Here is a 237,782-nt window from a genome sequence, read left to right on the forward strand (position 1 = left end):
ATTGTCTGCTGATTAGTTGATAACTGATTACAATTACGTACTGAATGATTTATAAATTATAATCCAAGTTTATTCTTTACTAGCGTTTGCCCCTGACTTCGTCTGAGTGGTATTACGATGATGATTGATAAAAACTACCCTCTGTCCTTTCCCGGGTTCAAACTATCTCCGTACCAAGTTTTATATAAATTAGTTCAGCGGTTTAAGCGTGAAAAGGTAACAGACAGAGTTACTTTCGCATTTCTAATTTAAAAGTTAAAAAAGTTATTTGATTCAACGTGTGGCACGTCATTTGATAAGTCTTTGAAAACAACATTAAAACATTCAGTGCCGAAAACCCGACTATCGGGTATTTTATGATTTCCTTCCCAGGCCGGACGACCCGATAGTCGGGATATGACGACATTTTAGTGGCCTGGCGCGGATGTCTTGTTTGGCTGGGTGACAATGTGTTAAGGTTCTTAAGGGTGCTTTTTAATTTAGTGAAGACTTTCAGAAATAATCACTCCAAAAGTCAACAAAGTGTATTTATTTTTTGATATTGTTCCAGCCTCGGAGCCTTCGTGAAGACGTGGCTGCCGTTCGTTATCATCGTCGCATTCATCTGCACACTCGCCGCTCTCATATAGATGCCTTTGATTGTACGATGATGATGATGATAGATGTCTATGGTTAATAGCAGGGTCTCCTCACAGTTTAAGGAGTTTCGACCACAAGCCGCCCTCCTCTCGGCCTCTCTCGCGTCCAAGGATGGTCCATATAAGTTCTTTCAAGTGTCTTTAGGTTGGGCTTAATTTAAAAAATAATAATTAAGAAACGTAATTTAAAAAATAATAAAAGGACTCGAGCCTCGGTGAAATTTTTTATAGGATGTTCCTAAATAAACGTCTTGACAATATACGCGTGTTCAGATATTTGTGAGCACCTTGGACGCTCCGATATATTTTATGGCGATTGTACTAAATCATGTTTGGAGATCACTGATGATTTGTGATTTTTACAACTATGATTTATATGATATAGGATGAGATCCAATCGTATCCCTTAGGATAAGTGAGTTTGTGGTGTAAATTTGTATGGTTAAATTATATTTTGTTTTGGTACACTGTAGAAAATCATTTAGTACACAGGCCTATTTTAATTTAACAATAGGCGTAACTCATATAATAAGATGTGTTTTTGGTATAATTTATGTTAATTTTATGTATAGTAAATATATTCTTTTTAAAGGGAAATGTCATCTTCATATTGCCAGCCTATACAGGGTTTAATCGTTATGTGCTTACAGGCGATTATTCCGTAAATATTTAATAAATCAATAAAACGTTTAATTAATATCGAAAGTATATTCATTCATTCAATAAATGATGTAAAATCGCTCATTGGGTAACATGAGCGATTTTACATCACTTAATGAATAAAACTGGAAATATTAAAAATTATCATTCCATTTGAAGAGCATTATAATGATGACATTTTATTTTCTGGTTACATTAATTATGACTATAACAAATTAACAAGCACTATGAGAATTGAGACTACAGAGAGGAATATATTTTATAGTTTATTTTTATTGATGTTTTATTTGTTACTTGTTGATTGAGCGGATGTTTGGACTGTCACTATCATGTTTGTCTTGCAATGAGTCTGATTAAATAATTATTGTGTTCTAATTCGGTTTTTTATTTCAAACCCTATCCACAGAATAAATTATAGTACTAGGGTACTAGGTACAGAAAGTTCACTCTCTAACAAAACGCGTCTAATAAGACATAAGCTTTATTAATTGGGACAAAATTGCATTAATTTTATTTCGTTCGATTACAAAGCAAAATAAATTCAACCATATTTTCTTCACTATTGATTTGAAATTCAAATGGCACTTTATGTATGGTGGATGGTGGGCCTTAAGCCGGCTTCCCACGGCCCGTGTTTATTATCAGGCCAGGCCGAATCGCGCCACGCCTGTGGATGCCTGTGCGGTTGATTAAGCCGGCTTCCCACGGCCCGTTTTTTCACAGATCTGACCGCGCCTCAACAGGCCGACAGATCGTGAGAACGGTCGCATCCGACGAGGCCTGTGCGCTGTCCCAGGTGAAATGAACCGACGCAGACGCGCCACCTACAGGCACCGTCGCGCCGCGCCGCGACGCGCCTTTGAAGTTACCGACTCCCGACGGATCGGACGGGTGACGACAGGCCTCGTCGGATGCGACCGTTCCCACGATCTTCGGGCTGTAGAGGCGCGGTCAGATCTGTGAAAAAACGAGCCGTGGGAATCCGGCTTTAGGAGGGCAAGTCGAATTATAGTCGGCGAAACGTAAGATTACTGTTTTTTGATCTTTATTAATTTGGTAATAGGCTATCACTCTATCAGTTAAACCATAGTGCTTAGCTAATAAACCATAGTGCTTAGCTAATAATTTGAGTAATGAATTGACCCTTATATGTATGACACAAGGGTCAATTCATTACTCAACGTATTATTGACGTCTGCTCCATATTTTTTCTTCCCAAACACTAAAATAATCTCGCATGAAACTGATATGTTATTTAGTGATTTTTTTTTATGTCTGAAATGTATTTATAACACAGAAATAATTTCTTGCAAATATCTTGATAAAATATTTTTTATTTACATACAATTAAATACAATACCTTAAGACTACAAATCTTAGTTTCTAGGCTCCGGGTCTAATTAAAGCCATTATCAGATTAGATAGATTCACAAATTTGACCTCAAAACTTAAAAAAAAAATATAGGCAACAATTTTTATTTTAACAATGTCTGTACCTTACATTGTTAGCCAACAATAAAATACTACAATGTTGGCAGTTTTTCTTAGAAATAAATTAGGTAGGTACATATTTATTCATAACAGGAAAGGATCTAATAGATGAATAGAAGATCAGAAACTGACGATGACTACAAGAACCAATGTGGTGAAAATGTTGAAACCGATTTTAAATAATGTTATAATAGTAGTTTTACTGCCAGGGACTCGCTAGGGGAGTTCACTGTTCGTAGGCGCTTTTCGCTACATACGGTTTTTCCCGTGTTATCGGCTACGCTCGTGGCGCGTAGCTCGGGCTGGCACTGAATGTGTTAAGTATACTTGATTAAATTCAAATAAAGCTTAGAGTTAGACTAAACTAACTGTGCATGGTATTTGCATTTGTTCTGTTAAGTTAGTGCCAAGTTAGCTTGTATCAACTTATAAATATCAACATGGTTTGCATTGTGTAACAAAATTGTGAGCTTACTTTTAATTTTAATTATCTTACATTTAACCAGTTTAAATTACATTTCAACTACAGTGATTACAGTTTTACATTTTACGTCACCCTAGGCCCATAAGTGGGATTTTCTCTCCACTATGCAAGGAGAAAATCTCACTTCCTGGCCAAGGCAAGACATAAAACTTTAGACAAACCACGGGCGGTAATTCGTAAAGCCCCAGATCACATATTTATGCTGTGACAAACACCTGTGATCTGGAGCATTTCACGAATTCACCTGCCTAGGTATGTAATGTACTATAATATTATGCCAAACACATTTTAATACTTTTACTTCTATAAAATTGATGTGAAACAAATGCAACACGGAAAAGTAGATGCTTGCATTTATTATCCAAGTATGATTTTTTTGCCTTGATTAAGTTAATCATTATAGAGATTGTAGACATTCTTACATAAAATTTGGAATTTTAGTTTCCGTTTTCGCCATTTTGGCTATGGAAGCCAAACAAGATTTAATGTAACAATCTTAAAAGTTTCATAAACATAACCAATCTTTATCTCTTATGTTATACAGCTATTATGGCTATAATTTTAGCCTTAAATATCTTTCTACAAATCCTAATCATACATATAATAACAATATTTTTAGGCAGTATATTACAATATAAATGTTTAAATATTTATTATATACCATTATAAAGCAAATCCACACACAAACATCAAAATTACAGCATATTGAGAGTACAACATTAAATTCCTTTTAGGGTCTGTGTGGAAAGAGAAGAGTTGTTGAATGTATTAGATCCCATACATTTCACAACTCTTCGCTTTCCGCACAGACTCTACATTTGTTTCTTCTCTAAAATGAATAGTTTCTTTTGAAGGGATCACCTGATAATCAATAATGTGAACATATTGAATAAGCTGCTTAGGTTTTTCAGACACATAATAGTGAAAACAACAATCACATTTCAACACTCTTTCAAAACACTCTTTTCAATTGAGAAATCGTAGTCGTAGCTGCTGATGTTCACCTTGTTCGTTAGGAAAGCCAAGAGGTCACTGATTTCTGTGGCGAATGCATCCTTATTGTTCGCCATTTGAAGTTCACGACACAGCGAAAATGGAACCCCTTGCAGATAGTGGAAGTGCTCTACACTGGGATTCTGTACTGGAGCCGGAGGCGCTGGCCGAGTAGGAGCCATAGGATACCCTGGAACACTAGTGCCAGGCACACTTGGGTACAAACTTCCCCCTGGAGGCGATGGGTTTACTATAACGAAACCGTCTCCAACTTTCGGCCCAGGTATGGGTGGCGTGTCGTCTTCGACTGGTGACGAGCGCCGTTTGCCAAATATAGACGAAAACATCTTCGGAGAAGTGTAATATTATTTTGTTTCAGCTAACAATGAGATTACTCATCATCAGAAAAACGTCGTAGTGTCTTGTCGTCTTCATGTCAAAAACAAACGTCACTCAGCAGTCAAATAAAATCAGATGATCGTTTTGAAACTATTTTATTAGACTAAAGGCAAAGTGTAAATCTCATTTCTGCTCTTGTTAACAAGATAACAATTATAATAAATGAAAGTAACAAAACGATTCAAATAAAAATAAAATATTGTTCATATTAAGAAAATATAAAATTATCAAAATATATTAACACTACGGTTAGAATACGTTAAAAATCAATAGCTTCGGAACGGCTTTGCAGACTGAGTGTACGTTCGGATAAACGTTAATTTTCTTAGTCTTAATTTTTAAAAGAAAATCTGAATAGAAAATTTTGTACGGGAAAAAACATTCATATTTTATTGAAATATGGTAACAAACAAAATTAACAACTTATAAAATATTCGAGCTTGGCGGTCGCGGTTCGCGTTCGCGCAACTCTCAGTAAATTCCTCGTAAATGTCGTAAATTCTTATTGAATCATCATAACGATTCAACGATCTTATTGGTTTTAATGTATGTTGTCTTCGTCACGGCTCCAATCAGAAACAAGAATGATTTTTTCCATTCAATCAAAATTTAAGTAAATCTGCATAAAAGGTCAACGAAAACAACTTATTCTAATTTTTTGACAAGGAAAACTGAACTAACTACGTCAAAAATTCTGGTCAAAACATTCCAGCTTGTTTTGGAGGAGTAGTTTTTCAGGTGGTAAAACTGAAATGTAAAAGTGCTATCGTGTCCTAGCTGAGAAAATGGTCAGAGTTCCGTGTGAAAGATTGGAATAGTGTTTGTTCTTGATACGTTCCCGGAGCAGATTTCGGGAGTCCAGCTGGTCAGTGTGTCTATCGTGTCTTTTACTTAGGGTTTATCTTTAAAATCTATAAATGTATCTTTTTGAGGACCATGTATACTGCTTCAAGACAGGCAGTAGCAAAACAGGCGTGAAGAACGACGTTTGTTTATCTTTTATTAGATATATTGCAGCCCGTTCAGTTCATCTCCTGATCTGATTCAACATTCATTATCACACACCACCGAGCACAAACTAATAAGAATCTAGTTATATATTGTGGATCAATTTGAATCGAATGCCATGTAGAACTCTTTGACTTATGAGCAGTGTATTTAAATATATCAACTAGTAAAGATAAAGGTTTGCACACTGTGGCTGTGATAAAATGTGTTTACCAACAATATTGATGACATTTTGACCTTTACAGATATATAAACAACGCTTTGGAATTTTTTATAGTTTTTAATAAACACTGGAGGTTTTCCTGTTTCATAATATCTTGTGCTTACACATTACGCATATCTAATTCTTTAAAAATGTTGCTGTTAAAAATAAATTAATGTATGGAATAAACATCCAAATATATTCCATACTTTAAGATTTACAATGTGTTTATTGCAGCAGCATTTTGTAGAAACCTGATTGGAGTTTATAATTAAATGTAGTTATGGCTTCATTAAAATAAATATGTTTTGACACATGAACTCATTTATCGAGTATGCAAAAATATGTAAAAGTTACCAAGATAATGATTAATTTAGCCTGAACCCTCGCATGCATGAGATTAGAAGAAGGCCTGTGCCCAGCAGTGAATTATTATATATATTTTTTCTTAGACTATGGTTTTTACTTTAATTTATTGTTATTATGTACCCATATTGGTTGTCGCTGTGTATATTTGATGATAAAACTCAGTAACAACCGAGTATATGGTTTTTGGCTGTATACCATGTTTTGAACATACTATATTTTTTGGTCATAGAGTTACAAACAGGTAATTTTGAATATTTTTATCTAGTTCTGCTGCTTACCATACAATTTCAGTTTTAAATGAAAATATAATAATTTTTAATCTTATTTGCAGGGAGGCCACTTGGATTATGGCTGACAATCCGGGCCACTCCATACCAAAAACAGGTAAGTAAAAAAACTAATTAGAGCTGGTGTCCCAGAATTGATAAATGATCTTTTATAAACCTGTAACTTTGGCTCCTGAAAAGCCAAAAGTATTTAAAAACTGGGGCCTTGCTTCTTTGCCACTTGTTAAAAAAAGCTACCCTTGTGTGAAAACAACAATTAAATGTACGCGGAATAATTGTTTCCTTATGAATCATAAATGACAGGCTTTACTATCGTCTACACTTCACTGACAATTTGTAAGCCTTATTCCAAAGACATAAGGTGCACTAATGGTCAGTGTGTTGCTGTTACAGTTTCAAGACCATCTGTCTACCCAAACCAAATTTACTTACAAGCTTAATAGGCTAGATGACAAATTTTCATTAATGGTATCAATCAATCAGGTTTGTTTTTAGGATCAAATGTCTATAATGGAACCCATTGCATTAAAGTAATACAAAAGTACTTCACTCGTGAAACGCTCCTAACAAAACGATAATCGAACGTGACGTCACGGTCACTGAGAGCAGTGAAAGCCCATCTTGAAGTATGGACAAAACAAGAAAAACGAATTGCGTTTGCGTTTTTATCAGTGAAATATTGCGTTTATGTATATAGTTGCTATACAATCGTTTTTTTGGATAAAATGTAAGGAATCGAATGGTACCCTTACTTTTTTCCTTTTTGGAAGTTTAAAAAAAGTAAAATTATTAAAACTTTCAGGTCCCGTATTTTTGTATTATGTATTTCCATTTATTAATTTAATTTCCACATTATTGAGCACTGGTGGCCTAGCGGTAAGAGCGTGCGACTTGCAATCCGGAGGTCGCGGGTTCGAACCCCGGCTCGTACCAATGAGTTTTTCGGAACTTATATACGAAATATCATTTGATATTTACCAGTCGCTTTTCGGTGAAGGAAAACATCGTGAGGAAACCGGACTAATCCCATTACGGGCCTAGTTTACCGTCTGGGTTGGAAGGTCAGATGGCAGTCGCTTTCATAAAAACTAGTGCCCACGCCAATTACTGGGATTAGTTGCCAAGCGGACCCCAGGCTCCCATGAGCCGTGGCAGAAATGCCGAGACAACGCGAGGAAGATGATGATCCACATTTTTGAGATAAATTGCTCATTTGCTGTCAATTTTACTGGATTTCGTTTTAAAATTCAATTTGGCCCATTTTAAAATTACAATTTCTCATAAATTCGTAATTTACATCTCAATTCAACTTGAGCTTCATTTCTATCAGAACAAGAGGAGACTAACGATGTCAATAATACAGGTTACATCCCGACTATTCCCTGATCACACGCTTTTCAAATATAAACTCTGTGCTGTACACAACAGGGTTACTTATGCAGTGGTAGGAGCACGTTACTCTTCATCCTAGCTTAAAGTTTCGAAATATTAACCTTATGCGCTACATAACAAGGTTGCATATGCAATGATAAAGTTACTAATGTTGATTCCAACAGCGATTGGGTGAACCAGCATAAAGCAAAATTTCAAATTGGCATCTCATTTTCCTCAGATTTTAGCACGTAATGAACAAATATCCCATAGGTAAATATTTTTTTCATTTCTCATGCTTTGAAAGAGGGTCATTGTTGTTCTAAAAAGTGTGCAGGAAATGATACGTTTCTGCACTAGAGCAGCGGTCGGCAACCTTTTAGCAGCCAAGGGCCACATAGTAGTTAACGAAGTTGACGCGGGCCGCACGTTGTTAATATTTATGACTTTATCAGACATTGTCGTTTGTCAATATTACATACAAAATAGCCAGGGAGGCTCGCGCGCCGCAAGTGACAGGTTCACGGGCCACATACGGCCCGCGGGCCGCGGGTTGCCGACCGCTGCACTAGAGCATCTTACGTTCCAAATACGACTATATTTTTTTTACGATAAGCAATTGAAATTTGGGTTTAAATGGATTTGTTATACAGTTTCGATACTTTTGCCTAAATTGTTAATTGAAGTCACCCTCAACTCAAGATTTACTATTTAGGCAGTTTAAAAATTTCTACTTACTCATGTTTTAAAAAAAACACATGCATCTTACTTTCCTCGTATTCGAAATGAAAAGTAGAGTTTTTAACTCGGGTGAAAGATCATTTCAGCCTCGTACTAAACTACCTCGGCAGAAATGAGTGCCTTTCATCCCCAGGTTAACAATCTACTATAACAGCTTTTGAGGCCATCTTGCAACCAATGTTGCGTATTAGCAACTTTTCCCTTGCATTTTCGCAACCTTTTTAGTGATTTAGCAAGTTACAAAACCAGTTTTTCAACATTATTCGCCCGGGCTCGTCAAGCGTTAGGAAGTTGTCCCGGCCTGGTCCCGGAGCCCGGGAGACCTAGTTCACGTAGTGACCTAGCGATACCTAGCCCTACCCTGCATTCAGTGCACGTAGACAAATAAGGAATATAGACTGTCAATCTGCGTATGTGGGCCAATTATCTTTTTGACCGACACAAACATGTCCACAACTTTTAAACTTCGTTGTAAGATAATTATCACGTTTAAATAATGGCTTTTCTGGTTATGTTAAAACATTCAAGGCCCCAACTGTTAGGCTTAATAAACAGAAACTATGTGTATTAGAAGCCCGATTTTTTGGTAACTCCAGAGACATTTTGAGTAACGTAAGAGACACTAAAAACTGTCGGTCAAAAAGTTGATTTACCCGTGTACCTGCTGCTATTCAGATAGTTTCGCACAACGTACAGTCACCTGCAATAATATGATACATAACGAAGGGCTCCAAAATATCTTACACGATCTTATTTGTAGAGCCACAAGAGCGTGTCCCATATTTTTGCGGCCTTCGAAGACTAACATATTGTTGCAGGTGAATGTACGAGAGCTGATTGATATACCCGTTTTCAGAAAAGTGATTTTTGGAAATGTTTTTATTTATCTTTATATATTTTTTAACGGTCTCAGTTTCTGCAAGCGGCCCTAAAGTATGTCTGAGAAGCCTGATGAATAAGGGCCTCTATTTAATTGAATGCAAACTCTTTTTCCGCCATGCCACTGTTTCAGGTTTAGAAGTTTAAATAATCGTATACCATAGAGATAAATATCCGTCGAATAGTCTAGGACTACCAGGGGCCCGTTTCTCAAAAGCTTGTAACTTGCAATACAAGTGGAAGTCCCTCTCTAACAAAAGCTATCAAAAAGTGACATCCGCTTGTATTACAAGTTACTAGCTTTTGAGAAACGGGTCCCAGTTCCCAGTCCTATTATCTAATGGTCTCTAGTGCAAGTATTGGAAAATTATAAAGGCGAGGAAATGTACCAACCTACAAGTACACTTGACTCATGTTTCCCCGTATCAGGACATTTTCCACGTAATTATGAACTTGATTGTTATTTTTAATTCGTAGGTAGTTTACAGCGTAGTTAACTTCAGTGAAGGGAATGGTAATTCAGAACAATCATAATTACAGTTCGCAGCTTAGTTTGTGTAATGTTTATTTAATAAATAAGTTTGATAAGTATATAATACCTACTTAACACAAAATATTAACATAAGTATTATGTGTTTTTTAAACCTGTAGATGTAAACTTGTGTGTTGTGTGTCTTAAATGTAAATTTGTTTTTAATACTGTTTTTATTCAATGTAGATTATGATTTCCTATTGCAAATAATGTAATAGAATGAAATTGTTTATTTAAATTACATAACCAATATTTTTTTACTTATTATAGTTATTATATAGGATAGGTATCGTGTGAAATTATTAGATTCGATATTTAATTTGTATCGTATTGTATATTGTATCCTATTAGGTACGAACTACGTAAGATTAGAACATATCAGGTTAAAAGTCACTTGCATGTGCAAATAGATAAACGTATCTGTTTGCATACGAACGCACATATATACAAGATGTGCATGTGTGCAAGGCAGGGGTTAATTATCGGCAGTTTTCATGAATACGCTTTCCATAACGGAAAGATTATCAAACGAATCAGTAGCCTCACCACGAGCTTGGCACTAATATATTCGCTTTCGCTAGCGTGTGCGTCACTTTCTATATTAGGGCGGGCGAGATGTACAGTGGGCCAAGAAAGTGGTCTACCAGTTTTGAGTAGGGTGGTTAGGTGGTAGACCACATTTTTGGCCGACTATACCTATACATATATAATAAGTTACGCAGACATTAGCGAATAAGCCAGTGTCAAAGTCGTGGTAGCCGTATTAGCCGTAATATACTTAGATCATACTGAAAATTCCTGGATGGCCACTTAGAAAAAATATTTTTTCTCATATATCAGAATCCAGAAACTTTCAGTATGACCCACGTAATTTAAAAAAAAGAAAAGTATAGTATAGTATCCTCCCTGATCTCTCTCTCTCTAAGACGGCCGGACCGATTTGAATTTTATTCTCGTATTTTGTGAGCAGGTACCCACCTGCTCACAAAATACGAGAACTACCCAGTTAGATAGTTTTTTTTATCGGCGGAAATTGGCATAAAGGAATTAAGGAATTAAAGCACCGGTATAGTCTATGGTACTTAAGACCATTGTGAGTACGCTGCTACGCTGTGTTAATGACTCAATGAAGTACGGTTTACCTGTGCAGTTGGCACAACTGCGCAGGCATACCCTAGTGTGTATGGCCAGCTTAAAGCTCACAGACCCACTAGTTTACAAATTATAATTTCTACAGCGGGTTCTACTTTCTAGAGATTTTGATTTTAGTATTTTTCCAACTCGTTGGTTTCACATTGCCTTAACAACAACCGGGAAGATATCTGATATTGAATATTCGCAATTCCTTGGGATCACGCCCCGAGCCCGGGCGTAGGCGTGTGTTGACATACCGGCTCTATTTCCAGCTCGCCCCGCCCACCTCCCCCCGGCCTTGACCTTCGTAACCAAACAACCGGAGCCACAACAGCGGCGATAATTGCTTGTTTACTGTCGTCAGGCTATGGTGCCCTGGTAGGTGTAACTGTGTTCTATACCCCTAACAATAGCTCAATGGCTGGTATTGTTCCCTGTCACCAAGCGCCGTTAACAAGGGATATGTGGTTTTCCATCATATAAGGGTCCTTATGTTTACTGTCGTATGGTGCCCTGGTAGGTGTAACTGTGTTCTGTCCCTAACACTAGCTCAATGACTAGTTATTCACTGTTACCAAGCGCCGTTAGCAAGAGATACGTGGTTTTCCATCAGATAAGGGTCCTTATGTTTAGGTGGAAGTGAAACATGCCTCCCGGGTGGCACAGTGGCTGTTAACAGCCACTAGGTAGAAAGCGGCGCGCACCTCTCGACACCCCTGAGCCGCTCACGCCGGGGTTGCCCCTGCTGGTCGTCTTTATGACGACAGTTTCAGGGGCCCATCTAGTCAAGAGGCAAGTCACCGCCTGCCTCGATAACATTGTGTTAGCATTTGTTATAGCAGGTGTCCGGACCTCTTTACAATAGCCCATTCGCAAGCTGCATTTTGGTAACGCTCATGTACGGCGCTCAATCGCCTGCGCCTGATGGTAAGCGATTACCGCCGCCCATGGCTGGACACATGCAACACCGTAAATGATGTAAAGCTTGTAATCCCTACAAAGAAAGCTGATAATCTACCAACGCTTGAACAAATTTTCCTGGATCAAGTAAGGACGCTCTCGGCACATTTTTATTTGGAGTTGGATTTAGATTTTAGAACCATCAAATTATTTATTTAATAACTTTTTGTCAAAATTTTCATTTTTGGTACAAGCTTTTATCGCTGACTGTACTTTTCTTACGACAGACAACTAATACTCATCGAGACAATTCTAAAAACCCCTAACACAATTAGGTTGCGTTGTTTCATCACAGAGTTCCTATGGCCACCTCCTGTCTCCATCATCAGATCAGCTCGATGGTACCATAATATTGCATTGTCACCCGACTTACATGTGTATGGAAAATTTCAGCTCAATCGGAAACCGGGAAGTGGATCAAATTTAACTTGCAAGATTCCATTAGATTTTAGTTACATAGGTCGACCTAATAAAAGCTTGTTAAAATCAAGAATCGGCTAAATGCGTGTCAGGCCACGCATAATGGACGATCGATGGAATGGTCGTGGAGGGTTCTCTATCTTGATACGATATAAAACCCGGCATTTACGTCATTTAAATAAAAAGAGGAACATTAATGGCTCAACCGGCAATGTTGAAAATAAAATACATATTCCTTTATTGATTACGGAACCCTAAAAATATGTTAGACCCTCCTTGTCCCAATTCAAACTTACAAATGTGACATCAAAATTAGATATCATTTTGATGTCACAATGCAAGTTTGAATTGGCCTTTGAGAAAGAATTTGTTTTTTACTCTGATTTAAAAAATTGTATCCATGATGGCATTTTTTTGTAATTTTAATTAATCTAATTAATAAAGGCTAGGGGGCCCTTCCATTGACCGTAAGTATTTTGAGTACTAGTAGGTAGGTAATAGGAAAAGTGGTTACCAACTCCCCAGAATTTTCCACCATTTGCTTACAGAACGTAATTCAAACATAATTTCCGCCCAACTCAATACTCAATATCTTTATTGCAAATAAGGAAGAGTCCATGCAGTAGTGGATACACAGTATCAGACCAATTTAAACAGAACATGTCAAAAATATGGATAATAAATAACACATAATTAAAATTAAAATTGATGACGTTATACAGATTAATACAAGACATCAGAAAATTCTACAAATAATAATAATAACAGTCTAAAACAATTAAAATTTAAGGTAAATGAGTGTGTTCAAGGCTTCAAGGTCTATGTTAATCAAATATCTTACCAAAGTATTCGTCCAAGTTATAGAATGGTCTACTTATTAAGTATGTCCTAAGATTTGTACTGAACTCCTTAACATTACTGGAATCCTTAATTTTTACGTCAAGACTATTATATATTTTGATTGCGATATGGTTGATGGTCTTCTTATAGTATGCAAAGTGATTCAGGTAGCATAAGATCTAAATTGCGGCGAAGCGGGTATCTCTCACATTCTTAATGCGAAACCTCCGTCCATTTACCCAACAAAACATTACGACAACAATGCCTAATGCGATTACAATTCGACGAAAGCCCACAACAAATGGAGGATAATTCGAACTTACGTTTCGTTCGACATCAAAATGACGTCTGATTTCTATCCTTCGCCCGTGCGTCTCGCGCGCCGGAAGCCCCGTAGACAACACGCCAATCGCTAACGCTACGTAGCGAACGAAACGCAACTGTCACTGTTACACTAATATGGAAGAGCGATAGAGAGACACAAAGCGATTCGATGGCGAAGCGCAAGCGATCGTCACCTTGGCTAGGCCGCCTGAGCGAAATACAACCTGACATCATTTAGATATCAAAATGTATTGAATTGGCCACATAGCCCACATAGTTAACGGGGGATTCCGGGAACGGACAACCCTAGGGGGTTGGGGGGTTGGGGGGTTAGGGAGAGGGGGTAAGGGGTAGCTGGTGCTATTTATACAAAATCGATAGCGGCCCGGCCGTGGCCTTGGGCGCATCGATCCGTCAGCTGGGCGTGGAAGACGAGCCTCCGAGGCGGTGTTGCCATGTACACTTGTACGCCCTTTCCCCAGTTTTTCTCATTTTACGAAATCGGCCACAATTCTATAGGGTATTTGACTACTAGTCAATCAGTTTCTTTTTTCGAACTGTCAAAACGATTTTGCTACTATGGAATTTATATGAAACACTAACATATACTGGACATATCAAATATAGTGGAATGGACGTTATCGATTTAAGGGTTAAAATGAGAGCGTAACTACGTTTGTATGGAGAACCGAGCTTGCCGGGGACTCTTAAGAAGATGACGAAATAAGCCGTTTTTAACCTACTTCAATTTCATAGAAGCAGGAGGTTCCCTTCCGGCCGTTTTCACAACTGCGATTCGCAACCAGGTGTGAATAAAGAATGTTTATTTTTTGTTCACGACCAGTTGAGAACCAAGAGAACTTTTTCTTTTATCGGAACTCGGTTGCGAACAAGGCATCCTTCAGACCGTTTTCACAACTGCAGCTCGCAACCAGGTGCGGCAAAGGAATTACTCTTCTTTGTTCGCAATCTTCGTTATCTATTTGCTGACAGTCTGTTTAGTCGAAGTGCAACATACTTTTCAAGCGGATATTGGCCACTACACTTTGGCAAAAAAGTTTAGGTAGGTTAGGTTCGTTAGGTAGCTTCAGATGCCCGAAGGGCAAACCGCCCAGAAATAGGAGCCTAGATAAGTTGAGTAAAGTAAGTCTAGATAAGTTGTAAACTAAATGTTTTTTTGAAAAGAAACAGTGCGGTATGGTAATATTATCGCCTAAGAAATAAAAAGAATGCGAATAAAACGACTTGGAAAGTATTAATTATGAGAAAAATTTAACCTAGAAAAAATGCGAATGGAAAAATCATGTTAGGAATTAATGCGTCTGGTGTAAATTAAGAATAGGAAAAAATGCGAATAGAAATTATGCTACAGGTAAATTATGATTTTGGGAAAATGATCTAACCAGTCTCTATAATATGTGATTAATAAAGATTATATGATAGATTCTTTCTTCTGTCGCAATTAGTTACGAATAAATCGTTGCGAATTAAGAGACGCTTTTCTCCCATTACAACTTCATAAGTTTAAAAGGTTTTTATTCGCAACCAAGTCCCGATAAAAGAAAAAGTTCTCTTGGTTCTCAACTGGTTGTGAACAAAAAATAAACATTCTTTATTCACACCTGGTTGCGAATCGCAGTTGTGAAAACGGCCGGAAGGGGAGGTTCTGTATTCGATTTCGTGTTTTTTAAAAGCGCAGTTTCCGCATTTTCTATTTCGCTATCCGGCAACACTGGCTTCGTTACCGTAGGGGGGATCCACGAGTGTGGCTCTTAAAGCTCCTACTTACTTTATGACTTTATTAAATTCTTGTTGAATTTTTTATACCTACCTATACCTTTTTTACATTAACGTTACCAACATTACTTAGAGTTTACATATTTATAAGGTTATATTTAACTTGCCCTGATAGTATGTATGTATGAATGTAAAGGTTGTCCCAAAAAGGACGCAAGATTTGAAATTGATGAAAAACACTTTTTTTTTCTCGTTATAATATATTTGTATGTAAAATCTTGAAATACATAAAATAGGGTTATTTGTGGAATAATACGTCAGGCAAATGTCCTCCTAGGCTTTGCTGGCACATACGCACTCTTTTGTCAAAATTTTCTATGACCATTTTGCATAGATGCGGCTGAATTTCTCCAATGCAGCGTCGAATTTCCTCTTTTAAAGCATGAGTGGTTGTGGGACCAGTGGGATGAACATCATGAATTGATCCACTCTCCCTAAATTTTCCAACCACTCTGCTCACAGTTGATGAAGTCAAGTCAATATACCGACCATATTTTGCACGGAATTTTCGAACCGTACCCGCCAAACTTTCATTACTTTTGAAATATTGTTCAATAATAAAAACGCGTTGATCTTTCGTATAACCCGCCATTTTTACAAACCCTAAACATTCAGCTGTCAAATAGTTTTTTTTTAGGGTTGCCAGCACTAAAATACAAAAATGGCGGCAAATTGAAATCTTGCGTCCTTTTTGGGACACCTTTATGTATGTATGAAATATTGCCAGTTAAATTTGACCCATTTCCGATTAAGCTGAAATTTTGCATACATATGTATTATGTACATAAATCGGATCACAATGCAATATTATGATGACATGGAGCTGATCTGATAATGGACACAGGAGGTGGCCATGGAAACTCTGTGATAAAACAACGCAACCTAATTGTGTGTGGGGTTAGAATTGTCTCGATGAGTATTAGTTGCCTGTTGAAAGAATCAGCCATAATAACTTGTACCAAAATTTATTTTTGACATAAAACTTATTTATATTCCTTATTTTGTTTAAGCTAGATTAAAGATTTCTTATTTTTCAAAAACTTGTCTCAATATTATATACCTATCGTAGTCTGAGTCTGAGTACCGACAACACAAGCCTTCTTGAGCTTCCTTAGGGACTTAATCAATTTGTGTAAGGATGTCCTATATTTGACCGAAGCGCTAGCGAAGGTCTCCATTTTGACTCGGGAAAGATGTTTTCGTATGACCGGATGTACTCCTCTACAGGTCGTAATTCGGAAACGATTTTTTTGAAATTTTGTGACCAGGTTCGGTAGTTAGATAGATTTCTTCTGCCTTTACGTTTTTTATTTCGAAAGGGTCAAAATGGCGGAATGGCGGACAATGGGGACTACGTTGGCACGGACATGTGGTTGTCCAGGTCCACTATTCTCTTAACACATTCAGTGCCAGCGCGTAGCCGAAAACATGGGAAAAACCGTATGTAGCAAACAGCACCTACGAACAGAGAACCCGCCTAGTAAAAGCGTTAAGTATAATATGAACGACGGTATAATGTCGGCAACCCTATTTTCTGCTATTTCAAGTTATGCGTCATCACCGGAATCATTACACCCTCGCGTCAGTCCCGATGGCGATGGCTTCTGTTACGCAACGGACCTATTTATGTCTGTCATGTAACTATTACCACAGAATAAATAATAGTACTAGTTACAGAAGATTTACTCTCTAACAAAACGCGTCTATTTACGATAGATATGACCGCTAGGTGGCGCAATCACGAGCAGGCGTCCGCTCCGTAGCGGTGCGCGGCAACTAATATGGCTAGACACCAAAATTGGTGTGGTCCGCATGTACTTGTCGGTACTTGTACTAATTCGACATGTAAATAAGCTTTGTTTTAATTTTCGATTATGATTGTATATATAATTTTAAGTTTAAGTGTTACTGTATCATTCTAATTTTATTTGACATGTAAATTGGCTTTATGAATAAATGAGTATGAGTATGAGTATGAGTACTTGTAAGTTGTAACGACGTGGCGAAATCGCGGAGTGAGCCACGCCTGCTATCACCTATTTATACAAATGCCGCGGTAAATCTAATACGCAGTACGTTGAATTGCACGGTTCGCGTTGTCAGGGCCTACAGCGACCACGTGGCGAACAGCGAAGTTCGCAAAGGCCGTGCCAGGACAAGCTAAGAGATTTTGCCCCCATCGAGTTAAATTAGATTGTAATTTTTATGGCTGGTGTGGCTCTACATAAGTAATATGCAATATTTCAGGCCGCTAAACGTATAGTTTTTCTAAAACACAATTAAATGTGATTTTTCCTTAATATTTTTTTTCTAGCCAACTGATTTTAGCGTCAGCGTCAGATTTTAGCAAAGATGGATGACATTCATTACATTTTCATCATGTCATGTTTCAATGGCCAATGTTTTTAAAACTATGCGGCGTTGTCATTAATTCCGCGAACGAAAATTCTGGAAGTATATGTTCTAGCGGGCTATAGTCCGGTACAGACGAACTGCAACTTGTATAGGATGGGAACTGCACGCCGACGTTGCTTTTTTCTCAACAGAGGGGCTAACGCGAAAACCGCATTTCGCATATTGCGGGCATTTTTCTCTATATCCCCGCAATTTGAGAAAATCGGTTTTCGCGGTAGCCCCTCTGATATCCGATCTCAACGGGGTCGTATCTCGTCGCATAATAATTGATTGTCCTAATGTAACTCTTTTCGTATAATTTTTCTCCAGCTGAAACAGAAAGTATCTTCGAAAATATTTTACGTAATAGGTTCTCAATATCTTGCCGTAGCATTAGTCACTTTTCCGTTTTTCAATTCAATTTAGTCATACTCGTATTACCCTGTGCTTAATAATGTAAAAAAATTCACCACCAGTTTGCAAAGAAAACAGCCTTTAATGATCAGTGAAAACCAATGTCCTCGAGCGTGCTCATAAGTTTAATTACCACCAAAACTTCAACTTGACACAAATAGCGATCACTATTAATATATGCAAGACAGGTTGATTCTGTAACCGTCCGCCGACAGTTGTTTCGTCGCTTAACTGTTCGCCGACAGAACGTTACGAATGCGCTTAGGGGCCTGATTCAGATTTTGAACTAGATATCTATTAGACATCACCAAGATACGACAACGATATTTTTAAGATCTAGCCTGTAAAATTTCACATTTCCGCGATTCTGGAGATACTCTTGAACGATTTTCACAATGTCTAAAACGTCTCGTTATGTATTTTTAGATCTCTAAACGATTTTGAAACGATCTTAAACGATAATTTAACGTAAAAGTGACATTGGTTGCCCGAATTGTGTTGCAAAAGATATCTAGTTGAAATCTAACTATAGTTGGTATCTAGATACAGTACCTATATCGTTTTCTTCTCTAGAACGGATCTTGTTTTCCGAATACCGCGGTAGCTCCCAAAATAGCTACAACCCTTACATAATTTGTTGTTGGACGCGGGGTGCCCACCCCTCAGTCGGTTACCGAACGACGCGAGGAGCGCTCGCTTCTGACTGTCGAAAAGAGCGGGTGGAAAATTGAGAGATGTACGAATAAGGGAAATTAATTTGCGAAAACTTGATTAAAGTATAGCTTCAGATTTTTAAAGGAACTGGAGTTAAATTAAAGAGTACTTTAGAGTTTTAATTGGAGTTAAGGGGATTTCGACTCTGGGAGGTTGTGTTTTGTGATGATGTGATGTGCTTGTACTGAACAGCTTGCCAGGATGCCGCTTACGCCAACAGCCCCTGCGATGCCAAAAGGTAAACAAGGAGCGGTGGCGGCGAGTCATAACGGAAAATTACATTTTTTTTAAATGCCCAAAATGAGAAGCTCATCAAAATTACCAAATTTTATCAAAACGTAACGAAACAAAACTGCTAAAAAATAAAAATCGGGCCACATAGCAAACCCGATCTAGTTTGACCTGGTTATCTATAATATAAGATGCTCTTTATTTAAATTAGGTTAGCCATGGAAATCGAGCTCTATATACGTAGATGCCACTGGAAAAGTAATAATATCAACGAAGAAAATGAGTAGCAATGAAATCGAATCGAATGATAAAAAAAATGATAAAATGTTCTCTCAATTTAAATTCAGTCTGGTGAGGTCTACCTTAGGTTCTCCGGGACATATCGCGCACAGTGATTCATTAAATACAATTGAGTAAAACAGCAAAATTTTAGAATATTATCCTCACCTCGCCTAATAGTTTTAGCCTATCTTTAACTGTAAAATGTAGACTGAATTCTCCCAAAGAAACCGGACAGGAAAGATCGCCTGTTTATATTAAGGATATTACGCGACTATACGGATATAAGGTCGAAAATGGCAGGGGTAACCTTTATTGTAACCTCTGCGGTGACAAGAAAATGGTTTTCTTTATTGGTCCCTTTCCATGCCTTTTTGAATTTCGCTGCGACTTCCAACAGTTCCAACACCCCACATGGTTAACAACTCAAACTCCTTTGTTAAGATTTTAGGCACATAACATAAGATATTGTTTTACAGAACGTCTGGCAATCGAGTAATTCAGTGGTGTCTAGGTCTACTGTGAAACCAATCAACGTCTCGCATTGTACAAAACACTTGTGGCCTGCAAATAATATTATATAAATATTATATACTTATTCTACAATTTCAATGTTAATTCTAATTATCAATAATATTTCCTAGACATTCATTGCTATAAAATGTTAAATTATAATTTCTTAACCATTGTGTTAAAAGACCTAATTTTATAATTATTATATAAATATACTGTCGAATACCTAGCATAATTTAGATTTAAGACTATTGCTGTGCCCTACCAGGGTCCATGTGAAACTCACTTTCACTATGTAACACCAATGTAACAACCATGGATGCAATAAATAAATTATGAATTATGAATACGAAGTATATAAATATTACGAGGACATAATATGTACATAATGTACGTATCACTCACTCTTACCATCGCCCACACTGTTAACTGACAGTGCGTAAACCTTATTACAAAAGGCATAAGGTCCACCGATGACCAGTCAAGAGTGCTGCTTTTTGTACAACGAGAGTAAACATGTGGCCAGCAGTGGGAGTGAACAGAAGTTGATTGTCATTTTTACTTAAGAACTTCGAAGCTAAAAATGCGTAACTTAAAAAAAAAAACGTCAGGCGAAGTAGCAACATTAAAATTCTCTTCCACATTTTAAAAGGTTTCCTTAAATATTTTAAATGACACACGATGGATAAACATGTGCTAATCGGTAAAGTAAGCTGTTAAATATTGTCGCTATAATATTTCTAGAACGCCACAGACTGTGGATTTGTTGACATAGTTGGCGCTATAGCTGGCATGGCTGCGGGGTCCCCGACGCGACGGTATCGTATTATGTAGTGTATAAGTTGTATAACTGTTTACCATCGACGACACTGTTAAGTTAACTGAAAATTCGTAATTCATGAGGTCCACTGAGGCAAAGGCATGAGGTTTTTTTTTAGAAAACCAAACAGTCATATAAACATATCAAAAATACAATACAAAAGATGTACTGCAACAAAAGGTACAATAAAAAAGACCTGGAGGTTCATAAATTATAAATTATGTTAACTGTGTAATAGTAAGTACAATTTTATTATAACTATATATATGTTTTACAAATAAATTATTCCGATTCTGATTCTGCATATCTAGTCCATCCTGCCCACCTGTGTCGTATGTTGCTAAGCACATAGGTACTTATTTAACGGAAACCAACTTTTATTTTCAAAGCAATTCCAAATTCAAAAGCAATTCAAATCAATTTCGCTGAGCTTTAAACTGTATTGACTTACTATTCGTAGTTTGTCCGAAAATTCTAACCTACATATACGAAATTATTAATTTATTCTTTTCTAAGGCTTCAAGGAATGTATACTTACGTATTTGCATAGTTATTATCCTACTAATTACATCTTATTCTGAGAATATAATTATACGAGGTTCCAAAAATACAATTAAGTTCTTCTAGATTTGTCTCTACCCCACTGTCTGATTTATCTCCCTATCCCACTAATTACATATTTCTGAGAATATTACGAGGTTCCGAAAACACGATTAATTTCTTCAAGTGGACTCTACCTCTGTCTAAGGACATCTAAGCTAACTATGTATCGACTTTGAATGGACAAACCGTGGAAATGTCGTTATAAATAGAAATTTGATGTTTTATGATTCCATTACCACACTTTGTCTCGGAAAATGCCATACAGAATTAGCTCGGTCCGACTTTAAAGCGTTTTAGCTCATAATTATAGGCAGGTGCGTTCTCCTAGTCCTGTCTCATAAGAGAGATGACAAAGGAAAATGTGAACTCAACAAGTTTCCGTACACATTTGAAACAATTACCCTAGTCCGCGACGCGATTGACCTTTTGCTAAGCTTTCGCCCACCGGCCGCCCTTTCGGCAATCACACTGTTATCCTTATCGCAGACGCGTGGGCTTGGCAACCGCCGTGACCTTTACTAACCTTACAGTAGCCTTCTGGGGTTGTTGTTGACAAGTGTCAATTGTTGATCAATTCATCAATTGTGGTTGTGGCCCTTATTTCGATCTCGTTTCACCGCTTAGCTACGTAGTTATCCTTCAGACTTGCCGGGGTTAGCGAAACTTGTAGAGTGTAGACCAAGCTTTACAGTTACCCTGAGTGGATGTGTCACCAATTCTCAGAAATTTAGAAGAAAAAGTAAGAAAAATTTACACTTGTCGAATAGATGATATCAGAATGCTTCAAAGGTCACGCGGCGATCGCGTGAGGGTGGAATAATTCGGCAAAGGTGAAAGGGTGGGATTGGAACAACGTTAGGCCTAGTCAGCGGGTAAATTTATGGGTTTGTTTGTTCAGATAGGCACTAAAACTGACCAATGTCGTTGCGATAAGGTTTATACATGCTCAGAGTGTCGATGACGGCAGCTATAAAATTGTTTCAACCACAAGTTACATGTAGTAGTAGCAGCAGTAGTAGTAGTAAAATACTTTATTGTACAAAGAGAAACATAAAACATGAAAGAACACACATCATTAGTACAAAGGCGAACTTATCCCTTTCAGGGATCTCTTCCAGTTAACCCTTGAGCAATTGAGGGAGAATTGGAGAACGGTAGACACATAAAAGCTGTACTAATCGGCATAAAGATAAAAGATTTAATATCCTACAAGTAGGTCAAACCTATATTCTACTATAAGTATATACAAAGTATGGGATATGAAATATAACAAATATGTAAACAGCTATATATATTTAAAATATATAATACATATAATACATTCTATACACGTATATGGAGACAAAAACATATTTTTAGACCAGTACGGATATGATGGTCGTTCTTGTCTACGTGACAGCGTGATAAAACGGTGTCCGTCACTTTCTTTCCCACGGTGTTAAACAGTGACAGTTATTTTATCACGTGGATAAAGATGGATAAAGCTATCCATAATAGGCTGGCAGATGGTATTTAGTCGATCATGTTTGTTTTGAGTATCAAATGTCTATATGGGACCCATTGCATTAAAGTGATTAAAGCAATACAAAGCTCAAAAATTTCAGTCAGTCTGGCTGTCGTACATTACGCGCGAAACGCCCCTTATACGTCAGTATGTAATACACGATTTAGCGCCACTTGCACCATTCCTCTAACCCAGGGTTAACCTGTTAAACCTGGAGTTACCATGGTCACCAGTACAGTTTGACACTAGGTTAATGGTTTAACCGCTTAACCCCGGGTCAGTGAGATGGTGCAAGTGGCCCTTAGGAGGTTAGGGTCGCAAGTCATGATCTCGGAAACAAATCTACCTACTATTTATTAGGAACTCAAATAATCTCCTTCCTAAATATTTCATAAACGTTACCCAGGTAGAATCACTTTATTATGAATAAGTAAAGTAACCTACCAAAGGTTGGCACTTAGGCAGTAGTTGAATCTATTTTTCGTACAAAAATAGGCGCCAATGATTGGTGCTGGTACTTTTCATAGCCAATCTTTGGGTGCTCTTTATCCTGGTCAAAGCTGTCCAAGACGTCTCATTTTAGATTTCTTCGCCTGACTCACGCCACCGCCCGCTTCGTTGTTTAAATTTTCTAAATGAATTTTCCGGCAGACAAAACAGATCAAATACAACATATACCAAGGATTCGGACTTTAATTGGCGACAGTGACCGGATGAATAAGATATCCGTATATTTAGTCCGCATTGACGCAAACCCACAGTCTGGTCCCCGGGGTTTCCCTGCATGAATCACTAAAGAAAACTCAGAGGACTAAACTTACAGAGTAAGCCTCATATGTTTGTTGCACATATTTATGGGCAGCACCGCACGGTTGTATGAACTTGTTACTCTGTAAGTTCAGGAGCCGGAAACAGAAATAACAGCTGATGCCCAGGCGCAGGCGTACTTCGATCGATCATTGATCTGTCCGGAGCTTAGAAATAGACCCGACTGGTTCGTGGAAATCAAAGAGGAAATTGCAAGTGTGTATGAATCGTCAAATTATGGTAAAAAATAAAAAAATCATGCTGATTACTCGTAAAGACGGAATCGGTAAAAGCGGTACGGGACGTTTTGTGTGGCTGACATCAGTTAGTTTTGAATATTGAAATTGAGTAAATAAGATATGCAACCGCTTAACTATAGTCCAATACTATGGTTCATTAGTTTAATACCTAATAATTAAGTACAAATATAATTTTGGTTTTATCTATGATTTTTATATTACATATGAAAATGTTTTGCCTCAGAACTGCATCAATGACATCAATCAAATATAATCACACCAAACAGAAGATATACGAGGTAGTTTTGTACCATAGCTTTACGGTAACGAATGTATTGAATTGATTATCTTAATTTGTGTGTTATGAAGCCCCATCATCAGCCGGGCCAACACCCGTCTTTATCCAACTATGTGTTAATAAAAGAGTAGTCTATCTCGACGCGAGATACTGTCGCGCCAATCATGTGCTGCTAGGCTAGGGGTGCAGTTAGGTAAGTACCTATTTTTTTTTCTATTACTCATTTAGTACGCACAGCAACAGAAACCTGATCATTCTTTTACCTTATAAATAAAAAAATAAAATAAAATAAAATATCTTTATTTCAGAAAATTAAAAATTCCATACAATATTGTTAGTAATACATTACAGCTACATGTTAGTAAGTACAATAAAATTAATCATTAACATAACACAACATTTTGACAATGAGATCAAGATTTATAATAATAATAATAAATGATTATGATTTCACTATAAGGTTCAAATTGTAATTTAACACTGGATGTGTGTGTAAACACATGAGCGTGGTCCCCCCCCCCCTCCCCCCGCCAAGACGAGGGGACAAATGCAATTACACCGGCACTTTGTCTCCGAACGCCGGAAAGTGCCTATTAAGTTCGGACGAATGAGCCGAAACAAAAATGCGACTTTCAGCCGACTTAGTACGTCAAGAAAATCGCTTTAATTACATCGTGGCTGTTTCCACTTCTGTGTATATTCATTAATGTTGAGAGTCCTTCAAATTTTGATACAGGTAGGAAGTCATTGATGACCCATTTTCTTCCTGGATGTGATTTTCTTTCGATTTGTTTGGGAACATGCTCAAGTTAGTTTTTTTATATCTATTTATGTATGTATGTATAATATATGCTACCGTGAAAACGCGTTTGCCCTAGTTAAAACCATGTTCGAACTAGTTTCCGTAACGCCCTGGTGAAAACTGATTTTGAATGAGATTAGTTTTCGCAAAATGCCTTGGTGAAAGACCTAAAACTTATGTTTCTTTGTAAGATGAGGAGCGATTGAATTCCACGGTTATATTAAAAAAAATTGTAAACAATGCCAATTATGTCTAAAATATTACCTACATATTTTATAGACGTAGACGTGAACGTGTGCGTGCGCTAAAATGTTGGAGCTGGACACGCACTCGTCACGCAGGCGGTGTGCCGTTTCTAATGACGATCGGTATATTACAATGCGCCCGTCCACGCGAACGTCTAACGCATATGCATCCGGTGTGCACAGAGCTTTAGATGACCGCACTACCTATTGCATATGGTAGCGGTAAGAGGAAATTGCGAGACGGTTGCAGATTGCCGGTGCATTGTGAATGCGTTTACAAATGACATAAGATAGTGCTATAGGACGCTCGTTGATCTAGAATACTAGAAATATATGTTGCAATTTCCTTTTCTGACCAAAAAAAAACAATTAAATCAAAAATCTACTCAATCAAATATCAATTCAAAAATCTATTTCCTGTTTTTTTTATTTACCTACTTTTACATTTGTTTGCTGATGTATACAGGTTTCCTCGTGTTATTTTCGTTCCCCGAAAAGCTTGTGGCAAACTTTTATGAAACTAGACTAGAACAAACACCTTTTTAATTCTCTTATAATTCTATATTATGTAGTAAATACCCAGTTTTATTTTAATTTGCATGGTGAATTGGTCGGTAATTTACGAGAATTTATGGTAATTTATTCGGAATCTTTTATTTAGTTCAGTAATGATATTTTCTTGTTGTGTTATAACTTTAGAAGTCATTTATATAATAATATGTACTTTGACCATCAAAAAACATAAATTTCCATATCTTTCCCATTACGAGAATATTACGGAAATATTCTCGGTAAATTACGTTACCGAAAGTTTCCCATAACGGAAACTTTCCGGTCGCCCATCACTACACATGACAGAAGTGATATACCTATTCTCACCACTCCACGCCACTACTGCCCTTGAGTCCGCGCGAATTATGAGCTCGATTGAGGTAATCGGTATTGTAATCGATACCGAACGACGGTGACGAACAATGCAAACGACGCGTACCTTGACTCCAGTTCAAGTTCGCGGCTTCGCACGCGCCTTTAGTTACGCAATACAACTTGTATATACCTACTTTACTGACTACTGGGGGCCTAGTCAAGAGGACAATCAAACATCGACAAACGCCAAACGAAAAGAAAAAACCGGCCAAGTGCGAGTCGGACTCGCGTTCCAAGGGTTCCGTACATTAAGTCCGACTCACGCTTGACTGCACATTTCTAATAGGTTTTGCTGTCATCTATAGGTAAAGAACTATTTTGTGTAATTTTTTTCAAAATTGTTAGACCCAGTAGTTTCGGAGATAAAGGGGGGAGGGGATGGTCGGACAGACAGACAGACGCACGAGTGATCCTATAAGGGTTTGGTTTTTTTGAGGTACGGAACCCTAAAAATGTATCGAGATTACAGATTCTAACAAAAGTTACGTCACGTGACTGTTTCCATTCATTATAACACATTCACTGCCATGCACACGTATGTGTGTTCAGTTTGTATTGAAAATGGGACGAATGGCACTGAGTGTTATGTTTCGATCGACGTTTTCTATATCAACGATTGTCATCTTGGCTATATCCTGTTCAGTGGCTTAGCTTCCACAGGCGAAACAAATTCTCTATAATATTGTCTCTATAACAGCAGTCATTAGTTTCTGTAATCGATACAGAAGACGAAGAAAGCAAACGCCTCCTTGACACAAGTTCAACTTCGAGACTTTACACAATATAACTTGTATAAATAAACCCGTGGGGTAAGGGGCACGGGGCTCCACAAGGCGCTCGGCAAACGCCTAGGGAGGCTACAGGTGACCCTCGCGCAGGCAGCTTTCTCGCGCAATGATTGGCCATACTAATACTACATACATGGATAGCAATCCAGCGCGGAAACGCTGCCTGTGATGGGGTTTTAAGAGGTATTTTAAATTTTTAGCTTTAGTTATTTTAATTGTAGTTAGTTTTAGTTTTATATTCATTTTATAACACTTATTAAATAATGAACGAGTAAAAAAAACACTTGTATAAAGTCTATTTTTTTATTCGGTACACTGAAATGACAGTTAATAGTATGGTCATGAAATGTCATTTCATACTATGAACTGTCATTTCAGTCTACCGAATAAAAAAATAGACTTTAGGTACTCTACTGTTTAGTAGTTTATTAGATTCCATAGGCGAAACATTATAATATTGTATATATAACAACAGTCATTAGTCTCTATAATCGATACAGATGACGAAGAAAGCCAACACCTCCTTGACTCGAGTTCAAGTTCGCGCTTCACGCGACTTACGCAATATAACTTGTGAACAGCACGCTACTTTGCGGTGGTTTTTTTTCTGTAATGGACTTATCATCTTCCTCGTGTTTTCCCGCTTGACAACTAAACCCGAGAATAAGCGTAAGCACTACTTTTTACGAAAGCGACTGCCATCTGACGTGGTTAGTCCGATTTCCTCACGATGTTTTCCTTCACCGAAAAGCGACTGGTAAATTTTAAATGACATGTCGTACATACGTTTCGAAAAACTTATTGGTACCAGCCGGGGTTTGAACCTGCAACCTCAGGATTGAAAATCGTACGCTCTTAGCGCTATGTCAGTAGGTTCATACTTCCGGTATTATAATTCCCACCCTTCCGGAATTTTCGGCCGAATAGTGCGGCAGGCTTTTGCACAAGTTTTAGTGTAAAACCAAAATCATATGAAACCAAATGTAATCATAGCAATCCACAACTCAATTTAATATAAATTAACGCAGAATTTCACGTGTAACAGCCTGATGGTTTCCGTCCGTAACACGCGCTGTTATGTACAATAATAAGTCACATGATATTATGGCATGTGACCGACCATTTATCCTGTTTTTGGGAGTGCTGATATTGCTGATTGATTTAAGTATTAGGCACGGAAATCTCATTGTAAAGTTCCTGCACCAAAAAAGGCCCATCGTTACAGTTTTTTCTATGATTCTAGCGAACAGGGACTCAAAATTGGAACCCATTCACAATTATGAAAATTTGAAATTTTGAAATAAGGCAAGCTTAAGAATCGGGCCGTCTTTGGTAACTTAGTTATTGGTTTTGCGTTTTAAATGTTGGTTTGTGATCTAGTTTCCTGTTGTTATAATTTTATTTATGGGTCAAAACAATAACTTTTTCTTTTGTTATTTCAGGTACGTTCTTCTAAGTCTACGACTTCTACGAGGCTTTCTTAGAGACTGGAATCCCATCAACAAGGATATATGTTTTTGGTAACGTGAATTGACATTTGGAGTTCTTATTGTTTATAAAAAATGGAACTGCTACTTCATATCATGTGATATGAATTATGATTAATCGCACCCAGTGTTGTTATTTACCTGGGTCGTATCTCTATCTCGAGATTCCCGAGGCTTTAAGGCTAAACGAAGCCTTTAGTCGTAAGAAAGACCTCGAAGCACCTCGCAGGGTTTATTCGAATGCTGTCACATGTTTAAATTGCTACATAGAGAACCTTGAAAACTTGCAAACCTGCTCAATTTGCGCAAGTCCCTCGGACCAGTTGTTTTCGCCTCACACGCCGCCAGCACGTGTTATCTACGAAACCTATATGATTCACTCCGAATTGTACTATTTAAGGAACTGCGCAGCAACTGTGTTTTAAATATTCACGAGAGCAATGGAAATACGCACTTTTTACAAGTCTGTTTCTTAGTTTCATTCATTTCTTTCTGCTTTAAATTATGAAAGAACTTCTCGACTTTATTTAACGGTCTGAAACTCTGAACTGAAACCCTACAGTCAAATTCAGTGATAATAATAAAAAATAAACTAAGAAGATACGATTTCTGTACGAGAAGTAGACTAAAGTTAGTAGGTACAGTTTTTTGATCATTTTCAATAGTTCTGTGAGCGGCAGATGCTTCTATTTCGGGCTTAATTACGTCGTAATTCAAATATAGAGAGCCAAGAATAGTTTGCCATCGATCTCCGTACTGCCTGTTATGTTTACGGTGAAATACACTTAAAACTCAATGAAAACTAGTCACTTTCTTGGAATTGTCTATAGTAAATAAACCTATTTCATTGTTCTCAAGTGTAGCTAGCAGCACTGTTATGGCTAATGTGTTGATTTCGTTAGCTGCGTATGGACACAGTAAATTTATTATGCGTAAACCGTTGCTGCCAGGATTTATCCATCTTGGAATATTTGGGAAATTGGAGAACAGCAGCCGTGACTTAATAGTAAAAACTTTAGCGTTAAACCTTAATAGAAACAGTAAATATCGGCAAAATGCGATATTTATGTGAGAAACACTGCAAACGTTTATTTATTTGATGTTACATCAAGAGACTTTCCACAATAAAATATTAACTCCTTGACACTTCGCTGAGTCACGTCGACGCCGCGAATCGAAGCGGTTATTACCGCCAACAAGTTGTAAATATAACCCTGAATCGAAAGTGTTTTGATACAAACTCTGGAGATAGGTATGACTAGTCCGGAACGAAGTGACCCGCCATTTTGGCAACAAGCGCCGAGGTCGGGTGACACACGGTTACGCGTAACGGTTAAAAATGAACCTGTGATTCAACTGTGACATTTAATACACCAGTTACACTTTTATTTAGATTTCTTGTGATTTTAAATTTGTTAAAATGAAACTACTTAAAAATCCTATTTCATTTAGCTCACAGTGTGGTATTACGAGTACCTTGCACGGTCTATACATAATTTATGACACGACTTTTTTTTATATTGACATAACTGCTATATATATTATGCAGATGCAACTTTATACGTGTAACCTTAGTTATATTATTGAAGAGTAGGTATACCTGTTATTTATTAATCGATCAGCAGTATACATAGTCTCTTTTTTGTCATCACAAAAATGTGTTTCATCGGCAAAAATATCTAGTTGTTCAGCAACAATTGCCCAAAATACTATTTTATTTCATTGATACAAGTCGTAGGTAAATACTTTTGGAACAGCTCTCTTGATAATTCAAATCTCAAGAAAAGTGTTACACAATAATTTATAAGTGTTGTACTAAAAATGACAAATAAGTACAATAAACTTAAGCAAATACATGCAAACCGTAGGCTACGATCATATATATATTATACTACTCTTTGGCTACGATTAAGTTGCGTAAGGACATTTAGAAGATATTTTATCATGTGGTACGTAATTGTATTACTTACGTAAAGGTTTTTCGTCGCTCCATTGGGACTGGCGTGTTCGGAGACCTATGATTAATTTAATATATGCGATGTTATGTGGACTGGTCAGGCAAGCTTGTTTATGTATTGCAAGCGTCACGATGATGCGAGTGCGTCTCACTTTAGTTGCACGCTTGTTTCCAAATGTCTTGGCTTTTATATTTCTAGATCTGGTTATATTTGCTACTTATGAGTTTAGTTCTTCTCTTGTATCGCTTCTATTAATACTAACTTCACTTACGTCATCAGTGTCATCACAAATGGAAATCTCTGTAATCGACAACGCAGCAAGGATATGCGTCCCACAACTCCCACAAGGCTGCGGACCTTCGTTGGATGAGTGTGGCAAAAAAAACCTAATTATTTATAAGAATTATTGGAGGCCTGTTCAGCTGTTGAGCTTTTTTGCTGATAACATGATGAATCACTTATGCCTGGCCAACTTAATGCCTCCTAAAAAGGTCGATCGTTGCCCCCATCTCTTCAAACGTGCAGAAATCTCGTATTCTCTGAGAGCCGTGCCTCGGCTACACGTGCCGCGCTCGGCACACTTTTTGCCGCTCTAATCGCCTGATACCTTAATATATTATCATGTTTTCCTGCAACAGGTATCCTTATTCGTATTCAAAAATGCCTTGATCGTGGTCACTGTCACGTATACCCTTTTTATTGCGGCTAATATTAACAATGTATCAACAATGCATGGGTTGCATCAGTTTAATATATTAGGGACACAATTTCTGCGCAATTGTGACGTTAGTAATGTCTAGTGTCGTTGACCTTTTGACCTCAAATCGTTTACATTAAATGGCTACCGCGCTCATTACTGTGGTTTTTGTTTTCCGAGAATGCGGCGGACGGAGTCCCGGCCAAGCCTGTCATCAGGTGTCACGAAGTACCTTTAAGAGATGCCGACAAAGACCTTTGTGAGAATTTTGGAACGCTGAAATAAATCGCTAATTACTTGGATGGCTGAAGGGCGTCAATTAAAGCCGTTCGTTATCATATTTCGCGTCACGGTCGCCTTTGTGTTAGTTCTTTCGTCACGGAGTTTTTAAGTTTTGTATGTCTTCAAAACAGAAGGAAGCTCTGCAATAATATCTCTATTTGTTAAAGCAATACTATTTTAATTAGCCTGCCTTCGGACTTGGAATTCGAATTGTGTTAGTAGTTGGAGGGGCAACGTCGCGCGATCACGGGTGTCAGTCATGCCACGTAATCTGTACTGTGGCAACTTACGTCAGAACCAAACTGGTGACAAATAAGTTGGAGAGGGCCAGAGGCCTCCCTGAGACAGGGTTTTGATAAATCACTGCTCTACACTGCTGACTGCTCATGATATTTTACGTTCTGTTTTGTGGGATCATTGGCCTACCTTTTGGTTTAACGGTAGTAGCTCCAAACACACTTAGAGCTTATCTCAGTTAGTTTTATCTTGGTTGCATTCTCAGCTACCTACTGCTACGAAGCCAAAGGATCCGCTTTCCGAAATTTTCTCCAGCACTGCTCACGATATTTTCTCGTTCGTTCTGTGCTGTGGGATCATTGGCCCATAACTTCCTATCAAGCATCTTAGTGTAAAGGAGCCCTAACGCCAGTTTATTTGTGTTTGGAGTGCAGATTTTCCGTTGTCAATAAACAAACAAACGGATACGCTACTCGTCGGGCTCAATCACACTATATAGTGAACGGCGGCGCCGCGGGCGCAGGCAGGGGGCGTCAGTCAGTCAGTGTCCGACCAGCGAGCCGAACGCGCGCTCGCGCCGTGTAGTGCCGCATGAGATGCCCGCGTCACACGCAGTGGATCCTGTTTGTGTTCTAGTTCAATAAAGTGTCTAAAGTGGATTCCGGAGGACTTTACCCGGCCGTGGAGCACGCCCGCCGGCTCGAGCGCTCCCAGGCCATGTATGTCATAAATTTAGGTGAGTCCGCAATCCTTCGCCGTTCCGTCGTCATCGATCCACATTCTTCCGATGCACGGTCCTATAATTGGAACTAGACGGAACCGGTCCTGGGCCGGCTCGAGAGATCCGCGGACAAGCGTATTGTTGCGAGATCTAGGCCTAGTTTTTTCGCAATATGCAAATCCTCGAGGCCCGCCCGGGCTTTCTCTACTGCGCCCGCAGATAGTATCGGAGAATCGGGAACCAGTTAACTCGGCTACGCAAACAGATCGCGCGATCGTGATTCCATTTCAATTTCTGTCTTATTCATAGCACAGTTGTCTATGTACGCATGTTTTTATTACAGTTCACTGACGAGTGTGGGCGTGTGTTGGTGTTTGCGCTATCTGATGCTATTTTGGTCCAGCGCGTGTGTGCGTGTCGTCCGCTCGGCGTGTAATTGTGTGTGTCTCGTATCCGCGTTCAGCCTCTTATCATTTTCTTCGCTCAATACCGACCGTCGCGCATTACGTGATGTGTTGTCACGACACGGATACATTTTCATCTCCGTTGTTTATAGCTCCGACATGTCAAGTCACCAAACTTTGTATTTTCCCCAGAGTATGATGCCAAGAAGCAGACTGCTGTAAGCGTCACAGTAATAGTCTTAATGATTTAGTTATCATTGGCTATTGCGTGTATGATAGTGTTATCAAAGATAACATCGACAATGTGGGTCGTATTCATTCAGCAAATACATATCTAGAACATACCATAAACTTTAGATTACTGAAGTAATAGAAGAGAAGATAGAACACAACGAAACCTCAAGGTATAGTTAGAGTAAAACGAGTCATAAAATTAACGCTTTTTCAATGATATTTTTTTTAAAGGTCAATTAAAGTAGGAGTTTTTATTGTAAGATTGGTTTGAACTTCATCAGGTTGACGGGATAAAAACATTAACTTAAAGTGAAAATAAAAGGCCAAATGAAAACTGCTTGTAGCCAAAGCAAATGCTCCAACCCAATGATTAATAAACATTCTGGAAACGTAACAGCATCATAGAAGGTTGACAACTAAAGTAAGTATGTATGTATGTATGTCACTTTATTGCACATAAAAATGTTTACAAAAAACAGAAACAACAGAGTAAAAGATGCAAGTGTATGTACAAAGGCGGACTTATCCCTAATAGGGATCTCTTCCAGCTAACCTTTGAGAAAATGAGAGATGAACAAACATTAAAAGGTGAAAGACAACTAAAACTGAACATATAACTATATTACAATTTTGGACACACTACTTTATGTAAGACGAGAACAGAAAAAAGAAAAAGGAAAGATAAGCCAGTATACTATAGTAAAGTAAGGCTGTTACAATTACAACAATGTCAATACAGAACTTATTCCATTTTGACTATATATAATATGAAACACGTTTAGCGCGGATTGGCGATGTTAGTTTAGGTGGCTATGTGGAAAAACAAGTTGTGAGCAAACAACTTTACCACAGTTGCTACATACACGTTTTGTATTTACACTTTGTGGCCATGTGTATTTGGGTTTTCATACTGAAGTACCCGCACTTGGAGGTTGTGATGTTCTGAAAATTCTTGACCGTGGTTCAGAAGTCAATTTTGACAGCAAAAACAAAAATCATTTTATTTTTACTATACTTACAGCTGTTTATGGTAAAAAAATGTTTATTACACAAAATGGATTGAATTTAAAAACAAAATTGTTTTCGAAGCAGCAAGAATGAATTGTTTTTAAATTATACTGAATCCATATCTACATTAAAAAAAACTGCTCCTACTCGTTTTGTTGCAAAAACGTATTTGCGCTCGTGTGGCACAATGTTCAAAATATTTTTGATTAAAGTAATAAATAGTAGACGAAGCATCAGTTTGGTCATAATCATCATCATAACTTAAGAGCTTTGCTCTTGTCGATGGAGTAATCGCCAATCATTTCTTCCTTGTGCCAGTCTTTTAATTTCCTCATACGACGTATCATTTTTTATTTGGCTAAGTTATTCTAGGTTTCCCTTCTTCTCTTGTCTTTTCAATCCTGCCTTCCAAGATGTTCAGGTTTGGTAAGTTGCCCTTAACGAGATTAAAACTTGTTATTGCATTTTGAATTCACAATTTTACATCTTGTAAATTTTGTGAGTCAGTTGGGCAAATGTGTAATACTCGTAAGTCGTACATAATATTAATATCGTATTGTGAGCGTATTTATTAGAAAATATTCGGTTATTAAAATACATAGAGTCCGTCTAAAATAAATTAGCACCGACTTAAACAGAACAAATTGATGGAGTGTCAATATAAACGTCACATTTTCATATAAGTTTGACATTGCCACACTTCATTATTGCAAATGCCATGCAAAGTTAGCTTGGTCCGACTATAATGTGCTTGGATAAATTTGGTAAAAATTGAAACTTGTCAACCAGTTAAGTCGACAAATGTTTATCAATCTCCTTCCGACCTGTGCCCTGTTTATCAAAAGCTTGTAACTTGTAATACAAGTGGAAGTCCCTTTCTAACAAAAGCTGTCAAAAAGGGACTTCCACTTGTATTACAAGCTTTTGATACACAGGGCACTGGGGCCCGTTTCTCAAAAGCTTGTAACTTGTAATACAAGTGGAAGCCCCTTTCCAACTAAAGCTGTCAAAAAGTGACATCCGCTTGTATTACAAGTTACAAGCTTTTGAGAAACGGGCCCCTGCTGCTGCTGGGCCTTAGTTGCCTGATAATAAATGATATTTGATTTGATAAAGATTAAGAAGGAATACTTACAGCAAAACAAATGCTGTAAATACAAGTTCTGCTAAAAGATTAAATTATCACGAAGAAGTGTATTTTAAACTTGTTATCAGCAAAAACTCTTTTGGCTCCGCCCAGTGCAGCACAAACACCGCCCTTTCATTTGCATATTGTGTTGTTGTCAAATAAGTACTTATTGTTTCTCTCTATATGTGCACAATTGCAGAGTTGAATAACACCCAAAACGACCTTCAGTTGGCAATTTTTTTGTCATTGGGACGAGGAACATGTTGAGCCAGTCAACATGGGTATTCATTATATATTATAACAATAAATTGTTGATTAAAATCAGATAACGTTGCAATTTTGCCAACACAACAATGAAAGCTAGTGATTACCTTATTTCAAGGTAGATAATACCATTGTATCACTAATGGAATGTAGTGTCCCTTTACTCCATTTGGCGATTTAAATGTTAATATGAACTAGAACAATATTGAGAGATGTCTGCATTGGCAACATTTAACATAAGGTCAAGTGAGGTAAATGCAACTATGGGGTTATTGCGTCTCTCCGTTCTTTCTCGAATACGAATGGTCGAAACGCCCTCTACTATGCAACGTTTCATGCCTGAGGTACTTGGAAATGAAACGTTGCATAGTAGAGGGCGTTTCGACCAATCGTATTCGAGAAAGAACGAAGAGACGCAATAACCCCATAGTTGCATTTACCTCACTTGACCTTAAGCTAATTTTGACATAAATTATTATGTCTTATCTCAACGAATTCACTAGACTGCCGCATGCTTCTGTTCTTGCAAAGACTCCAAGCTGCTATTAAGACCATTAGACCCATGACCTCTCAAATATGATTACGACATGTATGTAATGTACTTCCAGTTTACCAGATACGAGGCCCTTTGAATTCGATTCCATTCGGTTCGCATATTCTAAAATATTGGGTTCAGTAACTTCGGCTTGCCCAACAACATGTTTACCACCCGGTTAACGTTTGTAAATTGAAGTTCCACTAGTGTTGAAATTATGTGTATTTGTTCTTAGAAACCTAAATTAGCGCCACCATTGAAACATCTCTTGCAACGAGCCGCAGCCCCACCGTCAAGGTGATGAATCGTCAATTTTGCGTCAGTATTTAAGATTTATCCCCATCGCTATTGACCTGGTTACGTGCCCGTTACGCAAACTGGTTCTGGGACTTCTGGGAGACACGCCGGCGTCCCGGCCACTGACCCGCTGCGTTTAACAACACCATTTATCGCATACTTATTACCTTAAGGTTCGTTGTGGTCAATTTTATCAGTGAGTTTCTCAGACAAGCGGAAATTTTGTTTAATGGTACGTACGAGTGTACACTTGATCTCTTCTCTCCCTCACAGTGACTTCCTAGAAGTCAGACGGGCGAAGATTTCTTATTGATAATGTAAATTACGCATGAATATGAATATTTTCTTTTCTTATGCCCCTCCAAGACTTGACACAGCAAGATGTAAACAATTTACACCGGTAGACAATAGCAGGTACCTATACTTTGGATATAGCCTGGGTTGTAATATAAATCCTAAATCTGTACTTCCCTTCCAGCAGACTCCAGAGCTCCCATCTTTCTTTTAGATTTTGTGACCCGGCCAGCTTATCAGACGGATATACATAACTGATGGAACTTACTTTTGGACAGCTCGTATTAATTTATCTATGCTCTAAATTTGTTCCGGTGGCGGCTTCAAGACAGTCTCGCTCATATTTTCATTTCTCGAATCATATACATATGTTCAGTGTTGTCTGCTCGACCGTGCTACAATAATTGTATTAAAGTCATGTAAATCATTAATGAATGAGACGGTGTTTTCGCGCGAAGTTGCTTTATTCTCCAAGTTACGTCAGGAGAAGCTGCGAATGACGCACGCGCAGCCCGAAATAAATGCCGGCCGAGTCTAGACGCTATCGCCAGGCTTTTCATTGATTTTATAATTTCAACTAACACTCAAAAACTCATTTGTATTAGTTTTACGACTAGAACTGTTTTATTTCTGCGCTATTCCGTTTTGTGCCGGCCAATAATGTTGCGACTTCGTTTTGATTTTAATTAACTCTTTTAAACGTTTCTTGACTACGTTTACTTGTTTACCGTTTTGGGGCGCTAATGCGATTCATTGATGCTGCTAGAAATCGTCCTCATTGAGTGCTTTTTGTTTGAAAACGTCTCATATTTGCCAAATATTATTTGGAGATTATGTCACGTACTTTATATTTTCAAGATGCTTTGCTATACATGTCAACTAGTGCCAGAATTTATTAATATCGTTGACAGAAAACTACGAACTGAATTGTTATTTCCTTCTATTTAGCATCAAAAAAATCATTAGTAATGTAATACTCTGCAGGACAATTGAAATAAACAAACTAGATGCCACAAAGGCTAGCAGCTTCTACATTATTCATTACATAATTTTAAATATGCTCGGTCATTCATTCATGAGTTATCCTGCAATGAACCACTTAAAGTTGGAACACATTAATTGAAAACCGCAATGACGTCTGTACGTTTGGTTTTCTAGCTGCACTGGTTCCTGATCAAGTTAACAAGGAAAAACAATTCTAATAAACATTTAAATTGGTTTAAATCGCTCGTACAAAACCACATAATTTTCAATACCGTAGAAAAATACGTGTATAAATGACGAACGTTACTTATAACAATACATCCTTTGTGCTACGGATATAATACTTGCAACCCCTGTGGAGTTGCAGGTGTCCATAGGCGATGGTAATTGCTTACCATCAGGCGATTCGTCTGCTTTTTCAGTGCTTTTAAGTACCTATGTCCTGTATTGAGTGTTGCATGTTTCTCTTTAAGTCACACACTCAATCGTCAGCTAACTATAAGGATACCCGTGAAAGTAAAATGTAACAGCAACAAAACTTTTTACAAGCAACTTACATCGGACTCGTACTTATTTTCCACAATTAATGATATAAAAAATTCAGTGTGATTGTTGTAGAAGCTATGTTGTCCGTTACGCATAGACGCACGTTTATTTATTCTAGTTTCCTAGTCAGAAGATGTCGCAAAAAGTTAGCCTTGTCTCTAAAACGTTCCTGACTTCCGCAAACACTTCCGCTATCGTTCGTCGTTCTAGAAACTAAACTAATGAAAATATGTAGCCTAAAACAGTGTTGGCTATTTTAAAACACAATTAGACATGCATCTCTATTACATATTTTGAGTATTGCCAGTCACGTATCAAAAGAACTTCAGTAACCTTTTAAGATTTATTTATGTTTTGTAATTGAAGTGACATTGTCGATCCAAGGAGAAACAAGAAAATTACGTTTAACATTAAAAGGTCGATGTTTCATGTAGTATGAAGGCGTGGGTTATGTTAGATTTATTGAAGAAAAGCGGCGCGCGCCGGTACTATAAGTACGCGACCTTTTTGCAGTTTTTGCGCGTGGGCAGAAATTGGAGCACTCACGCAATTTTCATATTACTTCTGCGGGAAATCCCGACAGGTATCCATACCTAATCAGCCTATAAATATCCCCCTAAACTTAGTAGTCACGTTAAATATAACGATTACTTCATGCCGCGTCATGACGCCTACGTAAATATTTGACGTTTGGCTTTTAAGTGGAAAGCTAAAAATAGAAGTTATGCGAAAAATAAAAGGTTATCGGTACCCACGTCATTCATTATTATGGCAATCGTTGAGAATGTTGAGATTAATTAAAAGAGTAAGTACCTAAGCATTTCTGGTAAACAATAAGATTTATACCTCCACTATTAAGAGGTCAAATTCTGAAATCGATAAAGCCAAGAGGAGCATTAAATTAAGGTATACGTAAATAATATGATTCAAATATCATTCTGATGTCATCAGTGTTCGTTCGAATTGCCCTGTCAGCCGTCACAATCATCTTATAAACCGGAGTTGTTTTTCACGATTTCCATACATCGACATCGCGCCACCTCACCGGTTTTTGTTATAACAATAATGGCTTCGGCTGTCACGTTTTTGCAGTAAACGTGTGCTGCCAAAATGGCCGTACCTTCAAAATGGCGTCATCGTCATCTCCAAGTCGATTTGTTTGTGTTCTGTTAAATGTGAACATTAATGGTCGCGTTAGCTCTATCTCTATTAAATACTAAAGATGAATGCCTCTGAAACTATTTAGTTTTAATAGTCCTATTTATGTTGATAAATCACTTTACGTCATCGACCTGTTGGGTTGATAAATAAAATGCTTTCAACTTTGCGTTTCTCTTTCCCTCATCTAATTATTATGACTATTAATCATATATAAATGTTTCTCTCGCTTACATTATTTGTTACTGCTTCAGAACCTCTAGTTTGTTTTCCGAAGTTTTACTCTCCATTTCAAGATCTTCGGAATTCCTTGTTACGTTATGAGCTACTTAAATAATGCGTTTTTTTTTCAATCAAATAACACAATATTTATTTGTTTAAAGATCGTTTATTCTTCTCGCCATCTTCAGCTATAATTAGTCATACATGCTCCTAATTTAGTTCTATTTATATTTCCGTGATGTTTCTACCAGCCACCATGCATATCTACCCATTACACAAATAGACTCAAGTCTCAAGTGTGTGACGAAGCCTTATTAAAATGACGTTATTAGCTCCTATAATTGTAGTGCTAGTTTGTACGGCTAAATATAGACTTGTTATTGGTTTTCGACTGTTGCGTCGCTTACTGGAGTCTAAGCATTATTCATGACACATAGCAAACACCTATTTTTTTTTTGTAACAAACACAAATGTCGAAATAACGGAGTTAAAAACGATTATGGATGGCCTGTTAGATTAGACAGACTTTTGTGAATAACGGTTTTTTACTACCATATGTCCGCGACTGTGTAGATGATGATTGATTGATAAAAACTATCCTATTATGTCCCTCCTTGGTCCACAAACTATCTCCATACGAAATTTCATCTAAATCGGTTCAGCGGTTTAAGCGTGAAGAAGGAACAGACTAATTTCTCCATGGATCTGTTTCCAGAGGTTGCCATTTTACATACTGATGGCTTATGCAATTGATGCCCTTATTGACCGATTTACTACGACAAAAGTTTGTCTGACCTGTCATTGTCAAAAAGACGCCCTGATACGTTATTAGACTTTATTAGTCTCCATCTCAAGTGCCACTTGCCTAAAAATAGCTCCTCCTCTGGTTGGCGACAATCTACTGCGACCATTAAACGTTTCCCAATGCCCCAGACAGACGAGACGCAATAAATGTAACGATTCCATGGTGTACTTTAGAGATTGTGAAATAGTCAAGTCGGTTAACCTCAATATAAAACACTTGACTGTCTCTCTAGTTAGTCTCCATAAGGGGTCATTTGAAAAAACAAAGAGCAGAAAAAAAGAAGACGGTTAACTTCTAAAATCGATGGTTGAAAGATCACTGTTTTGTTTGTTTGTTCTTAGGTTATGTTTCCGAAATTGCCTCTCTTCTCTTATTTTCTTATGGAGATCAAAATTTTCCATTCCCAAAATAAAAGTTCCTTCGTTTCCTGTGAAATGTTCCTGAAATTTCTGAGAACTTTTCTACCTTTTTCTCACACTATTTAATTATTTATGGGTATGAGAACATCTACATATTTGTTGTTTGCTGTTTTATCTGTAAAAAACCATGCAATTTTGTAATTTTTAAGCCAAATTTAGTTATTACCAGAGCAATCGGACGATGATATTGTTCCGATTCTGGCCACACAAAATCCTAATTTTCCCGTTCCGTACCTTGCCAGACTATAACAATACAAAAACTCTTGAGTGTGAACACCTCAAACGACAACAAACTGCTAAAAGAAAAGGTAGACAAGCTGATACATTCAGTCAACTACAGACGATTGCATCTAAAGAGCGATCTCTCCCATAGACTTGTCGGTCCAAGAATTAAACAAGCTCGCACTTGCATCGTATCGTATCGTATGATGTAATTGGATTGGTCACATGTAGCAGCAGCCAGTCCCATTTATAGTGCGTCAATTGTCACAATGTGGGCAGGAAGCTGGAACAGTCCGCTCCGGGCCCGAACTGGTTGCAGGTAGTGAGTGTTACGTCACTAGAGCAGACCGAGGAGCGAGGTTAATCTTAGGAAAAGACCCGAAGGCGTCTTGATTAGTGATGTGCTGGTGTTCAGTTATTCGTTTTTGTGTAAGAATAAACCTGAATCCGAATGTGAATCGCTTATTAATATCTGGATATCTCAAAAGCATTAAGTAGTGATCAGATCCACAGCTTACAATGTTTAGTTTATTAGATATAATATTTAAGCTTGCTTGGTATTTTCCTCGATAGTATTTGCGTGCTCGATGCAAATTTGTCTACTAACCATGCCTCTTGGGTCGCAGTGAAAGTGACATAAACAACCCCATAAAACGCACTGAGGTTTATAAAGTCAATTTCCTTAATGGGTCGCCCTGATTCGTTTACTGCCACAGGCTTATGTGCACGTGGATGTGGAAGATTCCGCCGCACTAAATTGATCACAATTGATGCGACTTTATTGCCACTGTTGGTATCAGCTGTCTGTACCATTCGTATTCTAATCGATGCTGCCGTGATATTAGTGAAATTATTAGCGATAACTTTGCTTTGGCTATCTGATTGGATATTTATTTATGTGATGGTCTTCTAAATTGTTCCATGCACAATGGTAACAGAGTTGCATTAATCTTAAAAAGGAATTAAAAGTACTAACAACTTGTTTTATGTTGATGTGCAATAATATGCATAATACACATACAGTATGTAATGCGTGTGTTTTCAATATTTTGCTTTTCTGTGACATTCCATTCAATCAGAAATGTTCCGCGGTCAAATCTTCACTTCAAGGACAGCCCATATAAACCTAACAACAAACATTGGATACGACACGTATATGATTGAGAGCATTAAAGAAGATAGTCGCATATACGGTCTAGTTGGATAGATAGGTTACATCTGTTGTTATCAGACTGCAATCTAAGTCGCTTGGACTATCGACACATAATGTCGCGATATTATTCCGCTGGTCGTAACCTAACTAGGTTTACGCGCGGAATCTTCCCCAGTATGCGTACGGTGATTCATGGTTGAGGGTTATTTGCGTTGTTAAACCGGTATCTTTCAGTTCTTCTTGAGTCTCTAGTTACAACTGAGGAGTTTCTAATTTGATATCATCTTTTTCTACAACCTATACTCGTCGCACTACTGGGTGCAGGAATCCAGACAATGTGATTTTGGCTATGGTGGTAGTGTGCCTACGCTAGGTTTTAGGCTTGCTAGCCCAGAGGGCTTTGGTGTCTTTACATACATCTTTGAATTTCTTCATAGATGTGAACAGGTTCCCAAACGATGTTTGCGTTTTCCTTTATAGAAAAGCAACTGATTCTGCTGTACGTAGCAAATACGTAATAGTACCTTTGCGTCTGAATGAACATACGATGTATTAGGAATTTTGACTCAATACCTACCCTGTTCTCGGAAACTAAATAGCATAAGCGTTTTGGCATCCCTAGCTGTAAGTTTATGCATCTGAATTAAATAAAGAAATAGCTTAAGTCGAAACGAAATCAAAAATCGAGTTCAAAAGTCAGTAATTACTCAAAATAGGATTTCCAACAAATATACAGAAAACTCAAGCTCCTTATACAAGCTCGATAACCTAAAATGAGCCAGCGCCAAACCAAAACGACCTAACTATACACGCAGGCAATAAATAAATAAATAAATAAAATAAATAAATATTGTGGGACATCTTACACAGATCAACTTAGCCCCAAACTAAGCAAAGCTTGTACTATGGGTGCTAGGCGACGATATACATACGTATATAGATAAATACATACTTATATACATAGAAAACATCCATGACTACGGAACAAATATTAGTGTTTATCACACAAATAAATGCCCTACTACTACTACTACTTAGCAGGCAGGGTCACTACCCACTAGGCCAGACCGGTCGTCAAACTATCTAAGTACTATTTTCCTCGAGCTGCACACGCAACAGGTGGACCTTTGGCTTATCATTATCACAAGCTTCACTAAACAATCGATTCACTTATAGTAACAACTCCATACATGACATGATCGCGTGAGTTGTCTAAACGTAATATAAACTGAAAGTCATATAAAATTTGTTTTGAATTATCTGGTAAATTGGCGTTTGTTTGCATGCTATAATCGCACTTGAGATATCGAATATGTAAATTTACGTGACCTAGGGCTCGTTTCTCAAAATCTTTTAACTTGTATTAAGTGGAAGCAGGGATCGGATACCGGTATTTTTTGTATGGGAACGGAAACGGTATTTTTTCGTTCTTTGCTAATTACTTCATTTCTAATTGAGCAATCTAATAATACGAAGTCGTAACCTAAAAACACAACTGAGTCCTACATTTCAAGTATAAAATAATTCGAAAAATATGGTTATTTCTAAGTTTTTGCAAAAAACCGGTTCCGATCCCTGAGTGGAAGTATGTACCTTTCTAACAAAAGCTGTCACACAGTGACATCCGCTTGCTTGTATTATAAGTTACAAGTTTTTGAGAAACGGGCCCCTAATCTTTCATACTATTTGCCACCTATGTCACCTATAAACTGTCAAAACAACTACTCGTAATGTATCCCGTAGCCGCCGAGCAGGCGCCACTGCCGCGTACAGGTAATAGGTGTGAATAATTACCGTACAATACCTGCCGTATTCGAACTTCAAGATATTCACAAGAGACGACACGTACTAGATCCATTCTAAATACGTTATAGTTTAGATTTCAACTAGTTCTCTTTTGCAGCTCAATTCGGGCAACCAATGTCACTTTTACGTTAGATATAGTGTTAGACATCTATTACATGTGAATTGGATCTTTAAGTCATATCGTGTGGAAATCGTTCAAGAGTATCTCCAGAATCGCAGAAATGTCAAATTTCACAGATTAGATCTTAAACATATCGTTATCGTATCTTGGTGACATCTAAAAGATATCTAGTAGATGTCTATTTCAAAATCCGAATCAGGCCCGTACATTTGCATTGTATTTTGAACTTTGTACACTAGTACTAGTTAATGTGTTAAAAATATTTTATTCATGGACGGAAAATAATAGTCATTCAAATTAGATGCGAATCTACATTGTCAAAATAAGTGTCATTAACAGTGTTTGAGCAATATTATTAATAATGTCGCTTAACTTGAAACTCAGGTAAATCCATTCGACCCTCTCAGCAAATATCTAACGCCCTAACCCCTAGGTTAGCCGCCCCGATCTCCTAGTTGTAATTAGCGGTGGAGCTTTTCTTGGCAATAAGGTTTACAAATTGTTGGTAAATAGTGAGGACGAATTTAATATTTAACCTTTTGACTGCCAAAGACGTCAACTGACGCGCACTGCTACAACTGAATATCAACCTTGTTGCATTCCGACAGGGTTCACGATGACATTCCCGCAAGTAATAGGCGTGGCGTTAAAAGAGTAAAAAAAAAAATATTGGTCAAGTGCAATGCTACTACAGCAGAGACGTACGAGTTTTTGTTATTTGCAAGTTTGTACGTACTCTGATTGTATATAGTTCGCCTTTGACGCCTTTCGATGCGATTTTATAGATGATGGCTCCTCAAAAAGTAATTATTGCAAATAATCAGGAAACTGGGGTTGAAGTTATATTTTTACACTTTGACGTTGATGTATTCACCGATTACCGTATTTACCAAGCATATCGCCTCACAGAAACCAGTAAAAGTTTTCCCCATCACGCATAGTTGTATGTACCGGAACGCAAGGTCACTTACTCTGGTGAAGCTTGTGTAACGATTGTGCAACGTTTGTTTACGTTGTGTCACGGACAGTTACGGTGGGCGGAAGGGCGGGCAGATGTGCGTCACTATACATAGTACTTTACGATTGTTGCGTAGATTTGAGGGGTCTTTAGTAATATAATTATTAATATTTACTATAAAACCAAAAGGGGTTATTTTAGTAGTCTATGTATGAATGTTTCTATCGTTTGTTCCACCGAAGTGTGAGAAGCCATACAGATTTTGAAGAATGGAGTGTTATTTTATTTGTCTTTATAAATCAGATGCCATATTCATTTTTAACCATAAATCCATAGTCTGGTTTTTCTAACACTTTATTCAGTTTGACCACATCAAGACGATGAAATCGAGCATGCTGCTTAAAGTGCTAATTCATCCTTGTGCAATACCTAAGATGACATAAAAATGTCATTTGCTATTATTAATAACATTACGAGCTTACTATGACACAGCTTAACTAAGACGATGGCCTCATGGGAAAACCAAGCCACGTCTTCAAGGAGCACATTCACATCAAACAAATCTTCCCAGGAATTGAAGGTAAGCCTTCCCGCTCTCTCTCTTCTTCGGCTCAAAAATACACGAAAGCCATGGCACATGCACATTAATGTTTTATTAATTATCATTCACCGAAAAATTATTCGAATTATATTAATATTTCTGTGTTCGAACGTATACTTTACCGTGTGATAACAAGGTATACTATTAACAATTGAATAAGCACGGCAGTGCAGAATGAGCTAGATATTCAGTTGTTTCCAGTGGCTGCAACCCGGTGTGCCACTTTACTGGCACACTTGTTCTATTCGCTGCACTAAATTTGCTAATTCTGTCACACACAAGCCGACCGGAGAGCTATTAAATCCTCTGTTCGCTTTCGCTTTGTAAGAATAACGAGCATATTATATATTAGGCGTCGATTGTTGTGCGACTTTATTAAGAATCATTGGAACAACTATTTTAAGTTATGCTTCAGAAATACACTGATACCGAAACAGAGGATTTGAGGACCTCTTCCTAAGATCCAACTGAAAAAGAAGTTATTACGAAACGAGATTTTTTTGATTTTGAAATCCGAAAACCCAACTAGTGGCGCAAGTCAAAATAGTAGCGAAACGTAGATGAAGATCCTCTATTAATACCATTAACCACATTCTGCACTTGACCGTTTTGGCAATTACCCTTCCTTGTAAACCACAGTAGTTTTGGAAGATTATATTAGATTTTGTTAGATTATATTAGTTCGTTATGAATCGAAGATTTTAAGTCGAGATCCTGGCCTGCACGGCGGCAACAGTTATGACAGGCTTCGAGGCTAAATCAAGCCTTAGTATCTAAGAGTAATTTCTTCATGTCTTCAACTTGTAATTCTGCTGAGACCACTGAGAACTCAACCCTAAATCGCAATTCCAATGACTATATTTAGTTCAGTAAATCTCTTTCGAATTAGTGTCTCGGCCTCTTAACCCGAAGTTTACCGTCCGCAGGCTAACTGCCGTCAATTCGGCCTGCGTGAATTATGGCCCATCTCGCTTGTTTGTCCGGCTTGATTGTGGCGCCGCCGATTTATACGACTTTGGCTCACTGACTTAATATAAAAGAAATAGACACACAAAGCAGAACAAAAACGTCAAGAAATGTGGATCCCAATGACGTTTCGCACCATTTGCATTGATGATAAAAACGCTTACGTAAATTTTGAGTCAAGATACTTAAATGTTTCGTACAGAAAAGAGCTTAATGTCGTAAGCATTAAGTGTCAAATTTGCAAACATAAGTACCAACACTGTTAAAAAAATTAGTCCGATGGCACTAAACGAGACATCTTTACGTCAAACAACGTCAAACGAGAATAATGAACGAATGGAGTCACTTTGGTACACTTTAATATGTATTACTGTACAGGAAAACCAATTGAAGTAATAAATAAAAGAAATTTAATTTAATCGGGAGCTCAAATAAAATTAATTCGTGGTTCAAATTCAAACAAATTAAAATTTTAATTCGTAAGTATACGCCTTTAAATACTAATTTCCTTGAAATAAATTCTACTTATTAAATAACTGTGTATTTAAGATCTACATTTACTCATAGCACGGGTGCACGGGGACATTTAGATACTGATTGGATTTTTTTTATAAAGTCTACCTATACTTTATAAAAAAAAACCTGTGGTTGTCACTGTGTTCCGACAGGTTTAGCATTTACAGTTAGTCGATATAAGCCCTTATTGGTGGTGTATATGTCGGAAACAGGGAAATGGGCCGAACACACAAGTGCCGTTTTGCCTTGTTTAAAACTGCATCACCCCTATCTCTTGCTATAATTAAATAGCAGTCCACTTTGCACGTCGCATAGGTTTTCTTGGAAATCTTGAATTTAAACATAATATTATTTCTTATGAATTCCATATAAAAAAATATTGACCTCACATCGACTCATTAGATTTTTGTTCCTTGACATCCCTTCTTTGGTACTAACAAATTAATTTATTCAAAACCATAAAATTACCACCAGATTACATAAATTATGTAGTGCTATCCAAAGAACTAACCGAAAGAAATACATTCCATCCTTTTTCCTTGTTTTATCATTGTTATTTTTACATATTTTAACGGCACATTTCGTAATTGTTGACAACTTCACATTTGAGCGTTTCAAACAAGACTAAACGAAAAAGTAATGCATGATCTGTTTTGACATCACTTTTGTGGGGCCATTTTTGGCGGCTGATTGGGTATCCAGTTCTTTATACTATATCAATGCTTTGCTCGATATCTCTACGTACGTGTATCAAATCTTGAAAACGCTATACCCAATTCAGGCAAGTGACTACTGCAGTACGGATACGATGGTGGTGGTGTGGTACGCGACAGCGTGATAATGACAGTGTCGATCTTTTTCAATCGCATGGTGTTAAAAACTGACACTAATTTTATCACTTATCTGGAACCTCTACAATAACCGCTATTATGAACGGCCGTGCACTCGTAGGTGCTCTCTTACGTGAAATTTTGGAATTTACCCGTTTTGATTTATTATTATCGAACGTGCGTTATCATGACTAAAAGGGAGGACGTTTTCAAAACAAGCACCCTACTCTGATAAAGTCTGTTCGGAAAGAGAAGAGTCGTGAAATGTATGGGATCTAATACATTCTACGACTCTTCTCTTTCCGCACAGACTCTAGCATCTTGATTGACCAAGATCGTTAGTCAAATCACACTCTCCGATATTGAATAACAAAAAGCAATAACATTATTAAAATTACAATGTTGAAGTTGATTGTAATAGCAACTCATGTAGCTTTGATGTACGAAGCCTTAAGGCATGTCTGAGTTAATCCTACTTACTGAGAACTGAGGAAAGTTCCTTTAAATTTTGATGCTTCATTCTGATAAGAGAATATTACTGTTTCCACGAAAAATTTACGCATTCAGCTTTACTCCTATATTAAGGGCCTACTGCAGCCGCGTCTGGCGCTTTGTAAACCACGCCCGCTAGTTCTTCCCTCCCCGCTAACACGCACACATGGAAACGCTTCGCGCCGCACGTGAAGTTTGTGTGACCTTTTAGCACCATCTAACGTTACAGAAGTTAACTACCATTATACGCGGTCGCTGCGGTCGGCCAGAAACTTATATTCGGAAAAAATAGAAACAGATGGCGTTGTTACTTGTTCATAATAGCAAACAATAAAATAATTAATTAATAAACCTAAATATTTATTGTTGTTTTTGGAAGATGTTAACAGCATAGAAGCAGCAGCGTAGATAGCATATAAGTTAAGAGTATTGATAATAAGAAAATAGCACAAGAACAGAAAAGAGATTATTTTTGATAAAATATGATGAAAACAGATTTACTTGATTACGCTCACCTGACTTTGGGGTCACTAAATGCAAATTTCAACCTTATTGTTATGAGGTTACAATACCCCTGGGGTTGCAGGCGTCCATAGTCGTTATTATTATAAATGCTTTGGTTGAAATGCTTTTTAACCCTCGAATTTTTCATAGGTACAGTCACCTGCAATAATAAGTTACTCTTCGACGGCCGCAAAAATATGTGACACGCTCTTATGGCTCTACAAATAAGATCTAACACGATCTACCGCAAAACGGCCTTCGGTGTGTAACATATTATTGCAGCTGACTGTACTCGTATTCATTGTATAGGTAGGTATTAATATCTTTTATCCGATCGATTTGCATTTATTTGAAATAAATCAGTGTTTAGTAATTATGTTTTATTGAATAAGAGATTATTTTATGTAAGGAATACAGGGTGTCTTTTTGAAACACCCATTTTCTGGATAATTTTGAATTTCAATTGTCAGGGGTGCCTACATAATTTTTTAATACATTTTACAACGACAACAAACAAAAGTTCAAATTCGCAGTATTTTTATTACCCGGGTCGTGTCGCAACAAAATAGAAAATCATATTTTTCAAATCTAAGCGTTATTGTAATTTATCTCAAATAACCAAAAAACCAATCTGACTAGAACTTAAAAACGAACAGAATTATTTTAATATGTCGATTTTTCTTGGTGACCCAGGAGAATTTTTTTTGTATCCCATACAAAAAGAATGTATCCCAATCGCGTATCGGTTTTGGTTTTTACTTATAAGTGTGAAAAATATATTCTACCATATACGAAGGATGTGTGTTTTTTCATGTTTTATGTGTCTTTTTGTACAATAAAGTGTTTTACTGCTACTAATATATCATATTAACGATTAACTAAAAAGGTATTTGCATCTAATTTAACTGGTAAATTATTGAAGTCCGCTAAAATTTATATACAGTGTGGAAAGTTAACTCGGGCCCTGGAGGGAAACTACCTTAAATCCTTGAGCTAGCTCATTTTACTTAAAGGAGACATTCCTTTATTTTGAAAAAGAAACAAAACTGCATTCAAAGATTTTCTAAAACTCGCTTGCCTAGCCCGGGACTCGAACCAACTAAAATTAAAAAAACACACACTCTCTATTTTATTATACTAATCGATAGTATTAATACTCAGGATAAAATTTCTCTAACAAACATTTGGTTACTGTTCACTTTTAACAAGTAAAAGACACGTAACAATTCTGTTATCTCTCTCATAACAATCATTACTGGTGTCGTCAAAATCCATTCCGTGTCCGTGAAACGAACAATCAGGTCAGATTTTCGTTTAATGTTTGGTGTGGAATCAAAAGTAATATGGTTGTTTTGATGCACATTTACGAAGGACATCTGAATGCAGCAAAATACATTGAAATATTGGAGCTTCTACAAAATCAATTAAACCTTCTACCAGAAGAGGAACGAAATAATATCATTTTTCAACAAGATGGTGCACCTGCCCACAACAGCAGAATTGCCAGGGCTTACCTCAATGAACATTTCAATACCTGGATAGGTACAAACGGGACGATTAGATGGCCTGCAAGAAGTCCAGACCTGACGCCCATGGACTTCTTTTTATGGGGTCATGTAAAAAATGTTATTTATGAAACTTGCTATGAAACCGTTCAAGAGCTAAGGGTTGCGGTAGAAAATGTTATTAGGAGCATACACCACAACACTTTGATGAAGGCTACAAGAAATGAATTTCAACGGCGACTAATTTTGTGTAGACGGAACCACGGGGCTCATTTCGAACAATTTATCAGTTAAATAATTTAAGTGTAACAAATTGATAGTAAAATAAAGTTAATGTTAGATTTAACGATTGTTTTTATTTTTAAGACCAAATGTTTGTTAGAGAAATTTTATCCTGAATATTAATACTATCGATTAGTATAATAAAATAGGGTGTGTGTGTTTTTTAGGATTCCGTAGCCAAATGACAAAAACGGAACCCTTATACATTCGTCATGTCTGTCTGTCTGTCCGTCTGTCTGTCCGTCCGTATGTCACAGCCACTTTTCTCCGAAACTATAAGAACTATACTGTTGAAACTTGGTAAGTAGATGTATTCTGTGAACCGCATTAAGATTTTCACACAAAAATAGAAAAAAAACAATAATTTTTTGGGGTTCCCCATACTTCGAACTGAAACTCAAAATTTTTTTTTTCATCAAACCCATACGTGTGGGGTATCTATGGATAGGTCTTCAAAAATGATATTGAGGTTTCTAATATCATTTTTTTCTAAACTGAATAGTTTGCGCGAGAGACACTTCCAAAGTGGTAAAATGTGTGTCCCCCCCCCCCCTGTAACTTCTAAAATAAGAGAATGATAAAACTAAAAAAATATATGATGTACATTCCCATGTAAACTTCCACCGAAAATTGGTTTGAACGAGATCTAGTAAGTAGTTTTTTTTTATACGTCATAAATCGCCTAAATACGGAACCCTTCATGGGCGAGTCCGACTCGCACTTGGCCGCTTTTTTAATTTTAGTTGGTTCGAGTCCCGGGCGAGGCAAGCGAGTTTTAGAAAATCTTTGAATGCAGTTTTGTTTCTTTTTAAAAGTAAAGGAATGTCTCCTTTAAGTAAAATGAGCTAGCTCAAGGATTTAAGGTAGTTTCCCTCCAGGGCCCGAGTTAACTTTCCACACTGTATATTCAAAAAAATATTTGTTAGTATGTCCCAAAATCATGGCTCATTTTTAAGTCTCCTGACTTACCAAACATATCGCAACGAAGGCAAGGGTACAACGCGGCATCGTGAACCTAATAACGTAACGTTTCAGTTACTTTTTTAGTCGCCGACCATTTTATCCGGGGTACGAAAAGAGGTATTAGATCTATCCTGGGTCTAATATGTTATAAAAACATAGTTTATTGAAAAATGTTCGTAGGTAGTACACAAAATTTAAATTTTCTTTTAAATGTGTTTTGGGTCATCGTTATCCCTGGTGACTTTTCTGGTGACCCAAGAGACATCAATTTTATTATGACTCAGGAGACTTTTTTCTATGCACTTTGATTTTTTTGATGCGCTAATTTTGTAATCTAAAATAACTAATTGACCCATCCTCCTTTCTATTGAAAAACTTTAGTTCCGAAATTGCTGGTCAGTGAGCTTGTTTAAAATTCTAAATTCAAATTTGTAGCGTAATTTTTTTAAATTCGAATATAAATTGTAAAGTTACCTTGCAGACCTCGCATCTAATATTTGGTCATGATATTTTGAGTTTTATTCACGAGTACTAGAGTTCACTTTTATTAGCGATTTCATCAAGATGTAGCTTTATTGAATTATATTATTTATATTTGAGTGATATAAAGTTATAATGTAACTGTGAGATCCTCGTATTTCAGCCCGTACAAGATTATAACCTTTTTCATGTAATGTCATTGAGTTTTTCTTTATTGATTTAAATGCCATCTAAATGAGTGGCCATCTAAACCTTACGGTCACGTGATCGCCTTACGCTGTCTCGAGTTTATCATTTTTTCCCCACCTCAAAAAGTGCCCAGCGCCGCTAAAGAAGTTTTCACTTCAAAAATCTTTGAATGCAGTTGTTTCTTTAAAAAACAATAATGTTTCATTTAAGTAAAATGAGCAAACTTAAGGTTTTAAGGCACTTTCCCTCCAGGGCCCATAATTTTTTTCCACCCGGTATAGTAGACAACAATTTTTTTCGACTAAATGAAGTTTTATTAGATAAATCGTTGATCACATCGTTCGTTTCACACATCACATCAAATCGTTTGTCATCACAATAAAAAATTGTCAAAATAATGAAATTTATGCCAAAAAACATAAATAAAACATATAAATTCAACACATTTTTTTAATAAAAATCTTTCTCGATGAAAAGAACATCGACAAATTATGTTCAAAGAATTAATATCAAAACAGATGTCATAATTAGGATTGGCTACTTTAAGAAAGGGACAGAGAGATTTAATCCTCTCGCTCTGCACGTTTTTCTCATTCCTCCTTGTCAAGCCAAAATAAACTATAAAATGATAGTAACACAGTACATTGTAATATTCACTTTTTCCACGGTATCATGTCATTGTAAATTACTTATGTGAAATTGTAGTGGCGTGCGACTTTCAAACCGGAGGTCACGGGTTCGAACCCCGGCCCGTGCAAGTGAGTTTTTGTAAGTAGGGACCTTTTTTAGTGATACTTAAATATAATAACTTTTCGTATTATTGAAATAAAATATTTTATTCAAACAAACTTAATAATATAATAATTAAAACGAATAATATCAATTAGTTTTTAATATTTATTCAATTATTTTAAATTATTTGAGCATGAAACATACTAGATTTATTTTTATCATTACAATAGAAAAAAAGCAAAAAATATATTCTTATAGATATTTTATTTTCAAACAAAAATAAAGCAAAAAGTTACGGTTAGATTCTGATGGCTAAATACCAAACAGCTACCGATACATTTCAATATCTGTCGAAATTTCCTAACCCGTTGTAACTGACAAAGAGTATAGATTTCGACGTAGCATGACGTAGCTAAGCAAACACGCACACATGCGTAACGTATAGGCCTGTAAGAAGGCACCATCATAGGTTTACCTCCGTTTCCGTTACTACTCAATGGAGTTACGACTCAACGTTTATTGGATATTAAAATTTTACGTAATTCGGAGCGCTGCGCGAAGTGACATAGGTCTTACCTCTTTGAGGCACGACGGCCATCTAACATTACTGGCATAAAGGATGCATTTATGACTTTGACGCATGACAGAAAGAGAAACCGAACTGCGTAAAATGGGCGTTTGCTGTTGAATTCATAAAATCAAAAATCGATAATAAATCCATCGGTAAAGGATAATAAGTTAATATTTAGTTCTTTGAAAGTTAAGACGAGATTAAAACCTTTGCTGTAAGGTGGATTGTGCTGGATATGGATGTGTTTTCTAGTTGCACGAAGCTAAAACCGAAAAATGAACACGTAAGTTTGGATTTATTTTCTATCGAGAAAATTTTAAGCATTCGTGTTTCGACTACTACGAAATCACTTATCATATAGTCAAGAAACATATATCCGAAAATCACTACTGTTTGTTTCCGGGGCTAGCCACTGCCACGTTTCTAAGATCCTGTTATTTTTCGATGCACGGCCTTAAAGTGTAATTTTATAAGATTGTATTCGTGTTTAAAAATTACCTACTGTAAATTTATAGGCAAGTCCACCAAGTTATTTACGACGCTCTAAAATAGAAGGGCAACTGAGTTCAAAAATATCTACATCCTCCCATAAATGGCGTTGGGCTGTCTGTCAGTGTGTCTATATGCTCGCGGCTATTCTAGTGGGGCTATAATCAGCTCGGTGTATTATTAGAGATGTCCAAATGTCTTAAGATCTGTTCGCACCTGATTGGACGCCGGCCAGGGCCTGGGTCCATCTTCCATACATCATAATCCTAAGATATGCACTATCTCTAGACTAATCGGCGAGTTTTTTACGAAAATACACAAAGTTGAATGAAAAGTATACATAATACAAGTGTTGGTAAAAATTGTCAAGCGTATCTTTGGCATGTCTCATTTCCTGTGCAATACGCGCGAAGACAAATGTACTGGCCAATGATATAATCAACTTGCACAGACGTCTGAACCTTTTAAAAATGGACGCTGTGCTCACCCACGTGTACTGGGATATGTTACCACGTGGATAATTAGGACCTCATGCTTCCCAAGAATTTTACCTGTGGTTGGTTTTGATTATATGAAAAACTCCATTAGGTACTTTGGCATATCTCAGGCTGGACTTCAGACACAAATGTAGGAGTGTGACCAATATAACCAGGAGACACCACGTCTCAGACCACTCGCTTGCATCACACGCGTCAACCAGCGGTTATTTTTAAATTCCCGCGCCCCCCAAGGTCTTGGTCGCGACTCTTTCACTTGCCTCAGTCTATTTGCTGCGTCGTAAATCACGTATAATTATTTATCGGTCTTGTTTGGGTTGGCGGCTGGACGAGGCCGGTGGGTAATTGCTGGTGGGTGCCAACGTGCCGCCCCTAAATACTTTAATTAACCCTTTACACGCTATCATTGTGATAAGTATGTTGGCAACATTTGAGTTATGGTTCTTTACGGTTATGCTTCGCGACAGCATAGCATTGTTTTTCGCTCTTACCTCTTATAATACCATAAAACAAGGGGCATGGCTATAGTTAATATGCAATAAATTCTGTTAACATATTTTCTATAATGTCAATGTCCCTGGAAGTAAATAGGGACTACGGTTGTATGAAGAAGCGGTCGTCCACTATCCTGTTAACACTATCAAACCATCTTCAAGTCGTATTATTTACGATTATTCGTACATTACATTTGGCGTATATACTGGCTCGCTGCATCAGATATGTCGGTAACGAGCGTCGAATGTTTATGTTGGCATCGCAAGATGAATGGTGCTGCTCAATAAATGCATACTGCATCCGTAAATGCACTCAATTTAGATATTTGGCTTCCAAGGACGTTAGTTTGTTGGAATTATAGGTACAGATGTACATATCTCAACCTTATATTGGGAAGAAATATGTTACGTTTTATCCTTCCGTGGTAAATAACCATTTTTTTTTACCAAAAGAACCAAAAAATTGAATCGAGGGATATATTTTCTAGTAGTTGGGAATTCTGGGTCTGTATCAAGTAGTTCACTGGTAGATTTGTACATGGATTTACGTAATATATTTCAGACATATTGTGGCGGAGTGGTCGGTAAACTTAGTGAAGTGCTAGCCAGTCCGCTGCGTTTGTACGCCGATGCTTTTATCATAATTAACTAACATATGCATGTAAGTATTACACTTTGTTTTACATTAAATTTTCCTTTTATGAAACACCTAAAAACTGTAGTTGTCATGTAACGCCCTGCCATCATCATCGTATGAAAATTTGCTTTCACACTTGATACGGAAAATGTACAAGTGTCGTGTATTCTTTGAGTTGCATCGTTTGAATAAAATGGTGAAATAAAGCTTGCTCTAATTTGTATGACTTGCAAAATTAAAGGCAGAAGCCTCTATCTTTACGAGGGACTAATGCCTATAAAATAACCTGATCTACAAGAATAGAACATGATCCCCAGTATTGACAGAAAACTGATGTTGAATTTATATCTGGTGTCAGGGAGGTGTTTACAACGCTGCCTTTCTTACCCGCTTACAAATTCTGCATTCATGCTGTTCTGATCACTGGAAATAACTGTCTCAATGTGTAGGTTCAAGTAACACATAACCGACTGAAGCAGGTCTCTGTCGGATTTTTCCCGTGCGGTTTCGTTCGCCAGATAACACGGACGCGAATTATCGCGCAGTCTATAAATAGCGGCTGCTTTATCTCGAACAATATGTGTAACGTGCCGTTAGTGTGTTGCTTGTCTAATCCATACGGGTGTTTTGTCTTCTATTCATGTTGTATATACTTAGTTATTATGTTTTTATTAAACAATGTACCTTTAATAGCCCTAGTTTCAATACTAAACACCATACCAACTAGTTAGTTAATGTTTGCAATAATTGCAATTATGGGATATGAACAGATTTAAGTTGGAAGTTGTCTTCCCTGTAGACCTAGCACATGATTGGCGCGACAGTATCTCGCGGCGAGATAGACTACCCGTTTTTTTCTAACTATATATGTATTAATTAAAGAGGGACGGGTAGTTTATCTCGCCGCGAGATACTGTCGCGCCAATCATGTGCTAGCCCGGCTGCTCCCGAAAGTTATTTCTGAAAGTTAGGATCATTGGCGAGATACATACCAAAAGTTGTGGCTGTTTTGGCTGATATAAAACATTATTCACAAACAGAATGTAGGCTACAGTATCCTTAACTTTTAGGAACAGTAAATACTTACTGATTTTTATGTGTCTTTATGATCTATATATCAAATACTCATACTCATACTCATATTTTATGGATAATATAAATTACAGGTCAGGCTTACATTACTAAACTACATTAAACGTAGATTTATAAATATACAAGATTCATACATTTGAGAAAATTGATTTGATCAAAGTAAATTAACAAGTCAATTAACATTATTTGGTATATTTATTTATTAGTTCACTGATCACATTTCTTGTAAATTTTTCTGTTTTCCCCCTGAATTTTGAGCTTTATTTAAAAGCAAACATTATGTGACGTGTCCGATTTTGACATATTCTAATATTGCCAGCCAAAAAGCGCTGGCGTTGTAACTACTCTATTATTATCACCTAGGCGTGGGTATAAAGTATAAATGCATGTGAATAATATGTGAGTAAATCGGGCGTCCCCGATGACAGTAACGACGGACTTGCGCGTGCGCTGCTAGTTCACTCAATGAGGACTGATTTTAATATTCTCGTGGTGATTCTCTTAATGGGAAGTTTAACATTTAAATTTTTAGTAATGACTGCGGATATTGTGCATCCAACAACTTTGCCTTGCCAGCTGCTACCCTAAACTATCATTTCAATAAATAATTGATTGTAAATATATTACCTACATACAAGTTATTGCCACCAGACCCTAGTTTTGTATCTTCAATTATATTGACAGGACACTACCAATATAATTAACTACTAATTAATATAACTGTTTCACAATGGTATATTTATCTTTATTGCAGATCTGCAACCTCTTGTATTTGTACCCGTTTGCACCAAGCCAGTAAAATATCTGCAGTATTAAAATTGTTAAACATTAAATACTAAAAAGTTTTTGAATGAGGATTTGAAATCAAATCAATGCTGTGCCTATGAATCGACTACATCGTTTCGAAATACATAAGATAAACATTGATTTGAATTATTGAACTTTGCCTTCTTGACTACAGTAACACGAGAGATCATTACTCACCCCGAGCCTAAACAATGACACGCAGTTTGACAAACGGCTGCATTAGTCGTCTTGTGCGGAATTGCGTGTGTCCTGCAGTGGCTGCAGTCAAGCGGGATTTGAGGATGTTCGTAAATAACTCAATCTTACATAACGTCAGTGACCTGGTAAATTAGCTTTATCAGCGATTTTCGAAAACGGAAGTAACAGTTGTAACACTCCACAAGTTTTCCTTAAGCTTAAAGTTTTCTTTTCTCTTAATTTTACAGAAGTACCTTGCGGCATTCACAAGTGCTACGACGTTTTTGACTATCGGAGAATCCTGAAACCGAAAAAAAATTGTAGAGAATTTATATCGGAATGTGAAGTGATAATGACTGTGATAGTTAGTCGTGAAATTTTAATTATTTCAAAATTCACCTTATTACATTTTCTGTGTGCAAAGACTGCATGTATTAACTAAGAAGCATAACCAATTTAGGTATATAGAACCTATACTAATGCTAGTGAGCCTGCACCCGGGCGCCTTGACCGCGATCCCGCAGACGGGGCGTCGCCGCTGCGCCCGCGCAACCCGCTATACATTGTGATTTGTGCTTACTGCGCTGCGTTCATTACGTTTTATGGAAGTTTATGCTAATTGATGGGAACAATATTAATGTATCCTGAAGTCAAATGGTGCCGTGACCAGGATTATATATGCAGACAGAACGTCGCCGCACCGGCGCGGTTCGCTAGTAATGATCTGAACAGTAGTAATTGTTCTTCGTGGGAGTGATGGGATAAAACTTTTTGTAGAAGTTGGACTGTATCGATATATTGTTTGGTGAATGGGACGTGGCGTCATAACCACAATATCGCAGACAAGGCGACGCCACTACTCGTGTCTAAGTACTCTGCCCGAGTGAAAAGTTTTGTTTGAGCGTCGGCTGTCCCGTAAGACTTTTTCGCTGTTAGTTAAGAATGTTATTTGTGAGTGTTGATTTTTACTTATTATTTTATAAATTAAGACACAGCTTTTATAGACTGGTTGTATAAACAGGTTTTACAAAAATGGCGGACTTATACTCATGTGACTTGAATTGGTAAAAAAACTTGTTTTCAAGCTAAAACTGGTTCTTTGCAAATCCGTAAAACATCGTTTTATATAAATACAGTGAAACCTGGTTAAGTGGGACCTGGATAAGTGAGAAACTTCTATAGCTGGGACTCATGGTGCGGTCCCGACACTTTAGCACTGAATTACCTCTGTTAGTGAGAAAAACGAACCTCTATAACTGGGATTAGTTGTTGTGATTTTATAGTCACATTTACCTCTATAATTGAGACAGAGAGTGTATTTTACCTCTTTTACTGAGACTATATTTATAAGATAACATTTTTCTAATTATTTTTTAGAATCCGTCAACAATTGATCTGAACTCTTTATTGTACAAAATAGTAGTTTATGCAACAGTGATATAATAAGGGTTCTTAAAATTCAAGGGTCGAAGTTACAAAACGAGACGTAGTCGAGTTTTGTAAAAAAAGACCCGAGAATTTTAAGAACCAATTATGAGCTGTTGCATACATTACTTTTTCTATGACAGCTGCAGCAAAAAAAAAGAGTTATTATTAAAAAAAAAGAGTTATTATTTAAAAAAAATTGAGTTATTATTTAAAAAAAAAGAGTTATTATTGTAAATGAAAACATACCTCTTTCAATCAAGATGATCGGAACTTGTATCTTTAAAAAAAATAAAGCAGTTGTATTATACTCATAAGATGACTGCTAGCAGTCATCTTATGAGCCTATAGACAAATCATTCAAATGACATTGCTTTAGATATCACTGTCAGTCATTTAATTGACACATTTAAGTGCTGGAGTAGAAAAACAATATTAGACTAATACTATTAGTCCGCAAACTGTCAAATCGTATGGGCTACCATGGCAAGTGGCAACACACTATAGTAGTTTATGCAACAGTGATATAATAAGGGTTCTTAAAATTCAAGGGTCGAAGTTACAAAACGAGACGTAGTCGAGTTTTGTAAAAAAAGACCCGAGAATTTTAAGAACCAATTATGAGCTGTTGCATACATTACTTTTTCTATGACAGCTGCAAAAAAAAAAAAAAAAGAGTTATTATTAAAAAAAAAAGAGTTATTATTAAAAAAAAGAGTTATTATTTAAAAAAAATTGCGTTATTATTTAAAAAAAAAAAGAGTTATTATTGTAAATGAAAACATACCTCTTTCAATCAAGATGATCGGAACTTGTATCTTTAAAAAAAATAAAGCAGTTGTATTATACTCATAAGATGACTGCTAGCAGTCATCTTATGAGCCTATAGACAAAGCATTCAAATGACATTGCTTTAGATATCACTGTCAGTCATTTAATTGACACATTTAAGTGCTGGAGTAGAAAAAGACATATTAAAAATAACATACAATATAATAATAACAGCATAGGTTTTTTTAGAATTGTATAGGAATTGACCTCTGTATCTGAGATAACGTCAATCTGTGACCTCTCTAACTTGGACTTTATTGATCAATTTCCGTATTCTTACTAACTCTTAGTCTATGCACAAATTCCGCATTTGCTTAATTGTGTCTAAACGACTTCAAGTTTCATTTAGTTACTTTATGTAGTTAAAACTATCGAAACGAAAGCTGAAATTTTGATAAGTAACACGAATAAACAGATTTTCATTTAATACATTTTTAAGACGCAATGAAGTCCGTAGGTATCAAATTTAATTGAAAAAATCTATCCTTTGGAGAATCATTCAAAATAAATTTACGAGGGCTGTTTGATAAGTACCCGTTTATGAAAAAAATTATCAGTTGTTTTGGTTTATATGCATTTATTTTTCTTCATAGTCTCCTTTTAGCTCTATACACTTGTTCCACCTATATTCAAGCTTCAATAAACCATCCAAAAAGTACGATTTCGGAAAGTCATTAAAATAGGCCTCTGTGACGGCAATGACTTCGTCATTTGATCCAAATCACTTACCACCGAGCCATTTTTTCAGGTTGGGAAACAAAAATAAATCGCATGGGGTCAAATCTGGAGAATAGGGGGGGTGAGGCAATAGGGCATAGCGTAATTGTGTTAATTTAGCCATCACAACTCTAGACGAATGAGCTGGTGCGTTGTCGTGATGAAACAGTACTTTTTTATTTTTTAAATGGGGTCGTTTGTCCTTCAACACAGCGTCAAATTCATCCAATAAATTGGCATAGTACTGCCCTGTTATCGTTTTCCCCTTTTCTAAGAACTCAATATGTATAATACCCTGCGAATCCCAAAAAACGGTCGCCATGACCTTTCCAGCCGTTGGGACGATTTTTGCTATCTTTCGAGCAGGTTCACCCGGTAAAATCCACTGCTTCGACTGCCCTTTCATTTCCGGGGTGTAGTGGTGAACTCACGTTTCGTCTACGGTCACGAAACGACGCAGAAACTCCTTCGGGTTACGTTTGAACATGGCCAAACACTGCTCCGAAGTAGTCAGTCGGTTCCGTTTTTGCTCCTCCGTGAGTAAACGCGGCACCCACCTCGCCGATACTGTCTTCATACCCAATGTTTCTTCTAATATGTTTTGTACCCGCTCGATTGGAACATTTACAGCATCAACGATTTCTCGAAGTTTAATTCGGCGGTCGGCTAAAACGATATTTTCAATTTTCTTAACCATATCGTCTGTAGTCACCTCAATTGGGCGGCCTGGGCGATCCTCATCAAAGACGGTTGTTCTCCCCCGCTTTAACTCGTTAAACCAGTATCTGACGGTTGTCATAGAAGGAGCACATTCATGGTAAACAACTTGCATTCTTACTTTTATTTCATCACATGTTTTTCCTTCCAAAAACAAGAATCTAATTACAGACCGATACTGCTCTTTCTCCATTTTCACAATTTTAAGTTCACGCTTTCACTGAATCGCTGTCAAATGAGAAAAAAACAAAAGAATGCTGTTTTTTTAAAAAAAATCTCACCTCTGAAAAATGGCTTAAAACGGTTGTATAGATATTTTCGGCCCGTGATATTAATACATTTGGAAAACGGGTACTTATCAAACAGCCCTCGTAAAGAAATATTTAAACAGACTTAAAAAATATTTAGGGACAAGGATTATTTTACCTTATTTATTTTTAAAGATCTTTACAAAATACCTTATTAACCACCTCTATAACTGAAATATATCCTCTATTCTCACCTCTATTAATGGGACCCTCTGTAAATGAGACAGACATTTATTTGTACCTGGCTAACTGAGAGCCTGGGTAAGTGAAATACCTCTTTAAGTGAGACAAATCTGCTCGTCCCTTGAAGTCTCACTTATCCAGGTATCACTGTATAATATAAACAATTAATGTAGGTACATCGACAAAATTATAATTCATTTGAAATGTAAATTTAAGAGTACAGACGAACTGTCCCTATTTAAGCGTAGGCTTAAGCTTTGCAATTATTTGAGAACCCCTAAAACTGACCTGCTGGTACCAAATTACCAATCTTAGGCTCTGTATCCAAAATCGAAACGGAAAATAGCAGTAAATCAGCAAGCAGTTAACCGTGTGTCGCAACAGTCGGTGGTGCAAGGTGACGCGAGAATAGTGCAGTTGTGCAACTCATACGCCCCGGCCGGGCCCAGGCCAAGGTTCTCAGAGGGAAACTCGCAGATTTAGCTCCAAGCCCGTTCCTAAAAGCTTTGTGAGCGACTAAATATGATATCCTTTAAAGTTCCTGCAGATTTCAAGAAAATATCGGATAGTGAAAAATGGAATACCCGAGTTCCTGTAGGTATAGCATAATATAAGGTTGAAACCTTTAGGTACTAGTTAATACTTTAGAAATTGTTACGAAGCTGATTTTTATCTTGATTGAATATATTTTGCAATGTCAACCCAAACTCAGATTCCACAACCTCAGAAAAATCAAAGGAATTAGCGTACAGTCACCAGCATAAATATATGACTGTGGGCAGCCGTGCAAAAATATCTGATGCTCCATTGGAGCCATAAGTACATGACGACACTACCTCGGTAAAAATATGTGATGCTTTGTGGCCGGCAAAAATATCGTTAGTCTTTATCCGCATAAATATCGGATCGGGTCGCTTAAAAATATTTGATTACTTATAAAAATCAAAATTATCTGATTACTCTCATCTGGCATAAATATCTCTCCACTGTGAAAGCAAATACATCGGATGGACGACGGACCGCCTATTATAATATCTGACACGTTGGAAAATCACAAATATGTTATCGACCTTCAAAAACGAACCATACATGTTTGGTATAGAGCCGTAAATTGTATGAAGTGATTTGACAATTCACGAAAAGAGTGCAGTCTTGTCATTGTATATGTCTGTCTCACATTATATTCTATCATCGATTTGACGGAATAAAATGGATATAATTTTTTTGTAAATTTGAACGTATTGCAATCATATCATGAATCTAGTATATAACTGGATCTGGCATGAGGGGTGGGGGAAATGACCGAACGGGATAGTCTTATGTATCATTCAGTAGGAGTAGCAGCGAAAGCACTATTATTGTTTGTCCTTGTCACAGTCCACAAGTTGACTTCTTTATCATCCTTTTTTATGTAAGAAGGAGGTTTATTAGTTTTATTACACATCTTCTATTAAAAGTCTACCTGAATTATGTCACAATTTAAAATTGCAAATGAAATACGTGAGACAGACATATGCAATGACAAGTCTGCACTCTTTTCGTGAATTGTCAAATCACTTCATACAATTTAAGGCTCTATGCTATCCAGGTATGGTTCGTTTTTGCCGATTGATGACATACATATTTCATAATTTCGTGTCAGATATATAGGCGGTCCGTCTGCCATCCCATGTATTTGCATTCACAGTGGAGAGATATTTATGCCAGATGAGAGTAATCACATAATTTTGATTTTTATGAGGCGTCAAATATTTTTAAGCGACCCGATTCGATATTTATGCGGATACAGACTAACGATGTTTTTGCCGGCCACAAAGCATCACATATTTTTACCGAGGTAGTGTCGTCATATACTTATGCCTCCAATGGAGCATCAGATATTTTTGCACGGCTGCCCACAGTCATATATTTTTGCTGGTGACTGTACAAAAACGATAGTCTAAAACAGAGAAGAAATAGAGAGAAATAGGAACAGAAGCCCTAGGTCTGGAATGTTTTCCAATTGTAATTTCTTAGGAAAACAAAGACTACTTAGGAGAGCGAAATATTTCTATAACTGTCTGTAGAGTATCTTGAACAATGATCAAAAGGGTCAAGAACCATGCATTTTTCACGAAGCAACCCACGCCTGGCTTCTAATTTCGTGCTCAAAGAAATAATATCAGTCGCAGCTATAAATAGCTGGAATGCTAATGCGCCCACTTAGAGAGGTGAAGTATGCTAATGTGCCATTTATCACGGTGCACCTCAAGGTCGGCTCGGGCAACCGCTTTATACACTTGCTGCGGTGTCGTTTGTTATTGTACAGTCACGCTCCGTGATGGTTACGCCATTTAGGGTTCTAGCTAAATTGGACATTACATAGCGTAAGTATGGAACAAACAATTTCGTTAGGACCCTAAATGGCATAACAATCCCGTGTGGTGAATGTGCACTGTGGTATTCCACTGCCAAAAGCGAAGACATGAAATCAAACCATCCAATTGCGTTTCAGGCTACGTATATCGTACCTATACCTAATTCAGGGTGCTTTTAAAAAGAAAGATGAGTTATCTGACGCGTCATACCATGACGCAATAGGGTAAGGGTAATATTTACACTCCTCTGTCTTACTTTGACATGACGATAACGGTGTAAGTAGTAATTGTTGTACAGTGTTGTCCACAACGCAGATGTCAAATGATGAAAAACGACCTGCCAATACCAATCAGCGGCGGCGCCAACTGGCCCGTGATGTGGGCCAGCGGGAAGTGCATCTAGTACACGGGATCACCGGCACAAATGACTTGAGAGCTCGTGGCCTGTCTATTAAATCTTAAGTCATTGTAATAAGGATACTGTTTAATGATTTTCGATGGCCTACATCGGTTCTTGAACCCGGTAAAATGGTGTTAAATTTATTTGGGTCCTATTATCATTCAATTGTGGTGGTTTTAACAACTGTCTCCAAAGTCGATAAAATTCTGGGTGTCACTGAATGACTTCATTCAGTGACACCCACACACACACACATGTTAGGTCGCATTTGCAGATATTTGAGATTCAGATAACCAGGCAGGATTTGTTGAGCGAGATGTAAGATTTGCGAAGTTCGAATAGGTCACATCGATTAAGTAATTATTATTTTACTTGAGGTCTGGTTTTATTTCATGTTGGATTTTATTCAAGGTCTAATTTTTACTCTTTTTATTAATTATCGACTTAATTTCATAAAAAATAAACTGAAAAAATAATTGCGCGCGCATTAATATTTTAAAAGTTCAAATCAATGTGGTTTTCTACATTAATTTGCTGACATCACAGCGATGTCGCTCGTGTTTAATTATGAAACATGTTTGTTGTCTTGTTGTTTGATCACACAACAAGTAAACAACACAAACGCGGCCCTTGGAGCAGCTGACTGCATGATTGCGACGGAAGGCCGATGACCCCGCCGGATGCGATAATTATCGGTACTACACTACAGCCATATTCGAACTTTAAGATACGTCAAATATTAGATATCCAAACGATATGGACTGGATATGTCAGTGTCAAACAAGTCTCAAACAAAAGTGACAATTCATCAAACAAAAACGTGACTTTTGACACTTGATTGACACTGACATATCTTGGTGATGTCTAATAGATATCTAGTTAAAAATCCGAATCGGGCCCACTGCTCAAAGGCTTCTTGCAGTAACCTTGTTTCATGTAAACAATATGAGATCCATATTTTTCCAGTACAGTTTTATAGATAGCATTCTTTTACATGATATCACTGTTCTTTGAACTCGATTTTATCTAATATCTATTATATAAAATTAAAAATGTCATTTTAGTATAAATAAAGCATTTTGAGACACAAAAAAAGATAAGTGTCTCGTAAAGTCTCGTAGAAAAGTGTCATATTTTCATAAAAAGCGGCCAAGTGCGAGTCGGACTCGCCCATGAAGGGTTCCGTATTTAGGCGATTTATGACGTATAAAAAAAACTACTTACTAGATCTCGTTCAAACCAATTTTCGGTGGAAGTTTACATGGTAATGTACATCATATATTTTTTTTAGTTTTATCATTCTCTTATTTTAGAAGTTACAGGGGGGGGGACACACATTTTACCACTTTGGAAGTGTCTCTCGCGCAAACTATTCAGTTTAGAAAAAAATGATATTAGAAACCTCAATATCATTTTTGAAGACCTATCCATAGATACCCCACACGTATGGGTTTGATGAAAAAAAATTTTTTGAGTTTCAGTTCGAAGTATGGGGAACCCCAAAAATTTATTGTTTTTTTTCTATTTTTGTGTGAAAATCTTAATGCGGTTCACAGAATACATCTACTTACCAAGTTTCAACAGTATAGTTCTTATAGTTTCGGAGAAAAGTGGCTGTGACATACGGACGGACAGACAGACGGACAGACAGACAGACATGACGAATCTATAAGGGTTCCGTTTTTTGCCATTTGGCTACGGAACCCTAAAAATTGATGTTAAACTTTGGCATTGCTAAAGTCTGTGTTGAGTAGCTGACTAGTTGAGCCCGGGTCTATTACCATACTTATAAGTATAAAGATAGATAAAGATAAAAGATTTGTATTCGTGACGATCACAAAACATGTACGGACATGTACAGACAACAACAACAGCAAGAAAAGAAGAAATCAATAAGTGTGCAATTGTGCATCACGAAATGGATGGACCCAATCGTAGTTATCGAATGATTTCGTCTGATAATGAACGCTATTATATTTATAATTTTTCCTTTTTCCAGGTAAGATTGCCGTCCGTGCTCTACTTGCAACCTAAGGTATATTGCGCCATTTATTAATGACTCAAATACGCGTAAATATTTACTGCCTTACTAACTGCGTATTTACTTCTTAGTCCTGTTAATATGTTTAAACTTTTGTACTTTATGTTCATGTAAATAAGACGCAAATGTGAAAGATATCTTTTATGCGGTTTTGTTATCGCACTGATCACTATAGATACCCGTATTAAGACAAGTCACGGTCACCACATCCCTCCCTCCTCCCCTCCCTCCCTCGTACATTCAGTATGAAAATGCGACCACTTAATTAAGAGGATAGTGGATATTAACATTTGATGCCCCTTCGTTTTTATTTTATTAGATTTTTTGACTATTAGGAGATTTAGGAGCGAAACAACAATTTTCATACAATTTCCTATAGGAGCTCTATGAAGCCGAGACTGCATGTGTCTATCGTTATAAACTATTCTTAGAGATAAACCGAGATTGTGTTAATTGCAGTTTAATTTAACCTCTAGACTTCGAACAAATTAACGTTCTATATTTAGTAGTGACCATCATACTGTTGATAATGGAGTTGTACTAGACGAGTGAACAAGTAAAGACTGCTAATAGAATTACAAAACTTTAATTGAACAGTGGGGGCACGGCAGTGCCCCCGTCAAGTCGAGCAAAACAAAGAGGCACGGCCGTACCATCCTTTTCTCGAAGCGATTCAGGCCATTTTCGACGTCCTGTAATTTTGTGCTGGCTGAAGCTAGAACCCTGAATTTTCAGTAATATATAGGGCTTAACATGCTTAAGATATATTCTCAAAAACATTCAATTTGAACTAGTAGTTTAAGAATTATTGAACGTCAAAGTTCCTTATTTTCGACACTGACACACTCACTCACTCACTCACCTACGATCATCATAATTCAAATTTTAAACATAAGTAGTTTTCAGCTTATCAAGCCATAGAAAACCTAAAAATATTGCAATATCAGTCACGTTTTAAAGATCTAAGAACTGCATAAGTAAGTTTGTAATCCCATATAAATATATGCTATTACAAAGTTACTGTTGCAGTTCCTACAAATAGTAGGTAAAGGTACAATACGATGTACGATGTGAGTATGAATGAAGATGTGTTTCTTTATGATATGTGTATACATAGTATGGGTATGAGTACCCGAAAAGAAGGACTGCCTACAAAAAGAGATGAGATCCCATCAAAAACATTACATGTAAAAAGGTGAAAGTCTCGCAACGCTTCTACTATAAAAAAGTTTTGAGATGTAATGTGAAACCAAGTCGGTTATTTTAATCAGTGCCAGGGGGTGTTAAAACTGTAATAAATAGAGTCAAACCAAAGAAAGTCTGCAGCGCAATAATTTGACAGCGAATTAAAAAACTACATATGGCAATGTTTTTTAGCAGTCAGTAAACGTCATGCACTATGGTATGTGTTTGTCAAAATCGTTTTAATATTCGTTGTGTTTTGTGATGAACGGAATAAACATGGTGAAACCTTACAAAACCGGCGTGCGGGAGTTACTTTTCCGCATGACGAATAATTTTACACTTGTAAAAAGTCAGCACGAGGCGATTCAAGCTGAAAAACGACAATGTTTACAAAATTTGGAGTTGATGACGGGTAAGTGGAATGAAACATTTTAATACTTCACAATATGCAGCTACTTAGATAATATAATATTGGTTTAGACTAAGGTTTCACAGCAAATTGAACACACCTAATAGGTATAGGCATACTTATGAACTTCCTCTAACATTTCGAGAAACTCATTGGTACTAGACTAGCCGGGTTTTGAGCTCGAACGCTTATGCTCACGGCATGGGTACCTACTAGTTAAAGCTAAAATTTATTTTTAATATATGTTTATTGTTTTAAAGGTTTATTTCGTTTTTCCGAAAACTTTAGTTCGCAAATTGCGGGCAATTTCTCTGTCAATCTAATTACGCCTTAATGGGAGTAAAAGAGAAAAATGTCTGCATATTGAGAACTTCGGTGTTCGCGGTAGGCCCTCTGTACCTATTTACCGCCGTCGCGGATATTACAAAAGCTTATTAATTTTGATGAAGCCAAATGTCACATTCTCCCAATATTATTTATCAATATTAGTATATGTCTACATATTAGTAGTGACATCTATTGTTGGAATGAAATTTATTTTACCATAAAAATTAAGCTGTGCATACAGCTTAATTTTTTCATAGACGGTAAATATGGTAGAAATTTCACAAGTATCAAGACTATTTAATCCATTTTCTGTGGTGTTGTCGCATACTGATTTTTAAAAACTACTTTTAATCTAGCGCTGCAGACTTTCTTTGGTCTTACTCTATATATCTTTAATTTGTAATACATATAATGACTTGGCAATCGCACATAATGCTTTACTCGTACCGTACTCGTAAATATGTGTAATGCTCGAACTGCAATTAGCGCTAGCGTGATGTTCAATTAGAAATATTTTAAATAGCTGACGATGATCCTTATGTCATTATGCAGCCGTGCGATGGACAAGTTATTATCTGGGGGCACGGTAGTGCCCCCGCCAAGACGAGCAAAGCGAAGCGCAAGGGCACTACCTACCTTTTCTCGAAGCGCTTCGTCGTTTTTTTGAACCCTCTTAACTTGAGTTTGGATTATACCAGATAAACAAAACTCTCGGAATAGGATGTCAATAGTGGACTTATTAAGCATAAAAAATTTCAATTGCATAGCTGTAATACTTTAGATTTTATTAATGTCTAAAAAACCCCGATTTCGTCACTGACTCACTCACTCACTGTTGCTCATCAAAACCTCTAGGGTACTTCCTGAAGTCCTAGGAAGCTGAAATTTGGTATGTGAGATAGTATTAGTCCACAAACAACAAAAAAATTCAAAAACTTGAAATTATTAGCCCCTAAGGGGGTGAAAAGGGGGTGGAATTTTGTATAGGAAATCAATAACCGCGGAACCGATTTTGTGAAATTTGGTATGTAGATAGTTAATAATATGATGAATAATATGATGATAATAGTTTCAACCCCAAAATCACTCCGTAAGGGTGAAAAGGGGTGGAAAAAGGCGTTAGGGGAAAAAGGGGGTTGAAGTTTGTATGGGGAATCAGTAAAAAGCAGATTGTATATAAAAGATGCCCCCAGGTACGTATTTCAGGATTTTTAATAGTAAATCACCCGCAACCGTTTAAATCAGAGGATTGTCATAAGCAACTTACAAAAAGATGTGAAATCCCACCAAAAGCATTTTCATGTAAAATGTTGCCAAGACGAAACCATAAGGCTTGCACTGACAAAAAGTTATCAGATGTCTTGTAGAGCCAAGCTTCTAACTCCGGCCGTTTCATTATTACAAGACCTACTACTACTAAGTGTATACATTTTTCACCTTACGCCCATGTGACGAAACGGTCAAGCCACATATTTTGACTAAGGTGTAGAGTCTGTGAAGGTAGGGCCTGTAGAGTTAGAAGCTTGGCTCTACAAGAGATCTGATAACTTTTTGTCAGTGCAAGCCTTATGGTTTCGTCGTGGCAACATTTTACATGAAAATGTTTTTGGTGGGATATGTATTACAAATTAAAGATATATATTTGATACAGTTTTAACACCCCCTGGCACTGATTATTGATTAAAATAACCAACTTGGTTTCACATTACATCTCAAAACTTTTTTGTAGTAGAAGAGTTGCGAGACTTGCACCTTTTTACATGTAATGTTTTTGATGTGATTAATTTTACGGCTAACAATATGAAAAAAAAACGAAGGCTTCGTCACGTCACCATAAATCAGCATAAGGCGCGTCGTCATAACACAAAGTTACAAACAATAAAGCTATTCGCAACAGGCTTCGTCAATTTTAGGCTAGTTATTCTAATACTTACAAGGTAGGTAATTTAAAAAGCACTGCCTCGAATCACATCCGGTATAAAAGTTCCCTAATGTCCTGGAAATAACTACTTAAGTATGGAAGTGACATAATATAAGTTATATTATTTATTCAATTCGTCTGGCCTCTCAATAAAGTTCCTATCGAACTAATTATCGTTCTATATTTAGATGTGACCATCCTACTCTCGATAATGGTGTTGTACACAACGAGTGAATAATAAAAACTGCTAATGTCCTATTTATAGAAAGCCGAGATTGTGCTAATGGCAGCAGGTTCAACCGCGAGAGTCGTCTGGTTTGTCAATAAAGGTATCGAACAAATTAACGTTCTATATTTAGTTGTGAGTGTTGTGGCCATCCTGCAGTTGATTATCGGATTGTACTAGACGAGCAAAGAATAAAGACTCCTAATGGTCATATAGAGATGCGTTAGAATGAAATAAAAAAACGTTGATGTGTACATAGCAGCGAATAGACAGTGGTGGCCAAAAATTTCGAAACATCTTTGTTAATACTATTGAAATAAGGATGTGTTCCGATAATATATTAGACCACTTTGGCCGATGCCGATGGTACACATCGTAATATGTGGACCTAGCCTTTACATACAGAAAGTTTTCGTTCGATATGTGTAATGAGATTGAGTCAATATTATTGACATTTCGAAGTTTTACTTTTTAGTAGTCAATCAAATAAAGAATTAGTTTTAGTTGACGTTACCGTTGTTTCAACATTATTGATAAAATCTAGCAAAAACGCCAACACGTTGGATCATTGGAATAGTAAATAAAAATATCGCTTTTCAAAAACATATGATTGTCTCATTAAAATTTCGTTGCCTGCAATTATGAACCTTGACTTTATGAGGACATTGACTGTTATTATTACTAACACGTCCTAGGTTACCCACCAACTAGTATATAAAATGCGGCGGGCAGCCAATGGGCGTCGCCCGCTATATATAACTTGTTATTGTTACACAGGAACTCGTAATACCGTCTGTTGATTAGGACTAAAAATAAACTCTTTTTGCCAGTTTAAATTTACCTTTAACATTCATTTGGTGAAGTAACTTTAAGTAACTTTTGTTCTTAATAGAACGTAACAGTTCGTTCTCTCAATTAATAATGATGAAAGCTGAAAATATGCATTTTGTTCGCGAGTGAAATAAATAGGTACTTAAAAGAGCATTCGTCTGAAACGAGGTGTACCTGGCAGGTACACCGGGGATCGGAACCGGTTTTTTGCAAAAACTTCGAAATAACCATGAATGAAATGTAGGATTCAGTTGTGTATTTAGGTAACGACTTCGTTGTATTCGATTGCCCAGTTAGAAATGAAATAATTAACAAAGAACGAATAAATACCGTTTTCGTACCCATACAAAAAATACCGGTAGCCGATCCCTACCTGCGACCTAAAGTTATGCTGGGTTAATTCCTCTCCTAACTGGTAAATGTATGATGGAATTGTTCATTTTTATAGATCTATTAAAAAGTATGCCTATATTCTTATTAATAGTATCTTAAGATTTTATAAAGAAGTCTGACAATCGGCGCTAACAGTGTATATACAAATAGTATGTTACGACAGAAAATACATAATTCTTATTACAAGATTATTTTATTAGTTTTATTACCGAAGCAAAGACTTCAAAAGGTGACCTTTTTGTCCCGATCGACAACCACTAAGTAAATATAAAATAAAATACTTTGTTCAATACTATTTATATAAATATACTTATACGTACACGTACTCAATGTGATCTTCAACATATTGAAATGTACCTTATACCTAATATGTAGTTATAATAGGACAGTTTACGCAAGATAATGGAATCGAAATGGACTCGTTATCTAATCGTTGATGATAACTTGATAAGCTATAAATATCCAATGATATAATCTAAATGCTAAGTAACACAAAAATACGTGTCCGGCCGAAACCGATGTTTTTACCGAAACCGAAAGTTTGGATTTTTCACTACATAGTTTCGGCCTAAACATGATTTGGATGCAGAAACCGGCCGAAACGGAAACTGAAACTTCGGCCTGACACTATCGAAAATACAGTTTCAGCGCGGCCGAAAGGTTCGGCAGATATTTGGTCGAAACCGAACCTTCGGCCAAAACTTGATTGCCGCGCCGCGCGCCGCTTGCGTCCAGTCAGTCCGCGGCCTTAAAGGGGCCCACTGATTAACAGTCCGTCGGACAGTATCGGCCTGTCAGTTAGAACAAAAATTTGACAGTTCCGAACAACTGACAGGCCGATACCGTCCGGCGGACTGTTAATCAGTGGGCCCCTTAAGAGTTGTAAAATTGTGACATGTAGCTTTATAAGATGGTACTCGTAATTTCCTTGTGGATGGTAATATTTATAGAAATGAGTGTATTTTATGAGCGTTTGCAACTTGTTTCAAATGTTTCAATCATGATAAACACGTGAACAATGCTAGTTATGCAGATTCATACAGATTATTTCTATAAATAGAAGTGTCCGGGTGCCTCACGTGTACACACTCGCTGCGCTGCATCATCGTTATCTGACCCGGCTAATGTAAACATTGCTTAATCAACTATTTAATTAATCAACACTGTTATGAACGGCGATAAAATATTGTTTTTGAAATCAATTCTAATAATAAGTTGTTTAAATAACTAGGAAAATTGTTATAGAGTCAAATAAACATTTGATGTCGGTCGAATCTCGCTCTGATGTCATCAGAGATCTGGCGATTACTGTACAGTACCTACACTACAGTACAGGATTTTTGCTCTAGTTTTGTCTGAAACCGAATCTCCGGCAGAAACCTGCCGAAACCGGAACTTCGCTCGGACACTATCAAAAATACAGTTTTGACGTAGTCGAAAAGTACGACAATCTTTTTTGCCGAAGTCAAGTTTTCGGCCAAAACGTGATTTTTATCAATACACCTTATATTGTTTCAGGTTTGTGTATAATTTGTTAACCCGTGCAAAGCCGGGGAGGGAGGGTCGCTATAGTGTATGATATATGATGATGATGATGATCCTTCCGGCCGATTTCGGCCATGGCGACCACCATGATATAACTGAAACTTCGGTCGTACAGGTTTTTTTTTACAACATGTTCAAGTCACTAAACAGTAAACCTGTGAACTGAACAGACTCAAGTTAGGTATAACACCATTAAGCGCCGGAAACCAGGGCATGTATTTTTAGCGTCGATAACGCGCAGTTATTGTTTTTGTCGTTTTGACTGCGCCCGGAATAGCTTTAGTGAGTTTAGCGGAAGCGTATTTATGCCAATTACTGCACCTAACGTTGTTCCGGTGTTTTACTCGTATTATTATAAACTAGCGACCCGCCCGGCTTCGAACGGGTTAACAAATTATACATAAACCTTCCTCTTGAATCACTCTATCCCAGCCATTCTCAAAGTGTGTTCCGCGGAACCCTAGGGTTCCGCGACACCCCTGCAGGGGTTCCGCAAGAATTTAGAATAATAAAATAAGCATAATTATTATGCTTAGTAATAAAAAAATACACTTCTAAAACCTATTGTTTTATTGTAGGGTTCCATCAAGTATTTCGCTTTCCAAAAGGGTTCCGTCAAAAAAAAAAGATTGAGAACCGCTGCTCTATCCATTAAAAAAACCGCATAAAAATCCTTTGCGTAGTTTAAAAGTTCTAAGCTTACATAAGGACAGACAGACAGCGGGAAGCGACTTTGTTTTATACCATGTAGTGGAACTAATTATAGCCTGTTTTGTTTGCTATATGACTTTTGCGGTGCGGTTCAGGTAGTTTATCGCAATTTTGAGTTCAGTGATCCACAGTATCGCTGACCTACATGTATTTATTATTTCTAGAAAAACAAACCCTTTCAAAACCTTGGTACAATAAGACGAATTACGACGGAGACTTTGATATTGCGATTTGTATTTGTGTCGTCGCCTAAAAAAGATTTATCAGTTATCAGTTGTTATCAGGCGATAACTACTGGCATAAGACTACCTTTCCATTGACGCGGAGTTAAAAGCGAAGATGAGAGGAGACCTGCGGGAATCAACCAATAAAATTAAAGACGCATTTAGAAATGCGTGAAACTTACATTGCAAAATGTTGTTTACAACGTTGTGTAATTTATTTACATTACTTGATAGTTATTTTCGAAAGCTGTGAGAAATACTTTTCTTACAATGCGTCAAACCAGCTAATTATTCTGCACTGAAAACATATGCAAAAGAGCAGTTAATGATAATAACAAAAACAAGTTATAAATAGAATAATGATGCGAGTCATTCTATTATAAATAGAATAACAGACTCGCATGTAAGTCTTTATACTCGGGCACGGTAGTTTTCCGAAGCAATCCGCCTATTGTCTTGCCTGCTAACTCGATAATAACACCTTTGGAAAAACTACGTATTAGCTTCATTATCGAATTAATTGTTTTTTCTTGGCAACGTAATTAATCGTTAATCGTCATTACTAGTTCATGCTTTGTTTAGCTAACACAATTTAACATAATGGCGTGATCTAACATTACTGATAGTAATTCGAATAGAAACTTGCTATAAAATTAAAGTGGAGGTTTTTTGTGGCGGTTTATTATTTTACAAATACAAACAATTTATTATCAGAAAGGTTGTACTTATACATGTGCAGAGATATATCCATCAGACTCCAAACTAGGCTGAGCCTGTATCTTGGAAGTCTGCGAGAGCGATTGACAACTACATATTTTCAATTTTCAAAATATGTCAGTAGTTATCTACTAGATACAGTGCATTTTCAATTCAATGTTATTTTTGTTATTTATTATATGCCCGATGACAAACAGAAAACTTTAAATTTTACATTCCTTGTTGTCGTTGTTAAGTTCTTTAATTTATTAGTTTGTTTTATTTGTATTATATGAAAAGAGCGTACTCCCATCTTAAAGGCCGGAAACGCACTAGCAACTCCTCTAGTGTTGCAAATGTCCATTGGGCAATTCGTCTGCTCGTTTGTCCCCTATATCGTAAAGAAATATCATTTTATGTTATAGCAGCAATAGAAATACACGCATTATGAAAATTTCAACCATATACGGAATTGTAATCGATACAATTACTGAGTATTTATTTGAAGGAATTTGTAAACATTACATTAGAGCGTGTGTATCAGTACTATCAGTAGTGCTAGTAGCCTAAGTAGATTAGACAGAGCCCATGTACGTAAGCAACGTAACGATTGAGATTTGAGATATCTATCAAAAACTTTATCGTATCATTGCCGCTGCGATATGATAGTCTAATCTAACTGCAAGAGAAAAACGATATTGCGTGGCTTGTATCGTCATCGAAAGTTTATAATGTAGTATGTATAGATGTTAAAGTTTTTATAAATTATTAGTATTTTTAGGATTTTTGGTATTCGATCCTAAGTATGATTAATGAATGAAGAATATTTATTCCAGGAAAAGTCCCATATTACGTTAGTAACAAGTTAGGTACTTAAAGTTAGTTAATGAGTAGTTTTTATCCTGTAGTTATTTGGCCCTGTATTCGTCGTGTTGTAAAATATACTTACATTTAATGCAGAATAAAGCTAACTTTGCATTTAGTGTATATTTTCAAGGAAATTGAAACTACCTATTATAATTACAGGAACCTATAAATTCGTTTCGATATTTATATATGTATATGCAACATTTTTGTCATCATTTCATTATTTAATGGCAATTGCTGCCTTCTTCCACGCCTCGACAATAATTTAGTTTTTTAGCCAAGCTTGTAAGCTGTGAGTGACGAGTAGTGGGTATTTTATTAATATAGGTATATACTATTATTACTTATACAATACTTAATGGACTTTAAAGTAGATAGGTATAAGAAAATGTTTATTGGAGTTATCTAATACTTTACCTACCGGTGTCCCATCCACTTGTATGAATATTTATTTAATTCTAATCCAGTGGGGTCCAGTGGGGTTTACACGAGGCATGAGGCCTATGGCCTATACTCCAAATAGATATCGCGAAATGTATGCTTAGAACTGGTTGTCAGTATATATTTAATGTAGGTATATATACTGTTAACGCTGATGTCAACCGGACTTTGAAATCTTTGAATAAAGTTGTCAAGTTAAAATGTTGGCCGTTCGGGACCAAGCAAAGTGGCGTGCTCTTGTGTTGGAGGCCAAGACTCATTTTGGGTCATCGCGCCAGCCAAGTAAGTAAGTAGTATGTAGTTAAAATATCCTTCGACTAATTAACGCCTTTTCCAAAGTTGTCTAATAAATGCTTTCAGATCACTTTTTAGAACTTTTAGGCATATAAAGGTGTAGGACGTTATTTAATGTGTATACATTTTCTTAACTTCTTTAGTGTGTATATGAGTTGTACAGCCTGTTAACTTTTAAATATCATCATCGCCTGTTGTTTACCTCTGTCTTCATGTATTATTTGTTATTTGTGCACTGACAATCCAACCTCTAGACTGAGCTTAGGCCAATTCTTTCATGAAACCGATGCTGCCAAAAATACGGGGGTGCGGGGGGACGAGGTGAGCGAATCCCGTGCCGTGATTGGTCCGTTCAAAGACACCGACCAATCACGGCACGGGATTGACTCGAAGATGGAGTAACGCTACGTATGTGTGGCAGAGGGGGTAGCGCGACTATGCTATGTCTAGAGGTTGGATTGTCTGTGTATTTGTGTTTCCATGTACATTTATTCTGAGGTTGTGCAATAAAGAGGATTTGTATTGTATTGTATCATCATCATATCAGCCTTTTATCGTCCACTTCTGAGCATAGGACCGGGATAAGTAAGAGCTTCGAGTACGCCACTTATCCCGGTCCTGAGCCAATAATCTCATCCAGAAGTCAATAGAAACGTGCAGACATAAAATGTGAACAGAAAATAAAAATACAAATAACATGAAACGATTAGTATCTCTCGAAATGGTGTTTTTCTGCTTTGCAAGACTGACTACTACCTAATAAATGGAGGTCCTTACGGCATTATAAAAAATAAAAAAATAAAATAAAATAAATAAAAATTGGCATTATGTCCGCCACCTCCGCCTTTTGTGCGATAAGTTTTTTTATGCAAGAGATATTAAAAATTAATGAATATATGTACTAACAAGGAAGGCGATACAGAATAGTGTCACCATGAAAAATCCCACAGACTAAATACCAACTGTATAGTCACACGAATGTAACCGCAGAAAGAAAGAACCTATATCATACAAAGGAGTGCCACGTCCTTTGTATATGATCTCGGCAATTAGCTGCGTGAATCACGGCCCGGAATAGATGGCTAAAAATACCCGTACAAAGTGAACGGGCTTTTGGAACGCACGTGGCCCCGCTCCATAAACAGCTATTAAATTCACTAATACCTACATATATACCCCGAGGGATGGGCAGAGATTTACACTCGTTAAATTCTAAAAAATATTATGTGAGGCCTTAAGGGCGATCTAACTTTTGTTACTTTTTACTTTTATAAGTAAGTGGTTTTTTTTATTTTTACCCTATGTAAGAAAAACACTCTTAGAAATGAGTGTATTTTGTCTAAAAATAAGATCAGACGCGGGACAAGTGCGTATGTAAAGCAATTTAGTCATTTTAGTGTAAGCTCTCCCAACGTGACCGCACTTTTTACAGTAACTAAAATGACTGACTTGATTAACATTAGCGCACATTCGGTCATATTAAAACACTCAATTCCGATGTAGGTGAATAATAATAACCAGCTATACATATACCTATGTGTAATAAATATTGCGCATAGTTAATTTTAGCTAGTGTAAAACAAGAGGAGATAAAATATAAGGAAAATGAAAAGAGTTATTTTCGCACCTGCCATGTATTCTGCAGTAAATATAGTTTTATGTGCAAGTTGAATGCGCTATTGCACGTGCCTCTGTTGCTGTTGAATTAACAATGTGTTTATTTATATTCGTAGCTAGTTGGAATTTTAAATGGCCCACAACACAAGTATATTCTCTGCTAAATAAATTAAGTTTAGTTAAATTTATTTATTAATACGGCGGCAAATGAAAATTAAATGAATTGAAAATGCTTATATTTTAAAAAAGCTGCGAGATCGAGGGCTTGTATGTTTATTGTATTATTTTATTTATTTTAGGGCGGATTTGATAAAACGGTAATCGCCAGTTTCGTTTTTGAATACATATATATATATATATATATATATATATATATATATATATATATATATATATGTATTCAAAAACGAAACTGGCGATTACCGTTTTATCAAATCCGCCCTAAAATAAATAAAATAATACAATAAACATACATATATACAATAAACATATATATATATATATATATATATATATATATATATATATATATATATATATGTATTCAAATATATATATATATATATAGTACCTTCACACTTTCCGTTTTCTAAATCTGAGGACGCCGGAATAAACAGATACATTTATATTAACAATAAAAATTAAACCAACAAACAAGTGCTCTTCTAAAATAGAACGTTAGCCCTCCGTTTTTACCCACTTGTTCCCAACTTGTTACCCCTTCTGTTTTTGTGGACCTGCCGCGAATAGTCCCCCGCCCGGTCTATAAACAGCGCACATTCCAACTAAATATAGCCGCCTAAATCGGGAGCCGACACTTGCTTCGATGGTTTTTGTAAATTAGTGAGGCAAAAACAAATGGCGCGGTGCTGTGCGCGCGCGACTAGTCTTATAAAATTAATTACGGGTGATTGAAGATTATTGCAACGGAAATTGCTTGTTAGGATTGTAAATGCCTTTATTAATTGTTGTGTTACTTAAAATTAAGACAGGGAAGGAAATTAAATATGTACATAAATAAGGAAAGCATTGTCTGTTTTACGTAGCAATACTTATATTATGTTTCTAAATCAAGGCAGCAGTTACGTGCTGATATTATTTTGCAGGCAACATGATATCAGGAAAAGGAGCCCACAATATTCGGCCAATAAAATTTAAGCGGGCTGTAAAATTCATAAGGCATTTTCAATGCCATTTTTTGAAGAGTGATCCGCCGTTTTACTTATTTTTACCTTTTCCTTGTAAGTATGCAGCAGCTAGTCTACAAACCCTACAATCCTGCGAACTGCCCTAACGCTCTAACGATATAACATACAACCGACTGCAACCAATCCCCTTTAGGCGCTTTAATTTTAGCCGCGGCAGGCCATGCATTATGCATGGAAATAACCGGAGACCTGTTCTAAAAATACCCGGACAAAGAGACCATTTGCTGGAGCCGAATAGGCCGACAATAATAGCTGGTCGATACTTTCTCGCGCTATTCTTGCCAACGAGGGTATTTCAGGTCTTTTGTCGGCACTTTGTCTTGTGTGGTAAATGTGGCGCCACATTTATCGATCTGAAGGTTTTAGTCGATCCCTTAACTTAATGCATATCAATACACATTTGGTCGTTCGGTTGTCTTCGATAGCGCATACAACGCGGATGGAGTCGTAGAGATGTCATACGAAGAGATAAACAGCCATCTTGTACTTATTTAGATGCGTTAAATTCCGCGTGAAACATGATGGCTGGCGTTGATCGAGCCTAAATAAAACGATAATAGTGATTTAGGGGGCAAAATTGTTAGTTAACCCCTCATGCTAATATTGATACCCGAGCAAGAGAAAAAGTCCAAAATTGGTCCCACAGATTACTGTGGCAACTATTAAGTTGCTCATCTCGCAAAATATGCCTAAGGGTTTAAAAAAAGAACACCTCCACCTCGTATATGAAATCGTTTTAGGTATTTTGTGTCAAATAATAATATTATATGCTTTTACATTCTTTATTTGTATCACACAATTTAATATTCTAACATATAAATAATTTAAGGCTCTACAAATTAATGTTGTTGACAATTTTTGCGCGTAGTAAAATCGCGTACAGCAAGTGCCTAATTTAAGTATCCACGTCGCTATACTAGTTGTATAGAAGAATGTATACTTACATATATGATAGGGCACCGACTGTATCTACATCTACGTACTGTGGTAAATCAAAGTCCTTGGTACAATCAATTACTTTTATTTTACTCCAACTTCTTACTTCAACACTCTTAAAACAATCTTCAGTTAACAAGCAGTATCCTTCGTGCTAAATGTTACTCGTTCAAGCGCCAAGCGAGAATGCCTCTTCCACCTCATGGCACGTTATCTTTATACTTTTCTACCATTCGAATTCGTGGGTAGGAGAGAAGAGTCATTTTCGCGAGTACCGACTGATTAATTAACAAATATTCGGGTAAACACTGATCATATTTTCAATCACTACGCACTGAATGCCATTAGTTAAACCTGAAGTTACACTAAATAATTATAATTTATTCTCGAAATCTTATGAAGTATCACACTACTTAAACAGATTTTTTCTCACTATTGTTTATTTATACGAACTCGCATTTCACACTTAAATAAAAATAATCACCGACGAAGCAAACTGGATGATAAATATAAAATAATCACCGATGAAAGGCGATGATAACGGCGCGACGACCACGGGGTCGCGTCGTGCCGAGCAAACACACACACAGCGGGAATTTGCATAAACTACCTACTCATATATATTATTACCTATATTTTGTTTTTACCCGTAACTTCGTTTGCTTAGAAGTCATTAAACTGTCCATGTAATGACATTTTATTTTTGTTTTATTTATTCCAAAAATTACACAGCATTAAAGTTAGAACGAATGAACTGTGAAATTCATTAAAACTACCTATATACACAACAAAATAATAACAAAGTACCACTAAGACGAAATACAAAAAAATAAACCATAGATAATAAGATTCCCGTTTGTCCATCGCCTCACAGAAAACCTCATACACTATTCACACAATTTCACCCAAATACATCGCATTCCGGTGCTGATAATCCATGTCTTTTATCCCCCTGAAGGCTGACTGGCCATCTAAGTCTTTTTGTAAGGTAATTTATGAACTGACAGCCGCTCAGCTTAAATGGAACTGGGCCGGACATCTGCCGTATGCCAAACGACTTGTGGGCCAAGAAAACTACCGAGTGGACACCGAACATAGTGCGGCGTCACGGCAGACTTCGAAGGAGATGGCGGCACGATCTTGACGTCTTTCGGGAAGATTGGCCTAATATTGCCATAAAACGAGACGCGTGGAAGAAAGAGAGGGAGGCCTTTGCCCAGCAGTGGGACACAACAGGCTAACAAATAAAATAAATACATTTGTGAAAGTAAAAACGCAGCAGCAATCGCAGCGCGCCCGTTCCTGCCGCCGTTCTAAGTCGGGCGCGCTATTTCGGAGCCCATAAAATCCGTTGGCGTGCTTATTCCCGGCGCTTTCCTGCGATCAAGGACCCACGTGGCGCCCGATCAAACAGTATTGTTCACTATTTGTGGTTACCTAGGTTTTTAGTCCGTTTGCTCATTATTTGAGGTGAAGTAAGAAGTGATATTTTAATAACAATGTGTACAAAAGTCAAGTCATTTGGACGGATTCCATCCGGATTGGCGGGAAAGTACAAACGACAGGGTAGAGTAGAGGAAGCCTTTGCCCAGTGGAATACTAAATCGGGCTTAAATAATACAAAAATTGGTGTAAAAACTAGTGAGAATTAAGTACCAATTTTTTTTGTGACGACTCGGGTATACCTTATATATATAAATAGACATATAGGTATGCATCTCTCATTGTTAAGCTCAATGACTCATCAAATCCTCAATGCAGCTCAATGGCTCTGACAATGACTCATAATCTGATACGTTACTTTTGATGTTATCTGTACTACGCAGTACACAGGTTCACCTGAAAACTCGCAACACTCAACAAATAAATCCACCGTAGTGAGTTCGCGGAAAAGGTGCTTAAATAAAAACATAACATCAAACAAAACGGTTTTCTCCCGCCGCTGCATTGCCTGTCAATGAGCAAAAAGTACTTGTGTCATTGATGTTTGTTCCCGAAAAAAGGTGATTCCAACATATATGCTTTGTTACAGCGTAATACTGTTTTTAGGGGAATGGGGAATATATTGTTGGGTGATTGTTTGTACAAAAAAATTATAAAGTTTATCGTTATAATAATTAATAGAATACTTAATTATAAAAGGATACCCCTCTTTATGCTCATATACGCATAGCTTCGTAAGGAAATATATTGGGGCTTAGATCTATAGATCTGATGTAAAAAGATTTGTGATTTGTGATAGGTATGTACTTTTTACCCATCTTATATGCAATTTACCTATAGTGCAAGAGTATTAACGGGAATCGAAGGGGGTAGTTTAGTCTTTATATACGCACGATGTCGCGTGCAGAGGCTAGCAAGTTATAAACCAAACAAACTGGTTCCAAATGGAGAATGCTTCCCGCCGCGGCTGCATATAGCTGGATGGAAATAGCGGACGCATCGCCAACTGAAATAGAACTTGGAAATGGAACGGATTTAATGGTCGGAATAGACGCTGTTCCTGGAGAATGTGTTGTTGGACGCGGAAGGAGTTAAAATAGTGTATTTGTATACCATAAAACCCCCCCCGACTATAGGTCCAACAGAACCCATCTATGGTCCAAAACCAACACTTATTCGTTCAGGTGTGAATAGTTGAATGTCGCGGTTCTGCGGCAAAATTTTCACTAAAGGGAAGAATTAAACAGACAAAGCAAAATTATATTCATATATTAGCGTGTGGGGTTTTGGACACGATATTGCTCAAAGGTTTAGTTATGTCGCTAGTGGTGGTTCCTACCTAGGTTGATTTCTGATTGGTTACAAAAACAGAAAGTGTGCTCTATAGGAAAGCAATTTAAAATACCTATCAGAACACAAGTACCTAAAAGTCTTGCTCAAATATCGCTTTAATCTCTTCTAACACACATATGCAATATGAAATGCCATCTGCGGTCGTCATAACTTTACGATCTGCCTTTGTACCGAAACCCGCGAAAAGCGACTTGGGCGCGCGCCAGCGGGCGCATTAGCGCGCGGTGCACTTAGCCTCGAGGCTTGCCGTGCTCGCAGTCGTATGGTTATCTAAAGGCGTTCGCACATTTCACACGTTAGTATTCCTCTGTACAGTCACCTGCAATAATATGTTACACAATTAAAGCCGCAAAAACATCTGACACGATCTTATTTGTAGAGCCATAAGAGCGTGTCACATATTTTTGCGGCCTTCGAAGAGTAACAAATTATTGCAGGTGGCTGTACATAGGCTCGTAGCACAATGGTACACGTCCGCATGCTATTTGCAGTCGTATGTTATGATTAATTTTTAAAAGGAATTATGTAACTATTAGTGCCGACCTTGCAGTGCTCGCAGTCGTATGGTTATCTTAGGCTGAGCACCGTCGTGCGGTGTCGTCGCTTGCACTTTCCCCACCACGCACTTCGTAAATAGCCAGCAGTCAGATAAAGTAAGATTCTAATGCCTTTCAGTAATTGATTCGAAATTAATCGAAGTTCGTAGTTTTGGAATAAATGTTGCACCTTATTAGTCCTGTAGCAATAAGTCCTGTAGTAATAAATAAGCTACAGGACTAATAAGGTGTTTGACCTGGCCTGGGGTTTTTAGGGTTTCGTAGCCAAATGGCAAAAAACGGAACCCTTATAGATTCGTCATGTCTGTCTGTCTGTCTGTCTGTCCGTCCGTCCGTATGTCACAGCCACTTTTTTCCGAAACTATAAGACCTATACTGTTGAAACTTGGTAAGTACTAAGTAGATGTATTCTGTGAACTGCATTAAAATTTTCACACAAAAATAAAAATATATTTTTTTTTTTTGGGGTTCCCCATAGCTAATATGATGTACATTACCATGCAAACTTCCACCGAAAATTGGTTTGAACGAGATCTAGTAAGTAGTTTTTTTTTAATACGTCATAAATCCCCTAAATACGGAACCCTTCATGGGCGAGTCCGACTCGCACTTGGCCGCTTTTTTGTAATTTTATGTGGTATTTTTACGTAAGTACACGTATTAATGTACATGTATAACCGAAGGCTTAATGTGAAGGAACCCTTGGGTCACGCCCCGTTAGACCATTAGTCGAAGCAATTCGTCAAGTCACTAATAGCTCTGATCCGTTCCACCGCGATACCGATAATACCGATTTAATTTATAATACTCGTTTTCCGTACGTGACCGTTAGCACTGCTTTCACAGGGGCTACCACCTGTCTGCGTCCTTTTCGTTATTGCAAGAGCGATAGAGACGGCGATAGATTGCGGTAGTCGGCTAGTTCAGGGGGCTCAGCACGGTTCCATTTTTATCGACTATCACTATGCCCGTCACTTTCGCACTTACATACTTATTAGAACGTGACAGGCATGGTGATAAACGATACAAATGCGACCGTACGTGCTACTAGGGCTGTTGGGGTTTGATGCGCGACAAAAACGCTTCCAACGAAGGTTCTAGCATAGCATCTTGAGTCGTAAAATTGCGTACCTAATATACCTAATCTGTGTCAGAGGGGCTACCGCGAAAACCTAAATTCGCAAATTGCTGGGATCTTTCTCTTTTACTCCAATGAAGGCGTAATTAGAGTGACAGAGAAAAATGCCCGCAATTTGCGAACTTCGATTTTCGCGGTTATAGCCCAGTAGTAGGAAGTGTGTTTCACTTTTATGGTCCAGTGTAATTGGATAATTTCTAATACTTTTACAATTATCGGGTAATTGTCAAAATCCCATATAATTCCGTCATAATTCGAGTCAATTATTTAGAATTACGCGACAATTTTCAGTACCTATTCGGAATGACCCGAATACACCATACTCGTTTGTTCCGTGCGGGTCCGATAACACTGGCTGCAGTTCGGGGTAAGCTTAAGAAGATATGTGTGCATAATGAATATTATAGTTGACTAAACTGTATCGAAATGAATATTATAGTTGAGTTGGGGTCCCATAGTGAAAAAGTATGCGATTTCACTTTGGTATACGAAGCCTTAATTCAAGCATTGCAGTCGACGAGTAGAAAAACGCTTTTATTGACCTTATACCGTGATAATAAATAATCTATATATGTATTATCTAATCCCAAGGTAATACTGGGTACAATATTATTGGTAATATCTGGGAGGACGAGCTTTGCTCGGGAAACATGTAATAACTCAAAAATGCGCGTTTTCCCAGACATATAAGACCTAGCTAGATCGATTTTTCGCCCCCGAAAACCTCCATATAGTCAATTTCATCGAAATCGTTAGAGCCTTTTGTGAGATCCCCGAAATATATATATATATATATAAATAAATAAATAAACAAACAAGAATTGCTCGTTTAAAGGTATTAGAGAGATAGATTCAGGAACCGAGGTACACTCTCGACCTGATTTTATAAGGGATTCACTTCCTTCCATCTAACTTGAGCACAAGCTTTATCAAGTATACTTAAATATCCATAAATAAGTTTATTACGAGTATATCGGGTGGAGCCTGTTAACACGAGCTTCTAATTAAAATCGAATTTAAACTGTTGTGATGCATACTAACATTAAATTAAAAAACCGGCCAAGTGCGAGTCGGATTCGCCCACGGAGGGTTCCGCACCATCAACAAAAAATAGAGCAAAACAAGCAAAAAAACGATCACCCATCCAAGTACTGACCCCGTCCGACGTTGCTTAACTTCGGTCAAAAATCACGTTTGTTGTATGGGAGCCCCACTTAAATCTTTATTTTATTCTGTTTTTAGTATTTGTTGTTATAGCGGCAACAGAAATACATCATCTAAAATTTAAAAATGTAAAAATTTCAACTGTCTAGCTATCACGGTTCGTGAGATACAGCCTGGTGACGGACGGGCGGACGGACGGACGGACAGCGGAGTCTTAGTAATAGGGTCCCGTTTTTACCCTTTGGGTACGGAACCCTAAAAAAGCCTTATTTTTTAGACATTAAGGATTGCAATATTACAAGTCTTAAAATTGTGCGGTAAGGTAGGTTTATATTCAAATTATACGCAATTCTTTGTAGCAACTCCTTCAAGCGGACGGAAACAGGCACTGGACGGCCAACAGGCATAATTCAATTACCCTATCTAGTTAAGAAAATCACTAACAATCTATGGACTTATATGGTTCGAAATAAAGTTTTTTTTTTAAGTGAAAGTTTCTTTAGCGGCGCTGTGCACTTTTTGAGGTGGGGAAAAAATGTTAAACTCGAGACAGCGTAAGACGATCACGTGACCACGTGACCTGATCGATAAACTGTTACATGTAATGTCATTGAGTTTTTCTTTATTGATTTAAATGCCATCTAGTGAGTTTCGCTCTAACTGGTATTAATATAACTAGAGTACTAACAGTGATGTGCTTAGGGGTTTCAAGTAATTAACGCTAACGCTATATGGTGAGTGCAACCCGTTGTTTTTTTTTTTAATTATTAAAATCTATTCTATTTTGGGGGCAGTGTAGTGGCAGCTTTAATAGCTAGCTTCACAAATAACTGCACCATCAAGCCGTTTCAAAAATCGCCACAAAACCGCTTCTTTCCGCGAATAAATTAGACGCAGCATGTTTCGTGGCTCGCGTGAGTGTTCTATTTTTAAATCTCTCGGTAATTCGCGTTTTGTTTTCCCATTTCACTCTGACGCGTAGCGGGAGCGGGAGGTGGGAAAGGGAGGGGTAGAAGAGGGCGGGGCGCGTCCTTCAGTTGTCGCGCCGAAGCCGCTGTTCTATTTTTATCGCGGGGGGAGGGGGGCATTGTTGATGGATCAAATTGTACAGTATTGAATAAAAAAGTTTGTTTTACGTAAGTGTTGGCTGCCTTGTTTCTCTTTTTGAAAACTAGACCGTTATTTTTCGATTGGATCATTTCCAGATTTAAATCAATTCGCAAGTTTACTCTTTTATCTTTGTGCTTGGTTTATTGTTATTTAGCTAAAAGTTAACAAACTAACAAATGAATCATTATTAATTGAATTTAATACGTATAATAAAAATGTTACATTCGTATTGGCTATGTAAATTGAGCAGATTAGGCGCGAAGAATGCCAAGGACGAATACAATTATCATAAAATATGTCGTTACGTATTTATAAAAAGCAATTTAAATACGTAAATACATTTCGCTAGTCATCGACATAATAAATAAATAAATAAAATAAAAAAGCCTTTTATTTCAAGTCCAATTTGTTACATTAATTACATTACAACAAAATAAGTTAGCATTTATTTATAAGTATTTATTTTAGGTATAATGTCAATTAGAATTATTTATTGTTATTGTTAAGTAAATTTTCACATATTATAAATATACAAAGTATTGATTATTTGTGGTGGACAAGAACCCCTCATCGGGTGAAGTCATCGTCATATATGAACATCCTAGAAACAGGTAGTTAAGTGAGTTAGCCGCTTAAGCAATTATAGGTCTAAATTAATAATCATCATCTCAGCCGAAAGACGTCCTCTGGACAAAGGCCTCCCCCAAGGATCTCCACAGCGAACGGTCATTCGCTGCCCACAGCCAACGGTTTCCCGCGACTGTAACCAGATCGTCGGTCCATCTAGTATGGGGCCTTCCCACGCTGCGTCTGCGTACCGGAGTACGTGGTCGCCACTAGAGAACCTTTCTTGGCTCCTCTACACGATGGGCCAGCGCCGGCCACTCCAAGGGACGCATTTATGCATTAGAGGGAGCAAGTGATATTGCTATCTCATTCTACCGCATGGCGGCGTCCCTTGGAGTGGCCGGCGCTGGCCCATCGTGTAGAGGAGCCATCTGCCCCATCGGCCATCGGTTCTGCCAACCAATAGAAATTGTCCACTTGAGTTGCGTTGAGCGAGGATATGTAAATTAAGTGATTCTATTGGCTCTTAACTCTTAACGCATTCACTGCCCGCCAGGCGGGTGCTCTATCCGTAGTCGCTTTTCGCTACATACGGTTTTTCCCATGTTATCGGCTACGCTCGTAGCGCGTAGCAGAAGCGCTGGCACTGAATGTGTTAACAAACATCCCTCAATCAATACGTAGACTAACGGCGGCGTAACGCCCTGATTCGAACATTAATATACCTACGTCAATAATATTAGGTACGATATGCGGGCTCAGCACGGTTCCATTTTTATCGACTATCACTATGCCCGTCACTTTCGCACTTACATACTTGTTAGAACGTGACAGGCATGGTGATAAACGATAAAAATGCGACCGTGCTACTAGGGCTGGATCGAATATATCATTGTCTAAAGTCTTCAAACAAAAACGTCACTTTTAACACTGCCATATACGACGACGACGTGATGACGATATGGATATCGTATCGAAGCCTAATATTTGACGTATATTAAAGTTCAAATCAGGCCGTAAGATATAAAAATCGAGATGGGAGCGCGTAGCTTCGTAGAGGGCCCTACGCCGTGGCGTAGCCCGGAGCGCTACGCGGTGTTTACGCGCCGGCCATTTTTATTGCAAACTTATTATTTTATACCAGTTATAAATCAAATTCTTGCTCTACCGCGGTATCCGGAAAACTAGATCCGTTCTAGAGAAGAGAACGATACGATATGTACTAGATACCTGGTAGTTTAGATTTCAACTAGATATCATGTTCTACTAGATATCAGTTTACAATTATGGGCAATGGCAGCTGAATGGCAACGTGCCTTTATCCTACAAAAGCGAGCTGTACGGATTATCTCGTTTGTTCCACCTCGTACCCCAGCACATGATTTATTCAAGATGAACAATATTCTTACACTGCCTTCTCAGTTCATTTATGATGTAGCAAAACATGTTAATGAAAATCTAGACACATTCCCGTGCAAAAAGACCACTCGCACAAGACAGGGATCGAAAAATCAACTCCGCACTGAACCTATTAGATTGACCAAGTCATCTAAAATTATGTCACATGTAGGACCTAAAGTATACAACAAGCTCCCAGCGGTGATAAAGAATGCGGGTAGTACACAAATATTTTTAAAAAAATTAAGAAAATGGCTATTGGACTACTCTTTTTACGATGTTAAAGATTTTTTTGACCTACCGAATAATTTGTAAATGTAATTTATTAATAATAATGTAATGTATCTAATTTCATTGAATAACTGACATTGTAATTGTACCTATCTTGATATCTTAATTAAGCTGATTACTTAATTAATTTGAATATTATATAACAACGAAACCTAATACCTAAATAAATTGACATGTAATATTTAAAATATTATAAATAAATGACTATGACTATGACTATGACTATCTTTTGCAGCTCAATTCGGGCAACCAACTTTTACTTTAAATTATCGTAGTAATTAATATCATTTCAAAAACGTTTTGAGATCTAAAAATACATAACGCTGCTAGTGTGATGGGTACCTTTGCGCCGGGGACAACTCGCGGGGAACTTTTTGACTAGGCTTAAGCTAGTCTTAAGTTGTTACTGTTATTTGTATTTGTATTTTGACTTTTATTGAATAAATATATTTTTATAATTAAAAAAAAAAAAATACATAACGATATGTTTTAGACATGTGGAAATCGTTCAAGAGTATCCCCAGAATCGCGGAAATGTTAAATTTGACAGGCTAGATCTTAAACATATCGTTGTCGTATCTTGGTGATGTCTAATAGATATCTAGTTCAAAATCCGAATCGGGCCCCTAGCCGTTCGCCTTGAAGTTCGGTGTATTAAATAATAATATAATAAAACCTGTCGGAAATAGGAGAACATAAGCCTAGGTACTCGTATCAATACTACATTTTTTTAAAACACTCGTATTTGATAAAGATTTAATCGAGTTTCAATGCCGTTGAAAATACAACGTATACAACACCTGAGATAACCTTATCGGTCAGATACTGATACTGCCTATCTAATGTTTTGCGTGAAATAAAAATATTATTTTCGGTTAGATTATGGTTTTTATTATTTCAGTATAAATCGCAATCTTTTAGGGCGTCTGCTAGCTGACGCGGTGAGCGGTTTACGAAAGAAAATGGTATGAGCAACGAAGCTAACTGGCGCGGACGCGTGCGACTGAGTTTACCTACCTAATAACCTGAGGGGCTCCCGCGAAAACAGAATTGCGGGGATCTTACTCTTTTACTCCAATGAAGGCGTAATTAGAGTGACAGAGGAAATTGCCCGCAATTTGCGAAATTCGGTTTTCGCGGTAGTCCCTCTGCGTACGTGTGCCCGCTCGGCGCAACCGCGCCCGCTAGCGGACGCTATTAATGTTGGCATATTAATTGACACTAAAGCTAGCGCTCATATCAATCTCAAATTAGGCGCTCTAAATTCATACCACTTTAGTCTTCTCAATAACTGGGTCAGCCAGAAATACGTTTAATGAGGTCTTCAAAACGAGAATAAAGTCCCTAATGGACTTTATTTTTGCATATTTTGTGAATATTAGATGGGATAGGCAATTTGTCTCGATGCGGGTTGACGCCGAATGGATGGTTATATTTTTGAGAGCATATTAACCTAATTAGCTGACAGTTGTTAAACAGGCATAATATGGTTGTCTAATTTAATATTTATATATAATAATATTGTGTCATATATTACTGAAATATTATACTAACCAAATTTTAATATTTTTTTTATACTAACCAGTTGTAGATATTGTAATAGGTCAAACGCTACGACTTGTATTGTCACGTTTTTACATAGTTACCGAGTGCAATTTTCTAAATAATGATATAGGAAGCAAACGAGCAGACGAATCGCCTCTTGGTAAGCAATTACCGTGGCCCATGGACACCTGGAACACCAGAGGGGCTGAGAGGGGTTGCAAATGCGTTGCTGGTTTTGAGATGGGAGTACGCTCTTTTCTTGATGTCGGATTTAATCAACGAGAGGGCGTAATTAAAGAGTCATTTGGGTGGTCATGTATTGCACTTCTGAATATGCTTCCAGAGCGATAGAGATTAAGAGGCAAAGGAAGCATAGGATTAACCAAGTTAACCAACAATACATTAACGACAGTTTTGAATGATTTCCGGTTAGTTTCGGATTTTAGGTTTAATCGGGAGCTCGAAAACATTACGAAAGGTAATCACGGTCCATATCCCGGTTGATATGTCTAATAAATGAATGTGAAATAATATACATTAGCCTTATTACACGACAACCAGCAAAGCCTCGGCTACACCGTCAGACTCACTTAGGCCTAAGGTTACAGTCGAAGGGCGGACCCGGCCGGCCCTGGCTCCAAATATATCCCTCCCAAAATAGACCTGGAGCGTCCCCACCCCCGCCGATGCCGACCCCCCTCCCGACGACCTACATGGGGAGCAGGGTTGCTGTTTTTAGGGTTCCGTATACCTCAAAAGGAAAAAACAGGAACCTATTACTAACGCTGTCCGTCTGATGTCCGTTCGTCTGTCCATCTGTCACCAGGATGTACAGATGATGTATTTCTGTTGCCGCTATAACAACAAATACTAAAAGCAAAATAAAATAAATATTTAAGTGGGGCTCCCATACAATTAACAAACGTGTTTTTGCTTAATGGTACGGAACCCTTCGTGCGCCAATCCGACCGAGCGCGAGTACTTGGCCGGTTTTTTACTGTTCTTATGTGATTGTAATTGCGGTTTATTCAAGTTAGTGCGGTATTCGATTACTACCTAAGTTTTGGGTGGAGATGGCTATTCGGACTATTGGGAGAGTTCTAAGTGGAGCATGCTGTGTTATACTCGTTCTCGTAGTGGCCACTTCTGCCTAATATCTCTTAGTTAATGCTAAAACCAGCCATTGAAATATCTTAAATATCTTGTTTATGTTTGACTATAAGGCCCACTTGCACCATTCCACTAACCTGGGGTTAACCCAATAAACCTGGAGTTACCATGGTTACCAGTACAATTCGACACTGGGTTAACGGTTTAACCGCTTAACTCCGAGTTAGCAGAATGGTGTAAGTGGCCCTAAGTGTAGCAGATTTTACTCTGTACCAAAATTTAGTATCAGATATTTTTGCGAGCTTATCCGTGCAAGAAAGTTTTTTTTTTTTAGGGTTCCGTACCCAAAGGGTAAAAACGGGACCCTATTACTAAGACTCCGCTGTCCGTCCGTCCGTCCGGCCGTCCGTCCGTCCGTCCGTCCGTCTGTCACCAGGCTGTATCTCACGAACCGTGATAGCTAGACAGTTGAAATTTTCACAGATGATGTATTTCTGTTGCCGCTATAACAACAAATACTAAAAACAGAATAAAATAAAGATTTAAGTGAGGCTCCCATACAACAAACATGATTTTTGACCGAAGTTAAGCAACGTCGGGCGGGGTCAGTACTTGGATGGGTGACCGTTTTTTTGCTTGTTTTGCTCTATTTTTTGTTGATGGTGCGGAACCCTCCGTGCGCGAGTCCGACTCGCACTTGGCCGGTTTTTTTATTATGGCAACAAGCAGTCATTACATCATGATACAAAGGATGGATTACAGAGAAGACAAACAGTGCCGAAATTTACAAGCATTATTGTAGAAACATTATATAGGAGTTGATTATGTAGAGTTGTAGACTATAGACGCGTATATTTTAATGTTATGCAATATACATAATAGCGTCAACTGTTATAATAGTTTTAACACATTCAAATAAAGGGTTATTTAAAGACAAAAATAGGCAGACGCCTTTTAAATATTCAACACACTGTCTCGTATGACAGATTTGAAAATGAAGGCTGTGTACAATAGATGACCTATTCAAAGTCAATCCAATTATGTCAGCTTACTTATATTTTATATCAGTGTTTACCAGTAGGTACCATACTAACACAAAATCTGGGGCCAAGACGAGACCAAGGGCAAAAGGCAGTGCATATCTTTTCTCGGCACGTTTCGTCGTATTTTCGAACCCCCGTAGTTTCGGCTTCGATAATGCTAGAGAGCTGATACATATTAACTGGAGCATAACACCAATGGGCCAACTTACTGTTGGCGACGTATGATTATAGTTACCCTTAAAAAGTCTAAAGTCTGTAGAAAATGCTTCTGAATTTATAGCTTACTCATCTAATACATATATGCTTTATCACTTTACTGAATTTGTATTATTCTGATAAGCGATTCGCGCTAAAGAAAGACGAAAGTGGAGCAATAAAACAAGCAACAACGGTTGCACTCCGGGAGTGCCGATAGAAGTGAAAACTCACCTCACTGTTACCGACGCCCGGTAACACGATACATACGTTTAGCGGAGGTATTCTATTTACTTATTATATATTATTATCATTCTCAAATAAGATCACACTTTTTCATTGACATGTTTATTTACATACTGCCATGACAACGTCAAATTATTTGAACATAGGTAAAGAGTCTTGAAAAGGAGTCCGCAACATAAATGACAAATAACATTGAGTTTTTCTTTATTGATTTAAATGCCATTTAAATTATGAGTGGCCACCTTACGGGGCTTACGGTCACGTGATCGCCTTACGCTCTCGAGTTTATAATTTTTTCCCCACCTCAAAAAGTGCCCAGCGCCGCTAAAGAAGTTGTCACTTCAAAATTTGTATGAAATAGGTTTTTCGCTCCTAATTTTTACAATAGTAAAAAATCCAAAAAACTCAAACGTAGGGGCACAGCTATGGTTAATAAACATCAAATTATGGAAATATATTTTCCATAATGTCAATATAAAGAGAGGAAAATGGGGACTACGTTTGTATGGAGAAGCGGCCGGTCCCTTTCCTCTTAAAAGCAGAAGAAGTTTTACCACACTTATCTGCTTGCTTTAAGTTTTAAAGTAGGCCATTCTAAAGATCTAAGATTATCAAGTTGACGTATGCCCTACGAGGGGCGTTCAAAATATTCTCGGTATTGATATCTTACGACCTCTTCTAAAATTTCTTTCGTTACTGGCCGCTAAGGTTTATTCATTGACATTAAAAAAAAGTATAATTCGAACCGAGATAGTCTTTTGTTTTTCTGCAATTGCTGAACAAACATGAACATCATGTGCGAATTGACAATGTTAACTAAATTAGAACATCGATGCGTGATAAAATTATTTTTATTTATTTTTTTTTATTTAAACTTTATTGCACAGTAAAAATATACAGTGACAAAAGGCGGACTTAATGCTACACGGCATTCTCTACCAGTCAACCTTTAGGCCAAACAGAGAAACATAGTTGGTGCGGGGTATGTAAAGAACACTAAAACTTGATGCTTAAAATTAATAGGCACAAATATAAATGTAATGTGAAGATATAATAAATATATGTAATATACAACAATAATATATACGTATATGTATACAATAATTATATATAAATAAATATATATATATATATATATATATATATAAACCTGCTACTAAATTTACTATGAAGATACTTAATCTTTAGACTTTTCAAAAAGATACTTGCGCAGCTTGCGCTTGAACGTCAACTTAGTCTCGGCTTGTCGTAAGCTGAGAGGCAAATCATTCCAGAGACGGATGGCTTGCACGGTGAATGAATTGGACATAGCACTAGAACGATGATGCGGGACAGCTAAAACAAGTTTGCGAGCAGTGCGAAGTTCGCATCCTGGTCGGGCAGTTACAAATTTAAATTTAGAACTCAAGTAATCTGGTGCCACTGGATCAAATAGAATGGAGAACAGGGTGCATAAACTTTTGAGACTTCTGCGCTCACGAATACGAAGCCAGTTGAGTTGTCGGCGAAAGGCGGATACGTGGTCATACTTGCGAAGGCCATAAATGAACCTAATACAGTTGTTCAATAGTCGGTCGAGCTTGTCCAGTAATGCTTGCGTCACATTAGTGCAGCACACATCACAATAATCGATGACAGGTAACACCAGAGCTTGAATAAGGAGAGTTTTGGTAGCAATCGGTAGAAAATATTTAAACCTATATAGTGATCGCAAGGTATACGTAACTCTTCGACACACATCGGACACTTGGGGTTCCCAGGTCAGGCCACAATCAAACAGCAATCCTAAGTTTTTAACTTTGGTGGAAAAAGGGATGACAATGTTTTCGTAGAGAATCGGTGCAACATACCTGAAATCGGTATTTAAGACCAGGCGAGGATTCCCGATAATGATAGCCTGACACTTGGAGGGATTCACAGCTATTCCGAAGTCGTTGGACCAAGATGAGATGCGATTGAGGTCATCATTCAATCTCGAGATAGCTTCGTCCACGTCCTCGAGCCTCGACTGCGTGTAAAGTTGTAGGTCATCAGCATATAAGTTCTTAAAATAAAATTCTTGACAAAACAGGGTAAAAATCAAAAAACCATAAAAGAGGAAATGGATTGTGTTTACCGTGAGTCTGCTCCTTCTTTATCTACCATTCAAAAGTGGTCAAGCGAGTTTAAACGCGGAAGGGAGAGTATTGAAGATGACCCTAGACCTGGCCGGCCTGTAGTAGCTACTTCACAAGAAAATATTGATAAAGTGGAAAAACTTATATTGGAAGATGGTCGAGTGAAGGTAAAATCTATAGCACAAGTAACCAATATCTCTATTGGTACCGTACATGATATTATACATGACCATCTTAATATGTCAAAAGTAAGTGCAAGATGGGTTCCGCGAATGCTGACTCGGCTTCAAAAAGACATGCGTGTAGCTTGTTGTTCCGATTTTATTGACCTGTGCGGTGAAAATCCTGATGAGGTGCTGCAAAGAATAGTTACTGGAGATGAAACCTGGGTTCATCATTATGACCCAGAGAGTAAACAAGAGTCCATGCAGTGGCACATTAAGGGTTCAGCTCATCCCAAGAAGTTCAAGGTCATCCCTTCAGCTGGCAAGGTCATGGCCACGATATTTTGGGATTGTGAAGGAGAATTACTAATCGATTATAAAGAAAAACGTGTAAATATCACAGGACAGTACTACGCTAACATTCTACGTCAATTAAAGGATGTAATTAAAGAAAAGAGGCGAGGAAAGTTAACCAAAGGTATTCTGCTTCTGCATGACAACGCCCCCGTCCATACTGCTCATATTGCCAAGGCAGCTATTGTTGAATGTGGGTTTAAAACTGTTACTCACCCACCGTATAGTCCGGACTTAGCCCCCAGCGACTTCTTTTTGCTCCCCGATCTTAAAAAGGATCTGCGTGGAAATAAATTTTCTGACGATGAAGCATTGAAGGCGGCAGTGGAGGAGCATTTTTACACGAAAGATAAAAAATATTTTTACGAGGGATTAAAAAAAATAATTGATCGATCTTTTAAGTGTATGAACATAGGGGGGGAGTATATTGAAAAATAAAAATATCAAACTTTTCGTACTTGTTTGTTTTCATTCTCATAACGAGAATATATTGAACACCCCTCGTAATAATGCGACATTTCTCCAACGTCCATGGCATGGATACCTTATCTTATTTTAAGCTGGTGTTATCGTTGTTGCAGAGATGGCACACGAGGGCGCCGGCGCGGCGGAGAGCTCCCCGCAGCCGACGCCGTCGCCGCCGCACGCGCCGCGCCTGCCCGCCGCCGAGGCCAGCTTTCATTCTCAAATCATGCAGGTATTAGACAGTAGAGACCCCCCACCCCCCACTCCTGAGTGTCGACGTCTAGTCAACTCTATGGCTACTGCTACGCAACGTTGGCGCAACTGCGCAGCGACACCTTTTCACTATCTAGACAGCGACGCTCAAAAAACGCTAGTGTGAGGTTTCTGCTACTGTTACCCGGTCTTCGGTCTTCTATACAGTCTGTGGTGACACTGGTCAACTGGTGACTTAATACTCATACAGTCATTTTTACAGTTAAGTCAACCGTCTCTATGTAAGTTAAAAAGTTATATAAGAGTTTAACCCTAGAACCCAACCCTACGTATATGGCAATTCGGCTTCTCCGACAAATACGTGGTCTGGGAAGACATCTTTAAAAACGTAAACATGGCAAAATAACCGTAATGAAATCAGCCACCCTTACTTCAATAGCCGTTGCGCCGCCACTTTATTTCCGAGGCTTGAACACTAAGTGTGTTAGCTTTAAAAAGTAGTGTACGTCAGAAACTTCTAGGCTGGCGGTAATTTCAGTTATTGATTTCCGTAATAGTCTTAAAAAATTGGAGCGAAGAATAAATATTATAACAATAAACATTCAATATGTTAGATACCTCCTTTTACAGCTAGTCGTGCAAAACATATTAATCACATTCCCATTATTCATTAAAAAAAAACTAAACAAAACAATTTACGAATACCAAAAACATATCAATAAGAAACTCATTGTCTTGCCAATTTTGAATGACATTTACATATTCATCGTTCCAACGAGCTTATCTTAATGTTATACCATTAAAACAGACGGTTTCCAAAATTAAGAAAGCGGTTTTTTGACTATGCCTATCTGTCATTTGCAAATTCCAAAATAAATTTCACTGCATACTTTGCCCGCTTTAAGCACCGAATTTGACGTAACAAGTATAGTCAATTCTACGTTACGTACGTTACGATAATAAACGTCATAATTTCGTAGAAATTTCATGTTGCTCTATTTATAGGCTATGCAAAGTTTTTGCTCCGACTATTAGTTGTTGGACTATATTTAGAAACGTTGTCTATAAACGTTTAATTTTCGGGTTTCCATCAGAAATTCTGCTCAAAGCATACCTATACCTACATAACCGAAAATTAGGGCAAACTTGAACCGCCACCACCACGTGTCGCACCAAAGACTTCCGCGACCTTCCACCGCGTCCATCTTGTTCTCCGTATATTTATAAAGATTCCCGCGGCCGGTATTAATAACCGAACCCAACACACTGTACCAGTATAACTCCGTCCATCCGCCGGGTATTTATATTTACAGTGTGCGCGATTAAATTTAGATCCAATGTTGATGCGGCCCCTCAATAAATATAAACGGGAGCGGTGCGATTTCAGCTATTTGCAATCGAATGTCCGGGTGTGCACGTGGCTTTGGCGTGGTTAGATAAAAGTCGGGAACGTTGAAAAATATATTTTCTTGTCTAATGACAAGTCATTTGAGAAATTTTGAATATAAATAAATGTTGCAGATCTAAGATTTTATAAATATCTGCCTTCCTTCCGATATTTAGTTAGTGATCAGTAATAGGCTTAGCCAGGCGTGGCTCACTCCGTGATTTCATTGCGTCGCTACAAGTACCTACAAGTACATGCGGCCCACACCAATTTTGGTGTCTAGCCATAGTAGCTGCGGCGCACCGCTACGGAACGGACGCCTGCTCGCGCTTGCGCCAACTAGCGGTGATATCTGTCGTAAAAGACGTGTTTTGTTAGAGAGTGAATCTTCTGTACCTTAGTACTACTATTTATTCTGTGGCCTAGCACATGATTGGCGCGACAGTATCTCGCGCCAATCGTGTGCTAGCCCGGCTGTAGTTTTTGATCAAAATTTCGCAACTAGAAGATTTTGCCAATATATACTTAGATAGCCTATAAATGTTTTCGGCTTTAGATATACTTTTCCATTTAACCCAAAATACGTCATCAGGAATGTTCGCGAAACAAACCTATTGCCAAAACGCATAACTTTACGCGTATGAGGTACCTAGTAAAGTAACTCAAACTGACGCGTGCAGTTCAATTTGGCACGTAAAGCTATTAGGCGCTCTTGTAAATTCAAGTAAGCGTGAAGACAGTTGTTATAAATATGCCATCTATTTTTTCCGCATATCTGCTAGAAGTCGCAGAGCCCCGCATTGTTTGCGATGCCCACGCGCAGTATCGCGTTATTCGCGGCACGCCGCCATTTCTGTTTCCCACCGAAATACGCGTCGCCAGAAATATGCGCACGCGGTTCTCTGCCACAGTGCTAGTGCATCCAGCCGCCAAGGCCTCCAATCTAATTCGCAATATTGTCATTTTGAGTTCATTACCAACCGGATAACGACTAAAAAGGCTTTTCTTATTGTTTACCAGACGTGTCATTTTACCGCCTGGACTTCAAGTCAAATGAATATTCAGATGATTTATCGCATTGGCATGAATTTATATGATCCCTTTCTTTATTATGACCTCTAGAAGATAACAACTCAATCCCTACAACAAAACGATAAAATTCAAATTTACACGTCAAGTATAGAGAAAAATTAATCGCTGTCTAAATTTTGATTATCAATGGCATGGCATGAATCACTTTTAAATTAAAATTTGTATGGAAATAGCTGGTGCTAGGATTGATTCCTAATCTGTGAGGGACGACAATGAACCCCAAAATTCGAAGCACCGTATCTCCGAAGATTGTATGTTTCATCTTCATTATACAAAGGTACATAACGTCTATAAAGCCGCAAACCTCGAGATTTGCAACTTTAGATATAGTTGGCTAAGGTTGAAAATCCATTATGTCCTTTAAATGGAGTTACGAGGTTTGCGACTTTAATCGACCACAAGCACCTACCTACTTTCAAATGTTCTCCTAAAAAGTTACCACGCAAGTGGTCGGATTGGATGGTCCTACATGTGATATGTTTTCGTTGTAGAATCAGAGCCCAAGAAAGAACCATGTAGCGGAGAGAGCGAAACAAACGTTAGAAAATAGTTTCCTGTTACAAGTGAGTCTGCATTACATACTACTACAGTGTGATTAATAAGGAGAACTTTCAGAGTTATGGCTACACACATATAACCGCAGTCCATTTTTTTTGTGGACTAAATCACGTTTCTCTTCTTTAAATTCTGATGATACTTACTTACCTATAATTAGATTTTTATATAATGGTAACAAACAATTCTGTATACATCATGATTGTCTGTATTACAACAACGCTGCCATCTTCAAAGTTCTCCTTCGACATAAATCACACTGTATCTTTGTGTTTCCCCACGCATTCAACTAGAGCTCAAGCCCACCAACGTCCTCATTGTTGTCCTCAATTAGCCCTTACTGCAACGACATAAAGTCCCTTTTATACCTCTCGCGTCGAATTATGGTGCATATGACATTTCATTTTAATATGGCGTAGCTGTCACGTAACATGTTTGTAGAAAGTTTTTTGAAGTTACGCACATTCATTTATTTAGAAATGTTAAGTGAAAAAAATACGGTTAAAACATTTTTCTTCAATTATTTTTAGCACCCAAAAGGCTTGATGAAATAAAGGGGCCCACTGATTAACTTAATAGTCCGCCGGGCGATACCGGACTGTCAGGTAGAACAAAAACTTGACAGTTCCGAACAACTGACAGGCCGATATCGTCCAGCGGACTGGTAATCACTGGGCCCCTTAACTGTCATAGGCACCGACGCGACCGATAGTACCTACACGTGCATTGATCGTTCCAATTTTAAATATGGACTCATCTGGGACTATATTTAAACTCTGGTTCAAAACGGCATTGAATAGTTGAATGCGTGTACTAATATTAACAACCGCGAATTATTCGTACTGGTGTTTGTGATATTGGCGTCTGTAAATAGCTGTATGAATGGTTAATGCTCGACACATGTTGGGTTTACATAACACTAAGAATAATAGGCAGCCTTCACGCCGATATCTAGATGTCTGATACTGAAAATACCAACTCAAAGGATGGCATTAGTTCTTATGTTGGGCTCTAAGAAAAGAGACGATCAGTGCACCTTGCGAGAATAGCTCAATATGTATCTGAATTCTAAAACATCAGGGGTTTTATTCAAAGATGTAAAATATGAAATCATTACCGTGTCGTTCGACGCATTAATATTGAAAGACTTGGACAGACGTATAACTACCCCGACTTGGCAGAAACAAAGTGTAGCAGTATCACTATAAATTTGATGTTGGCACTTCCATGCTATGTCACATGAAAAATCGCGATGGAGAGCTTAAACTGTAATAATTTGGTCTATGTTGTACAAATAAACGATTTTGTATTATGTATTTTTAGTTTTCGAACATACTCCAAGTAGGTGCTTTAAATATTTCCAATGAGGAATAGGTACCTACTTGATAAATCATCCTCAAAATGAATCATGTGTGAGCTTGTTAACCCCAATATAGTTCTATGTCCATTTAGCAGTCACAAGAAACATGACGTAACCCGAGAAAGGCATCAAATCAAAAACATGTGACTCCCAAATGAACATGGCTGAGGTTATGTCAAAAGTTGTCATACACAATCACCCATGTGTTAACTCTTAGGGCCATATCTCACCGGGACACCACGGCGGCGCAACCAGTCGCCGGCTACCAAAGAAATACTTGGTTGCGCAACCGAGCGGACACCAGGTTAGATATCCTTCATATGGCTGTATACCTATGTCGGTTGCCGATCGTCAAATCATGGAGTTCAATGTCTCATTGATCTGTAGTTTTATTTATAATATAAGGCACATCGTGTTGATAAATCTAAGGGATATCATGTAATGGCGGCGTTTCATGATATGCCTATATTTAATGGTCTGGCGGATTTTACGATCGGTCGCCGAAATTTACATTTTATTGATGGCCGGCGACTGGTTGCGCGGCCGTGGCGTCCCGGTGAGATATGGCCCTTACGTACTAACAGCAACACTCTTTTTCGATCCATTCAACACGTTTCGATCTACTCACAGTAAAAAAGCATCCAATATGTCTCGATTTTTTGGACAAAACCTCGTAACTAACAATAAGTACCGATCATATTCGTTTTACTGACTTATAGGGACTGACTTTGTGATTGACTTTCTGTTGAATCTGAATCAGTCCTGCCACCTGCCGAGTGACAGTGACGCATGACGTGTGGTCTGTTGCAGCTGAAGAAGCAGCAGCAGCTGCAGCAGGAGATCCTGCTGCAGCACTTCCAGCAGCAGCGCGCGCAGCTCGCCGAGCAGCACGAGCAACAGCTGCGGCATCATCTCAAGGTGAATATACAACACTATACTCTAAACTCTTATTATATATACTCTGTCTTAAGCCGTTTCCCTCAGTAGAAAAGAGCGAACAATTTAAAAAATGTAGCGCGAAGGGTTATCGTCCCATAGAAAATTTTAATTTCGCGCCTTTCTACTGACAAGTTTGTTTGCTATAGTTATTATGGTCTGGCAAAGAATAGAAACGGCGTCAGTTTTGAAAAATTTAGGCTCGCAGGTTCGATATTGGTTAAAAAATATATATTTGCGACTTTTTCTACAGACAAATTTATTTGCTACACTACATAAAAGGCTTCTACACACCTTGCAAGAAATGGTATGCTATTTTAGATAATTGCTGACTAAGTAGAAGCAACTACATAATTCAATTGATCGACCAAATGCCGCAATTTATTATAAATCGCATGGGATTATTGGTGACCTTTGGACAGGCCAATAGTTATAAAACCTACATACTACATATTTAATTGAATTAAGCGATTACAAAATGTGATTTTCAATCATTTAACTGGAAGACTAACGCAAACGTTTGTTAAAATTATCAACTATTTATAAGCCGCAGTTAAATGTTTGTCAAAGTATTGTTGGGCCAACCTGTAATTTACCTGTAGAATGACGTACCTAATTATAAATCTGATAATGCTACGGCTAAATACACCTTATAAAACAAAGTCCCCCGCCGCGTCTGTCTGTACCTACGTTCGCGATAAACTCAAAAATGACTGAACGGATTTTCATGCGGGATTCACCTATCAATAGATTGATTCTTGGTGAAGTTTTAGGTGTATCATTTGTAAAGGTTTTGTGCGTGTTGGTTGAAATATACCCGTGCCAAGACGGGGCGAATCGCTAGTATCTAGTAGTAATTAAATAAGTGCGCCTAAAATAACCGTGACAATGAGGGTCACGGGGTTGACCGTTGTTCATTACGTTATGTTATAGGTACCGGAATATCGTAGAAATGTGAGACATTTAGTACGCATGTCACCAATCAATTACACGAGTTTCAAATTATGTATACCTACCATTATGTGGCTTCTTGGTAGTCCTATTATAAGTTTAATTTTAGCTTGTTATTCGTGATTTTACTAATGCCGGGTAAAAATATTCTTGGGTTTTACACGATTTTTATATGGGACATTTCGTTCTTGAGTTGAATATCACCTATTTTTGGCCTGCCGAAAGAAAAACGGTTCAGATCTAGTTAAATAGAAGCCTTTGCTATCGATTTAGTTGAGTAAGTAAGTAGGTACGTAGATAGGTAATATAAACATGTTGAAAACTATATGCGCTTCGATATATCTCTGTCAATCATCTTAGGGTTTTATTCTGTAGGCCTAGAGCAGGAGTGGTAACTACGACAGTACGATTATCTCGCCCGCGAGATAGACTAAGTCCCTTTCAAATTAATACAGTGAGAAGATAGGTAGTCTATCTCACGGGTGAGATACTGCCGCGCCATTCCTCCAGCTTCAGACTTCAGTGTCCGCCATATTTACTCCATTCTAAAAGTTATAATCGTAAGTTTCCCAGCTCGGTCATTCTCAGAAGCCCGCTGCGCATTGCCAACTCATAATCACAAATAAAAATACGGGAGTCAGAAATAGTCCGTCCAAAAACAAACCGAGATGTTTGGCCGTCAGAGAAGTATGTCATTACCCCAGCGCTCGCCGATGGGAAACTAATTGGCTTATCACTCGATGGCTGTCATGCTAGTCTATTTTCTAAACTGGAGAGCTACGCCGAATAACTACTGCTATCTTTGTTGAGTGGTTCTGGCGTACGATTTTGCTATCTGGCTCGTTTTTTGAATTTTGAGTTTTTAAATATACTTAAATGGAATATCATCCTAAACGAAAGGTACATCGAAAATATGCGGAAATATGCATGGGCCCAGTACATGACGTGACGACTATTGGCAAATAATTATGTCTTTTATATGAGTGTCCTATGCATAAGCCGTGAAATATACACTGAAGACTCTCTTCTCTTTTGACCGACGGTAGCACGGTCGCATTTTATCGCCTGACATGCCTGTCATGTTCTAACCAGTATGTAATTGCGAAAGTGACAGGCATAGTAACAGGCGATAAAAATGCAACCATGCATGCATGCATGATAAAAACATTTACAGTACATATGGGGCTACTTTTCCGCACTAGTGCGTAAAGTAGCACTTTTCGTGCGTATGTCGAAACTTTAAAGTGCCATATGTACTGTAAAACGTTGTTCGATACACGTGCGAATAGGTAATTCGCAACTCGTGTCGATTTAAAACACTCCCTTCGGTCGTGTTTTAATTTATCGCCACTCGTTTCGAATTTCCTCTTTTTCGCACTTGTATCGAAAATAACTATTGTTTATTCGGTAAATTTTCGGCAGTTCGAACCGAATTATTCGGCCGAATATGAACATTAAAAAATACGCCGAATACCGAATATTCGGCCCATCTCTAATATTAAACAAAAATCGTGATACACAACTATAGGTAGTTCAATAGTATAGGTCCTACAAGTTCATACGTAATTAAGTATTCATAGCAAAGTTTCCGGTTATTTATGAAAATATTTCGCCTAAGAAATTGGTCATTCGATATTAGTCAGACTTAACGAATATATTCTAGTTCGTTTTAAAGCATAAATAGTTAGGAGATATTGGATTGTTGAGTATTTTTACGGAATACCACATGGAAGCCATTTATATCGAGCAAAACATGCATTGTTGTAAGACGAGTCATATATACATACGAAATACGGATAAATATTGAAAGTGATGGCGTGTAGTTAGTCTGGCAAAATAGCAAGAATGTATATTATTTTGATCATTTTGATGACTAAACCAATATGACGCATTTGCTATTTATTTGAGCCAATCAAACGTAACTGTTATTATGACATATTTATTAATGAATATATATGCAGTACCTAACTAGAAATAACGTTTCGGAAGTGTAACTTTTGGCAAAGACAGTTTTTTAGCAGTATGACAATCACAATATTTGTCTTCTAGTCTTTATCATTAATTTACTAACATTAATTTATATAACTTTTGATGAATTTCGGTCTGAATTTGATTTATATTAATTATAATTTTAATTTACGTTTTCATTTCAAACGCCATTGATTGAAAACTTTAATTTTAAGTAGCGTTTTAAGCAGTACCATCGCTCTTACTGTTAACTGACATTCGTAAACTTTATTACAAAAGGCATGAGGTCCACCGATGGACAGTTAAGAAGTGTTACTGTTTTTACATAATATGTACTTAGCGATGTATTTTTTTAGACCTATTAAAGATGGACCAATACATTTCTTCATATTAAGCCCGGTTGAAGCCATTGATCCATCTTTAATGGTCTGCAACATGTTACTTTAAGATCAGAAGACGTGTAACTAGGGCTTGATAGCCTGTTTGGTTTCAGCTGTGGGAGCAGCAGAAGCAGATGGAGGAGGCGGCGCTGCGGGAGGCGAGGGAGGCGAGGGAGGCGAGGGAGGCCAGGGAGGCGAGGGAGAGGCACGAGAGGGACAGGGTGGAGCTGCTGCGGAAGAGGGACAAGCATGAGCACAGCGCTAACGCGTCCTCGCAAGTCAAGCAGAAGCTTCAGGTGAGTTGAATACACTCATTGGCCTTTGCGTCTATTGCAGACGATTTATGGTGCAAATCGGAGAGACAATGACCTCTCCGGACTTAACACTGCCTGGGACGGAATTAAGGAAACGCAGGGATGCCCAGCACCTGCATTACCCTCTCGGCTTCACTGTCTTAACCCACAGGAAAGGCGAGCCATTACGTGTCGAGGCAGGTCGGCTGCAGGAATCTGCCGCTTATATCAGGTTGGACCCTACTCGCGCCTTACGGTAACTCCATTCCGGGATTTAATTTTGGAGTATCCTTCTCCTAGATGGATTGCAAGCCAATGCTAAGAGGTCCATCTCCCCTGTAACGAAACAGCTTTTTGCTTCGTTTGCGGACTTAGTCGCCTCGTACGACACCCTTATCCCATGTGAGGGTTGGCGCTATTCTAAAGCCGGCCACCACACGGCACTACACTACCGCCCCTAGAATCAAGTCAAAAACAAGTGACCGTCAAAAATATGTTTTGATACACACTTTATCGCCGACTGTACTATCTCTCCTTTGCATGTCTATCAAGTGCTTCTCGAGATCCTTTGAGCCTAAACTCAATGTGTTTATGTTTAACCATTGAAGGGTTACTTTGGCTATCTTCTGACTACATCATCAGATGAGCTCCATATTAGTATATTATTGCATTGTCATCGGATGTAAAGTATGCCAAATTTCAGCTTAATCAGACACCGGGAAGTGGTTCAAATTTAAGTTAATAGATTTGAAGCACATATATATATACAAGGAATATACGCGGTGAAGCTAAAGAAAAGTGTGTAAAAATGTAAAAACGATGACATGAGACGGATTTCAACTCCCATTGTCGCCTTAAGGCCACTTGCACCATCCCACTAACCCGGGGTTAAGCGGTTAAACCGTTAACCCAATGTCAAATTGTACTGGTAACCATGGTAACTCCAGGTTTAACCGGTTAACGCCGGGTTAGTGGAATGGTGCAAGTGGCACTTAGGAGCCAATACTCTAACCCAATTGAGAAATCGAATTTTCAAAAATTCTTAAGTCTGCTGTTAAGGACACTTTTTGGTGAATAGTACTTGTTTTGTTTAATGTAATGTTTTGTTTTCAGGAGTTCTTAAAGAAGAAGCAAGCCGCGGCGAACGCCAACGGCACTGTTCCTGGGTCCCCGTACAGAAATTGGTAAGATAGCTCTAACATGTTGTGCCAACCTTTCTATATTTCTCATTTATTTTTAATTGAAATGTGTGTTGGTTTAGAAATACAAACTTTGTTTAAAATATTAAGTTATGTGGTAAATTATAGCCAAATGTTTGCCATTTTTTGCACCTCATTTGAAACAGGATGTTGATACCTACCAGTTTCTTATACAGAATTTTAATCGATTATATGTTATATGCGAATTCTAGCCTGAATCACCTATCAAAGCTGCTCAACAGTAGCTCACACGTCTTTATCTGTATTGTTTCCAAGCAAAAAAGCCCACTCTGTCGCTTGCCATAAGGACGCTTTGACAGGTTATTCGTATAAAGATACAAGCAAATCTCGTCCTTATCCTCTAACCGCCCACGAATCAAAACCTGCCATGACAAATGCAATTTTGATTTGTCAAATTAAAGATTCAAAATTAATTGGAACGGGTGACCTTTTTATGGGCCTCTGGGCGGCTACAGGTTTGGTAAGCGACAAAGTGTGGCCTTTGAACATCGAGATATTGAATCCTTAGGGCTGATTTAGACGGCGCGCGAACTCGCATGCGATTTTAATTACATTGCGGACTGTTGGTTACGTCCAATTCAACCGACCGATCAAAACCCGCAATGTAATGAAACTCGCATGCGAGTTCTCGCATCGTCTTGATGAGCCTTTATTGTGCTTGTAGGGGTATCGTAAAGTCGTCATCAGGCGAGTCTATCACGTCAGCGAGCGCGGCGGCCACGCACCCGTACAGGCTGGCGGCGCCCCCGCTGCCGCTGGCTCTGAACGCCGCCCCGCAGCCATCACCCAACGACTTCCCGCTAAGGAAGACTGGTCAGTTGTTCAAGTTAATGTTTCACTTGCTTTTCACACTGTCAGTCGCTGTCTCCCGTCTTGTTTTAACAAATGTGTAACCGCCATACGATAAATAAGAAATAACGGCGTTATACATGCTGATGATCGTCGTTTGTCCCTCTCTATGGCATAACGACAGATAGGGACAAACGACGATCATCAACTGATTGAGTTAGCAGACGTTTAGGAATAACGCCATAAGTATCTCCCAGAATTCGCCCAAGAAATGATAAAAATGCGCACACATTATTTCGCTTATGAGAGATATATGAGAGAGTGGCGTAAAATACACTTAAGTGCAATAAAAGGTATATACATTTCCCTACAAAATGACGTGTTTTCATTACTCAGTGTGTTAGTAAATATATACCTATTCATACTCTGGAGTGAAGCGACTGAAAGTTTGAAAAGCATTAAGTTATTGTTAAAGAACGGACGCTTAGCACGAATAACCCGCTTGTTCCTATCTCTATCGCACGCGCGTAAATATATTGCTGTCCCGCCTGTGATGCCGGCGGTCAGTGACACTGTGCGAGGGAGAAAGAGGTCCATGTACGAAATTACTTGTGGTAAGCGTCCGTTAGATGTTCTTATGTAGGTGTTTAATATTAATACGCATTCGATTTCGTGTGTGAAGTACTTACTAATCTAAATCTGGAATTAAAAAACTATAAAATTGAGATGATTGTAATACATTAGTAAAGCTGTTTTGACTAATTAACAAGTCAATGCTCACGCTACTAAAGATCTGGGGCCGTACCATGATGTCTTATTGCGATTCTGTTTAGGACCTAAACTGAATTGCTAAAGGACGGAGCTATTAAGTCGCATAACTCCGTCCCTTAGCAATTCAGTTTAGGTCCTAAACGGAATCGCAATAAGACATCATGGTAAGGCCCCTGCCCCGTTTATCAAATCACTTGGAATTTGTTAACATGAGCTTCTGATCTGACAAGAAACTAAATTCATGTGTAGATATTTTATGTGTCTACTAATCACAAACTATTTTGGAATACAAGTAAGATGTTGTGTACTTGTTTTAGCCCTTAAATTGCCAAAAACATAAGATTTTTTTTTAATTAACTTGTTTACAAAAAATATGTTTTTATTATTTTAAGGACTAAGACATATTGTGGCCAGAGAGTAAAGAGTTGTAAATTGTATCATTTGATATTTACCAGTCGCTTTTCGGTGAAGGAAAACATCGTGAGGAAACCGGACTAATCCCAATACGGGCCTAGTTTACCCTCTGGGTTGGAAGGTCAGATGGCACTCGCTTTCGTAAAAACTAGTGCCCACGCCAATTACTGGGATTAGTTGCCAAGCGGACCCCAGGCTCCTCCCATGAGCCGTGGCAAAATGCCGGGACAACGCGAGGAAGAAGAGAGTAAAGAGTTGTAAAAATGTATAAACCTTATAAAAAAAACCAAAGTCCAGTAACTGAAGTAACAGTCACAGCACTGTAATCACGTTTAATCATGTTGTAAATCGAAAGAAACGTAACTTTTCTCCATATTTATATAATTATACGGCTCTCTACTCTCTGCTGGTATCTTGTAGCATAGCATTAACCAGTGTGAGCATTGCATTGAGCATGGTGTGTACTAACAGCGTCCGAGCCCAACATGCTGAAGGTGCGGCTGAAGGCGCGCGTCATCGAGCGTCGCGCCTCCCCGCTCGCGCGGCGTCCGCTCAAGACGCGGCCCAAGCACCGCAGTGAGTAGACCTTTACAATCCCCTCACAATCATTTGTAGTAGTAGTAAGTGACAATATCGGGCCCAACGTGCCGTACTACCTGAAGGCGCGCGTCATCGAGCGCCGAGCGTCCCCGCTCCCCGCTAGCGCGGCGTACGCTCAAAACGCAGCCCAAGCATCGCAGTGAGTACTGCTCTTAACTGTTTCCTGCATTTCAGATCATTTTATTTCATTCTGCCAGCCTTATTCAGTTTGAATCGCGTGTAGTTAATAGTTTCAAACATCATTAGTACCCTTCCCTTCGTCTTTCCCATTTTAAATGTTATATCTAAGTTTTGCCGTATCGACCAGGCCATATCAGACTTTTATTATATTGCTATATAATTTTTCCGTTTCAACACCGGTATAGTAAGTAGCGTAACGCTTTGAACAATGAAAAGAAAAGAAAAAATCAGTCCCCTTAATAACTCTCCATACCTAATATCCTATATTTTTAGGTTAGCTAGAGACATTCCTTTTAAAATAGTCCTTATTTCCCAAGCTCTACCGTTTAAAATGTTTAAACTGCAGGACAGTACGTAAGTTGTTTACTGCTATAATAATATTGCAGCTAGAAATAGATAAGATAATCTTTTATATGTTTATTATTAACAGCACTATATATAGTTTTGTTTGACACGATACTAATACGTGTTGTATGCGTGTGTAACTGTGTAATTTGAACAATAACATTGTAAATAAAGATTATATTTTACCATAAACTCAACTTATGATTCACTTCTTCTTTTTGTTCGTGTAAAGGGGTCAAATTTCTTAAAAATATGTAAATGATTTACTTGTAAACGATTTTGTTATTTGTAGCGTGATATACTAAATATACTCTGGCAAACTTACTTAGCTTACTACAGGAAATAGCTTGTATATTGTAACTTATATTTACCGCGCGTTAAAAACTACTCTCAGTTTTGCTGTTAGATCTCAATGAAACTTGAACTCTAAGGCCACATTCTTTGGGTACAGATTGCGACGGCAGTTCGCCGCGTGGCTCACCTACCGGCGCGTGCACGGCCGCGCCAATCCGCGAGGAAGAGGAACCGAGCACGCGACCAGAGCTTCTGTTCTCTTCACCTTCCATGCCGAATATATCACTCGGCAGGCCCGCGCCCGCTCCCGTCCCGCAGGTAAACTCGAGCTCTATTACTACGCTGTTTAGGTGCATATTGCAATGCGAGGAAGAACCTAGCACTCGACAGGAGTTACAAACATTTTTATCGGCAATGTCATTTGGCGCAGTCGGTAGGATACGATCACTTTTATAGCGGTGTTTTGATTTTGACTAGACTCGTACCTAGTGCATCACGTCACCGAGCACTAAAGCTTTGGATTCCTTCGAAAACGGTGCCGTAATATGACGGCCGCTATATAGCGTTGAATGACGTCACTAGAACGTTGTCTATGTAAACAAGATGGCGCGGTTTCCTAGACGGCATTGATTGTCAACGTAACGTAAAAAAGCGGTGCTGTCATTTGGAAGACGGCCGTCATGACGGTGTCGATAGTTTCGTGAACGTTTTATTAGATAGCGGTGACGCCATTTTGAATAAATGACACGAGATTTGAATAAATTATTCCGTACTACGATTATTTTCCTCTTTTGGTGATATTTCATCCTCCGAGTAAATTATAGATGGTCAAGCAAATCTTGTCAGTAGAAAAAGGCGCGAAATTCAAATGTTCTATGGGACGTTATCCCTTCGCGCCTACATTTTTCAAATTTGCCGCTTTGACTTTGGTGGCTGACGGTGTGTTATGACGCCGTGGTACTTTCCACATGTCGTCACCGTAAAGACGGCCGTCTTTTGCGGCCGCTATATGACGATATATGAGGAATCCAAAGCTTAAGCGCGGGACCGTGTAAAATATTGACTAAACAAACTTGATCGACATTTTAAAATAAGAATACCGCTCTCCGAATATCGCGAAGTTTTATTTATACAGACATGTTTTCAGAAGCTTTTGTAAGTGATGTAAGTGTTCCCCAGGTGATGGTGTCGGTATCCCTGCCGCCCGTGTGCGAGGCGGAGCCGTACGTGGCGCCGGCGGGGGTGGGGGGGGCGGGGGGGGCGCACACGCGGCCGCCCGCGCGCCCGCTCGGCCGCACGCACAGCGCGCCGCTGCCGCTCGGCGACCCCGCGCTGCAGCACTCGCACACCTACCTGCGCGACCAGATACGGAAGACGGTTAGTGACCGACGTCACAAAATAGATACAGTACAGAAATCAATCTACATACAAAGTGCGCTCGAGCGACGCACACATAGACACTGCTCACGGACACGATATCTCGGACCGGTTGGGACCAGTGCGAGCGCGAGTGCCATCCGCTTGAGACACGCGTCTGTCAACTTTTTTGTGCAATAATGGAGAAACAAAAAAAAGTTATTATAACTGTTCAGTGGACGGTCGTTTGAATTCAACATAAAACGATGAATTGTCGTTTTTTAAGCTACCAGTGGTTTCAGAGAAGTAAGTATCTGCTTGTATTTCGATGGTTCGTTTTAACGTTAAACAGAACAGTTAGGTAGGTACCTATGCACCCCGCCCCGGCACTAGATAAGAGTGCCACTACCACGATAGTTTTTTGTGCATAAATCATAGTTGACAACCCTAGAGCGACCGCCGAGCGTAGGTATGAAAAGAGAAGTACATACATGTGATTGACTTCTGTACTGTATCTATTTTGTGCCGACGTCGTTTAACGCAGGTGTCGAGCCTCTCGCACACTACTATAATAACTTATAATTATACATAGTTCGCCTGTAGGGTTTTTTCTACAAATTTCACGACTTTTTGTCTTTTTTTCTCTAGCGTTTTTTTAATAGAAATAACTTCTCGTTTCGACACTGATTCAGACGTCTAGATCTAGTGAATGCACCGTGCTTTTTGCGAGCTATTTGTGAAAAGGCGAGCGAACAAAATCTAGTAGAATAGATAGCGAACGAGCAATTTATCACAATAATGTGGATATTAAAATAAAATATTGAAAAATTACAAAATTACAGGACTTGAAAGTTTCAAAATTTAAGTTTTTTTTAACTTTCAAAAACGATAAAAGTAAGGATACCATTCGATTCCTTACATTTCATCCAAAAAAATATTGTATAGCAACTATATACATAAACGCAATATTTCACCGACAAAAACGCAATTTTCTTGTTTTGTCCATACTACAAGATGGGCGATGACGTCACGGCCCCTGGCCGTTTTGTATAGGGCGTTTCGCGAGTGAAGTGCGACTGTCAGACTTTGACTACAATTTCTGACTTTTGTGTTACTTTAATGCAATGGGTCCCATATAGACATTTGATCCTAAAAACAAACCCGATCGATTGATACCATAAAAAAATATTAGTCATCTAGCCTATTGTTCGCGTGAAATTTGCATTCACTAGATTTGCACTTCGGTGCGTCGGCCCGCCTCTACAACTTCGATAACTTGACGTCGATCAGTCTGTTAACTGTGGTCGGTGCAACTGGCCCTACAACTGCTTATATGTCGTGGGAGCGTGTCGATGAATGGTAATGTTGTGTCGCAGGTGCTGACGCGCGCACACGACGCGGCGGCGGCGGCGCTGCGCGAGGAGGAGGGGGAGGTGATCGACCTGACGGCGCGGCGCGCGGCCGTGGCGGCGGCGCCTCTAGCGCGCGCGCTCAGCTCGCCGCTCGTCGGCGCCCGGGCGCCCGCCACCGGCCTCGCCTACGACGCGCTCATGCTCAAGCACGGGTGAGTGCAGGGGTCCTAGTGAGGCAGGCGGGGTCATCGACCTGACGGCGCGGCGCGCGGCCGTGGCGGCGGCGCCTCTAGCGCGCACGCTCAGCTCGCCGCTCGTCGGCGCCCGGGCGCCCGCCACCGGCCTCGCCTACGACGCGCTCATGCTCAAGCACGGGTGAGTGCAGGGGTCCTAGTGAGGCAGGCGGGGTCATCGACCTGACGGCGCGGCGCGCGGCCGTGGCGGCGGCGCCTCTAGCGCGCACGCTCAGCTCGCCGCTCGTCGGCGCCCGGGCGCCCGCCACCGGCCTCGCCTACGACGCGCTCATGCTCAAGCACGGGTGAGTGCAGGGGTCCTAGTGAGGCAGGCGGGGTCATCGACCTGACGGCGCGGCGCGCGGCCGTGGCGGCGGCGCCTCTAGCGCGCGCGCTCAGCTCGCCGCAGTGGGTGCCGAGCGAGGCAGGAGAAGTCATCGACCTGACGGCGTCTAAAGACACTAGACGTCGCAGCGCCGTTTGCATCGAGCTCTGCGAAGGTTCTCAGCTAGCTGCTGACGCTAACTCATAATCTAGTGTGTTTTCCCTTTAATTTCATCCGGTTAAATTAAACCGCGCTAAAAATTGTTGTCAATTGCATCATTTAGCCAAAGTTTTTCAATGTCCCAAAAAAACTTACGTACCTACAAAATTTCATACTTTTATTTAGAATGGAATTGTTTAATGTTTTTTGTGTGTACAGGTGTGCGTGTGGCGCGCACGCGCCGCAGCACCCCGAGCACGGCGGGCGCCTGCAGTCCGTGTGGGCGCGCCTGTGCGAGACGGGGCTGCTGGCGCGCACCGAGCGCACCAGGCCGCGCAAGGTACGGCATACTGTAGTCGGCTCACACGCGCTGCATCTTCGTTCGTTAAGCTTTGGATTCCTCCGAAAACGGTGCCATCATATGCCGGCCGTCATATAGCGGCCGCAAAAGACGGCCGTCTTTACGGTGGCGACATGTGGAAAGTACCACGGCGTCATAACACACCGTCAGCCACCAAGGTCAAAGCGGCAAATTTGAAAAATGTAGGCGCGAAGGGATAACGTGCCATAGAAAATTTGAATTACGCGTCTTTTTCTACTGACAAGATTTGCTTGACCATCTATAATTTACTTGGAGGATGAAATATCATCAGAAGAGGAAAATAATCGTAGTACGGAATCATTTATTCAAATCTCGTGTCATTTATTCAAAATGGCGTCACCGCTATCTAATAAAACGTTCACGAAACTATCGACAAGGTCATGGCGGCCGTCATCCAAATGACGGCACCGGTTTATTACGTTACGTTGACAATCAACGCAGTCTAGGAAACCGCGCCATCTCGTTTACATAGACAACGTTCTAGTGACGTCATTCACCGCTATATTACGGCCGTAATATGACGGCACCGTTTTCGGAGGAATCCAAAGCTTTACAGCCTCTAAAAAAATTTAAGGCAAACACTCAGTCGTTATTGCAACGGCGCGCTCTGAGGCGAACCGCAACTTTTTTACAACCTCAAAAAACAAACGTTCTCATTATACTCGTATGTGGTACACATTGAACCCTCTCGGTGCACGTTGTGCAGGCGTCCCTGGAGGAGCTGCAGGCGGTGCACTCGGAGGCGCACGTGGCGCAGTTCGGCGGGCGGCGCGCCGGGGCCGCGGGGCCGCGCCAGCTCGTGCGGCTCGCGTGCGGCGGCCTCGGCGTGGACTCGGACACCGCGTGGGCCGACACGCACACGGCCGCCGCCGCGCGCATGGCCGCCGGCGCCGTGCTCGACCTCGCCGCCCGCACGGCCCGGGGGGAGCTCCGGAACGGGTCAGTGCCCACAGAATAACTAATAGTACTACCGTACAGAAAATTCACCCCTTCACAAAAGTCAGGTTTAGGTATAAAATTACACCTATATCGCCGCCTGCGAGCAAAATTGAAACTTATAACCGCGCACGAACCGTGAATCTCCTTTGCGCGCCGCAGTTTTATGACCGAGCTGTGAGTGTCGGCACGGGGTTATCGCTTGACAAGTTTTTATACCTATGCCCACTGATTTACGCCCACGCGTAAATACTTAGAAACTGGTGGATGTTGGAATCACAGTTCTGTTGTAAGCGAAACTCTGTCCGTAATATTATAGGTTCATGCTCTCTGCCGCCCTATCTACGCCCGGCCATTACATGTAAATATGTATATTTAAACAGTGTTATTAGGTTAAGTAGTTGATTAGTTTGTAATTTTATTGCGGTGCCCTTACAGGGTTGTGTTGTAACATAATATAATATTCATAAGACCTTTTTGTACACACAAAGCAATGATTAAATGAATACTGAATACTGAATTTATTGTTTTTAAGATAAATATGTAGGAATTACAAACGTTGATTATGTAAACATACATGTTTTATCCGAAAATAACATGTCTGATTCTCGCGGAGTAAGTTTCGAAGCCGTTGTGTATTTTCAATTTTGCGCGAGCGCCGCGTGACACGACTATCGTGCGCGCCGAGCGGCAGCCCACTGCTATACGCCTGTCCGATGGGCGCGCCGGCCAAATGTACCTAAACTGCGGAGTGACACCCCCCTGGCGAAGCCCCGAGACGCCTGGTATAGTTTGTATCTTTCTAATAGACCCCGAAGGCTAATCCTATTGTCTATTGTTCAGTAAAACCGCACGTGCTACTTACCTGCAAAAAAGGGTCCTAATTATTCTATTTGGCACCTGAGCGCGGGCTAGTCCGACGCTCAAAAAACCAGTGTAGGTGCGCTCTCCGATAACGCGCCTTTGTTACGCATCTCGATGACACATTTTAGACTGGTTCTGTAGCGTTCGACTTGCCGGCACTCGGTAACCGAAGTACCGATTTTTTATGCAGGTGGTTGTGGCACGTGGCACGAGCGGTTTTTCTTAACAATAGACAATAGGATTAGCCTTCGGGGTCTATTAGAAAGCTACAAACTATAGCTGCTATCACAACCTCACCTTTAGGCCGCGGACTGCAAGTCGCACGAACGAATTAGACTGGAATGAAAGCTTCTCTCCGCTCGACGCTCCGTCACGACGTGCGTCCAATCCCGGACCTCTCGCCACGATCTCCTCAAGATGCGACAGACCAAAGACCGTACAATCCGGTCCGCAAAAATAATTTACAAGAACTGATAAAGTGATAACCTAGCCGGGCTTTTCGGGTCAACATTTTGGAGACTCCTTTCCGAAAAGCTGTTTCTAAACTTCAACTACATATAGTTGGTACGAGATGCATACCGCGCCCTTTAGTTACTCTCATCACTTTCAGCTTGATGCCACAGATTACCAGTCCGCCGGACGTTATCAGCCTGTCAGTTAAACGCAAAAGGTGACAGCTCCGAACAACTGACAGGCTGATATCGTCCGGCGGACTGGTAATTAGTGGGCCCCTTAATCATCACGCATGTTTGTTTCTGAGCTTGCCAATTACTATATGACCTAAAGGATTTTTGATGGCACCAGTAATACATATTTAAAGAATGCCTTGTTTAGTATTGTGTGTTGTGTGTACAGATTCGCGGTGGTGAGGCCCCCGGGGCACCACGCGGAGCCCAACCAGGCGATGGGCTTCTGTTTCTTCAACTCGGTGGCCGTGGCCGCGCGGATACTGCACCAGCGGCTGCGGTTGCAGAGGATACTCATCGTCGACTGGGTAAATAAATAACTCCTTTCGTTTCCACCAGCTCTAAAGAATAGGGATGTTGACAATTTTTTGGAACTGGTTTCATTTTGTAGATAGACACGTAATAATTACAGAAAAAATATTAAAAAGATATATTCATTAATTTTGAATAAAAAAACATGTATAATAAGTTTCGTGTTTAAATTTCGCGCCTAAATGCTCCAAACTGTCACGTGACCTTGATGACGTAACGGCGTTTTAAACAAACTGCTGTCAGTAATTTTTTTAAATTCTTTATATGGCAACTGACAATTGTTTTTTAAAGCCTTAACACACTACCGCATCGGACAGCGACCTACTTTCTCGCTCTAACTTATAGCTGCGTCCTTAACGCACCACCTTACACACTATCGATTCGTGCGCCGCACCGCCCCAAGATCGCGTTTCGGTACGATAATCTGTAGACGCTTAAGTAGGCATTATTAAATTATACAACGGGACTTAATCGCGTATCTAAGTTTTAAGATTTACCTCGGATTTACGTCGGAGGTAAATCTTAAAACTTAGATACGCGATTAAGTCCCGTTGTATAATTTAATAATGTGTAAAAATCGTGAAAGTTTAAATCAGTGCTTAAGTAGGCAGGTTTTATGACTTGTCTTTGGTGGTTCCACTGTGATTACGTCACGCGCTCCGATTGGCGTTTGCAGTCACGTGATACTGGGCATTATTTTAAATACTTTTGATTATTTTTAATTAATTTATTACGCATATTTACACTTGCAAAATATGATTTTCCGCGTTCTAATATTCCCTGCTATGGTAAAAACATAACATATTATATATTCGCGATTCATGTCAACATCCCTATTGTAGTCGTTTTAAACTTCATTTAAAATCAGCAGATCAGCATCGTCCGCAGACGTTTATTTATTTATTTAAACTTTATTGCACGATAAAATTTGTACAAATGGCGGACTTAATGCCTTAAGGCATTCTCTACCAGTCAACCAATGGGTCAAACAGAAAACTTATACTTAGGGCAGGATTGTAGACAAAGAGAAGAAATATGAAACACAAATCAAGTTAAGTATTCTAAACAATATTCTAATTATACACTTACACATATAACAATAACAGCAATATAAAATTACATATATACCTACAAACATGCATAGATATATATATAAATAAATATATTATATTATGTACCCAAGTATACAAGTAACATGCGGATCATTTATTTTTAAGAGAGTTAGTGAGGTGTTTACGTAATTTGATTTTAAAAGAAAACTTGCTCTGTGCTTGCCTTAAGACGTTTCTGCTTGTTAAAAATTTAAGTTAATATGGGTAGCACATCGTAACTGGCGAATTTCCAATATGACTTGGAACTCCGGTAGCCGTTCAAGAAGTGTAACGCTCTTACGGTAGATGTCGCTCGGGTCCTCTTGACCCATATGATGGAAAGATTTGCTGGCTATGGATGAGGTCTTGGTGGCTCAGATGGCAGTGCGCTGGAGTATCGATCCAGAGGCCGTGAGTTCAAGTCTCACCCAAAACAGTAATTTTTCCACTTTAAAATTTATTTTAAGCTTAATTCTAAATATCTTCTTCACCATACATGTGAATTATGTATTTTATTTACTTTTGGACATTTTGGTTAGTTTACTTTTAAAGTGTTACTGTACATTCCGTAAGTTTGTCTATCTAATTTGAATTCTCCCCTCATCTACTCGAAGGTTAGCTGGAAGAGATCCCTTACAGGGATAAGTTCGCCTTTGTGCCTTTATTTCTGTAAACATGTAAACCTGTGTTGTGTACAATAAAGTGATTACTACTACTATTCTAAACATGATAGATAATAAGCTAGATTGTCCTCTGTTGTGGGCAATGGGTCAGCGGACAAAGTCACTTTTTGTTATAAATTATTAAATATTTTATTAGGTTACCCATTGTTACTAACATGCTTAAATCATAAGCTATAAGTATAACCATAGAGAAAAAAATACATAGAGTGCTCACTCCATACATCAGTTCAGACTATTAATTTCAGTGTCTACATCTAGCATCGAGTAGCGGAACTATCAGTACTGCTACTTGACAATAGATGTAGCACCGACCGGAAAGTCTTATCTCAACAGCATAAGACTTTCCGGTCGGTGGCGACATCTATTGTCAAGTAGCAGTACTGATAGTTCCGCTACTCGATGCTAATAGTCTTTTTGGTACTAAAACTGATGTATGGAGTGAGCACTCTATGTATTTTTTCTCTATGGTATAACTAACAAATGTATGGACCATTCTTGTCTTAAATAAAGAAATTTTAATTTTTTTTTTAACTACTAATTCCTCAGGACGTGCACCACGGCAACGGCACGCAGCAGATCTTCTACGAGGACCCGCACGTGCTGTACATCAGCATCCACCGGCACGACGACGGGAACTTCTTCCCGGGCACCGGCGCGGCCTCCGAGTGCGGCGCCGGCCCCGGCCTCGGCTTCAACGTCAACATCGCGTGGGCCTCCGGCCTCAGCCCGCCGCTCGGGGATGCGGAGTACCTGGCCGCGTTCCGGTCCATCGTCATGCCCATTGCCAAGGTAAGCCTAGTTCGAGGTAGCTCATCTGTCTGACTCTAATAATGCTCTACGAGGACCCGTACATCAGCATCCACCGGCACGAGGACTTAAGCTTTCGCTGGTAATATTTGAGAATTAAGATTCAGGTTAGTTACCCTTGAGATTTTTGGTTTATCAAAGATATTCTGTGGATACCTTAGAGGATCAAAGATATTCTGTGGATACACTTGAGGATCAAAGATATTATGTGGATACATTTGAGGATCAAAGATATTCTGTGGATACACTTGAGGATCAAAGATATTATGTGGATACATTTGAGGATCAAAGATATTATGTGGATACATTTGAGGATCAAAGATATTATGTGGATACATTTGAGGATCAAAGATATTATGTGGATACATTTGAGGATCAAAGATATTATGTGGATACATTTGAGGATCAAAGATATTATGTGGATATATTTGAGGATCAAAGATATTATGTGGATACATTTGAGGATCTAAGATATTATGTGGATACACTTGAGAATCAAAGATATTTTGTGGATCACTTGTGGATCTCAAAGTTTATTCATCGGTACGACGGCGGGAAATTCTTCCCGGGCACAGGCGCCAAGCGACAAGTAAAAAAATATCGTTATCAAGTTTTAGTTGACGTCAACATGCTAGTTTATCGCTAAAGATCGGTTTTCCTAGGATAGCGGTGCCGTCATATAGCGGCCGGCTCCATACTAAATAATACGGCTAAATATGGATGTCGTAGTATTTGTATGGAGACGGCCGCTATATGACGGCACCGCTATCCTAGGAAAACCCATCTTTAGTTATATCGTGATGGTGTATCTGTAATCGTGTTCTCACCGGTACAGGAGTACGACCCCGAGCTGGTGCTGGTGTCGTGCGGGTTCGACGCCGCGGCCGGCCACCCCGCGCCGCTCGGCGGGTACACGGTCAGCGCCGCGTGCTTCGCCAACATGACGCAGGACCTCATGCAGCTCGCCAACGGCAAGGTACGTCCCCGAGCTGGTGCTGGTGTCGTGCGGGTTAGCCGCTCGGCGGGTACACGGTCAGCGCCGCGTGCTTCGCCAACATGACGCAGGACCTCATGCAGCTCGCCAACGGCAAGGTACGTCCCCGAGCTGGTGCTGGTGTCGTGCGGGTTAGCCGCTCGGCGGGTACACGGTCAGCGCCGCGTGCTTCGCCAACATGACGCAGGACCTCATGCAGCTCGCCAACGGCAAGGTACGTCCCCGAGCTGGTGCTGGTGTCGTGCGGGTTAGCCGCTCGGCGGGTACACGGTCAGCGCCGCGTGCTTCGCCAACATGACGCAGGACCTCATGCAGCTCGCCAACGGCAAGGTACGTCCCCGAGCTGGTGCTGGTGTCGTGCGGGTTAGCCGCTCGGCGGGTACACGGTCAGCGCCGCGTGCTTCGCCAACATGACGCAGGACCTCATGCAGCTCGCCAACGGCAAGGTACGTCCCCGAGCTGGTGCTGGTGTCGTGCGGGTTAGCCGCTCGGCGGGTACACGGTCAGCGCCGCGTGCTTCGCCAACATGACGCAGGACCTCATGCAGCTCGCCAACGGCAAGGTACGTCCCCGAGCTGGTGCTGGTGTCGTGCGGGTTAGCCGCTCGGCGGGTACACGGTCAGCGCCGCGTGCTTCGCCAACATGACGCAGGACCTCATGCAGCTCGCCAACGGCAAGGTACGTCCCCGAGCTGGTGCTGGTGTCGTGCGGGTTAGCCGCTCGGCGGGTACACGGTCAGCGCCGCGTGCTTCGCCAACATGACGCAGGACCTCATGCAGCTCGCCAACGGCAAGGTACGTCCCCGAGCTGGTGCTGGTGTCGTGCGGGTTAGCCGCTCGGCGGGTACACGGTCAGCGCCGCGTGCTTCGCCAACATGACGCAGGACCTCATGCAGCTCGCCAACGGCAAGGTACGTCCCCGAGCTGGTGCTGGTGTCGTGCGGGTTAGCCGCTCGGCGGGTACACGGTCAGCGCCGCGTGCTTCGCCAACATGACGCAGGACCTCATGCAGCTCGCCAACGGCAAGGTACGTCCCCGAGCTGGTGCTGGTGTCGTGCGGGTTAGCCGCTCGGCGGGTACACGGTCAGCGCCGCGTGCTTCGCCAACATGACGCAGGACCTCATGCAGCTCGCCAACGGCAAGGTACGTCCCCGAGCTGGTGCTGGTGTCGTGCGGGTTAGCCGCTCGGCGGGTACACGGTCAGCGCCGCGTGCTTCGCCAACATGACGCAGGACCTCATGCAGCTCGCCAACGGCAAGGTACGTCCAATATAAACTGTTGGGGGTCTTGTTTAATATCCAAATCCGTAGCCATGCCCACTTAGGGCCTCTTGCACCATTTCACTAACCCGGGGTTAACCGGTTAAACCTGGAGTTACCATGGTTACCAATATAATCTGACACTAGGTTAACGGTTTAACCTCTTAACCCCGGGTTAGTGGAATGGTGCAAGTGGGCCTTATAATTATAGTTGGGACAGGTTATCGCAAAAACAATTACGGTTATAGAAAAAGTCGTAACTTAAAGGCAGGTGGAGCTTGCGGAAACGAATATAATTTAGAAATAAATTGTGACGTTCCACGGGTAAAGGTACCTTATGGTAGTTGGCACTTAGGTTATTATTAACGACGTTGTAATACTAATGTGGTGCTACGTGACGTAAACGTCCACCGTCACAAGGTAAATTTTTCCGTGGAACGTCACAATTAAAAAACACTACATAACACGATTTTAAAACATTTTGTTCTATTTACAATTGTTTTGTGATGATCTGTCTGAGCTGCGCTTAGGATGGTATTCCATCTGTCCAATATTTTGGTTCAACGTGTATTTGCGTCTCACATTTTGCTTAACGAGAGAGGGAGAAGCAATGATATCGGACGGGTGGACCATCCTTACACCGACAGCGCAAGACCATCCTTAACACATTCATGGCCGGAAATCCGACTATCGGGTATTTTATGATTTCGTTCCCGGTAGGGATCGGAACCGGTTTTTTGCAAAAACTTAGAAATAACCATATTTTTCGAATTCTTTTATACCTGAAATGTAGGACTCAGTTGTGTTTTAGGTTATGACTTCGTATTATTAGATTGCTCAATTAGAAATGAAGTAATTAGCAAACAACGAAAAAATACCGTTTCCGTTCCCATACAAAAAATACCGGTATCCGATCCCCGGTTCCCGGGCCGAACGACTCGATAGTCGGGATCGTGGTACTACAGATTTATATGACGAAGTTTGTGTATCTCGGCGCGGATGTCTTTTGGCTGGGTGGCGATCAATGTTGTGATCTTGCAGCCAACTGTACAGCGTAGTACAAATACAAATAAATACAAATAATTTTATTGAGAAAAGTATGGTACAGTGGTTGCTCTTAAAGACTAATAATTTATAAAGACAAGTGATTTACAAATGCCTGAACTAGGATTCCCTGTGTTTCAGGCGGCAAAGGACAATATTAATTATTTATTACTTATTCACTTAATTATAAACTATAGGTATGGTACACAATATAAGTCTTATTACCTAAACAAAAAGTGGATTCTTAAGTTCCATTAAATATCAGAGTACAGTAGCATAGAGTAAAAATACAGAGAGTGCTCACTCCATACATCAGTTTTAGTACCAAAAAGACTATTAGCATCTAGCATCGAATAGCGGAACTATCAGTACTGCTACTTGACAATAGATGTCGCCACCGACCGGAAAGTCTTATGCTGTTGAGATAAGACTTTCCGGTCGGTGCTACATCTATTGTCAAGTAGCAGTACTGATAGTTCCGCTACTCGATGCTAGATGTAGACACTGAAATTAATAGTCTGAACTGATGTATGGAGTGAGCACTCTATGTATTTTTTTCTCTATGACAATCATTTTACGACTATTAGTAAGTTCTCTGTATCATCGTACGTCATCTATTGAAGGGCGTTGCTATTAAGACGTGTCTTATTGGTGTAGTGTCCGTGTCCAGGTGGTGTTGTCGCTCGAGGGCGGCTACGACCTGCCCGCCATGTGCGACTGCGCGCAGGAGTGCGTGCGCGCGCTGCTCGGCGACCGCGTGGCGCCGCCCGCCGCGTCCGAGCTGGCGCGCGCGCCCGCTGCGCCTGCGCAGGACCTGCTGCGACACACGCTCGCCGTACAGGCGCCGCACTGGCCCAAGGTCAGTACACGTAGAAACTCTAGTCTAGTCATAGAGAAAAAAATACATAGAGTGCTCACTCCATACATCAGTTTTAGTAACAAAAAGACTATTAGCATCTAGCATCGAGTAGCGGAACTATCAGTACTGCTACTTGACAATAGATGTAGCACCGACCGGAAAGTATTATGCTGTTGAGATAAGACTTTCCGGTCGGTGCTACATCTATTGTCAAGTAGCAGTACTGATAGTTCCGCTACTCGATGCTAGATGTAGACACTGAAATTAATAGTCTGAACTGATGTATGGAGTGAGCACTCTTGTCTTTATTTCTCTATGGTCTAGTCTACTACACCGCATTACTTTTTTTTAGCCTATATTTTGTCCCCCCGCCGGGCAAAGGCCTCCCCCGTCTTTCGCCCCTCGTCACGGATTTCTGCATGCTCCCGCCAGTCGCCACAGAATGAGTCCAGGTCGTTTCGCCATCTCATTTTTGGTCTGTCTCCGCCTCGGTTGATCTGTGGTGCCCGTTCGGTCGCTATTTTGGGCCATCTGTCCAGTGCCCGCGTTACTTTACTCCCTATTTCATTGCAAACACGAGGTTCATCGACAGAATGTTGTTATTAGTACTGAACGAGTGTTGTCTATAGTTGATAGCAGCTTTTAACGATGTAAGACTTCACGTAAATACTTACGCACGCTTGCGTACACGTAGGCACGCGCCTACGAGTACTAGGACATACAAAAACCGGCCAAGTGCGAGTCGGACTCGCGCACGGAGGGTTCCGCACCATCAACAAAAAAAAAGCAAAACAAGCAAAAAAACGGTCACCCATCCAAGTACTGACCCCGCCCGACGTTGCTTAACTTCGGTCAAAAATCACGTTTGTTGTATGGGAGCCCCACTTAAATCTTTATTTTATTCTGTTTTTATTAGTATTTGTTGTTATAGCGGCAACAGAAATACATCATCTGTGAAAATTTCAACTGTCTAGCTATCACGGTTCGTGAGATACAGCCTGGTGACAGACGGACGGACGGACAGCGAAGTCTTAGTAATAGGGTCCCGTTTTTTACCCTTTGGGTACGGAACCCTAAAAATTGGCTGAAATTTAACTACACTTATTTTTCATAGTTTATTTTACGTATCCTTGTTATTTCAGATAAAGCGATATAGCAGCCTGATCGGCATGTCGGCGCTAGAAGCGGCGCCTGCAGTGGCGGCGGCTAGGTTAGGCCGCCTGCAGACGGAGCGCGACGCGGCCGACACCGCCGCCGCCATGGCCACGCTGTCCATGCACCACCCCCACGCCGACGCCAAGCCCAGGTACACACCACAACACTAACACCTACACGACCTAATATCCCTTTATTCGGTTAAGATCGGTTTTCCTAGGATAGCGGTGCCGTCATATAGCGGCCGGCTCCATACTAAATAATACGGCTAAATATGGATGTCGTAGTATTTGTATGGAGACGGCCGCTATATGACGGCACCGCTTTCGGAGGAAACCAAAGCTTTAAGAACTGATTCTGATTACGGCAGATTCTGTTTACGGCAGATTCTGTTTATGGCAGATTCGTATTAGAGCAGAAATTGGACAGTCGCGACTACAAACAATAACACTTGATAACACCTAAAACCGAACAGAGAATTGAGATGATTTTTTATTTATGTAATATTACCAACGAATACAAAAGTCTGTGACAGAAGATCACAGGCAACGACGTGCCACAAAATTTTAACAGATGTCGTTAGCAGTTTCTACATCACGCTTATCGAGTTCGGAATGTCAGTCACTATAAATACAACTCCTGGGTTTAGGTCCCCAAGCAAAAAAACTCACCTGGAGAAATTTACTCTCTATTGCGTTCTATTTACATTCCCCAAGTCTAAAGCTTTGGTTTCTTCCGAAAGCGGTGCCGTCATATAGCGGTCGTCTCCATACAAATACTACTACATCCATATTTAGCCGTATTATTTAGTATGGAGACGGCACCGCTATCCTAGGAAAACCAATCGTAAGCACGCAATAGGCCTGTTGTAAGGACGGGACGGCAGGGTCGCCATGTAAAGACGTTACGTTATAACCTAGTGTGTGTTTACAGTCAGCTACAGAGATAAACTGACGTCACCTGAATAGAAATTTGTTTTCAAAAGGAGTCAAAAGAAGAATCCTAATGAGTGTATATTTTGTCGTCCGCAGTTCGCCAGACTCGTCGCGCTCGGTGTCGGAAGAGCCGATGGAGCAGGACGAGGGCAAGTGAGCCCTGGTGCGTGAACATGTATGTACAGTTACTGCTAACATTCCGCCGCCGGCCCCAGCGACCCTAGCGACCCTAGGGCCAGGGCCAGTCCGCGGCTCCTCGAATCTGCGCTACACTCAGGAGAGTACTGATAAACCTATTTATTTAGACCCAGAACTAGTGACCATATTTTGCGCTCGATAAGTAAAGAATTTATGTATATTTATGGAAGTTGTACATATATATATAATAGAGAGTATATCGATGTTAGACGTGCGCGCCGAGCGCGCGCGAGATGTTTATGTGTGAACTTTACGAACGAAATGTGTCCTGCCAAATGTCCATCTCGAGGCGAGATGTTTGTAGTTACGTTAAATAATTGTCTATTTGATGTATAATTCATAATGAATTAGCTAAGCTATAGATACGTGTGTAGGTGTTAAAATTAAGACAAATCTTAATTTGAAAGCTTTAAAATGTAGTAAAATGATAATTTGTACAAAAAATATCAATATTTGGAAGAAATGTTTTATATGAATAATCTACGAAGTAGGTAATATAATTATATAGTAGGCGGCGTTTAGAGATTTGCCTAAATGAATGTTATATATTTTCCCTCGTGGGCGTGCTGAAGAATTTATATATTTATATGAAAAAGATACTCAAGTTTCTTGTTGCGGAAATGTAGATTTCCTTTCATTGTGCCCCTGGGGCTTGCCACTCTTCACTTGTCTACTATACCAAAGATAGTAAACTTTCAATTTCTAATAAATTATTCGTCTACTTACGAGTAGCCGGTTTTGTTCACGGTAACTGTGAATTTCTCTGTGATGAGTTCTGTTGAAGTTGTACAAATCGACTGTTGTTTGTCAAAGTGTTTTAAATTGTACGAGTCCCGTTATACTGAATAGTTTACTAGGCATGAATTTAATTCAGGACTTAATTTACTAACTTGCACAAAAGGACGTTTTTTGGAGGACCCTTTGTGTATGAAGCCGTTCAAAGATAGTGTGCAATACCTATTTGTAGTTTGGCGCTGAATTTCATAGTCATAATACAATTGTCGAATTTGAAGCTACAAACGGCCAGTTAACTTTCCAATGGCGGTACATATTTTCTTGTACTAAGTTTTCTAGAGGTTTTCGTATGTTCTGTAGATCTGTTTTTTTAATAGAGCTTAAATTACGGAAAGAACATATGTACCAGTTCTATAGAACAAATGAAAGATCCAAGCAGTCTGCCGTTTGGCTCCATACACTTAGACCCAGATATTTTTATGGATCCACAGATTGTATTTTCGTGACTTGTGGAACTTTCGGATAGATTTGAAATTGAAACGGACGTATATATATTTGTATACATGTGGATCCGAGTTTAGATCCAAGTGTATGGAGCCGCGGCGATCCTTCGACGAGTGAAGTAGGGACGCTGTGTTCGGCCGTCGCGTCGGCCGCGGGATCCAATCCTGTACGTTAATAATACAATGTTGTGTCTTTGAGAAGTTTATTGTTAAATTGGAATACAGATGAAATAATTATTTAATAAATGTATATATACATATATATATATTTGGAAATACATGAGCATTTTTATTTTAAATTTAATTTTGTTTTTATAAACAAGTCTCACGATGGCAAACTTATACTGGACAGTTAGTAGATCAGCAGAACATGTATTTTCACATTTACAGTCAATTGAATAAAAAATTCACAATCTACTAAATCTTCCTTTATTATAAAAAAAAAAACTAGACTAGCCAATATAAATTGCCATCAAATCCCTTCCTTTAAAATATAGTGGCAGTTAAAAACTTAACAGAATAGCACAAACTTAGCCTAGCGTTTTGTACAAAAATATAAGCTTACCTACCTAAGTATAAAAATAGTTCAATTGTTTGCCTACAAATAGAAAAATTGTATGGTGACAGACATGAGAAAAAATTGATAAAATAAAGATAAAAGATCTATGAACGCAACACAGTTAAAATAGTTTTATATGATTTCGATCAATCTAAATAATTCGTCGTTCATAAAAAACATTATTTTTATATTTTGACAAATGTAAGACCACTTTTTTCTTTCGTACATATTATTTAGAGCGAGTCAGAATATACGTATAGAATATGTCGTATAGAATATAGTACTATACTATACTTCACTGGCTCAGTGAGTCAGTGACCCAAAAAGGATCTTGGCCTCTGACACAAGAGAGCGCCACCCTGCCCTATTCAGCGCCATTTCACGCCAGTTGGGTAAAATATAGATTAAGTAATAATTATAGTCTATTAGATGCCGTTCTAAGAATAACATATGTAATTATGTTAATGACTCGAACAAAACGTATATATTGTCACTAGATATGAACCAGGGATGTTGCGGATGCCGATTTTGTGACATCCGCGGATGCGGATGCGGATTTTCAAAGGTGCACATCCGCGGATGCGGATGTCAAGATAGTCCCATAAAAAACGTCAAATATTACATTTTAGTAATTTTTATTTCAAAAACCGGCCAAGTGCGAGTCGGACTCGCGTTCCAAGGGCTCCGTACATTAAGTCCCACTCACGCTTGACTGCTCATTTCTAATAGGTTTTTTGGTTAATGACTAAATGACCTAGCAGTCTAGCACTTACGCCGATGCTAAGACGTTCCTGTACCGACCTGTTCCACATCGGCATCCGCATTAAATCCGCATCGATTTTATGCGGATGCGGATGTTGAAAATAATGCGGAAGTTCCGCGGTTGCGGATGCGGATGCGGATATTCGCAACATCCCTGATATGAACAATACAAGAGGAATGCTTTATGCTTCTGTTAGCACGTGCATTTTACGGGATAAATTAAACATTTGGTAAAAACAACTAGGACAAGTATCGACTAGAAACGAGGCACTTATATACGAGCGATTGTTTTTATTCAAAACAAATTCTCTGAGTTTTTTTATTTTCTTCTTTACCTACCATCATAATTCGATTCAGATACATATTAACCTTTCACGATCACGCGCAGCACAATATAAGCGTAGTATTCAATGGGTTAATTAACAGTAAATGTCAAAAAAATATAGAAATCGCCGTTAGCAGTCTTCACCATTATCATAAAATAACGGAAAACAAAACAATTAGTTTGTAAAACTGAGGCGCTAGTGTCGGTCGGGCGCGTCGAGCGAGCTGCAGCGGCACGCACACGAGCTGACCGGACACTCCGAGTGCTCCCTGGCGATATAGTAACATTATGATTATATTCGTGTTTACTGTAAATAGTACTTACTGAGTTTATTTGTTACTTTATTGCACAAATAAAATAAAACACAAAAATAAATTAAAAAAAGAAGACAAATGAAGAAAAAACCGGCCAAGTGCGAGTGGCACTCGCGCACGGAGGGTTCCGCACCATCAACAAAAAATAGAGCAAAACAAGCAAAAAAACGGTCACCCATCCAAGTACTGACCCCGCCCGACGTTGCTTAACTTCGGTCAAAAATCACGTTTGTTGTATGGGAGCCCCACTTAAATCTTTATTTTATTCTGTTTTTAGTATTTGTTGTTATAGCGGCAACAGAAATACATCATCTGTGAAAATTTCAACTGTGTAGCTATCACGCTTCGTGAGATACAGCCTGGTGACAGACGGACGGACAGCGGAGTCTTAGTAATAGGGTCCCGTTTTTACCCTTTGGGTACGGAACCCTAAAAAGAATACAAATAAAAAATAAATTATAATGAGTACAAATGGCGGCCTTAACGCCTTGAGGTATTCTCTACCAGTTTATTTTGTTTGCTTATTTTAAGGTCTTGAATATGAACACATGAATTTATGACAGAAAAACAAGAGGCTCCGAGCTGTACACTTCGCAAACCCTCATGGGTCCGCCATTTAGAAAACAATCCAGAAACTAACGAAATCTTTTTCGCTCAAGAATAATCGGAGGCCTAGACTCGGTCAAAAACGCCCTTTTCTGAACAAATATACCACTTTCACGTTAATAACAGTAGAATCAGTATCGGACTCACTTGAACCAGCCGGCCATGTGGTGCGCGTGTCCGCCGTGCCGGCAGGCCACGCACCACGAGAACCAGCCCGCGAAGCTCGCGCCCGCCGCGCCCGCCGTCGCCGCCGCCGTCGCCGCGCCCGTGCCCAGGTGCAGCAGGCACACGCCGCAGCGCGGCAGCGGCTTGCGGCAGTTCGGGCACGACGAGATTTGCTGGAAGATGGGGACCAACTTTAGGGAACTTCAAAGTCAAAGCCAGGGTATATCAATCGGAGAATTGTTTAAAAAATACATCCTGGTCACGGCACCAACTGTAAACATATTTATACTCTATACCATCAATTGTCATCAGCCTATTGACGTCATTAATACGACTAAGCCTATACCCTTCACTCTTGTACAAATAAAAGAACAGAACGTGTAATCTGCTGTAGTTTCTTTTTTGTACAACATTGATCACATTGATGACACCGCACACACTTTTTAAAACATAACCTAAGAAACAATGTAGGTAATATTACCTTCATTTTAGCAGCCGGTGGAGGTAGCCTCGCGAAGGCGGGCCGCGGGCGGTTCTGCCCGGCCGGCGCCGCCACCGACTTGCCGCAGTACGTACACGCCACCGACACCTACACACAGTAGATATGAGCGCCGATATGCAATTGGCCGGCGGCGGCGCGCCGGTCAAAATCGGTCGGCGGCGGCGGCGTATCGGCGGCGTGGCCTTGAAAACACATGTATGTGGGATGGGAAATTGTAGGTTAGAAATAAATGAAACAAAAACTTTCATTAAAATGTGTATATTATGCATGTGGTAGGTACGTAACAAAATCACCAATTCCTTTTATTACAAATCAGTTTTACAGTAAAACAAGGCAAATGCATATTGCATTGCAAGTAACAAACCCCTCTATGCCTTCATTTTACATGCAGAGTAAAGCTTACCTACTATTAAATAAACAACATTTGCTAATGAACTAAAATTAATCAACTTTCAAACTTTCTAAAATAATCATCAACAATTGTATAATCATTAAAGTAGATCCATTACCATAAAATAAATAATCATCTGTTCTTCATTAAGTCTTCTAGTATCATTTTAAATTCAGTAACTAATCTCAGTACAATCACTACCGTTGTTCATATCCTCAATACGAATAACGATGATTTAAAGCAAATGTAAAGCACCTTTGCAGATTGTATAATTATCGTGAATAAATATAATTCTGTTTATTCTCAGTGGATTTAACCGTGAACGCCTTGCTGTTATTATTTGCCCAGCAACAGAAAACACGCGTTCACTCGGCGTGCTCGTAGCTGGAATTCCCAAAAGAGATCGTGACAGAGCGTACAAATTTGGCAGAGTATTCTTTTTATCTTTCCAATACTCTAACAGGTTACCATTAGAAGGTACAATATCTTCAGGGCATGAAGAACTGAAGTATTTCCAACACTCATTCTCAATGACGCTATCAAAATCGTATTGAGCAGTGCCATGTCTTCGTGCTAAGCTCATAAGTAAATTCGGCGTTGATGTACTCGGCCCTGGTACCGGTGCAGAATCGGTATCCTCGGCTGCCTTTTCAGTAACGTTTTGTGCCAATCTGCTTTTCATTATTGATGTTAGGAATGACACTTTGGTTGCATTTTTAGCTTCCATAATTTCATCAATATCAGTAATGGCATGAAAACGACAGTCTAGCAATGCGGCACTAATAATCAGATCGGATAACGGAAATCTGTGATCGAGTTTGAGAAACATATTGTTTTTCATTCTAGTTATTATTACAGGTTCATCATCATCCACCTCAAGTAAAAGTCTCTTTATTTCTGACCGGAAAACCAGCGCTAAATTAATCGTTGGTTGATTCTCCGCACTCATCACTTCAACTACTATTTTAAATTTTTCAAGAAACTTAGTAATATCTTCAATCATGTCGTGTTCGGCGTCCGTCAATTGCAGCTGGTTCTTTCCTATCTCACCAAGAATTCCGTTGATAGGGCGGCGGTTTGCCCGATGGTTTAAGCTTTGTAGCATCATTAAAATACTGTGCCATCTCGTAGGCGTACTGGTTTTTATAGTTGGTGGTTGAGGTAATCCTTTAGGCGCATCTACAGATCTTAAATCGTTGTCACTACTCTCTGATTCATTATCTGAGTCGTATTCATCTGCCTCCTCTGCAATGTACTGACCAATATCTTCAATAGTTGTAAGCAAGTGGCGTTGCTCTGCAGTTGCAGCGGCTTCAACTTGAGGTGCCCTGTATCTTATGTGTTTCACAATTTTCTTACATTTTTGCACAATAACAGATATCTCATCAGTACTTTGAACGCCGTCTACGGTTACCAAATTATGAAGAGCGTGTCCAAGACATAAGTGATTTTCAATACCCAATAAAGTAGCAGCTCTTTTCATGTTACTCCCGGCGTCAGTTACCAAGTACAAATCTTTATGTTGTATCCCAAAATTGCGCCAAATTTGCTTTAGCTCATCTCTAATAGTTTCACCTGTATGTTTTTTGCTAACCTGTTTTGTAGCTAGCGTATATTTCATTAGCTGCATTTCTTCAGAAATAAAATGGTATGTACAAGTTACGTAATGACGACGTCTGTATCGATCAGTCCACATATCAGTTGTTAATGCGCCGTAACGGGGGTTTTGCTTTTCGATAAACGCCTTTACATATGATAGCATACTGCTGTACACATCTTCAAGTCCTTCGCGTGCTATATTTTGCCTTGACGGTAAATCTTGTTCAGAAACTATAATTTGGTATTTTTTGAAAAAATCTACCATGGCATCGTCGTCCACTGTATCGAACGGCAACAAAGACCTTGCAAACCATAGGGCGAGATCTCGACAAAGCAACCATTTATCATTCTTCTTTTCACGTGATTGGCTGGGCTGGTTCGTAATAGTTGACGGTGTTCTCGGGGAGAAAAACTTTTGAATTGGTACTGCAACATTTTTCTGTATGTCCTCTATGTTATGATCATCTTTCAAATGACGGAGAAGGTTCCCGGTTGCAATATTTTTACTGTAGTTCTTCACCAGTGCTCTAAAACAAAACAAAAACATTATAAAATATAAATAATAGGTAAGCATAAGTTAAAATAGATAAATAAAAGAGAGTTGAAAAAATACCACGTGCGTGGCATGGTATTTTATAATTCAGTTTTGTGCACAACTAAATACAATAATAATAAAAATAGTCTTGGTTAACAAACTTCAAGAGATGTAGGATCAGGCTAAGCTTACTCTGCCGCGTTTTTGATAGCACAAAGTGTAAAAGTGTTATTTTAAACGGCAAAGTCATAACTGCTATGAAATTTGAAATTATGATGTTTTTAACATCAAAAACTCTGCAGAGTTAGTTTAGCCTGACTCTAAATATTATATTTTTTATATTTAAGCCTTTTATTTCTTTAATAATACATTATATTATATACAATACATTTAAATTTAAATTATACATTTAATTTTACACTCTAAATATGTAGACATTAAAACATTTTTAAATTCACAGGACATGTGGTATTTTTGTAGCTTTGCTTTTTTTAAACCTACATAATGACAATAAAATCACAAACCATTGAAATGTAGCATAAGAATATTGTGTTTTAAATGCATACAATTAAAAAAAAAACGATATCGTGTGAATACAATATTTAGGTACTTACTTGGAAAACAATTCATTTTCGTCCTTTTCTTTGGCGTTGTTTAAACATACACCACAAAACACTTGTTCGCCAAGCACTGTCCTTCTTTTCCCATCGATATCGATGGTTAATTGACCGAAATATTTCCAGCAACTACTTTGTTTGCCTGCAACTTTCGCCGCCGGGATAACAAAGAGCTTATTTAGTTTTGTTTTATAAATGTTTACATCAGTTGAACCCGAAGCTGATGCCATATCGTACCGGTCGTACAACAGTGCAGAATTACAACTGATTAGAAACAATGAATTGTATCTGTTAGCGCGCGCGGGTAGTAGGGAGGGATGCCGCGCCGGTGGCGCCACGCCGGCGGCGGCAGCGCGAAGTTTTCTCCGGCGGCATATCTAATATGTAGTGTATTGTATATTTATACAATCTATAAATTGTAATAAGTTACGTTCCACAATAAAAAAGGTAGGAAATCAGTATGTTTATTAAAAGGATATTGATATATTAACATTGATATTAATTTCGTTTCCCTAAGACAAGTAGCACGGTTACCAGAAAGATAAGTTTGCATTTACCATCGATATTTTTGACCTAAAATACCTTTTGAATGCCTATAAACTATCCCGAGTGGCACCGTCAAAGATCTAAACTCGTAAACTCGTATATATTATCTGATTCTGAAAGTAGTAGTAACTACCAAGGTCACGCCGATGCCGCGCCGATAGCGCAGCGTCGGCGGCGGCGGCGCGAAAATTTTGTCGGCGGCGGCGGCGCGCCGGCGCGGCGCTCATAGCTAACACACAGTAACATTAGAATCTTTAGGTACCTACAGAAGTGTACAGGTTTCTAAACAGTCTGTAAAATTATGGACTAACTTCTGATTTTCGAATGAATAAAGAACTAAAAAAGCGTTCAATCCATTACTATTTTTTTTATCGTGTTCGACAAGTAAGTAAATAAAAGAGGCTGTCAGTAAGCAGCAATCGAGTATAAGGTTAAAACTAAAAGGCAATAAAGTTAGCAAGCTTAAAGAGAACATAATAAATTAGACCCCATTCTCACCTGTCTAGGAACGCCTTCTGCGTTGGAATCGTTCTGCGACACCCACGTATCGAGCGCGCAGCGCGCCCACCACAGCTGCCAACTATCCAGGATGCAGCGGTAACTGCAATCAGATGTAACTTCTACACAACCGTCAAATCACTAATTGTTTTTATTAATTAAAGAAATATATGTATAAAATTGAAACATGCCGAGTAGAGATCTTGACTGACGTTGAGAAGGGTGCAAGGAAACATTTCTCGAAGCATTTCTGAAACGGAATAAATTAAATTGATAAAGTACCTGTCGAGCCAAGCCGTGGGTATGAGGTCTGCGGGCAGGCAGCGAGCTGCTAGTAACGCGGCCGACTGTACGTCTCCTGTGTTCTCGAGCCAGTGCTGCAGCAGCGTCACGCCGGAGGATCCCATGCCTGCGCAAAACCTATCTTATTGAAATAGCCATTGCAAACAGCAACACTCCTAACTGTACATCGGTGGACCTTAATACAAAAGACATAAGGTCCACCGATTTACAGTTAACAGGCGATGGTATGCAGATATTTGGAGAAATTTTATTTTCAGGGTATTACGTTTATTATTAACTGAAACCGATACTTAATTGCGTAACTTATGCTTTAAAATTAATTTCGAAGTTTCTAAAGCGACACTGCCTTCGTGGGCCCAGAGAAAATTGGACTAAAGATGACATCTGCGAGAGTTTTTCAAACATGTGGGTAACATTTTGTTTTCACTTGAACATTATACCAGGAACATAGGGACAAGAACACTTGGAAAATCATGGTACATCGCGCAAGAAACTCTTCATACTAGACACGACCTTCAGCAATCAAGACGCCGACTAAGAAGAGAACATTATACACACTAGGGCTGCAACTCGGTCGGCACTAATTGACACACAACACTCACGATATCGATTAAAAGTAGGTACCGTTATCAGTCATATAAAACTTGCCAGTAAGCAGGATGCCGGCGAGATCGCCTCTCTGTACCAGTGTCTCGGCGCTCTGCTGTATGTACTCGTGGAGCCGCGCGTCGGACAGGTACATGCAGGCGAACGCCACGCGGTCTTCTAGACGCATTTCTGTTTCGTTCTGTAATACAAAAAAAAATCGTGAGTTATACATACGTATTAGGACACTAAGACACCATCTATCGCAAAATCGAATGTGCATATTTCAATATTTTTATAACCGAACGACTTGGCCGATGTGATTTGTAGGTACGTTAATGTGATAAGAAGGACAAAGAGTTACAAAAATCAAAATGAGAATATAATTTTTGGAGTTTCGTATATTATGCGATGTCTGATTACTGCTGTTTAGAGTGTGCTGTGTGTGTGTGTGTGTGTGTGTGTGTGTGTGTGTGTGTGTGTGTGTGTGTGTGTGTGTGTGCTGTCAGGAAGTGCAGCAGGCAGCAGGGTCGGGCAGCACAGTGTACTGACCAGCACGGCGGACAGGTCTGGCGGCGCGGCGTGCTGCTGCGCGGAGGAGGAGGCGGCCAGGAAGTGCAGCAGGCAGCAGGGTCGGGCAGCACAGTGTACTGACCAGCACGGCGGACAGGTCTGGCGGCGCGGCGTGCTGCTGCGCGGAGGAGGAGGCGGCCAGGAAGTGCAGCAGGCAGCAGGGTCGGGCAGCACAGTGTACTGACCAGCACGGCGGACAGGTCTGGCGGCGCGGCGTGCTGCTGCGCGGAGGAGGAGGCGGCCAGGAAGTGCAGCAGGCAGCAGGGTCGGGCAGCACAGTGTACTGACCAGCACGGCGGACAGGTCTGGCGGCGCGGCGTGCTGCTGCGCGGAGGAGGAGGCGGCCAGGAAGTGCAGCAGGCAGCAGGGTCGGGCAGCACAGTGTACTGACCAGCACGGCGGACAGGTCTGGCGGCGCGGCGTGCTGCTGCGCGGAGGAGGAGGCGGCCAGGAAGTGCAGCAGGCAGCAGGGTCGGGCAGCACAGTGTACTGACCAGCACGGCGGACAGGTCTGGCGGCGCGGCGTGCTGCTGCGCGGAGGAGGAGGCGGCCAGGAAGTGCAGCAGGCAGCAGGGTCGGGCAGCACAGTGTACTGACCAGCACGGCGGACAGGTCTGGCGGCGCGGCGTGCTGCTGCGCGGAGGAGGAGGCGGCCAGGAAGTGCAGCAGGCAGCAGGGTCGGGCAGCACAGTGTACTGACCAGCACGGCGGACAGGTCTGGCGGCGCGGCGTGCTGCTGCGCGGAGGAGGAGGCGGCCAGGAAGTGCAGCAGGCAGCAGGGTCGGGCAGCACAGTGTACTGACCAGCACGGCGGACAGGTCTGGCGGCGCGGCGTGCTGCTGCGCGGAGGAGGAGGCGGCCAGGAAGTGCAGCAGCGCGCGCAGGTACGCGTCCGGCAGCGCGGGCGCGGCGGCGGACAGCGACTCGCGCCACAGCCGCTCCTCGCTCAGCCCGGCCAGGGCTAGTGCGACTACGCGAAGCTGTTGATCATATAAAATAGTTTATATCACATAGTGATTCTTACTGTAATAATTTATTTATGTAAAAAGGTTTACTTCCATAGTTGTAACAATAAAAGTGTATATATTTCTCATTTAAGATGTTTAAACGGTAAAAAATTCAATCACAAGGAAGCAGACTCTCCAATGTGCATGGTTTCTATAAGTTAGTGCAGTTATCACACTAATAAAAAAAAACATTTATTTCAGACGATTGAATCCATATAGTGATAGTTACAAACTTACAACTAGACTTAAATTACTATGTTATTACCTAAACTAAGATGTTGGGAGGTCCAGTGCCCAACTAGTGCTCTATCCCATCTCCCTGCCACAACGGCCAGGAGACTGTGGCGGCGTGTAGTGTGGTGTGCATCCACGCCACACTAGTGATTGTATAAATAACGTCTCGCTTACACACCGAAGCGGCGCAAGGATCCACATATAACGTACAGACGGCCTTCCAACCTCTTCCGAGTGTTACATCGGTTCAGGTCGTACAGTCCGGCGCGGTGTACCTGCGGGGCGGCCGCGCGGGCCAGGACGTCGAGCGCGGCGCGCAGGCGCAGATGGAAGGCGGCGAGCGCGGCGGCGCGGCACGGCGTGCCCTCGGCCTCGGCGCGCTCCACGCCGGCGCCCGCGTTCTCCCAGCCCCAGCCCCAGCCGCACAGTTGTAGGGCGCGAGTTCGCTCCGCACTCCTGTTTAACAAATCATCATGTCAATGGTCGCTATTCTATTTGTGGCTAACTAACGATATCGATATTTATATTAAAAATAAACTCATTGCAAAATCAAACTGTTATGTTGGCGGTGAATAAAACTGCGGTAAAACTCTTCGATTTCCAACCCCCTTATTTTTATTAAAAATGCTCCAGCTATATGAAACATTTTAGTATCACCTTTTTAGTAAAAAATATCCTGGTCACGGCACCAAAATGTAAAACCTACTCGTTAAAATACGGGGTTTTCTTCATCCTCGTTTCCTCATTTGTCTAAGGGCTCATTTCGACGGCGCGCGAACTCGTATACGATTTTAGTTACATCGCAGACCATTGAGGTTACATCGATTCAGCCGACCGATCAAATAACGCAATGTGATGAAACTCGCATGCGAGTTCTCGCACCGTCTAAATGAGCCCTAAGGGTCGCGACCACATGGGATCTGCTGAAGACAAATGGTTGATAAACGACACTGGACATTTAAAATACAGGGTAACTGACCGATATAATGTAACGCGGCGGCTGGGCAGGTCGGGTAGAAGTGAAGGCACCAACTCGGAGCGGTAGCCCCCGTCGCCGGGCGCTCGGAGCACCGTGCATACTCCTGGGTGTCGCCACGGACTGTTTCGTATGCAACCTGAAATAGGGACATGTGTTACGGTCTCCTGGAAAAATAGAGACAAACCAAAGAAAGTCTGCAGCGCAATAATTTGACATCGAATTAAAAAACTACATATGGCAATGTTTTTTAAGCAGTCAGTAAACGTCATGCACTATGGTATGTTTGTCAAAATCGTTTAAATATTTGTTAGAGTACTTGCTAACTCTAACATTTACTTGATAAATATCTTGATAGTAATTTGGAACACGAAAGACGATTTCTTGAAATAAACTGATTTATTATAACTTGATAGGTGTGCACACTTATAGAGTAGCGAACGTGAATATATTGAATGCATGAATAGGTACTTATTGACTAATTACGAAACCTTTATATAAACAAATGCTGATGGGACAAATGAACAATATGATGCATGTGCAATTTACTTGTACATATTCCGGGGGGCGGTTGAGATGAGAGAAAGATGCTGCGTGAAAACTTGATCATACATTAAATCTAAGTAAAAGTAACTACTTTAAACGAAGGGGAAGTCGCTTTATCTACTCGCGAAGGATTTGTCTTCTCGCAGTGATCTTCGTCGCTGTGTTGGCGAGTCTCGCTGACTACTGCGAAGCGCGGAGACGCCCGGGGCGGGGTCGGCGTGGCGGCCGCTGGCTCCTCGACGACGGCTCGAGACGGCGTTGACGGCACTCTCCATTGAACCCGTCGTATTATGATAATCAGTGCTATAGTTCCGATTACTCCGAGGATCACGTATATCATAGCGTAGTGATGAATATCGTGATATGATATGCTCTCGGAGTTAACTTCGGTGTTCTTCAACTCCTTGATCTTTTCTCCAAGATTGTTAGTTTCTGTTTGCAGATCTTCAGATTCGTTTTTGTGCTGTAGGTGAGGTATGGTGATGTTGATGACGTGATTTATCGGTGCCATAACTGGGTTGTATAAATCTGGTTTCATTTTAATTTCGGACCAGTGAGGTTTATGCGGGAACACCGAGAAATTATCGGTCTTAATAATGCAGCCATGACCTACATTTATCAGCCCGGCATTCGTCAGCTGGTGAGCGGTTACTTGATCCGCGCACAGTGTTCGAACTTGACACTGCTCACAACAAAAGTAAATATAGGTATTTAGTGCATTGCTCTCTATCCAGTCATTTATGCATGTTGTTGTGACAGTCTTACAGCCTGATTTGTCTGACTCACAAAAACTGTTGTCGCCTTTCAGTTGATAGACTGGTTTCTTGATGTAGCAAAAATAAGAGTCCGATGATATTGTACATGCTCTAATATCAGTTTCCGAGATAGGAATATACATATCTTTTTTCATGTTTATGGAGACATAATCTGATACAGGTATTACAGCGGTTATCCTGTTTCCAGCTTTTTTGGGTATCGGAATGACCTTTAGAAGTTCATAAACATCTCTGCTAACGATAGGCAGCCTTATCTCGAAAATAAGGACGTCTTCCATCATCCTTGTCTTTACTTTTAGCAGGTTATATATCTTGCGGAGATCTGTGTGTAAGTTGTCGATTGGCAGGGAAACGTCTCTTGGTAGAATGCTTGATATTGTACTTAACTCATTAATAAGTTGTTCCGGAGTTAGCATGTGCAAATTGAAACGTCCTTGATAGATATCGGTGATGGTGTCTAATAACATGTCTTGCATTCCTTTTAGGTTGTGGAGCATATTACTTGCTATAGTGGCTCCTAAGTTGAAGTCGTTGATAATGTGGTTAGTTTCCACCTTTTGTTGTAACTTCTTGAAAGCGTCATCCAAATAGTTCATATGTTGATGTATCATTTTATGTTGCTGATTCATAGTGTCCTCGGTACGTTTTAATAAATTATATTCCGCTTCAACTATGGATGTTTGATTTTTCCAAAGAGATGCCATATGTTTAGCGTTGTCTCGTATAAGTGTAATATCTTTCTTATATTGTTCGGCGAACCTTTCATCCAATACGCCGAATAGACTATTAGCGATGTAACCGACACCGTTGGCAAGGCCGCGTCGGTGTCGTAGTACTTGTAGTGAGGTTTGTCGCGTGCTCGAATGCTGACTGAGTAACATCTGGTTATAGTACTCGAGTTCGGAGAATCCATGACGTAGTTGTAACGATATTATGTCACAATGGACTTGTGTCTTGATAGTTTCGCAGGTATCTTTTAAAAATCGGGTGTATTTTTGTAATGCGTTCGTTGCTTCCCAATAAGGCTCCATGTTATAATAGACGACTAGCTTCCATTCATCCCGAATTAACATCATGTCTGCTAATTTATCGAAGTATAGCCCCTGTGTTTCACGAAATGGTATTATGTTGACATCGCACTGACCGGTTGAGAGGCATGATAAAAATAATAACAGTGCAGCGAACATTGATGACAGTGAAAACTTGGCCTTGTTTGCCTTTGGTTTTTGCGGACTCCTTGTTGAGTTTTGCTTATCGAGTTCTCGGTTATGTGGCGGCTTTCTCTGATGCATCTTAGGTAGTTCTTCTTCGGGGTGTTCCAACAAAATAGAGAGCTTGAGTACTGGACGCTTTAATGTGCCGTTTTTTGTCTTAAGGGTAACGACCCTTACATATCCGTCTTGTCCCGGATGTAGCTCTATAACTCTGCCCATTGCCCATTTGCCCGGTGGCAGGTTATCATCATGAATGAGAACGACGTCATTAAGGCTGATGTTGGCTAGAGGCTTTTTCCATTTACTTCTGGAGTTTAATAGTGCTAGGTACTCAGAACGCCATCTTTTCCATAAATCTTGAAATATTTTCTGAGTGAGTTGCCATCTTGTACGTAAGTCTCTTTCTGTTTCTATCAATGTTAGAGTTGGCCCGCTGCTTAGAAAGTGCGAAGGAGTCAAATAGTTGATGTCATCAGGATCTTCTGATATAGCGCACAGTGGTCTCGAGTTCATACAACCTTCGATCTGTGCTAATAAACTGCTGAATTCTTCATAAGTGAGTTTTTGATCTCCGATAACCCGTTTTAAATGGTATTTGAACGCTTTGACACAACTCTCCCACAAGCCTCCTGCTGTTGGCCATGCGGGTGCATTGAAGTGCCAGGAGATTCCCATGTCGGATATCGCACCCAGACACTCTGAATTCACGATGTTCTGGATTTCGAGGTATTCTTCCTGGAGTGTCTTGCTTGCTTTAAGGAAGTTTCTCCCATTGTCACTGTACATGTGTAAGGGAGTACCTCTTCGAGCTGCCATTCTGCGCAACGCCGCTATGAAAGCTGATGCAGTCATGTCCGATACCAGTTCGAGATGTACAGCTTTAGTGGCCATGCAGACAAACACGCAAACGTATCCTTTAGTAGTCTTAATGCCACGACCCTTGTTGGCCTTGAGGAACACGTGGCCTGTGAAGTCTACGCCAGTGTGTTCAAAGGGACGAGATGGATTGCTTCTTGATGCAGGTAAGTCTCCCATGATTTGATTTTTCATATTTGCTTTTTGTTTTTTGCAGGTCACGCAGTGCTGAATAAATTGCTTAGTAGCGCTGTTGCCTCCGATGATCCAATATTTGTTTCTTATGAAATTTAGGGTTAAGCGTGTACCGCCGTGAAGAACCATTTTATGTGCGTTATCAATGATAAGGCTAGTTAAGCGATGCTTGTGTGGTAAAATGATGGGGTGTTTCATGTCATAGGCAATGTATGCGTTTCTCAATCTTCCCTTAACTCGCAGGATGCCCTCTTCATCTATGAATGGACACAGATCAAGTATGTTGCTTTTAGTCGAAATAGGTCGACCCTTCTTCAAATCTTGATATTCGTCTTGAAATTCTGTTTTTTGGACCCGCTTGATAATTAAGGCCTTTGTTTCTCTTATTTCCGATAGATGAAGATATTTGCCAGTTTTTCTGTCTTGCTTCTTCGTGATGAATCTTCGCACCCAGGCTAGTACATGCACTAGTTTTGATAACGAACTATATTTGTCAATTAACTGGTCGATGATATTGGCTTCTGTTTCAGTGTTTACGGCGACGTTAACTTGTATAATTTTTTGTTCTTCGTTCGTAGTGTAGGTAATGGTTTTTTCTTCACTTTCTGCTTGAAACGTCGGTAGCCAGGTGGGACCTTCCCACCATAAAGTATGTTGTTTTAGTTGTGACGCGGTAAGTCCTCTGCTCGCGCAATCCGAAGGATTCTCTGCCGATTTAACGTAGCGCCAGCACTCGGGGGGGATGACTTCTGTGATTTGTCGCACCCTGTTGGCGACGAATGTATTCCAGCGTCTAGGATCACCTTGTAGCCACCCCAAGACGGCGGTCGAATCCACCCAACCATAGATCTTGATATTATGGTCGGTTAAACATTGTTTTACCTTGATCGTCAGTTTTGCAAGAAGATGGGCTCCACACAATTCTGCTCTTGGTAGCGAGATAGTTTTGCTATTCGGCACCAATCTTGATTTTCCGGCTAGTAGTACAATTTTTGTTTGACCTTCTATATTTATTTTGCAATAGATAGCGCATGCATAAGCTCGCGGCGTCGCGTCGCTAAATGCATGTAACTCGATATCGCTGACAACGCCGGTACCGATCCATCGTTGTATTTTAAATGTGTTTATATTATTGTTTATATCTTGTTTAATAATTAACCATTCCTTATGCATATCGCTTGGTATCTTGTCATCCCATTTCAGAGGGGTTTTCCACAAAAGTTGGAAAAGCAGCTTCAAGTTGGTGGATATGGGGGTGAGCCAGCCCAAGGGGTCGAATAATTTGGAGATTTCTGATAATAGTTGACGTTTGGTAGTGTCTTGCGGGACGTCCGAAACTATTTCCATTTTTGATTCAAAATGAAATATATCTTGAGAAGGGTCCCATTGGAGTCCTAATGTTTTTCTTGATTCCATTTCTTTAAAGTTGTAGTTGTTTTCATCAGACGTATCTTGATTGTCTGTTCTGGCCAGGTCTTGGTGATTTGACATCCATTTTCTTAAGTAAAAACCTCCAGACTGTAATAGCTTTTGCAATTCTTGCTGTAATTGCTTGGCTGATGAGACGGAATGGGAACCGTGGAGAAGGTCATCCATGTAGAAGCATTCTTCTAGCGCTTTTGTGGCTTCAGGATACTTGTACAATATTCATTGTGTTTTGTGATGAACGGAATAAACATGGTGAAACCTTACAAAACCGGCGTGCGGGAGTTACTTTTCCGCGTGACGAATAATTTTACACTTGTAAAAAGTCAGCACGAGGCGATTCAAGCTGAAAAACGACAATGTTTACAAAATTTGGAGTTGATGACGGGTAAGTGGAATGAAACATCTTAATACTTCACCATATGTACCTACTTAGATAATATAATATTGGTTTAGACTAAGGTTTCACAGCAAATTGAACACACCTAATAGGTATAGGCATACTTATGATTCTTATGAACTTCCTCTAACATTTCGAGAAACTCATTGGTACTAGCCGGGTTTTGAGCTCGAACCCACAACCTCCATGCTTATGCTCACGGCATGGGTACCTACTAGTTAAAGCTAAAATTAATTTTTAATATACAGGGTGTCCCAAGAAGTAGTGATATACTGAAGCTGGGAGGTAGAGGACCTAGAGGGCTATCTGAATCACCCCCATGTATGTTCCGCGATTTTTCGTATTTTCGGAGTTATGATTTTTTTTAATTTTTCACCTATCGCCGAGTACGATGAGATTTTTATTTATGGTGACGTGAACGGTAGATGCTTGATTTTTTTTGTGTGCTAAGCTGATAGATAGGCCAATTCAGTATGGTAACATTTACTATCGTTAGATCTTTGAATGGAATTAAAAAAAAATTAATGCCAAGAAAGATAAAATTACCCAGTATGTTCACAACTTCAAGGGCGCTTAGAAAAATAAAACATTCAGTATATCACTACTTCTTGGGACACCTTGTATGTTTATTGTTTTAATGGTTTATTTCGTTTTTCCGAAAACTTTAGTTCGCAAATTGCGGGCAATTTCTCTGTCAATCTAATTACGCCTTAATGGGAGTAAAAGAGAAAGATGCTCTCATATTGAGAACTTCGGTGTTCGCGGTAGGCCCTCTGTACCTATTTACCGCCGTCGCGGATATTACAAAAGCTTATTAATTTTGATGAAGCCAAATGTCACATTCTCCCAATATTATTTATCAATATTAGTATATGTCTACATATTAATAGTGACATCTATTGTTGGAATGAAATTTATTTTACCATAAAAATTAAGCTGTGCATACAGCTAAATTTTTTCATAGACGGTAAATATGGTAGAAATTTCACAAGTATCAAGACTATTTAATCCATTTTCTGTGGTGTTGTCGCATACTGATTTTTAAAAACTACTTTTAATCTAGCGCTGCAGACTTTCTTTGGTTTGTCTCTATATCTGTGCATTTAATGCATTCAATATTAAACCATCAGATTTTTAGTAGGCTCTAAGTAACTTAATTCCGTATCCATTATCAAAAGTTTATAAAAATTAACTGTTGACAGATACATACAATGAGGCAAAAAATTATCGGAACATCGCTCGGTAAATTACCGTTCTAAAAAGATCACGTAATGTAATATGAATTCATGCAACAAGTTATCTATCAAGTTAGAAAGTATATATTTAATTTGAACGTACATAAACGTAGATTAAGGCATGCATCCCAAGCCTACGAACTACAAATGAAGTTATTACGTTATCAGCGATAAAAACTGTCATCGTGCGCCTTACCGTCCTCTACGAGAGATTTGCTAAGAGCCAGGAAGTGCCACAGTCCGCCCAGAGCCTCGTCATCGGCCAAGTCTGCGTTCTGCCACATGTCTGGCTAAAAAACAATATAAAGGTCACTCGTCTTCGAAATTGAAATAAACAGTTTTTTATTCTCTAGACACGAAATACCACGTTTCTAGTTAAAATATTGTTTTATCACTACATAGTAAAAAAATAAAGTCGCTTCCCGCTGTCTGTCTGTCTGCCTGTCTGAATGTATGCTTAGATCTTTAAAACTACGCAACGGATTTTTTAAATAGATAGAGTGATTCAAGAGGAAGGCTTATGTATAATTTGTTAACCCGTGCGAAGCCGGGGCGGGTCGTTAGTTATTAATAAAGGAAACCGTAAGTACTGATATGATATATCCACATCTTTACTCACAAACTTTTCAATATAGTTTTACTAAAACTTTTAGGGCTTTTCCTTATTGTTTTACACTATCATCTTATGCTAAATAAAGCTCTCATGGAGAGTATGCAATGCAGTAGAGTCAGACCGAGAAAAGTCTGCAGCGATTTTGATAGCCCACGCAGTGCAAGTGTCATTTTAAACGTCAAACTTCCATGAATTTATGACGTGTAAATAACACTTGCACTGCGTGGGCTATCAAAATCGCTGCAGACTTTTCTTGGTCTAACTCTAGGTACGTGCTATGTTTCTAATTCTAATAAGTTGGTCTACTACGGCAAATAATAAAATAAAATAATTTATGCAAATAAATAATTTCTGATTTCTAATGGGAGACAACGGCCGGAATTTTAAGCTCTCCACGCCAATCACACCAACTGGTAACATCGACCTTATCCCACCGACCTTGAGTCCATAGTCGGTCAGCGCTCGCTTCCTCATCTTGAAGGAGATGTCGTCTATAGCCTCGTAGAAGTCGTCCTTCATGAGCTTTAGGGCTCCGCCGCCCGCCGACCACGCCAGCCCGGAGCCCCACGAGCACGTGACGCGCTCGCATACCGTGTAGTCCGTTATTGTGCCTGTTTCAAACCAAATGTTCTATGTATAGTCACAAAACAGATACAGTACAGAAGTCAATCACATGTATGTACTTCACTTTTCATACCTACGCTCGGCGGTCGCTCTAGGGATGTCAACTATGACTTATGCACAAAAAACTATCGTGATAGTGGCACTCTTATCTAGTAGTGGCCGGGGCGGGGTGCTTACCTACCTACCTAACTGTTCTGTTTAACGTTAAAACGAACCATCGAAATACAAGCAGATACCTACTTACCTCTCTGAAACCACTGGTAGCTTAAAAAACAACAGTTCACAATTTAATGTTGAATTTAAACAACCGTCCACTTAACAGTTATAATAACTTTTTTTTTTGTTTCTCCATTATTGCACAAAAAAGTTGACAGACGCGTGTCTCAAGCGGATGGCACTCGCGCTCGCACTGGTCCCAACCGGTCCGAGATATCGTGTCCGTGAGCAGTGTCTATGTGCGCGTCGCTCGAGCGCACTTTGTATGTAGATTGATTTCTGTACTGTATCTGTTTTGTGGTATAGTTCTCAATTCAAATATTTAACCTTTTCGACGCCGTGTCAAACACAAAAGCTGTCACGCTGACGCCACGTCACCGAAGTGTCGAAACTGAAATTGAACTTTATGCATATGCACGTAGGTCTGTTGCTCTGTGGTATGTGACCGATTAATCGCTCTTTGGCGTTGAACCTATAGTACGGATATATCGGTCATTGGCGTCCAAAAGGTTAAAATGGTTATCGAATTTGCACAGGCGGCATAGCCAAGGTGACAATCGCTAATATTAGTGTGACAGTTGCGTTTCGTTCGCTACGGAGCGTTAGCGATTGACATGTTAATGGGGCCAGTTCGTCATTCAGATATTTAGAGGAGGTATGATGTACGAGTAGACCGTATAAAATTTGTAGTCTCGAATTAAGAAACTAAGTTGGATTTCGAGTTCAAGCTAATCCTGGTTCAAATATTCAGAGCAGCGGGCGCAGCATGGTCCCATTTTTATCGCATGTCACTATACTTCGCACTTACATACTTGTTAGAACGTGACAGACATGGTGACAGGCGATAAAAATGCGACCGTGCTACCGCCGCTTTGAAATATTCAGATCCTCACCTGGAGCTACGCATAGAGTTCGGACGGCGTGAGCGGGATGCCAACTAAAACTGGCCAGTGTTCCGCAGCCGGGTGTTACGTCTCGCTCTATCACCGACACTCCTCGGCTGTACTCTTCTAACTCTGCCTCCACTGCCATGGCTGGGGCTTGCTGCAAAAATATGGCGTATTTCAAATTAAAGACAACAACCACACCAGAAACACTTTTGACGCCAATAACGCCTAAAGTTGTCGTGAGTAAACGAGTTCATAGCGTAAGCTATAGTTTGTCAAAGGACTGACTTATTTCAAACATAGACAGAGAGAATCATTCTATCTTTGTCTTACACTAGTACTAGCACCCAAAAGAAAAGGATGAGTAAAGTTTTTTTGTTCTTTTTTACTGACAATTTTGTTTGACCAGGTATTATCAGCTTAATGTTGGTGATTTAATTTTTTTAATATGATTAATAAATTATATGCCTGTTTTCGTGCATGATTTTGATGTTTAGGTGACTTTTTGTGTAAGACCTCTAACGCTTAATTACTTAATTGTACCATCGCCCACACTGTTAACTGATGTCCATCGGTGGACCTTATGCCTTTTGTAATAACGTCTCCCGATGGACAGTTTAAAGTGTTACTGTCTATACCTTCACCTTGAATGATGACTTGATGAGAGGTCACCGTGTTTATCATATAACACAAACTTCGCTAGGTAAAGCTCAACGCATGCTATTCGTAAATAGACTTTGATCTCATAGTATCAAGGTTCACATTACCAGGTCAGTGGTCTGTCCGTTTTTGTAGTCGTTGTTGGCTTGCTGTATGTCGTGGAGTCGAAGCGTGGTCGAGTCTCGCTGGAGGGACATTAGCAGGTTTCGTCTGAATGCAACAAAAATACAAGTAGGTTATTTGCGTAGGCTATGCGTAACGTTCTAGAGTGCGCGGTAAGGAAATACACCAACTGTTTCATCGCCTTTACTGCCTATCCTGTGCCATAAATTTGTGTTTTGTTTTGTAGTTTATACATACATACATACAATACAAGCGACGGCTACACGCATTTTTAAGATTAATTTTTGTATTTGTACACAGTACAAACTGTACAAATTATTACAAATATGTTTGCTTGTATAACACGGGCTTTAAGGGGCCCACTGATTACCAGTCCGTGTCAGTCCGTATCAGTAAGTGTCAGTTACAACAAAAAGTTGACAGATCCGAACAACTGATAGGCCGATACCGTCCGGCGGACTGGTAATCAGTGGGCCCCTTTAGAGTGTCCACTAACCTTGTGGGACACCACTGTATCTTGGTGGCGGACGGCACGGCGAGCGTGAGCAGCGGGCGGTCGAGGGCCCGGGCGTCCCACACGCACACGCAGCCGTCGCCGCGGGACGCGAGCTGCCACGCGCTGAACGGGTCCGCGCACGCGCCGTAGCAATGCCGGGTCGTCGTCACCATTACTGCCTTGTTTGATAAGTCTAAAACAAAAAAAAAAGTATAAAAAAGTAACCAGAACAAGTGAAAATTGCGAGTCCTCTATTCAACTCTTAACTAACTCTATTTTCAACTCCTTCCGCTTGTAATATTAGTTGTAAAATATTGACCAATACACTTTTAGGTTGTCGCGACACTCGTGACATCTAGTGTCAAGTCGCGGTACTGATAAATCCGCTACTCGACGCTGGGATGTCGACTACGAAAATAAGAAGTATTTTGGTTACAACACGTCAAAGGGATTAGCCATCTATGTATTATTATTCTATGACTAGATTGATTCAAATAAACATTTTCTTACCTCTAAGATCAAATATTTTGATGTATTTCATGTTCATGGAAGCTAGCAGAGTTCTGTCAGGCGAATTGGTCCAAGAAACATTGTGACACGTCTCCGACAGGCCCATCTCTGCAATAGGCCTGGCGGGCTCTGAAGATGTGGATGGAGAGGCTACTTCCATCGCTTTAAAATGCAAAAATGATTATTTATGTGACTTGTCCGACTGTTAAAAAAAAACAAACATAAACAGAGCACTCGATACAAATTTTTGACAGTGGTACTAAAATAAAACAGTGAAAAATTATACAAATTGTAGTTGTATTGCCTCAAATTTATCTATGAGAAGGTTATTAAATGGTAGAGAAAACTTTTAAGTCAAGTAACAAAGAATCATAAATATATCCATTCCTCTTTATTTAAAAACTTGATGAGTGTGTGATTATTAATGTAACATACTTGATTCGTCGGGCAGCAGGCCCCGGTTGATGTCCCACACAAGGATGCAGTGATCGCTGCGGTGCTTCTCCAGAGCCACGCTCAACAGGTTTGTCTCGACGTGGCTCCATGATACTGAATTGCACAGCCTAGGGTACCTGGGAACTGTTAACATGAATAATTTAGAAATATATTTCTCTTTAAATTTCAACCATAATATTTGCTGTATCATTTCATTTAAGGTTCAAGTTAGACTTTACTTTCGTAAAAATCTTGAAATGAATCACGAAAATGTATATTCTGAATATATCTTTTTTGTTTTAAGTAAATCCTACTAGGTTAATAAAATTATTATTACCAAATTCTCTGCCCACCAGTCCTAAAGGATCATAGGTCTGCTTCAGGCTCGTGAGAGAGACTCTGCCGTTCGAGTGTCCGAGGGCCAGCAGGGGGTCTGGCTGCTCCGCTATAGCGCTGATGTCGACGCACCGCACGCCGCTCGCGCTCTGCGATGCGAGCACTGTCGCACCACGAGTTGACGATATTTGGGTATCTGAAAAATCCATAGACAATATATTATATTTGTATGTAGTAAATATTAAAAAAACAAATAACAACAATTTCTTTACTTAGAGACGGAACGTAACGGTATGTTGAGTTTGTGCGTTGTGGGTGGTATTGTATGATGTAAATATATAAAACTAAGTACCTAAAAGTTAAAAATGTTGTTATAAAACGCATTATGTGAAAACTGTTTAATGAATACTAAATGATGCTTAAACTGTACTGATACAGTTATTTTATTAAACGCTTATAGTACTTACAGGCAGTTTTTTTCTCGATATCTTTTAAACGAGCAACTTCGTATAAGGTTATGTCTGGACCCCATATTATGAATTTATCGAAGTGTACAGGGGACCAAATCACATCTAGTTTAGTACCCGCCATCATAGTCCTTCAAGATCCGCCTCGCATTAAAGACAACGCTATTTTACTTTATCTAAATTGTTAAAACAAAATATTTATGAGTTTTATGACACAAAAATAAATAATCGACTTTGAAAACGTTTAGTTATCGCTAAACGTTATCAATATCAATTAACTTGACAATTGTTGACATTGTAGACTTTAGACGAAACTAAACGCATCAAAAGGGTGTGTTCGAAAACAATTGCGTTATCATTGCAGCCAAAGAGTAAAGTAAGTATATAGGATTGCAGCCATGATAATTTAGAGGCGTTATTATTGGATTGCGTCGCTGCGTCACTTTCGTTTGACATACAAAGGAAAGAAATGCAAACATTGCAACTTGATAACGAACTACAAAGTGAATTGCGGGGCAAAATATTTGTATTCTATACGTGGTCAACCAGATCTTGACAGTAAAAAAAGGTGACAAATTTGAAAAATATAGGCGCGAAGGGATATCGCCCCATAGAAAATTTGAATTTCGCGCCTTTTTTTTTACTGACAAGATTTGGTTGACCAGCTATACTACACAAATTAGAAGAGTAAGACATATTTCTGTCTCGTTCTGTTCTTCAGGTCTACCCAAATGGTCAAGCCTATTGGAACACAGCTTTAAAAACATTCTGTGCGTGCTCTGTGCCAAGCTGTCGTGTCGTCACCTCTATCATGTCTGTGGTCGTCAAATTTTGACAGTTTTATGTGAGTGATGAGTGTGTGGTCTTTCGTGTCGAAATTAGTGAAATAAAATAATTTAAACTTTAAAACCCGTGTTCTTCTAGTGCGCGCAGCAGCCGCTTTCTTGTACAGGTGAGTCTGAGCAGTAAATGTTGCACATATGGAGGCTCATCGCCGTTCCGTGTTTAGGGTCAGTGACGTGATTGTTTACTATGATGGCAACGCCTCTCGCTCTCCCACAGTTTCTCGTGCATTGTCTTGCAGTTCCCACGTGCCGGCGCACTTTTCTCGGCCTGATTTGTGAGATTGCTACGATTTTCTCGTCTCCGGCGCGTTGTGCAGTTAGATCGATCGTGGCTTGGTCGTGGACAGGGCGTCGGAGTCATCGCCCGTGATTCACGCTCTTGTCGAGGGAGTTTTCCTGTTAATTGCCGGTTTTCGCGTCGTGTAATAGTCCAGCAAGGTGTTTCCTTGTTTTGGCGTGTTGCACCGCGTTGGTGTGCGTGGTGTAGTGTTATGGAACTATCGGCTCTCGCCTGCCTCCTGCGGACGGGAGACACAGTGCGAGTGCAGACATGTTCTCTGCGCTAGCATACCAGTTGTCCACCACATTCCTGGAGGAGTGTGACAAGAAGGTGAGGTGACGGTCAACGTAAATGTGGAATGCTATGTGTCACTGTGTGGTTCTCTGTGGTACTCTGATTTTATTTTTAGTCCGAATGCCTTGTTACTAAAGTAATGATACCAATGATATATTAATAGCAAAAGTAACTATTTGGCTGCCAATACAGTCGCCATCAAACATATTGGAGTGGCCAAGGTGCTATAAATATCTGAACATGCACTTTAACATCTTCATAATCATACATTGTGGTTTTCGGTGCGGGAATGTTTTACACTAGCCGAATAACAGGTAAAAACTGTAAAAAACAATACTAATTTAACATTTCTAAGCACATTTGGACCTTACTGCCTATGTTTAATTCATAGTTTGGTAATTATTTTACAATAAACAAAGTTATAAATGCACGAAATCATTCCCGCACCGAAAACCCCGATGAATGTTCATAATAAAAGCTTGGTTCAGATATTTGTCAACATATTGGCCGTTCAGATCTGATGGCAGGTGCACTGTATAGATCTAAAGTAAAGTCATTCCCATGACCCTTCTAAAACTACATTAATTTTAAACTGACTCATCAAGCATTATCTATGATGTTCATCATAAATATGCTAATGAGAAAGGATGGATAATGTATAATGATTATATGGCACAAGGCTACGAACTATGCTTTGTTCAGTATATAGAATCCAGCCAGGTAAAATTAACTCTTATGTCAATGGTGCAAAGACCATGTTGACCTTTTTCTCGCTTTGTTTAATTGTTCCCTGCATTTTGCCTTAATTAATGTCCATCGTCACATTTAGTGTTTTAATTCAGTTGTAATTTATATTGCCAGTGCAGTGCAAGTGTAGATTTGTGGGTCTAGTACTTGTGTAAATACTAAATAGCTGCAGGAAACCTGTAATAGACAAAAGTGAGACTAAAGGGTTTTAATTACAATTACTGAAATCAACATTTTACACAGGCAAAGTCCCGAGCAAGTTAGTTATTCTTATTTGTAAGAATAGCAAAAAGGTTTCTTTTTAGTTTTGATTCTAAAACCTATTTTCGTACTGATGCGACCTTCAATAATTAATTAATAGGTTTAATCGCATTCGCGTAATGGTGGGCGCTGATCGCCTTTCACAACGAATAGCAGTGTAATTACCAGTTTAGTACACGGATTTCACTCTCTTGCCTTGTGTTTATGTTTTTGTTTACAAGTTATAAAAGTACCATTAGCAAAGAAGCTACCAAATATGTTTTCATTTTCTATAAGAAATTAATATTTTATGTAAGTACAAGTGGCAATATCTGATTTTCTGTAATGATAAGTAATCATTTTACCAATTGCTATGCAGTAAAGAAAAATATTACAAGGAAAGTGGCATACATCTTTGATTAAACAGATTTGATCTGAACATACATAAAAGCATAAAAACGCGGTTTTCCGTCGCAAGTTGCGCAGCGCGCTATACCTTTAGTTTTCCTTGAATTTCCTGGCTTTACGCCATCTTTACGCCCCGACTTATAAAGGTTTCGTCACACAGGCGCGTTTTCCGGGCGGGGCGTGAGCGTTTTATATGGAAAACGCGCCTGTGTGACGGAACCTTAAGAGTTAAGAGTGCTGCTATTAGGGCGCAGACTGCACGCACGGGCCCCCCCCCCCCCCCGCGCCGTGTGCGTCAAGTCCGCGGACAGTTAAGATTGTTGCTGTTTGTACTTATCATCATTTCCATAAACCTCATGAAAGTGACTCAATTGCTATTCTTACCGCGCCACATCGTTTTCTCTACTCAGTCGACTAGAAATGTCAACGTTTTTGTTCACACAATACAACCGTAGGTTGTCTGGAAGAGAGCTGTTTTAGCGATTAATTTACCAAATGGGGGTTTCCGTGCGCGTTAAATCTATCTAGCTAGGTCTTATCTCTGAAGAAACGCGCATTTTTGAGTTTTTACATGTACAATAACAGATATTCGTTCCTGAGATATGGGTGTTTACGATGTATTTAAGTACACAAGCCTTCTTGAGGTAACTGTGGGACGTAGCTTAGTTAATTTGTGTAACAATGTACTTTAATATTTATTACGTACATACGTACTGATACAAAACTATATGATTATATTATTATGATATAATGCCTAAGAATCTCTCTTGCACATAAGTACGCACTCCCCGCATTCTCGGGAAGCCCAGACGGCTTAATAGACTTGTCGTTCTATAGGTATATATATATACGTAGGTACAGTCGCCATGAGCTAAAAAATCTAGACACGCACGCTTTGACAAAAGAGACTTGTTCAGATATATGTGAGCGCCTTGGCCGAGCCGACCACCGGCACCGACCGAGTCCCACAAGGGTAAAGCCGGGAGCAGCTAGTTAGTAGAAAAGTATGATGATAAGGCCAAGCCTTTGTTATGATCGGTTGTTGATCATTGTGGATTTGTGGGAAGAACTGTCATGCCAGGGACCGATATGACTTTCAAATCTTCAAGAAAAGAGCGTACTCCCATCTTAAAGGTTAACAACTTGCAACCCCTCTGGTATTACACGTTTGCCTCCTATATCTCCATAAAAAAGGCGCACTGACAATCGTCAGTAAGTCACATCAGTCACATTTAATACTTAATTTCTTACGTGTGCGTTCCGTTTCTCTCTCTCAGCCAGCCGAGTGTAAATGTCAACGTCTTCGTCGTTTAGTCATTCAATTATATGTTACGTGCTCACATGCGATGCCGATGTAATGATGATTGCCGAGATATCGCGATTAGATGTGTTTGTAAATGCAGTGATAGTAACGAAACGGCGGGTCGTTATACTGAGCAATATACATCTGTAGCGTACCGTGAAACGTCCTGGGGCAAATCGTAGATTTATTGGTCTGCTTTATTTGAGAAACGACAATCAGGTGCGCCAAAATACTCAAAACTCTTGGTATCTTGGAGATATTTGGTGGTATTTTGGAGACCATGTAAACACCCAATGACATTTCATACTTAAGGTCTTAAAACTTAAGGGGCCCACTGATTAACAGTCCGCCGGACGGAATCGGCCTGTCACTTGTTCGGCACTGTCAAAAATTTGTTCTAACTGACAGGCCGATACCATCCGGCGGACTGTTAATCAGTGGGCCCCTTTAGGGTTCAAACGCGCAGTCCGCAATATTAAAGCCCTAAGTAAAATACATTAAACATCATTCACTTCACAGCAAATTTGTTGTTCTTTGGATCTCTAACAATATACTTGCGAATTTGTGTTAGATCTTTTCATTGTTAGATCATCATCATCTTCATCATCATCATCAGACCTTTTCATGTTAGTATTATTTAGATTTAGACTTCATACGAATGCAACAAGCTTTTTTATCAGTGGTTTACCACAAACTAAGTTCCCACGATTAGAGTGGTTTTCCTTACTGTCATCCTCAGTAGCATGGCATGCTAATTTTACACTCGTTAGTTCATTTCAACTGCCACTGGTCTAGTTTACAAACATGTCAAATATGTCGTAACTGGGAGGATACAAAGAGGTTCTCACAGCTGCGAGGTTTCTCCAGTCAACAGTTCCCAGGGCAGTCGTTAAACTTTCCACTTTTCAGAATATTCCCATAGCGTCTAGAGTTCATCACCGCAAGCCAGTATCAGTGTGGTTTCATTTAGTTACTTTATTTGATTCTTTGGATTTCTAAACATAGACGGCTGCCTTTGAGGCTCGGTTATTAGTGTTATTACGTCTAAGCTTGAATTCTTTCAAACTTGTATAAGAAAACTGAGTTCCCTTTTCTATTGATACTCTTGTTCTTTCTATAAAAGACTGAATGTTTACAACGGTTGCCAAGACGCGTTGTTTTCACACATATCTCATAGCCTAAATAACACAGTATTTTAACAGCGATGGTTTTCCTTGCACCTTTATTTAAGTAAAAGTTCTTAACCCGCCTTCGTGCGCGGCCATACGGTGGACCCTGTCGGAATGCACGGTTGATATTGAGCTATAGCCGCACGCATCAATTGACGTCTTTGGCGGTTCAATCGTTAAAGCGAATGGCAAAGTATGTATTAATGAAATCATCAGAAAAGCATCGATTGCCGAATTAACAACACTCGAAAAAGTCTTTTAAACGAGAGCATCTTAAAACTGAGCTGTTCAGTCCAACATTGTTGTAGACTGTATAGTTCATACTTATGCTGATCTTCATGAGGCGATTCGTTCAGATAGTGATGATAAGACAGCATTTGAGTTCTGTTCGCGTCGCGCTTCAGTAAGCAAGCCTATAGAATTTTATTATGAAATTGTATTACATGCAACTACGATTTCTTATCGGAATCTAGATAAGATTGTAATCATTTTTGTTTTGTAATGCTTGAAGGATTTCCTGAGCTGATCAGGAGATCGTACGTATTTCATAAAATTTCCACATGCTGTTTCTCGCTATATATTTTTGTATTTACTATTTCGACTCCAAAAAAGTAAGAGGCATAGAGTAACCCGAGAGTAACGCTTTCAAAGTAACCCGCAGAGAAAAATTCTCCATAGCTGATACCGAAATATACTAACCCAAAAAAATAAAACCATGTGGGCCGATTTTTATTTAATTGTCGATTTTATTCGTCAGATTCGAGAGAAAATAAAATACCATAAGTACGTTTTCAATGAGATTTTTGTTAGGATTCTTGTCATTGTTTCAAAGATGTGTCAGACAACATTGCGTTTGATGTGAAACTCTAATAACCTGAGATTAAAGTAACAATATATTTTTGCAAAATAGTACGTAAGGTCAGATATAGCAAATGCGCATTTTTGAAAAGTACCTACATGAAGATAGTAAGGGTCAGGGCCACGGAATACAATAATCTGTGGTTGGGGCCCTTCCTAAATGGAACATTTTATTTACGTATGTAAGTCAAGTCACTCAGAAGAGTAGTTCTTGCCTTCTACATGTTCAGCTGATTTTTGAGATTCTTGAATAGATATTGGTATGGCATGCCAAGCGACATGCATACGATTATGTCCACGAAAAAAAATCCTTATATCTGAATCTTTTATTTTTTGCTGGATTTCGCATAAAACAGAGACCACAGAAAAGCACAAGTACAGTGTATAGTGACCACCGTTGTCCGTTGGCCACACGTGACCGAAGACTGAACTGTTGCAGAGCCCTCAGAAGTCCTCGGAGGCCGCCAAGTTCACGGACTACTTCGGGGTCTACGACAACATGGGAGCTTGCGCCTCCAAATGCGGGGTACGTTTAGAGTTCTTTAGATTTTGCACGTAATTGGTAACAAAAGGAAATCTTGCTAACCACACTCTGACTAAGGTTACCAGTGTTACCACACTTCTCGGATGCCGAATTGGCTTGAGTGGATGCCAATCCATACTTCAAACTTCACACTTTACCAGCCGATGTCTTACATTATAGCGTTTTTAGATCTCAAACGAAATGGTGTTTTCATCGCTCTTACGACAAGGAAATTTAGTTTTTTTATTCAGGCCTGCTTAAACCGATCCGGCATCGATAAATCAGTCTACAAGCAACTTGGAGAGCCCCTGCTTTAGATGATTACGTATGACAAGATGAAGACGTTGACTTTTTGACGATGTTTTGTCTCGTTTTTTATCACACGACTAATGCAATCATGACATGTCTTCAGTGTCTGTTGGGTCTGTCATCCACTCTCCGGCATGAATCATGGTCTGCGTCAATGAGCACGTCACATAATGGTCCTAAATGTAATTCTGCAATTCTTTGTAGCGATTATAGCGCATACCACGCTATAATCGCTTGTTCAATATTGACTTGTTCAATGGTCGTAAAGATGCCTGAAATTGGCTTAACATCACTATGTTATAAGGAAGGCGTACCTAAACTTATTTGTTTTCAAGCGGAACAGTAGTAAAACGTTGCTCATATGATCTATCAAAATTCATAACTAGATTTTCTTACATATCTGCTAGTTTATCACTTGACCACTTCAATCTTCCATTGGGCACTACAATTTTAAAGAATTCCCTTTGGGGCCTTTGGTAAAACTTCTGCTACAATCTTGTGTGTAGGTATTTAATATTCAAACTGTATCGATTACGTATACTATCATTTAAGCTTTAAAGAGTCTGATAAAACAAACTTTATTTACGTTTACAGCTATTAAACTAAAACATTTAAAATTCTAGATGTATGTAGAAGTTTTTTCTAAGAGTTGCAGAATGTTAATTGTACATATTAACATCGCAAATGTAATTAACATACACAAAATAATAAACAGCAAAAAACTACCGATTGCCGATAACGTTTCGTGGTAAATCTAATTAAATTAATTCAATATTTGCACACGAAAGTGAACATTTCCTCATTCGATTACTGTAACTATTAAACATATTTTCGTAATTCCGAACTATAACTGCAGTGCATCACGCGAATATCGATCATAGGTAATCGCCGCTAGGTGAAGGTTTTGATCTATTCGCCAGACATTTTGTTAAATATGACTATCAACGTTCGTCTTTAATATGGCTCCTAGGTTTATAGAAAATATATGCAAATGAAGGTCTGAGTTAAGCTGGATTTTAAAAAGCTATATTCGTACGCTCGTTGGCAAATGTGATTAACTAGCTGTTAGGTTTGCTAGAAAAATCGATAGGCGTTAAAGACATATTTTTAGCATATGTTGCCGTATCTATAAGCGCTAACAGGTTTATAAAATATATTGTTGCTTTAAAGTTTCCATTAATACTAAATTCAATTCTAAGGCAACTAAAATTACAAATAGATACCTAGTTTTAATGCAATGTAAATGTAGCTTTTTAGAAACGTCTCTCCTCACAAGAACGTCTACTTAATTGTGTGTACAAGGCATTTGTTTTGTTAAACCATAGTTGTGACCGTGTGACGCATTCTCTCACTAACAAAACAGGCAAAGAAAAAGTGAAAACTCTGAAATGTCGTGACCGAAAGTTTCACACAATGCATTAACGCCCGTAACCATCGCGTCACACTAACAATGTACGAGGGGCGTTCAAAATATTCTCGGTATTGATATCTTACAACCTCTTCTAAAATTTCTTTCGTTACTGGCCGCTAAGGTTTATTCATTGACATTAAAAAAAAGTATAATTCGAAGCGAGATGTTCTTTTGTTTTTCTGCAATTGCTGAACAAACATGAACATCATGTGGGAATTGACAATGTTAACTAAATTAGAACATCGATGCGTGATAAAATTCTTGACAAAACAGGGTAAAAATCAAAAAACCATAAAAGAGGAAATGGATTGTGTTTACCGTGAGTCTGCTCCTTCTTTATCTACCATTCAAAAGTGGTCAAGCGAGTTTAAACGTGGAAGGGAGAGTGTTGAAGACGACCCTAGACCTGGCCGGCCTGTAGTAGCTACTTCACAAGAAAATATTGATAAAGTGGAAAAACTTATATTGGAAGATGGTCGAGTGAAGGTAAAATCTATAGCACAAGTAACCAATCTCTCTATTGGTACCGTACATGATATTATACATGACCATCTTAATATGTCAAAAGTAAGTGCAAGATGGGTTCTGCGAATGCTGACTCGGCTTCAAAAAGACATGCGTGTAGCTTGTTGTTCCGATTTTATTGACCTGTGCGGTGAAAATCCTGATAAGGTGCTGCAAAGAATAGTTACTGGAGATGAAACCTGGGTTCATCATTATGACCCAGAGAGTAAACAAGAGTCCATGCAGTGGCACATTAAGGGTTCAGCTCATCCCAAGAAGTTCAAGGTCATCCCTTCAGCTGGCAAGGTCATGGCCACGATATTTTGGGATTGTGAAGGAGTATTACAGATCGATTATAAAGAAAAAGGTGTAAATATCACAGGACAGTACTACGCTAACATTCTACGTCAATTAAAGGATGCAATCAAAGAAAAGAGGCGAGGAAAGTTAACCAAAGGTGTTATGCTTCTGCATGACAACGCCCCCGTCCATACTGCTCATATTGCCAAGGCAGCTATTGTTGAATGTGGGTTTGAAACTGTTACTCACCCACCGTATAGTCCGGACTTAGCCCCCAGCGACTTCTTTTTGTTCCCCAATCTTAAAAAGGATCTGCGTGGAAATAAATTTTCCGATGATGAAGCATTGAAGGCGGCAGTGGAGGAGCATTTTTACACCAAAGATAAAAAATATTTTTATGCAGGATTAATAAAAATAATTGATCGATCTTTTAAGTGTATGAACATAGGGGGGGGAGTATATTGAAAAATAAAAATATCAAACTTTTCGTACTTGTTTGTTTTCATTCTCATACCGAGAATATTTTGAATACCCCTCGTATATATCGTTCTTTGAGTATAACGCAATCCGAAATGTGGCGAAGACCGGCAATGTACAATTTATTTCTGGGAAGACACTTTATAGGGCATTAACTCTAGTATTTGTATATGTACATCGTACAGAAACATCCGAAAGGGAGAGCTTCACTCCTGCTCTACCGACCTCCGCAAACTTGGAGTATGCGTACAAACGTTAGTCGGAAGCGACGGAAAAACATGTAGCCAGTCTCACCTGATAGGTGGTCTTCTCTACATTGGTCTTCATACTATTTTCCGGCAATAGGCCCGTTGTGCCTAGGCAGATATCTAAATCTATCGTAGAGTTCGCAAAACGAACTCCCAATTACAATAGCTGAAATATTCGTGGTTATTAGCATGAATAGCTAATCTCATTATTGAATGAGTCAATGCTCCGAGCCTAATCGAGTCAGCGTGACTCATGACCAAGGTCACAGATATCTCGATACTATAGTTCCGTTGGCAAAGTTTGATGACTGGCTGTTTCCGTCGTCTGAGGAGGTTGTTTGATTGGTCGTAGTTGACGTCCATAAACCTCGATTGCCGCCAGCTTGCTTAATTTTCAGACAGTTAAGCATTTTCCCTTCAGCTAATGAAGTAACTCTGGTTTTTTTTACGGCTATTTTTCGAATGCTATTCGTTTGATTTTTAACGTTTTTAGGGTTCCTACCCCCTTAGAATCGTCATGTTCGCCTGTCCTTATGTCAGAGCAATTATCTCAAACGCATATTTAAATGTTTTTCCGCGACTCGTTTATATTTAAATAGGACATGTTTTAGCCGTCCAATTACAACTGGTGATGTTATTGTAAAACAACAATGCGACCTCAAGCGAGCGTGTCGAATTAGTGAAAGTGGCGAGTTTACAAGGTGAACGTTTTGACCTTACCATAATATTGGCAATTTCATATTGCCCGCGCGTGTTTAATTTCAAACGAAGAACTGTCGTGTGCTTTAATTTTTTTAGTCAACTACAAGAAGGGCAGTGTAAAAAGGCCATAGTAGCATGTTCGTGTTGTATGTTATACCATGCCCTGGAGAATACGCAGTCCATTTTCATGATTGGTGTTTATGGAACAGTTGGCAACTTGGCATACACCACATTATGACTTGAAATTTTTTATTCTATACTAAAAATGGGCCAAGTGCGTAACGGGCATTCTTAAATAAAGTAGCGGCTAATAATTGTCTGTTAAATGGCTGTGGCTTACGGACAGATGGACATGACGAAACTATAGGGATTCCATTTTGGCTACGGAAGTCTAAAATCCCGTCGTTGACGTCGTCCTACTTTTTCGATTATTTCTCTGTTTCGGCTACCAAAAGGTTGTCTGGAAAAGATCACTCTTTAGCGATAAGGCCGCCTGTTGTCTGCCTCTACATTTAATCAACTGTTCTTTTATTTTGTATCTTTTTACAAAGGTGTCCCAATAAAGAGTATTCTATCTATCTATCCCGTCGTTGGTTTAGTATTTCAAACTTTTAGATGTTAACAAAGTCGTTACACCTTTTCTAGCTTCAAAAAGCTACTATTATTTATTTTACGATGTAATAAACAAACGAGAGTGATGTCTGCGTGATATATTATTAGTTTTATCTGTTCTGCGGTTGTGTTGCGATCCCGGCAGATAACGTCTCAAAGCGTAGGCGCTATCTGATTCTGTCGGCGTCTGTCTTCACACCATTTATTATGTCGTCACTCGTCACAGTATTTGTCGTGTTGCATCAACGGGTTACCGTTATCATTGAAGTTAACTGAGGCAGTTTTTCGACGAAATAAATTTCCGAGCAGGTGTCTGTTTCATCGTAGTTCTGGCAGGCAGTAAGAACAGTTAGCTACTTATCACTATCAACAATTGAAGTATGGATCTCTTTTAATCTGCAGTTAGAGCACAAGTTCCGTGCATTTTCTAGCTGAGGAAGCGATAGGGAGTACGCGCCGAGCGCTGAGATGTTTGGCAAGCAGGGATTCCTTAATATTCAGAACTTGTGTACACTGAACAATTCTGTAAAGAGCTTCGTTTCAAATTCTTGGCCTTTCGGTAGAGTAGCGTTTTTGTTAGACCTACTGGAGATGTTGAGATGAGTCGCCCGAAACAAAGTGTGCCAATGCCATCCTTTCCATTTTCAAGAGCAACCATCGAAATGCCTCATACCTTCGTTGAAGGTTTCTCGATATACCTACGGATGCATTTATATAGAGCTCATTAAAATAATCGGTTATTGCACGTTTTGTATTTGTATCACCATTTAGATAAACATTATATTATCGACATATTAATAATATGATAATGCTTCGAGTGATGTAAACAAGAGAAAGTCCCCTACAAGGATCAACGATTAAGCAAGATAGCAAGGAACCGTTGCATAAGGTAATTAGAAATACGTTTTCTTTTAATATTATGCATGAGAATAAAGTTAATATGCGAACGTCGTTGTTGTATGGTTCTCACCACGACGGCGCACGATTGACGATACCATCGCTAGCACGTCGAAATAATGAAGTATAAACCTTGTTTTAATGAGATAAGGTTTATTTTATTTGTACTTACCTAATTATGTTTCTTCATCTGTGTTATCGCACGAGCAGCCCTTAGCGCCTTTAATTATCAAATTTCAACCTTAATGTAATGCGATAAGGTGTATTTGTGCTCAATTATCTTTCTTCAACTGTACCGTTGCACGAGCAGCCCTTTCTGCTTTGAGTGATCAAATGTAGGCCTTATTTCGATGCTTTAAGATTTATTTAAGATCAGTTGCGCCCGTTGCAGTCTTAATGACTCGAGTATGTCAGCTGTGTCATGAGTCGCTGCGCATTGTTCGGGTACCTTGCTATGCAAACGAAAAGAAGCAGGACAGTTCTGCGACCCTTTATCTTCCTTCGTCTGCGAATGTAATGTATGTATATGTAATGTTAAGTCTGTCGTTTACGTTGAATACACCGGTTCTCGTCCGATCACCTAAGTTAAGCAACGCCGGGCGAGGTCAACACCTGGTTGGTTAACCGCCTAGGAACACCTCATGGAGTCGTACAGCTGTCTATCGTATACTGTCTAAGCTGTCATGTACTTGATGTCGGTCATTACAAATAGATATGTATGTCAATCAGTCAGTTGATGTCCGGTCAGCACGGAGGATGGAAGCCTCGACAGTAAACTTTAGACTCAATTCCTTATATCTGACAAATATCTTTGATGGAACATCGTCATGTCTTCCAATCCGCTTCTGTTAATGAGCCAATTTTGTGGACGATGCCGATGGTACGAGTGGGTTAGCTAAATTCTTGTCTATTACATTTTCAACACATGTATCTAAAAATACATATCTCGTTCTATTACGTAATGATAATTCACATTATTTAATTGCATAGCAATTATATTTCTTCTTTTCCTCAAGCGGAAAACCGCGACAATCGAAAGCAATTGTCCTCACTCCCGACTCTGGACCTTCAGTTAATAGTATTAAGGTTTGATTTGCTTTGTTTTAATATTGCAGGCAGTTTTCCTTGCAATTAACAGTCATAATTGGATGAGGAATTTTTAGTTTATTAAAGTGAATCCTCTACAGGAATTTATTAATTATAGGTACTTAATTTCGATGAGATTGAGTGCTTTCTTTAGACAACGCGTGTTGACTTTTGAGCTTCGGTTAAGGCGTAACGATTTAAACTCAAACTATATTTCGTTGTTTTTCATGTTTGTTTGAAACTTAGTTTAGCGCACAGACTTAAATATACCATAGATAAAGCAAATATCACGATTTGTATTGAAACCAAGCGTGCCGACTTTTTACCACCTACTGTGACGTCACAGCCGCAATTTAGTGATGGGAAACCCTAACCGATTCAAAGACACCGATGCCCCTCTGCCCCGCTACGATTCAACTGTCTTGCTCATACTCATAGATTTTATATCTGCGGTCTCGCTCGCTCACTCCCCGCTCCCCCGCGAACCACGCCAAAGATTACAAATCGATTGTCATGAATGACATCGATTTTCTGACAGACGAATGATCTTCTTCCCAACTTTTCCCTTCAATGAAACTGGTATTTTCAAAATCTATGACTGGATCATGTGGAAAACAAAAATAATGAAAGTTTTTTTGAAACACGGTAGTAATTTATAAACATACTAAACGTATAAACATATATTCGTATATGTTCAAATTACCCTCCTTTTTTAACAATAACGATTAAATTGTTTTTTTTTTAATACTAGCATAGAGAGAAAAATACATAGAGTGCTCACTTCATACATCAGTTTTAGTACCAAAAAGACTATTAGCATCTAGCATCGAGTAGCGGAACTATCAGTACTGCTACTTGACAATAGATGTAGCAGTACTGATAGATCCGCTACTCGATGCTGGATGTAGACACTGAAATTAATAGTCTGAACTGATGTATGGAGTGAGCACTCTTGTCTTACTTATTTCTCTATGATACTAGATAATATCATTCGTCTTTTCGAAATCGAGTAATCGATTAGAATCGATTATTGATATTAAAGAACGAACAACACTAGTCGCTAAATTTGACGGACGAATGAGAAATGGCCTGTACCACGAAGTCGAAGCGATGCGCGACAGTATCGCTAGTTCCGATATTCATCGACTCTTTAACACACAACGTCAGATCAAACGCGCAATGTAATGAAAATATAGTTTTGTAACGTTAATCTATAGTTACTTAGGTATATTATTGGACACAACTTGGAATACTTAAAAAATTGTTTTAAAATGAATTTAAGCATAATATCTTTTTAAAATTACTTACCTGTGATAGGAAATATGTCCTTGCCCTTGGGTGCTTGCAATTTTTGGGCTGTTGCAGTTACTTATCACGCAACGAGGCATTTTTTAATTTTTTACGAACTACCGGCTGCAACAACTGACGCGCGTGGACTGTCAGTAGCGACGGTCAACCTCGACGATTCGTCGGGGTTCGGACACGCGAAGTAGATGCATTTGCGTTATCTAGGTATATTTAAGTCTGTGGTTTAGCGCTTATTAACTCACATTTATAGACGGGGGTCTATCGCGAAATTTATTTTATTACCTTTATATACCGACGTTTCGACACACGTTTCAGGTTTTAAATATTATAGTTTAGCGCTTTCGAGAACAGAAAAAAGTATACACACCTGACACCTCGCCCCTCGGCCAGTAATATAGGAAATAAAGATCACATGTAATTATTAGTCGGCCGAGGCGCAGCCGAGACATTTCTTACATTACTGCCCAAGGTATGTAAATTATGTAATATACTGTTTTAGAACGTGGGCTTAGATTGCTTAGAAGAGGTTTGTGAACTCAACTGTTTTATCACCATTGCCAAAAACGTAGCTATTCAACCCACGGCTGTGACAAACAGACGATTGTCATTTTATTATATCGTTAATGTTTCGTGTGTTTAGGTTACGGTAACGATCAAACCTACGCGCTGACGGAGTTTTTGTATGATTTGATTTATTGAGTGCGTGTATGAATCTATTGTATGTGGCAGTTAACAGTTTTTTTATTTATTTTTATGATACTAATCTTAAAGCCTTTTGTGATAAGCGCTACGATTGCCCAGACAAAGTACATATTCATACCAGTTGCAGCTGAAATGCAGTCTGTATGTTTCTAAAGCGGTGATGTCATGGCTCATAAGACAAATGCTGCTACTTAGTCGATATCAATAGGTAGGAGTGCCTACGTAGGGGACATTAAAACTATTAAGAAACTAAAATTTTGCACAAGTCTGTAGTAATTTTTACCCTAGTGCGGCAAAAGAAAGGGATGTTGTTAGCAGTCTACGTAAGTATTTGTGTGCTATGTTCCACTGTAGCGTAGACATTACTCAGCTGTTTCTGATGAATGATGTGTGAATACTGTGAATATATTCATCTTTATGACCGAGGAGGCTAGGAATAATCTATTCTTCTTTCTGACCCGGTTAGCATATGCTAGGCTAGGTCAATTTTAACCTACTTCCAAAAACGTTGTAGTTAATATGACGTCACCAAAAATCCGTTTTATGACGTGCGACAACTGACGTGTATACTTAGCCAGCGTAAAAACAATACGCATTAGGTTAAATTACCTTCACCGATGACTAATCCATCTCAGTCCTATTGCTCACTGTATAGGGGATGCCGCATTGTTGTTTCACAAGTGTTTGAAGTCACAACTCTCGCGAAGTTTATTGAAATCTATTTTATTTCAGTGTAATTTGTTGTGTAGCAGTGTTATTATTTGTGTGAATATCTGAATCTATTGTGTTTTGAGTGTTGTGTTTTTATCTTGGTCTTATTGTAATCTGTCAAAGTAAAAAGTTGACTATATCTTTGGTAATTAACCAGGTTCTTCTTGAGAAGGTAACTATCTTTTAGATGCAGTGCCACTAAGATAAATCGCTAGTCTGTTTTCAATATCAAGACGTCGAAATAGCAGGAACTTGGAGTCTGATCTAAAAAATTAAAATTTCTAATGTGTTTCAAGCGCTACCTCTCTGACACTATAAATTTAATGAAACCCAAAAATTATAAACGTACAAATGATAAATCGGATTCAAAATACATATTTAAAGTTTTGTTTAAGAGAGCTTTCGGCTCGAAGATAGGGACCTTGGCTATACTTTCAAAAGTAGACAGTAGACAAAAATAAGTACCTAACCTAATGTGTGTTTGCAGGCTTCCCGTTTCCGGCGGCCGGTCCCCGCCAAGATGTCGAAGAAGCCGGCGCCCGCGCCGACCCTGCACAAGGTCATCATGGTGGGCTCGGGCGGCGTGGGCAAGTCCGCTCTCACCCTCCAGTTCATGTATGATGAGTTCGTCGAGGACTACGAGCCTACTAAAGCCGACAGCTATAGGAAAAAGGTACTTTAGTTTACTCTGCTTATATTCATTCCATAATGGTATACGGCATACTTATCTGGGGTAAGTCGACGGTGTGATTAGTTCCTCGAAGACTACAGGGCCATTAATGTTTAAAATTACAGTCAACTCTCCGGCTAAGCTGGTAAATTGTGCTTGACTCAACATATGCAATCAAAGAAGTTTACGAATGAAAATTTACTTAGGGGCTGTTCATAAATTACGTCATCTATTTTTAACGATTTTTGACTCCCCCCCCCCCCCCTAATATCATCTAAAAATCATGCTTCGAATGACCCCGTTTCCTCCTACGTCATGCTACCATCATCCGATGTCCAGAATAGGTGTTCTCCCAAAGAAAACGTCAAGTCATAGTTACGTTACAAAGGGCGTATTCAATAAGGAATCAAACAGGGGGAAGTAAATAGGGGCGCCACTGTAGCTAAGGTGGAACTCCATTTATCATCTAGTTGTATGTATAGCAAAAGACAATTAAACAACCTATTGTAAACCTTATCGTGGAGAAATAGGGTCTATTTGTGCACATGTAATCTCTTGCGTAAGAAATCTTTGTTAAGTGGAAGATTAATAGTGAAAGCGAATTACAATAAAACATGTTTGAAGACAAATCAAGGGACTGCATGCTGTAGTGTGGTCATGTTTTATTCCCTTCGCTTTCTTATTTCTAAATAATATCCTAAACACACACACTATCTTGAGATGCCTACCTAAAGTGCATTTTTTTCTAGCTAGCTATTGGAGACGATACAATTGTCCCTTTCAAACTGTAATTTTAGAGCACAACTTCTATCTGCACTCCGGGAGTGCCGATAGAAGTTGTAAAATTACCTTGCAGACCTCGCATCTAAATATATTTGGTCATGATATTTTGAGTTTTATTCACCAGTACTAGAGTTCACTTTTATTAGCGATATCATCAAGATGTAGCTTCATTGAATTATGTCATTGAGTTTTTCTTTATTGATTTAAATGCGCGCCCCGCCCCGGCGCCCTGCGCCGCCTAAACGAAACAGCAGGCTCAGGCATACATTTTCGAATATTTACACCTACTTTCCACTTTAAGCAACCTTGTGTAGTTTCTAATAAGGATTAAAATAGATTTGCGCGTACGAAGTTACAATAATGGTGCGACGTTGCGGCAAATTTGTAATTACAGTTGAAACGACCTTTCTTGCTTTGAGATAAGGTTGTTAATGGATTAAGGGTGTAAAGTGTAAAGAGGGTTGCTGGTTCACCTTACGCCTTACGGTGTCTCGAGTTTAACAGTTTTTCTCCTCCTCAAAAAGTGCCCAGCCAGCCTATTATGGATAGCTTTATCCATCTTTATCCACGTGATAAAATAACTGTCACTGTTTAACACCGTGGGAAAGAAAGTGACGGACACCGTTTTATCACGCTGTCACGTAGACAAGAACGACCATCATATCCGTACAGCGCCGCTAAAGAAGTTTTCACTTTAAGAATTTGTTACGTTTCCTTATTTTTTTACATCATTATAGGTACAGTATTCAATAGTTAAGTAATCGTCCAATCAATGTAAAGGCAGTCAAGTAAGCTGTCACGTCCAGGAGTTTTTATCGGCAACCGCTACTGTCACCGTCTGGCACGACTCTTGCGCAAGCACCGATCTAACTGACGCGCACGACACGCTGTCAACATGGGAAATTGATGTATTTGTATAAGGACTTCGTCTAATTAGATATTAAATTACAGATATACTGATGGATGACTGATAACATTTTTAGCCAACGGGATGGCACCAAAGAAACTAATAATCTGAGTCTCACAAAAATGCAACATCTCGTGATACAAAAACAAAAATAAAAAAGTTTATTTAGAACAATGAAAGGAAGATGTCCTTCTTGCAAATTGTCCTTAAATAGTGCAAATCAATTAAAAAATCCTTTAACCCTCGTCATCTCTCTCGTGCAAGTCGTGCATAAGAGCCTGATTTTGTCCAGTGGGACGTACTTATTAAGGCTAAAAATTAATATTACTAACACCCGTAGAAACCTCCCTCGCGTCGTGAATACAGATCTAATCAACAAAGGTCTTGTTTAATTACGAATCCATTAGGCACTCAACTAACGTGGATCGCGTTGTACACGCGAAGTGAAATATAACCCATTGTTCTGTAAAGTCTAGTTGGCAAATGGCACAGAATGTCAGTGGCTCAAGCCTTGGCCTAGTGCCTCTCGCAGCCTTTGGGTAATACGATCCATCCATACGATACATTACATATGGGGTAAACTACTGTTGTTGTTCCTAAAATTTTTGCGAATGTCAATGGTTGGTTTATGGTGCTTATTATGGCAAAATTGGTTCTTTAAGAGCCAACAGGAGTGGTCATTTCTCCATACAAACGTACTCGACTGTTTCCTCCGTGGGTTTTGAAGCTAGAGCAATGATTTTTTCACCACAGATTAATATTGTCAATATCTGTGTCGGACCGTTTTGCTTTTTTTGATATTTTTGTTTTTTAAGGCGCTAGAGCCCTTCAAAAATGGCCAAAATGGCCTAATTGACTATGCCGCAATGAGAGGCGTGCTATTCAAAACTGACATCAATTAGTCAAAAAAGCAAAACGGTCCGACACAGATAATGTCATAATCATTTAGATTTCCAAATTTGGTTACGATTGGTTAAGTTTTGGAGGAGGAAACAGTCGAGTACGAAACCTCGATTTTTGATATTTTTACGCAGGATTTTTCGCCTTGTCCTTATCGCACTAGTTTTAGGAGCCGCTTCCGTTAGCGAGACGGGTATATTTACCTAAAATATTTTAATCTTAGCTCCTGTTGGCTCTTAAACCTACACCTGTATTCCTAAATGGCAAAAAATAATGAAGTAATTCGTAATTCGATGCTTTGTCACGAGTTAAAGAAACTTCTCGGAGCCTCTCGTGTCTAGATATTGAATTGCATTATGAATTTATGAGACGACACGCAATAACTTTTAAAATTCTTAGAGGTTAAATACTTTAGAATTATTGTACTGTAGGACGAGTATTTCCTCCATATTTCAGATAGACATGCACCGCGGCACTTTTACACTTTAAATAGGTATCTTTGGTTGCTCATAATAGGGGACATAGGGGCTATAGGGAATGGAACGGTTTTCAGTTTCACACGATAGTTTTGCACTAAGACCGCTTATTCAAATGTTTGGACCCGTATTTCTGGAGGTCTGGCAAGGTCATACGGGAAATTTCACGGTTTAACATTTTATGTAGAGTAGCTGATGACGCTGAGGTGACTATACTTGTTAAGTAGGACACTACACCGTTTTCTTGAAGGTTTGCCCAAGCATTAGCGCAGGCTTTAGTTTTTATGAAGCGTCTGCCATCTGACCTGACTGATCTCACCTTTTTGGTTTTGGTTTCCTCATGCTGATTTCCTGTGCCTAATCGAAAAGGGTCTCCGATTTCGAAGTCGGGTGCCTAATCGTTAGGCTTCTTAATATAAGTATTTTATTTAAAGCTGTGAACATTTTCTTCCAGGTTGTGCTGGACGGCGAAGAAGTCCAGATCGACATCCTGGACACAGCCGGGCAGGAGGACTACGCAGCCATCCGGGACAACTACTTCCGGTCCGGGGAGGGATTCCTCTGCGTATTCTCCATCACCGAGCCTGAGAGTTTCGACGCCACGCAGGAGTTCAGGTAATTCATACAGTCCGAGTAGGAATGTTGTCTTGGAGTTCCATGAAGTTTATCTTGGAGTTCGTATATAAAAGTGTGTTTAATACTCTCCACGACCGATACGGCCACGCCGACTGCTATCAACTCCGTTGTTGTCGCTGGTGTGCTCGCAAGTGGCTGACGTAACGTACGTTACGTAACCAATCTTGTTTGTAAAAGTTCGCGAACATTGCGGGCATGTGAGCGCACCATTCATATAGGTTATATTGTATTGCCCCAGGTGGTCTGGCTTTTATTTATATATTTTTATTTGTTTTATGACTGAACCGGTGTGTTGGTCTACCTAGGCACTGTACAAGTGTACTTGCATTTTTAGGAGGTATAGGCAGTGCAGTTCTCGCTTCGAGTCTTGATAATAAGTTTAAAAAAATCTTAAATGCACACTGAACACATGTTGTGCCGTACAAATGATTGTCAATGCCACTTAGTTATTTTTTTTGTGTACGCTCAAAGGGCTGTAAAACTCTAATTTCAGAGATTTTATGTAAAAGGGGTGAAGGAGGTAAGGTGGCATTTATTTTTACTCAATTTGTCAATTTTCGCATCACTTACGTGTTGGTGTAGATACATTTCCACGAGCAGTTCGTGGTAATTGACATAAAACGATCTGTAATCGTAGTATTCTAAACCGGTCAATACGTATATCTGCGGTGTCACGTTGCAAATTGTGGTTGACCGCAACATCGCGAGTTTAATATAGTTTACGTGAATCAGGCCACGCCGGACGTAAAATAATCACAAATACATTAAGTATACGGTCAGTAGATAGTTGGCATCGTGGGCTATCGTAATATTTACAGAGGGGTTTTTCTAAAGGTGCGTCCGAATCAGGCGGACGCGTCTGTTTGCGAACGATTTGCTAGATGCTTGCGTGCATTAGGTACGTAGTAAATACGATGTGCAGTGCCTTTTTGTATGCGAATGACAGGCTAGCATTCGCGTTGGATTATGCAGGTCTGGATGCAGCTTTAAAAGGCTTCTTAAATTGAGACATTACAATTGTAATAAATTCCAACTGTACATACCTACAACATTCTGCAGAGAACAGATGCAACCAGAGCTGGTAAAATAAAATGTCCCTTAGTAACTATCCAGAATACATACTTACACAATTCTTTTGGTTTTTTTTTTATAATACTCATGGCACGCAGTGGCGTGCACTTCATAAAGGCAAAAAGGCACTGCCTACCCTACTATAATTCCGATATCTATCCTTTTAAACTACTTTAATTTATACTTGATCGTATCTGTAATCTATAAATCATTCTAAAAAATTAATAAGCGCTCCATCTACCGGTGTCCGTTGTCGTCATCTATAATTCTACGCAACGAAGTTTACACCACGCGGCACTAGCGCCGCTGCGCGCCTGCCGCCTTGCACGGCAAAGACAGAAAACATTTCGGCCTAAACCTTTCTATGTGTGCATGTCCGTGAGTCGTAGTTACGCGGTAACAGTGTAGTGGGCCTTCCTATAAATACGAGCACACAATGATACAAGTAATGCACACATTTAGACGCTGATAGGCAGCGCCTATCGTTCTAATCCTTAACGATGAAGGCCGAAGGTTTCCGAATAGTTCCGATGCGATGCATGATTACGTGACTATTTTAAAAAGTAGCATTTGTTATGGTAACTTAGTATAAAGACGAGACTACTTTTTTATTCGTTTAGTTTACTTATTTATTTACATTTTTTTTATTTTGTTTTGGTGAGATAACGATAACGGTTACCGGCAATTAGAATAATTGTGATTAGTGAAAATATGGATATTTTAAATTGTGAACGTTGTACGGTGTGTGTGTGTGTGTGTGTACCGACTATTAAAAATTATGCATACTCAAAGCTTTCTTTTAACAAAAAAAAGTGATTGAAAAGGACCGGTGAACATCGGAATTGCAGTTAACACAAACAAGTGGTAAAGTAAAATCAATCAGTTTTTGTATATTTGCCGTGGTTAATTACATACTTAATTACGTACGTCATTATTAACCGACTTGACAAGGATGTGAAACCATCACGGATTTTTGTTGGTAAGCTAGTAAGACTGTTAGTAGCTCTTATTTTAAGGGTTCCGTACCCAAAGGGTAAAAACGGGACCCTATTACTAAGACTCCGCTGTCCGTCCGTCCATCTGTCTGTCACCAGGCTTTATCTCATGAACCGTGATAGCTAGGCAGTTGAAATTTTCACAGATGATGTATTTCTGTTGCCGCTATAACAAATACTAAAAACAGAATATAATAAATATTTAAGTGGTGTTCACATACAACAAACGTGATTTTTTTGCAGTTTTTTGCGTAATGGTACGGAACGCTTCGTGCGCGAGTCCAACTCGCACTTGGCCGGTTTTTTTTTGCCTACCCAGTCTCAAATCTCTGTGCACGCCACTGATGGCACGTCTACCATTTCAGAGAGCAGATCCTACGCGTAAAGAACGCCGAGAACATTCCTTTCCTGCTCGTCGGCAACAAGTCGGACCTGGCGGAGAAACGGCGGGTGCCGCTCGACGCGTGCCGGGAGCGGGCGACGGCCTGGCAGGTGCCTTACGTCGAGACCTCGGCCAAGACGAGGGACAACGTGGACAAGGTAACACACGCAACACCGGCTAGCCGAGACATACGAAAAGACATGAAGCTACCTTTCCAGTTCCATTGAGGCGGAAATGAGAGTCCAGTTGCATTGGTTGTAAGCCGGCGGAGCGGAGAAGACAACGCTATTGGTTGATTCCCGCACGTCTCCTGCAATCTCCGCCTCAGAGGAAACTGTGTAAGGCAGCTTAGGCAGCCTTACCATGTCTAACCATATCACAAAATTCTTGACTCGTCACTAAAAAATCTAGATATGACATGATGATATGATACGACTTCTGTATTTTCACTGTCAACATTTTTTTAGGCTATTTTATGGGTCCCTAATTTGGCAGTTTTTGTTAGGTGGGTCGGAGCCCAGAGTTTGGGAACCAGTGATCTGCATATGTCCGTCTGTCCGGGTGATTAGTCAGCTTCGTTTGTGGTCGGTGGTGGGCAACTAGTAACGTAATTATTTGTTGTTTGATCGGCATTGAGGTTTATGTTGTTTGTACATATTGTTAAATTTATTATTTTTGGCACAAAACATAATATATTAGTTAAATATTCATAAGTCACTTCTAAAAGCTACCTCCCCTTTCATCATAAAGAATACCCCATTTTCATGGTACGAGTTTTTCGTTACATTTTTACAATTGTATAACATAAAACGGACCTGCGGGCTCAGCACGGTTCCATTTTTATCGACTATCACTATGCCCGTCACTTTCGCACTTACATACTTGTTAGAACGTGACAGGCATGGTGATAAAGATAAACGACAAAAATGCGATCGTGCTACAAGGGCTGGTTACATTCCTGCCAGAAAAATATACGCGATTATGGTCATTTTGATTGCGAATATCGTGCGTGTATTTTTAGTGTGCACGTATTACACAATTTGAGACGAGAAACTCGTACCAAGTAAAGTGTTATTCTATGGATACTTGCTAACTATGTAAACAAAAGTCCCTAGTAATTTCATCATTCAGAGACAATTTCAATATGGCGGTTTGTTTACATAGTGAGCAAGTTCCATAGAATGACACTTTATGGTTAAGTGTGCGTGGCTTGTTTGTGTCGTGGGTGTCGGTAAAGCTGGTATTCCATTGCAGGTGTTCTTCGACCTGATGCGCGAGATCCGGTCGCGCAAGTCGGACGACTCGCGCGCCGGCGGCGACGAGGTCAAGAAGAAGAGGAAGCGGATCAAGTGCGCCATCCTCTAAGCGACTGTCGACCTTGGGGCCTGGTAATAAGGCCGTAGTGGCCAGCTGATTGTGTTAATAGTAGGACCTGAGAGCTAGCACGTTTGGTATAGATATAGGTGTGGGTCGGCCAAAGTATTCATTGAATAGTGCTACAGTCACTTTTAACACATTCACTACCAGACAAAAAACGGCGCACTATCTCAGAAACCGGTCGTCTATAGCTGCGTATAAAACAACCCGCCCAGCGTGTTGTCCGGCATCTGAGCAAAGTTTACGAGCGCCCACCAGGTGGGTTCCTGGTAGTGAATGTGTTAATAATTACATGAACAAATGGCGCGAAAATGTATGACTACAATGCGAGATAATTTTGCGCGCATTGTTATGCAAGATACTAAATACTGACTGTACCTGCAGGGTAAACTTTTAGATATTTCAAAAGGCTAAACTGACTGATTTAATCGGTTATTCTGTCTATTATTTTAATTCTAATCGTATTCCATCTGTGGAATTATTAAAATTATAGCAACGACTGAAAAACCGAGTTAAGTATGTGGTTTTGATTATCTTTTTGAAATACCTTAAACTATTTTTCCTTGATCAAAATACCATGAACGCGGATTAAAAAACTGTCTAAAATATATACTTAGTAGGTAAGTATCTTACGTAAGGTCCATATCATACCAAACGTGCAACGACCGATGCGTTTTTGTCTAAGTTTATCAGTTGAAAGTTCAGTTTTACCAACAGCAACACAACTGACCATCAATAGACCTTCTGTCTTTGCAATAAAGTTTAAAATGGTCAGTCAACTGTGCGGACGATTGTATCAATAGAGTTTATGTCCTCTATTAGGGTTAATACAGTCCTAAATTCTCTACTGAGCTTTCCGCTGGTATCGCCGTGTCAACAAATAATTATGAACGCATATTTGTACTTTTGCATTGACATAATTTTTATAAGGCTAGCTACACACTTACCAAATGTACGGAAATAGGTGAAAGTTACAGAACTGTTTTTTGTGAATATTGTTTGGATTGTGTAGATTTGGTGTAAGTGTGATTTGTTAGACATCTGGTTCTTCCCGCCGTCGTTGGTTTTGTCACTTAGGACTATGAAGATGCATTTTAGAAGAAAGAAATAATGGTGGTAATTTCTTTCAGAGTTTTTCCCCTAAAGCAGCCTTTATAACTCAACTCAAAAGATATATTTTCTGAAAATGGACATAATTCCAAAATTTCCAAATAAAAAAAATAACACAACTTGTGAAAATATGGAAAAGTACAACTACTGCATATAGACGTTTTACGAGAATGAACTTCATAGTCCTAAGCCAGTAAATGTAAGGTATAAAAATAAACTAATGCAACTAAAGGTTTCTCTATTGATATTATTATGGTCTCAATCGCGGGAAATATTGAGCCCTGTCCCCGTGTAATAGAGTGTATTGTCGACTGTGCTAGATGCAAAGGCTTGGTCCATTCGCCCGTGGTGCTGGCTTCTTGAACTCGTGGTTAGGTTTACTTAAATTTAAAAAAATAATTATTAGTTTTAGAGGAGGTGTAAAGAGTAACAAAAAATCGTGCCTGCAAGTTTGATAGTCGGGTTTATATAGCACTTTTCGGTGTCATATTTTGTGTAAACTGAATTGTCAAACATCAACTTTTGACAACCAGAGATAGCGCATAATGTACGGGACTCTCCAGCATATCTGCTTTAGGGTGGTATTCCACCTGTCCAATTTCTTTACATGTCCAATGTGTATTTTGTCACTTTTGTCCTACATTTTGCTTGAGAGAGAGAGGGAGATACCATGAGATTGGACAAACATATTAGACAGATGGAATACCACCCTTAGCCATCAAATTCGAAGGACGATTTCTTTTTAGGCTTCACTCCTTTTCTATTATTAATAATTCTTTGCGTAAATTATATAATGTTTAAATTATTATTATGGATGTTTAATGCTCATCTCCACTACTAGATATCATTAAAATGCCAACTCTGATGAAATGTACGCTTGTAGCCGGATCAAAGCAATTTATACACAAAAAATATACTTTACAGTACATATGGTGCTACGTTCCCGAACTAGTGCGGGAAATAGCACCGTGCGTATGTCGAAAGTGCCATATGTACTGTAAAACGTTGTACGATACACGTGCGAATAGGTAATTCGCAACTCGTGTCGATTTAAAACACGACCGAAGGAAGTTTATCGGAATTTATCGCCACTCGTTTCTAATTTCCTGTATTCCGCACTTGTATCGTAAATAATTATAAATTGTCTTTGATTGTGTTATAATATGGAAAAGTTTGCGATAAGTTGGGATTATGCAGACAATAAATTACTCACAGATATTATAGAAATAGAAATCGCCTTGCAATAGTACCTTTGTACCACCATACACGGAAAGTGTATTATTAAAATATTTTTTGTATTTATTTTGTATGTAGTATGTGCTAATTGTATTGAGTGTCTGAATGTTGCCTCGACAAAGTTATACAAGACAGTTCAAATAACTGTCAAAACTCTTAGAAATATTTAAATATTTCAATTGTTTTATACTTTCAATACGCGTCAATGCAATTTAAACCGTAAATCTAATAATATAAGGCTTATTCTTAGTCGAGGCAAGTGTGTGCTCACAGAGTATGAATTATGTAATCGATAGAATAAAGCTCCACGAGACGACTGAAGGCGTAGGTGAGGTACACAATAGTTAGAAAAACAACGAATTTAACAAAAAAAAATGGACCATGAATGTCTATGATTTTCTTAAGACAGAAGTCCTACTAAGCATAAACATAGTATATTATACATTACTTTAAGTTTTTCTGTATAATGCTTTAATAAAATCCATAAATTACTAGTAACTGGACTTTTGTGGATACCTCGCCTTCGCCTGAAGTATTCACACTAATTATTATAAGGAATGATGTTTTTACAGTCCCTGCCAAATACAGTGTAAAATTGTAAATTTACTTAGACGACTGCTAAGTGAAATATGATATTGAAATGTATGAATTCGAATTTATATGTACTTCATTCAGATATTATATTCAAATGCTCTCAAACTATGTTTTATGGCAAGCAATTCAATTTTAATTCTATTTTTATTATAACAAATGGTTTGACAATTTGTTAACAAAGACTACACACTACACTTGAGAGTAATGAAATGATGTCGCTTTATATGTAAATTCTCATACAAATGGACCAATTTGATTGCTTTACAGTGTAGTACGCAGTTGATTAGATATTGTTAAATCATGTTAATATTATAAATGCTATCACATAAAATACAACACAATAAGCAATACTTTTCTGTAAAACTACGTTTTTCTACTCGGTTTACATTGTTTGTGCACGTTTATGATATGAATGAAGTACTCCAAAACCGAGCTGGAATTGTCAATGTCACCTTATTTTATTACAAAATGAATGTTAGGATATTGCTAGTGTACTTGTATGTATGTTCGCCTGCTTGGGGTGCTTGCAATGTATCAACGTTACTTACGTTGATGCTATGGAACCTTCCCCACAAAATACTGCCGTAACTCTTTCCAAGATGTGTTGAAGGATAGTACAAAACCGGTTTTTATTGTTATAAGAACCGGTTAAGATCAGTTTTACTATGGCGAAATAATCGTTTCAACTATCACTTATGTTGTAATATAGCAAATAAAATATAATTATTATTATTTGCTTATTATTTGCTATCTTTGGAATACGTTTGTGGTCCAGTATTTTGGGAGGGAGGGTACAAGAATAATGTAATACCATTACTGTATATCTAAGGTCGTCCACTCGATGCCAGAAGGCATTTATAGCAATAATGAGGGTCCGGGAAAGGAGCCTTGGTTAAACCCAAAGGGTGTCTTTTAGAATCATAAGTACCTTGCGAGTTAATGAAATAAGTGTTTTTTATCTTATTGCTTAAATGTGGTTAAAAGGTATTTATAACCTGATTGGTGTTGTTTTAAACTTTCACGATTTTTACTAATTATTATAAACGAAAGCGGACTTAATAGAGTAAAAAAAAACATTAGTTAACAATAACTCGTGTTAAAAGCGTTTACAACGCTCCTTTCCCGATGACTTATGATGCTTACACATTGGCTGTTATAAAATGTTATACAACACCGTGAGACAGGGACAGCATGATAGTAGTAATAGTGTTTTTTTTATGTTGTCCCTGTCACATAATGTTATATAACATTTTATAACACCCAATGTGGGAGCACCATAAAATTACAAGACCACATTTCGCCTGATGACCGTTGCTACTGCCAATACTTAATCGATATTATAATGCAAGAAGGAATCATTTTTGTAAAGGTAATGAAGCCATTCGTTGAAAGAGTTGCAACATAATCTTAATATTTTCATACTCATATGTAGTCGGCTCTTACGAGTCGATCTGGCTCTACAACTGTATTAAGTTTTCTCGTAAACTCGTGTCTCGTATCTTTGTTTTTATATCCCATAATTGTTCGATTGCCACAATTTGTTTGACCGATCTGTTATTGTAGTACAAAATTACGATTGGTTACTGAATTGTCCCATCGAACTGTTTAGTATCTGAAGGCCTACACCGCCGATATAGAAAAATCAAACATTGTCATCTTAGTCTCCATCGCTTTTGCATGTGTGACAGAGAGGTAGATAAGAGAAATGAGGTTTTTCGATTTTTCAATGTTGGTGGTAGGCCCTCTGGGATATGAAACGTAAAGCAGTAATTCCACTCTTTTGCCACGATTGACTGGCAAGACAGTTCTTAGGTATATGAATGTAAACATTTGATGAAAACACAGAAACTATCCTCATATGTGTTATGCAGGCTTGTAAGTAAGCGCGGCTCTTGCGTCTGTTGTGCGATTTCCTATAGCTATAGCTAGCGTAGGTAGAGTAAGTTGTTATACCGTATGGCACGCACGATGTAATGGATGAAAAGACAGCAGAAATATACAGATTTGCAATACTCCGTCTGTTATTTTACCTTCCAAGCGGACGCCCTTATGGTTCGTGCTTGGAATGGGTGTAACCACACCAATCGATCGACGTCGACATGGAACAGTGGACGTCGATCGATTGCTGTGGTAACACCCTATGTGTGATTCGGGGGCCCTAAATTTGATATGTTTGTGTTGTGCAGCTTATGTGTTTTTAACGACGCGAGAGGAACGGAGCTTGGTGTGTAAACGTTTCAAACTTAAAGCCAGGGATAGACTAGGGACAATTGTCTCACGACACGTGTCGCCAGCGACATCGGGTGAAGTGCCGCGATGTTGCCGGAATTTGTGCTCCTTACATATGTAGTCTTTGAATGTAGGCACAGTCAGCTGCAGAGGTAAGGTATATATTGAATAAATAACCAAATAAATAATCTATCCGGCCGTACAGCGAAATCTAATTACTTATCAAGTTTCTTTCCACATTTCTTTGCGCTACGCAGTCTCAGCTAAATTACCTTCCATAATTTACTTCATAACAATTTTGGCCTCGTAGACGAAATATTTGAATTAGCTTCGTTCTATCTCGCAGGTATTCCTAACTCTGATTCGGGACCTGTCGCGGCAGAAAGCGGGGATCGAGGATGAGCCCCTGCAGCCGAAAACGAGGAGGAGTTGCGCCTGCCACAAACAGTGTTGTGTCCTCTGCTGAATCCCACCAAATATCTCCAGTCCAGAGTCAGGGCAATACCGCGACAATCGAAGTTCGCAAATTGCGGGCATTTTTCTGTCACTCTAATTACGCCTTCATTGGAGTAAAAGAGAAAGATCCCCGCAATTTGCGAACCAAGCTATCCCGGCAGGGATTTAGATAGCACAGCGATATCGATATTTCTCCCCGAGTTCAGTCTGCACTAGAAGTAGCTAAGCGGCGAAAACTTTGAACTGATCTTGACACCTTCATTTTTAAAGCACAAGAGCATGTGAAGGTTTTTTTAATTACGTTTCCCGCTTAGCTATTTCTACTACTAATACACTCAATCCAGTAGGGTCAAAAACGTTCAGGGTTCTGGTAAACGTCTTTGCTGTGGACATTACGTAAGTTAACGATTTGGATTTTGTTTAAAGCTAATTATTTTTACCATTAAATATGACAGAGCCAGCGATTATATGTTTTGTACTTTATATTTAACATTATTATTTGATAAAATCAGTCATTGTCAAAAATGTTAAGAGACATTTTATAGAAGAAGTGTAATAAAACTATTTATGAACATTGTCGTATAATTCCTTTATAAAAGGTATGTATAAATAATTGACAGGCTTTTCTTACTTATTTATTTATATATTATAACAGCGATGTGATCTTATTTACAATTTAACATTTTCATTTTGCCATTAACACAACATTGAATAATGAAATCACGGTTATTCTACTATTAACTGCCGCTAATTCTTTACACATGTAAATAGAAAATACAACTAACAAACCAAGACTAGGATGTGACTAGTCCAAAATCACTACAACACTAGTCAGAAAACAGTGCTAAAAAGATAAGAGTTAAATTTTAAGCACCATTGAAATTTAGATATTACCTGTCTCCACGATGTAGTTAAGCTTTTGGACACCAATGACCGATATATCCGCACCGTAGGTTCAACGCCAAAGACCGATTAATCGGTCACATACCACAGAGCAACATAGACCTACGTAGGTCTATGTTGCTCTGTGATATGTGACGTGCATATGCATAATTTTCAATTTCAGTTTTGACACTTCGGTGTCGTGGCGTCAGCGTGACAGCTTTTGTGTTTGACACGGCTTCGAAAAGGTCAATGGGTTGGGTAAAATTACGTAATAATAGCACCAAATTTAATCATGACTGATTGACACATCTAGTGTCACGTAGCGGTACTGATAAATCCGCTACTTGACGCTAGATGTCGACTGCGATAATAAGCAGCGTTTTGGTTAAGCTTTGGATTCCTCCGAAAACGGTGCCGTCATATTACGGCCGCTATATAGCGTTGACTGACGTCACTAGAACGTTGTTGTAAACAAGATCGCACGGTTTCCTAGACGGGTTACGTTACGTTGATTGTCAACGTTAACGTAAGATGACGGCCGTCATGACGGTGTCGATAGTTTCGTGAACGTTTTATTAGATAGCGGTGACGCCACGCCATTTTGAATAAATGACACGAGATTTGAATAAATGATTCCGTACTAAGATTATTTTCCTCTTCTGATGATATTTCATCCTCCAAGTAAATTATAGATGATCAAGCAAATCTTGTCAGTAGGAAAAGGCGCGAAATTCAAATTTTCTATGGGACGTTATCCCATCGCGCCTACATTTTTCAAATTTGCCGCTTTGGCCTTGGTGGATGACGGTGTGTTATGACGCCGTGGTACTTTCCACATGTCGCCACCGTAAAGACGGCCGTCTTTTGCGGCCGCTATGTGACGGCCGTCATATGACGGCACCGTTTTCGGAGGAATCCAAAGCTTTACGCGCATGTCAAGGGGATTGGTGGTCTAGTATTATTAGTCTATGGTATTCCCAAGGTAATAAAAAGAGTTAGCTCCCGCGAAGCCCCCTTACCGATTCGGTGCGGAGGACACGACAGGCGTGTCATCAATGATTTTGACGTGTGGCGTAGGACACGATAGGCGTGCCATCATATTCTGTGGCGTAAGGCACGCCTGTCGTGTCATGAAATAATTGTTCGCCGTCACAGCCAAAAGTTTTCGAAAATGGAACACGCAACAAAACGGTTTAAGTGCGAGGCCATGAGCGAGGGGCCTCTTCGCCTACGCCTAGTTAGGCCACTAATGAATTTCTTCAATTCCCATGGTAATGTAGTACAGTTCAGCCTCAGCCCAGCTGACACTGGTGGCCGCAGCCCGCGGGGCAGAGGCGGTGAGTCTCCATCCAGCGACGCATGTGTGCCAAATGTCCGCCGTGCGCGCAACCTTGGCACCATGCGTACAGTCCGCGGACCACCTGCGTATATTGAAGGGGAAATATAGTCTGGCAAACACAACTTTTCAATCAGTAAGAAATAGGAAAACTCTACTCATCCCTTGCTTTTGGGTGCTAGTGCTAGCGTGAGACAAAGACGGTATGATTCTCTCTAATATGTTAGATCTACCGCCTCGATGCTGGTGGACTGCTGGGGGAGTGGGACAGACTGTGCCGCTGTCTCACCTGGTGGCACACAGCGCACAGGTCGGGCGCGGATCTGGCCTTGCCCCTCGCGTGGCAGCGGTCGCAGGGCTGGTGCGGCCTCGTGCGGCGCGCGCAGCGGCCGCAGCACGCCGCTATGCTGGTGGACTGCTGGGGGAGTGGGACAGACTGTGCCGCTGTCTCACCTGGTGGCACACAGCGCACAGGTCGGGCGCGGATCTGGCCTTGCCCCTCGCGTGGCAGCGGTCGCAGGGCTGGTGCGGCCTCGTGCGGCGCGCGCAGCGGCCGCAGCACGCCGCTATGCTGGTGGACTGCTGGGGGAGTGGGACAGACTGTGCCGCTGTCTCACCTGGTGGCACACAGCGCACAGGTCGGGCGCGGATCTGGCCTTGCCCCTCGCGTGGCAGCGGTCGCAGGGCTGGTGCGGCCTCGTGCGGCGCGCGCAGCGGCCGCAGCACGCCGCTATGCTGGTGGACTGCTGGGGGAGTGGGACAGACTGTGCCGCTGTCTCACCTGGTGGCACACAGCGCACAGGTCGGGCGCGGATCTGGCCTTGCCCCTCGCGTGGCAGCGGTCGCAGGGCTGGTGCGGCCTCGTGCGGCGCGCGCAGCGGCCGCAGCACGCCGCTATGCTGGTGGACTGCTGGGGGAGTGGGACAGACTGTGCCGCTGTCTCACCTGGTGGCACACAGCGCACAGGTCGGGCGCGGATCTGGCCTTGCCCCTCGCGTGGCAGCGGTCGCAGGGCTGGTGCGGCCTCGTGCGGCGCGCGCAGCGGCCGCAGCACGCCGCTATGCTGGTGGACTGCTGGGGGAGTGGGACAGACTGTGCCGCTGTCTCACCTGGTGGCACACAGCGCACAGGTCGGGCGCGGATCTGGCCTTGCCCCTCGCGTGGCAGCGGTCGCAGGGCTGGTGCGGCCTCGTGCGGCGCGCGCAGCGGCCGCAGCACGCCGCTATGCTGGTGGACTGCTGGGGGAGTGGGACAGACTGTGCCGCTGTCTCACCTGGTGGCACACAGCGCACAGGTCGGGCGCGGATCTGGCCTTGCCCCTCGCGTGGCAGCGGTCGCAGGGCTGGTGCGGCCTCGTGCGGCGCGCGCAGCGGCCGCAGCACGCCGCTATGCTGGTGGACTGCTGGGGGAGTGGGACAGACTGTGCCGCTGTCTCACCTGGTGGCACACAGCGCACAGGTCGGGCGCGGATCTGGCCTTGCCCCTCGCGTGGCAGCGGTCGCAGGGCTGGTGCGGCCTCGTGCGGCGCGCGCAGCGGCCGCAGCACGCCGCTATGCTGGTGGACTGCTGGGGGAGTGGGACAGACTGTGCCGCTGTCTCACCTGGTGGCACACAGCGCACAGGTCGGGCGCGGATCTGGCCTTGCCCCTCGCGTGGCAGCGGTCGCAGGGCTGGTGCGGCCTCGTGCGGCGCGCGCAGCGGCCGCAGCACGCCGCTATGCTGGTGGACTGCTGGGGGAGTGGGACAGACTGTGCCGCTGTCTCACCTGGTGGCACACAGCGCACAGGTCGGGCGCGGATCTGGCCTTGCCCCTCGCGTGGCAGCGGTCGCAGGGCTGGTGCGGCCTCGTGCGGCGCGCGCAGCGGCCGCAGCACGCCGCTATGCTGGTGGACTGCTGGGAAAGTGCGCGAACGGAGCCGAGCCACGCGCAGCGGATCACCTGTACGCACAAGTGGGTTACATAACACTCTAAAACGTTGAGATGTGGCACTCGATGTCGACACAGTATAATCGGTTCAAAAGACCAGCACGCAAAATGAACGCTATCCGGTTCGACGGACCAATTGAAAGCATCTATGCTATCCTATTTAAAGAACCGATTCATAGTATTAATAGTATCCGGTTCGATGAACCAATTCTCATATTTAATGCTATCCGGTTCGAAGGACCAATTTTAAGGATCAACGCTATTCGGTTCGAAGGACCAACCCAAAGTATTAACACACTCTAACTCCAATCTATCCGTTTCAATAAATCTATTCCAAGAATTACTCGCCGGCCGGTTGTAACCTTTCTGATGTATACAGGATCCACAGCAAATATAGATAAAAGATTAAGCACTATTCAATACTAACTCTCAGTTTGTTAAAACAGTACATTCTACGACTCTTCTCTTTCCGCACAGAGTCTAACTAGTAGGTAAATCAATACAAATAATGCAATCAATTCTAAATTTGAACCCTTTGAACGCCACGGCTATTGTGTGCGGCGCGTGGTGATCCTTGTCGCAATGCACGAAGGTTGATATTGGGCTGTAAACGCACGTTCCAGTTGACGGTTTTGGCGATCAAAGTGTAAAGAGAATAGAGAAGTCTGTGAAATCAATAAATGCAAGGCTCACCTCGGTAGCGACGTTCCACAGTTTATACCTATGTAGTAACTCGATGTAGCCCAGCAGCCACTGCTCTTGTAGCGCCTCGTCGATGTACGGGAACAGGTCCGATCTAGGAACAATTAAATTAACAAATATTTTTCATCGTCCCACAAAAAAGTCCTTAAAAAAATTCTGATTTGCACAGCAGAATGCTGTTATGCTGTGGATTTATGTTTGTGTGTGGGTTAAAACAGTATTTTAATCGGTTCGGAGTATATGTTCAAATGTGGAATTGTAGATAGCTGCATTTACATCGGGGTGTTTCCTTCAGATTTTCTTTTTTTTTCTAAATATACATTATAGAAAGATTTAAAGAAAAAAAACCTTACAATGACATATTATCAATATCCATGCCAACATTAGTGTAAGGCCCGAGTGGATGCTCGAGTTGGGCGTGCAGCGGGGCGGGGCGTGCGGCGTGCATGTTAAACAAATGCAAACGTATAGAAGCGGCCTTAGTGCACGCTGCTGAAATCCCTTGTGAACCCGACGCCACGCTGCACGCCCCGCCGAACGCTCCGCTTCGAGCGTCCACTCAGGCCTTACATTTAGAGTTCCCATCGACTTCTTCCGGAGGCTTCTTCTAATTCAAGCGAGCGACAGTACGCGCCCAACTTCTCGCGTCTTATGGCGACCCTGCGAAGACCTCATAAAATAGTTATACCTGTGCTCCTGTAGAGCGAGACACACGGTGGCGGCGGTCTGCACGTCGCCGAGCGCCGCGTGGGCCTTCAGCGCGGCCGCCAGCAGCGGCGCCGCGTCCAGCCGCGACACCGACCCGGAGTTATACCTGTGCTCCTGTAGAGCGAGACACACGGTGGCGGCGGTCTGCACGTCGCCGAGCGCCGCGTGGGCCTTCAGCGCGGCCGCCAGCAGCGGCGCCGCGTCCAGCCGCGACACCGACCCGGAGTTATACCTGTGCTCCTGTAGAGCGAGACACACGGTGGCGGCGGTCTGCACGTCGCCGAGCGCCGCGTGGGCCTTCAGCGCGGCCGCCAGCAGCGGCGCCGCGTCCAGCCGCGACACCGACCCGGAGTTATACCTGTGCTCCTGTAGAGCGAGACACACGGTGGCGGCGGTCTGCACGTCGCCGAGCGCCGCGTGGGCCTTCAGCGCGGCCGCCAGCAGCGGCGCCGCGTCCAGCCGCGACACCGACCCGGAGTTATACCTGTGCTCCTGTAGAGCGAGACACACGGTGGCGGCGGTCTGCACGTCGCCGAGCGCCGCGTGGGCCTTCAGCGCGGCCGCCAGCAGCGGCGCCGCGTCCAGCCGCGACACCGACCCGGAGTTATACCTGTGCTCCTGTAGAGCGAGACACACGGTGGCGGCGGTCTGCACGTCGCCGAGCGCCGCGTGGGCCTTCAGCGCGGCCGCCAGCAGCGGCGCCGCGTCCAGCCGCGACACCGACCCGGAGTTATACCTGTGCTCCTGTAGAGCGAGACACACGGTGGCGGCGGTCTGCACGTCGCCGAGCGCCGCGTGGGCCTTCAGCGCGGCCGCCAGCAGCGGCGCCGCGTCCAGCCGCGACACCGACCCGGAGTTATACCTGTGCTCCTGTAGAGCGAGACACACGGTGGCGGCGGTCTGCACGTCGCCGAGCGCCGCGTGGGCCTTCAGCGCGGCCGCCAGCAGCGGCGCCGCGTCCAGCCGCGACACCGACCCGGAGTTATACCTGTGCTCCTGTAGAGCGAGACACACGGTGGCGGCGGTCTGCACGTCGCCGAGCGCCGCGTGGGCCTTCAGCGCGGCCGCCAGCAGCGGCGCCGCGTCCAGCCGCGACACCGACCCGGAGTTATACCTGTGCTCCTGTAGAGCGAGACACACGGTGGCGGCGGTCTGCACGTCGCCGAGCGCCGCGTGGGCCTTCAGCGCGGCCGCCAGCAGCGGCGCCGCGTCCAGCCGCGACACCGACCCGGAGTTATACCTGTGCTCCTGTAGAGCGAGACACACGGTGGCGGCGGTCTGCACGTCGCCGAGCGCCGCGTGGGCCTTCAGCGCGGCCGCCAGCAGCGGCGCCGCGTCCAGCCGCGACACCGACCCGGAGTTATACCTGTGCTCCTGTAGAGCGAGACACACGGTGGCGGCGGTCTGCACGTCGCCGAGCGCCGCGTGGGCCTTCAGCGCGGCCGCCAGCAGCGGCGCCGCGTCCAGCCGCGACACCGACCCGGAGTTATACCTGTGCTCCTGTAGAGCGAGACACACGGTGGCGGCGGTCTGCACGTCGCCGAGCGCCGCGTGGGCCTTCAGCGCGGCCGCCAGCAGCGGCGCCGCGTCCAGCCGCGACACCGACCCGGAGTTATACCTGTGCTCCTGTAGAGCGAGACACACGGTGGCGGCGGTCTGCACGTCGCCGAGCGCCGCGTGGGCCTTCAGCGCGGCCGCCAGCAGCGGCGCCGCGTCCAGCCGCGACACCGACCCGGAGTTATACCTGTGCTCCTGTAGAGCGAGACACACGGTGGCGGCGGTCTGCACGTCGCCGAGCGCCGCGTGGGCCTTCAGCGCGGCCGCCAGCAGCGGCGCCGCGTCCAGCCGCGACACCGACCCGGAGTTATACCTGTGCTCCTGTAGAGCGAGACACACGGTGGCGGCGGTCTGCACGTCGCCGAGCGCCGCGTGGGCCTTCAGCGCGGCCGCCAGCAGCGGCGCCGCGTCCAGCCGCGACACCGACCCGGAGTTATACCTGTGCTCCTGTAGAGCGAGACACACGGTGGCGGCGGTCTGCACGTCGCCGAGCGCCGCGTGGGCCTTCAGCGCGGCCGCCAGCAGCGGCGCCGCGTCCAGCCGCGACACCGACCCGGAGTTATACCTGTGCTCCTGTAGAGCGAGACACACGGTGGCGGCGGTCTGCACGTCGCCGAGCGCCGCGTGGGCCTTCAGCGCGGCCGCCAGCAGCGGCGCCGCGTCCAGCCGCGACACCGGGGGCTCCGCGCGCACCGACAGCTCGCCCTCGGAGCCCGAGCCGGAGTTCGACGTGTCTTCCAGCTGCAGGACAATACTTATGGTACACTTTATAATATTGAAGGGCAGAGGACGCTAAAAACTGCGATTTTTAGGGTTCCGTAGCCAAATGGCAAAAAACGGAACCCTTATAGATTCGTCATGTCTGTCTGTCTGTCCGTCCGTATGTCACAGTCACTTTTCTCCGAAACTATAAGAACTATACTGTTGAAACTTGGTAAATAGATGTATTCTGTGAACCGCATTAAGATTTTACACACAAAAATAGAAAAAAAAACAATAAATTTTTGGGGTTCTCCATACTTAGAACTGAAACTCAAAAATTTTTTTTTCTTCAAACCCATACGTGTGGGGTATCTATGGATAGGTCTTCAAAAATGATATTGGGGTTTCTAATATAATTTTTTTCTAAACTGAATAGTTTGCGCGAGAGACACTTCCAAAGTGGTAAAATGTGTGCCCCCCCCCCCTGTAACTTCTTTAATAACAGAACGATAAAACTAAAAAAAATATATGATGTACATTACCATGTAAACTTCCACCGAAAATTGGTTTGAACGAGATCTAGTAAGTAGTTTTTTTTAATACGTCATAAATCGCCTAAATACGGAACCCTTCATGGGCGAGTCCGACTCGCACTTGGCCGCTTTTTTGTTACATTGCAATCCTCTAGATGGTTGGCAGTCCTCAACTGTGCGGTTCTCCAGACTAGTATATGCATATTCAGATATCGTTACCGGGACGGAGGTCTGGTGGGTGTAGGGGTGCTCCGCGGCCGGCCCCGAGCCCGTGGAGGCGCTGCCGCCCGGCGACGCGCCGCCCGCCGTGGTACCTGCAGTCAGAGGACCATGTCGCAATAAGGACGATATCACGATATCTATTCAGCATTAGGGCTCATTTAGACGGCGCGCGGACTCGCATACTATTACATTGCGGACTATTGACGACCGTCTAAATTCTCGCACCGTGTAAATGAGCCCTTAAACTACGGAACGTTGTCGAATATCTCAATTATCGAGCGCTATTCGAGCTAGTGTGAGGAAAATAGTAAAAAAGTGAAAGTGTATAAGAGAGCATAGCCGTGCGTAGTGTCTCGCAGAAAGGCCTCCTCCGGGAGCGTCCAGTTGTGTGGTGTGTCTCGCTCGCACCCGCGCGCTGTGTACAGTGTGTCTCGCTCACCCGCGTGGTCGTCGGCGGGCGGCGGGGTGACGGCGTGCGCGGGCGCGCGCAACGGGAAGGCTTCCTCCGGGAGCGTCCAGTTGGCCGCCTCCACGTCCACGTAGTGCGCCGACGCGGCTGACACCCAGCCCGCTGTTTCTGTGACAACCATTTGTTTGACTTCTTAGACCAGACTACAATTGCATAATTTTCTCTATAGAACGCCTGCCTCGACTATAATGAATTCATTATCCAACACTTTAGTAAATCATAATGACCAATCACTTGACAGCTATTGTGGCCTAGTGGATATGACGTCCGACTTTAACTAAGGTGTAGTTTAGGGTACTGTTGCGGCTGCCGCGATACTGCAGCGCGTCGGGCATGTTCGCAGACGCGCATGTGGACCGGTTTCCACGCGACGCTGCGCCGCGACGCTCCGCAGGGTGCGCGACGCTGCGCCGCGACGCTCCGCAGGGTGCGCGACGCTGCGCCGCGACGCTCCGCAGGGTGCGCGACGCTGCGCCGCGACGCTCCGCAGGGTGCGCGACGCTGCGCCGCGACGCTCCGCAGGGTGCGCGACAGCCGCCAGTCTCCTGGCCGTTGTGGCAGGGAGATGGGATAGAGCACTAGTTGGGCACTGGACCTCCCAACATCTTAGTTTAGGTAATAACATAGTAATTTAAGTCTAGTTGTAAGTTTGTAACTAACACTATATGGATTTCAATCGTCCGAAATAAATGTTTTTTATTTTTATTTTATTTTTTAAATCCAGCAGTCGCGGATTCAAATTCAAATCCTGGCTAGCAGCTGAGTTTTTTAAAAAAAGCAGGCTGGATGAAAAATTACTAATTATACGCACACGAGGACGGGGGCAAAATCCAGTTTTAAACAAACGCCTAGTTTGCAGCACCAAATAGTAAACAAAATACCTGATGAGATCAAATTAGAACCAAATGACAAACTGTTTCACAAAATATTAAAAACTTTGCTCATACATAAATGTTACTACTCAGTGGGCGAGTTTTTGAACGATGAAACCTTATAGTAATTAATGTAATAAACAATTGACATTTAATCTAAAACCTAAATTATTTGACACTCATAACCTATACAAATTTTATTTAATTTTATACGAAATTTGCTCTGACCAATTACTAATTATACATAAATTCAAATATTATACATAATAGCATGCAGGGCCTGTAATATAATTTAGTATTAAGCTAGATATAAGACAATTTGTGTGCCCTAACGGGGTGTCATGGAAGCTTCCTGAATAATTGTAACAACATCCTATGTACATGACTATACAATTAAACATCTTATCTTACCATAGTTAACAAGAATCTTACCATCGTCGCGGCGCTGGAGTCGGGAGGGCGGCACGTAGATGCTGTGTGTGGGGAGCCCTAGGACTCCGCTGTTGTGGAACTGGTTCTCTGCCCATTCTTCTACTTCCTCCATCGGTTCTTCTTCTACGGCACTGTAATAAAATATAATAATTAAAAGTGAGCGCGCGCTGTACACGTGCGGTGTGTGTGTGTGTGTGCGCGTGTGTGACGTCACCTGTAGGCGGGCGCGGCCGGGGGCGGGGCGGGCGGCGGCGGCGCGGGCGGGGGCGGGGCGGGCGCGCGGCGCGCCGAGCCCGAGCGCGCGCTGTACACGCAGCGCACCACGTCCCACACGTGCCCCACCTGCCGGGACGGTACACAGGGTACACTACACGTCCACTCACTATACCAACATTTTGAGTAATCGCGATTTTAAAATTTTTAAAAGTCAACTTTAAAAAAATTTTTGGGTTGAACTTTTTGGTTACAATATATTGGTAACCTTTTGAACGCCACGCTAATCGTGTCTAGTGCGTCATCGTAAACGTTGTCGAAGTGCACGAAAATTTATGTTGTCCTGTGGTCAACTGACGTCGTGACGCCGCCGGGGCGCAGCACGGGGCGGCGTCGCCGGCTCGCACTCACCATGTGGCGGTCCAGGGCGCGCGCCACTCGGGCGTTGTGCGCGGCCAGCTCGTGCGGCGGCGCGCCGTGCAGGCGGTAGTGCGCGGCGCAGCACGGGGCGACGTCGCTAGCTCGCACTCACCATGTGGCGGTCCAGGGCGCGCGCCACTCGGGCGTTGTGCGCGGCCAGCTCGTGCGGCGGCGCGCCGTGCAGGCGGTAGTGCGCGGCGCAGCACGGGGCGACGTCGCTAGTTCGCACTCACCATGTGGCGGTCCAGGGCGCGCGCCACTCGGGCGTTGTGCGCGGCCAGCTCGTGCGGCGGCGCGCCGTGCAGGCGGTAGTGCGCGGCGCAGCACGGGGCGACGTCGCTAGCTCGCACTCACCATGTGGCGGTCCAGGGCGCGCGCCACTCGGGCGTTGTGCGCGGCCAGCTCGTGCGGCGGCGCGCCGTGCAGGCGGTAGTGCGCGGCGCAGCACGGGGCGACGTCGCTAGTTCGCACTCACCATGTGGCGGTCCAGGGCGCGCGCCACTCGGGCGTTGTGCGCGGCCAGCTCGTGCGGCGGCGCGCCGTGCAGGCGGTAGTGCGCGGCGCAGCACGGGGCGACGTCGCTAGCTCGCACTCACCATGTGGCGGTCCAGGGCGCGCGCCACGCGGGCGTTGTGCGCGGCCAGCTCGTGCGGCGGCGCGCCGTGCAGGCGGTAGTGCGCGGCGCAGGCCCCGAGCGGCGCGGCCGGGGCGCGGGCGCGGCGCAGCACGGACGCGGCGCCGTCGGGGAAGGCCCGCTCCAGCGTGGCCTGCGCCGCCGCCGTCAGCGAGCCCGCGCGGGGCTGCTTGCGACTGAAAACGTGACAATTAGTGTTCAATTCGGCTGAAAACGTACAAAAAAGCAAACGTAAACAGTACAATGAAAAATGTATGGACGCAGAATTGTTTGGCAGTTCATTAAATCTCTTTAAGAGGACTGTATATTCTCTATTAAAATAAGGGTGTAATGTTGTAAGCATAGTAGGCACTGGTTTTTTGAGTATCTTCTCTTGTTCACTCATTTGTTATGTACAACTATAAGGTTACACTTTTTTATTATTATTTTTTAATTGTACCTCGATACAATTTGTAGATTAGGGAACTATAGGTCTATAAATAAATCAATTTGTAGCTATTAGCTAAGTTGCTCTTATGTTTATTATAAGACTGTTTGTTTCTCAATTAAAAAAAAAAAAAAAAAAAGCGAGCGAGCTAGTGGCGTGCGGGTCGGCGCTCACCCCAGGCCGGGCAGGTGCCTCTCGTCGGCGCGGGGCGCGGTGGGCAGCGCGGGCAGCGGCGCCTCGGGCACGGCGGAGGCCAGCTCGCCGCGCGCCGAGACGCTGACGCCCTGCGGGTTGGCCCACAGCACCGGGTGGGCCGCCTCGTTGAAGCGGTGCCGGTATAGGGAACAGTCCTGCGGACATAACGTACTATATTTATTTTATTTTATTTTAGTACATGGAAAACCAACAGCGCTACATATATCCAGAAATTACAATAGAATCACAGAGCCAATTATAGGTTCTCACTTATAGAAATACAATAAATTATAAAAAGTTTTTGCCCAACTTAGTTACACATATATTAGGTAGGTATTTAGGTATTAGGAGTGCCTGGCGTCCGTTGGCTCGTTACGTCGCGACGTCTCTGCACACGTGGCTACACGTGGGCACGTACGTCCCGCATGTACAGTACAGTACTCACCCGGCTGGTGGACAGGAACGCGTCTAACGTCGGCAGCCAGGCGACGGCCGTGGCCACGTCTCTGTGCACGTGGCTACACGTGGGCACGTACGTAACGTCCCACACGTACAGTACAGTACCATAGAGAAAAAAATACATAGAGTGCTCACTCCATACATCAGTTTTAGTACCAAAAAGACTATTAGCATCTAGCATCGAGTAGCGGAACTATCAGTACTGCTACTTGACAATAGATGTAGCACCGACAGGAAAGTCTTATGCTGTTGAGATAAGACTTTCCGGTCGGTGCTACATCTATTGTCAAGTAGCAGTACTGATAGTTCCGCTACTCGATGCTAGATGTAGACACTGAAATTAATAATCTGAACTGATGTATGGAGTGAGCACTCTTGTCTTTATTTCTCTATGACAGTACTCACCCGGCTGGTGGACAGGAACGCGTCTAACGTCGGCAGCCAGGCGACGGCTGTGGCCACGTCTCTGTGCACGTGACTACACGTGGGCACGTACGTAACGTCCCACATGTACAGTACAGTACTCACCCGGCTGGTGGACAGGAACGCGTCTAACGTCGGCAGCCAAGCGACGGCCGTGGCCACTTCTCTGTGCACGTGACTACACGTAGGCACGTACGTCCCACACGTACAAGTACTCACTCGGCTGGTGGACAGGAACGCGTCTAACGTCGGCAGCCAGGCGACGGCTGTGGCCACGTCCCTGTGTTCCGCGAACGTGGCTAAGGGGACGTGGGGGCGACGTACGTCCCACACGTGGACCGCGCAGTCCAGCACTAGGGCGCAGGATGCTACGTGGTGTCTGAAATGGGGAGCTTTATATAGAAAATATCTCAGGGTGATCGATAGAAACTCAAGAATGTGTCATTTATAAAAGTTTAATTCCCGGATCCCGCCTAAATTGGAGATACATCTGGACTCGTGACGGCAGAATATACGCCAGGCGCCAACCGGACACTTCGTCTCATAGGGTGCGTTGTGAAAGTGATCTCGAAAAGGTTTTTGGTGTTTCACCTATTTGACTCTAATGTGTATCTATAATGGATTCTATTTTTTCACTCGTGTTAGTTTAATAACATTTTTTAATTTAGTAGCCGCCATAGAGTTAACATATTTAACATATTTTTGTGCTCGAACTAATTGTTGCGACCTAAAGTTTATAAAACCAATTAATATGTTTAGTACCAGTCCTATTCACGTAACTTACATAAGTGTTAAACTGAACAAGTGCTGTAAATTCATAACAAAACTATGTAATATTAACTTTCAACCATATGATTTTGAGCAAGCGGTCTGTACCCTAATACCATATTATATTATTATACAAGTATATATCATATCACACACATACTACTATACTTTATCTGTACCACAACTTATACATTATACCTGTACTCCGTTATATAATAACATACATTTCTCAGTTTATTATTTTATTATAATTGTTTTAATAACCTACATATCTAGTTCCAGACAGAAAATTAACCTAACTAGCGCTAAAACTATTCCGCCGAGTGTACCTATCGCTTTATATTTAGTATATTTTAAAGTTCTTACCATTGAACTCCTACAGGATAATTTATTAATTTGGCACGGGCGCGGTTAAGCAAAAAAACTTAAAATTAGGATTCCTTAACGCAGGTTCTCTCGGAACTTGTCACAATGAGCTTATAGTTGCTGTTGAACAAAGTTATGTAGACATAATGGCCATCAACGAAACCTGGCTACACGATGGAGAGGAGGGGCGGGCGCCGGTCATACCTAACTATCGCCTGCGCCACATCCCGCGGCCGCGCTCCGTGCGCGCGCGCGGCGGCGGCGTCGGCTTCTACGTCAAGAATGGAGTTGCGGCTCGACGCTGCGCCCACCCGCCCGATATGGGAGTTGAACAGATGTGGCTCAAGTTATCAATTAATGGTTTGACTCTGTTAATAGGAACTGCATACCGACCGCCATGGTTAAGTATCGATACATTTATTGACGCAATGACTGATACTATTACTTCGTTTTCTAAATTTGATTATATTGTGTTAATGGGAGACTTCAATATAAATTTATTGAATAATGATAGAAATGCCTCTAAGCTCAAACTGTTACTTACTTATTTTGATTTAACACAACATATTGACGTACCAACGCATTTTACTAACAATAGCAGTGCCTTAATAGACGTGATATGTAGTAATTGTCTCGTTACTAAAACTCAAGTAAATTATATTCCGACTTTGAGTCACCACGCATTCTTATCTTGCGAATTAAATATTAAAAAATGTAAACCTCTGCCACAAAAAATATGTTTTAGACCACTTAAGGACATTGATCAGGAACTATTTAATCGATCGATTGAATCTATTAAGTGGGAATGCATATCCGAGTTAATGACTGTTAATGACATGGTAAATACCTTCAATTGTGTAGTCCTATCCCTGCTTGACGCGTATGCGCCTCAGAAAGTAATTTTAATTAGAGAGAGGAGCTATCCATGGATAACTCACACGATCAAGGAAATGATGCGTTTACGTGACGAGGCACATAACACGTATAAAGCGTCTGGACTAGACAGTGATAAATTGTATTATCATGAGCTCAAAAAATGTGTAAATAAAGCCTTATTTCATGAGACGCGTGCGTATTTTAATCAAAATATTAATCGAAATGCCAGCAACTCTCGAGCTCTTTGGAATAATCTTAAGCGCACTGTCAGAATAACTAAAAACTCGCATGAATCAGAAATACCTTCACACTTACGTGACCCTGAACGTATCAATTTACATTTTCTAGAAGTTCCAGGTAACGTGGCAGCACCGCAATCATATCTTGCTAAATTTGAAACCAGTCGCTTTCATGATTCGACCTTCAGATTGGAGCCAGTGGGAGAAGACCTTGTACTTAAAATAATCAAGACCTTAAAATCGTCCGCTCTGGGAGACGACGGTATCTCTTTAGACATGTTGCTTCTTACCCTTCCCCATTCTCTAGGTGCAATCACTGCAATTATTAACAAATCTATTTCTACCTCCGTTTTTCCTGACGCCTGGAAGGTTGCATTGGTAACGCCGCTTCCTAAAACAAATAATGTCACAAGCTTTAAAGATTTAAGACCTATTAGCATACTCCCGTGTTTGTCCAAAATACTTGAGCGCGTGGTATACATGCAACTGTCAGCTTTTCTCGAAACAAATAAAGTTCTCCCAACCCTGCAGTCTGGTTTTCGCAAATCTCGTAGCACGACGACGGCACTCCTAGATGTAGTTGATAATATTTTGTCAGCACAAAACGAGGGTCATAGTACGATAATGGCACTTTTAGATTTTTCACGTGCTTTTGATGCCATAAACACCCAATTATTACTATCCAAAATGAGATACTATGGTTTTGAGTCAGATACCGTCGCATGGTTTGCCAGTTATCTTAGTGGCCGTACGCAAGTAGTTCAAATCCCAAACAATACTAGTTTATATGCAAAATCAAAGCCATCTGTCGTCTCCAGAGGTGTGCCGCAGGGCTCAATCTTGGGTCCGCTCCTTTTTATTCTCTACACAGCTGATGTCAGTGGTATCATTAAGAATTGTAATTTTCACCTTTACGCTGATGATATCCAAATTTACATCTCTTTCGACCCAATCGATACTGATTATGCTGTTGACAAATTAAACAAAGATCTTGAGAATATTACAGCCTGGTCCGAGTCAAACTGTTTAGTGTTAAACCCTAGTAAATCCAAAGTTATGTTTTTTGGTTCCAAGAAACAGATTAAACAGGTAGAAAACCATCAACCAATTATCATTATCTCGGGAAATGAGGTAGAACGTGTGTCGGAAGCGCGAAATCTGGGAGTATTGATGGATGAGTCATTGCGTTTCGAGGGTCACATAGCGCAAATTGCGAAGAACACATTTTACAGACTTAAAGTACTCTATCGGATTCGCGATTTCCTAAGTGTTGATTTGCGAATTAAGCTTTGTCTTTCATTAGTACTCTCTAAATTTGATTATGCTGATGTCGTTTATGGCCCACGTTTATTAGCTAGTACAGACCGGATGGTGCAAAGAGTGCAAAACGCCTGCACACGTTACTGCTTTGGAGTCGCCCCACGAGAGCACGTGACGCCATATTTGAACTCGGCACGTATTCTTAAAATGTCACTACGCAGAGAATTGCATCTTTCATCTCTGTTGTTTGGTGTTTTTAAAACGTCTAAACCATAGTATCTGTTTAATAAGTTTACATTTCGCGGTAGCAGGTCAAGCTTGTATGGAATCAGATCGGTTTGCAATGATTTGTTACTGTCTCGTTGTCACTTTGCCGTTTTCAAAGGTAGCTTTAAATACTCAGCAACAAAATGCTGGAATAACATACCGCCACCTATCAAAAACTTAAATACAATTGGTACTTTTAAATTAAAACTCAAACAACAACTTCTGGAATTTCAAAGCACGCTACCTCCTGGTACTAGAGTAAAACCGTCGTATCTGTAGTGGTCGAAATCGTACTTATGCGCCGTTCAACTTTGTTAATCTCAGTACCTACTTATAGTAAAATTATTACATTCATGTTATTTATTTCCTCAATATATACTTTATTACCCAAGTATTTATTTAGCCTAAACATTAAACCTATCTTCACATATGTCATATTATCATATAGTATAATCTTATAAATACATACACAAACATAAACATATATATATATACATACCTATATTATTTTCTACACAAACTAAAATAGTCTTAGCCGTAGAGTTTCCGACAAACAGCAAGCAAAATTCGTATTGTACGAAGGGTCGGCCTGAAAACCAGCGTTGTAGTAGGTAAGCCTGCTGCAACACATGCTGAGGTTCGCTCCTTTTTAGCATCATAATTTAAAAAAACTTATATCTACATGTAAACAAATTAATTTGTGCCTATTTAAGTTTAATTCTAAGGCTTGTAATATTTTGTAGCATTGCCTGTAAACATTTTTCAATGTGGTGTTAAATAAAAATTTTCTATGTCTATGTCTATGTCTATGTCTAATTAATCGTCCCTTAAAAAAACGTCTTGCAATAAGTTCTGATTTACACAGCTGAATGTACTTTTGCTGCAATTCGTTTTCAGGTTAGGTTGGGTTAGAATTTTTGTGCTGATCGTTTTAATAGTAGCCATTATAGACAATTTCAGTCAGCCTGGTTTGGAAATCGATATAATATTATTTTTGATTTTTCTCTCAAGCACCTTTTTATTGTGATGTTACCACTATTTATTTGGTCTTATCTAGACATAGTTACATATCCAATCAAAAACATTTTTATGTAAAATGTTGCCAAGACGAGTACATTTGTTTCGCACTGTCAAAAATTATCAGATCTCATGTAGATGGCTCTACAGCTTCTAAGCCCTAACTTCACAAACTTTACACCTTAGTCACAGAATAAGTAATAGATGCCTTACTTAAAATAAGCGTACTAAAATTTAAACTTGAGCGAGCGAGCGGTTTCGGTCTCTTCCCGAGACAGACTGTTGTCCACCTGTTGCCAGATCGACAGGCGCTATTATCGGGAAAAAATATCAATTTATCGGGATTTTGGGACTTAAGTCGGGAAAAAAAAATACATTCAAATTAAAGTAATTGTATTAAAAACAACGATATTTTACATTATTGGCACTACGTCAGCTGCTCTGTCCATAGACGTTATTATAACGCTGACGCGCTCGACGCGGGTCGCTCGCTCGCTCGACTACAGTTCGGAACTTGAAATTATTGTTTTATAACGTGCAGCTGTTTTTCGGGACAATTTCCTCTTTGTCGGGAATCGGGAAAACATGCTAAAAATCGGGAGAATCCCGACCATCTGGCAACCCTATGTCCACCCCAAGCCACCACATTATTGCTAACTTACTTGCGATGTGGGCGCCACTTGACATGTCCGACGGACGCGATGGTGTATATCGTGTGCTCTAACGTAGGCTTCCCGTGTATGTCCCACACCTGGAACAATTACTCATTTTAACGTGAAAGGAAGACAAAATAAAAACAAAATTATAATCAACTTTACTCTAGTCACGAAGTCACTATCTGTATCTACTTCATTGTAATTATTTTTAGTTATTAATGGTTTAATACCTCATTAAGACAAATACTTGACAACTAGTGTAGCAACAAATATATGCCTATGTTGTTTCTTGTTCAAGTAGAAATTAAATATAATAGCTGAAAACATTCAGATTTGGTATTTACAAAAGTGACAAAAATCACATCACGAGAGAATAAAAAAATAAGCCGAATGATACTGCGCGTAGCTGGGGTATAAATATGACGGTGTTGGACGACACTAGGCTCGGCTATCATATCATACTTTCACACTCATTTACCTACCAGACATACTCATACAAGTACATGCCCTTGATTCGCTACACAATAGAGTATTCAAGGTGACTGACCTTGGAGGATATAATCAAACGGAGACGCCATGTCTGTAATTTTCTGTACAAAATAGTCTGCCGATTTTTGCGGGGGAGGGGAACGTCAAATGTATGCGTAACGTGAAAATAGCCATGTCAGATAAACGTCAGTCCATACATTGTGTATGACCGTTGGCCGGCTATTTTCGACAGAGGGGAAAGCCTGTTAATGGCTACTCCGTTTAGTTGTATCCTCCAAGTGACTGACCGACGACTTCACAATACCTGACAATACTAACAGCAGCACTTACTGGCCATCGATGAACCTTATATGTACGCAATAAGGTTCACGTTATGTCAGTTAAACGCGGACGATGCCACGAGGCGCTTATCGCGACCTACTTCCCGCAGACACTTGTTGGATTATGCAAATTATATCAATATATTTACCTTTGTATTTTGAGTCGTATGTTAAGAATATAAGATTCAAATCCGCAAGCGTTGGTCATTATAGTGACCGATTTAATCTATGACCCTTATCTATAGTTTTAGCCAAGTGGTTTTAAACTGTAAATACAAAGGTGTTGGGTTGGTTTTGGAATGTAGGTATTTGATTAGGTATGTTAATCTGCGGAGACAAAATACGGACACTAGTGGTATTTTTGGACTGGACCTCGTTTCTGGGTGATACTGATAAGTGCGAAATGTCTAAGTAATGACAATCGGGTCAATATGGATTTTATTGAAATTTCAAAGTTCACAATCATTAAATGTGTAAACGTAGGAAAAGGAAAGCTCACAATTTATTAAAGTACAACGTAAATACTAGATGTTTACAAGCTTCTTACTACTACTTACTAAGCTGCTTACTAGGTACAGTCAAGTGTAAAAATATGGGTGCACACATCATACTCAAAAATATGTCCCATAGCTCTTATGTCAGCGAATTAAGAACTATGGGACGTATTTTTGAGTAAGTGATATGCACCCATATTTTTACTGACTTATTATTACTTGACTGTACATACCTTGATGGTCTTGTCCCTCGATGCCGTGGCTAAGGCAGGGGCGGTCGGGTGCCAGTCGCAGGCGAACACCGGCCCCGAGTGCGCGGTGAACTGTACCACGCAGCGCTCGGAGCGACGCACGTCCCACAACTGGACGGACCCATTTTCGGACACCGCGGCAAATGTATGCGCCTGGTGTGGACTGAATTGGACGTCCCGGATTGATTCTGTATTACTGGGAAAAAGAGAATAGAGTTATTTTAACAGCTTTTGCTAAATGTACTTTTCTGTATAACTGGACGGTAACTTTAAAGGCCAGAGCACACCGGCTGCGTGTGCGTGACGTGCACGTACGCGTGCGCTAAAATGTTAGAGCCGTGCACGCACACGTCACGCAAACGGTGTGCCGTCTCATAAGGATCTGTATACTACAACGCGCACGTGAACGTCTACGCACACGCATCCGGTGTGCACAAACAGGCCTTAAGGGTCTCCCCAGATATACCGACGCGTCGACGTATTTTTTTTGCCCTTATTGCGTAGACATAAAGCTTTTTCCTATAGACTTTTGCCGATTCCGCGTCGATATATCTGGGGAGACCCTAACTCAATAACTGCAGAAGCCAAAACATTTACCTAATGAAAGTTCTAGCGACTTCTTTCATCCGTAGATCGAAGCACTTCATGGTGCCATCTTGAGAGCCGGATATCAGCAGCGCCGGGTCCGTTAGGTGGAAGCTCACCTGCACGACAAAATTCAAATAAAAAAAATTATGAACTGAAACTTGTAAGTGTAACCGAGTGTAAGTCCCCACTTAGGCTTCGTCACACAGGCGCGCTTTCGGGGCGGGGCGTGAGCGGAGCGCGCCGCTTTTAGATACAGAACGCTCACGCCCCGCTCGAGTCCTGGACGCAGCCTTACGAGTGATAAACACAGTTGTGGTCCTAAACCTAGTTCCGTCATCATAATGCCAAATAATCCCATGTTCATTCCAAACAGTACCTTATTAACAGTCCTCTTATGGTCGGAGAACACATGTTCCTGCTTGGAGCGCCCGGAGCGCCCGAGGTTCCACACCACGACAGCTCCGTTGGTAGCAGCGGTGGCTATGGTGTTTTCTACAATAAAAATAATTAAATACGAGTATTTCATTTTAAAGCAGAACTTGCATATACCGGTAGTGGTAGCGCAGATCATTGAAGAGAATTTGCTACGCGCAGCGCACTCTGACGAGGGAAAACCCTGTGATACAGCGAGCACCCGCCAGAATTTGCTAATGTCTACTAAAATAGAAGTATTTTCTGTTCTAGCTGTAAGCAAGATGCCTTGACAGCATTGTAAAGTGCCATTCTATAGAACTTGCTAACTATGTAAACAAGTCACTAGTAAATTCATCATTCAGAGACAATTTCAATATGGCGGTTTGTTTACATCATTTTATATAGTTAGCAAGTTCCATAGAATGACACTTAGTAGCGTAAGTGTTGCTAAAGTGGAAGTGCTTCTGGTTTAGTAGATATTAGCCATTTTCTTTACCCCACTTTCAAACTTACCCTAACGCACTTTACCATAATGTTTTAAGAGTAGCTCTTATCAGAAAAGCTATTAAATAAACTAATGTGTGAACTGGATGTTTGGTCAGTGTTACAGATACAATAGTGGGTTAATGGCTGTGCTCTAGATATGTGTACCTTTATTAAGATAAAATTAGAAAAAGTGTCTTTGTGACATTGATATAAGATTGAATTTTGCCTGACTTTCTAAGAATTAAATTCTAATAGGATTTTTAATGGGTATTCATCAGCAGAATCAGAAGGGATAAATATTTATAAGATAACTGTGTTATCAAACAAAACCTTTTACTTCTTATGCCTTAAATATATTTTATTTATGTAGTTATTATTTACCTTCTCTTTTTAATCATATTTTTACATAAATATGAATGAGTCAATATTTTAGTAGTACTATAATAGAAGATATATGTTCAAGATATGAAAGACAGCTTACCCTCAATAGAGTTCCAAGCCACATCAATAGAAGAGAAGTTGAGGTTGAGGTTCTTGCCGACCCGCAGGTTGCACACCTCCGTGAACTCCGTCTCGCCAATAGCAAACACTTTGAACACTGAAACAAAGATAATTTGTCACAAATAACATTCTCCTAGAGTCTGAACATGCTAAGTTTTCATCCCAAGTGCTATGTCATGTATGGAGCTTATTATAGGGGTATACAGTCAGCAGCAATAGTTGCTAAGCAGGCAAGGTGTTCATAATTACCTTGACATGCTATTATCCTCTTATCAATAAAGTCTCGTCAAGATCATTTTGAACACCTCACCTACTATTGCTGCTGACTGTATGCATTCTTATTCTTACTGCCGGTTTGTGCAAAGTTAGCGTGTTCAGAGTCTATCCATATCACATTGCACAATTTTACACTTCAATATTGGCAGAATCTAACTTGCTAAGATAGCAAGGAGTCCTAGCAGCATATTGCAAAAAAACCTGAGTCAATATGTTTTAATTGTGATGTTATATTTTCAATTGTTAGCAATTTATAGTTTAATAAACTTTAACGGTGTCAATAATTAACAAACATGCTTTGTAACACCAACCTTGGATATTTTTAACAATGATAGAATAAAATAACAAATGTAAACTTTGGCAATAACAATTAAAAACGTCATTTACTGCTGCAGTTAGAGTCTGCAAAAAGAGACTAGTTGTGAAATGTATGGGGCCCAACCCAATGCATTATTAAATTACAAAAATAGCAACACATGCTGTGTTTTTATCATGTTTTGGAATGTAGATAAATTAGTTAAATTACCGTTTCTTCCAGCTATGACCACTTGAGAGGCATCTTTATTAAGAGCCAGCGCGTTCGCCGGGCCCTCCTGCGATACACAAATCGTGTTTGATGGAATCATTTTTGGATCATAAAAACAATAACACTTGCAATGCAGCCCATATTCCACTGTGATTAACTTCAATCGATCATGTGGAGTATTAGATGTTCGTCAGCACAATGTTGGGTTGATGACAGGGCTTTCGAGTTCAAATCAGGTTGAGGAATAAGCTAAAATGATAAGATTCCGCATTTATACACAAAAATAATTATCTTGCCGCTCCGTCTCTCCGTCTGGCGTCTGTCTTCTTGACAATGACATGACTATTTATAGCAGGGTTGCCAACTCCAATTTTTTTTTACCCCTAGACCTCAACTTGAAAACCCCTAAAACTGTACTATTGTTTTGGAAAACCCACTAAATAGGAAATAAAAGAAATTATGCGCTTAATTAAATTCTTTATTGATACATTTTCCAGAATTTCGTACATTAAATCATTTTCAACCGGTTCTACATTTTTAAATAAAATAAAAACAAAAATCAAAAATTCGCACCGCATCGCGACCTTGTAGCGGTTCTAGGAATAGCTCGTACTGGCGTGGGCGTCCTACATATTTCACTATCATAATTTGAAAATGACAGCTGTCAAACGGTGCGATGCAGCCTACACACTAGGGCAATTGGTGCGGAGCGCACCAGTATTATTACTTGTCAGTTGGTGGGACGTGCATGCCCATCGCACCACTATTAATAGTAATTATGTGCGATGGAAGCTTACACACTATCGATACGTGCGCCGCACCGTACCACTGTTACTGTTACTACTTTAACGTGTGCACACCCGTCGTACTCAAGTTTGTCAACAAATCCAACAATCAACAGCCACGACGCCACAGAGCCAAAATAGAGCGCTAATAGCTTAGAGTCAGACCAACAATAGTCTGCAGCGGATTTGATAGCCCACGCAGTGCAAGTGTTATTTTAAACATCAAACTTCTATGAAATTATGACGTATAAATGACACTTGCACTGCATGGGCTATCAAATCCGCTGCAGACTTTTTTTGGTCCGACTCTATTCACACGACACTTTTGGAGGGCCCAATACCTATAGAGTCAGACCAACAATAGTCTGCAGCGGATTTGATAGCCCACGCAGTGCAAGTGTTATTTTAAACATCAAACTTCTATGAAATTATGACGTATAAATGACACTTGCACTGCGTGGGCTATCAAATCCGCTGCAGACTTTTTTTGGTCCGACTCTATCAAGCTTATAGCCGTAACAGACTACCGCACGTATACCCTGCCTTGACTCTCCTTGAATCTCCCTGATCCGCAGTACCGTACTTGCTTTTTATTATTAGGCCGGAACATACGGACTTTCTATTCGTCTTCCGTATGAAATGGCATGTGCAAAGCGAACCAGACAGCTGTATGAATATGTGTAGCGAAGTTCCATTCAAACATCATCATCATCATCATCATCATCATGGTCATTTCGTAAGAAAATCGAGTAAACATTCCGTATGTATGTGGCCGACCTAACACTGCCCGACCCCACAAGGGGGCCTGACCAAAACGATGGTCTGAACCTGAACCACCTTTAAAGCGACGAAAGATCATACAATAACGTTACATTACAATTCACTGTGTAGCGTAAATCAGAACGTTCAGCCGTGTATTTCCTTCGAAGTCGCACTTGCGAGTTCAAGCAACACAGAGTGGGATACACTATGACATCGAGAACGTTTCGTTTCCAGTATAGTATGTAGCTTCTCACATCGTGAACACTTTTAGAAAAATCCCTAAAAAAAAACACTAAAAATATTTAGCCCCTAAAAAAACCACTATAGTCGGACCAAAAAAAGTCTGCAGCGGATTTGATAGCCCACGCAGTGCAAGTGTCATTTATACGTCATAATTTCATAGAAGTTTGATGTTTAAAATAACACTTGCACTGCGTGGGCTATCAAATCCGCTGCAGACTATTGTTGGTCTGACTCTAGCTGCTTTTTTTTCCCTAAATTTAGTGGTAAAACCCCTAAGTTGGCACCCCTGATTTATAGTGATAATAGAGCAAATCACTTTGTTTTTAAACTGACGTTCAGAAGCTACAATTTCGGAATAATTAAAAATAAAATACTTAGATTCTACGAATATTTTTTTTCTATTCGCAACTTTAGTTTTTAGGGTTCCGTAGCCAAATGGCAAAAAACGGAACCCTTATAGATTCGTCATGTCTGTCTGTCTGTCCGTCTGTCCGTCTGTCTGTCCGTCCGTATGTCACAGCCACTTTTCTCCGAAACTATAAGAACTATACTGTTGAAACTTGGTAAGTAGATGTATTCTGTGAACCGCATTAAGATTTTTACACAAAAATAGAAAAAAAACAATAAATTTTTGGGGTTCCCCATACTTCGAACTGAAACTCAAAAATTTTTTTTTCATCAAACCCATACGTGTGGGGTATCTATGGATAGGTCTTCAAAAATGATATTGAGGTTTCTAATATAATTTTTTTCTAAACTGAATAGTTTGCGCGAGAGACACTTCCAAAGTGGTAAAATGTGTGTCCCCCCCCCCTGTAACTTCTAAAATAAGAGAATGATAAAACTAAAAAAAATATATGATGTACATTACCATGTAAACTTCCACCGAAAATTGGTTTGAACGAGATCTAGTAAGTAGTTTTTTTTTATACGTCATAAATCGCCTAAATACGGAACCCTTCATAGGCGAGTCCGACTCGCACTTGGCCGCTTTTTGGATTAAAACATGATTAAAAAGATTATTGTTAAAATCTATCTGACATTATACGTCAAAATAAAACGAAATTATTGTAGAGAGTGTAAAAGGATATCTCTGTGATGTTGATTTCTAAGTTCTAAATTAATATCTATCCTCGAGCAGTGGATAAACCTGCTTTAATCTAAACATGTCCACCTTTAATATTTATGACAGGTGCCTGATTGTAACCGTATTAATCACCACTTTAGTGTGTGGCCTTGTATATTGCTTCTATCAATATTACTGAAAAAGGATTACTTATCGTTAAATTGTTATCAAAAATCAGAAAAGTTGCAATCTGTCTATCAAGCAATATGTCCTGGGCCATACCTATGATCAAGCTGAAATGTGGAGTCGGAGACATTATACTGATGTGGTGCTTTGGGGGTGCCCTCTTTCTTGTAGGATTAGGATACATTGTTTATCATTATTGGTGACACTAAATTCTTGTTTACCTAAATTTTATAAAAACCTATTTCGTATTTTTCTGAGCGAGCAACACTGCACGCCAAACGTCAAAAAATTATGAAAGAAAAAATATTGAAAAGGCGATCTTCGACGACATTGTTTTCAAAAATCAAGAAGACGAAAAAGAGTTCCACAGTAATTAATGCAACTCGAATGTGTATTTAAAATTAGCATGTGATTGTGTCCGCCTGCTATCCGAATAACGAGACAATGGATAGCGGGGACAGGATTTTGGTGGCCGCGGGGCTGACCGCCGCGGTGGTGGTGGGTGCGTTCGTGCTGTGGGGTCCAGGGGGTGCTCCGAAGATGCGGAAGCGGCGCGGGCAGATAGCGGGGCTCCAGAACCTGGGCCGGACGTGCTTCTTGAACACGCTGCTGCAGGCGCTGGCGGCCTGTCCGTTGTTCATCGACTGGCTGAAGAAGTACGCGAAGGCCGACAGCCACAACAGCATGATTACCACTCTCTACACCGTCATCGAAGGTTTGTACTTGTGTCATTGATTGCTAACATGCAACATTTGTTATCACTTTCATTATCTCAAGGCGAGGATTTAACCTGCTTAGGTTGAATAATTTTGCACTAAGCATTGTTTTGGTCATTATGGTAAATGCTTATGAATAAAATTATATGAAGTACCTAGCTGTATATAGTGTGTCAAAGGACTGTCTTATTTCAAACATAGACAGAGAGAGTCATACTATCTTTGTCTTACACTAGTACTAGCACCCAAAAGAAAAGGATGAGTATAGTTTTTTGTTCCTATTTACTGACAAATTGGTTTGACCATCTATAGTTTATAGTAAAATAAAAAATTATACCTTTATTAACTGGTTGTGTTCAGTTTATTTAGGGAATTTGAGTATCAGCAAATCAGCTGTTCATAAATGGGGATATGGTTGTTGATGGTTTAAGCTACCAGCTCCCTTTTTAGGATCAACACCATTAGGATGTCCAAAAATCTATTTGTATTAGACTAATGTGATCTAATGATTGATACTAATGTATCAAATAGAATTTGAAATAGAGCTGGATTGTCAAAGTAAATTACGTAGGTAGTAAATTTACTGCCATCTTTCGACAGAAGATGAAAACTGTTAGGACGCCATTTGACTTTGATCCTTATTTTTTCACTGATATGTGACAATTTGTTAAATATCAAAAAGTTACCCCTTCTACTCAGCTAGTAGTCAGTAACTTTTTATAGGAATCTAACACTATATAAATTCAAATTCTAGCATTTATTTTGTTTGTCTGTTTTCTATCTCACAAGCATGATACTGTCACGGTGAATGCCTGATAAAGACCACAGGTTAAATTGTAAAGTCGCGTCTCGATATTGCGCGGCGGCCGCGCGAGCAATGCTCGACCGCGGCAAACCTGTATTTTGGCTCGCGAGCCAAGTTTGGCGCCATCTTGAACTATAGCGCGGCGGCCTCGCGCGGCAGGCGATCCGACTAATCCGACGATCGACCAGTTTGTACTCGGGAACCATGGACGTACGTCGTCGTGCAGCTGCCGCTTTTATAATTATTTATCATATTATTCACAAGAAACCTAAACGGAAAGTTCGATGGTGGATGAAAGATATGTTTATGAATAGAATACTACATGGTGGTGTGAGACTTATGGAAGACATGAGATATGAAGTTGATGTTACATTACAAAATTTCACAAGAATGACATCAGAAGATTACGAACTTTTAAAAGCATTAATTTCATGCATCACTTCTTAATGATCTGTTGCGATAATCACTACATTTACTATTCCATAGAAACTGTTTAGTTCCGTACAATTTAATTAAAGTACGACACTTTTTAGGGTTCCGTAGCCAAATGGCAAAAAACGGAACCCTTATAGATTCGTCATGTCTGTCTGTCTGTCTGTCCGTCCGTATGTCGCAGCCACTTTTCTCCGAAAATATAAGAACTATACTGTTGAAACTTGGTAAGTAGATGTATTCTGTAAACCGCATTAAGATTTTCACACAAAAATAGAAAAAAAAAGCGGCTAAGTGCGAGTCGGACTCGCCCATGAAGGGTTCCGTATTTAGGCGATTTAAGACGTATAAAAAAAAAACTACTTACTAGATCTCGTTCAAACCAATTTTCGGTGGAAGTTTACATGGTAATGTACATCATATATTTTTTTTAGTTTTATCATTCTCTTATTTTAGAAGTTACACGGGGGGGGGACACACATTTAACCACTTTGGAAGTGTCTCTCGCGCAAACTATTCAGTTTAGAAAAAAATGATATTAGAAACCTCAATATCATTTTTGAAGACCTATCCATAGATACCCCACACGTATGGGTTTGATGAAAAAAAAATTTTTGAGTTTCGCACTTGGCCGCTTTTTCTCGTTATTATCCATGTCTGCTGCCGCGCTCGCGAGCCAACTGAAATATGTACACATCCGTCCCAACTGCGCGCGAACATTCCTTTGCCGCGCGCCGAAACACCGACAATGAATGGTTCGTCGCGAGCCGCGTTCGAGCGAGCGAATGATCGAGTTGGCTCGCGAGCCAGCCCGGTATCGATTGCGCGCGGCTGCCTCGCGAGCCAATGTTCGATAGCTTGCCGCGCAATATGGAGACGGGGCTTAAGGTGTACAAGATCTTTAATAAAATGCAAATGTAATCAATATTTCTTGTGTTAAGCTAAACTGCTGCTTACAAACGAGGGCTACAAAGCTCTATACTCATAGTTTCTGCAGTGTATAATTTTACACAGTTGTGAATGGGACTCACGAGGCGGCCCGCGGCACACCGGTATGTCCCCTGGGCGTGCTGCAAGCCCTGAGGGCAGCAGGCTGGGTGGTGCCGGCCGACCAACAGGACGCACATGAGCTGCTGCATGTGCTGCTCTCCTGCATCGAGGAGGAGACCATTGCCATGTCGAAGAAGGTAAAAGAAGGATTACTCTGATGTGTATTTTACGTAAATACAAAATTGTTTTCATATGAAAATGAGATATCTCAGATACTAAAAGGATATTTTATTTTATTTTTATTTTATTTATAAGGCACACTATACAGACGACATTCAATACATGATTACAATAAAAGTGGTAGGCTTTGTATAAAAATGCCACCCAAAATAAGTGAGCACAGCAAGAACAATAAACAATAACGAGCAAAAACTATCCTAAAATTATAAAAAAAACACTACTACTTAACTACTATATATAGGATAGTTGGATTGTTGCAATTTGTACAACAATCTGTCATTTTAGTGCAAGATTGGTACAAAAACAGAATAATTTTATTGGGCATGTGACCTGTCAATAGTTATACTTATTACTATCACAATTTTTTTCGTCACCAAGAAGGCTATTTTTGTCAAATTACGAAAACATACTTGAGGAAACATTGAGGAATGGATCTTCTTGATTGGCTTAATTCTTCATTTTTTCACAGCCGGGCTGCCTCTCCGACGCTCTCGGCCTCGGCGGCGGGCGCGCCTGGTCGGCCCTCGCGTCCCCCGCGTCCCCGCCCGCCGCCGGCCCGGGGGGCGCCCGCGCGGACTCCACGCCCCCGACCCCCGGCACCGTGTCCACGAGGCCTCAGTCTGCAGCCGGCGACGAGCCTGCTCTAGCGGACCCGGAGCCAGGTGATCATGTCCCTAGTGTTCCTACCGGTCCGCACTGGCTTCCCCTGCGTTTGCACTTGTGGTGGAACTCGGAAGTTATAATTAGAATATTTAATGGAAATTTGTAATGAAATGGTGTACCGAGTGTAAACACGGCTATGTTTGGGCCGATTGTTAATTATACTTGGTCAACCGGATCTTGTCAGTAGAAAAAGGCGGCAGATTTGAAAAACGTAGGCGCGAAGGGATATCGTCCTATAGAAAATTTGAATTACGCGCCTTTTTTACTGACAAGATCTGGTTGACCGTCTATATCTTGAAATGCTTTCATGTGACAGGCTAATTGAAATATTTTTTTAGAGGAGGCGCCCCCGCCGCGGCGGCTGGCCAAGGGCGTGTCCCGCTCGTTCTGCCACCTGAGCTCCGTGGGGCGGCGCTGGGTGCCCGCGGCCCCGGCGAGGCCTGCGCCCGCGCCGCCCTTCCGCGGCACGCTCGCCTCCCGTCTGCAGTGCACCGTGTGCGGCACCAAGGTTCGCCGTTATCCTTCCCGCATAAACACCTCACAATCGCATCAATAATTTTCGTTGTAGGTTTATTACGTCATTTGCGAGGCAGGTATTAACTTTTATTTATTTATCGAGGAGAAGACACAGAAATATACATGAAGCGTATAAGTACAGTAACATTTTTGGCCTCATTTGAAAACTTTTCTTTCAAAGCAAATATTATTTGGGGTCTGTAAACATATATTATATTGCCTTTGACTCCGAAATAATGGTTAAGCCACTAAAAACATTCACTATTACGATAGGACACAGTAGAACTTGGGAAATAACTATGAGACGAATATTGTTGTTTTTCAGAGTCCGATCCGGTACGACAAATTTGACAGCATCTCACTATCAATGGCAAACGCCGCCATTGGTAACACAGGCACCTATAGTCTCGCTGGTATGTTGGTATGGATTTAATGTAACAATATGATCGGATTAATTCATGATAATACTTTCTAAACTAGATCACCATTCGTCTTAAGTCTTGCACTTGCTTAACGGCTCGTGATATACCTCTTGGGAGTCGTGCTTGATGCCATGCCTATGTATATGTACTGTTGTATGACTCAAATTCAGTGGTATTCAGTAGTTTGATTCAGTTAACATATCTCGCTCTACATATGACTCTACAAATCCACTTTAACTTTCTCTATAAATTAATGTCGTTTCTCCAGGGCTGCTCCGTGCGTTTACGGCTCCGGAGATGGTAAAAGGTGTCCGCTGTAACAAATGCTCGCCCGACACGCCGCTCAACACGCAACACATCCGTACCGTCAACTTTGGAAAGGTACTAACTACAAAGCCTTTATTTTAAATTTTCTTTTTTTGTCTGTGATTTGATCAGAGCTTTTTAATTTTTTATGTGTGTGAGTTGGGGGAGCCGATTTTATTAATTGGTGTGTCACGATACAATTACACTCATGACGCGAGTAACACTTTCAGACCGAACTTTGAAATAGGATTTTTTTTTTTCAACGAAAAATCGAAGTTTTTCAACAACGTTTCGCTTGTTTGTTTCCCTCAGTTACCAGCCTGCCTGTGCCTGCACATCGGGCGGGTGGAGTGGGCGGGCGGCGCGCTGTGCAAGCGCACGGAGCTGGTGGCGTTCCCCGAGACCGTGGCCATGGCGCCCTACACGCAGGCCCCGCCGCCCAAGGTATATCAAGCGTAGCTTTAGCACGAGATTTAAAGATTTTTAACTCACAGTAGGTACATATGGGGCACTAGTGCGTAAAATAGCACTTTTCGTGCGTATCTCGAAACTTTAAAGTGCCATATGTACTGTAAAACGTTGTTCGATACACGTGCGAATAGGTAATTCGCAACTCGTGTCGATTTATCGCCATTCGTTTCGAATTTCCTCTTTTTCGCACTTGTATCGAAAAATACTATATTAGCACTGTTGTGTGTCCCACAGGCCCCACTGCTAGGTTCTAATCCCGATTGCCATCTCGTCCCGTGGGTGTCGTATGAGGCGACTGAGGGAAAACTGGCGACAGATATGCATATGAGCAAGGCTCGCCCGTATCCTTAGCGGGGTCCTTGCTCACAAGAGCTGTGCGCGCGCCACATCGAAAAAAAATGTGTGAAAATCTTAATGCGGTTCACAGAATACATCTACTTACCAAGTTTCAACAGTATAGTTCTTATAGTTTCGGAGAAAAGTGGCTGTGACATACACGGACAGACAGACAGACAGAAAACAAGCTCTGATTGTGTGACATGTGCGTGCACGGCTTCAACATTATAGCGCACGCGCACGTGGTCGTCTACAAGAACGCAACCGGTGTGCTCTGGCCTTAATTCTCTCATTTTATTTTATACGACATAACGTTTCCCCGATTAAGTACCGGCGTACCATCGCCCACACTGTGAACCTTATGCCTTTTGTAATAAGGTCCATCGATGTACAGTCAGTAGCAGAAGTCGCTAAGCCGACAAGGTGTTCAAAATAACCTTGACGCGCTCTTATTCTCTTAACAATAAAGTCGTGTCAAGTTCATTTTGAACACCTCGCCCGCTTAGCAATTGCTGCTGCTGACTGTACAATTCGCATTGCTATGAGTACATGATTTCTATTTCTATAACAATAGGGATGATTACACATGTTGAATTTTATAACAAAATCTAGTAAAATAAATAGCAAACGAGCAATTTATCACAATAATGTGTATATTAAAATAAAATATTGAAAAATTACAAAATTACAGGACCTGAAAGTTTCAAAATTTAAGTTTTTTTTAACTTCCAAAAACGATAAAAGTAAGGGTACCATTCGATTCCTTACATTTCATCCAAAAAAATATTGTATAGCAACTATATACATAAACGCAATATTTCACCGACAAAAACGCAATTTTCTTGTTCGACAGCTTGCCGCGCGATATGGAGACGGGGCTTACTACAAGATGGGCGATGACGTCACGGCCTCTAGCCGTTTTGTATAGGACGTTTCGCGAGTGAAGTGCGACTGTCGGACTTTGATTACAATTTCTGACTTTTGTGTTACTTTAATGCAATGGGTCCCATATAGACATTTGATCCTAAAAGAACCCGATCGATTGATACCATAAAAAATAAAACCGGCCAAGTGCGAGTCGGACTCGCGCACGGAGGGTTCCGCACCATCAACAAAAAATAGAGCAAAATAAGCAAAAAAACGGTCACCCATCCAAGTACTGACCCCGCCCGACGTTGCTTAACTTCGGTCAAAAATCACGTTTGTTGTATGGGAGCCCCACTTAAATCTTTATTTTATTCTGTTTTTAGTATTTGTTGTTATAGCGGCAACAGAAATACATCATCTGTGAAAATTTCAACTGTCTAGCTATCACGGTTCGTGAGATACAGCCTGGTGACAGACGGACGGACGGACGGACGGACAGCGGAGTCTTAGTAATAGGGTCCCATTTTTACCCTTTGGGTACGGAACCCTAAAAATTAGTCATGTAGCCTATTGTTTGATATCCCAGACGGAGCTAGTCTCGCTGATGAGCGGCGGGCGGCTGCGCGCGGCGGACGCCGAGCAAAGCGAGGGGTCTTCCCGCGCGCTGTACCGGCTGGCGGCCGTGGTGGTGCACGTGGGCGGGCCCCGGTCCGGGCACTTCGCCACCTACCGCCGGGGGAACGGGTTCGAAGCCCGCAGGTAACGTCTCCACACAACCTCAGAATAAATTATAATACTAAAACTTTTTTTTTTGTTTTTTTTAAGCAGAATACATAATAGTACCTTGGTATACAGAAGATTCACTTTCAAACAAAACGCGTTTATTACGACAGATATGACAATTCCGTAGCGGTGCGCGGCAACTACTATGGCTAGACACCAAAATTGGTGTGGGCCGCGTGTACTTGTAGGCACTTGTAGCGACGCGACGAAATCGTGGAGTGAGCCACGCCTGACACAACTGACAATTCAGAAACGTTATTTAGCTCTTATTATTAGGCTCTTTTAAAGTGGGGTATTTTTATAAAAGTAACACTTGTTAGCCGTGTGGTGGCCGGCTTTAGAATAGCGCCAACCCTCACATAGGATAAGCTGGATAAGGGTGTCGTACGAGGCGACTGTCCACAAACGAAGCAAGAAGGTATTTCATTACAGGGGAGATGGTCGTCCTCTTAGCATTGGTTTGCGATCCATCTAGGAGAAGGATACTCCAAATAAAACCCGGAATGGAGTTTCCGTAAGGCGCGAGTAGGGTCCAACCTGAAATAAGCGGCAGATTCCTGCAGCCGACCTGTCTCCACACGTATTGGCTCGCCTTTCCTGCGGGATAAGACAGTGAAGCCGAGAGGGTAATGCAGGTGCTGGGCATCCCTGCGTTTCCTTAATTTCGTCCCAGGCGGTGTAATAGGATATTTTTCTCAAAAATGGACGGCAAAGTCGACGTTGCCGGTTAAAAAATAGGTCGCGAAGTGCGTAGTTTATGGTCATTCAAAAAATTAAAAAGTTAAAAACATTGCAGTCTCGATTTCGGGACTGCAATGTCGCATACAAATTCCATTATTTAACGAGTTCCAAACTTTTTAAAACTTCAAATGGCCATATCAAATGAAGGCATAGGTCCCTTAAACAGCCAAACAGATGATCAGCACTAATTATTATAAAGCCTATAACAGACTATCGCACCGCACCGCGACCTTGGAGCGTCGCACCCATAAGTGAGAGCGAGAAACAGATATCTCTTTCTCGCTCTCACTTATGGGTGCGACGCTCCAAGGTCGCGGTGCGGTGCGATAGTCTGTTACAGGCTTAATGTTGGTACCGCGACTATTTAGGTGTCTCAAATAGGTTGGCGTATTTTCAGCAGAAAAATACACTTCTTTTTTTTTTTAAAGGCGGCAAGCTAATTTTTTTAATGGTTGTATTTTTTTCTGTGAAAATTAATGGAAAATTAGAACGTTGCTTCTGTAAGTTCTGTAAAATGTTTCTATTTCTTGCACCATTTTTGAGAAAAGCACTATATATGACTCGGCTGGAAGGCTACTTGCTGGCTTCGGATTCAATTGTTTTACGCCATAAATCGTCTGCATTAGACGCTAAGGCCAATGAACACTTGTACATTTTGTTTCCAGATGGTGGTACACCTCCGACACCCTGGTGCACGAGGTGTCCCTCTCGGAGGTGCTGCGCTGCGCGGCCTACATGTTGTTCTACGAGCGCGCGCCCACGCACACCACGCACACCACGCACACGCACACACACGCGCCGAGCACGCCGGCGCACGAGGCGCACGCGCAGCCCGCCTCGCTCGATGCGAATACGCATCATATATGATTTGATGCGAGCTCCTTGTTTGCGCTTCCTAGGTATTTGTCTGATCGTTTAAATTGTAGGCCGCTCGGTCCGTATTGAGTCAGTCTAAGCCTTGACAACAGGCGAATTTAATGTGACGTTATCAATGAAAAGGAACCTTGTTCTCGGTGTCTCTTAAGAATAAACTTCGTTGATAATTGCGTTAGCATCATCGACAACATAATATCAAAAATGTTAAAAAAAAACCCCAAAAAATGTATCCCTGACAAACTAATAAAAAGACATTTCGATCGGGTAGTGAGTTAGACAATCCTATTGCAATTTTGGTATTTGTATGGGATATGAAAAGCGTAAAAAAATTAAGATACAGCTAAGCAGAAAATATTACACGATTTTCAAGTTTGTCATAATCCCTCAAAACTAAAAGTACAATTGTTAAAATAAAATGTCCTTTGTTTTGTTTAAAATGTGAAGTCGAAATGACTTTTGTGTCTCTACAGTCGTCAAAACGAGTTTAAGAACAAATCTTATAAATAATGTAAATATACCATTTAGCTAAGAAATCTAGCACTTTTGATTCTGATTCCCAAATCAACCAATTCTATAATAATTAATAACTGTTTAGTCTATTTGTGACGTTCCATGCCTAAAGGGTCCTTATGAACATGGAGCGTCAGGACCCTTTAGGCATGCGACGCTACATTTATTGCCATAATTTAAAATATAATTACTAAATTCACATTTTCACCCTGAGCCAGTGCTCAGGGTGAAAATGTGAATTTAGTAATTATATTTTAGCTTAGGTCAGTACCTAAGCTCAAAGTATTGAGTATATTATAGTCTATGTATTTTGAAGTATGACTAATTTGGATTTGACTTAGATCTATAGCCATACATGGCATGACTAACTCTGGTTTTTGTCACACACATGATGACATGACACACATCTGAACTAACAGAAATGCAAAGTCAAAAAAGGGTTTATGCCATCATACAATAAATGGCTCTGTTTCGATTATTACGCATTTCTATTAGTTTAGCTGGGTTTATGTACATTTTAGACCAATAATATCAGTGATATTTTACTGAAAATACTAGGTACTTATATTTGGCCTGAAGCGTTTTAGGGTCCTAAGATCCATGTGTTGTAAGTTTGAAATTATGTTGCTTGTTTGAATGTTTGCTTGTAAGCTTGTGTGCTTTTAGAGCTCAAATTACTTGTTAAATTAAATTATTTATTATTCTGCGATATCTTGTCTAGTTCCTGGGCTATAACCGCGAAAATAGAAGTTCGCAAATTGTGGACATTTTTCTCTGTCACTCTAATTACACCTTCATTGGAGTAAAAGAGAAAAATCCCCGCAGTTTGCGAATTTCGGTTTTAGCGGGAGCCCCCAGCGGTAGGTAAATCTATTAATATTAGCATTTATATTTGCTTATCGTCTCGTCGTTGACTGTAATTGTCCATTTTAAGGCCGTGCATCGAAAAATAACAGGATCTTAGAAAGGTGGCAGTGGCTAGCCCCGGAAACAAACAGTAGTGATTTTCGGATATATGTTTCTTGACTATATGATAAGAGATTTCGTAGTAGTCGAAACACGAATGCTTAAAATTTTCTCGATAGAAAATAAATCCAAACTTACGTGTTCATTTTTCGGTTTTAGCTTCGTGCAACTAGAAAACACATCCATATCCAGCACAACCCACCTTACAGCAAAGGTTTTCATCTCGTCTTAACTTTCAAAGAACTAAATATTAACTTATTATCCTTTACCGATGGATTTATTATCGATTTTTGATTTTATGAATTCAACAGCAAACGCCCATTTTACGCAGTTCGGTTTCTCATTCTGTCATGCGTCAAAGTCATAAATGCATCCTTTATGCCAGTAATGTTAGATGGCCGTCGTGCCTCAAAGAGGTAAGACCTATGTCACTTCGCGCAGCGCTCCGAATTACGTAAAATTTTAATATCCAATAAACGTTGAGTCGTAACTCCATTGAGTAGTAACGGAATCGGAGGTAAACCTATGATTGTGCCTTCTTACAGGCCTATACGTTACGCATGTGTGCGTGTTTGCTAGGCTACGTCATGCTACGTCGAAATCTATACTCTTTGTCAGTTACAACGGGTTAGGAAATTTCGACAGACATTGAAATGTATCGGTAGCTGTTTGGTATTTAGTCATCAGAATCTAACCGTAACTTTTTGCTTTATTTTTGTTTGAAAATAAAATATCTATAAGAATATATTTTTTGCTTTTTTTCTATTGTAATGATAAAAATAAATCTAGTATGTTTCATGCTCAAATAATTTAAAATATATGAATAAATATTAAAAACTAATTGATATTATTCGTTTTAATTATTATATTATTAAGTTTGTTTGAATAAAATATTTTATTTCAATAATACGAAAAGTTATTATATTTAAGTACCACTAAAAAAAGGTCCCTACTTACAAAAACTCACTTGCACGGGCCGGCGGGGTTCGAACCCGTGACCTCCGGTTTGAAAGTCGCACGCCACTACAATTTCACATAAGTAATTTACAATGACATGATACCGTGGAAAAAGTGAATATTACAATGTACTGTGTTACTATCATTTTATAGTTTATTTTGGCTTGACAAGGAGGAATGAGAAAAACGTGCAGAGCGAGAGGATTAAATCTCTCTGTCCCTTTCTTAAAGTAGCCAATCCTAATTATGACATCTGTTTTGATATTAATTCTTTGAACATAATTTGTCGATGTTCTTTTTAGGGTTCCGTAGCCAAATGGCAAAAAACGGAACCCTTATAGATTCGTCATGTCTGTCTGTCTGTCCGTCTGTCCGTCTGTCCGTCTGTCTGTCCGTCCGTATGTCACAGCCACTTTTCTCCGAAACTATAAGAACTATACTGTTGAAACTTGGTAAGTAGATATATTCTCACACAAAAATAGAAAAAAAAACAATAAATTTTTGGGGTTCCCCATACTTCGAACTGAAACTCAAAAATTTTTTTTTTCATCAAACCCATACGTGTGGGGTATCTATGGATAGGTCTTCAAAAATGATATTGAGGTTTCTAATATCATTTTTTTCTAAACTGAATAGTTTGCGCGAGAGACACTTCCAAAGTGGTAAAATGTGTGTCCCCCCCCCCCTGTAACTTCTAAAATAAGAGAATGACAAAACTAAAAAAAATATATGATGTACATTACCATGTAAACTTCCACCGAAAATTGGTTTGAACGAGATCTAGTAAGTAGTTTTTTTTTTATACGTCATAAATCGCCTAAATACGGAACCCTTCATGGGCGAGTCCGACTCGCACTTGGCCGCTTTTTATATCATCGAAAAAGATTTTTATTAAAAAAATGTGTTGAATTTATATGTTTTATTTATGTTTTTTTGGCATAAATTTCATTACTTTTGACAAATTTTGATTGTGATGACAAACGATTTGATGTGATGTGTGAAACGAACCATGTGATCAACGATTTATCTAATAAAACTTCATTTAGTCGAAAAAAATAGTTGTCTACTACCGGGTGGAAAAAAATTATGGGCCCTGGAGGGAAAGTGCCTTAAAACCTTAAGTTTGCTCATTTTACTTAAATGAAACATTATTGTTTTTTAAAGAAACAACTGCATTCAAAGATTTTTGAAGTGAAAACTTCTTTAGCGGCGCTAGGCACTTTTTGAGGTGGGGAAAAAATGATAAACTCGAGACAGCGTAAGGCGATCATGTGACCGTAAGGTTTAGATGGCCAATCATTTAGATGGCATTTAAATCAATAAAGAAAAACTCAATGACATTACATGAAAAAGGTTATAATCTTGTACGGGCTGAAATATGAGGATCTCACAGTATTATAACTTTATATCACTCAAATATAATTCAATAAAGCTACATCTTGATGAAATCGCTAATAAAAGTGAACTCTAGTACTGGTGAATAAAACTCAAAATATCATGACCAAATATATTTAGATGCGAGGTCTGCAAGGTAACTTTACAATTTCTATTCGAATTTTAAAAAATTAACGCTATAAATTTGAATTACGAATTTTAAACAAGCTCACTGACCAGCAATTTCGGAACCAAAAGTTTTCAATAGAAAGGAGGATGGGTCAATTATACATAGTGCTGCAGACATTTTGGACTAGTCATTGAGTTTTCACTTCTGTCGGCACTCCCGGAATGCAACACGTTGTTTTTTTTAAATTCGCTTAGTCGCGCCCGGGAATCGAACCTACTTTTTCCACACTGTATAAAAGAACACAAATGCTTTTCTTCTGGTAACTTAAATGTTCTATCTATCTTGGTGATATGTCAATGCAATCAAATAATCTGAAAAAATAATAATAACCCAATTTATGAATTCCGTTCCTTCAGAAAAATGCGAAATGTACGTACAATTTTTAGGGATATCGTACTTTTCCCAGAGACAAATTTAGTTGGCTAAGAGACATTTTCACTGATTTGGGGTCTGTACTAAAAATCTAACATAATATGATAAGGACTTAATCGTTTTAAGCTCAAGAGTGAGTTTTCCTAAAGCTTTTTCTAAAAATTATGTCTTTATTAACGTTAGGAGTGCACTGCAGCATGTCAAATGTATGCCAAAATGTCAAGGGAGAGAACAATAAATTAAGTTTCAATTCCACTTCCACTCATCAGCAAAGTGATATAAGTATATCAGCAGTTTAAAGTTATTTTAGATTACAAAATTAGCGCATCAAAAAAATCAAAGTGCATAGAAAAAAAGTCTCCTGAGTCATAATAAAATTGATGTCTCTTGGGTCACCAGAAAAGTCACCAGGGAGAACGATCACCCAAATCACATTTAAAAGAAAATGTAAATTTTGTGTACTACCTACGAACATTTTTCAAAAAACTATGTTTTTATAACATATTAGACCCAGGATAAATCTAATACCTCTTTTCGTACCCCGGATAAAATGGTCGGCGACTAAAAAAGTAACTGCGTTGTACCCTTGCCTTCGTTGCGATATGTTTGGTAAGTCAGGAGACTTAAAAAATGAGCCATGATTTTGGGACATATTAAAAAATATTTTTTTGAATAAGTATATATTAATTTTAGCGGACTTTAATAATTTACCAGTTAAATTAGATGTAAATACCGTTTTAGTTAATCGTTAATATGATATATTAAGTAGCAGTAAAACACTTTATTGTACAAAAAGACACATAAAACATGAAAAAACACACATCCTTCGTATATGGTAGAATATATTTTTCACACTTATAAGTACAAACCAAAACCGATACGCGATTGGGATACGCTCTCTTTATATGGGATACAAAAAAAAATTCTCCTGGGTCACCAAGACTAATCGACATATTAAAATAATTCAGTTCGTTTTTAAGTTCTAGTCAGATTGACTTTTTGGTTATTTGAGATAAATTACAATAACGCTTAGATTTGAAAAACATGATTTTCTATTTTGTTGCGATCGACCCGGGTAATAAAAATACGGCGAATTTGAACTTTTGTTTGTTGTCGTTGTAAAATGTATTAAAAAATAATGTACCCCTGACAATTGAAATTCAAAATTATCCAGAAAAAGCGGCCAAGTGCGAGTCGGACTCGCCCATGAAGGGTTCCGTATTTAGGGGATTTATGACGTATTAAAAAAAACTACTTACTAGATCTTGTTCAAACCAATTTTCGGTGGAAGTTTGCATGGTAATGTACATCATAAATTTTTTTTTAGTTTTATCATTCTCTTATTTTAGAAGTTACAGGGGGGGGGACACACATTTTACCACTTCGGAAGTGTGTCTCGCGCAAACTATTCAGTTTAGAAAAAAATGATGTTAGAAACCTCAATATCATTTTTGAAGACCTATCCATAGATACCCCACACGTATGGGTTTGATGAAAAAAAAATTTTTGAGTTTCAGTTCTAAGTAAGGGGAACCCCCAAAAAAATTTTTTTTTTCTATTTTTGTGTGAAAATCTTAATGCGGTTCACAGAATACATCTACTTACCAAGTTTGAACAGTATAGTTCTTATAGTTTCGGAAAAAAGTGGCTGTGACATACGGACGGACAGACGGACAGACAGACAGACAGACATGACTAATCTATAAGGGTTCCGTTTTTTGCCATTTGGCTACGGAACCCTAAAAATGAGTGTTTCAAAAAGGCACCCTGTATTCATTACATACCTAAATAATCTCTTATTCAATAAAACATAAACTAAACACTGTGATTTATTTCAAATAAATGCAAATCGATCGGATAAAAGATATTAATACCTACCTATACAACAATGAATACGAGTACAGTCAGCTGCAATAATATGTTACACACCGAAGGCCGTTTTGCGGTAGATCATGTTAGATCTTATTTGTAGAGCCATAAGAGCGAGCGTGTCACATATTTTTGCGGCCGTCGAAGAGTAACATATTATTGCAGGTGACTGTACCTATGAAAAATTCGAGGGTTAAAAAGCATTTCAACCAAAGTATTTATAATAATAACGACTATGGACGCCTGCAACCCCAGGGATATTGTAACCCCATAACAATAAGGTTGAAATTTGCATTTAGTGACCGCAAAGTCAGGTGAGCGTAATCAAGTAAATCTGTTTTCATCATATTTTATCAAAAATAATCTCTTTTCTGTTCTTGTGCTATTTTCTTATTATCAATACTCTTAACTTATATGCTATATACGCTGCTGCTTCTATGCTGTTAACATCTTCCAAAACAACAATAAATATTCAGATTTATTAATTAATTATTTTATTGTTTGCTATTATGAACAAGTAACAACGCCATCTGTTTAAATTTTTTCCGAATTTAAGTTTCTGGCCGACCGCAGCGACCGCGTATAATGGTAGTTAACTTCTGTAACGTTAGATGGTGCTAAAGGTTCACACAAACTTCACGTGCGGCGCGAAGCGTTTCCATGTGTGCGTGTTAGCGGGGAGGGAAGAACTAGCGGGCGTGGTTTACGAAGCGCCAGACGCGGCTGCAGTAGGCCCTTAATGTAGATAACGAATCAGTATTACCAGATGTAAGATACCTGATTCGTCCTTATAAATAGAGCCTAGAGGGAATAGAAAAGTGAATGATATAGACTGGTAATCTTCACACAAAGTGATCAGTTATACAAAATATATCAGACAGGACTTTTCTAGTGACTTCAAACACAACTCTTTAATTTAGAAGGATGTTACTGTTCATGGAATAACTGTGTCTCGATTATCTGCTGGTATTTGCATTTACGATGTAATTAATTCTATAGTTTTCTACTAACTGTATTTTCTACTGCATTTACTTGGAACATATCGGCTCGCACGACGCTTTTGACAAGTTTTAACACTTTTAACCTAACTTTACATAACGCAAGTGCACCTCTACTAGAAATACAGAAGGGTTAGTGAGACCTCGGGAGACGCTAGTGCGGGGTGGCCCATACAGTTGACTAGACGCCAACGCTCGAAAGACGCTAATGTGGGGCAGCTCTAATTCTTTCTTGTTTTTCTACAGTTGGTGTACTTGCCCCCTGGTTGTAATATTTAATAACTGTCCATTATCTAAACTAAATGATAAACTTTGTATCTTCGTAATAAGCTATTGACCGAATGACTAATAAACATTTTGATTCAGAGATTATGTAAAGATTGTATGTAGAAAACTCCACTAGTAGGTATAATTACTAAATACTAGTTGAATGTCCCCTTGTACATTTGTAGTGTATTGTACATCCTTGTCACCCGTAAAGACTTGAAAGAGAAGGACTGATGGTGGTATAGATAAAATTATCTGACGTAGATCCTAGTTTTACGCAAGGTGGTTTAGGGTCAGTTGTTGTACAGATGTACCTAATGAATAATCCTTTACCATCGTATTATCACGGAAATGCACGAACGTGTTATGCTATTGCAGTCAGTGGCATGACAAATACTAACGTCTCCGAGAAGATACGATAAACTTATGTTCTTTTCAAATAATTTCAACTATACACCGCAGCGTGGTTCCATTTTTATCGCCCGTCATGTTATATATTACATGTTAGAACGTGACAGGCATGGTGACAAGCGATAAAAATGCGACCGTGCTACTGCCGCAGGATGATGAGGTAGATAGGTTAAGGTCTGTACTTGCAGATTTCGAAGTGCCATGTCTAGTGTAAATGGAAACTTATCACGTTTTAGATGTTAACTTTCACTTACCTAATATTTAACTTTTTCATGACTATAATATTTTTCACATAGATTGGGTATGGTTGTGGCAGCTGTGATCTTTCTATTTATCTATCTAATACCTTTAAACGAGCAATTCTTGTTTATTTATATATATATATATATATTTCGGGGATCTCGGAAACGGCTCTAACGATTTCGATTAAATTTGCTATATGGGGGTTTTTGGGGGCGAAAAATCGATCTAGCTAGGTCTTATCTCTGGGAAAACGCGCATTTTCGAGTTTTTTTATGTTATCCGAGCGAAGCTCGGTCACCCAGATATTAACCTTAAAATGCAAAATTGTATTGAGATGGCAACTGTCACCGTACCCAAGCTATACGGGTATCAGCATCGCTGTATGTTCATAACAAAGCTGTACCTATTATGTATTTTAAATTGCGTTACTACTCATGTAGCACATGTTGTAAAATATTATATAACCAAATAAGTTACCACAATACATTTTTGGGTGTCCCACGAATTTAATAATAATAACCCTGTATCGTACTTAGCGCAGGCATTTACCTCGTTTTAATTATTGACTCCAGATGTGTATTTTTGGGTGACTATACTCACATAGTTATAGATAGCTCTATACGTCTTAGGAATAGATTCCTTATCGTGATATTTAGATTGCATATACTTATGCACCTTTGTATGATACTTTTAGTAATATTTCGTCAGGTGACAAGCAAAAGTCACTAACTACTAGAAAATATTTAAACAAAAATCAACCTTCCCTTCGTACTACTATGGTTCACTATGGTTATGAACTTGTGGTGGTACTTAGTGACTATTGCTTGTCACCTGACGATTTCAAATATTGTTTCATCATGTAAACTTTACAAGATGTCATTTTATGCCTCAATAGACTCGCTGGGTGTAATACGATCACTTTTTCTAGATATGCATATAAAAATATAAAACTTTTGTTCGTATAATTCGTGATTATGTTAAAAATGTTTGTGCCTTTGTTTAATTTTAAGCTAATTGATGATAATTACGAAAGAACTTTAAAAAACTCGAAAAATTTCTTAAAAACCATTTTAAAATTTCGTCTTGTGAAAACCCTTGTCCTTTTGTTGTCAGAGCCGGACACTGACCATCCAGCCTCTAGACATAGCATAGTCGCGCTACCCCCTCTGCCACACATACGGTAGCGTTACTCCATCTTCGAGTCACGCCTACACCGCTTACTTCAGTCGGCGGACCGGGCTCGGTCTAGAAACTTCGGTAGCTCGAAGAAGTTTTTGCTATCAAAAATGCATTATTGTTGTGTCAAATTGTGTGGCAAGAACACTAAAAACTCTGGTGTACAAAAAAATGGCATTTCATTTCACAGGTAAGCCGATTTTTTAGAGAAATGGATAAAAAATATTTTAATTTAAGCGTCTCATCAAATTTGACAGCGCTTGAAACTCGATGACGTCTTTTAAGAAAGTCTCTTTCTATCGCGCTGCATCCGTATACATCCTTTCTTGTCTTTTATTACGTGACATTCCTAAGCCCAAACTAGTGATGTCCATATCCATAGAATGTGATTGTTTACTATTGACAAGGTAATTCAATTCAAATCGCATAGGTATTTGCGAAAAATTCACTATAAAACAAATAAATAATATGACAATTACACTTACGGTCAGGTACCAATTTTCCCTTGAACATAAACGATATTGTCAATTCAGCACTACATAGGTACTCGTATTACTTTTAGCGATTATAAAAACATTGCAAATTTAAATTAATCACAAGACCAATTTTATACAAAAACACACGGTTGCAATTTAAAATGCATTATTTTGATTCCATTTTTGTTGAGAATAGTGGGCGTCGGTTTAACTTTTTAATTTTTGCTTTTTTTCTGTGTACGACTGCCAACATGGCAATGATACTTGAACATTCGGCCAAATAATTTAAACTTCATTTAGTTAGATTGTGTTAAATAACATTTCATTTACATAATAACAAATAAATATTTGATTTAAACCATGTAATAACTCTTAATAGAATTATACAGGGTGTTTTTAATGGGTGGGTATAGTAGGATACCGCGAATACAGGGTGGATTTTCTTTTTGGCTCAGTGAGGGCAGCTACCAGATCCCGTACTGCTACGAGAAAACGGTCTTAAGAGACCTTCCCTCGATTTCAAATTAATGAAGATTTTACAGATTTTGGAAAAACATACAGGATACGAGAAAAAGGTCATTTTTGACAAACTTTTTTTTTATGCCAATCGATCCCATTCCTATTGAGGATCAAAAGCTTGTATGGAAGCAAAAAAAAATTTCCGGCTAGAAAAGCCACAAATCGAGGAAAACTTTTCCCATAATATTTGGCCAATCAGTCCTGTCCTGTTACATTTAAGAACCATAATACTGTATGAAGACATTGCTGTACGAATGATGGGCGAGGTAGAAAATTGTGAATAAAATTTCACATTTTCTCCATATAGTAAATGTATGGAAAAAGTTTTTATTAATTTGTGGCTTTTTAGTACATTACCGTAAGTCGACCCCTAGGAAACTATTGATACTGGATAGGAATGGAATCGATTGGCATACAAAAGTAGCATGTGAAAAATAAAAGTTTTCATTTTCATTCAAATATTATGGGAAAAGTTTTTTTTGCTTCCATACAAGCTTTTGATCCTCAATAGGAATGGGATCTAATTTGAAATCGAGGGAAGGTCTCCTAAGACCGTTTTCTCGTAGCAGTACGGAATCTGGTAGCTGCCCTCACTGAGCCAAAAAGAAAATCCACCCTGTATATAAAGCCGCAACCCGACTGATTAATTGACATAATTGCTCTCCCAGAAGGGGGTTCCTGGGGTATTTGACTTTGATACGGTCGTATAGAGGGGGTGGTTTGGTGACTTCCAGAAAAATCCGACTTTTGGTCTACCGGATTATCCGACTTTTGGTCACTAAACGGTGACAGATACGTGGGAGATGCTCGACCAAATGTCATAGAGGGACGCTGACAGTTTCTGAAGCCGCCATTATTTTTTCAAAATGGCGGATTCAAAATGGCGATCATTTTTCAAAATGCTCCCAGCGCGCTAAAATTTTGGTCACGAAAACTCGGGGTCACCTAGCTGTATTCCTATGGATTTTTTTTTAATAAAACCAATATGGCGGTAAAAATGGCCACTTATTTTTTATGAAAAGCTTCAAAGGTGAGAGATAGGTGGGGGGTGCTCGACCAAATGCCATAGAGGGCCCGAGACAACACAAATTGCATTTAAAAAGTTTCAAAATGTACTAACTAACATAAGAACACCTTGTAATACCATGGTTGCAATAAAGAATTATGATTATGATATGATTTTTTTTTTCAAGTTGGTCTGAGCGCGTTGAGATTTGGCATGCGGCGAGCTTGGGGGCCCAAGATTAGTATGTGAATTATTTTTTATTAACACTCAAAATGGCGGCGGACACGGGCAAAGGAAAATTTCCAAGTAGGTTAAGCGAACCCGAAGGGCGAATATCAGCGGCCTTAGTCAAGGTGACGATCGCTTGCGCTTCGCTATCGAATCGCTTTGTGTCTCTCTATCACTCTTCCATATTAGTGTGACAGTGACAGTTGCGTTTCGTTCGCTACGTAGCGTTAGCGATTGGCATGTTGTCTACGGGGCCAGGCTGGGAGGCCGAAGGCTGACCCGCCGAAGGCCCGAAGCCTTCACCCCGACTTCCAAGCGTGCAACCCTCAGTAATTTAAAGCGAGGCCGAAGGGCGAGCTGCGTGAATGAAGTGCTTCCAAGCAGGGATGTTGCGAATATCCGCATCCGCATCTCGTCTCGTCTCGCGCTTCTCTAAATCCCATAAGACGCCTTTTTACCAATAGTTTATTTTTAAATTAATTATATAAAGCAGATACACCTGCTAACGAAACCACAACGTTATGGGTTAATGTTTTCGAACGAACGGATCAACATAGCATTCAAAACATGCTTATTACATTATTGACCGTGATTGACAATGTTATTATTCAACGTGTCACATCACTAGCGCCCGGCAGATATTTCTGTCTGACGCCCACGTGTGTTTGAACGGACCAATCACGGCACGGGACTCGCTCACCTCGTCCCCCGCACCCCTGTATTTTTGGCAGCATCGGTTTCATGAAAGAATTGGCCTAAGTTGAGTCTAGAGGCTGGATGGTCAGTGGAGCCGGATTAAGACAATCTGATTTGTTAACATTTGAGGACCATGGCGTCCATGGCAGTCTCTATCAGATATATCGGAACGGAAAAAAATGAAAACCCGATTGTTACAAATCTGGACTTGGGCTCATTCTATTCAAAATCATCAGCATTCTCTGCCCTACCATTTAAAAAAAAATGTTTTAAAATGTCGGTTCCATTATGTCACGTTTTAATGTGTTTTTTTTATTCACTTATATGCGCGTGACGTAGTGGAAACTAAAATGTCCATACAATTTTTTTGAACATTTTTTTAGCATCAGGAATATGCTGGAAGAACCGAAAAAAATGAGGATCTGTGAGAATCAGGTTATTTTTTTTTTGGATTATGCTCATAATTCTATGGTTAATCCGGAACTGTTAGTGCTAATGATAGGAAGAGGCTTCCAGAGCAACTGGTGTGGCAACTGTAGAGGCTCGCCTGGCGGGCCCGGCACAGACATGTTTATAAAATTACATTTATCATTATAAGGAACTCTTGTTTTATTTATAATACTTTAACCTTTAAGTAGCAATTTTTCATATTACTTACACATTAACAACATTGGTACAAGCTAGCAAATACTAGAGACCCATGCTTGTTGAAGGATCTACCGGTCTACCAGCAGGGTCTAATCTGAAAACTTAACAGTTTCACCGCCAAAGTCACGCGCGCGGCCATAGAGTATAATAAAATATGTATGGCACGGCTACAGCCCAATATCAACCTTTGTGCGTCCCGACAAGGTTCATGACGACGCGCCGCACATAGGCGTAGCGTTCAAAGGATTAAGCTTGATATAGATTTTTTTTGCGCCAATAAATAGATGGCACTCCTCATAGTCCTTTCAGTGTTAACGTACTTGGCATTCTGTCCCTCTTGAGGTGTAGAGGGTCAACAATTTATAACTGGTGTTAATAATAAGCGGATGATTCATAAAAGTGCCACTTTAGTAGTTTATTGGACCAATATGAAAACAATAAGAGTCAGAGAAAAAACAACAAGCACATGTGAGCGTCAGGATGACAGGACCATGATGGCTATTTATAACGAGTGTTACTCCAAGATTTAGTACCTATTTAGTACTATTTGGTACCTGGCATCAAATATTTAGTACCTCAATAGAAATCGAGAAATATTGAAAATAAAGTGGCCAGCCATTCTGACGTCAGGTTGACAGGACCAAGTCCAGTTCCCCTATTTGTAGGCGTTATATCGAATCCATCTTTTGACAAAGATTTAGTACCTATTTAGTACCTTTCATAATTATTCTTCTTATTTAATTTCGACTTGACGTAAACAAGTTACAGCTAGAATAAACTTTGTATGTGCACAGTGGTGCAGCCAGTCAATGTGAACCGGGCCTATAAGTTTGTTCAAAAGTTAATATTTTTGCCTACAACATTTACTTTACGTTGTTTGGCCAATCCAAAATGAACCACGAGCGTAGTGAGTGGTTTGAAAGTGGAATCTTGAGCATTGCGAGGATTTCAAGGCACACACACTACATTTTTGACCACACCAACTTGAGGGAAATACTTACTTAAAATTGAAAATCATCACTAGAAGTCAATTTTACCAGCCAACATGAGGAAATAACTCAAATTTATTACATACATACATATAATCACGCCTATTTCCCGGAGGGGTAGGCAGAGCCACGGATTTCCATTAAACGGTCGCGGTGCGGTGCACTCTCTCGCTCACTTTCATGAAAAATCACAAAATTGAATATTTTTTACTAAAATTACACCCACAATCAATTTTTCTGAGCACATATGAAAGAAATTATATCATACAAATGAAATAAATCCTAAAACCGCAACTAAATACTATATTTAACCTCTTATGCCACTTTCAACTTACATAACAATAACGGTATTTGCGAAAAGAAACATTTATTGCACCAAATGAAGATTATTCTAGTCAAGAAAGACTTGACGAGAGTAACTTTGATATAATAGCAGGCTACATGGATTTGTAATGTAGGTCCGATGTACGGTTATACCTAATAGGTATTGGCTAGGCCCCCCGACCAGAACTGAAATTATCAAATTAGTTTTTCAGAATGCTAATACAGTTGAATAAATGTCATATACTAAGAAAAAGTGACCAAGGCCTCCAGTGCCCCAGGCTGGAATCGAACCAGCGTCCTCTGCTATCGCGGCAGGTGCCTGAGCCATTCGGCCACCGGGCCACAGCGGCATAATTTTTCTAAGTATATGCACTTCTTACTGAAGGCTTATGGCGCCCCCTGGCGTTTCTTAGTATATGACATTTATTCAAAGTTTATAATTTATAGTAGTGTGTCTACTTGAAATAAAAACAAAATATTTTCTGAAAATAATTTAATTTGTTCTAATACATTGATTGGCAGCGCCATCTCTCTCGCTAACTCGGTATCACCTGAGATGATCCAGTTAGAAAGGTCGAACCATACTGTTCTACCTTAGAGGTGGCCAGGGGGCGCCATAAGCCTTCAGTAAGAAGTGCATATACTTGGAAAAATTCGACCTATGCCGCTGTGGCCCGGTGGCCGAATGGCTCAGGCACCTGCCGCGATAGCAGAGGACGCTGGTTCGATTCCAGCCTGGGGCACTGGAGGCCTTGGTCACTTTTTCTTAGTATATGACATTTATTCAAAGTTTATAATTTATAGTAGTGTGTCGACTTGAATGAAAAACAAATTAAAATATTTTCTGAAAATAATTTAATTTGTTCTAATACGCTAACACAGTTCTTTACCAAACTTCTTTTCCCGTATTGCCTAGGTATTTTTGGAATTTTCAGTCACTCCTCCATAAGCTACCTTTTCTACTAAACTTTGAGAAGACATTACTAGGCTTATAACTTACTTATAACAAAAATAAAAATATGTAAACAAACGTTAAGCATTAAGGTTTCAGATCACATAGTAATAAAAATGTGGGATGTTGATTCGACGATCATTGTACCGATAGTTGTTTCAGCGAAGAGTCTCGACCAACATCTTGAGAGACTCTCGCTAGGTGGTTGGATCAAGGGCCAGATGCAGAAGGCGGTGATCTTGGACACGGCGCGGATAGTCCGCCGGTTCCTCTCTCTGCGGCCCTGACCACCGGTAGCTTGGGCCTTGCCCCGCTGCCGGCGGCACCCTAGGTTAGGTTTTTTATAATGTGTTTATATGTATTTTTTATTGTTATGTAAGTGTTTTGATATTTTACTTTTATATTCATATTATAAATAACCTAATCTAAGAAAATAAATGAATAAAAAAAAAATAGCATTACTTCAACTTTTTACAAAACATTTAATATCTCCGAAACTAGAAACCTTCATAAGGTACCTTTTCCCGTGGAACGTTACAAATTGACTTTAAGTGATGATTTTCAATTTTAAGTGAGTATTTTCCTCAAGCTGGTGTGGTCAAAAATGTTGCGTCACTCGGTAGAAAAATTGTTTAAACCGCAATGGCTTGAAACCCTCGCAATGCTCAAGATTCCACTTTCAAACCACTCACTACGCTCGTGGTTCATTTTGGATTGGCCAAACAGCGTAAAGTAAATGTTGTAATTAAAAATAATAACTTTTGAACAAACTTTTAGGCCCGGTTGACATTGACTGGCTGCACCACTGTGCACATACAAAGTTTATTCTAGCTGTAACTTTTTTACGGTAAGTCGAAATTAAATAAGAAGAATAATTATGAAAAGTACTAATTAGGTACTAAATCTTTGTCAAAAGATGGATTCGATATAACGCCTACAAATAGGGGAATTCGACTTGGTCCTGTCAACCTGACGTCAGAATGGCTGGCCACTTTATTTTCAATATTTCTCGATTTCTATTGAGGTACTAAATATTTGATGTCAGGTACCAAATAGTACTAAATAGGTACTAAATCTTGGAGTAACATTCGTTATAAATAGCCATCATGGTCCTGTCATCCTGACGCTCACCAAGCACATTATGCAATTTTAATATTTCATTGATACTTTTCGAATTGTGTAACTTATTTATTTATTGTATGGCTTAAATTGTGTAATGGTTGGTAATGGGTAATAAAGATAGCCAAAGTTGAATGGACATTTAACACCATGGTGCAACACCAAGGCAAGTGGTATCCTAGTGAGTCATGTGTGTTTACAAACAACTACATAACCTAAACACAATTTGTATGTTTAGGATTTTCATTAGGGTAGGGTAGCATCCAACACCAAACAAAAATGCACCTACTCCAAAAGAAATATGGCTCAAATCCAAATTATTCAGCTGAATTATTAAATCCTTAAAAAGGGAAATATTGTTTGAAATTGTCTAACACCAAAATAATGGTGCAACAAAACCAATCTCATACTTTGCTTGGCCATTGTCAGTCTATTGATCCTTAGTTGGTCTTAACACCTTTGCTGCGGCAATTAGTGTAACGTAAACCATACTTCATAGTCTTTCGACCCCCTCCTGCAGTGGACATGTTAAATAAATTAAATGTAGTTTAATAGCAGCCATTTCCATTGCAATGGCATTAGGTGAATGACCTGTGACTGCAACTTAAGAGTAGAGACTAAAATATCGATTTTAGTGTTAAAAATTAAACAATTACTAATATAGATTTACAATTTATTACTTATGTATACACATATGTAAATTAAGGGACATTGCCAGTGCATGATTGCACAATCTGTTGTGCAATTTTAGAGGTGCACAACTTATCAAATTGAAAAACACATATCACATAAGATCACCTGCAACACTGGGGTAGCACAACTATTTGGTATCAATTGTCAAAAATGTAAACAAAATCAATTTTTAGTCTTATTTACTTTGAAGATCAAGATTTTTCATATTCATAAATTATGCATTAGGATTTTACATCTGATGTTACCTTTTCTTGTTTATTAAAACAATTAAAAACATAATTTGCCTGATATGCCTGAAATGTTTACATTATAGGTCACTTCTATTGAACACATCTAAGCATCTTATTTTCATAAAACACAACAGAACTGATGCTATTTATGAATGACAAGTGAACCTCATAGTTATTATTTGCATTTCCTGCAGGTTTTAGGACATGCTGTCAATAAGTGAGGCACGCATTGTGGAGGTGATGGCTGTAGGCTTGGCATCATTCAGTTTGAACACACTCTCAATCACTGAGATCTCTGTCGACGTCGTGTCCATGCCACAAAACGCGCACCAATCGTTCACCACCATCCCCGCTGCCACTACTTCACTGCCTCGGTTTACTGTACCCGCAACCAACGGAACTTGTAGGAGAGATGAGAGCTCATCCTGATCTTGTATGGTAGTTTTCGGGTGAACTAAGCCTCCGCGATTACTGAGCGCGGTGTATGAACCGACCAAAACGTTTCCGGCCACGGACTGCCGGAACACTTCAACGTTTAGTGTGTCTGCGAGAATTTCCTCTGTGTCGCGGTCCAGATCGGGGTGCACGAGCGCCACATAGTCGTTGCACGCTATGACGTTCCCGAGCGCGCTGAGGCGCTCCTCTACACGCTGCACCTTGACTGTGTCCGGCAGACTGTTGCGTATATGTTGCAACTCTGTGTCAGTGGTCGCCGCTGGCACCAGAAGTCCGTTCTTATTGGCTACGGTCATGCGGCCGATGATGCGGCACCCCGCGATACTGACGTGCACCACGGGAATCGTTTCTGCGAGCTCGGCTTCGAACACGCTGTAGAAATTTTCTGAGCCTCCGATAGCAACGAGGCAATAAGAATTTGTCAATTTACTAAACACCCCCACTTCATTGTTATTCTCGAATTGTACACGGACCGCCATGATTGCTGTTTAGATGCGCGATTAACTTTAAATTTCAATTTATTTCACAATGATTTTATATCTTCACGTGGGGAGGGAAATGAGAAAAACACTCGTTGAAGCACATACGTCACTTTGACAGGAGAGGAGAATCCACAGATTATGCAAAAGCTACTAGCAAACTTGGGTACGTTCGAAAACAACTCAATGTAGTCTGGCAAACCCAATAAAGTGAATAAGAAGAAAAAACTACACTCTTCCCTTTTTTGAGCATGGGCTACATGAAAAATTAAAATTAAAAATATATCTGACATTGTCACAATTTGGTCACAATAAACTGTCACCATTTGTCGGCCACCATCACCATGCGTATTTTATAGCTACAAAAATGTTTTCAAAATCAATTAGTTACAAAAGATCATAGCCACAATGTAAAATGCGAAGATTTGCAACATTGGATTGTTTAGTGGACTCCAATGACATTACTACATTTTCTTACAACAATGCACAAAGTCTGAGACAGGCACTGTTATCACACGTGACGTATCAGCCGCGGATCCAGCAGGCACTTCAACACACCAATTTTCATTTTCATAGAACTTGCAGTTACGGTAATATTTTAAGAGTAAGTTTTCACTCCTGGCAATTTTTATCGGGTTTTTCCCAAGCAAAGCGGCGCCTCATTTAAAAGTGGTCGTAACTTGTGCTGCAGGAATGCCGTGTAGGCGAAGGCAGCACTCTGTTGATGTTCTGGCGTCCTGCGTATTCTGAAAGCGGAGTCACTGTAAGCATGTCTGCCTCAAGTTGTTCTTCGATAATTCCCGTACGTACCAACAACAAAATGTGTCGTCTTGTATAGCAATAGATACTGTAGCAATTTTAATAATGATGACACTTAACTACCCCTCAGAACCCTCACGCTGATCGGGAGCTGCGTAGCTCAGCGCAGCAGACCGATATCACATGCCGTTACATTGCTGGCATGGGCACACCAGGTACTTTAAAGGCTTATTACACTTATCCTGCTGGTTTAAGTTATGTTGTTGAATAACTTTCGTTTAACAGTGTCAGATTCAGAAGAAGCCAGAGAGCGCATACGCGTGGCGGCGGACTCTTTGACGGCGCCCGGGGCGGGGGCGCTGTCTCCGCCCGGTGCGGCGCGCTCGCGCTCTATACTCGGCTCTGTTTGCGCTCTGCTGCTTGCTAAACAGGTAATAAGTCAAAAAGAAGAAAACCAGTTACCTGATTCCAATTAATTGGTGTACGAAAGAATATAGTAACCTTTTAAATTTGATTTGTTTATGAACTTATCACTCATCAGCCTATAAGAACAACAAGTTTTTCATTTTTAGTACAAAACTATCTGTTAGGCTTCGCAGTCAGCGCCAAAAGAAGTGACCAGCGTAGCAGGCAGCCTAGCTTCAGAGAATATCTGCCGCATCTGCTTCGGCGGGGCATCAGCGGAGCGCCTGGAGCGCCCGTGCGGCTGCCGCGGCACCATCGCCGCCGTGCACCGCTCCTGTCTCGAGCGCTGGCTGCTGCAGGCGGCCACTAGCTATTGCGAGCTCTGCCGGCACCATTACGTGGTCACCAGGAGTCACAAGTACAAATATATCAGCTTTTTTCAAGAACTTTGTAAAATTTAACTTTAGTCCAAGTCGCATCTATTCTGCTCTTCAGATTCTTTATATCGTTAGTTACCATTAGACCATTCCAATTCTCCCTCTCAAAAGTTAATTGGAAGAGATCTCTTAAAGGGATAAGTTCGCCTTTGTACTAATGCAGAATGTTATTTTTTCTGTTTTATTCTGATTTTTGTACAATAAAGTGTTTTACTACTTTACTACTACTGCTACTAGTAATGGTAGGTACCATTACTTATCCTTCAAACTCTTGGAAAGATTGAACGTGCCGTTTGTAGCGATACACATGCGATCGACGACACCGTCGCCGCGCGTATCTAAAACGCGTTAAACGCGTGTCGACGGCGCCAGTAATCGCATGCGATCGATTGTATTCCTAGCTCCTACTTAGCCAGGCCTCGCATATGCCATTTGATGCACCGTTTGTAGAAGCCTTAAAATAACTCGGCGTGCCTCTGCCCTGAACCACGCATATTGACGCAGATGGTCCTGGATGCGTTCTCTAATCGAATGGTTCGGGTCCGGGCGCGGGCGGGCGCTGGGGGCGGACTTATGGCGCGGCGCGGCGCTGGGCGCGGCGAGCGTGCTGGGCACGGCGCGCGCGCTGCACGCCGCGGACCGCGCGCTGCAGGCCGGCGCGCGCGCCGGCGGGCCCGCCGCCCTCGCCGCCAACCTGTTCTCGTCGCTGCTCATCGGTATCATTGGTATTGGTAACATCTACAGGGTGCCCAGTAATTAATGGATAACCCTAATAACCACCGACGGGGCACCTCAGGCTGGTCCAGAAAGTGCACTTCTAATTTTGAAGTATGGTGCTATTAAAAAAGACAGAAAAGTTCGATTATCTCGAAAACCACGAAACTTTTACTAGACCTATAAGTGTTTTTTCTGGACCGGCCTAAGGTGCCCTGTTGGTGGTTAGATGGTTATCCATTAATTACTGCCTGTATACATTGAAATAGATGACACTTACGAAAATAGTGACCGAGTGCTTGAGGCTGGAATTATATTAACGTTTTCAGCATTTGGAGCTGACGTCATAACTGCTAGGCAAATCGGGTCACGGCGGTACCTATCCACCCGAACTCATGCAATCTTGCGCCGTTAGCCGCGATTTTTGAACAAGCCGGTTCGATTTCAGTCACTTTTTTAGGGTTCCGTACCCAAAGGGTAAAAACGGGACCCTATTACTAAGACTCCGCTGTCCGTCCGTCCGTCCGTCTGTCACCAGGCTGTATCTCACAAACCGTGATAGCTAGACAGTTGAAATTTTCACAGATGATGTATTTCTGTTGCCGCTATAACAACAAATACTAAAAACAGAATAAAATAAAGATTTAAGTGGGGCTCCCATACAACAAACGTGATTTTTGACCGAAGTTAAGCAACGTCGGACGGGGTCAGTACTTGGATGGGTGACCGTGTTTTTGCTTGTTTTGCTCTATTTTTTGTTGATTGTGCGGAACCCTCCGTGCGCGAGTCCGACTCGCACTTGGCCGGTTTTCTCATCACTGTTTCTTCTGTGTGACATCTATTTCAGTTTATAATTTTCAAAATAATATAATCATACAGTAATAAATAGGTAGGTATATAAGCATCAGTCACAAATAGCGCCAGGTATAAGGTGTCCCGCCGTAGCGTACACTTTCCCGCTTTCTCGGACAACAAATACTTTCCAAACTCTATGTCGTAGACCTACAATTTAGAACTATAGCGGTTATTAGAACAAGGTCCCTTTATAATCGCGAACACCACCACAATCTAATCCTGAACTAGCGTTTATCATAGGCGCGCTAAACGGTCTCCTAACGACCTGGATCCTGCTCAAGATCCAGGAGCACCAGATGTCCTGGCAAGCCTGGCGGGACAGCACGCTGCACGTGCGCGTGTTGCTGGCCGACGACGTGCCCGAGGACCCGCCGACCGACGGAGATGAGAGGCTGCTCGCGCGCACCGACGACCCGCCGACGATCGACAGGAGCACGAATGTCGCTGATCCATTTATGGTCGCCATGCCCTTTGCTTTGCCGGACCCCTGAACGATCCTCTTAAAATACAGTGTTATGATAACCTATTAAAAAGTACTACCTAACCCCTAACAATTTTATCACACATAGTGGCGGGCAATATTTTTGGATACTTAGGTATCGATATCGATGGATAAAAAACGAATTTAGCGAAAAAAAAAACTTTTAACAAGTGTAACTTATATGTGAATTTTTAGATTAGATAAAAAATCGGAATAGATTTTATCGCTCACATGTGGCGACTTTAGAGGGTTGTGGACTGTTTTATTCAAATATATAAGCAAAATTCTAAATAACAAAAAAAATAATATTGCAGCAAAGCACTTGAATTTAATGTTAACGACATGTCAGCGAAATTTGTGTACTTTATAATTTCCACGATCGCGTTTTGTGGCATTTTCTCAATGATAGTGGTGATCCGCCACTTCAGAACAAGATATAATGAT

The 237,782-nt window shown here is 40.2% G+C and overlaps 8 protein-coding genes across 20 annotated transcripts in view; 5 read left to right on the plus strand and 3 right to left on the minus strand.

The window, feature by feature from the left end:
- The window catches only part of LOC134652641 (transmembrane protein 222), a 2,518-nt gene extending 1,867 nt beyond the window's left edge, over nucleotides 1–651 (plus strand). Inside the window, exon 4 of the mRNA XM_063507800.1 lies at nucleotides 551–651. Coding sequence (XP_063363870.1) covers nucleotides 551–629 — 79 coding nt within the window. The 3' untranslated portion in view covers nucleotides 630–651. The remainder of the gene's footprint in view (nucleotides 1–550) is intronic.
- Nucleotides 652–5,406: 4,755 nt separating this feature from the next.
- Nucleotides 5,407–126,718, plus strand: LOC134653140 (histone deacetylase 4). Of its 9 annotated transcripts, none has more exons than XM_063508450.1 (20): nucleotides 5,407–5,530; nucleotides 6,576–6,628; nucleotides 97,059–97,174; nucleotides 100,126–100,197; nucleotides 102,360–102,467; nucleotides 105,883–106,080; nucleotides 107,191–107,261; nucleotides 107,962–108,110; nucleotides 109,743–109,847; nucleotides 110,848–111,008; nucleotides 111,870–112,067; nucleotides 113,423–113,610; nucleotides 114,335–114,455; nucleotides 115,204–115,436; nucleotides 117,153–117,291; nucleotides 119,616–119,858; nucleotides 120,712–120,852; nucleotides 123,843–124,031; nucleotides 125,174–125,337; nucleotides 126,218–126,718. In XM_063508450.1, the coding sequence occupies exons 2-20, from the start codon at nucleotides 6,592–6,594 to the stop codon at nucleotides 126,276–126,278; spliced, it is 2,694 nt and encodes an 897-aa protein (XP_063364520.1). In that variant the 5' UTR covers nucleotides 5,407–5,530; nucleotides 6,576–6,591; the 3' UTR covers nucleotides 126,279–126,718. The 9 variants fall into 9 exon arrangements, with proteins under 9 accessions (XP_063364520.1, XP_063364522.1, XP_063364529.1 ...); XM_063508452.1 differs by having other exon boundaries at nucleotides 105,898–106,080; XM_063508459.1 differs by lacking the exon at nucleotides 109,743–109,847.
- A 2,603-nt stretch (nucleotides 126,719–129,321) lies between these two features.
- On the minus strand, nucleotides 129,322–150,947 carry LOC134653169 (GATOR2 complex protein MIOS). Its single transcript, XM_063508517.1, has 18 exons — nucleotides 150,668–150,947; nucleotides 150,202–150,396; nucleotides 149,865–150,008; nucleotides 149,430–149,591; nucleotides 148,920–149,112; nucleotides 148,408–148,510; nucleotides 147,647–147,797; nucleotides 146,352–146,524; nucleotides 145,497–145,590; nucleotides 138,658–138,793; nucleotides 137,954–138,134; nucleotides 137,241–137,417; nucleotides 135,928–136,066; nucleotides 135,259–135,385; nucleotides 134,977–135,079; nucleotides 130,770–130,877; nucleotides 130,271–130,461; nucleotides 129,322–129,472 (listed from the first exon to the last, which is right to left on the minus strand). The coding sequence occupies exons 1-18, from the start codon at nucleotides 150,792–150,794 to the stop codon at nucleotides 129,400–129,402; spliced, it is 2,577 nt and encodes an 858-aa protein (XP_063364587.1). The 5' UTR covers nucleotides 150,795–150,947; the 3' UTR covers nucleotides 129,322–129,399.
- A 397-nt stretch (nucleotides 150,948–151,344) lies between these two features.
- Nucleotides 151,345–180,449, plus strand: LOC134652643 (ras-related protein Ral-a). 3 transcript variants are annotated; one of them, XM_063507803.1, is made up of 6 exons: nucleotides 151,345–151,619; nucleotides 157,251–157,337; nucleotides 167,089–167,274; nucleotides 170,792–170,952; nucleotides 173,405–173,579; nucleotides 180,314–180,449. In XM_063507803.1, exons 2-6 carry the CDS (start codon nucleotides 157,311–157,313, stop codon nucleotides 180,431–180,433), a joined length of 669 nt encoding a protein of 222 aa, XP_063363873.1. In that variant the 5' UTR covers nucleotides 151,345–151,619; nucleotides 157,251–157,310; the 3' UTR covers nucleotides 180,434–180,449. The 3 variants fall into 3 exon arrangements, with proteins under 3 accessions (XP_063363873.1, XP_063363871.1, XP_063363872.1); XM_063507801.1 differs by lacking the exon at nucleotides 151,345–151,619 and adding an exon at nucleotides 151,640–152,122; XM_063507802.1 differs by lacking the exons at nucleotides 151,345–151,619; nucleotides 180,314–180,449 and adding exons at nucleotides 151,642–152,122; nucleotides 174,676–174,873.
- A 2,132-nt stretch (nucleotides 180,450–182,581) lies between these two features.
- Nucleotides 182,582–203,567, minus strand: LOC134653170 (GATOR2 complex protein WDR24). Its single transcript, XM_063508518.1, has 17 exons — nucleotides 203,334–203,567; nucleotides 202,512–202,628; nucleotides 201,507–201,622; nucleotides 201,140–201,246; nucleotides 200,525–200,738; nucleotides 198,995–199,083; nucleotides 193,759–193,918; nucleotides 192,637–192,812; nucleotides 191,998–192,211; nucleotides 190,983–191,110; nucleotides 190,769–190,899; nucleotides 189,435–189,572; nucleotides 188,993–189,087; nucleotides 187,978–188,279; nucleotides 185,265–185,367; nucleotides 184,410–184,583; nucleotides 182,582–182,729 (listed from the first exon to the last, which is right to left on the minus strand). The coding sequence occupies exons 1-17, from the start codon at nucleotides 203,431–203,433 to the stop codon at nucleotides 182,601–182,603; spliced, it is 2,493 nt and encodes an 830-aa protein (XP_063364588.1). The 5' UTR covers nucleotides 203,434–203,567; the 3' UTR covers nucleotides 182,582–182,600.
- A 2,915-nt stretch (nucleotides 203,568–206,482) lies between these two features.
- Nucleotides 206,483–215,530, plus strand: LOC134652764 (ubiquitin carboxyl-terminal hydrolase 30 homolog). Its single transcript, XM_063507926.1, has 9 exons — nucleotides 206,483–207,090; nucleotides 209,343–209,515; nucleotides 210,028–210,220; nucleotides 210,560–210,729; nucleotides 211,063–211,150; nucleotides 211,428–211,540; nucleotides 211,778–211,909; nucleotides 213,726–213,898; nucleotides 215,329–215,530. The coding sequence occupies exons 1-9, from the start codon at nucleotides 206,820–206,822 to the stop codon at nucleotides 215,528–215,530; spliced, it is 1,515 nt and encodes a 504-aa protein (XP_063363996.1). The 5' UTR covers nucleotides 206,483–206,819.
- Nucleotides 215,531–232,859: 17,329 nt separating this feature from the next.
- Nucleotides 232,860–233,819, minus strand: LOC134653134 (eukaryotic translation initiation factor 6). Its single transcript, XM_063508442.1, has one exon. It carries the CDS (start codon nucleotides 233,685–233,687, stop codon nucleotides 232,950–232,952), a length of 738 nt encoding a protein of 245 aa, XP_063364512.1. The 5' UTR covers nucleotides 233,688–233,819; the 3' UTR covers nucleotides 232,860–232,949.
- Nucleotides 233,820–234,009: 190 nt separating this feature from the next.
- On the plus strand, nucleotides 234,010–237,471 carry LOC134652644 (E3 ubiquitin-protein ligase MARCHF2). Of its 3 annotated transcripts, none has more exons than XM_063507805.1 (7): nucleotides 234,010–234,291; nucleotides 234,379–234,489; nucleotides 234,577–234,661; nucleotides 234,732–234,877; nucleotides 235,037–235,269; nucleotides 235,793–236,013; nucleotides 237,098–237,471. In XM_063507805.1, the coding sequence occupies exons 1-7, from the start codon at nucleotides 234,103–234,105 to the stop codon at nucleotides 237,346–237,348; spliced, it is 1,236 nt and encodes a 411-aa protein (XP_063363875.1). In that variant the 5' UTR covers nucleotides 234,010–234,102; the 3' UTR covers nucleotides 237,349–237,471. The 3 variants fall into 3 exon arrangements, with proteins under 3 accessions (XP_063363875.1, XP_063363876.1, XP_063363877.1); XM_063507806.1 differs by having other exon boundaries at nucleotides 235,793–236,004; XM_063507807.1 differs by having other exon boundaries at nucleotides 234,175–234,277.
- Nucleotides 237,472–237,782: the final 311 nt, after the last annotated feature.

Source organism: Cydia amplana, chromosome 12 (genome assembly GCF_948474715.1).
Source record: "Cydia amplana chromosome 12, ilCydAmpl1.1, whole genome shotgun sequence".
Lineage (NCBI taxonomy): Eukaryota > Metazoa > Arthropoda > Insecta > Lepidoptera > Tortricidae > Cydia > Cydia amplana.

Coding starts and splice junctions, on each gene's coding strand:
- LOC134653140 (XM_063508450.1), top strand. CDS start 6,592: ATGGCTGACAATCCGGGCCACTCCATACCAAAAACAG. Junction 112,068..113,422: donor GCGACCAGATACGGAAGACG/GTTAGTGACCGA, acceptor GTTGTGTCGCAG/GTGCTGACGCGCGCACACGA. Junction 120,853..123,842: donor TGCAGCTCGCCAACGGCAAG/GTACGTCCCCGA, acceptor GTCCGTGTCCAG/GTGGTGTTGTCGCTCGAGGG.
- LOC134653169 (XM_063508517.1), bottom strand. CDS start 150,794: ATGATGGCGGGTACTAAACTAGATGTGATTTGGTCCCCTGTACACTTC. Junction 150,397..150,667: donor TATCGAGAAAAAAACTGCCT/GTAAGTACTATA, acceptor TGGATTTTTCAG/ATACCCAAATATCGTCAACT. Junction 149,592..149,864: donor CCTGCTGCCCGACGAATCAA/GTATGTTACATT, acceptor TGCATTTTAAAG/CGATGGAAGTAGCCTCTCCA.
- LOC134652643 (XM_063507801.1), top strand. CDS start 152,063: ATGTTCTCTGCGCTAGCATACCAGTTGTCCACCACATTCCTGGAGGAG. Junction 152,123..157,250: donor TGGAGGAGTGTGACAAGAAG/GTGAGGTGACGG, acceptor GAACTGTTGCAG/AGCCCTCAGAAGTCCTCGGA. Junction 173,580..180,313: donor CGAGGGACAACGTGGACAAG/GTAACACACGCA, acceptor TCTATCTCGCAG/GTATTCCTAACTCTGATTCG.
- LOC134653170 (XM_063508518.1), bottom strand. CDS start 203,433: ATGATTCCATCAAACACGATTTGTGTATCGCAGGAGGGCCCGGCGAAC. Junction 201,247..201,506: donor ATAAGAGGACTGTTAATAAG/GTACTGTTTGGA, acceptor TTTGTCGTGCAG/GTGAGCTTCCACCTAACGGA. Junction 189,088..189,434: donor GCCCGCCGACGACCACGCGG/GTGAGCGAGACA, acceptor CTCTGACTGCAG/GTACCACGGCGGGCGGCGCG.
- LOC134652764 (XM_063507926.1), top strand. CDS start 206,820: ATGGATAGCGGGGACAGGATTTTGGTGGCCGCGGGGCTGACCGCCGCG. Junction 207,091..209,342: donor TCTCTACACCGTCATCGAAG/GTTTGTACTTGT, acceptor AATTTTACACAG/TTGTGAATGGGACTCACGAG. Junction 211,910..213,725: donor CGCAGGCCCCGCCGCCCAAG/GTATATCAAGCG, acceptor TTGATATCCCAG/ACGGAGCTAGTCTCGCTGAT.
- LOC134653134 (XM_063508442.1), bottom strand. CDS start 233,687: ATGGCGGTCCGTGTACAATTCGAGAATAACAATGAAGTGGGGGTGTTT.
- LOC134652644 (XM_063507805.1), top strand. CDS start 234,103: ATGCGAAGATTTGCAACATTGGATTGTTTAGTGGACTCCAATGACATT. Junction 234,490..234,576: donor GTTGTTCTTCGATAATTCCC/GTACGTACCAAC, acceptor ACTACCCCTCAG/AACCCTCACGCTGATCGGGA. Junction 236,014..237,097: donor GCTGCTCATCGGTATCATTG/GTATTGGTAACA, acceptor CGTTTATCATAG/GCGCGCTAAACGGTCTCCTA.